General features: G+C 40.1%; 11 protein-coding genes across 22 annotated transcripts in view; 3 read left to right on the top strand and 8 right to left on the bottom strand.

Annotated features, from left to right (window-relative positions):
* marveld2 (MARVEL domain containing 2) overlaps positions 1-2691 on the top strand; it is a 14857-nt gene extending 12166 nt beyond the window's left edge. For all 4 annotated transcript variants that reach the window (XM_023338474.1, XM_023338473.1, XM_023338472.1 and 1 more), the window contains one exon: positions 289-2691. In XM_023338474.1, the coding sequence (XP_023194242.1) occupies positions 289-408 (120 nt within the window). In that variant the 3' untranslated portion in view covers positions 409-2691. The remainder of the gene's footprint in view (positions 1-288) is intronic.
* A 5364-nt stretch (positions 2692-8055) lies between these two features.
* Positions 8056-19018, top strand: LOC102234134 (occludin-like). Its single transcript, XM_023338671.1, has 9 exons — positions 8056-8234; positions 8658-8748; positions 9797-10451; positions 10531-10698; positions 15605-15753; positions 16921-17103; positions 17202-17373; positions 17612-17653; positions 18402-19018. The coding sequence occupies exons 2-9, from the start codon at positions 8696-8698 to the stop codon at positions 18498-18500; spliced, it is 1521 nt and encodes a 506-aa protein (XP_023194439.1). The 5' UTR covers positions 8056-8234; positions 8658-8695; the 3' UTR covers positions 18501-19018.
* Positions 19019-19788: 770 nt separating this feature from the next.
* Positions 19789-28061, bottom strand: LOC102236691 (ankyrin repeat domain-containing protein 34B-like). Its single transcript, XM_005812028.3, has 2 exons — positions 27593-28061; positions 19789-22553 (listed from the first exon to the last, which is right to left on the bottom strand). The coding sequence occupies exon 2, from the start codon at positions 22503-22505 to the stop codon at positions 20913-20915; it is 1593 nt and encodes a 530-aa protein (XP_005812085.2). The 5' UTR covers positions 22506-22553; positions 27593-28061; the 3' UTR covers positions 19789-20912.
* A 1339-nt stretch (positions 28062-29400) lies between these two features.
* Positions 29401-41922, top strand: LOC102233702 (voltage-dependent anion-selective channel protein 3-like). Of its 4 annotated transcripts, XM_023338415.1 has the most exons (11): positions 29669-29683; positions 30724-30794; positions 31699-31762; positions 32272-32321; positions 32651-32653; positions 36420-36572; positions 36689-36741; positions 38873-39094; positions 39174-39324; positions 39416-39473; positions 41098-41922. In XM_023338415.1, the coding sequence occupies exons 3-11, from the start codon at positions 31756-31758 to the stop codon at positions 41187-41189; spliced, it is 789 nt and encodes a 262-aa protein (XP_023194183.1). In that variant the 5' UTR covers positions 29669-29683; positions 30724-30794; positions 31699-31755; the 3' UTR covers positions 41190-41922. The 4 variants fall into 4 exon arrangements, with proteins under 4 accessions (XP_005812074.1, XP_005812073.1, XP_023194183.1 ...); XM_005812016.2 differs by lacking the exon at positions 31699-31762 and having other exon boundaries at positions 29403-29683; XM_005812017.2 differs by lacking the exons at positions 31699-31762; positions 32651-32653 and having other exon boundaries at positions 29401-29683.
* A 3032-nt stretch (positions 41923-44954) lies between these two features.
* Positions 44955-60770, bottom strand: tor4a (torsin family 4 member A). Of its 2 annotated transcripts, none has more exons than XM_023338665.1 (3): positions 59982-60770; positions 51344-51778; positions 44955-48159 (listed from the first exon to the last, which is right to left on the bottom strand). In XM_023338665.1, the coding sequence occupies exons 2-3, from the start codon at positions 51776-51778 to the stop codon at positions 47317-47319; spliced, it is 1278 nt and encodes a 425-aa protein (XP_023194433.1). In that variant the 5' UTR covers positions 59982-60770; the 3' UTR covers positions 44955-47316. The 2 variants fall into 2 exon arrangements, with proteins under 2 accessions (XP_023194433.1, XP_005812084.2); XM_005812027.3 differs by lacking the exon at positions 59982-60770 and adding an exon at positions 57170-57325.
* A 3119-nt stretch (positions 60771-63889) lies between these two features.
* On the bottom strand, positions 63890-80526 carry brap (BRCA1 associated protein). Its single transcript, XM_005815074.2, has 13 exons — positions 80118-80526; positions 79790-79951; positions 78867-79056; positions 77741-77930; positions 77250-77363; positions 75938-76086; positions 75544-75619; positions 75306-75444; positions 73476-73585; positions 73304-73393; positions 73123-73226; positions 71949-72088; positions 63890-64877 (listed from the first exon to the last, which is right to left on the bottom strand). The coding sequence occupies exons 1-13, from the start codon at positions 80194-80196 to the stop codon at positions 64648-64650; spliced, it is 1773 nt and encodes a 590-aa protein (XP_005815131.2). The 5' UTR covers positions 80197-80526; the 3' UTR covers positions 63890-64647.
* An 862-nt stretch (positions 80527-81388) lies between these two features.
* naa25 (N(alpha)-acetyltransferase 25, NatB auxiliary subunit) lies at positions 81389-97777 on the bottom strand. The gene is made up of 24 exons (XM_023338086.1): positions 97720-97777; positions 94663-94748; positions 93208-93346; positions 93018-93136; positions 92856-92930; positions 92661-92768; positions 92353-92431; positions 91994-92105; positions 90632-90721; positions 90374-90546; positions 90182-90294; positions 89283-89490; positions 88509-88598; positions 88240-88420; positions 87153-87252; positions 86893-87044; positions 86686-86811; positions 86348-86591; positions 85501-85624; positions 85312-85377; positions 85135-85232; positions 84917-85027; positions 84670-84810; positions 81389-83170 (listed from the first exon to the last, which is right to left on the bottom strand). Exons 1-24 carry the CDS (start codon positions 97775-97777, stop codon positions 83048-83050), a joined length of 2916 nt encoding a protein of 971 aa, XP_023193854.1. The 3' UTR covers positions 81389-83047.
* A 1882-nt stretch (positions 97778-99659) lies between these two features.
* Positions 99660-117552, bottom strand: LOC102217731 (phosphatidylinositol transfer protein beta isoform-like). 2 transcript variants are annotated; one of them, XM_023338564.1, is made up of 12 exons: positions 117503-117552; positions 112095-112125; positions 111749-111894; positions 110628-110719; positions 110433-110440; positions 108461-108535; positions 106917-107000; positions 105772-105849; positions 105571-105675; positions 104298-104420; positions 104022-104108; positions 99660-102077 (listed from the first exon to the last, which is right to left on the bottom strand). In XM_023338564.1, exons 1-11 carry the CDS (start codon positions 117520-117522, stop codon positions 104061-104063), a joined length of 810 nt encoding a protein of 269 aa, XP_023194332.1. In that variant the 5' UTR covers positions 117523-117552; the 3' UTR covers positions 99660-102077; positions 104022-104060. The 2 variants fall into 2 exon arrangements, with proteins under 2 accessions (XP_023194332.1, XP_023194333.1); XM_023338565.1 differs by having other exon boundaries at positions 104045-104108.
* A 1330-nt stretch (positions 117553-118882) lies between these two features.
* LOC102236192 (tetratricopeptide repeat protein 28-like) lies at positions 118883-234080 on the bottom strand. 3 transcript variants are annotated; one of them, XM_014473687.2, is made up of 35 exons: positions 233727-234080; positions 228351-228716; positions 170012-170159; positions 165934-166206; positions 165726-165856; positions 157318-157539; positions 156048-156236; positions 155858-155954; positions 148253-148449; positions 147306-147459; positions 147044-147215; positions 146776-146944; positions 146513-146673; positions 145695-146183; positions 143996-144188; positions 143820-143900; positions 142327-142579; positions 140173-140282; positions 138809-138938; positions 138463-138690; positions 137008-137167; positions 135936-136076; positions 134157-134298; positions 133877-134056; positions 130851-131413; positions 130375-130622; positions 128516-128640; positions 127408-127485; positions 127129-127288; positions 126133-126209; positions 125039-125062; positions 124720-124849; positions 123709-123816; positions 122996-123617; positions 118883-121812 (listed from the first exon to the last, which is right to left on the bottom strand). In XM_014473687.2, exons 1-35 carry the CDS (start codon positions 233754-233756, stop codon positions 120723-120725), a joined length of 7641 nt encoding a protein of 2546 aa, XP_014329173.1. In that variant the 5' UTR covers positions 233757-234080; the 3' UTR covers positions 118883-120722. The 3 variants fall into 3 exon arrangements, with proteins under 3 accessions (XP_014329173.1, XP_023194279.1, XP_023194280.1); XM_023338511.1 differs by lacking the exon at positions 125039-125062; XM_023338512.1 differs by lacking the exons at positions 228351-228716; positions 233727-234080 and adding an exon at positions 205724-205957.
* Positions 234081-234811: 731 nt separating this feature from the next.
* Positions 234812-244736, bottom strand: LOC102235934 (group 3 secretory phospholipase A2-like). The gene is made up of 7 exons (XM_023338747.1): positions 242843-244736; positions 240573-240705; positions 240331-240465; positions 238659-239005; positions 238434-238563; positions 237629-237739; positions 234812-236806 (listed from the first exon to the last, which is right to left on the bottom strand). Exons 1-7 carry the CDS (start codon positions 243372-243374, stop codon positions 236575-236577), a joined length of 1620 nt encoding a protein of 539 aa, XP_023194515.1. The 5' UTR covers positions 243375-244736; the 3' UTR covers positions 234812-236574.
* Positions 244737-246460: 1724 nt separating this feature from the next.
* On the bottom strand, positions 246461-278572 carry LOC102235685 (rabphilin-3A-like). Of its 2 annotated transcripts, none has more exons than XM_023337759.1 (16): positions 278417-278572; positions 261741-261872; positions 261465-261594; positions 259880-259963; positions 258545-258683; positions 255572-255745; positions 255279-255455; positions 255075-255154; positions 251816-251890; positions 251522-251631; positions 251309-251435; positions 250356-250409; positions 249544-249695; positions 249359-249440; positions 249170-249266; positions 246461-248407 (listed from the first exon to the last, which is right to left on the bottom strand). In XM_023337759.1, exons 2-16 carry the CDS (start codon positions 261857-261859, stop codon positions 248274-248276), a joined length of 1734 nt encoding a protein of 577 aa, XP_023193527.1. In that variant the 5' UTR covers positions 261860-261872; positions 278417-278572; the 3' UTR covers positions 246461-248273. The 2 variants fall into 2 exon arrangements, with proteins under 2 accessions (XP_023193527.1, XP_014329172.1); XM_014473686.2 differs by having other exon boundaries at positions 261741-261869.
* Positions 278573-288358: the final 9786 nt, after the last annotated feature.

The following is a 288358-nucleotide window of genomic DNA, read 5'->3' as shown; positions in this document are numbered from 1 at the left end:
TGTTTTAAACTTTACTTGCTGAAACCTGAGATCATTAAAGCCACTGAGCTATATCGCATCGACTGAAGCACAAAAGCATATTGTGATTAAAGTTTTTCCCAACATCACGTCCAGGTGCTACTAGCGTATTAGTAACAGAACAATATGGATTGCTGCCTGCATTTTAACTGTTAGGTTGAAGATGTATCAGATTCGCATCCTCACACAGAACAAGGTTTCATGTTCTGTAAGAAGAAACCAGGAGGAAAGTGGAGCTTAATCTCCCTGTGATTCATGTTTCTGTTGCAGGACCCGACTTTCCTGGAAAAGAAGGAGCGTTGCGAGTATCTGAAGAGCAAACTGTCGCACATCAAACAGAGGATACAGGAATACGACAAAGTCATGGAGTGGAACGACGGATTCAGCTAAAGCTAGAGCTGCTGTCTGCGGCAGAGCGACTCCAGTGGTGGACATGGGACTAAAGAGGCAAACGAAGCCGATTAAAACGGAAAAAAGGCGCTAACAGCTACTGAGGCTTTTTTTTAAAAAATCTGTTGTCTGTCAGAAGCGTTTTCAAAGCTTGCAAGTGGGAAATGAAAGGGGCAAACATGCTTCATCATTTCTGAAGATGATCAGATTGGTTTTCATGTGATCGGCGATCTCCTCAAAGCAGCTGGTCGCCGCGGCTACATGTAACGGTAAACAAAATCGCTGCATCAGCACTTCTCAGAGCTTTTCTTCACTACAGTCAACTTATTGAGTTATTCAGATACATTTCACTGCAGTGTAGCGCACAGACACCAAATAACATTACACACCACGCATGTGTGTGTGTTTAAATTAGATTTAACGATATCGTGTCTGGTAGCACTCCAAAGTGCTTTCTTACAGATTAGGAGAGATTGGGACTTGATTTTCCCTTTTTAAATTTTTATTTTTAATGATTTAAATGAGCAAAGTTCAATATGAGAAAATATAGAAGCTTCCAATTACTTTTTTTTCTGACTTCCCATAATAAACATGATTTATTTGTGCTGGGAAGACAAGTGACGCAACACTGCTGCAAATCAGGGTTTTGCTAATTGTTTTCAAACAAAGTTAAAATGATCATAGAGTTGGTTCTGGAAACTTTATTTTTATACTCACATTTACTGTGGTTACCATTATAACTAAACGGCCGTCTTCAATTTGTCCCTGCAGCATAATATAGTGCTGATGCAGATACACTTTCTGTAAATTTCATTCATTTTTTCACTTTTTTTTAATTTTATTTTGACCAATTTATATCTTCTTAAAACAAAAATATTAGGTAAAAATAAATAAATCTCTTGCCAGCCATTTTTATTGCTTACATTTTAACATGATGATAAGTACCAGTGAGAAGATACCTTTACATTAAGCCTGACTAAATACTGCAAGCTTTTGTATTTTTGCTCTGAATACACTACAATATTTTTTAGACCAACAAAGTAGAAAACATTCAACCCAAAATGTTTGTGAACCGTACGTCGTTGTTTTACGAAGACAAACGTCTCCATTTCAGACCGCCGAGAGTTTCTTTTTCACCATGTTTCATTTAAATATTGCAGGTTTGATTTATTACCTAAACAGGTAAAAACTAGAATTCACTATAAAATGTTTTTATTACAAACATAATAAAATAATAACCAATGAGTACTTTTATCTTGGTGATTTTGTTCCCCGGTGCAAAAAGTTTGGACAGTAGAGAAAGTAGATCCTCGTCTTAGGGTTTCTAAAATGGCCACCAATGTTTCCAAATTCACAATAAACTTCATTGTAGTAAGTTTATTGCAGGACGGACTACCTTCCTGTAGTCCATGCTGAAGTTCAATTCTAATGGTAATAAACAAAAAAAATAAGGAATATTAAAAGTAATCTATAACAATTATTGAAAAGTTGCTCTCCATACATAGAAACCATTTAATTGAAATGTGTTGTGTTTTGTTTTTTAATTTGCAGCTGTGAAGTCTGACTTGTTTTGAGGCAAAGCCTTTCTCAGGGTATAATAATCTGAAATAGTGCTGATAGGAAGAATTGCTTTGTTTCAAAGTCCGCCCAAGCACCATGTGTGTGTCCTTGGGTGTGAACAAATGTGAGGAAAAACCACAAACTCTTTGTTTAAAAGTGGTCTGAATATGCAATTATATAATACACATACTGTATATTTACCCAATTAACACTGTAGGACTGATTGTAAATGTAGCCAAACCGTAGAACTTCAGGAAACGCACTATCAGGTGAAAATGTTTGTGCTCAATCACTGGGAGATCTTTAAAAACAACATTTGCTTTATTCCTGTCAGTTTACCTCCTCTTCATTTCTGTGGCAGTTTGTGTTGTCTGTTTAAAAATGTGCTGCTTTAAATGACTGTGGCACAAAACTTTTAACTTCTGGGAGGACTGTTTTTACTGCTACACTGTTCCTTTTCTTAATGCAGCTCTGTCTTTTAATGTGAAATATATATATGTATCTTGAACATTTGATGTCTAATGCCGTTCTACCATTTCAGAGAATAAAAATAATAAAAGTTTTGTTCTTTTCCACTTAAAAATATCTTGCTTATCTATATTTCTGTTCTTTTTAACATTTTAAGCATCTATAGTTTTAAAAAAAATAAAAATGTTTAAATGAAAATGTAACTGTGATGATAATGTGCGGTTCTCTAATTAAAGTAACTACGTGGTGCCTTTAGATGCATCCTGTTGTTTTTTTTAATTTTTATTTTTATATAAATTTAATGAACAAATTAATGAAAAACTATTTAATTTCTATTTAAAGGACCATTCAAAATGTTAAATCGGTGCAGCTTTAACGTGTTTAACCCTCGTGCGGTCTTGGCACGACACTCAAAAGACTTGCAGCAAATCTTGCGGTGGGACAGCTGGGAAGCAGGGGGTTGTCCCATCAGACCGTCAGTTCCCGGAACCACATGCACACGAAAAAAAACCTTGTTAAAGTGCAACACCGCCTTAAGACCACAGGAGGATTTTAAATAAAAAAATTTAAGTAAGATTGTTGTGGCATGATGTGCAACCTGAGCATGTTAGGTTGGCTAAGAAGATCATTCTTCCACCTTGTGTAAAGTGAGGTGTCTGGTAATTGCAAAACAGCTTTTCTGTTGCAGAATAATAAATCAAATGGAATCAAGTGGAATTGTTTTTGTTGGCTCTCTTTGCCTCAATCATCTCTTTACATCATCTTGTGTCCTGAATGAGACACAGAAACTGGGGATGGGTTGTAAAAGGCCTGGATGTTGAAGGCTAATGTTAAAGTTCCTGCATTTTCTGCAATGGCCAGTAGGAGGCGACTCCTGGCTTCAAAAAGAATACACAACACACGAAGAGAATAATTCAAATTCTGTCTTGCTATGCAACCTAAATATTTATGTGGTGAGACACTGAGCTTAGCTAAGTTCTCAGCTGCTGTTTTCTACTACATAATGATCAGAGGACAAGTTGGGTCTTGCTCAGGCGGTTCATCTGAGATCTGCACAAACTGCAGCTTTAAATGGTGTTTATGAAGAGAGAAAAAGAATCCAAACCTCTATGGCTCTGTGTGAGAAAGTGATTGCCCCCTAAACCTACTAACTGGTTGAACCACTTTTAGCAGCAACAAACTCCAGTCAAGGCTTATAAGTGTTTTCCAGCTGTGGAGAAATATTAGCCACTCAATCGTCTTTGCAGGATTGTTCCGATTCAGACACACTGGAGGGCTTTCCAGCCTTTTTAAGGTTATTCCACAGCAGTTCTCCGTCAAGATGATTTGGTTGACGGCAGAATTCAAGGTTCCATTTTTCACAGCAACTCTTTGAGGTCCTGAAAACGGCCCCGGACCATCACACCACCACCGCCATGTTTTACTGTTCTTTTTTCTGAAATGTGGTGTTACTTTCCACACCAGATGTAACGCGACACACACCTTACGAAGAGTTCGGCTTTGGTCTCGTCAGTCCACAGAATGTTTTCCCAGAAGTCTTGAGGACCATCATGATGTGTTGTTAAAAAATTGAGAAGAGCCTTAATGTTCTGTCAACAAAGTACTCTTTAAATCTGGACTTCCCAAAGGAGGGAGGCCAAACTCCCTTTACTTGACAGACAAGTGGGTCCTTCAGCTCTTCAGATGTTGCAGTGGGGTCTACTGTGACTTCTTGAATGAATTTAAAAACTTCATTTTGTGTTTACCTGAGTTGTCTTTGACTGATTTATTTAAACTGGTTTGACGTTCTGAAACACCAAAGTGTGACAAACATGCACAAAGTAGGAAATTAGGGAGAAGGCAAACATTATTTCACACCCGGCAAGTCAAGGTAGAAATTGCCCTATATGATCAAAAATACAAACCATGCTGCACGTCTTGCTAACTGATAAGATGTGATTAGTTATTCAGCACAGTCCTTAATAAATACATTCATTTTTAATAGTATACTATCACAGTAGCTGTTGCTTTATTTGTGTAAATATAATTTTGAACATTTGTATATTTTTAAGTGTGAGTGAACTTTTTCCTAAGGTGGAAATTTTGCTTATATTTATATTATTCAAATTCAGTCTTAATTGTGCTACTCGCTGTAATTTGTAGGCAGTCCATTCGACAACATACTTACCAATATAAATGTACAAATTATTGGAATTCAGATCTAATTGTTTAACCACTTATTGTTGTCAAGGTAAAACTTATATTGATAACTCACAGCTCACCTGTAACATTTTCACATCAACCTAATTATGGGCTGACTTTTTCCTTCCATGTTCACCGTCACCCAAAGATCAAAGACACTCTACAGCGCCCTCTATAGGCAACAGATGAAATACTTCTTCCGCCTCTAATCCGAGGGAAATCAAGTCTGTTAATAATAAAATTATAATTACTGCTGTTCAGAGTGTGTTCTTTGACTTTTGTATCACTTAAAGTGATACAAAAGTCACTTTTAGCGATACACACACTAAAATACACTAAAAGTTACTGTGATTAAATGCACAGTAACTGCATTTAATCATATTTTCAAATGTATTGATATTTATTGATACTCAAACAGTGTAGAAAATAATAAAGCGAACAATATCGACAACGCAGACAGTTTTGAGTGGTTAAGCATTAAATTGAATTTATCGCAGCAATGACGAATCAAATTTCTTAACATGATAAGAAATTCATCACAATAAATGATAAACGATAAATGCTCACCTTTTTCCTAATTGGTTACTTGTTTTATGTTTCATGAAAAGCACTTTGAACTGCTGAAATGTGCAACATTTAAACAACATAATTTAATTGTTATAACATAATAATTCAACTTGACTTGAGGTGTATACCATCACTTCATTGCCGCAAAGGGCTTTGGTCATAAAACGCCTTAAAATCAGTATTTTTCGTTGGCAGATAAAGATTTTACAAATCCATATGTATTTTCTGCGATATTTTATTTATATATTATAAGCCTGTCTATGTCTGAGGAGTCTATGTGATAGACCTGCCGCTAGATTTAACTTGCCTAGAAATTAAATATTTAGTCCGTAATAATAATAAAATTACAGTTTAGAAAAATAAAATTTCAGGCTTGACCAAGTGTTTTAGATTTTAGAGCGTATTAAACTTTGTCCAGAATAAATAAATGTAGTGGAATAACCTTTTAATCACGCGCCAACTCGGACGTTGTTAATCAGATGCCAACGTCAAGTATTGAGGTAGTTTTCTAAATCCCATTGTTGATTCTTCTGGTCAGGGGCGCAAATACATACTTTCTGAGGTGTATGTGAACATGTTAGCATTTTTGTTAGCATGTTTTCTATCATTCTTATAGCTTGATAGGAAACCTGATCCAAACTGGCAACCCACATTAATAAAATGCTGAAATAATATTGACCACTTATAAAAGATATCAACATTTTTCCTACACAATCCTAACAAACGTTTTTAATGTTTTCTTCACAATATTTGTTTATTTACTTTAATCTATTTGTATGATTTGTTCTTTAAATTGCCATTCATATTATTTTTCGGTCTCAGGAAATGACTGAGGGATGAAGAGACTGATGTTCTGGTTCTGTAGGTTCTTTAGGTTCTGCCGGGTCTGCGGTTCCTGATCCATTCTGTCTGATATCAAACAACCCACTGAATTTTTAAAGCCCCTGTTAAACTTCACTGTGGTTGTTTAGCCTGTTTCTTCCCACCACCGTCTGTATTTTTGCCAGAGGTTTAATTTCTAAGGACGGTGTTTTATCGGGTGGACATTTTAAAAAGACGCGGGTTGATAGCAGCTCACCGCGGCTGCGTAGCAACCGTCTCTAAGCAACCGTGACAACAGCGTCAGTTCGTGTGGTTTAGTGGGGTCCTATTTACCCTAAACGACAATCTAGCTGACCTTAATATTTCCCGTGTTTTATTTTTGTGGTCGTTATTATTACACTTATTGTTGAGGTGTGTGATAGGCACCTCAGGGCCACCGTAGATAGGTGTGTCTATCAGACATTTATAGCAATACGGAATAAATCGCGTCCTTATTGGTTCAATAAGGGGCGGAGACAAAAAAACCACCTGTTATTTTAGCCTAGCTTAAGCTAACCTGAATATTTACAACTCTCTGGTTGATACAGTAACGTTACTTACCTTCTGTCTTTCAACCACTTTGAAAAGCTTTTCTTTGTCTCTCTAACATCTTTATCTTTCCCCCTCTTCTGTTTTCTGTTTTGTGCCCCGGAGTTTTTTCTGCCGCCCATCTTTAGCTCCCTGTTGTCGAGGCTTTAATACAATTCAAATTTAAAAGAAAGAAAAAACGCGCCTCAGCTTGTTCTAGAAGAGACGCTGCCCAAGCTGCCTGTATGGGAGGGAAGGACCGCCTAATCAGTGCTGTTCCTGTTATTGATCATTTCATACACAAACATCGTTTTTGCGCCCCCTCTAGTGCAGCGCCCCTATGCGTTGCATGCACTGCATACCCACTTTTTGCGCCACTGCTTCTGGTTACTAAGTGAAAATAGTTCACTATGGTCGTTTTACGTTCACTTACTTCGGGTAAGCTTTACCGAGCTGCTCTATGCTTTAGTTGGTGATATGCTGTTTGCTGCTGATTATAATTATTTTTGTGGCTAAAACAAACATTATTTTTATATCAACTTCTAAGTTATGTGAAACTTCTGTGAAAATCATTTGAAAGCTCAGAATCAGTCCAGTACCGGTACCGGTCCACATTCCAGGGGAGAAAGACTCACCTGGTAAAAATTACATTTTTAGCTATTGGAGTTAAGAGAAATTAATTTAATCATAGAATGTCATGAATATGTGTGTATGTATTCCATCTTAAGTTGGGCTGCACCAATTGCAGTTTTCTGGCCGATCCCTTTAAAACGCCTGACCTGCCGATTTTGATTTTGGTTGATATGAATTATTATTTTTTTGTCTGAAATGTTGCTGAATATAGAAGAAAGTCGCTGAGTTGGCAACAGTGAGGTGAATATTGTTAACTGTAAACGTTCAGACTTGACCTGGTGGGTCAGTCTGTCAGTCAAACCTCTCACTGCAGAGCAGAAGAGGACAGAGGATGATTTATAAACCTTTGCTGACAAAAATAAGATTAGAAGATAAGATGGACTTCATATGTAAGTATGAGCTGATTACCGATCCCCCAAAATGAAGGAAATCTGTGCCCAGAAATTAACTGGTCGATAAATCAGTTGGCCAATAAATGTATATTAATATACATGTATATAATGTAAACAGCACTGCCAGAGATGCAATAAGTTTATATCAGGTGTGTGAATGAGCTAATGATCTGGTTGCTGATTGCAGCCAGTCTACATTGTTAGCAGAACTATGGGGCCCCAAAACCACATTTCGCTTAGGGCCCCATGGAGGCTTGGGCCGGCCCTGTCTGCCGAACTAGGTTCTGGTGCCTCTACACCAGGTAAACATTCCGTTCTGTCTATGTTACTACGCTCACCTTGCATTTCCAAATATGAACATCCGGTCTGGTTCAGCGCAGTGACACCTGTCGTGAGGGGCGGAGCTAAGCTAACCGAGAGCGGAGCTCTCTAGGTGTGGTCCAGGCTGTTTACAGCAGCAGCTGCAGTTTCACTTGAGACATTTCAGAGGAGAGGATCCTGACAGCAACCGTGGAAGAGAAGACCTCAGTTCTTCAAACCTCTTTGGATTTAGTGGTAAAAAAAAAAAATAGAAAAAGAAAAAAGCCAAGTGGAGCCCAGCGGCGCATTGGTCGATTCAGCTTCAATTAAATTAAGGTACTGTAAACAACCTTTAATGGGAGACAAAAACAGTTTTGCTCAATAAATGTAATAAATGTTTAGACATGAAATATTTAGTCTGGCTTTAGTACATGTACGTAAAAGTAATTGATTTGTCATAAATATGAGCTTTTGATGGTCATGCGTCTCATTTGCTCTTTATTTCATTTTCTTTGCGCCCCTGTTCTGTTACCGTAATGCGCCATGTAGGCGCAAAGCCAATCTTTAAAAGAGAGCGCTACATGTCAAGAAACAAGCGCTGCACGCAATTTGTCTGTTGCGTGAACGGGCGCAGATTCACTTTAAAACGAGTATTAAAAGTGACATGTTTTTTACATATTAGCATAATTTTTTTAACCTTTAATAGAGTTTGATAACATGGGTTTGGCATGTCCAGTCTAACAGGAAGCCTTCTTGCAGGTTGTTTTGATTGCCACTGTTGAGTGGATCAAACAGCGATGTCCTCCAAACCCAATGGGAGTCCCCCTCCCTATGAAGAGGATGATAGATAGTAAGTTGTTGTTTTTTGTATATTTCTTTGTTTGTTTTTGTTGTTGTTGTTTATTTTGTTTTTTTCTGTCGATGTTCATCAAACCCTTATGAAGCTGTTGACGTCATAGCAGTAAAAGAAGCACAATTTAACTGTCAGTTTTCATTTTTACTGTTATTGTTATTATTGCTAATCTTTTATTGCTTTTAACACTTTTTAAGAACTTTTTGTGTGAATCTTTATACCTGCTGCTGCTGTAAAGGCTGTTTCTACTCTAAACTATCGCAAATAATTATAAAACAATTCATATAAGCCTGACATTTGTCTCCAGAAAGTTGTAGTTCTCCTCCAGCACAACTCCCATCTCTGTCATTGAAGATTTTTGCTTCCGCAGGTCAGAACTCTGAGAAAAAAAGTCAAAATGAGAGATTATAGAAATATTTTCCCCCAGTGGTCATAATCCTCTTCCATATGTGTATAAATGTGTCTTCTTTCAATATATTGGATCAAATGCATTTTTTGTTTCTTTGCTCACCATTACTCCATAAGCATTTTTTTTGTTGTTGTTGTTTGAACTGTAACGGGTAGAAACAGAAAGAACAGGAAGAAGTATCTCTGCTGTGGTGGCGCAGGGGGTTAGCACCCCCCACATTTGGAGGCCTTAGACCCGCGGACGTCGCGGGTTCAACTCCCGGTCCCGACGACCTTTGCTGCATGTCCTCCTTCAAAAATGGCGCCGGCTCAGCTGGCTGCCTGCAGATGCAGCTCCTGTCGTGTGTGTGTGTTAATCTGTGTATAAAAAATTCTTGCTGTAACTGCGAAATAATTTCCCTGCTGGGATGAATAAAGTAATTCTTCTCCTTCTTTTTAAATTCATCTCATGGTTATGACTGTATTAACTTATTTACAAGACCGAGATCAGAACCAGAACCTTGCAACAACAACAACAAAACAAATAAGAAATCTGGTCCAAAATCTCTAAGATTTGTTTTCTGCACTGTCCATTTATCAATAAAATCTAAATATTGTAGTTTGGGTTGTAAAAGCGGTTTGTTTATTCCTCTTCCAGTAATGGACCTGCTCAGCCAGCCTACTCTTACTTCCCTGACGATGAGTTCCAGCACTTCTACCGCTGGTCTTCGCCTCCAGGAATCCTCAAAATCATGGCCATCATTGTCCTTGTGCTGTGTGTGGCCATCTTTGCCTGCGTTGCCTCAACGCTGGCGTATGACAGTCAGGGAGCCATGTCCGGCTTTGGGGGAATGTACGGAGGAGGTTATGGAGGAACTTATGGAGGAGGTTATGGAGGAACTTATGGAGGAGGTTACGGAGGATCGAGCTACTATGGAGCTGGGAACGGTTATGGCTACGGTTCAATTGCGGGAAACTACAATGACCCGCGGTCCGGGAAAGGGTTTATGATCGTAATGGCCGCCTTTGCCTTCATCTTCTCCCTGGTTGTCTTTATCGTCATCGTGTCTCATCAGAGCCTGTGTCAGAGCAGGAAGTTCTACCTGGCCGTGTTGATCGTCAGCGCCATCCTGGCACTGTTGATGCTCATTGCCACTGTAGTGTACTTGGTGGCAGTAAACCCCTCATCCCAGGCCTCGACAGCTTACGGCAGCCAGATTGCGGCTCTGTGTGCTCCATATCAACAGCAACAGATGTCAGGAGTGCTTCAGAACCAGTACCTTTACCACTACTGCGTGGTGGAACCACAAGAGGTAAACCCTCGCGACATTGGTGCCATCCTGTAACACGCGTCCAATAAACTCACACTCTGTGGTTTATGTTCCACTTCAGGCCATCGCTGTTGTGTTCGGCTTCATGGTGACCGCAGCTTTGATCATCATGCTCGTCTTCGCCCTCAAGACGCGGCAGAAGATCAACAACTATGGAAAGCAGAACATCTTGTGGAAGAAAGTCAAAGTTGTGGATGATCTTGCACCTCCTGAGGACGTCGAGGCGTGGGTGAGTGATGGAGTGTAGCCTTCATATTTTACTTTTTGAAATCTTCCGTATGGGCGAGTTGAGAGCAGATCGGCCTACAAGGTTGTGAAAACACCTTTGCCATTTCTCTGTCCAATCAACTTCTGCTAATTTCGGAAAAGGGGAAGTGTATTTAGTTTTTGCTTGGAATGCAGAAAACATTTGGTTTAGCTTCCATCACATCAGCTCCATTATGACTCACAACAAGACATACATGGAGACATAGATTCTGTTGGCATGTGATTGTAAGAATCAGTGCTCTTCCTGTTCCATTTCATGCTTCGGGTAATAAAACCCATTGTTTTAAATTGGAGTCAAAGTTAGTACAAATAAAGCACAGCTTGTTTTTTTCTTTTACTTTTTAAATTATTATCTCATTGATTAGGTGGAAAAAGCTGACCCAACCAACTGTGCCCAATGTGGAAAAAGTATTTATCCCTTCAACCTAAAAGCTGCTTATGCCACCCACTAGAACTTCCATTAGACAATGAGTGTTGTTGTTTTGTGAGACAGTGATATTATGGTTCATGGGTCCCTGGTTCCATCAATTATAGGAAGTCCTCCAAACCCAGACAATCACAAGACTTTAGTCTTGTTAGTCCACAGAACATTTTTTCCAAAAATCTTGGATTGACAATATGTTTTAGCTAAATGTCAGCTGGACCTTTGGGCTTTTTTTCTAGGGCTTTGAAACTAACACCATAACAATGACCTATGGGGAGCTTGAGACATTGTTCTTGGTTGTTTTGTGACTTGCCTGATGAGATGTCCATGTACTCTTGGAGTGGTTTGGTGATCAGATTCATCGCCATGGAGACTGGCTCACACTGTGATTGACTGAGAATTGAAAGCCTTGGAATTTGCTTTAAAACACTTTTGAGATTTTGACTGTCAATGACTTTGTTTCTTCTTGAATTTCTTTAGATGAGGGTAAGATGTGTTTATATCCTTTAGCCTATCTCAGTGGTTCCCAAAGACTTTCTGGGCCCCCCTATCGATTACAATAAAATCCCCCCAAAAAAGAAAAAAAAAATCAACTGGGCACACACATCATTCAACCAGACATAAACCTATACACATATTTTGTTTTCAAACTCCACTGATGTTTAATTTCACACTTTGTGTTGCAACAAAACAAACTGCAAACCATCTTTCCAGTGAAACACTGTTGTGTAACTTTTTTTTTTTTCATCCATACCGTTTCCTGCGCCCCCCTGCAATGGCACAAAACTAAGATCCTCTCAGTTTGTTTCTTGTGCTGAGTCATCATGGAGTTGTGGTGATGGACGGTTGATGCGGGTGCAAACAGTGTGTTTTTTTCTGCTTACCAGGCACAAACCATTTCACTAACACTGCAAAAACACAAAATCATAACAAGGAGTTTTGGTCTAGTTTCTAATGCAAATATCTTAGTTCATTTGAAGGCAAAACTAACTTGTAAGACCATCTGTCACGGTAACTAATTTTGCTGGACGATAAATTGCCCCAGATTTTATTGCTATAAATGATAATATTCTTATTGTGTTTTTTTTTTTTTTTTGAGACCGTTTTCCAATTAATATAATGGTAATGGCAAAATAATGCAAGAACACATTCTCAGAGATTTATAAACTTTAAATTCTGATGAACATTTAGCACTGGAACTGGACGACATGTTAAATATAAAATAAATAAATAAATTGTTTAAACCTTGTTTAAAGTCAATAATTCCTTGATATAGATTTTTTTTTTTAAATACTAGTTTCATTGACAGATTATTTAACTCAGATTATGATGAAAATGTTACAAGTGAAATAATCTGCCAGTACTTTTTAAATCAATACTCAGGAATTACTGACTTTAAACAAGCTCATACATCTTGCTGAAAAGTTACTTGATAGTTAGTTACGTCTTATTTAGAGTGTACTTAAATATTTAAACATATTAAATATAGATCAAAAGTACTTGGTAAAATGTTATATTTTTGTATTTTAAGTAACCAAACAGGCAGAAACATAAATGGTTTTAGCTGCAGCCGATCTAAATTTGAGGTATTCTTTGACCGACGGCTACAGGAGTTTGATGGTTAGGTAAACGTTATAGTCTGATACATCTCCAGGTTCAATTGGCTTGATTTAACTTGGGCACGTTGATCGGCTCATTTAGTTGGCTGGAAGATGTCCATTCAACTAAAAACTTTGGACTTTTACACGCCTAAGCCTTAGCAGAACCTCTAAGCTAACCCTTTAAAAAACAAAGTGTTAGCTTAGATTCTTGGATTCTTTCTTTCTAGAAAGAATCTCTTTCTAACTTGCTCATGTGCTCTCAGGTGTTCAGCAGTGAAGGAAGTGAAGGTGAGGAGGTGGAAAAACCGGTTCGGTTATGGCGTTGTTTTTATGAACAGCGAAGAAGGTGGAGTTTAAAGTCCTTCCATCTGCAGTTTCAAGGCGTGGCATGCAGACTGATAACAGTTTCAGTCAGTGGAATCGACAGTCTGAACGTACGACCGCGAACGTTTCCGCCGTTTGAATTATCAGTGTTTACATTTAGCAATGAGTCATGCTTTTCGATGGTACTTTTGAAATGTGTTTCGTAACATTATGGAACAAGCAACCATGAGTGTGTGAGTCATTTTTGATGGGAGTCGTGATGACATTCAGTCCTGCCAAGTCCCGAGTATTCCAGCTCACTTCAGAGCAGCAAACAGGAAAAACGGGTCAGACTGCTGCTCTAGTGTACACCGCTCAGCGGTCGGACCAATAGCACAACAACAGCAGCAGCAGCAGGATACTAAGAACCAGAGACATTTTCCCTACTGGTGTTTGTGAGAACCTGTTTGAAAGTGCGACTGCAGAGAGAGCTTCCTGTTTGTCTGGGTGTAGCCTTGTCATGAAACAGAGGGCAAGTTCATACAGGTGTACCATACCAGAAATGTCAGGAATTCAGTGGATTTACTCAAGCAAGTGTCTGTCAAAGTGGCCATTCCAGAAGCTAATATTAAGATACAACACCAGCTTTAAATGGTCAGTTTTCTTATTCAATCAGGGCTTTGATGCTGTGAGGGGAACAAAGCAAAGTAATGTAGCTGAAGTGGAATAAGGGGAAAAGTCGGATCCAAAGCATCTGTATATACAGAATAGAATTTATTGAGCATTGAAGCGTTTAAAAGTTTCACTTTAAGTTTTGTAAGACAACTTAGACAACGTCATATTTGGAATGCTTCATAGGTTTTCAAAATTAGTTATTTAGGCAGTTCATTCAATCTATTAAAATGTATCCAATTTTATATAATCAATTAGAGATTTGTTACAAAGCAGTTTTGTTAGGAACGGATACTGGGGAAGTCCAGATCACAAACTTTCTATCTCCTTTTATTGAGTCAATCAAGATAATGCACTAGCACAGGCGGAGTCCTGATACTAACGTCAAATTTATGCCATGTAAATCCTTAAAAAGTGCAGTACATTTCCCTAACTGCAGCATACACAATGGCATTGATATATATATATATATATATATTTTGACTGCACAGATATTTTGTCCACAAGAGATTTAAGAAATATACCGTGGTATTTGAAACACGGATCTCCTAGAACAGGTTTAATTTATATTCTTCTAAATATGTATTTGCCTTGACTCATAAGAGCATCGTCTTCAATAAACATCAGTCTTGATTTGGATAATGTTTATTTTATTTAATTTTATTTACAAAGCAGCTTGCTGAAGTGCTAGGCTAAAAATAACATGTCAGTTTTGATGTGACTTGTTTCACTTTGTGAAAAATGTAATTACTGTTACAGCTTATTTTTATTTATTTACTCATTTGTCAAGGAACGGTACACATTAATCCACATCACATAATGTAAATATGTTCAAGCTAGCTAAAACAAGCTAATTTCTATTACAGTTAAAATGAACCTAAAAATGATCAAAATGAAAATTGCAAATCAAATGTGATTGATGCAGGAAGACATGACGTGTGGACAAAGCTTACAGAAAATGTTTTCTTGCTTTCCAAACTTTGCTTTTAACATCATAAAAGTGTTTCAGCTGCTTTCTGAACACTTCGTAGGAGACATCTGTAGACATCTGTAGACATCTGTAGACATCTGTAGACATCTGTAGACATCTGTAGACATCTGTAGACATCTGTGCTTTGCTCTCTGCGACACAGACAGACGGGGAAGTAAAACGACCAATAGACTCAGTTACTGTGAGCATCGTTGTGAAGTTTGGAAAAAAAAAAAAACTAGAATTAAAAAAGGGGTCTAGAGTAGATCTCTGATTGTTAGATCACAGGCTAAAATAGTTTTCAGCTGTGCACAAAACAGGATCTGATTGTTGGCAACATGACTTGCAGAAACTCTAGACAATAGACCTGAGGTTTCGCTTTGTCAGGGAACTCGATACCAGTCACTAAAAATGTCAAAACCAAGACCTTCCTCCAAACTATTATTCACTTATGAAATATACATGTAGATAATCACAGAAACTTTTACAATAGATATTTGTAGATAGTTTTGTCTTATCTAAAAGAATGGCACTTATTTGGGTAAGAAAAAGATGCAACCTGGGATATAAACGTCCAAATTCACACTTGGACTCATGTTTTGAATAATTTTTAAATCAACAGGGTTTTTTTTTCTTACATGTGTAACTTAAAAAAAAAATCATCAATATTTACTGTAAATTACACAATTTCTGGCTTCATATTGATTTCTGTCATAAATCATAGGTCATGTATGTTGTAATGCATTTTAATAGTAATTTATTTTTGAATCCCTTCTATCAACCTGCTGGGAGACTACAGATAAAAAATTAGCTTCCTGTTGATTGGTATCCATGGTCCCCTTTACAAAAGCAAAATGAAGCTTAAAAAAATAATAATTTGTTTGAATCTCTCTTGAAGGTGAACAACGTGTCTGCTGCTCCTGAAGACGTCCCAGCTGCAGACTACCCAGAGTACTCCGACTACTCCGAGAAGCGGAGAGGCTCCAGGAGTCACCTGGATGATGATGAGAGCAACTACGACAAACCCCCCATCAGCTACACCCCGCAGTGAGGAGTCACACTTTGTGCTGCTTAAACATTGTGTTTGAAAGGATTCTTGCTAGCTAGTGGAAAATCAACGCAAGCGTTTGTGGAAGTGACGCCGCAACAAAAGACGTGAAGTTGACGAGACCAAAACCAACTGAGACACGAGTCCTGTTTTACTTTCACTGTGAAACTATGTGAAGTATTTCTGTGCTGATGAGGGAAGATGATGGTGTCTAGTGAGAGTTGAGTTATGCAACTATTTAGGGCCCCCACACCACCAGGGGGCCGGCAAGAGCACCAAGCTAGAATTATATATATTTACATATACATATTTATGAAGTAAATAACATTGAATAATACAAAGTAAATCCTTTTACACATAAAAAAAACCAAAACAATTTCTATATTGTTTTATAGTTTGTATACAAATTACAGGGAGTCTCTTCCGCTGTTGGGGAAACAAGATATCAAATTTGCTTACTGTAAATGTAGAGTTTATCAGCTGATGTTCCTTTTAAATAATTACAATAAAACGCCACACTTAAATAGGTCTGTCAGGTCAGGATGATGAATTGTCCCAAAAATTATTGCGATAATATTTTGCGACCGTTTTTCTAGTGGTATGTTGATAACGGCCCAATAATGCAAGTTTCCCAATAAAGTTTATTTCTGTGAAGAACTCTTCACACTGGAGCTGGAAGGTATTTTAAATATTCGAAAATAAATCACAACAACCAATAACAATAAACAAAAACCACACACAACCGGAACCACAACTAAAATGGATTGTGACGTCTCTGTGAACAAAATTGCCATTCAAGAAGTCATAAGAATGGAAATGATTAAGCTCATTTTAATTGCTTGTTGCGACAGGCTTACACTCAAATGCCATTCTGCATCTCAAAATTCAAAAAAATTTTCTATTTGTTTGCTACTTTTGTAAGATTAAAATTAAAAGCCATGATAAACAGTCAACATATTAAGTGTTGACATGTCAATATAGGAGTCCCCCAAATCAAAATCTGCTTAGGGCCCCAAAAAGGCTTGGACCGGCCCTGCCTCCATCAGTAATTCTGCTTTTGTTTAGGAAGTTTTGCTTCCTCTTGTCACAGGAAGTTTGCTTTTAGTAAAACTGGACCCTGCATCTAATATTAATATACTAATGGTTTTAAATTCTTTGCTTCACAGACCTGTGGTTGACAGGCCCTTGCAGAACGGGGCCCCTTACAGCAGCAGCAGCTCGGAGGTCGCGAGCTCAACGGGGCGGCCCAAGAAGAGGCGCGCAGGACGGCCGCGCCGCGTCGACGGGCAGGACTACGACACGGACTATAACTCGTCTGGGGACGAGCTGGACGACAACGACTTCGACAGGTAGCCAGGCAACCGGGACGCGCCAAGCAAAGCTGAGACCCTTGTGTATAAATTCTGTGAAAGATTAAAGTTGATCAAATCGTCCTCCCCTCCCGCAGCGAGTTCCCGCCCATAGCAAACGAGCAGGAGCGCAACCGCTACAAGCAGGAGTTTGACCGCGACCACCTGGAGTACAAAGACCTGCAGGCGGAGCTGGACGTCCTCAACAAGGACCTGTCCAATCTGGACAAAGAGCTGGACGAGCTGGAGGAGGGAAGCCCACAGTTCCTGGTGAGAATTCCCAAAACACAGCAGTGTTTCACCTGCTGGCCTTTCTTGAGACAGGCAACTTGTATTTATCTTCCAGCCAAAGGCAACTCAAAGTGTTTCTAGTCAGAAGTTAAAAACGTCATGCAGAGTAGGCAAAAGCAAATAAAAAGGTTTTTAGCCTCATTTTAAAGGCAACAACAAGCAGAAAAGCTACATGTTAGACAAAGCTGCATGTTGAAATGTGTTTGCTTGTTAACAGGACACTCTGGATGAGTACAACAAGCTGAAGAGAATCAAGAAGGTAAGTTAAGGATTAGTAAAGTTTATCTTCAGGAGAGCTTTGAGACGAGACTGTCCCTCTGCAGGACATTGTCTTGTTGTTTCAGCTTCTGCTCCCTGGTTTCCATTCACAAATTGCCACCAGCTCAGTCAGGAGGCTCATGCGTACAGACTAACATCCTAGAGGAAATTGCTTTTAAAAAGGTTTAGTTGTGTTCAGATAATTACAAGTGAGCTTTGAGAGCTTTTCTTTCCGAACACATGGATGGAGTCTGAAAACTGCAGGCTGTGTTTTGTAATAAAAACATGATGACTGTAGCATTCAGTACTTTTCAAAAAAGAAAATCAGAATTGTGACTTTTTTTCACTCAAAATTAATCATTTTTGTCAATAAATTTTTTTTTTCTCAATTTATAATTTTTTCTCAGAATTTTGACTTTTTGATCTCAGATCAAAGTCAAAATTCTGAGGAGAAATAATGAAGTAAATAATTTTTCTATTAGCAGTAATAATTTTTCTTATAACAAGACATTTTTTTCCTACTAGTGAAATAATTCACCAGTGGAACTAGGTACTCTACCATCAATATTAAGGAATGATTGACTTAAAACAAGCACCTATATAAAGTTAGTTTTGTCTTGATTCAAGTGTACGGAGATATTATTTTTTACTGGAAACTGGACCAAAACTACTTGGTGAGACTCTGTTTTTTTAGTGTACTCCTCCTTTCTTACCTTCTTGCTCATCTAAACTTTATTTTGTCTCTTCAGTCTGCAGATTACCAGGTGAAGAAGCGCAGGTGTAAATATCTGAAGCACAAACTGAACCACATCAAGAAGATGGTCAGTGATTATGACCGCAGGACCTGAATAAAGTCTGGATTAATAACTCCTGTCCGGCGCAGGGAGGACTGCTGTAAATCTGGGTTGGCCCTTTTTTAGCAGTAAGTTTTTCTCCAAAGGCCAAAGCTGGGATGATTTGCATTGAGCACATGAAAGTTGTGACAGCTCTGTTGTATTTTTTTTGTTTGTTTTTAGCACCGCAGAAACAGGATTCTTTTTTCTTTTTCTTGTATTACGCCGTTGTTTGTATTTTGAGTGATTATCACCACACATATTTATTGTCTAGCAGAAGAGTTTTGCGACTTGTCTTTGAAGTGAAGAGAAAATTAAAAATAATGCTTGGTTTTATTAGGTTCCCCTGCACCAAATTGATGTCAGCTGATTTATTTTTTTATTACTATTTTACTGACTGTAAATATGCGGGTTGTGGTTTTGTAAAGGTTGTTTCTTGTACACAGTTTGGAATATTATCAAATCTCCTTCCCTGCGATACGTTTTGCAATCATCTGTGATGCGTTTTTATTTGAATAAAATCTTTTATTGAACACGTTTTTGTTTTTTTTCAACTGAGCAACAAACATTTTAAACATTTGCAGTCAGCAACAGAATTTCACAAACATTTTTAAACATTAATATGATTTTTTCTTTTTTTTTTTACAGCAGCATCATTCAGACATTTTATAGCATTTGTTTTAATATCCATTGTAAATTGGTGCCCTGTAATTCATCGGTCATTATTACCACAAGGGGGCATAACTGCTATTCATTTTCTAATCCTGCACACATCGTCATCAATGTTTCTGTAAGCGTTTGTAACTTTTGAAGGTAAAACTTGAAATCCAGGCTTGAATTCGGGCTTTGATCCTGCATTGTCTCTTCATTGGAAAGTTGTGATAAAGCCTTTTATACAACAGCAGGGCAGAAAACAACATTATTCCTCCACTTAATGCTGGACATCAAAACAAGAGCAAACTGTATGTTCAAGTTGTTTGGTTAAAAGAAGAAGAAAAAAAAGCTGAGTTTTAAATAGTAAAATCTGCTAAAACTGCCTAACTGGAACCTTCCTCCACTCTGAGGATTTATTAACTTTCCATCAAGCTCACAGTGATACATTAGTTATTACAGACAGCATAAAGTTTAAGCCTTTCAGTTCATGCTTGAAAGTTTCATGGAAACAATACAGAAGTGAGAAACATTGGGAAAGTCTTTACAAAAGGCTCCATTTATTTATTTTTTTTTAAATCTTTAGCACAGATGGTGAGAGAGAATGAATTAGGCTGATATTTTAGCATTTCAAAAATCTCTACATGTCTACATTGGTAGACTGTTTTTTTTTTTTTTTTTTTAAGTTATTCCCCAGAATCTATCTAGATGTGGAGGAGATTTACACAAAGAGTCATTTTTACAACATACCTGGGATAGTGTGGACAGAACCTGAAGCAACAAACAACATAACGCATCGTGGCGCTGGGATGTCACTGAGGTACAGTGCTGTGAAGAAGAACTGGATTCAAAAACGAGTTTCCAAGTGTGAAAAAGTTGCTCAAACCAGCTTGGTCTTACATAGATCTGCACCTTATGCCACTCTTGTTAGCAACAATTATCAGAGGATATTTTGACCAGCAATACTTCCTATACAAACGAAGACTTGGTGCTGTGTTTTGCATCCTTTTCTTGTCAAACGGTTGTACAAGTTGAAATAAGCAAAGAATCAAAGTAAGAAATAAGAATGAATATCAAATAAGAAAACAAAGAGGGATGAGATAAAATGGAGGTAAATTAAGATAGGATTTTTTTTTAAATGGGGTGAAGATAACTAACATTTACGAAAACAAGCACATGAAGACTATATCAGAACTTAAAAGCATCACTAAAACTTAAAGCCAAAGAGCAAAGATGTGTTTTCAGTGGTTTACAAAGCTGGCCAATGTACAAGCCTTCTTTATTGACAAGTAACGGTGCATAACAACAAAATGCTTGAGCTTAAGTTCCAGAATCAGTTATCTTCTTCAGGATTTTCTCATTGACTCAGTGCAAACATTTAACCTCTTGTCTCGCCCTTATCAGTTGTTGCTCATTAGGGCGGGACAACCAGGTTTGGATTAGTGGGTTGGTTTGGCTGTCACATTTCCATTAATAAAACAGACAATCATTGGAAATTGCTCATCAATATTTACTCCAGATATGTTTGTCTTGCAATCTGCAACGTTTAAGTTTACCAGAAATGCAAAAAAAAAAAAAAAAAAGAAGAAATCTTGAGGGGGATAAATACTTTTTCACAGCACTGTACTGTGTTGCCTGTTTTCTATGTCAAGCCCAGGGTGTGTTTGAGTATACTTTGTTTTTTTTATTTATTTTTATCGTAACAAATTTCACAATGATTTCACAGCAGCAGCCGCCTTGAACACAATGAACACTCTCTTTCCCTGTCGCTCGTTTTCAGGCGGAGCTTTTGAACTGTTCGGTCTGCATCGAGTGTCTCCTCAGCAGCATCCTCCGGGTCAGTTCCTTCGGTTGTCCGGGCGGGGCGCAGGGCAGGAAACCCTTCTGACCGAGCTCTTTTTCGGAGAAAACGCTTCCGTTGCCCAAACCATTACTAGCAACGTTGATATTGGGATTTTTGGTCAACGGTGGCAGAGATCTAGGCCTGGCCTGATGGTTGTGGTCCAGCAGGAACGTCCCGGAACCCCTGCGCTCATACAAAGAGAACATTCTCTTGCTGTGGCCTTTCAGGGAGTCCCTGGAGCCCATTGTGGTCGAGCAACGCAGCGGCGCCAGTTTCTTGCCGTCTAAAGGGGCTTTGTCTCTCTGTTCTTCAGAGAGACTTTGAAGATCCACAGCTAGCTGTGGGTCGGAGCCATAGATATCTGCGCCCAACTTGTGTGTCTGTATGACATGATTGAGGCTCGATGAGGCCATGCCGTGAAAGGTCGCACCAAGGTTGCTGCCACTACAAAGAGTTGAAGAGCCGGCGGCTGGGTCTGTGCCATGAGTTTCAGAGTGCAGGTTGGGGTGAGAGGCAGAGTGGGGCGAAAGCAGACCTGATAAAGAAATCATGTCTCCTTCACATTCACTACAATCATTTTTGCCATCTTCTATGCTTCTATCCTTTGCTAATCTTCTTCCATAATGTCTGAAGCCTTTGGGGGTATTGCTGCTGACCCTCTCCAGGTTGGGAACGGTAAAGGAAATATCTTCAGTCAGGTTAAAAGTTGCCTGGCGTGGTTCAGTAAGCAGAGATGCTGGAATCTTTAACCAAGGCTCAGAGTTCAGTCTCTGTAGAGGTTGCTGTAGTCCGCCGAGCGTTGCTTGTCCGAGTCCTCGAAACCGAGACGGCGAACACGGATGGGAGCTGGCACCGCAGATCTGTCCTTCTTTAAAAGAAAACACTTGCTTGGGGGGACATAGAGAGGAGGACGTGCACTGCGGGGAGGTGATCAGCTGTATTTCAGAGGGAGACGCAGGAGCCGCTGCTGTAATCGGATCGGTCTCATTGACGGGATCGGCTACAGGCATGCTGAGGTACTGCTTGGCTGACAGGTTTCCATTTGGAAACTTGTCAGTGGTTATGATGATCACCTCCTTCCCTTTTGCCTTGCATGTGTCGAGCAAAAGCTTCAGTACCTTCCAGTCTCCGGCCACGACAGCGTAGACCAACGCCGATGTTCCGGACTGGTCCTCTAAGCTGATGTCGGCTCCGCTGGCCAGGAGCAAAGACACAACCTCGGGACCGGTCTGATCCCGGCAGGCGTGCATCAACGCAGAGCGTCCTTCTTTATCCTGAATGTTTGGATCTGCTCCTCTCTCCAAGAGAAATTGGATCAGCTTAACCCGACTGGCACTCTGGGAGTCGGTATGCTTGGTCCGACAAGCCACCATTAAGGGTGTCTGGCCTTGGCTGTCACTCTCATTGATGTATGCCCCGCCCTCTAAAAGCAGCCTTGTGAGCCTCAGTCGTCTGAGGAAAACTGCTTTCAGCAATGGGTTACCTGAATCCATTGCTACGCCCGGACTGCAGACTTCTGCCTCCATCCCTCTTGGCCCCAGATTAAGATTCTCAAGATGTTGTGGGACCGATGTCTGTGGATAATTACAAAACAGTTTTAGGAAATAAGGTAAAGCGTCACAAGAAATGCTACTTTAATCTAACATAGAAATCAGATGTAGAACAACGACCATCATTATGGAATATAAAACATTCTTTACACGGTTGGACCTGATGTTGTTTTTTACCCATACTGTCAAGTGTTTCCCACTCTCTGGGTTTAATCTGCAGTTTCTTCCACTTGAGAAGGCAGCTTGAGTTAGAAGAGTTTGAACTGGACGTCACTCAATGACCAGGGATCAATTCTTTCTCTTGCTGTTTTATTTTGAAAGTTGTCAGGGCCAAAACAAAACAAGTGAAAAACCTCAGAACACGAAAAAGAAAACACAAAAACATTAAAGAAAACATGAACCCAAAAAGCCAAACCCCCCCCTTCAAACAACAAGGCGCCCAAAAAACAAGTAAACATATTTCTAGTATTATTCTGTTGTTGAAAATGAGAGTTTGTTCTCAATCAACTTACCTGGACAAATAAATGAATAAATAAAGGGTTCTGGCTGGTGAGAGAGAACAGAACAGGCAAACATGTGAACAGCTTGTCCTTATTTCTGCAGACAGAATCAGTTCATCACTTCTTCTTCTGCAGTGGCAGCCGCATTCTGTCAGTTCTTGGTTCTCTCAGTTAGACTGCGTAAGATGCCAGGTACCAATGTCTCAGACGGTAACAAAACACTTTCCTACATGAGTCACAGGCACTGAAACAAATCGACAACATGTATGTGATCCGCGCCTGCCTTCAAATACACTGAATCGGATTAAACAGAAATGAATCTGGGCTACACCAGTAGGGTTGCTCTAACCTTTTGTTCATTTGTTTGCATAAATAATTAGAACAACTCCAAAAGATATGGTTGCATAAACAGACCAACAAGAACATTCCATAGCAAGAGGCCAGCGGTCTGTAAAGAAACTTCCAGTTTATACTTGTGTTCATGATGCGACAACAACCTGCTGCGTTCTCCGTTTTGTCTGGGCTAAGAAGTAAAGTCGTCAGACTAAATCACATGCAGGCTAGGCTAAAATCTTCCAGGAGCTGGTGGGAGAGCGTGTTCTGATCTGAAGGAGTTAAACTTCAGCTTTCGAACTTTACCGATGTTCAGCATGCCTACAGTGAAACATGGTGATAGCGTCAGACTCTGGGTTCTTATCTTCAGATGGAACATAGGTTTTTGTTAAAGTGGACGAAGTCATGATCAGCTCAGTTTGGCTCTCAAACCTCCCAGTGTCTTCTAGAGGGCTCGGACTGAAGAGGAGTTGTATCCTCTTCACGGTGGATCCGTGCACACGTGCAAATCAACAAAAGAATCTCTTCAGAGAAAAAAAGCAAGGTTTTGAAATGGCCCAGTCAAAGCCCAGTCAAATCTGACAGAACATTTGTTATCGTCACCTAAAGAGGAAGAGAGATTCTCAAAGTCTGAGAGATGTGAAGAACTTTTGTACGGCACACAGAGCAAATATGCTGATAGACTTTGACTGAAGGAATCTGACTACTGAAATTATTATAATTCAAAAGATATTTGAACAAAACATGTTTAAATCTGCAGTACGCAACTTTTACAAAAAAAAGTGTTTTGCACCAATTTGTTAAAACTGTCATCATGTTATGACAGTATATTATGACACAATCTGTAAGACAATCAAGCTCCTCTACTTTCTCCCCTGTTCTCACATACTGGAGCATGATTGACAGCGCCCAGAGCCCTCCTCCTGGCTCTGATTGGTTGTTTCTATCTGAGAACGGCGTATTTCTGTAGATGGCAGAGGAAGAAGGCAGAGGAGCTCCTTTTTCCCCCCACAGATTATTTTATCTCAAACTCTACCGTGACACTTTGACCAAATATGCCAAAAACATTTGTTTTTACTGACACACTGTATCTTTAAAGGAGAGATTTGTTTTTCAGCTGATCTTTGTAGGACAGATTACACGAGGAAAAGGTTTTGAAGTGATTTATAATTAGCAAACTTAGTAATATAACAAAACAAAAAAAACTGACCTTTTCACTCAATGACCAGGGATCAATTAGCATTAAACAGCTACTTTTTAATGCCTTTTATTATTCCTCTAAAATGTCATTATTTGGTGTATATGTTTTGATAAGATCTGGAGTTGGACTTAAGGTCAGACTTTCCAGCAGTTCGTCTGCCTAAGCTGCAGCTGGTAGCATCAAGTTGAGTTCATTGACTTGGAAATTAGCAGATGTCAAGCTTTCATCCCTCTGAGATGCTGAACCTTTTTGTCATCGGCTACAGACAAAACAAAACCTCCGACAGAAAGGGTGGAGGTGGTGTGCCTTTAATCGGGTTCCCTATTTTGGTCATCACTCCAGTCTCTCCTTTGCTGTTGCTTGGTTGCACAAGTCAGACATTAATTAAAGCACTAGTGCCGTACTTTAATTGTTGCTCCTGTTTTCTGCACACTGAGGTTTAGAGTCTTGGTTAGAGTCGCCTACCACAACCACGTATATAGCCGCGCTTCTTGTCTGCAATTGGACGGCAGTGTTGTCAATTATTCCTGCAACAATAAAGTATGCCAAATATGCTTTCAGATATCTATTGGTGGCAAAGGGAACCAGGTAAAGTCTTGAAATGGGGTGAGTTCTGGAACTGTAGCTGGAAACAATCTGACTTTGAAACGACTTTTCTTATTTCGCTACGTATGCGGTCAGTTGTTTTGGCTCTCTACATCAGAGAAGTTTGTGAAAAATATGCAGAACAAGCAGACATTTTGCATTTTTGAAGTGTTGTAAAGACTTTAAAGTCACGGAAAGGCAATTCTCCAGAAGATGTATTTTGAAAGAGAGACCTTCTGGACAGGACACAAGAACACAAAACCTGATTCTTAACGTGAGCTTTCCTAGCAAATGTTCCGATCCGTGATGTAGTTAAGCAGCTAGAGCGAGTAAATAAGTTATGCTCACAGCTATTGCTGTAAAAAACAATTACAAGTATCTTCCGACCGGCTGAATGTAGCTTCTATTGTCATGTAAAAAATGGACAGAGTTTTTAGTTGTTTTTTTGTTTTTTTTTACATTTTTAAACTATTCTATATTATTAGTATTGAGCATAAATTCTAATAATACAGAAATGTTCAAATAACATAAGTAAACAATAAACATCGCTCAGCATTTTGACAGAGCTTTGCCTTGTAATCACTAGCTGTTTAGTTTTGAGTTCCTCCCGACTGTTAACATGGGCTAACACTGCGGCGAGATTAAAAACAGCTGGCTGACCATCTGTGACTGTTCACTGTAAAAACACAGAATCTTACCAAGTAGTTTTGGTCTAGTTTCTAGTGCAAATGTCTTAGTGCACTTGAAATCAGACAAAACTAACTCATAAGTAACTTTTCAGCAAGAAATAGGAGCTTGTTTTAAGTAAATAATTCCTTAATATTGATGAAAAAGTACCAGTTCCATTGGCAGATTATTTTACTTACAACATGGGAAAAATGTCTTGTTATAAGTGAAATTATTTGCCAATGGAACTGGTACGTTTTCATCAATGTTAAGAAATAATTGACTCAGTTATTAAGTAGGTTCCCATTTCTTGTTGAAAAGTTACTTGTAAGTTAGTTTTGTCTTATTTCAAGTATGCTCCAGAAACTAGACCCTCATTTTGTCACATGGCTGTGATGCAGCACACACACACACACACAGAGCAGTGAGTGTGACGTAAATGAGTCTCTATGTAGAGAGTTACTGCAGGTAGCTACAGTAGGTAAGCTGAAGCATCTGACTTCAGCTCAGCTCTGGTGGTGATTTGGATGAAACGGTACCCTGGAGCAGCCTTTCAGCGAGACACCGGCCCGCATACAGGACATGTTTGTGGCATCTCTGTGTCATTCCCAGGTCACCTAATGGTTCCCCAATAGAGCATGTTAGGGACCAGCTCAGACATCGGCTCTGACCCGGTGCTGATCTGCTGCAAATCAAGTGCCATTTACAAAAGCCGTGGGCCAAATTTCCCGGTCTGACAACAGACGGAACGCTCTTCTAGCAATTTCCTGATTCCAAAGGTCTGGCAGTAACGAGGCCTGGGTGGGGCTAACGATGCTGAACCAGAAAACGGAAGTGAAAAACAACGCTTGAAAGGAACATTTTGCTATTCTAATATAAAAAAAAATGTCTATGATTTGAAACATTTAGGTTTGTTAAGAACCAAAGCAGAGGTAAGCAGAGCTCAAATGTTGTTTGTGCAAAGGTGAGCGTCTTCCTACACTACAGACAACACAGGTTATTATTATTATTATTATTATTATTATTATTATTATTATTATTATTATTATTATTATTATTATTATTATTATTATTATTATTCCATTCCTTATTTTGTCTTTGCCATTTTTCACAATGCCCCACAATCCACACAATCCCAAAGCCTCTCCATAACTGTTTAAAGTCTGAAAACCTTTAGAAAAACAATATGAACTGCAAATTAATATGAAGTAAATCTGTGCAAGTTGTTTTAGGATTAGACAAGTAGACAAAAAAATACAGCTCAAGACATTAAGGTTGCAGGACACAAATCGAACATTGTAACTCTCATTCCCTGCTAATACACCACATACTGAGTGCCTATATCCTGCTTTGATCTCACAAAGCTTATATAATAATTATCAAACCACCTGATCAAAGAACAGAAGACTTCACCTGATCATCGTTAGTTTAATGTTCGTTCTGCAGGAAAACCAACGAGCAGAGCAGCATGTCATATCCACTCTGCAATGGTTTAGTCAGAAATCAAAAACCTACATTGTTATCTATCATACTCTCTGCAAGAATTGGACATTATTCCAAAATATGCTACATTTTCAACCATATTCCCAGTAAGAGATATTTTCTCTATGTTAAGCTATGTTAAGTTGTAAAGTTTAAGTTGTAAAGTAAAGCTGCCTGCCAGAGCGCATGTGTGCGCATGTGTGTGCGTGTGGGGTTGTGTGTGTGCGTGTGTGTTGGGGTGTGTGCGTGTGTGTTGGGGTGTGGGCGTGTGTGTGCGTGTGTGTGTCCCCACTCACCAGCTTTCAGTCAGTCAAGATCAGTATCCTCCTGCAGACATTCACTCTTCTGGTGCAGAGCAGCAAACTGAAGCGATGATTTATGTGTGTGTCACTCTAAGAGAAAGGAGACACTAGCAACAGCAGTCAAGGCTCTGCAGGCTGACTTCTCTTCTTGGACAAAGAAAGTGATGAAAGAGAGAGAGAGAGAGAGACGGCTTGTTGTCAGGCAGGTCTCAGAGACAGTTAATCCACCACAGTATCAGCACCATCAGCATCAGCAGCAGCAGCAGCAGCTCAGGAGAGTTGCAGAGAGGCAGAACAGGAAAGGTTCACAGAGATGAACGCACAAGGTGAAGCGCTATAGCAACCCGGCTCTGCTGCCTGGCCGGTTTGTCTTTTCATTAAAGGGGCTCTAATTCAGCAAAGGCTCGCTAATGGTAAAAGTAGACGCGCAGGACTTTCAATAGTTCCGCTCAGAAAGGAAAAATAATTTCATCCAGCTTATCAATGACATCTCCATGACAACCATCAAGGAGGCCGAATGACGGCACACGTTGTAATTGTGCTGGAGGAACTGTTCTCTCTCTCTCTGTCTCTCTCTCTTTCTCTCTCTCTCTCTGTCTGTGTCTTTTTGTGTGTGTGTGTGTGTGTGGGAGTGTGTAAGCACCTGTGTGAGGGAACCAGAAGCCAACTGTTTACTTTAATCTGCGTGACATCAGAAAAAAAAAGATGAAGATTTGATAGTTAACATGTCGATACACACACACACACACACACACACACACGCGCGCGCGCGACATACACACACACCCACACACGCCCCCACCTCCACACACACCAATCCTCCGAAAAGATTAGCTAGGTTTTATTTTCCTACCAAGAACCTGGAAGGTCACACAATTTCTCTCTCTCTTTTTTTTTTTTTTTTGCGAAAGCATGTTCACTGGATTTTAGTTGAAGATGTTTAGCATAGCAACCATTAAATTTAAATACAAGAGTCATAACTTAGAGAAAAAGTTATTTCAATCCCAGCTTTATTCAAATCCTGGTCAGGTTCCTTTTTACAAGGAGAAACGTGTTCTCATGCGTGTATGGTTGTCTGTTACTGGGATGGACTGCTGACCCAGTCAGAGTCCACTCTACCATTAAGCCTATAGGCTGCCAGAGTGAAACACCTGTGCTGTTGAAACTACAGGTGAAAATGTTAACTTTTTACAGGAGCTGTGGTGACATCTGGTGGTATAATTTCAGACTGCAAACACCTTTACAGAGTGGTAAGTATGGAGTTAAATTGGGGCCATAACGTTTTTTTTTTTAAAGAAAAAAAAAACTGAAAAATTATTTTCAAAAATGTTTGAAGTTGAAAAAAAAGTGAATATAAAGAGTAGTTGGATTTTTTTTCAGTTTCACTTTTTTTATTTTCAAATATTTATTACACATTTTCAATTTTTTTTCAGTTTCAAAACTTTTTCCAGTTTCCAATTTTTTTTTTCAATATTTTTTTTTATATTTCAATTTTTCCAGTTCCAAGTCGTTTTTCTTTTCAACAAATTTTATGGCACCAATTTAGCTCCACACAAAACCGTCCCTGACATATTTGAAAAATGTGCTTTCTGTTCATCCTCACCGTCTGACTGTGGTGGAGTATCAAGTGGACATTTAAAAAAAAAAAACAGAAAAAAAAAAAGACGCGGATGTTGAATGCAGCATCCAGCAAGGTGTGTGGTGTCTCTAGGCAACCATGACAACAGCGCCTGCGTGCAGCAGCGAGCGCGACTGCACGCGCACAGGTGTGGTGCCAACACAGATGGCACCTGCGTGCTTGCCTTAATATTTCTTATGTTTTCTTTTGTTCACTATTGTATTGATTTACATTTAACGTGACAGACATGTCTATCGAAAATTTATGGAAATGCGAAACAAAAACGAGGGATAACTCCAAGCTTTTAGTAGATGGCGCTGGCAGCGCGCGCATGCTCATTAGTAGGTCTCCTTCATTGTGCCCTGTCTTCAGAAAAAGCAGCGCGTAGCTAGGCTAGCTGGCAATCCTCTCAGCAGCATCACGCCAAGGTCCTCTGTAGGCTTTGTGGATACGGTTCTGCTGGACTGGTGAGGAGCCTTTGACAACACGACCGAACCTCAAAACGCACCGCAGGGCTTTAGGGCGCGTGCGTCATTATCAACTATCGCGTTTGTTTCCAGCGTTTGGCTGCATTTCTTCCGAGCGCGTCGTAGCGCACTAGCTAACGGCGTCCATTATGTAATGATGCCGAGCCAGGAAAAGCACAGCGTAATCCCTGGAGGAAGGCTTTTCCACGTTTTTAGGGCAAACATTTGGAAAGGCGGCGTTATCCTGGCATTTATCAGCTGAGTGGGGGTTTGACTGGGTGCAGGGTGGGACCAACTAACTCTCCTCGTTCAGGTTAACCTGAGCAGCAAGCTGAACCCCCCTCAGCTCCCTCACTGGCCCGTCTGCTGTCCTTTGTCCCCCCGGCAGAGATGCTACAACTATCTGGTGATAACAGAGGAGGTTCCAACCTCTTCTACATCCCTGGTGGTATTAATGAAGGTTCACCGCTCAGAATGAAGCATAGATACTTCATTCATTCTTCCTTCCTTCCACTAATTAGCCCCAGATTCATCCTTCCTAATCCTTCTTTTTGTTCCTTTATTCCTTCCTTGCTTCCATCTATCATCCATCTAGCCTCATCCATCATTTTGTCACCCATCCTTATCCTTCCTTCCTTGCTTCTTTCTTTTTTCCCTTCTTTTCTTCCTTCCCTTTCCTTCCACCCACCCATCTGTCTGTCCAACCATCTGTTTGCCCTCTACCCATGAAACTAAAAGTAGACTTTGGTGTCTTTAATTAAAGGTTCATAGTTCCAAGATGACAAAATCTGAACACCTTTAAAAGCCACTTGAGTTAGCAAATTAACCAATTCCAGTTTTGCTTGCAAAGTGCAGCAATAGAAGAAATTTTTATGCAAGTCAAAGACAATAAAAGAAAAAAGAAAAATGTTTCCAATTTTACCTTTTGGCTGTAATTGCATAATGAAAATATCAGTCTGTTATCTGGGTATTTTAGCTGTAGCTACTTATAATTTTTGCAGCTGTGGTTTAAACAGTTTTTCTACTTTTGTCTTTGTCAGAAAAATGGATAGTCCTCCTACATACACGGACCTTGGCAAGGCCGCCAAGGACATCTTCAGCAAGGGCTACGGTGAGTAATGTTTTAACCACAGGAAAATATTATTCGCTGCTGGGAATCTCTGAAGAGAGCAACCTGTTTTGTTTTTTTTGTTTGTTTTTTTTGCCAAGTCGTAGTACAGACTAGAAAAATTGCTGTTCCTTGTGAAACGGCTGTGAGAACGCTAATCTGCTGAATGAACGTAGCAGAGGATGCAAGGGGTGCATCATCTCGAACAGACCCGTCTCATTTAAACGCGGTTACCAGTATCCAAAAAAATTCTTGCACTGTGAGGACCGGGACCCTTTGATCTAAAAATCTGACTGGGCTCATGTCTTTACATGATGCCATTTAGGAGAGGGAGCGATTCAAAAATGACCCAGCAAAAATATTTTCTACGGACACCAATGGAGGAAGGGATGTGACATAACAGCCAGTGTTTCAAAAGAAACGTCTACGACAACAACACTTGTACTTCCAAAAATCAGATGCACATGGCTACGTCATGACGCGTACATTATTTCTGCAGAAAGAAATTTGTACAAACAGGAGCATTTTGTTTGTGAAAAATCAATAAAGTTTGAAAACACGTTAGTTACTGGAGTGGCAGAATTCCGTCACATTTAGCGTGTTGACCTTTTCACAGTCAGGAAGTGAATACTTAAACCGGATTGGTTCACTTAAGTCAATTGAGTGTTGGTACTAGTGATCACAGTGTCCACGCATCCTTAAAATGTCTTAAATTCATGCATCTAAAATGAATTTTAGATACATTTTGACTGAATCCACGTTAATGTACCGTTTAAGACATTTTAGGCACTAAATGTCTTAAATTCATCTGAAAAAATGCAAGTTAGCCTTAAATATGTTAATCTTAAATGTTTTTGTGGCAGAAGTATTTAATCTTGTAATTTTTCTTGCTGTACTTTCCTGTCAGGCGGGGTCCTGTGGTGGCGCAGGGGTTAAGCACAACCCACACCCCTTAGTCCTCGACATGGCAGGTTCGATTCCCGGCCTGGTGACCTTTGCCACACGTCTTCCCTCTCTCTCTGTACTTACTTCCTGTCTTAGCACTTTCAAATAAAGGCCACTAGAGCCAAAAAGAAACTTAAATAAATAAAAAAAACTTTTTTTCTGTCAGGCAAACGTTTCCGATGCTTCCGTTCCTTTCTGTGACTTGAGGCGGTTGAGGCTACTGCTAATTAGCTGCTAATATACCCTTGCTAGCTAGCTTTTTTGTGCCTATCATGGGTATTGGCTCAACCAATACATTGTTACATGCATTCTGTGCAAAAAACCTCAGCACTACCAGAATAAATAAGACATGCCGTTTTCTTTTGTACAACAAAAAAGATGCAGGCCATAAATTTGTGGTGCAGGCCTTAAATTTCGTTCACAATGGTCTTAAAAAATCTTTAAATTGAGTTGGTTGCTTCTCTGCGACATTGGATCGGCTAACACCTGCAGTGGAGTCCTCCTGCTCACTGTGCGTGTGTTTTGAACCCAACAGGCTTCGGGGCTGTGAAGATAGAGCTGAAGACCAGGTCTGACAATGGAGTGGTGAGAACTCCTTTTCTTTGCTCCATTTCTCCTTCCTCATCCTGCTGCTCTCCAGCCATCCGCTCACCACCGCTCAGACACCTGCAGAGTTGCTGTTGCACATCTTCTGCTTCACGCTCCTTTAGGCACCAGTAACCGCTGTGTATCTGAGCTTTAAGGTTTCCCAGGATGCCGAGCGCCGCTGGCGTTCCGGCTCCTTCGCTTTACCTGACCTCACTGGCAGAGAAACGTGACGGGCCGTGATTGGCCGTCTGCCTCTCTGCCTTTCCTTTCCTAACCGCCGCTCTGTTTCCATGCTGCCGCCCCGGACTGCTCGCGCTCTAACGTAGATGGTAAGATGGACGTCCCGAACCTAACTGACCGCTCTGGCCACCCACTCCCCGCCCCTCCCACCGTGTCACGCAGAGCTCCATTCACCCAATCCTTTGCTTTTACTGTCTGTTTCATATTTTCTTTTACGTTTCTTTTTGTCTGTAATGTTCGAGTTTGTTTCTGTCAGTTGTGGTCTCAGAGTATAATATCAAGAATAGAGAAACATTTTAACCTTCCTTACAGTTAAAGCTCAAAGGGAAACCTCTAGACGTCTAAAATATTCCTACTGACATCTATAAGTTTCTTAAAGGGGCAGTATTCTGTAAAATCAACTTTTTTGCGCTTTACATGATGTTATAATGTTATTCCCTCATCAAAAACTTACCTGAAGTGCTGCTTTGATTATTTCATGCATGTTTGACAAATCCTTTAATCTCCGTGGTAACCATTCAGCTGTGCAAAACGCCTGGGTGGACCTAGCCCCGCCTTCAAATACAGAGCTGCAATTCTCAAGCTTCCAAGCTTGAAAACTGGCTAGTCCTTCAGACTAGCCAGGAGCAATTAGCAAACATCTGGTTGAACTGCACTTCTGCTCAGCTCATTGTAGGAGCTACTTCTCAGAGCAACGCTGGTGAAAACGTTAAAAGGTTAGCAGAGGAGCCATGTTGTGACGACTTCCGGAAGGCGAAGTTTCAGAAAGAGCAGGGATTTCTTAAAGAGGCAGTCAATTTACAAAGTCAATTTTTGATTATATTTGATATGTAGCAGAACTTAACAGTTACTTGCTTATGCTATAAAATGGTTCTGTGTGTTTTGAAAATACATAGTACTACTCAGAATCCAGCGTCTGGTTATCTTCTATTTCTCCATCATCTCTGTTGCATAACAAGCCTGGTGAAATCATAGAAACCTGTTAATAGCTCAGTTTGTATTGATATTCGGGTTCAGGGTGATGCAGACGTGTTCATCTAGTTCCTGATGGCCGTCCTCTCTTGACCGTGTCAAGATGTAATCTGTGTGTTTATTTGCAAGTGAAGCAGTAAAATGGGATTCAGTCCCAGGAGAAAAGCAGCAGGAAGAAGAAATGGCTGGTCTGGACGAAAACCAGGCTTTTTTCTGCTCTAAAACTCTGGAGTTTGGCTGAATTAAAACAGTTCTGTAAAGAACAGTGGACAAAATCCTAATGCAAAACCCTCATGTTGTGTTTGTCTGATATTCAACTTAGTTTGATGATCTGAAACATTTAAGTGCGACAAAAAGTAAAGACGGAAAGTAGAACTTTGATTTTTTTTTTCTTGTTTACTTTTTTACTTTTTTTCTGCCCTCAATGATAAACAAGTTTGTTTTTAGCGTTTATCTGAGGAGGGTTATTTTATTTTTGGTTCATATATGGTAACATAGAATCAAACATATTGATTCAATTTGTCTCGTCTTCAGTCAGAGGCTTCCTCAAATTTGCCGTAATTTAGACCACTACGGGAGACCCTTCCTGCCCACGGCCAATAGCCTCTCCGACTCGTTTTTGGAAAACCTTGAGTAATATGAGATACATCATTTAATTGAGATCAAAATTATTTTTGAATTAAATTGAATTTGCTACATTGTAATCTGTTTAACCCTGTTTAAAATGAGAAAACTAGTTTGGGGTTTTTAAAGATCGGCGATCGGCCAGAAAAGTGCAATCAGTGCACCTCTTCTATTCATTTCTCTGCAAATGAACAAACCATAACAGATGGATATATCACAAATGGTACATCTGTGCATTTAGGGATTTAGTATTAAGATGAAGAATCCAGCTAATTTTGACACCGTGTCTTTGAACTCAGCACTACTTGGTTCGTTTCCCTGCAAACAATTTTTAAACTTGTTAAGTTATAAACTTGTTAAACTCAGGTGGGTTTAACTCAAACCTGAGTTAAAATACGAGATTCTTTACTTAGCTCCACCTGTTATGACACGAGGAAATGATTACTGTGGAGAACTAAAATTCTTAATTTTAAACATTTTCAGAATATTAAACAGCTTCAGGAAAATTCTATGTATTGTGTGTAGTTGCATATTTCTGCCACTGGAGGGCAGTGTTGGCAAGTTCTTTATATTATCTCCATATAATTTGTGGAAACTTGAGGAAAAACAAAGGTTTTCCAGGGTTTTTTTTTGGTTTTTGTTTGTTTGTTTTTCATGTTATTTCCTCTCTACTTTTACCAAACAGTGTGTGAAGACCCGCTCAGGGTTTTTTATGAGAAACATAATTTGAGTTGTTGAAAATGATCATCTGTGGGATGCCCTAAAAACCTTCCGACATGTCCATCTCAACAAGGAAGAAACCTATTACGAGATAAGCATCGGTGTTTATATTGTTTTGACTTTGGTTTCGGCGGAAAAGCAGAACCAGTTTTGTCAAAATGTTGCAAAGTTCACTGAAACAAACTTTCAGTAAAGTTTACACTAGGAAAACACATGACCCAGACCCAGCGGTTTCAGACTTATTATGCGTATTCAGATGACAGTAGTAATATATGTTGAATGGACAAATACTGTTGAGGAATGTTTCAAAAACAATCTATATTTTTAATCTGACTTAATTCATGCTTCCATAAGAAAAAAGCCACAACCTAGTTAACAATTAAAATGTGGAAAAATTGATATTTTAAATTCTTTGACTGAACTTTTACTGTCAATGGGAGAACATTTTTTATTTTTTTTAAAGTATCGTTTTTCAGTCATTTATGTTTTGTTTGCACCTAACTTTTCTGTCTGCATATGTTAACCCTAGCTTTATGACATCATCATATGTTTTCAACATGGTGGTAGTATAAAAGATGTTTTACTTTTCTTGATTTTATCCACATTTTCTGTCGGTCTTCTGTTCCTTGTACATGCTTTGTAAGTGGCGCCTCCTTGCATGAGATCAGAGATATCCACATGTGCAGGTGTTACTCTACTGGTTCAAGTGCATGCTGTGGAAAAAGAAAGAACAACTTCCTTCTAATACTAGAGTTCTGCGTATCAGGACACGATAAAAATGATCTTTAAGAAAGAACGCCTCGGCCGGCGTGTGAAATGTTAGCGTTCGTGACGGGGAAGGAACGATAGACTGAACAAGAGTGGTTCGCTTGCAAATGTTGTCAAAAGCAAGACTCTCCTCTCTACAAAGCAGCAGGAGTTAGGCTTTGAAAGTTGATGATGAGCAGCGGACCTGTCGGAACAACGTTCAGCTGCATCAGAACGACTGGAAAATAAAACCACAAACCTTAATGAACTGTAGAAATATGATCTGATAAAATCAGATGACAAGCTATTGCTGCTGAATACGGTCCTGTGAGCTATTAGTTAGGAAAATTGGTAACACTTTATTTGACGGGGTGTGCATTAGACTGACATTACATATGTCATATATGTCATAAACATGACATAAAACCTGTCATAGAGTTGAAGTAGTTTTCATGAATGTTTACGACTGCAGGCATGAAGTATCATTCAGTAAATAATGACACTTTATGAAAACTCCTTCAACTTCATGACAGGTTTTATATCATGTCAGTCTTATGCACACCCCGTCAAATAAAGTGCTACCGAAAAATCAGGTCCAGACACATTAAACCCTGGAATTGAAACACGATTTGTCCTTTCTTTTTTCCTCTCCACTAACGTTTTTTTGTTGTTGTTCCTAATCTGGTTCAGTTAAGGTTGTGGGTATTTTTTTTTTTTACATTTTTAACCTGTAATAACAGTTGAGGCGCTCCGCCAGGCTGTTACCTCGTCCCCCTTCTTCTCGCTGTGCAGGAGTTTCACTCTACGGGCTTCAGCAACATGGACACAGGGAAGGCTACTGGCAACCTGGAGACCAAGTACAAGATAACGGATCACAGCTTGACCATCAGCCAGAAGTGGAACACGGACAACGTGTTGGTTAATGAGGTCACTGTGGAGGACAAGGTGTGTCTGTGTTTTTTTGTTGTTGTTGTTTATTTAGTTTCCCCCTGCAAGTCATTGTTAAATGTTGCAAATGTTCTGCCAGTTTAAATGTGCTGACACTAAGCTTTCCTCTTCAGCTTGCTAAAGGACTGAAGATCGGCACGGAAACTTCCTTTGTACCAAACACAGGGTGAGGCCGCTTTAGACCATGTCAGCCTCTAGGTTGGTGCAGTCCAAGAAGGTTCTGATGTTACTTTTATTCACCTTCATACATCTGAATACATTTGACGAAATCGATTGTTACAAATCTTTTATTTCTTTTGTAATAATACGATTATTATTACATATTACATACAAATAAAGTAATAATAATACAAAATAAAGTAGCAATAATTTCTGAAGGACGATGTGATAATACCAAAAAAAAAGATGCAACAAGACAAAAATAATCATAATATTACAGGAAAACAGTCGTAATATTCATTATGATAATGAAGTGGTGATTTTTTTTTTTTGAGAACAAATAAATGAAACTTATTTATATAGATGTTGAGTATCTTGTGAAGTTAGACTTTGATGTCAGTTTTACAAATAAGGAAGTACTTAATCTTCACACCTCTGCTATTATCAGTAGCAGGAATCTGAAACGATTTAGCAAACGTCTGTCTATTCCTCTTTAATCCGCTGTCACGACTTTATTATTGTAATTTTAAAAAGCAGTCCATAGCCTGGCCTGATCCGTTGTAATTGCCAGATTTTTCTGTAAGCTATTAGAAAATGCAACAAAGTTGTTTTTCAAAAGCAACCCGTTGCGTCTTCGTTAACAAATGTTGCTTTAACAGGAAGACGTATGGGTGAAACCACACATTTACATATGTGCTTATCAAAAGACACAATCTTTTTCTCACTGTCGGCATTACATCAAATGAAGATTTTCCTGTTTTAGGTCAGTTAAGATTAGTAAAATTATTTCTGTTCACTAAATGAACTCAAAGTTAGAGTTTACATATATAAAAACAACCACGTTTTATCAATCTGGGAAAGCTTCGACACTTGGACTTAGCTTAGGCTTAGGCTTTGTAATGGAGGAACACGTCTGGATGCGTTGGCTTCTTGTGAGACATCATGGAGAAACCCAAAGAACCCAACCAAGATACCAGGAAGACAAATGTAGAGCACCGCAAGTCTGGTCGGTCCATCCAGATGAGAGGGACGTTTTCCCAATAAAATGAGTTCTGTACTCATCTGGGCTGAACAGCTGTTAGAACTTGGTCACCATCAACATCAGCCAGGAAGTTAAAGCTTGGAAACAAACTGGTCTTCCAAATCCACATGTACGTTCCGCACGGGGAAAAAAGACGTGCGAAATCTGGTCGACACCATTTTTACAGCATTAATACTCTGGATCGTTCCCCCTTAGTTGCAACATGCCGACACCCGAGAGCATGGAGGTGCTTGTGGGCAGAATCATGAAGTCCTCTGTCTTTTTGAACATCCACCAAGAGGAGCTCTTGCTTGTCCACCATGTTTTTCCACACTGAACTGTCCGCATAGTTGCAAAATTTCAGAGATGCGCGGTGTGGAAAATTTGCTCTGGGCAAAGTTGTTGTAGCAAGTTGGCGGATGCATCAAGCATAAAGAATACAACCAAAGTGATCACGAAGAAAACAAAGTCGATGTTTTGTCGTTGACGTCACAAAACCTTGATCTTAGGCCCACAGAAATGAGTGGGAAGAGTGGAAAAGGTGTGTGTGGGTAAGGCATCCTCAGGGTTTCCCCCAGAAAACCTGCTAAGCCCGTTGGTAGGGGTGCACCAGTGAGCCGACCACGCTTTTGTGTTAAGAAATGTTCAAAGTTACAAAAATTTGCAGGTGTATCAGAAGTCATGGTGGGGCAAGTGAAGCCTGGTGGCCCGCCAGGCTGATAATACACTGGGAGAAACCCTGAACCCACAAAGCTGTCTCAGTTTGGTCATTCTGTCTTTAGGAATGGATCAGATTTAAAGGAAACTATTGTTAGAAGTTTGTGGAGGAAGATCCGAAACATTTCAAGCTGAATTAGCAATTCTACCAAATATGTGGGAATTTTTTGTAAACTTCTGATGGGAAGAAACCAACGAAATTCTGTCAGTGTTTTGGCATTTAGCAATAAAATTCATGTTTGTAATCCCAACAACCTACAAAATGTAAAAGTGGAAACTGATTCAATGTCAGACAGTGAGAAAGAAAACCCCGTTGTGTGTCTGTTTATACAGTAAGATTGTAAATATATGGTTTTAATGCAGTTCTGTAATGAAGACAAGTCGCTGCTTGACTTTATAGCAAGAAAACTGGCAAGCTGAAGACGGGCTACAAGTGCCAGAGTATGAACCTGGCCTGCGACGTGGACCTGCAGGGCCCCATTGTCCACGGCTCTGTTGTGCTGGGCTTCGAAGGCTGGCTGGGCGGCTACCAGACGCTCTACGACGCCACCAAATCCAAACCGAGCCACCACAACTTCGCCCTGGGGTTCAAGTCTACGGACTTTCAGGTGCACACCTGCGTGTGAGTATTTGGTCCAAGTTCACCGGGTCTGGGCCTCGGCGACACGTCTCCCAACGCTTTCTTCCCGCTTCTCTCTCAGTAACGAAGGCAGCGAGTTCAGCGGCTCCATCTACCAGAAGGTGGACGACAAGCTGGAGACGGCGATCACCCTGGCCTGGACCGCCGGCAGCAACAACACTCGCTTCGGCGTCGCAGGCAAATACATGCTGGACAAGGACACCTCTCTGTCAGTGAGTGCTCCGGTTTCACTCTGGCAAAAGGCTTTCAACCTCTTGTCGTTGTTTGTTCTCTGTTCACAGCTTATTATGTTTCCTCCCTTAGGCCAAAGTGAACAATGCCAGCCTGATTGGAGTCGGCTACACCCAGAGCCTTCGGCCAGGTAGGCTCCGCCTCAGAACCGGGCGGCTCTGACCAGCCCAGGAATTTTGGTTGAGACCTTCAGGTTGTGTAGAAACAAGTTTTGTGACCGGGGGTGTAAAGTCTGTTTCAGTTTTCATCCAGACTGACAAAATTGCTCACACCCCTTGGTCTTTTTCTTATTTTGTCACATTAAAACCACAAAATGTAATTAATTTGATTGATACATAAAAGTAATAGGCCAGCAGTACTGAGTTTTTTGCAGCCTGTAACAGGTTCTGGTCCAGTACTGCAGGATATTTAGTTCCACTCGTCTTCATCACCTCTGGTCAGTAGCAGGGAACCGACTTCCTTCATTTTGGGTGATCTGTGATCTGCTGATTCTCACGATGTTATCGGGGCGAAGATTTGAGTCTTTTTGCTCTGCCAAGAGAGAAGGGACTGACTGCAGTGACAAAAAAAGTGTTTTACTTCTGGAACTGAAACGATTAATCGGGATGAATCCATTATTCAATTAGTTGCCAACCAATTTACAAATTGATTAATCGGTAGCTGGAGTATACAGACTCAATTAAAGGCAATTTGCTGAAAACAACAACACATTCGGAGTAAGTAATTAAGCCAAATCTGTACAAAATAAATATACATTTTTACACTTGAATAAAATAATTTTCCCTGTTTTATCCAAAACTCAAGTTGCAGAGTCGTAGCTTCACCCGGTTCACATTCATGGATGTTACGTTGTTGCATTTTACACAGTAAAATGTTTCTTATTTTAAAAAGTTAATTAATTACTTGATATTTGCATCTTTTACAGTATTTCTAATATTCTATAAAAAGTGGTCAAATGAAAAATCTGTGAAATCTGCCAAATTTTCGCAACAATCAGTGGAATAGTTGATGTCTAAAATAGCAGTTAGTTTCAGCCATGATTGTTTGACGTTTTTCAGTAAAATAAGATTAGAGCATTGCAGCTGAATTGTGATGTTATAACACTTGAGTTATTATTACACATATTAAAAAAGCTTTATGGATTAAAAGAGGCAGGTCAGGCTGAAAACTTCACTTGTCTGCGTCTTTAATGGGATTCAAAAATCCCAATATATAAACAGAAGTGAGGAAAAGATGGAAATATCAATTCACCTTAGAGACATCAAGAACAGGAAGTGAGGGAAAAAAAATCTTGTGTAACATTTTGACTGCAGAGTCTACATTGTGGAGTGAAGTGGTGCAAAGCGATGCTTGTTTAAATCAACTATTTTGCTTCCTGTTTGGCCAACAAGTTTAACATTTATTTCATCTAATTGGCTGGGGGGGAAAAAAATCAACAGAAATAAAGAACTGAAAATGTAAAGTTTTAAATTCTAAGTGTCTTCACAGTCGTACTGGATTCTTTTCATGTTCGCTCTACTCTCGGTAAAAAGTGGGTAAAGTGTTGAAGCTGGAACAACAAGGTCTGTTTAAAAAACAGATCTGGATCCATGAATTTAACAAGTCCATATGTTCCATGATTGGAAAATGATATTTCTAAGCTTTTCTGTTTTGTGTGTAGCTGCAGCCACTCGCCGCTTCATGCCTTCATTTTTATGTGCTTTAACTTGGTGCTGGACGCTGCTGCAGACCTTGTGGTTGTGGTGTGTCTGCAGGCGTGAAGCTCACCCTCTCTGCCCTCATCGACGGGAAGAACTTCAACGCAGGCGGACACAAGCTGGGGTTGGGCTTCGAGCTGGATGCATAACCAGAACTCCTCACCTGCACCGGACAGCACCACCTTTCATATAGCTCCTCTCCTCTGGACTCACCTTTAACCCCACACCCCCACACCCCCATACACACTCTGCGCTCCTAACGAGCATTTCTGACACTAAAAGTCGAGTCTAGGGAGGCGGAGTGTCGGCCCTGAAATTTGGCGGTGCGCGGTTGCGAAGGAGTTCCTGATGTTCTGGCTGAAGTCACACCATTTTATTTCGCTGTAGGTCTTGAAAGACGTAACCGTTGGTGTAAAAGTGTGTAACTCATCCCAGCAGTCTTTACCTAAAAGCATGAGAGAATGACAACATGGCCGCAGAGGCTGGCGGATGTTTCTTTGCTTGGTTAAAAAGGTGCAGTGTGTCTGCTTTTTTTTTTTTTTTAAATAAGTTCAAACACTTTAGTTTTTACTCACGCCCGTTTTTATTTGGTTTCAACTGAAATCCTTCATGAGAGCCTCTTGCGTCTGCGTGGCCGCTCTGTCTGCCAGGTGAAATCAATGTGGTGGAATCTTCTGGTATCTTCCCGTAGTTTAGTTTGGCATTTCTACAGCGTTGCTTTCATCTGTCTCGGCTCAGCGGCCACAAAGATAGCGAGGATGTTTTGCATGGAGGCGCGGCCGGTTCCTCGAGCGACCTCTGGCCAGTAACGGCTGCTTGTCCTCACTGGTTCATCGCCACACTGTTAACCCCCTCCACCCCCGACCTCCCCTCCACCCCCGACCTCCCCTCCACCCCCTGATCTCCCCTCCACCCCCTGATCTCCCCTCCACCCCGCCCTCAGCTTTACTGTTTCTACAGCCGCATCACACATCTAAGATGTCTTATTTATTTTAGCCTTCAGATTGTTGTCATTTGTTTTCTAGACACAGTACCTCATTTTTTCCAATGTAAATTGAAGAATTCTAGTAAAAAAAACTGGAAACATGTCTTGATTTATAAAAAATTTTTCCTGCACCTTTCATGTCCAATTCTACGGATTCACTGATCCACTTTTTTCACTTCTGGTGCCAAGGTGAGCCGATACATAAAGACAGAGCTGAGTTGATTTAAAACTTTTCTTTCTTTTTTACACAGACATACCGTAAATGTAGTTGAATTACAAAAATATTTGATAACTCTGCATTACTGCAGCACTTAAATATACCAAAAGCTTCACAAGTTTGGTCAAACATGTAAAAACAACTTTCGTTTGTTCAACCAGCGCAGTTAGAAATATATAACAGCCGATGTAAAATAAATAAGAAGCGGAAACTGACAAAAACAACATAAAAAATAAAACTTCAACAAACCTTTCAAATTGTTCAGAGTAATTAGGAATTCTAAATAAAATGTTAAATAAACTATGACATTGCTCAGAGCACAAAGCATAGAATCAGGCTGAATAGATCTTCCCTTAAAGACTGAACACATTGTCACCGATACCTGATCTAGATTTTTTTTTTCCCCCCAATATCCTGACCGATAAAGATGTTAATATCGGATCGGTGCATCTCTGTCAAGATTCATGAAAGAAATCATTAAAACCACAAACGGTTATGAAAGTTTACCTGCCGACACAAAGTGGTGCATTAACGTAAAGTAAAACTGAAATACGTCTCTCAGGGTCTTTTGCACATTTTTGCTCATCTTTGTAAAATATGTGAATCCCAGATTGAACAGAGTGCATCTGTGAACATCAGTGTTTAAGTTCCGCCTCTGATTCTCAACTGGATTTAGGTTCAGACTTGGACTAGGCCATTCTAAGACATGGATATACATCGATGCACTGTAGCTAATGTTAAAGTTAGTCTACGTTTACTAACTAGAGGATTTAGTGGAAATTGATTACTTTGGATTTTTTTGTAGGGGTATCAGAGTAAATGGGGCTGAGTATTTACAGGCTTTTGTTTGAAAAGTTGGAAAGTATTTATCCTTTTCCTTCCACATCATAACGACGCACTCTGTTGTGTAAGTAAAATCCGAAGGAAGTGCACTGACGACAAATGTGTAATAAAAAACATACTATAAGGGTGTGAGTATTTTTGGAAAGGCTTCCAAGATGGCTGCAGTAAAAAGGGCTAAAATATCAAAGAGATTAGACTGTACAAAGAGTTGAAACGCTGCAACATTAAAGAAACCACAAAATAACCACAAATGGAGTCAAATGCTGCCAAGCAGCTACAGACCAATGAAAATGACTCAACAGCCGGAAGGATGCAAAAAATATTAGTGGTTAGCAAGACAAAACGTGCACATGTTGGTTCTAATGCATGTGGAGGGTTATGTTTCTGTTTTAACTGGTCCAGGCCTCAGTGTTTTTGTAACCTCACCTAAATGCTGCAACACATCCTATTGTAGAAGCACCGCCTTCTTTTTCTTTTTTTTCCAGCGGCCTTAATCCTCTTCCGTATAATTCACAATAAATAAAATTGTATACGTTTTTGTATTTTAGCTGTATCCTGTTTTCAGACTAGCAAACACCCGGTGGAACTGTGCATCTGCCAGTCAGTGCATCGCTGGTTAATAAAAAAAAAAACATTGTTAAAGGGTTAATAGAGGAGCCATGTTTTGATGACTTCCTGAAGGCGGAGTTTCAGAAAGAGCAGGAGTTTCTTAAAGAAACAGAAGCCCAATTTCAGGGCACTAAAATCTGAAGTCAAATTTCTTTTTTTAAGTCATATTTGATGTAGCAGTTTCATAAAACTGGAAGTAGCAAAGTTACTTGATTGTTCTATAACTGGCACTATGTGGCTGGAAAACACATAATGCTGCCACTTTACATTTTTTACTGGCCCACATGAATCATTTCTGTTCCATGAAGGTCTTAGAGCTTTGTTAGAGAACAAACAGCTTCATGAAGATGAAGGAACACATCAGACTGCTGCTGTCTGACAGCCTCATTACTGTCAGTACATGCAAACAGCTCAATTTCCAGGTAGCAGAGACAATGTCCTGGAAGACACCATCAGTTGGCAAACACTGCTAATCCACCTCATTGGCTTTTGACGCTTCCATTTAAATCTCTCCATCTGGCCGTTTGTTTGAAAAGCCCGTGGATTCGATGTTTGACCTTTATGCTCAATGGAAGAGACGGTTTGAACTTCCTCCTTCCGTCTCTGCTCTTATTTCTCCAACCATGAATCCTCCTTTCCTGCTCCTCTGGGATTATTTGAGTTTATTCATGCTAATCAGCTGCCATCTGTCACAAAAACAAAACCTTGTCAGAAAGTAAAAAAGTAAATCCCTCCAGCTGCACAGCTGCCAAAACTAGTGCGAATAATTGTCCAAACATCAACCAAAAACTTATGAACAGACGTCCAGAGAACTAAATGTAACAGAGTGAAGAATTTTCCATAGAAGTATTACTACGCTTTATGCAAAATTGCTCTAATCTCCAGAGAACTCTATAGAAGTAGAGAACTGCAGATAAATGCAAAACAGTCCAGTCTAAAAGTTCATAGTTTCATAGAGAGCAACTAAAAAGGGATCTGAAAAAATGTAAAGTAGCTGCAGAGACACTCAGACTAAAACGACTGGAATATCACAGCGAAAGATCCACAATGGTTTTACAAGCTATAGTTACAATTTTTAGCAAAATTGCAAAAGATTTTCCTAAGTTTTTAAGGCCTGTATCTTCAACTTTACAAATCAACAGCTTGTGTGTGGGTGTGTGATGTTATAGAGAAGATACAACTCAAAGTTAAAGTTTACAAAAACTACTGTCCTAAAACATTTGACACACGTGTTGAAGAATCCCCCGGCATCCATGTTCCTAAAGCGTATTAATGACTTTTATTGACACGGAACATAAACACGAAAATGACTGAACAACAACAACAACAAAAAATCCAACCTCTCAACTCCACGAAAACATTTAGACTGCTGGCGTGGGTCTGTGCCGACTCCGAGTTCAGCCCCTCCGTTTTAAACTCGGCGTGAATCATAAAAGCGAGTCTGAATGTGTAATAAATAAACTGGTCTTGGAACGCGGGTCGTGTTTTAAAGAAATGATCGAATGCGAGCAAAAGTCACGTCGCTGCTGGCAGAAATAAAGAGCGTCCTTCTGTTGCTTCTCCTGCATGATTTGCATGATGGGTTCAGGCTGGACCTTATGACAGAACAGGACTTTTGGTTTAAATGATCAGCGAATGAGAAACGTCTCAGCCTGGTGGTTTAGTAGGTCCTGGAAGAAAAGCTCCACTTTCCTTTTGTGGTAATGCAGCATCAAGTAATGCATGTCCTTCAGTCCTTATGGAGTCATTTCTGTTTGAGCTGCCTACTTCGGTTCAAGGGTTAGTCCACCCAATTTACATACACATAGCAAAAATACATATATAAATAACAAAACCAAGCTTTTGCATTTTTCTTTTTAAATCTCCACCCCTGGCTTCTTTTTTTTTTTCTCTTTCTTTTGTTGAATTGCGGAGCACACATTTCACAGTATAGGAAGAAAAAGTCCTGAAGTTATATATATATATTTTTTTACATCACAAAAACTTGACATCATATCAAGTTTGTGTGCACTTTAAGATCCACCCACATGGGTCCCAGAAGGGTCTGGAGACCAGAGGTCTCAGTTTTAAAAATGTGCAGCTCTAAATTCAAACTTAAACATTTAAAAATCTGCCAAAGATTTTACGATTTTACAAACATCACCTTTTTAAGTTTTCAAAGAGATTCCGACATAATGGAATAGAAAAATATTTGGGGGAAATTTCTGTGCAACAGCAGCAAAGTTACCTCACGCTAGCAACAATACTTATGATCCAATTCACTCTCAGTTATTTTAGATCTGAGAAAGAATCTAAATAACTGATTCAGGTCTAAATACAGCTGTGAAGGTACATTTGTCTTTTTTTAGTCCAGCACACCCACCTTGCATTGTGCAAATGTGGTTTCCTGATGAAAGCTTTTCTTGTGAACTTGGAAGACTTTTAAGGAAATTCAAACCAACCGTGACCCAAATACACACCCTTATCGACTTCCCTTCATCTGTGATTAATATAATGACAAAAGGTTGCGCTGGTTAGCTTCATACTGAAACCAAACGAAATACAAGAGGTTCTGGTTGGAGCTACCAGTGCAGAAAAAGTCACATAATGGCAGGAATAAAAATAAATACCTTGGAAAGAAATTATTCAAATAAATTCAAATTTAGAAAAAAAAAAAAAGAAAATACAATAACTTGATTTGTAGTGTAATGCTAGCTAAAAGGTTAGAATATGACCATTTGTTGGTTACAGCCACTAAAATGTTCTGTATCATTTTAACCAAGACTCTACCGTCAGCTGGTTGAAACAACATCCTGTAGTTGTAGCCTACAGAAAGGCTACAACTACATATCAACTGGGCTACATATCAGTTTTACTAAAATAGCGTTGTTAGCAAGCTAGCTACCTGCGCAAATGGCCTAGATAATTAGCCAGCTAGCTAGCTTCCTAGACTCCAAGAAGAGGAACAATAAAAAAAGTATAAAACTCTACATAATAAGAATGCCTCTTTGAAAGTTGCTCTTAAACTGCTTAAATCTGTTTATAATAATGGTATAGATAAGATTATTATTTCTGTCATAATATTATCAATATTATAGTTAAGCTGCAACAGCTTTTCTGTTTAAAAGCAAAAAGCAAGTAGATTATGCAGCACGTCCAGTAAATACCTGAATAACATAAACTCGATCATCTCATGAGAATTTCATACTGGCATGAATAATAATAATAATAACCCTAAGTAAATCTAATAACATTAATTATTAGACTAAGTAATGTATGCATTAAGTCATATTAAGCCTATTAGTTGATATCCATGAAGTCTATTTTTGAATTTGCCATATCCTGGTTCAGTAAATGTACTGAATGGAAAGAGATGCTAACAGTGGTAAGTAATAAATAATGTGATGTCATTTGGGTGGACCGACCCTGTAAGGAGGGTTTGGAATATTTTCACAGGATTTATTTCCCATCTGTCTGGAAAACCTCCAGCTCTGGCTCCTGCTGATGACTTTGGGTTTTCAGTTCTGCCTTTTCAAGTTTCAGATTTCATCACTCTCTTGCTCTCCCCTCCCACTTTTGTTCTTCATGGATAAAAGGAATGTAAAAGAAAAAAAATTTTTCAAAGGTTTCCCGCAAGAGTGTTTCAGAGCAGATTGACCTTTGCCACCACTTGCTTGCAGCCCGACTGGGAATATTCGCGCCCTGCGACTATGGGGTAGTACTCGATCTCCCCCGCGAGGCGTTCGATGTTGCTGTGGTCTGGGTAGAAGCCCTCTCGGGTAATTTCTTCCAAAAAGCACTCCATCACGTGGCCTTTCTCCAGAAGTCCCAGGGGCAAGATGTCGGCCTCGGTCCACAGCGGGTGATGCTTCTCCAACGTGTTGCGCAAAACGGGAGTCAGCTCCTTGACCAGGTTGCTGTGACGGCCGGAGGAAATGCTGGAGGAGTTCTGCAGCATGTGTTTGGTGATGTGTGTGTGGCCCAGGTTGCTGAGGAACAGGTAGATGGCGTTCAGGTATTCGTTGGACTGCTTGGAGGCGACGAGCTGCAGCAGCACGTCCAGGATCTCCACGTGCATGTGCTCGGCCTCGTCGAAGATGAAGAGCGGGATCTTCTCCTCCTCCTCCGCCTTCTCCACCATCTCCGAGATGAGAGAGGAGAGGTTGCGCGCGCACTGCATGGCCTCCGCCTCCTGGGGGCAGTGGTGGAGCACGTAGTACTGCAGCACCAGGGTGTCCCCCACCACCGAGCGGAAGTGTCCGGCCAGGAGGCGGCCCAGGTGGCTCTTTCCCACCCCGCTGGGCCCGTGGACGGACACCACCAGCGGCTTGTTGTGTACGTATGTGGACAGGTAGTCTTTCAGGTGGTGCACCAGGCCCTCCACCGCACCCTGCTGGCCAAACACCTCGCGCCTCAGTGTCTTCTCCAAGCCTTCCAGATCGTATCGGAGAACGTGGTCGTCCAGGTTCTCTATGGCGTTGTACACCTGGGGAGAAACGGTCACACGTTTTAGAAATCTGAAGGCACGCAGGAATATCTTTGCATTGCTTTATTTATGCGTTTTATTAAATAAACAGTTTTATATGTTCAAAAACTACAGATAACGCTAAAACCTTGGTCATCTGTATATCTTCCCCTTCTCTCCCCATGATCTTCTTCCTTATAAGCTACTATTGAATAAAGACCACTCGTGTTGTAAAATCAGTCTGTTAAAGGTACAGCATGTCGAGTTGAGAGACATCTGGTGGCGGCATTTAAAACTGCAACCAAAATGTTTTCCGAGGCAAGAAAACGGTTTGGTGTCTGCGCATCCTCTGTAGTTATTTCACTATTTGTGATTGGTTGCTAAGGTTGCAACCAATAATTATTTTAGTAATCAATTATTCTATCAATTCTTTTGACAATCAGACAAACTAACTTTATTAGAAATGAAATAACATTAGCAAATTAATACTTCAGTTCCTTTTTAACTCAGAACACAAACATTTTATTGCAATAGCAAAGCATTACTTTAGTGACTGTAGTGAAACTTAAACTTGACATATATTTACGTATATATGTATATCTACATATAGACGTTTTGTATACCCCAGTTAACGATTAATCTATTAGTTAATTTCAATAATCGATTGATCACGATTGATCCAATTAATCGTTGCAGCCTTTAGTTTATCGTAAGCATCTCTTTGTATAACATCATCAAGTACAGTTTCCCATTAGCAACTGTGAACTAATATCTATCATTTCTTTGTTACCGTCTATTTTGCTCATCATCTAGACATCAGTCATCTAGACTAACTTTCCCACCTTCCTGAAGAAGACTAAAGACAAACGTGTGAATGACTGCAATCCTAAAAAACCAAACTCCCCCGTTATTTTGACGGTTTCGGTTCGGAGACCAGCAGTATGAGTTTACTTTAAGTTCCTCTCAAATCTTAAATTGAAACATTTTCAGATGTACACATGTTGAACCGAACTTAGTTCCAGATAAGCACCTGAAATGAATCCTCCACATTTAAGTATCATTGACCCAAATATTACTTTTGTTCTTCTGCGTTTGAACCTGGCCACATAGAAGACGGTTAGTCTGGACCATTTAGTGCCAACAGTAAAATTTGAACACCTCACTAAAGAGGAAGGCTTGTCTCACCTCAAACTCGTTTTCTAAACTGTTAAAGAAAATTACAGTGACTCGCAAAACGGAAAAACGGGTTAAGGGGAAGTACTCTGTAACGCATCTGTAAAAATTACTGCGCAACTCATGGTACTATGAGAAACACCCACAGCACATAGCTGTCAGGAATGACTTTTGATATAATAAATCATTCTTTATGGAAACGTTTTTAAAAATATGCATTTCTAAATTGTAGTTTTATTGAAATTGTAAAAGTAAAACTTATGGCTGATGAAAACTCGCCATCACCTTTTAATCCCTCTTAATGGTTTCCAACGTAACGCTCCAATAGGCGCAGTCATGTTCTGTGGAATGTGCATTAGAGCTGGTATTTACTGCAGCTGCCTGAACGCAGCGCCGCAGGGCACAAGCACCTGAATCTGCCTGATCACATCCAGACTGCTGAATAATGGCAGCTCGCTAATAATAGCCTCAACAAACAGAGGCGTGACAAAGCAGGCAGGGGAAAGGTTTTGCTTGAACCGAAACCTAAAACTTTCAGCAAAGAAAAATCCCATTAGTTGAGCTTCGGCAGCGCAGACAGAGAGGAGCGGCTTCACCGAGGAGCTCTGCCTGAGGCCGGCGCATTTATGTCAAAGGTTCTTCTGTCAAACGTACGTTTTTCTTTTGTTCACGTCCAGAATATTGTTTTCTTATTTCCCCTCATTGATTAGACTGTATTTACAGGAAAGTTAATAATAAAAAAATAAAATAAAAAAAAGTTCAGAATTGCGATGAAAACAGTTTTAAAAATCAGTTGTGGCGAGGCCATCTCTGAATGGTACACAAATCTTTTTTCATGTTTTCTGTCTTTTAATTGCTTTTTATGCATTTCTTTGTTTGTTAAAATTTCCCCGAAGCCTTCTTTTGTCACTTTGGATCTTGTTTGAAGAAATTTCTTGACAACATTTCACTTTTAAGATCATTTCTGTCTATTTATTTAATAAATTTCTGTAGCTTTTTTGGCATCTTGAGTTTTTTTTTGTACATTTTGCCTTTTTCTTTATATAGGGGTATTATGGATTTTCAAGCAACATAGTGCCAATTTATCACACCAATTAAGTAACCATGCCAACATCAGCGGTTACAAAAATGCTATATAGATTTTGATATTTAACACCTTGAAATTGGGCCTCTGTCCCTTTAAGAAGCTCCTGCTCTTTCTGAAACTCCGCCTTCAGGAAGCCATCGCTCCTGTATTAACCCTTCAACGACGTTTTTACCAGTGTAACACTGAGAAGTAGTTTGTATAATGAGCTCAACAAATACCAGGTGTTTGCTAATTGTTACTGGCTAGTCTGAAGGAGCTGAGAGGGAACTGTGGGGGAAGGGCTGCTCTGTGAGGAGGAAGCTTGGAAACGGCATCTCAAAGGCGGAGCTAAGTCCCCCCAGGCGTTTTGCACAGCTGAATGGTTGCCACAGAGATCAAAGGATTTCACAAACATGCATAAATGAATCAAAACTACCTTAGTAACTACTTTTTAGACGCCTATTCTTCCAAAAAAGAAAAGGAATTAGACCACAGGCTACTTACTTATACTTATCTACCAACCCTGAATAGGAGAATCTAGTTTATTTACTTTGGATCAACATTATTAACTTTTTCTTCTTTTGCTCTTTCCTTTGGTTTGTTATTTTGTTTGCATTTCCTTTTCATTTCTGTAAAGCACTTTGTATTGCCTTGTTGCTGAAAATGTGCTATAGAAATAAAATTACCTTTATACCAAAGCAACACTCCAGGTGTGTTTTTGATGAGGGAATAACACTGTAACAAGACGTAAATCTCAAAATATGTGATTTTACATAATCCTGGCTCTTTAAGTGAATCCAGTTTTTTGTAACTTAACTTCTTGTTTCCTTCTAGATTGGCGCTTCTACATAATAAACCTTTCTATGCTTTGCTTTTCCATAATCACATAAATCTAAACATTTGAGTACAAAACAAAGTGAGGATGTCCACAGCCGTCCATCGCCTGGAGGACTGTCAGTGGTTTACCTGGACAAAGACTATAGCGAACAGCAGGTAGAGGCAGTACATGGCCCGGCTGCGCTCCTGCTTGGGCATCGTTTTGCGCGGCCCGCCGTTGGGAAACAGCACTCGCCTCTTCCTCCTCCTCTTCTTCTTCTGAGGGACAGAAGGAAAGGCGGGAACCTCAAAGGTGAAGATTTTGGGGCTGGTTCGGCCCGGAGCCCCGGCGAGGCTGCCCGCCGCCGCCAGGCTGTTGGCCATCTCCTGACGCCGCAGCTTCATGGCCTGGTACTTCTGCTTGATGCGGATGACGGCGCGCAGAGAGGCGAAGCCGGACAGCGCGGTCGGGCCGCGCTGTCCCGTCTGGTTCTTCCCTCCATCGCTGTCCACCTCCTCGTCCGGCTCCCCCTCGAAGTCCTCCACCAACTGGGAGGAAGAGGTGCTGCTGCTTTCGTCACTCATCTACGGAGAGAGAGGACAGACGTTACCTACAGGAGCCAGCGCCGTCTGGAAACTAAAGGTCTAGAACACGTTTCAGCAACCAGACCGTTCAAAAAAAATAAAACACAACACAGTAACCATTTATCCGTCCATCCATTTTCTGTTCACCCTTTGTCCCTAATGGGGTTGGGAGGGTTGCTGGTGCCCATCTCCAGCTACGTTCCGGGCGAGAGGTGGGGTCACCCTGGAGAGGACGCCAGTCTGTCACAGGGCAACACAGAGACATACACACACACACACTCACTCACCCCTAGGGAGAATTTAGAGAGACCAATTAACTTAACAGTCAGTTTTTGGAGTGTGGGAGGAAGCCGGAGTACCCGGAGAGAACCCACGCATGCACAGGGAGAACATGCAAACTCCATGCAGAAAGACCCCGGGCCGGGAATCGAACCCAGGACCTTCTTGCTGCAAGGCAACAGTGCTACCAACTGCGCCACTGTGCAGCCCCTCTAACCATTTATGAGACAGAAATAAACTTTACTTTTTGTCAAATGTCATCAACATAATCAAATACGCACTAAACATGTTGATGAATTTGCTACTAGTCAAAAGCATCTCTAACCTGCTGGGTTTCTAGCCTGGACTTAAAGGAGCTCAGTGTTTTGACGGTTTTGTAGTTTTCTGGAAGTTTGGAAAAACATCCAGTTTGGTCATTTTCCCTGATCAAAGCTTCGATTTAAGCTTCCAAACCTCTGATTCAATGAAAAACAAAAACAAACAGAAAACAAAAACCAGGTTTTCACTCCACAATAAGACTTTCTGAGTCTTAAAGCTGAAACTGATGAAACATCCAGTTTTTCCTAAAGTGTAGTAACAAGATTGTGGTTTAGCTGTAACTGACGACTCCGTACCTACAGACATTGTTTTGATCCCGTTTTGACCTTCTGACCCCAACAGGGAACTGAGGCGCCTCATTCCTTCAGGGCAATAAGAACTACAATTATTCCAACAGCGTAGATTTTAAAATTATTTCCACTTCACAGAGTAGTGTGTTCTGGTAGGCAGGGGTCTCTTAAAGGACACTTTCATAAATAAAACCCTTTTCATTGCTTTCTCTACGTCTCCACTGGTATTTTGGTGATTTCCGTTTGGTGGCAAGTCTTTTAGTTTGGAAGGCCTTAACCTTTAGCTTCCCTGCATTCCAAAACATTAGCGTCGCTTCCAGTCAAAAGAAAATTAGAAGATGAAACAGAAATCTCCCAGGTTTTAATAATAATTGATCTCAACTACAGCGCTAAAGTTTTATTATGACCTCAGTGGGCTGGATGGCTGGATAATAACTGCTTCTTGCTCAAACACCTCACTCCTTGATTTTGCTGTTTCTATTTTTTAGCAACTGGACATTTTGATATTTATTGGCGTTAACTTGTTTGTTTGTTTGCACTTTTAAATCGATCAGGTCCATCATTGGACATAAATTCAACCTTGGCTCCCTTCCAGGGGCCGGGTCTTACTGGCACTTCATCACTTTAAATGTGCATCACAACACAACAACTTGCTCTCTTAAATAAATCCCACATTTTTCTCTGAAGGCTCCCAGAGGCCGCTGGATGCTGCAACGTGAGCAGCGACCGTTTTTCCTCTCTGTCTGAAACTCTGCAGGGGGGGAGTTCCTGTCTCCTTACGGAGCCCAGCTTGAAAGAACCTGTCTGTTTAAAAAAGGAAACGTTTTTACAAGTTGGCAGTTTTGCCTTCAGAGTTTGAGGTGTGAGAAGCCGGGCCAGCTGTGGTGCAAGGAGAATACTGCAGGGATGGAAAGAATTTATTGTCGCTTTATAGAACAAATTGCTGTTTTGGAAAGTCTTTTTTCTTCTTCTTTATGCAATGAAACACGTTTATGCTTCATTGAGGTCATGCTTGTTATAAAATGGATTAGCTCACACGTGGGAGGAGCAGTTTGACCTCCAGTCAGGAGGTTAAGGCCGAGCCAAACAAACTAGATCAGCTTCTTGTGGAGGATGAGAAAACTTGAAAAAGCTGTTAGTCAGACAGTTTTGTTGTTAATACTACATAGTTAAAAACAGAACTCGGTTAACCCGTTTCAATTTCAAGGTGACGAGGAACCTTGTGTAAGATGCTACGAGAAAATATCGCTCTCATTAGAATCGTTCTGCACTTAATGACGCCGACGCCGTAGCATCATGGAGGGATAACTCAGGCTGCACAAAGTGGGGTTCTATTGAAAGGCTGATAGCAGTCATTAGCCTCTAGGACAAAACCGTCAAGTAGACGGCGACATCTACAGTCGTGGCTTTCGCAAGTTGCCAGGACAACGGCAGATGTCATGCAGCATCTTTGTCCATCCGTGCTGCGCTTTTCAGAGCAGTGACAGCGAGTCATCGGCGTAGTCGTCCTGCTGCTGCTGCCCGAACTGATGCTTCAGATTTTAAATGATGCATGTCATCTACTTAGTTTCCCCGTCTTGTTTACGCTTTTAAAAAAAAATTCAATGATTGGCTGTTCGCACAAACCGTACAAACTCACTGCATGACTCAGGCTACGACGCTGGCAGCTGATCGCTTTGTGAGTCAGAGGTGGAGCAGACTTCAACCCCCTCGTTTACCACGCAGGTATGTTAATCCCACCTGCCTGCGGTGGAAGGGGCTAGCGTTCAGTAGACAACTAGCCAGAGCCATGGCGCCTCCTCTAATGCCGTCTAATCCTTCCTCTGTTTTTAGCACATCCTGAATTTTTCAAGAGGAAACCGTTTAATAACACGTCACAACACATTGATATCAGTATCCCGGACAAATTTTTTATTCTTTTTAAATCACTACTTAATTGATGAAAAGAATTTTAACAGGGTTTTAATCATCGCAGCAGACAACATCTAAAGACAAACAATCTTTAAAGAATTGAGATGAAGTGACAGGATATGTGAAAATCAACAGCGACAATATAAAAGGAAGTGGACTCATTTATTCCTGTGTTATTTTGACCATTTATGAATGCTTAGGTTCAGTATTTTATTTATTTTTAGTCTTTATTCAAGCCAATAAAACGCTAATGCAACCAGAGTCTTTAAACAACATTTGGTTCTGCTCTTGGTCTCCATGATCCTGCTGACAACGCCAAAAAATAAAAATAAAAAATGCGTCTGTAGACTCAGCAGGTATGAAATGTTGTCGTCTGGTCATCAATAATAAAAGTTTTCTATATTCTACACAGTCTACCATCAGGAAACGTGGTGATGTGACGGCACTTGACAAGTGAAACCGAATCTTTTCACACAGAGCCAACTTGATTTGAGGAGGTTTTTCCCCTTTCTATGTGAAATCATTTGAAGAGTGACATTTTGTGTCGTCTTTGATATTGAAAGGTGTTTGATGAACTGAAACAGAAACAATCTGTGGCAAAAACAAATGATTAAAAAATTGGAATGCACAATTAAGTTTGTTACCCGTAAGATGTGTGCATTTTATGACCATTTATTGCCAGAATTAATCGACAAATATAAACAATTTAGGCACAGAGGTACAAAAGGAATGTGGGAAAAAAAACGTAAAATGGTGAATTTCCAAGAAATAGTTTTAAACACGGGAGAGGGTTTCGTGAGAAGGACGTCCTTTGCGTCTTTCCTTTGTGGGTTCAAGGAAACAAAATGCCGACTGTTGGGGGTTGAAACAACCACAGTTTAGAGAACATGACAGTGAACTCTCTCATTTGCAGCTCTAAGGTTGGTTATTGATGCAGAAAATTGTGGTTAAAAACCACAGAAAACCAATTTGGTCCATCGCAGCAACATCTCTACTTTGAAACATGCACTGCAAAGCGGAACCCGTCAGTAGGTGTGAAACACCGTCAGCCTGCTTTACTGTCGCGCTCTGTCAGGACATCTTCTCAAACGGGAGGGTCATCATGGAGGACCAGCCAGCTCTGCTCACAACCACAGAGCTCTGCTGCGTGATGCAAGTGCGTCTGCGGCGCCACGGCTCCGAAAACAACATTTGGAGGAAGTGCAATAAAAGTTTACGTTTAAAAGAGTTTGAACACGGCAGACGTCTGCGTTCGTCTCAGTTTGACCGGCGCTCCGTTTGCACTGCAGACTGTAGGATTTGTGGTTTTTCGGAACTAAAACATAGCAGGTCAAAAGGTTGAGCTTTTTCACTTCCATGGGGAAAAAAAACCCAAACAATAATAAATCAAGATTGTGGCATTCGGTGCATGTGGGTGAAGCTGTGGAGAAGGTTTGGTTCTGAGCTGATGGATTTAATGCTTCTGCCATCCGTCTTGCTTTGCTCCGTTGCCAAACCAAGTGTTGCTCAACGTCATAATCGACAACACATGTGCCTGCAACTACACAGACGTGTGATATTAAAATGTTTTTTTTTTTTAAATGCTTTCTTGCAAAGTTTCAGCTAAACTATCAGCAACTTTCAGCTGCATGAAAGTGCAGCAGATCAATAAGGGTTGACTGAAAAAAAAAGGCAGATTGCTGTGAAAACAGCAACCATGCAGGGAGATTCAGGCAAAGCCAAGCTACCAGGCAGACATCAGATAAGATAAAGGTAGGCATCTGCATTTAAATGAAAGCTTCTCTCTCTCTCTCTTTTTTTTTTTTTTACATAATATTCAAATGGCATACAAAAGAAAAAAAATCACACTGTTACTGGAGAGAGAGAGAGAGAGAGAAAGAGGGAAGTACCAGATGATTCGGGAAGCTTCACAAGGCCCTGCAGAGTGATGACACACTCAACAGTTTTCTCTGCATGCCGCACGTTCAACTTCATCCAGAAATCTCTGCTGACGTGCTTTGCAGAAACTTCTCATTCAGACTTTTGCAGCAGTGTGAACCTGACCTCCCAGCAGGCCTCACAGCACAGGAGCTATGAGCTACACCCAGGAGAGGCAAAGGACAGCGAACGCTTTGTCTGACCGATCAGAGAAAAATGGAAAAGTTACAAAACACACACTCACACACGGCTCTTTTACATCAGCGCTAAAGAATTTAAGTGGGATCAGTGGGAGCAGAAAGCAGAGGGATATCAGAGCCCATCTGTTTGTTTTCCCTGCGTCTTCACATGCAGAGACCTGAAAGACCAGCAACATTCCAGGCGGATCAAAAACTTCACCCTGCTACTACTACTACTTAGACATGTCGCTTTAATGAGTCTCCTGCTCATAAATCCAGCATTTTTTTTCCAGAACGTGCACGTTTGCGCACACGAACGCGCCACAGGTTTGCAGGTCGGATTCCACTAAAGCGTGTATTTCAAAATGAAATGACTTGTTTTCAGCCGCGCACAGAGAAGATTGCGCATCAACTCCAGCTACAGCTCAGCTGCGAAAACGCCAAAAAAAAAAAACAAACAAAAAAAAAAACTCAAGAAAACTTGTCTCTCCGATTACCTTCAAATGTGGCATGAGATCGTCCAAAGTGAGCCGACTGTCAGTGAAGGTCTTAGTCCATGGCTTGTTGGAATGGAGAAGGCAGAGAAAAAGCCCCACGCAGCGGAGCGCAGGAAGCCTGGTTATCTCAGCCCTCCGACTGCGGGCTCCGCCTCGTTCTTCCTCTTTTTATTCTCTCTGCTGTCTCTCCTCTAACTAATGATTGTTTCCTTTAATTCACTCGAGCTTTTAAGACTCTCTCTCTCATGATCAGCTTTTTCTGGCTTATTATATTATATATATGTATTTTAAAGGCATCTAAGAATCAGTTTGTGGTTATATCGAGCCTTTCTGTAGTAAGTTTAACTGGAAGTGCAGTTAATTGCTCCAGTCACCATGACGACAGAGGAAACAACCAGTTCACCACAGAGGTTATGAGTCACAGAGGGTCTTATATGAGCAAAAATAAAGAGATATTCTGTCTAGATTCTGTTTGGTTTGAATGTTTTCTGGAAATAAAATAGTTGAGGATAACAGAGAGATGCGTTGTGTTTCGGGAGTCGCAGTGAAATCGAGACTTTTTGCATAATTGAGGTTCTGGCGCGAGCGACTGGAACGAAAAACGAGATTTGTCCTTTATGGCTTGTAGTGAAAAGTCAGAAACGTTAAAGCTGGAAATATGAACAACAGCTCCCCCAGTGGCTGGAAGTCAGAATTACAACTTGGAAATCCAGAAATGCAGCATGAATGGCACACTGCGCGAGACCCGTTAAATACTAAAATATTATTCTTTACAAAACAAAGCTTAGTCTCATATGTTTACTGAAAATTCAATCTGAAGGAGGAATCCTCCTCATCTGGTCACATTATTTCAACAAGGATTGAATAAAGCCGCAAATACGATTTTATTTTTAAAAAATCGGTGATAATTACTTGAATGATTATTGGCGCTAACAACCAACAGCATAAATATCTGAAGTTAGAAATTATCTCGCAAATTTGCTCTTGGACGACTGAAAATGAATAAATAACCAGTGTTGTATAGTAACGAAGTAAAAATACTTCACTACTTTACTTAAGTATATTTTGGAGTACTTCATACTTTCCTCGAGTATAACATTTTTTGATGACTTTCACTTTTACTTCACTACATTTCCGAACTTAATTGCGTACTTTTACTCCGATACATTTTCAATGTGTGGTTTAGTTACTCGTTACAAAAAAGCGAGAGAGAGAAACAAAGTGTTTTGATCCCACCTACTGATTAGCAAGTAGCAAGTAGGCTACCGAACAAAGTCCGTAGCCTGCTTGCCTGGGCTTGTTCATCACCTCCAATAGGATACACCTGTTTCGCTTCTCCCATTAAACACAAAGCAAGTCTCGCAATCAGCAACAGCCACATGGAGGAGGAGACGGAGACCACAACGACTGCAACTACGTCGGACACGGCTCCAGGGGAACCACCAGCTGGTGATGAGAGCCCATGGCCTTATTTAAACACAATATACTCTTTCGTGGGTGTTAAAGATTCGTCGTACCGCATGCAGTTTATGTTATTCCTGCCCGAAGATGTGGAAATTCTATCTTACAAAAACTCCCCGTCCAACTTGAAGAAACACATCGAGGTAACGTCTTATGAAATGGTTATAATCCTCCTGTTTCAGTAACTATAGCTTGGTCACTAGACACTACTGTATTGTGAAATCTTGAGCATAACGTTACCTGTATAAATGAACTTTGTTTGGCATTGTTTCAGTTCCACACGTGGTGTATTTAGCTTAGGCCTAATGTTGACTGTAGCAGGCTACCTAGACTCCTCTGTTCAAGGGGGACAGAAGCCATAGCGATAGCAATTTAGACTAAATTTAACGAATATAGGAAAGGCATGCAAGTTCAAAACCAGGTTTACAGAGATGCCAATAAGCTGCATTTCCCTCCCAATTCTTTTTTTCTTTTGCATAATGACCAGTTGTGTGCACCACCTACTGACTGTAGCATTGACTGATTCACTGATTTGTGAACTAGAGTAATCGTAACAGCTCTTTTTCTTCATGTTGGCCGCATTTTCTGTACTATTTATTTTTCTCATTTTCAGCACTGACCTTACTTGAAGGGAAAACTTAAGGCTTACAAAAACTTTGTATTTTCTGTCCTGGAGGGTTTACTAAGAAGCTGGTTCAGTTGTAAAGCAGGTTAAGTTAACCTTGTGCTATAGGTAAAGCACCTAATTTTCTTAACTAAATGATGCCTGCAGGTATATCTATTAGCAGGTTTAATTTTGCCTGCACTTGGTTGTGTACATTATTTTAAGTGTATTTGACAAGTTTACCAAAATATAAAAAATGTCATTCAAACTGCATTTGCTTTGTTTTACTTTTTACTTGTACTTTTCATTACATTACTTGAGTACATCCATTTTTACAGTACTTTCCATACTTAAGTACAAGAAGTTTCAGATACTTTAAGACTTTAACTCAAGTAACATTTCAGTCAGTGACTTCGACTTTTACCAAAGTCATATTTTGGAGAGGTACTTGTACTTTTACTTGACTCTGAGTTTTCAGTACTTTATACAACACTGTTAATAACCATAAACATGAAAACAAACTAAACAGCGTTTTCTATAAACGTTCAGCATATTGTTGCAGCTTAAAGTTAAAGTGGAATTTTATCGGTGTTTCTGGTGTCTGAAGTTTGAAGAAAGCAGCAAAATTCTGAGTCTTAATATCTAAAGGGTAACTTTGAAGGAAAATCTTTGAAACATAAAACAACGGAGAAAAAGAAAAGATAAAGAAAAAAACCCCACAGGAGAAAAATTCAGATTGAGACCAACCTGTCAGAAGAACCAGAGCGTCTTGCTGAGGTCCAGTAGCGTCATCCCACAGTGACCCGGACCGGCTCTCTTCACGTTCAGGTTCCTGCCGTCCAGGTTTTCAGCTCGGCACCAAATCGATAATGCGAGGAGGAGGAGGAGAAGAAGAAGAAGAAGAAAAAAGGTATGCCAAACAAAACTTCAAACAAAGTGCTTGAAATTAATGCAACGCAAAAACGAAACTGGACAAGAGGATGAGGCTTCAGTCCGAAGCAAATGGACCAAACTAGTCGGTTTCTGTTGTTTCTCTTCCTTCCCTGAGGAGAATTCAAGAATATCAGCTGCAGCTTCCGAGGGGCGGAGCCATCACCGGCCTGTCAACCAATCAGAGGCGGACCTTAGCAGCGTGCGCCCACGTCGTGCAACGCACAGCCAATGAAAAAAATTCAAAACTTTTCTTCCTGAAGGCATTTAGTTAGCCGCAGAGAAAATGTAAACAGTCTGTAGAGAAGACACGAAGGATAAAATATACACATTTGTCCCTGTTTAAAGTTACACATCGACGAAATGTTGGATTATTTTAAAAGCCTTCTAAAGAACAAAAAAATCACATTATGATTTACTTAGATCCCAACAAACAGATTTTGGTCCGGTAGAGAAAAAAACTCCGAAAGCGGTAAAAACGTGAACGGCTGGATCTGAGATGTTTGTAGGAACTGCAGCGGTTTCCTCAACGAAAATGTCCCAAACTGCTATTTGCCTGTCATTAAATCACAAACATGGCAGCTCAAAACGTCACCTCGTCTGTTTGCATATAATGAGGAAAAACGCGGCATTTTCTGCTTGTGTGAGTGAAAACTCAAACGGAACGTGAGAAAATCCAAGCAGCTTTCCAGCTTCCAACCGGAAATGACAAATTCAAGCAAATGAAACGCACCGTGTTTTTTTCTGCACTAGTGGCCTTTATTTAACAGTATTCAGGATTACTGACCTAAGCTGAGTTGCCTCCCCTCCTTCCCCCCTTCTTCAAATCTGCTGGTTTGTGCAGTAAAAAGTTTCGCTTGTGCTGCTATCCCTTTAAAGATATTAATAATAAACAGAGGTCATGAAAGGTCAACCAGCCCCCCGCCCGCCAACTTTCATCTAGAATACATTTGTGTTGCAAATATTTTCAATTGTGCTGCTTTTGTTTTGAAGATATTGATATTAAAACTTCCACTAACAGCCAGCTGTTAGTGGAAGTTTTATTTTTGATATAATTTTAAAGATATTAAGGAAAAAATAGTTTTCAGAGGTCAACTCCTCCCCCTCACCATTACCCCCACTCACGTTTGCAAAATCAAACTAATTCGGTGTCAATCAACTTATCCAACTTTTATTGGGATAAGTTCTTTGATAATTTCCTTTGAGGTTTTCCATCCTCACCAACGCAAAATCCAAAATGGCTGCCATGTGTTTGTCAGTAGTGACAGGTTGCAGAACTAAAACTGTCTGAGTTTCTCTCTCACCAGATCAGTCACTTGTTTTAATAATAACATTAACACATTTTATTAGAGGTCACCGAACAGGAAATACAAGTGTTGCGGCTCCTCTTCGCAGGGAGGCAGGATGATGAGGACGATGAGGAAATCTCACTGGTTTTCGCTGCAAGCGGTTTATTCCGTTCTGCAACTTCTTGATTTTTATTTTTAGAACACAAACTCAAATGTCACACAGCGGCTGTTTAATGCTGCAATAAAGGTTCGTCTTTATTCTGTTGCGTTAAAGTATTTTAGCACTCCGGGAGGTGTAACGGTGCTTTCAATTGAACTCAGAAGTTTGAGTTTTTGATTTAGAAATCTGGAGAAAAAAAAAGAAAAAGAAAAAAAAGTCAGTGAACTTGATGAAAGGTTGGAAAGTTAAGCAAAAAACAAACAAAAAAATCCAATATGGCTGCTCTCAAATTGTGCTGAGTTTCATGAAATCTGACATAGTTGTCCAACATGTTGCTATGGAGAGTATAAATGCATAAAGGACAGAAAAACTCCAGCATGTCGGTTCTGATTTGTGAGGCAGATAACACACACACACACACACACACACACACATCCCTCTCTGATCAGCAGCACACACTCACGTGCAAAGCAGCATTCCAGCTGCTTACTGTAAACTAAATAACTGGATCTCCTGTTGGTTGGCTGGTTGCAGGTAGATCCAGATGCCTCCACCTTCATCTCAGCGTCAAACGTGACTGGAAACAAACCGGGTCTGTGACATGTCTTCATCCTCTGCTCCAAAAAAAAAAGAAAAGTAGAACCTTGATGATGTAACTGAACTCTGTTGAAGCTTTTTCACGTTTCCTTCCCTCTTATTATAACCGCATTTTTTATGTTTTCACACAGCTTCACTCCGCCGGCTGAGTGGGTTGCAGCAGTCAGCCCACCGCCTTGCTGAGCTCAGCTGTTCTCACATATCGCAGCAGGAAGGTGGAGAGGACCTGAGGGGGGGGGAGTGGACACACAGCCAGCCGTTAGTGGAAGTTTTATTTTTGGTTTCTGATCACTTTGCTGGCATCACTTTATTGATTCACATTTTCCAAAAAAAAGGGGGATTTATTATTTTTTTTAATACTTTGAAAACAGGTGTTGCTACATCCTATCTGCACGCATCTGGCCCTTATTTATTTACGGGGGATATAAATAAAAAAGGTGTGAACCATGTTTGCATAGAGTGTGATCTGCCCGCCCCGGTATCGCTGCCCGTCAACTGGGTCACGCTAAGCATGCTTCACACAGAAGCCGTCACGGTTCCCCTGCAGCCCGTGTGACATCTGCGAATCCGTCAGAAGGAAGTTTGCATGTCTGCGAGCCGCGGCGCTCGGCCTCTGTACACAGTTTACTCTCAGCAAGCAGCTGCGCATAAACTGTTAGTGTTGCAGTGGGAAGCAGAGGGATTAGTCAGAGACCCGCCGTGTCACTCAACACAAGACTGAAAGCTGCACGTTTGACTTGGCTGCCCCTGAAACTCAACAAGAGGCATATCTGAAATATTGTTACTTGGCAGATAGTTTGACAACTTGGTTAAAAAAAAAAAGGTGTCTTTTTTATCCTTTGAGAAAATGATTAAAAAAATAATTTGGGCAACATGTAGAGCCGCTTGTTTTCTTAATGAATAATACAGCAAAGACACGACTGGCTGTTTTCAGAGACAAAAAGAGGAAGTTTTTTTTCTTGCAAAGCGGCGAGTTGCTCTAATTTAGGAAACACTTTTTTTAATTGCAGAGCTAAAAAGAGAAGATCTTTATTATTTACAAAAAATGTTGAGATGTTAATCTAAAAATAAAAAATGTGTATTATATATTTATATATATATATATAGAGAGAGAGAGATATGTAAGGGGGGGAAAAGCACAAGCAGGAGAAATATGTAAGGAAGATCTTTTTTCCCCTAACACCCTGTGAATGCGTCGCCTTTTCTAGTCAAATGACAGAACAAAACACTCAAAAAAGTATCACGAAAAAAACCCTTTGTATTTTAAAATTAAACAAACCATGATCAAAATAATGCTTCATACTATACAACACAATAACTTAAGTGTTCTTTGTACAGTAAATACAAAAACAGGAGAAAATTACATTTTTTTTTCCTGTGTTCAATCTGTCTATTGTTCTACTTCTTTATAGCTTTTTCTGCAACAAGATCATATTTAAATCCAATCTGAAGTAGATTTTTCTCTTTGAAAATGACATGCTGGGGCCACTGGAGATAGAAAAAAAAAGAGAAATTTCCACCACAAAACCTGGAAATTCCTGAGTTTAAAAGTCAAAAATTTGCTAGAAAAAAAATCTGAGATTGATCTCAGTTTTTTTTTTTTAGAAAAACAAAAATTTGACATCTGAAACTGAAATTTCCAAGTTTTTTTCCTCCAATATAAAAATTTCTGAGTTTTTTTTCTAGCAAAATTTCAACATTTCTGTGAATCTCAAAATCTGAGTTTTCTGAAGGAAATTTCTTTTTTTTCCTACAATGGTCCCAATGTACTGTCATATGCAGCAGTGCTAGTAATAGAGCAGAATAAAAATAAAAAATAATAAGAGAAAATCTTTACCATTTCTTTTTTTTTATTATTTACAAAAAAAATGTTGAAACTTTGATCTAAAAATAAAAAAAGCAACACTAAGATAAAATGAACTCACTCGGGCAGAAAGTCCGTTCCGCTCAGCTTGTCACAGTGGATTACTGATCATAAAAAAATCTATGAATATTACTGATTAAATGTTTTTCCGTCTATATTTTCCTGCCTTCCTGTGGAGTGTTAACACTGACTGAGAAATGTAAAAAAGGGAAATTTGATCTTCCTTCTGCATGGCTCCTGCTTATCGACCTGATTTCACGCTTCTGGCAAAATATGATTTCAGATAATTTTATCAGGCTTGTTTTATCTTCAAGCACTTATTTAAACAGATAAAACACTCTATTTAACCAAAGCAGCAATACTAAAAGGAAATAGCTGAATCCTCACAAAATCTGTGAGATGTCCCACTTTTCCTTTTGAAAGCTACTTTAAAGTCGAACGTTTAAGCTGAAAACATGGTTGCTGTTCCGTCCAGCTGTCCTCCTCAGGAGGCTGAAGGAACTCCACAGCTCAGCAGTGAAAGACTTGCAGTCAGTGGTTCCTGAATGCGTTCCAGCAGATTGGGGCTCCTGCCTACTTCCTCTTCCTGCCCCGGCCTCGGCGGCCCCGCCCTGACGAGGGGCCCGCTCCGTCCGGGCCCAGGGCGCCGTCCGCCTGGCCGGCCGGGATGTTGATGTGGCCCTCCTGGATTTCGCTGCGGGCCTCGGAGGACAGCTGTTCGATCTTCTGCTGCGTCTCCAGGTAGAACATCACGTCTCTCAGCTGCTCCTGCAGCTCCGTTATCACCACGTCCTTTCGCTCGCCTGCAGCACGTTTCAATAAAGCACAGAAAAATGATCTGTTTAAATATTAATAACAGACAGGCTTTGGTTTTTTATTTATTACGGGGATGCTGCAGGTTTTCACAAACTCAAATTTAAGACCTTTTTAAGACCGCTATGAAATTTAAGACCCAAATCGCCACAGAAACCTACAAAATAAAATTGTATATTTCATATAGTAGCAGTGCTGAGCTTTTTTGCACAGAATGAACGTAATATTTTATAGGTTTTTAACAGAAGTGAGCAAGTGTCGTCCAGCTAACTGGCGATAAATGGACACATACACATGATGGATGCAAAAAAGCTCGCTAGCTAGCAAGGGTATACTAGCGTCTAGTTAGCGGTAGCCTCAACCGCCTTGAGTTACAGAACAGAAGTTCAATGTCTGCGTGTGACTCAAATGTTTGAGTGACAGAAAAGCCCCATGGAGAAAAAAACTACATAGAACATACGAGATTAAAAAGTTCTGCCACAAAGACCATTGTTTAGCTAACAACCATGCTAATTGTGGCAATAATTAAACACGACAGAAATTAAGACCTGTGATTAACGTATTTTAGGCCAACTAACATAAAAAAAAACGAATTTAAGACATTTTAAGGCTTTAACTTCAGATACATTAATTTAAGACTTTTAAAGCTGTGCGGACAGCGTGTGTTAGCAGAGGACTACAGAGATATTGACTGGCTGGTCAGAAACCAAGAACAACTGAATGCACAGTTGCTATGCAATGACAGGTCACGTTAACAAAACCCCTCTTTTAGCTAACGATCCTAACCATGCAAACTGTGCTGATAAGATGCTGAACTACATACTCATTTACTCTCTTTTTAAAACAGTTGAACATTGATTCTGGATGCATCTTAACAGCATTCATCCTACAACTATGACCATCGTTCTAAAGTCTTACAAAATCTGGAAACTGGCAATCAGCCATTCATTTCTGATCAGTTCTGATTAAATGTAGGAGTAGCAGGAATTTACAAAAACCCCTTTGCATATTAAGACCATTTTATGATGACACAACCTCAGTAGGAGGGACGTCTTTTGATCAAATATGTGTCATCATGACAAGGACTGAGGTAAGACGGACGCTTTCCGTTATTACTAAAGATTACATTTCACTTGGTTTTACAGAAATCCATAACAGTTAGTCATATTCAGTACATTAGCCTTTACTTCTGTTAATTATGACAAATTTTCACTTACAGCCAATGAAAACACCACATTTAAGGTCATAATATTTCATCAGACCAAAAAAAACAATACTTTCAATACAGAAATGTGGATTTGATCAAAATGTGGTTTTTAATATGCTACCAGAACACATATTCAAATTTTCTAAAGATGACTGAACTTTTACAAATGATACTTGATGCAATTTTAACAACAAACATAACTGAATAATTAGCTTCCCTATCTTGTTTCTAGAGGGAAACATTTCTCGCCGTTCTACAAATCGCATCGACATCTGCAGTAAAAACAGACGGGATCAGAGAGGGGACAAAACCCCTTCGAAAGCCCCGGTTTGAAATCCCCGAACCAGCATTAACATCAAAATTATACTAGGAGAAAAGCTGATGTTCGTTCAGACAGTTCGCATTCCCCATTTTAAAAACCCCCAAAACAAAACGCTTCTATAGATGGTGATTCGTGCAAAGTGGGAAAGTCCAGAAAAATGAGCGCTGCAGCTGGGCTGGGTGATGTAGTTCCTTCCTGGTTTGATAAGCGGCACCTCACATGAGGAAGCTAACGGCCGACACTTTCAGATCGAGGAAGGGAGTGTTAGCAGTAGCACTGACCCTCCCACGGCCACATTAGAGTCAACACACTCACTCTGGTTAATGGGTGTTAAAGTGTGTGTGTTGGTCGGCTAGAACAGAGAAATGCTGTTGTTACAGAAGCAAACATCAGTGGATGCAGTCAGTACTTTAGGTCAGTTAGCTAACCTGCCAAGAATAATAAGCACCGCCTTAATGCCAACATACATTTCGACACATGCAAGGGAATCAAAGTGGTTCATAATTTCCACACAAACATGAGCTTACTTCTTAATAATTTTAAGATTTTTTAAATGTAGTAAAAGTTATTTTTAAAACAGATGACAGATCTGTGCAAACCACAAACTCCTCTTCACGAATCACCTTTGGTTGACCTGCTGGAGTCACTGGGGTGTGTGTGTGTGTGTGTGTGTGTGTGTGTGTGTGTGTGTGTGTGTGTGTGTGTGTGTGTTGGTGTGCTTTCAGAGAAAGCAGCAGGGATAAAGTGATCAAAGAGGAGTGGCAACATGTCAGCAGAGAGGAATCTGGTATTTAGATAAAAAAAATATTCTGTCTCCTCCTCTCCAGGTCAGGGTTTGCATCAGATTCAATACGATTAGATTAGACATGCTGGAAGACTAGAGTGACAGACGAATTGAAAAACCTATTCCCCCCCTCGCCTGTGGTGGCGCTGCAAAAATAACCACTGAGGGAAATGACACAAAAACCTCTGAAGAAGACACTGAGTTCAACTTCCTTCTTCACAAAATGTAAACAAAAATGGAGTGGCATTGGATTTTAGCAGCCGTAGCAATTTCTCCAGCTAGCGCTAGAACCCCACGTTTGTTTTGGTATTGACCCAGAATGCCCTGCTGTAGTCCACTTCCTGCTTTTGGAGCAGACTCCAGAGTTCACTTTAATCGAACCAAGACGACCAGAGGGTTAGGGTTATTTTTTTTGGTGTGCATTAGAGTTCGATTACACAGTCACTCCTCCCCAAACAAACCGGACCGAAAAAAAGAAGTAGTACTCCTATCTGTGGTGAACATAAAAACAAACCAACAGAGTTGCGTGTTCACTCTGGGTTTTTGAACACCCAGAATTGATCTGCACTAAGTTCTAAAAGCTTAAATCCATGCAGACGTGTCAACTGATCTAAGAAAATCCAAATGAACTGTTTTCATGTCCGGTACATCAGACTCCCAATTTGCCATGGATGTAACCCTGCCCGTTGCCAAGCATGGATTCAGCTTGTTTCACAAGAATCTCAGCTCAACGGAGTGTTTTCCTGGAAAGACGGGTCTAGAATGCCATCACACCTGCTTTCCCTGTGTACGACCCTTTGGGGGTGGACATGGGTCAGCTCCAGGGTTGTCGCTGTAAAACTCCTCTCTCCGACACATTCCTGTCACCGTTTCCACATCTATTCAACTATTAGAGTAGTGAATATTAGTGACACCAATATTCACTATTGGTGTCACAGAACCAAAAACTAGAGGTCTTCTAAAGGGTTGTTTGCCAACCCTGGTCCTCGAGGCACAGTGGCCTGCATGTTTTAGGCGTTTCCTTGCTTCAGCCCAGCTAATTTCAATTGATGGCTGATAAAAAGGCATTAGTTGAACAGCAGCCAGTTGAATCAGGCACATTACAGCAGAGAAACATCTATAACATAGAGGTCAGTGTGCCTTGAGGACCAGGGCTGGAAAACACGGGTCTAAAGATCTGCTGTTGTTGTATCAACCTATCACATCACTCTGGTGGGACGGGATCAGAGAGGGGACAAAAACCCATTGAAAGAACCAGTTCAAAATCCCTAAAAGTTCAAAATTATTCAAAAAGCTGATGTTTGTTCAGACAGTTTGCATTGCCCAAAATAATACCAGATAGATGGTGATTCGTGCAAAGTGGGAAAGTCCAGAAAAGCGCTGCAGCTGGGCTGGTGATGTAGTTCCTTTCTGGTTTGATAAGCGGCGCCTCACATGAGGAAGCTAATGGTCACTCGGTCACGTGGAAACGCATGACCGAGCGTGCATTTCCACATTCTGTTAATAGCCGTTTATATGATTTGCAAATGGCTATTGTAAATACAAATCAATTGTCTTGGACATCATTTGTCTATTTACAATAAGTGATGCCTAGCCTGGCGGGGGGCAAGTAAAGGTGGCCTGCCAGGCTTAAACACATACGGGGGGAGGGTCCGGTGTTTAGAGCCACCTTTCATTAGCAGTAAGTGGAACACTGATCAACATATTTGATGTGTGATTAATTTGATGATGGCTTTTGACAAAATGTAATGTTTATTGCTTGTTTCATGATTAGTTACTGCATTATGTTTTGAAGGTGAAAAGCACTTTGAACTGTCTTATTGCTCAAATGTGCTAAACAAATAAACTTGACTGACTTGACTTCTAATGGACTGAAAACTTGTATACTTGCTCTAGAGTGGAGCTACAACTTTGCACCTTCCACTGATTACTCAGCTTCCTACTCTTATGCCTAATTTGTCAGATCCTGCAAAACATCCCATGATAGCTGCAGAACAGAGTGCTACTGAATAAATAAAAACAATGTTTTTCACTTGAGCTAGCCGCTGTTGGTTGTGTTGTGTTTTCAAAGCCGTCCTGACAGATGCTTTTGGAGTATGACAGCATGCTGCTGCTGCTACTTAGCAGGACATGAGCAATCCTCACTCCTTACATGTTGGAGGAAAAACAAATGGCTTTCGAAGCTCGTCCGAGGAAACCTTACATGAGCAGCAGAAGAAAGGTCGTGACATGGGAGTGAATACTCAAAGATAAGATTTGTGAGCTGCATGAAAGGCTTGTTTGACTTCTAAAGGATGACCTCCGACAACTCGGGCGCAACAAAAGAAACATTACGAGGCCATTATTTACAGGGAAGCTGCAGCGGTTATGAGAGGACCATAAAGTCTGAAAGGGAAGGTCCCAATCCACAGAGGGAGGATGTGTAGAGAGGGAGCTTTGTCTGAAGGCTTCCTGTAATAAAAACCCAGAGGTCGAAGGAAAACTACTGGTACGCCAACTCACAGGTAGACTGAAAACATTGCAGAGCTGAACAAAATAACGGTGGGACTAAAAAAAAACAATGTTACTCCAGAAGGTTAGCACCTCAAGCCATTTATTCTAACAAGAAAGGAGAATCTGCCTCATAAAGACTCATTCCTCCTCTTCACCCGCTTGCAGACGGCCATCACACTCAGTTATAGCTGCGGCTTGGTTGTGTTGCAGTAATTTGCATCTCATTTGCAAATGTGGCCACGTAAAGAGGAAGTAGTAGTAGACAGCGAGGCCGAGCGTGCGTTTCCATATTCTGTCAAAAATAAATCATTCTGTTCTAGCTGGCATTTCTAAAGGGTCCTGGCAGAGGAGCAGCTGATCGGGAACAAACAGGATAACAATGAGCGCAAGAACTTATTTGATTATGTAAACCAGCCTAAACATTTCCCAGCAGTCATTTCTCTTAGCATAGCGCTCTCCACGGCCCACCGTTTGTTCCACAGAGAGAGAAAGTTCATCTGAAAATGAGTTGGTCACACATGGAAAAAATAAACTACGGCCGTCAATAGAACCACTTTTGGCTGCTGTAATGTGTAGGTAGTCATCTTCCATCAGATCTCGTCAGTCACTCAAATTGTCGTGGAGGAAATTCCCCCGGCTCTTCTTTAGAACATCGCCTCAGTCATTCTAATGTGATACAATGTATATTATTTAACGACTGTAAATCTGTATTCTCTGTGATCTCCTCCAGAAGCAGACATGCAAGCTGTTATTGGAGTCGCAGCAACATGTCCGCTAATCCGCTAATAGCGGGGCTATTTTTTCGTTTAGCGCTTTAGCTAACTTTGATAACCATTAGGGCACATAGCTTCCCCTAAATAGAAGTTTCTTAATAAATTCTATTGCGCTAATTTACTTTGCTGTTTTGTAAACTTTTAGCTGAATAAAGTTTGACATCTGTGTTGAAGTTTTGGTTCTAGACCAGGGGTGGGCACTCCTGGTCCTCGAGGGCCGGTGTCCTGCAACTCTTAGATGTCTCCCTGGTCCAACACACCTGAATCCAACAGCTGAATCTCCTCCTAAGTGCAGTCAAGTTCTCCAGAGTCCTGTTAACGACCTCATTATTTGACTCAGGTGTGTTGAAGTAGAGATGCATCTAAAAGTTGCAGGACACCGGCCCTCGAGGACCAGGAGTGCCCACCCCTGTTCTAGACTGTTCTCCTATCCCCCCTCCCAAAGCTTTATTTCTAACAAGAAACGTACAGCGACAAAATAAAACAAAGTAGAGAGCAAAATATAAAACATAAGTACAACATCTAAGTGCCTTAAAACATGTAAATTATAATGTCAAATTAAATTGGTGCCCTAGGTGTGTAGTCTTTTAAGGGAAGATACTGTATGCTTTGAGTTGAAGTTAGCGCTTTAGCATTTTCGCAACAAATATTGTATTGGTGTAGTGCGTTAGCTTTAGCTTCTGCTAAATAAGGTTTTGGTGTAACATTTTAGCGTTAGCTTCTGCTAAATAACATGTTGGTGTAGTGTTTTAGTGTTAGCTTCTGACAATAACATTTTGGTGTAGTGTTTCAGCGTTAGCTTCTGCTATATAACATGTTGGTGTAGTGTTTCAGCGTTAGCTTCTGCTATATAACATGTTGGTGTAGTGCTTTAGCGTTAGCTTCTGCTATATAACATGTTGGTGTAGTGCTTTAGCGTTAGCTTCTGCTATATAACATGTTGGTGTAGTGTTTCAGCGTTAGCTTCTGCTATATAACATGTTGGTGTAGTGCTTTAGCGTTAGCTTCTGCTATATAACATGTTGGTGTAGTGTTTTAGCGTTAGCTTCTGCTAAATAACATGTTGGTGTAGTGCTTTAGTATTAGCTTCTGCTAAATAACATGTTGGTGTAGTGCTTTAGTATTAGCTTCTGCTAAATAACATGTTGGTGTAGTGTTTTAGTATTAGCTTCTGCTAAATAACATGTTGGTGTAGTGCTTTAGTATTAGCTTCTGCTAAATAACATGTTGGTGTAGTGTTTTAGTATTAGCTTCTGCTAAATAACATGTTGATGTAATGTTTTAGCGATAGCTTCTGCTAAAAAACATGCCGGTGTAGTGTTTTAGCATTGGATGAAATATTTACCGTTAGAAGAAAGAGACCCCTGTTTTGCAGAGACAAAAGTAGTGGACAATATACTCATGAGGAGACGTGGAAACTGAAGTAATACTAGAGGACAGACGTCACTGAGGCAGAAATGTGGATGAAGCTCCATGACTTACCGCTCTCTTTTCCTTTGCGTTCCTCCTCGGCCAGCTGGGCTTGCAGCTGCGTCTGGTTGGCTCTCAGGCAGCGGTTCATCTCCTGCTCCTCCTTCAGCTCCTGGCTCAGCTTCAGCACTCGACCGTTGAGCTGAGTGCACCTGAAAGAGTCCGATACGTAAAGACTGTGGCTTTGCCACTTCATCCTTAGAAAACAAGCATGGCTGGAAAAGAGCCGTTTTCCTTTAACACTATGATTAACAGCAGGACTTTCAGATTTTTGCTGCAAGAAAATATTGTGACAATATTGTGATGAATGCAATACAGGGAAACGGCAGTCAGGTTAGACCAGATATTGGCGTTTCTTTGGAATTGACATTCCTTTAGTTTCTCAGTAAAGACTGTTGGTAAATCTACTGAAATGTGTGTTTTTGTAAGAAGTGAAGTAGCAGCTGAACAGTCACAAAACCATGGCAACAAGATACAATAATGTGCTTAGTCGTGATGACTCAATTATTGAAATAATCGTCAGCTAATTTAATAATTGATTAATCGTTTATTGGAAGAACGGCACACTCAGAACTGTAATTAAGCTAAAACTGTACAAAAATATATACATTTTCTATTTAACACTATAAATAAACTAGTCTGTAAAAATATTCTACCTGGAACTTCAAGTGGCCATTTTAGTTTCCCCTGGTTCAAATTCTGTAAAAAACGTCTAACATCTTATGCTTTCTAGCTATTAATAGGTTAATCCAAAAAATAATTACCAGATTATTTCTACACTATATTGATGTCAAGTCAAACGGAAACTTTCTAGCTGCAGATTCATCCTTAGCTACAAATGATCAAGTGTACAATAAAGGAAAGCTTTTACTGAATTTTCGGGAACTAAATGTTTCATTTTCTTATTTAAAAAATGAATTGAATTTGTTTATTTGCATCTTTTATGTATTTGTAATATTGTATAAAATAAACTTAAGTGGTTAAATAAAAACATAAAAATCTGCAGTGTGCCAGTTGTTTTATCTGATTAATAGTCAGAATAACTGATTACTAATATAATCACTAGTTGCAAGCCTGAATACATGAGCTCACATTGTACACACACACACACACACACACACACACACACACACACACACACACACACACACACACACTCTCTCCCCATTTAAAAAGACAAACCTACTTCTTCTCTAAGCTCTGCTTCTCTTTGCTTATTTCTCCGAATCGCTGCTCCAGGTTGTCGCAGCGCTCCAGGGTCTCCTTAAACTTCGCCTTCATGTTGTTGATCTGAGAGCAGAATCGAAGAGTTTGGATCCAGAACTCACGACCTGACACGACACCAAGACACGTTGTTGCTCCTCTACCTCGTCGGCCGTCTCCTTCTCCAGATGAACGATCTTGTTCTCCCAGTAGATCCTCTGGGACTCCAGCTGGCTGGTCAGCAGGTAGGAGTACTGCAGACGGAGGCGGACCGTTGGGATCTGTCCGGGCTCATTCAGAGGAACCGAATCTCATCTAAAAAAAAAGACTGCTTACCTCCAACTGGAGAGCATCTATTTTCTCATCTTGGCAAGTGTCTCCTTCGCACTCAAACTGCACCATCTTCCCGTCGGTCTTACTGGCCACCAGGCGGTGCACGTAGTTATCTGCATTACACAGAGTTACACAGCGATCACTACAGGAAGGCTTTTCTCTTTTAGGCCAAAACACCTAGGAAAATCATCGTTGGGACAACTGTTGATCCTCCTAGCGATTTAAAAAACAAAAAGTAACTAAAGCATTTTTAAAACTCATTCTCAACCTTTCTTCAGTTGATCAGAAATGGCTGATTCCGTGACACCATGCATCTCTGGGTCACCAGGACCCACATCTGTCTCACCACCACAGTAAGAGAGCAGGATGGAAGGAGAGGCTTAAAAAAAAAAAGAGCCCCCCAAAACTTAGTGAAGAATGGGATCTTGGTGTTATCAAGTCTCCATGACAACCATTGGAAGCTCTGTATGTGCCAAGTGGAGCAAGGTTAAGATTACCTACCATCATAAATGTAAACATATTTAGTATGCAAAACTCTACTGAGACTTTAAGTGGAACTGTGAGCTTTGGCCAGTTGAGGCCAAGGCAGGAAACTCTGCCCACATCAGGCGCTTTTCATGAAACATAAAAGAAATGAAACATAATGAGCTGAAAACACCAACTGGAAGCTAAGGTTGTACAAATTACATGTGATCTTTAAGATATTAATTATACAGTGAGGCTGAAATCATTAATCAGCTTAGTGGTGATTAATCTATTCTTGAAATAATGATCGATTAATTTAGTGATCAAATAATTGTTCATCGGATAATAGTATAAAAAAAGGCCATCTGCCGAGAGAACAACACAGTTACAGCAGTAATAAAGGCAAAAGTCAACAAAATATGTATAAATTTTGCATTTAACATAAAAAACTTTGTAAATATGTTCTACCCAAAAACAGAACAAATTCTGTGAAAAGTAGGTTTTTAGGTGTAGAAATGATCAAACATACGTTAAAGGAATGTGTCATTATTGGATTTAAGGCAATCAAATATTTGTTTAACTATTTTTAAAAAAGAAAAAAAATTGCATTTTTAATATTGGACAAAATAGGCTTAATGAAAGAAATGAAAAATCTGCCAGATGTGGCAATAATTTTTATCCGATTAATCGATCAATCACCAGAATAATCGATTAGTAAAATAATCGCTTGTTTCAGTTTAATAAATCTGCAGAATGGAAGAGTGAAAAAACATATTCACCATTTAAAGTGGTTGATTGTTTTATTCTGCAAAACAATGAACTAAAATATCCACTTTATATCAAGTGAAGCATCAGGTTCACTGTTAGCTTCTTTTAATCCCAACTTGCTAGTTTGGGTTGAACCAGTAAGAACTGATCCGTGTTTGTGGCAGACAGGTAAGAAAAACAGAAGCACTCTGATTAATCGATTACTACAATAATTGGTAGCTGCAGTCCTACTTGTGTGGTTAAATGTTCTCCATGCACTATGATTCTACACTCAGACACAGAATAAAACAGAGGGAGGACATAATAATGAGTAATTACTTATAATGCCCATAATAATGACGTGAAAATAATTAAACAATAATAAACTAAAATCACATGGAGCTGTTGCCCTGTTCTGGTTTACAGTTTATCTGTAAGTTAGTCATTCCACTCTAAATGAAAACAAAGATTCCCTTTTTGAAAATTTTAGGGTTTCTTCTGCCCCCTTGTGGACAAAATTCATTACAGCAACAACGGAAATGGTTTCCCATTGATAAACCTCCTCCTTTGCAGTCGCCACCCTGTTTTCCCACACAAACCCGGTCATCAAAGGTGCCGTACCTCCAGCGTAGTCCCACACACGGTGATTTGTGAGCTGCATGGCGTAGGTGTGCTGCGTTTCCTCAAAGTGCTTGTAGGCATGACGACTGACGTAGCGCCCGCAGCCGATGTGCCCGCAGATCAAACAGATCCACAGGTTCTGCAGGGAAAAAAAAACCAAAACAAACAGAATAATTAAAAGAAAAGTTCAATAAACAACATCAGTCAGGTGTGACGTTCTCAGAGAGTGATTGGTCACCTCCTGCACGCCGCACTCAAAGCATTTGTTCTCTTCCACCGGCTCTGGCGTCTGACAGTACCGACACACCGGACACCTAGAAAACACACAGCGCACTCAGCTGAGGTCAAAGGTCCTTTGTGAAACAGAAAAACACACACAGCAGAACAAACGCGTCACACAAAGCTGAGAGAGACGTCCAGAATCACGCGGAAACACAGAGCGGAGACAATCAGAGAAACGCAGCCGAACCGGCACCGAGAAACTGACTGAAGAACAAACATGGAGGATGGAAACGAGTCAGGTAAAAAAAACAAACAAACAAAAAAAAAAATGATTAACAGCTTTCAGATCGAAACGTTAACCGAGTGTTAAACAACGTTTCGGAGAAGGAAGGGTTGTGTGTTCGACTCACGAGGCGTCTTCCCACCGCTGGAGACACTGGCTGTGAAAGCTGTGGTTGCAGAGGGTGGTGAGGACGCCGTTGACCGACTCGTCCATCCTCTCCAGGCACACGGTGCACTTCGGCAGCTCGGTCAGCTCCATCACCGGCAGGCTGGCTCCCTGAGGCAGAACAGACGGGAAGAGGAGAAGTATGGAGGAATTAAATGTACAGAGGAAGGAGAGACCAGGAAAGGTTGACGGTCAGGGTCGAGACGTTAGTAAAGACTAGTTTTGTTTGAAATAAAGCTGAAATGTTAAATACGGACACAACAAATTCATCTGGAAAAACAAACCACAAATCCAAACAAAAATAACGTTGAGACAAAGTAAACTATTCCAGTAACTATTTCACTAAACGATAATATTGTTGCTCTGAGGCCATTTTCAAGTATTGATAATAATGCAAGTTTGCTCTCTCAAAAACAAACATACTTTCATTTTATATAGAACATTTAACACTGGAACTTGAAGATATTCGAAATATTCAAAATAAAACGAGCAAAAACCTGGGATGCACCAATAGCTTTACAACTTTCATTTGTTCAGTCAGTGAAATTGAGATTATAACACCCAATGCAAAATAAACAATCAAAATTTTAACAAAAACAGCGTCAAAATCTGATTACAATAAACCTTCCAAATGGTTCAGAAAGTGCAAGTAGGAATTCTAAAAATAATGTAAAGTAAAGAATCAATCACGCTGCTGCTCAGAGCACAAAGCATAGAACTAGACTGAATAGATCTGCCCTTATGGATGGGGCTCATTGTCACCAATACCTGATCTACAATTTTTAATTTTTTTCAGTATCAGGACCGATACAGATATTAATATCATATCGGTGCAACAATAAACAAAATGGAAATAATAAAAAAAAACACACACACACACACACACACACACAACCAAACCATAAATAAAATGGACTGTGACGCCAAACTAGACAAATTTTTCCTTCAAAAAATATGAATTATCATTTGAACTTTTTATGCGCTTGATTCTGTGCTTACTGGAAAAAATTCCCAGAAACGTTGTTCACCTGCAGCCAAGCGACTCTCCCACATGGTTCAGTGATTAAGGTCGGAGGTCAAGAAGCCACAGAGCTTACCTGGCCTTGACCTTTGAGCCCAAAGCTCTGCATGTCTGAGCCGTCCGTCTGTCCAAACACGCGCCACCTTAAACTGACGGCTCACTAACAGACCTCTGAGCCACTGGCCTTGTGGGAATTTGTTCTTGGAATTAGAGCAACGCAGCAGGTTCAGAAGGAAACGACGAGCATTCTTACGTCCTCAGACTTTATGACCTCCGCTCGCTCCACGTAGACCAGCTGGCACACTGCTTCCTCGATGGAGTTGAACTGGCGTCCGTTGCAGGCCGTGTAGAAGCTGTCGGCGTCGCCCTGGGAGACGCAAAGCAGACGGCGTGTCGAGAAAAAAGGTCGAGTCACGGCTCAGTGACCTGGAGCGGCAGAGGCGCTCCTGATTGGCTGATCCGACTTCCAGAATGTTAATAATGCTCACCAAAATAAATCAAAATAAGAGTAGTGGAATATATTTACAGACTGGAAGATTCTGCTTTGCTATGTTATATTACAAGAAATACATTTAAATGTTGCAAATGCTAAAATTAAATTTCTATTTAAATTAAAAAAAATAAACATTTTATTGCCCCAAATGCAACAACGCGGAGCTGCTTTGCTAATTTGTTGTCTGGTTTTCTGGATTAACCCATTAACAACCAGACGGAAAAAAGATTTTTAACAGCAGACGGAGTTACCTGAGAGGAGAATTTGATGAGAACCATGTACTGGTTGGGAGTGGAGTCCCGTATGATCTTCATGTGCTCCATGACGTCGTTGAACGGAGCCATGAGCTTCATGAGGTCGTGGCTGGTCATGGTGGCCGGCACGGTCAGGATGCACACCATGGCGCTGCGCCGCACGTCTTCAGTCAGCGACGTCATCTTACTGCGGCCAGATTGGACAAAAAAAAAGGCGTTTTACATTCACAAAAAGATTGATTTATGTATTTTAATGCTGTATTTGTAGTAATTAAGGAGAGCAGCAGGACATCCCAGTTCACATCAAGCTTACGGGTTGTGACAGATTTGAAAAAACTTGAATATCCAGAGTTCTTAGTGCCTTACAATCAATTAAAACGTAAAATACAAAAATGACACATCAGCCATGAATTTACAGCAAAGAATGACATGCAGGAAGAGGGACACGAGGATAAAACATAGTAAGGAAACAAGAAATAAAAAGGAAAGACGGAAAGAATTGAGGAAATAAGGAAGAAACTAAAAATAAGCTATGAAAAAACATTAAAAACTAAGGAAAATAGAAGGAAACAAGGAAGGCACTAAGGAAACAAGCAAATAACTTAGGAAAGAAGAAAAAATTAGCAAGAAACTAATGGAAGAAGGAAACTAGGAAAAAATTAAGGAAAGAACAAGACAACTAAGGAAATAGGTGAGGAACTAAAGTAGAAGGAATCAAATAAGAAAAGAAGATAGGAAAACAAGGAACTGAGGAAAGATAGAAGGAAAGAAGGAGAGAGGAAAGACAGAAGGAAGGACACAAAATAAGAAGTAAGTCAAAGAAGATAAGGAAGAACAAAAAAGATGAAAAAAGGATGGAAATAAGAGAGAATGAGGAAAAACAAAGGAGAGATAAAGGTAAGATGGAAGGAAGGATATCAGAAAGGCAGAAAAAAAGAGAGGAGCTGTTTAGACAATGGGATCCTGGACTGGAAATAAAATCCCTTCTCTTTTCTTTTTTCCTCCATAGTTATCCAGATGTGAAAAATACTGAAATTAAACTCCATCGTCTTCCAGGCTGGAGGCAGACGGAACCCAGTATCCGTTTTCTGAACGTGTCCGATCAGGACCCACAACCACTCACTTGGTCTTGTAGAGGTGCATGATGCCATGGACGATCTCCACCGACGGATTCCCGCTGAAGAAGGAGATCTGTTCTGGTAGCTGCTTGGAGGGCGAGTCCGGAGCCGCCTGCGAGGCGCCGCTGGTCTCCTGGGAAACTGGGGTCTCAGTCTGCGCACTCTGAGGACTGCTGCTTCCTTCGTCACTTCTTGCTGCACGAGGAAAGAAACGTCAATCAGAGGCAGCGACCATGGTCTGTTGAAAATCATAAAAGTGTGATCAGTTCTGGATCTAACGTTACACAAAGACTCAGAACCAAGCATGAGTCACTTAAAGCCCTCCATCAGCAGTAGGTTCTGAAAGTGAGGTGTGTTTACAGTTGCTGTCAATTAGATTTAGGAGAGGAAGATGATGAAGGATTCTACGGGTAGTTATGCCCAAAGAACAAAACATGAGATTCTAAAAATCTCCAGGAAGCTTTTAGTTCAAGTTTTTACTTGACGGCATTTACTTGATGGAAAGTGGCAGCTGCCAGAACACCTGCATCGACATCCCGCAAAACAGCAGCAGCTCTTTCGCCCCAGTGTCAGCTGCCGGGATGCGGACACCGGAAGTGCCGTTACCACCAACTGCGCTTGCCGTCTCTCCTGTGGTTTGTGGCACCAAGACATGGGCAGGAGGCTGGTCAGGTCCGTCAAAAAGCTACAAAGCTCCACAGAATGGACTCGTTTTGCCCAACTCTTCCCAGAGACAGTAAAATGGATGGAACCCCTTCTCGGAACCATTTCTGTGTTGTGACAGAGCGCAATACTCTGCTAAAACAGGCACGTTTCCTTCATAGAGTGTACATCTAACAATGTTTAGGTTGGTGGTTTGTGTCGAGGTAAAAATTAAGCACAAGGAGCAGCAACATGTTCCCAGCTCTTCATATGTATAAAGGCTTACCTGAGGCGGGCTCATAGGTTTCTATCACCATGTCCCCCACGGATCTGCTGCCCATATGCTGGTGCAGGATGGCTGCTCGCTCCAGCTCACTCTTCCCACTCAGGGCATGTTTGGCTAAACCGAGACTTTTTTCCCGGAGCTCCTCCTCGGACATGCCTTCAACTGGAGGTGAAACAAACGGCATCATCTCGGCACAAACCCCCCCCTCAACATTAAACCAAGCACAACACCCAGGCCAAGCGAAGCAGCGCTGCTTCTACTGTCGCTGCTGGTTAGTCTTTAGCTCAGCACGAACTTTCAAAATAGAAGCTCGGAAATGCTCACTCACCAGCAGAGTATTGAAAACCTCGTGGAAAAGGAGACCGGTCGGCTATTTCCAGACGGATAACAACCAGCGAAACACTCATGTGTTAAAAGGGAAAGAGAGCAGTTTAACAGAAACAAAAACAAACAGCTGACAGCTGAGCTAGCTCCACAAGGCTAGCTGGATGACTAGCAGTTCACTTTGCGCCCCCAAAACTATCAGCTTAGAGCAACAAAAAAAAGAAGAAAATAGATCGAATATCTTTTTTTAGTTTAGCCAAACAATGTATTAACTTCCCTGCTTTTAAATGTAAACATTATATTAGTGTTATGACGTTCAACTACCTAAACTTCAGCTAGGTGGTTTAATGCTAGAGGGATCCAATTCTTCCTCTACACCACAAAAAGCTACGGAATGATTTGGTGCCCCCTACTGGTAAGGAGGCACCAAATTATAAGATACTCAACTCAAATTCGCTCGCGAAAAAAGAAAAAAAAAAACAACTCCTAGAAAGTTGCTGGGGAGGAGAGGAGGAAAAAGTAAAAAAAAAAAAAATGTCAAACCCAAAGAGGTTTAAAAATGATTAAGAATCTTCCAAATGTCGGATATTTGTCTGACAAATTAAATATCTCAGAAAAACATTTAGTAATTTTTCACAGCAGACTCAACTCAAGTTTATGAGCTGCGTAAAAATTAGTTCAAGTCATATAAGTTATTTAACAGCATCCTGCAAAAGTACTCAACTTTGAACTTTTTCCATTTCTATCAAGTTTGACAGAAATCGTCACATCCACTGAATTCAGTGGACTTCATGTAGCAGACCAACAATGGAGAACACGATTCTAAATTAGAGAAAATTTTATGCGGCTTTAAAATGTCCTTGCGTATAAAACCCGTCACACAATCCTACAACAATACTAAACATGCAGTACATTGGAATGGTATATATCAAAGCATGATTTTGTTGGAACAGCCCAGCTAAAGTCAGGAAATAAAATAAATTCAGAATCTGACATTCTAATAGGTTGCAAAGAATGTGTTTGCTTTGTTTGTCTGGCACATCAAACCCAGAAATTGTCAGCATCTTAATATGATGGGGTAAATCATCTTTTGCCAAAAAAAAAAAAAAAAAACCTCACTTGGTAAAAAATGAAAAATGACTTGGGCCATAACTTTATGAAGGTAACAATATAATCAGAAAATGTGAAAAAGTTCATAAGATGTGAATAGGAAATGCATCTAAGGAACTCTGACTTTTTTTTCTGTTATAGTGAAGAGACAACATTAAGCATAAATTGTCACATTTACTCTTTTTATTAGAAAAAAAACAAAAAAGCTTTGACATTCCAGTGTTTGTGTTTTTCCATTTTCTAACAAAGGGGGCGATGAGACGACACTAGATTGTCAAACCCTTATTGTGAGCACATGTAAGATCACCGACATCTTTCCTGCAGCCACAAAACCAGACAAAAAAAAAAAAAAAGGAAAAAAAAAAGGGCTTGACTTTTAAAAACAACAATACAAGGTATTAATTGTTGGATATGACAAAAAGAGGAAATAGGAAAGCATTATTAGGGATACCGTTTACTATATGTTCATATTTCTATGCCAAACTCAAAAACCCCAACAAGGGGTTCAACAGTCATCAGTGCTCCCCCAAGTGAGGCAGTTCTTAAAAAACAAACAAACAAAAAAAAGCATGACAAGATTCAGTTGGGTTTTTTTTAAAGTGGGTGTCAAAAGCAGGGAGGGACAAATGATCCCTTTCTACTTCAGCTGCTTAAAAAAACAAAAAAAACAAACACAAAGTCCTTCGAAAAGGCTGCGCTCAGATTTTATTTACACTTAGGTCCAATGTTCTATTGGTTGGAGACCCGTCCCAGAGCAGAATGATCGCAACGCACACACACACACACACACACACACGCCAACACTCAAGCGTCTGGCAAATGGGTGTTTCTAAGTGTGTCACTACATACAGCGGTATCCGTCGGTTGCATAGAGACGGATTCTTCTCCCCAGAGCAGCGAGTGTTCCTGGTAAACATTCAAGTTCGGATCGTCGTTTGAAATGATCCTTAAATAATGGGAATCAGTCGAGTTTTAAACCGGGTCAACATACTTGTTCACAAGCACCACTTCTGTAAAAAAAAAAAAAAAAGAAAAAAAAAAAGGAAAAAGAAACATGGACACACCATTTATTAAAGAAAAAAAAAATTAGCTCGTCTCTTTGTAATACTGTAACTACAGGTGGTTCAAAGCAACACAAGACTTACGCAAAAAAAGACAACTGCAACAAAAGAAGACAAAACTACTCTGAAACGCAGGAGGGGGGTTTATCTGTCAGTCTGAACGGCTCCCTGCTCGGCTGCTGCCAAAAAAAACCCAATTAAATTTATCAGGAAAAATAGAAGCAGCGAAAGCAGCACGTCGACGGATCCTTCCTCCTTCGGAACTGAAGTTGTGCGTCTCGCTGCGATTGTTCTTGACGTCACCGGAAAACAGGAAACTCGCCGACAGACGGGATAGTGGTTCGCTGTGTCTTATACTCTCGTTCAGTCGAGGAGTTACGGTTTATATTATGTACAATAATTTATTAGATTCTAAAACTGTATATTCATCTTTTCTTCTTCCTAATGTCAGATAATTCTTTAAGAGTGTGCACCTTTTTTTTGTTTTGTTTTTAATTTCGCAGATGCTGCATCAGTTCATGAGTTGTTGTTTCTTTTTTACTTACAGGCTTGATGTGCTATTAGAGTTGCAGGTGGTCCAGAGGGGCAGGAGGAGGAAAAATAAAGAGCTCCAGACAGAAAGTAGTGAGGATGGATGGGAACCGGACAGCGTGGCCAGGTTTTCTGCTCGACTCGCAAGGCAGAGCTGGTGGGCTGGTAAGTGATGGCGTGAGGGGCGTACAGTCATCTTCAGTCCGGGGTGTGTCCGGGTTTTTTTTTTTTTTCAGATTTTAAGGTTCTTTATAGTTTCGGCTCTCTTTTTGAGTAGATCTCCCACCTCCTGTAGCGAACGCAGGTAACTGCTCTGCACCTTGTCCATAGCAGCCTTCGTAAACGACGCCTCCTCCTGAAACACAGAAACAGACGCTTTTTTCCCCCCCTTTCAAAAGCATTCAGATTTGAACTTTTTAGAATTTACATATCCGAGTGGACCAAAAGGGAAATTAAATGTTATCCTAACTCATACCAGACAAGTATCCTTAAAAAAAAAAAAAAAGAAGACGGAGGAAAAAAAAAAGGAAACATCAGTGTGAATGATAATCTTTGGTAGCAGTCAGTCTTCCAGCAAATCTGAAAAAGCCTCCGACTAAAGACTGTGCAATATTGTCGTGCTAATCCACTTCATTTGATTTTGCTGCTCTTTAAATTTCTGTCATGCTGCTTGATTAAAAACCAGGAAGAGAGACAACTGAGATATCACTTTTGAAATGCTAATCAGCAGCTCTTGGTTGTAAAAAAGTAATAAAAAATATCCTTAAAAAAAAAACAAAAACTTGTTGCCACAGTTGTAGATCATGAAATTGTTGCCCCACTAACTCAAACTCAAGACTTTTTAAGACTACCATGAGTGGAATTTAAGACCTACTGCACCACAGAAATGTATGAACTTCATCCATCCAACTGGAGGTAAATTTACACTTATCCATGCTAGACGCAAAAAAGCTAGCTAGCTAGTAAGGTATGCTAGCAGTTAGTTAGCAACTCAAGCTTTTGCCTGACAAAAAAACCCAGCGAGACAAAAAAAATAGACATACAATATACAAGATTAAATAGTGCTGCCATGACAAAATATAAGATCTGTGATTAATGTCTTACAGGAAGTTTCTTTTTAAAAATGAATATTAGGCATTTCAAGGCCTTAATTTTATATACCTGAATTTATGACTTTTTTAAGGATGCGGACACTGTGTGAATGCATATGAAGGTATTTAAACTATTAAAGTAGGCAATTCTAAATATGGTCCACTAACGACCTGCACGTCTCTTTTTCCTACATTTTAATTGTTTCATTGTCCTTTATAATATATGCAACACATTTTAAAATCAGAAACCACCGTTTTGGTAGAATGAGAATATTTTGAAATCTATATAGAAGTTTTTTCTTATTTTGCCAACATTAAAGGACATAAATCTGATAGTGAATATATGGCAGTGCCAAAAATTCTCATTTTCTTCTTCTAAATATATTTATAAGAAGAATAATATTCTTATTTTGGGTGACTGTCAGACACACCCACCAGGTCACGTTTGCATGTGTGATTAGCAATAGTCACCTCACTGATGCCAACTGAGTGACTTGGTTTGTCACTCAGTTGAGTTTGTCACTAAGTCACTTGGTGAGTGACTTAGCAACTTTTTACACACACAAAAAAAACCAAGAACAGCCAACAAAATTAAAACGGTATCGTATTGGCCAGAAAGCTACAAGAGGTGCATCATTAAAAGAAAATCTTTGAAAAACGTCCAAAAAGCTGGTCAACAATTATTGTACATTAATGTTTCAAATGCTGTCACACCAACAATGAACTTTCCATTTTATTGAGCAGAAATATTTTTTGCACCTACCCTTGAGCATCCTTCCAAGGTTAAACTGGCCAGTTTTAGGGCAGTGATGCCAGACTCTTGCCCCCTGATGTGCTCCACTGTCTGGGTAAGTAAGTCCTGCAAGTTCCCAGTCAGCTCCTGGAAACCACACACCACCAACGGCTGCAGCACAGGACGACGACACGACAGGGAGACAACATGAGACACGTCACAGAGCTGCTGCAGAAGAGGAGTGTGTGTGTGTGTGTGTGTGGTTGTGTGTGTGTACCATTGCAGTATTGACATCCTTTTTCTTCTTTTTCTTCTTCTGTAAACTTGTTTTCAGTGGTCGCAGGATCTTAGCACAGTAGCTAGCACTCCACAACACTATGCTCACTGTCTGCAGAACAAACCAGACCAAGTGTTTGTTTCAAATTATTAGAGTATTAGGAAAATAAATAAAAAGTAGCAAAAAAAAAAAAACCATCAGAGGAGAAACAGTTTTACCTCAAGAAAGAAAACTAGATTTTCTAATAAAGATGGTTGGGTTTTTAATTTGCTCTCTTTCATTTCCAATAAGTCTCCTTTGCTTTTATTAAGTATTTCTGTGGAGAGAACATAGAATTATGAAGCATATGAAACAAAACAAATGGAGCCTAAAATATAACCCAGCTGGTACCTCACCTTGAAGTTGAACAACTAATGACTTAAAAACGTTACAGATCTGAATTTGAAGCTCCGACGATTCGTCTAGGACAGTGAACACACACACACACACAAAACAAACAAACAAAAAAAATAACATTAAATGTCAGGTGGAACACAGCGAGCCATTCTTCATCTGGGCTCAAAGCTGAGGTCATTTCCTCTCACCGAGTCCGGCCGATTCCAGCTCCTGCAGGTGGACCGAGAGGTGCAGCGCAGCAGCCTGACAGTGGCAGCTGCCGACGGACAGCGCCGAGGCCAGCCGGGTGGAGGGGGGGCCCAGCAGGGGATACTGGGACCATAAAAGAAAAACAATCGCTGCATTAAAGAGACGATGTGTGTTTTCCAGCCACATGAAATCATTTTATAGCACAGTTAAGTTAACATTACTATGTTAACTTAAGTCGTTATAAAAAATGCAACGTAGATCAAATATGACTTCAATTACGAAGACAAATTTCTTTCAACACCTTTATGAGTTTCTGTCTCTTTAAAAATTCCTGCTCTTTCTGAAGCTCCGCCTTCAGGAAGTCATCACAACATGGCTCCTCTATTAACTCTTTAACAACATTTTTACCAACGATTCACAGAGAAGCAGCTCCTACAAAGAGCTCAGCAGATGCGCAGTTCCACCAGGTGTTTGCTAATTACTGCTGGCTAGTCTGAAGGAGCTGAGTGGAGGAGTCTCAAAGGAGGGGAAGCTTGGAAACAGCAGCTCAGAAGCGGAGCTTTGTCCTCAAAGGCGGAGCTAGGTCCACCCAGGTGTTTTGAACAACACCTGAATGGTTGCCACGGGTGATTAAAGAATTTCTCAAACATGCATGAAAAAAATCAAGGCAACACTCACGGGTGTGTTTTTGAAAATAATACATTATAAACACGACGTAAAGCTCAAACAAGTTGATTTTTGGAGCTGCCCCTTTAAGAAACAGCGCCTCATATCCTGTTCTTCTTGCTGAGAATACACACAAATCTAGCCCAATACTAACAGAGCAAGCATCAGAGTTGGCCTGACCTGTACGTGTTTCTCTGCAATCTGCGCCGCTGCATGCAGCGTCTGGTTGAGCTGCGACAGCAGGCTGCGGTGGAGCGAGCTCCTGTCGCCGACGCCGTTCTCGTTGGACATCTCAGAGTTCTGCTGCGAGGAGGCGTGTCCGGACGGCGTGAGCGAGGCAAGCAGGCGCAACGTCAGCGAGCGGATCCGCAGCCAGGCCTTCTCCTCCTCCAGAGAGCGAGTCCGGTGCTCATCGGTTAACTGCCTATAAAGGGGGGAGAGGGGAAAAAAGAAAAAAGGCAAACATGTGGGTTCGCTTTTTGCTTCTGCGAAAGAGAAAATATACATATATTCCATACCTTTGTTTAGGGTCCCAGTTTGTGAATACAGTAAGGTCTCTGTTGTCCCTTAAAGTATCCCAGGGGACATCGTCTTCCTCTGAAGACAAAGACATGGCCTTAACACTTTCCTCTAGACTCAAGACGCTGAAAAAACAAAGACAGCTCAATCAAAGGAGAACCGCCTGCAAAACCCGACGGCTGTTACTCTGCGGCGCCTGGCCTTACACGTCCGCCTCCAGGAACAAGTCCAGCAGCATCCTCTCAGTGCGGACCTGGGCGAAGTGCAGCGATTGGTTCAGCCGGTTCCTGAGAGCGATGAACTCTGGGATTTTTTCAAACGCACCATACTTGTACGCCTGGATGATGTACTCGGAGGTCTGGAATGGAGCAGCAGGGAGAAAAGAAAAAAAAAAAACGGTGTTTAGGGAGTCCAGGGCGGAGGGAGGGTGAGATTCGGAGCGGGAGAGGTGGGGACACACGCTTACATCTTTCTGGTTGGAGTGGAAAAACCTGAGGGAGAAGTTGCAGGACTGGGAGGCAGCGGAGAACTGACCCAGAGACTCGGCGTAACGCGTTAAAAGAAACCTGTGGGGGAGGGAAAAAAAAAACAAGATGACTTGATCAGAATCTGTAGGCAACTGTTACCACTGTTAGAAAGTAAATTATACACAGCGTTTGCACAGTAATATTCAACAACTTCAAGCATTTTCAAGGTAAGTTTTAAAAATTTTCCAGCACCAAATACTAAAAAACAGCTTCAATTCACTATTAAATGACATTATTAATAATGTCAGCAAAGTAAACTAAAACCAAAGAAATTTTAATTTAATTTTAAATGTCTCTGAAACACCTTTTTCACAAAAAAAATATCAAAAATACACTAAAGGAATGCTATGCTCTGGCATTTTTGTCAAAAAATATGTTTATTTGGTTGTTTTAAAAAACTGAAATAAAAATATCTTAAAATTTTAAGCTTTCTAGCATTTAGTGAATAGAAATAATTTTGGTAATTATAACTGACCTAAACCAAGAAAAGTTTTATCTCATTTAATTTCAGACGTTGAGAAAAATAAAATTGTGTGTCTTTTTATTAGGTGTATGAAAATATCTGGTTTCAACTGTAAATATCGGTTTCCAAATGTAGGCTTTTAAGCAAACAGACCGCACTTTATTACAAAACTGCGAAGTTAGAACATGCAGCACTTTCCAGGACTTCATACAGAAGTCAAGCACTTTACTTGAAACCTTGAAAACATCCTAATTAAATTCAAGCATTTTCAAGGTTTTTAAGCACTTGTGCAAATTCTGCGTATAAGTTTTGTAGTAATATAAAAAAAGCTGCACCTAAATAAAGTTTTATCAGTTATCCAGCTGAAAAAGTTAAATGCGTTTCACAAGATGAACCGATGACCTGAAAAATGTCCAGACAGACGAAAACACAAAAGTTAGAGAAACAGAGTGCTGAAAAATTGAGTGAAAGGGAAAAAAAAAAAAAAAAGATAGCTGAAAAGGATACATGAGCTTATATAAAATTCACAAATCGTGTCTCCTGAACCACGCCGTTGAACTGACCCTATGGTGTCGTGCTGTATGTGCTTGGCGTCCAGGCTGGAGTAAAGGTCCACCACAGGTTCAAAGGAGCCCAGGCGGCAGTAGAGGAGCAGCAGCAGCAGCTTGAACTGGGCGTTGGAGGAGCTGTGAGACAGACCCTCCTCTAGGAGGCCCAGACACTGCCACACCATGTCCTCATCTCCTGCACGCGCAAACACAAGGGCGACGTGGAGACGGCGCTTTGGCTGGAGTAACAAGAATGACAAAGATGATTCTAAAAAGAGGCTGACCTGTTTCTGTCCACAGGTCTATGTACACATGAGCTGCCATGAGGCAGTACATGTCAGAGAACTGCAGCTCGGTCTTCAGGGCGCTGCTCCCTGTAACAAAAAGAACGAGAGTGTAAATAAAATAAATCAGGGACTAAAGAAACCATTAACCCTTTGACTTGTTTTTTCTTTTTTTTTTAAATCATCCAACCCTTTAAAGTTTCTATCAGCAAGTTTCAAAATGCTGATTTCGCAAAGCAGAAGTCCTCCAGGCCACTAGGGGGCGACGATCAACAAATCAACCAGATCCTCAGCAAAAGGAAAAGAAGTTAAAGGAAAAAAGAAAAGGTGTGCTAAACTTCATGTCTTTTACAATAATATTCAACAGCAGCATATTTATGTAGGTAATATTAGCTGCTCCAGCCTCCCCCTAGTGGTCTGGAGCACTTCTGATTTTGTGACGTTTCATATTTGCCGTTTGTGGCATTTTTCCAAACTAGAACAAATATTCAGCAGATCTTATAAGTTTTACTTCATAAGAGCCGTGAGTTTTCAAGTGTTTAGATGAACCGCTAAGAAAGAGACTTAATTCTACCATGCTGGGTCAGAAACATAAACATGAAAATGTGGAGAACGCATCGATAATTGAGCCTTTGAGGATATTACGTTCAACATGGTGGACTTTGAGTGTTTTTTGAGCCGCTCGCTTTTCTTTACTCTGTTGTTCAGAACAACGTACGATGCTGGAAGGTCGACACAAAATAAAAAACAAACAGAAACAGCCACCAGCCATACCAAACTTGAGGCCGTGGTGATAGTGAGCCTTGAGCTCGGCGATGAGGCGCAGCTTCCCGCCGACGTCCAGGGAGTGATGCAACCCCAGGGCCCGACTCAGCTGACATACACACAGATGCCTCTGTAGGGACTTGGTGTCCTCTGGGAAAGCGAAACCGTCCTCTCCCTGCTCCCCCAGTGGAACCATTTCACTCAGCCGGTTAATAAACTGCAGGAAGAAGGAAAAAAAGCAAAACATAATCTAGGTTTTACACACTAAACCTTCGCTGGTCCACAGGCGGGCACGCCTCTGAAAGCTGTCCTGCCAGGGTTATAAGAGTTTTTGGGTTTTTCATTATAGTTCAGTTTTATTTTGTTGTGACTTTTTGTTTGTCTCATTCAATTAGTTTTAGTTTGTTTTTAGAGTGTGTTTGATAGTTATTAGTTCAATATTGTTTCATTTTATTTCATTTTTCTTGGTATGTTTTAGTTTTTCCATATTAAAAAACTAAATACTGGTTTTAATTTTAAAGTGTGCTTGCTAGTTTTTACTAGTTATTATTGATTGAAGATTTTTTTAGTTTACTTTTTGTTACTTATAGAAGTAGCTTTAGTTTTTTCAGATTTTGGTTAATTTTTAGGTGCAGAATTCAAAACGTAATGTATTGCTTTAATATTGACTGGGTAATGAATATTCATCAGAAAATAAATTTTTAAAAAAAACTAATTCAATTATTGTTCACCAACCGACGGGTGTTTTCTCCCAACTTTTGCTGTCGTCGTTTGCGGACTAGCACAAGAACCGTATGTTTTAGTTAGTTTTATGAATGAACTATATAGATCCTATTATAGTTTTTCCAGTTTAATTAACTCAAGTTCAGTTTCCTTGTTGTGGTCGACTACAGTGACCTTGGTCCTACCTGGACATGCTGGTCCGGGGTCAGCAGATGAAGGTATATTTTCAGGTCGGTGATGCAGCACGGCTTGTCTCCGAACTTCCTGAAGAACTGCACCATCAGGTCAAGAGGCTCGCCTGTTTAAACCGAAGCAGCAGAGTGTGATGTAAAGAAGCAGCTGCAGGTAGGTGAACAACTCGACCCGCATCGCCCTACCTGGCAGGTTCTCCTCAGGGTAGCCTCGTTCTCTCAGTCGGTGCATCAACTCCAGCCGGGCTAAGTAAGGCCCTCTGAGAGAGCGAGAGTCTTTTTCGTCTTCTACTTTGATTCTCTCCTCCACAAACCTCACCACCTCGGCCACGGTGTGATGCACTGAACCCTCTGAGCAGCTGGAGACACAGAAACATGGTGAGAGCGCCGCCTCCTCCCCCCCCCCCCCCCAACACCGAGCTTCCTTATTAGAATTCCGCTCACTGTTCGGCGTCGTCCGGCGGGCTCCACGACTGGTCCATCAGGTGGAACAGAGAGTCGAAGTAGGAGGGGTAGAACTGCCAGTCGTCAGGACTGCAACAAGAAACAGATTTAAGACTTTTTAAGACCACCATGAATGGAATTTAAGACCTGCGTCTGCACAGAAAGGTAAGAACATCGTCCAGCCAACTGGCAATAAATTTGGACTATCCAATAAAAAAAAGCTAGCTAACAAGAGCATGTTAGCAATTAGCTACTGATAGCCTCAGCCACTGACATAATAAAGGTATTTATTATTTCATTATTATGTGTCTATGGCCGTAACCGAAGACACAGAACACAAAGTAGATGTCTGAGTGCAACTCAAACGTCAGAAAAGTTCTGCAGTAAAAGAACAGCGAGTTCTTTTACTGCAAAAACCCCCCAAAAACAGAATATACAAAATTAAACAGTTCTGTCAAGACAAAATGTAAGACCTGTGTTTAACATACTAAAGGCCAACTTTAAAATGAAATTAAGACATTTTAAGGCATTGACGCTTTTAAATGCATGAATTTAAGAGTTTTTAAGGGTGGGTGGACAGTCTGTATTACTGATGTCTTAGCAGTGATCTGTAGCAGACTGAACTGTGTTTCATGTCAAATCTTCCAACAATAAATACAGGAGGCACTTTGACTGCGTTTCTATTGACAGTAAAACTGTGTAAATATGGATTCGCTCAACATGATCACGTCAAGTTCGAAAAGACTCGTGTTTTTAGATACAGTTTTTGTGCTAGGATAAGGTGGTTCTTCAGCCGTATTAAAACTTACGTAATTCGCAAAACTGAATTGCTTTTGTCATTTGCTCATTCGTATCCAGCAGCAACGCGCTCATTTGCAGGTACTGGCCTCCTTTGTCAATGTCCAGCATCACAGTTCATAGAAAGTTGTGCGTCATTTTATCGTGTTGAATCCATAAGTCTTCTGTAAAATCACTGACTACATTTTCCCCAAAGTGTCACTCCAAAGTAGGCGGGGCTTGACGCGCTAACGCCCGAATAAGACGCCAACGACTTCTCTGATTGGCTGATGGCTGAAAATTCCAGTTTTAAGAACTCTAAGCTCATCATCTGTTATATGAAATCATGTTGCATCATCATAATCCAACAGGAAACAATTATTCTGTCTAATGTCTTGATAGAGGCATAGAGAGGAATGCTACAGCCAATTTGGTGTCGGCATTTTTAGTGTTTTCTTTTTAAACTTTTGTCCAAAATTAAATTTGTTTTCCATGCTGAGCCAAATTATACGTTTATTCCAAGAACTATGAAACAAACAAACAGACAAACAAACAAAGAGAATCTTTTTATAAATGTTTACCCACTTTTTCAGCAGCAGCTTTTGGGCCAGGGCGTTACACTCTGGCCAGCGTTCCAGTCGAGTGTAGAGCATCATGCATTTCCTCTCCCTGCTCTGCAGTTCACTGGTCAGTTTCTCTGTGGAACAAAGTTCAAAATGAATCCTGAAGATAAAAACAATACTGACTTTTTCCAACATTTATGTGTCATAAAAATGTTTGGAAATCAATCAGATCACTGCTGTCGCATACACCAAGAGGGAAGTCCACAAACAGCAGTTATTCAGTCACATTTGATCCAAGAACTTTTTTCTACTATATAGAAAACAGAAATATTGCAAAAAAACTAAAAAAAAAAAACTAAACTAACAAAAACATCCACCTACCTCCCAGTGGACCCCTGATCACATGGAGAGCTTCTTCACACTTCCCCAGACGCTCCAGGATCATAAAATACAGCTGCACCTGCAGCCACATGGTGGAAGAAACAAAACTACGCTGAAATTCTGTTAGCAAGTGAGAGTTTTAGAGTTAAACATTCTAGTTTGTATGTAACTTCAGTCTGTTTGACGATTAATCGATTATTAAATTAGTTGACGATTATTTCAGTAATCGATTCCTCACAATCAATTGTTTCGGCCCTACCCTCTCCAAGCTGGAGGTCAGAGGATGATGCAGATGCAGTGAGGCTTACCTCAGCTTCGGCTTCGATCTTCTCCTCCTTCACCATTTTCTCCACCATGCGCTCGGCCAGAGGCAGGAACATGGTCTGGGCCAGTTTCTCATCCTTCGCTGAGATCGCCTATGTTAAAAAGAGAGAGTCGCCTTTCAACTTCATAGCTGTAAAAAAAAAAAGCAAAAGAAATGCGAACAGAAAGCCTGGCAGTACCTGCATCACCAGACTCATGACAGACCAGAAGTAATATGGATTCTTGGGGACAATTTTGTACAGGGCCATTCCTGCCTGTGAAGTTACGAATAAAGTTGTTTTTATCCATCTCATTACCGACAGGGAAGAAAAATCAGCTGTTAGTAACGTCTGTTTCCTCACCTGCTGCATCTTCTTGTACTCTCCCACGCGGGCGTAAGCCATGAAGAGGTGAGAGTGATACTCCTCGCTGAGCGGGACCTTCTTCACCGCCGCTTCGTACAGCTTGGTGACCAGCTCGGCTGGAAGCGGACGGTGAACTGTTAACTCAGAGTGCGACGTCACCTGACAGGAGCGGGGCGTGAATACTTACGGCGGTGCATCTCCCTGTACAGGATGGTCAGCGCCTGCAGAGAGTTGTCGTCGGTGGGCTCCAGGGTGGTCACCTCCTGGGCCAATGAGAAGGCTTCATCCTGCTTCCCCGTCCTCTGGAGGCCGATGGCCTTTAAGACCTGCAGAAAAAAAATAAAAGAAGCAGAATGTTTGAAAAAAAGAAAAAAAAACAATGAGGATGCTGTTTACTGAAGGTGACGATGTATTGATGTTGCCAACGTGACATCACGCGCACAAGATCCCACCCCCCGGCTACCTGGTAGAGGGCAAAAAGCTGCTAGCCGACGATGGCTAACATTGATTTTAGCTGTCAAGATGTCAACATAACACACTAAATCTTAAATGTATGCGTGATATATACAAGAAAAAAAAAAAGAGTGCAATGCTTTGCTACTAATTGTCAACACTACAACAACTAAATAAGATCAGAAAAAAGTTTTAATTTAAAAACAAAATAGCGAGGGAGAGCGAAGTAGGTCAGTCGCTAGCCTGACTATGACAATATTAACATGTAGGTTTGCTGTGGAGTTCAGTGTGTTTCGGTTCAGCTAAAAAAAAAAAAGGCAAAAAAGGTAGAGCAGGTGTTTAAATTAGCTAATCAACACCACAGCAATCATTTATTAATAATCGCATTAATAATTGTCATACAAGCATAAAGTCTGAAAACATAAAATGTAACAGACTGAATGTTCTGTTCTTTGTGTGGGAAACGTTTGCGTTTTTTTGTTTTGGGTTGAACATTGTTACGCTAGTGGCGTAGTTGTCAGTTGCTATGGCAACAAGTCTGTGTGTAGCATAGCTGACAAAGAGCAAAGTCTAATCCAAGTGGTTTTGAGTTATTATTCAATTATTTATCTGCATTATTTTCCCCTTGCTGTGGGTCACTGCAGTAAATTAAGGTCTCAAGGTTTCATTTTGTTAAAGGAATTATTCTACCGCCGCAGCGCGGATGTGGATGGCACGTGAAAATGTTTTTTTTAAGCCCTTTTGCCATCCACCATTGTGCACACGTGCAAAATTTCTGGATGTAACCAAACAACATGCAACCTGTCTATATAAACACAACATGCACAGATCTGCAGGGTACGACCAATTTGGTTGCAAAATTGACTGGATTTCTCAATAGTGCAACTGAAAATTTAAAAAAATCTCTGGTCGCACTAGTGCAACCTCTTTTTCAAGGGTAAATAAAAAAGTCTCTGATTGTTTCATGTTTTCAAAAGTTTTATCAACAAAAACAATTTCATCACTAGTTCATCACCAGCAGTGTGGTAGGACCATTGTGGATGGAAAAAAAAAAAAAGAATCTCAGCCAAAAAAATAATTCTGAAACTTTGAGATTCATCTCAGAAATTTTCTAGAAAAGAAAAAAAAAACCATTGAATTTTCAGAGTTTTAAAAGTTGAAAATTTGCCAGGAAAAAAATCCTACTCACCTTGGCACAGTGCAGGTCCTTGTGTTTCTTCAGCAGTTTATCTGCCTGCTGTATTGCCATCTTATTGTTGCCATTATCAAGGTAATCTGAGGAAACATAATAAAAGAATAATTGCTACAGTCATTCAGTTTCTGAAGATTTATTATTGCTCCCAGAAGGGGGGGGGGGGGTCACTTTATTAATAAACCCCTCAAGAGCAGTTGCTTCATCTATGGAGATGAATAATTAACAAGATTGTTTTATGGGTCGTATGAGGGGAAACGATTTTCTGATCTTAGGAAGATTTTTAGAACTTCTTGGAGAAGGTTTCGCTGAAGAACTGGACATTTTCACACTGACAAATGCAAATAAGGAAGAAGCTCAATGATTGAAGGATGTCTACTTTCTGATATAATCAAGATTTGTTTTTAAAGATATAGCTTAAAAAGTGTAAAAAGAAAATAATAATGTTCTGCCAAAAATATTTGTAGTTTAATGTACTCTAATGTTGCAGAAAAAAAAAAAAAGAAACTTTATGGGGCAGAGTCTCCCCTTCTTCCGCCTATTGCTGTACACTGCCAGTCAGCTGGCTCCTACACTTTTTCCCTTTGCTTATACGACAAAGAAATTCAAAATTCAGTTTTTGGAAATACTGGCTGTCATGAAAAACAAAAAGTTGCCTTGTGAAACTAAAAGAAATCCCCACTATTATTAGGCAACTATTATTAGGCAACTTTATTTTTTCCCCCTAGAGTTCCACTGTTAAATCGGCCGCAAGTTCCTTCGTTTTCAGACAGACTATTTCCCGTGCCAACATTAGCTCCAAAAGAAACACAATCCATTTTCTTGTAATTCTTAAATCTTTCTATTGATCAATATATTGTTAGAATTCAACGACTCCTGTATTCTGGCCGATCTGCAATCTTTAAAAAGCCTGGCCTGTTGATTCCCACTTTGGAAAACTCCTTATTTTTTATTTTTATTAGAGAAGTTCCTAAACATAGCAACGGAAATCACTAAATTGGCAACAGCTGTTAGATTTTCAGACAAGCATCCACAAACAGCCCAAAATGAAGCAAATCTGGGTCGATTTATCGGTGCGTCATTAATACATTACTAATATATTAAAAAGACAATACAATAATGTGCTACATGTAATGTACCTTTAATAACCAATGTCAATATCTATTATTAATTGTTGCTTTTCTGCTTGAAATAAAGGCAACTAATGTAGCTTTTTATTTTAATGATATTACTAAATCTCATCACAACAGCAGATGATTTTAAAGTCATTTCTCTTTACAGCCATATTTTGTGCTGCTACTGCACAGAGATGACAAAAACAAGCCCCATAAAAATAATTAGCTTGCATTCTAATGAAGCCTCAGCATAAAACTGCAAACTACACATCTTCCCCGAACGCCTCGCGAGTGTTGCAGCGTGCGGACGCAGCGCCACAAACTGTTTCGGTCCCTCCAGGACAGCTGGCTGCCAAAATTAACCGGCCGGCGCGGCAGTATGCTGTGATTATGTCACATCTATTCTCTCTGCTCAAGCTGGCGTCACAGCGAAGGCGAAACCGCTGAAAACTCGAGAGAACGGGCTGGACTCCGACATTAGGATGCAGTTTATAAGTGGGACACACGACAGGCAGCACAGAGGGTCCTGAAAACAGCAGGGGCACGCAAAATAAAATACTCTTAAAAAGTCGGCACAAAATTATTTCTATTTCTGTTTAGAGTTTTTCCATCCAACTGGTTTTCTGAGCTCTAAATACTAACTTGATGCAATTGAACTTTTTCAATCCCAGATATCAGATCAAGATGCAGATTTTTTTCAGCATTTATTTATTTATTTTTATGAACTTGATCAGGACATACTACTTAAGCTCAACAGAACAACTGCTTTGTGACAACAAAGTGATGAAATCACTTTTCCTTTTCCCTCTGGTGTTGGGCTGCAGTGATAACGACAGTACAGGGCTGCCAATACTTTTTTTTTTTTAAACAGTAGCTTGTTTTCGAAAATATTTGACAGTGAAATCTGATCATGTCAGTCTGCCCTGGTCTCCTTAAACTGCTTCATTGTAGCTAAATTATCCAAAAGGGATCATTTGATCCAGATTAAATAATGATTTATAGCAAAGAAGCAAAACAAAAACTCAAACAGACCATGAAATTTTACTACACCTGAAGTAAGTTTGATTTCACAGTAAAGTCTCCACATACAACTTTAATAAAACTCTTCCTTACAAACACCTTGATGTTGCTAACTAAGATCCGACATGTGTGCAGTTTCTATCAATACTTGCTGGTTAACTTTGTGGCCGTAAATTTTTTTTTTTTTTACCAAAACCACATAAAAGCAGGTATAATTTCGGTTAAACTTGTCAAAAGAAACCAAATGGACGCCTCTTGTAAAGGTAGCTTGGCGGTTTGAGCGGAGCTCTGACAGCTCCACACCAGCTAGCCAGCTACGAAGCATTGTCCTTAACTGTTGTGATGCTAATGCTAACTAAAGGCTAACTATACAGCTATGCCTTTCAAATATTGCAGCTGCCGCGTTATGTCGGACACTGTAGTCAAAACCTGACAGAAAACATCTTGTGAAGTCCGTAAAGTTCTTCAAATGTGTCTGCAACGTGCCCACAATCTGACAGGCTGGTTATCTTGACACATTAGCCAGCTGAGCTCGCTGTCAAACACCGACCGTTAGCAAAAGGAGAAACCTTTCGACTTTGAGAGGGAGCTACTCCGCACCTTAAAATCGTCCAAACCTTAAAGTGCTTCAACACAGCTGCTAATGAGCGCAGGTTTTGAAGCGGGAGGTGCGAGGATTCGCTCAGACGTCCGCCGCAGCAGCGGTGTCCTTCTCCGGCTTAGAGTTAAAACCGGGTAAGGTGCACTGTCATTGGACGCTGCATGCAGCGGAGTCCGCGGCTGGAACCTGAGGGGCCGCATCACTGCACTTAAACCGCCAACAGCCTGTATTGTAAGCATATAGTCCCCTATAGAACTCGGCCTTGTTCTTCAAACCTGCCCCACTGAATAAATATGTATCTTCTCATTGATATCCTACCATAAATAGGTCTGAGCCTCCTGTCGTTGGGATCTTGCACATGGCCTCTCGCCGCCATGGTGGAGTTTACCTGCTGTGTAAATGTTCGCGCATGCGTACTTCCGGCTGTGTCATGCCTAATTAAAGGACTCCCCCCCCCCCCCCCCCTCTCTCTCTCTCTCTCTGCTGGAATCAGAATAGCATGCCTATATGGAAATCCGTTACTGTCAACACATGAACATAAGAAGCAACGATTTAAAATATATATTGTGAGAAATTGGACATTTAAATTTTCCGTCATAGCATCACGAGATGTACATCACTAGGACTGAATTACTATGACAACCAAAGTATTCTTAAGTCAAATCTGTGACAAAAATTGAGCAACAGGTGAAAAATATTACTCCATTAAGTAATCTTTTAAAATAAAAACCGTTTCTGTCAAAGGTTTTTAAATATTAGTGTATGTTAAAATGTCTTAATTCAGTCGCATTACTCGACAAATGGCCTTTTTGAGATCACACCACAGCATCTTAAAGTGTTTCTTTACATTTTTTTTATTTTAGCAAATATTTAGAGGTGGACTTGTTGGGCTGCTTCAGATTAATGAATAATCCATGTGCACTTGAGCATAAAAGTCATGAACTGATGGGCAAACATTCACCTTGTCGTGATCCTGAAGCAGCAAACCAAACTCAAACCATCACCACTGTGTGGTGTGATGGTTACATGTACTGTCATGTACCCGTTTATGTACATGACAATACAAAAAAGGTACTGAGAGGAGATGTACCTTTTTTGTGTGTTAGTCTACAGAATATTTTGCCAAATATCTTGGGGCTCATCAAACTTTACCTTTCTTGGAAAATGTTACAGAACTTTGAGTTCTTCATGGCCCAAAGTGGTTTTACCTCTGAACTCCCCCTGCTGAAATTAAACCAAAAAATATGATTAATCACAGTTGTTGTATGATTTAACATGGAGGCAATTACTTCCTCAAAGAGGTCAGGTTGGTTTGGAAACCTTTTGTTTCCTTAAAAACTGAAATAATGAAAAATATCCTTTTTGAATTTTTACTCAGACTATTGCTGTATGATATACAAAAATAACATCATAATCTATAACATATCTACATGTTATGTTATGTGAATGCTTTTCATAGTGCAGTTTCTTCTGATTATATGTTTTATTACCCATGGCATTTTAACACAACAAATAGAATTTGGTCAGAAATAAGGTTGGGCTACAACAGGTTATATTTCTCTGCAGACATTGGCTCAGACAAAACCAATCTAAACTGATCATAATCAGCACAAACGTGGATTTATTTTTACAAAACCACGTTGACAATCCAGAACAAGATTTAGCCATATGAAAAAAATTAACACAGCCAGTCATCAATTGTTTATGACACAGGCTAATGAAATGGAGTTACTAGGTCAGTACCACATCCTTTGCTAAGCTAGACAGATTCATATCAATCATAAGTGTAAAAAATATTGAAATAAAGACCAAATCTTAAATGGTCTTTATTTGTATCCCACAAGCTTTTAAAAGTGCGCAGTTCGGCCTGGTCTCATGCCCATGTGCACTTTTATAAGTTTGGTTTTTTGTGTATGTGGTTCCGAGAACTGACGGTTTGACGGAACAAACCCATCCCGCCGCGTCCGCCGTGACATCCGCCGTGCTCCTGAGCATCACGCCAAGACAGGTATTTCTTTTTCTCAAAGTTGGCTAAAGTGTAAAAGTATTCAGACACTAATATTTTTGATAAAAACATAAACTTCAATGTTTATTATGCACTACTGCGATGTGGAAGTAAAATACATTGTTTTTACTTCCCCCCCCCCCCAAATAAAAATCTAAAAAGTGTGATGCGTAATTTAGTTTATAAGTGAAAGAAAATGACAAAGCACTCGTAATAAAACAGTCAATCATCTCATGAAGGAGACAAACAAATCAAACACTGCTCATTTTATTTGTTCAAATTTATTAGATATTCTGTTATGCTCCATTGTCTAGACCTTCCATCACAGCCTGAAAGCTATGAACAAGGAAAAAGGTACTAATTGTTTTACATTCACTACTAATTCCCCTGAATGTTTGCCTTATCAGAAAGAGAAAATTGAATACATTGTGAATCTTTGTCTTTCAAAAAACAAAAAAAGAAAACATAAAAAAACCCCAGTAGATTTCGCAAGTGCTTATTCATGATTACAATAAGAAAACAGTATTTTTGGACTCCATCTCCCCCCCGCCCCCCTTATATGCTCCAAGCCCTTTCCTCCTTACAGTATCCGTTGGCTGGGATAACTCCGCTGATTCCACTCCCGTCATGACCAGACTCCCGGGCTTTTCACTCCTCATCTCATAAATCAGAGGTCCAGCTGGGGGGAGTCTGATTGTGAGGGGAAGTCCGCCCCTTTAACTGTTCACCTCGTCTGATGCGGTTCAAGAAACTCGCAAGAAAAAGTTGGCGAAAATAAAGTGTTTTAAAAAAAAATTAAAAATTAAAACCAAAGATGCAAATCAAGCTTTAGTCAAACCATTTGTCCTCATGTACTGGTGATATCGACATCTGTCCCTCTTATGCATGTAGAGCTACACATTCATAAGCGTGGATGAGGTACGGTCGGCTCCGCTTTACACACAGGGCTGATTTCACCTGCCGTTAAGAAATCAGAGCGATATTGTAAATGAATAAACCTGACGATGCTAGTAGCCCAGTGGCGCTCATATCTACAGTTTGTCCGCTTTGTTCTCGGATTTCATAAAGAGCACGCTTACAGTCAAGCTTTCATGTAACTTTGTGACAAAACTCAATTTTAGAGACACCAGATCACAGCCTTAAAGCCACAACACTAACTACATTTTTACCCCAAGCTCAAAATAATAATAAAAATGATAATACTAAAAAAAAAAAAGCAACATCTAAACCCCAACCTACAGATGTGAAAATCTCATGTAACGAAGCCAACAGAATCGCTTCAAAGTCTAGAGCGATTTCCAAACTTAGCCTAAATTAGAATAAACAAAATCTTTAGGCTCATTTCCTGGATACATAAACGCAAATGGAGGAAACAAAAACAAAACAAAAAAAATCCCCAACAAACATGGCAGATCAGCCTGGACCCATTTCTGACAGTTGAGAAATTTCAGATTTTGGATACATAATCACACATATATTTATTTGCAAAAGAAGAGAGGGGAAAAAAAAAAAACCCTAACCCAATTCATGCGCGCAGCGATGCACACTCACACTTTAGTTTTGCTTTGTTTTGTTGTGGAGGCTGGGTGAGCCGTCCGGTTAAAGCCCTAGCCGTAGGAGAGAAGGCCATGCAGCGACAGCGTGAGGCAAAGTTCAGAAGGCTGGTTTAACCTGGATTTGAAGCTATCCATCTCAATCCCACTCCAAAAAATTAAATTAAATAAAAAAAACAAAACCAGACAGTCCTTTAAGAGTGAAGGCAGTTAGAAACACTGACGAGCACACACATGCTCACGCTGACACAAGTAGAAGGTGCTCCCTTGCACTCTGAGCGCAGTAGAACTGAGAGAAGCTGCACTGCAGCTACTACATGCAGCGACGGGTAAAAAAAAATGCTTTTTAAAAAAATACAGATTCCACTGTTTGACAAAAAACATGTGGCGTTTGAATGCGGAGGAAAAATAAATGTTTGATATCATCAAAACCACCTCAAGACTTCCAAACGGTGGGGGAAAGTATTCCCAGGAAACTGTCAGACAGACGGGACAGCAGGATGAAGCAGAGGAGCGGAAAACAAACGAGCTTCGAGGACAAAGCGAAGCAAATGGACAGCAGTGAGGGGGAAGTAAAACAGAAACAGTTATATTACAAGACAGGGTAAAAGCGGTCCGACACCTGCTTAAATAAACTGAATTTGTGGTGCCGACCTGTGAAGCTAGAAAACAACATTCTAATTTAAAAGGCTTGGCTTCTGGAGTCATAGTTTACAGACCTGAATAAAAACAAAGCCCATTAGAATCAACTAACAATTACATATCAGGCAATTTTATGTTCTGTGCAATTTTTTTTTTTTTTTTTCAATACATGTATGCAAAAACCTTTTTTTTTCTTACATTTTCTTATATGCTTTTTTTTGTGTGTGTGTGTGTGTGTTAACTGAGTGAACAGGAGGCTTGTGACAGGGATGGGATCTGTACAGTACTGTTAACCAATCGCATCAAACCCCCTCAATGAATCATGTGAGACGGGACGAGAAGAGGCGAAGTCGGGGGGGCCACTTTCTCAGCAGGGTGGGCGCGTCTCTGATGACATCATCATGACAGGGTTTGGTTGATTTGCCTCACTGCTCATGAGCAGCACTGGTGCCTCGAATCGGACCTGTTTTACGCAGCTGGAGGTGCGGGGGAGAGAGAGAGGAGAGAGAAACGGCATTTCTGCGAGTTAACGAGAGCCGACTGGCTGGATGTGGGCACACTCAACATCAATGCGCATGTTTTGTTAGCGGCGACGCTCATGCAGCCCACTGAAGGAGGCAAATTCAGGTTAGCTTCATTTCCATTAGGCATGGGCCAGCTACCAGTGTGGAGGAATGGAAAACCACCGGTGTTTTCCTAGAATACTGTTAAAGCCGTTTAAAGCGCTTTCAGTTCGCTGCCCCTCCCCAATCTGATGCTGCACATTGTCCGTCAGCTGGCTAAAAAGAAAAAAAAAAGAGGCTACTAATTAGTGTTAATTTAGACCAGGTGTCTGCAACTGTTACAAATCCAAATAAAAATATTTTGCCCCCAGTCCAATTAAATAAAACTCATTGAATGTTAAATAAAACGTATAATTTTCGGTTGGTATTTACTATAGGAAATTTGCTGTTTTTATAGAAACATTATTTTCATTTTTAGACTTTAAAACAAATTCAAACTTGAGGTTGGATACGTTTTCTTCTATTGGATGTCGATATCAACCGAATGAGAAATCAGAAAATAACCGGGACTTTTTGCATAATTCTGTTGAAAAAGTTCAGTCGAATTATTCCATGAAAAAAAAGTCAGAAAACGATTAAAACATGCATAGATCTCTATTCAGAAGCAGTTATTTTTTTAGCTAAACTTTTAATCAGCCATTAGGAAAGTCTCAAAGAGTCACTGGTGAAAATATTTTAAGTGTTGGAACTACAATCCCGTAAAAAAAAAAGAAAAGAAGAAGCCGTTTAATTTAAGAAATTTATGCTCCGTTTATTGTTGAGTAGGTTAGAAAAGAAAAAAAAGAAAGAAATCGACATTTTTGGTGATTTTAGAGTTTAAAAATGAAATTTATTTTGACTCAAAAACTTTGGCCTATAGCCATTTTTCAATTCCACTAACTTCACCACACAGCTAAAGTGCTTTCTGATTGGTGGAGGCAGCAGATTAGTTCCGTTTCCCATGGCAACCTGCTTCCTTTAACACACTAATACTATATGTAGGAGCTGTTCATTCTACTTCATTGCTTAAGATTATATGCCAAAATAAAATGTAAAAACAATCGCCACAGATAACACATATTTAAAATGTTGATGCTCAAAGTTATCATACTTTGTGAATCTCCAACCGGCCCATGCCTAAATTAACCAATTAAAAAACAGGAAGAAAACAAAAACGAGATCAGAGGAAAACAAGATGAGACAAAACTTTATGAGCTGGAAGAAAATATTAGAATGGAAGTGAGAAAGATGTAAACGAACTGCAGACAAAAAAAAAAACCCACTGAAAAACATGCAGAACCCGACCCTGTTCTTCATATATGGACCTCTCAGTAACTCTAACCAATTACACATCAGAGGCTCCTAAACTGTCCAGTTATATTTAGGATTTCCAGCAAAAACAGCTCAACCTGATCCTGACATTTTTGTAGATGCAAAATAGTTTTGCATCCACCACTTTTAAAGATCAATATCTGAAAATTTTGAGACTAAAAGGAAGCTTTTCTGTTAAATGAATGATTTAAACATGATACTTCACAGTGTCCACATCTAAAGCTTTAAAAAATATCTTTCAAGGGAAAATTATTTTCTATCATTTAGATAGAACTTCAGCAGAGGTTCTTCAGTTATTTCTAATTTTTTTTAATAGAAATAACTGCTCTGTTAAGACGTAATTTTCAGGCCGGGTTAACACAAACTGGTGGGTCCATGGCAGAAAAACAGGGTTTATTAGTGAAAAGCAGAGCGATGTCAGAGGTGAAATGAAGCACAAACATCTGGTCGGACAAAAAGTGAAACAGACGGGCTGGGTGACGAAGTGAGCAAGATGAGGGAGGTCGGTCCATGCAGAACTGCCACCTCTCCTGGCCACAAACTTACTCAGCCTGCTTCTAGTGTCTGACCTACAGGGCAGCGCCTCTACTCGTCTGTTGCCGTGGTGCCTCGCACGTCACCTTTCTGACGCATCTGATTAGGGAGTAAACGCAGGTTAAGTCAGGAACGCTCACTGTGAAGGGCTGTCTCCTGCAGGCTGCTGAAATTACAACAAAAGTCTAGAAATCTGAGGGAGAAAAACAAACTGGGCGTCTGCTTAAGTTGCTGTGACTCATCACAGAAACAGGGCAGCGTGTTCTAGTTCAGGTCTGAATGTATTACCTCCTCTAGCTCTTTCTGGGTCTCCTCCTCCATCCGCCGGATGTCCTCCATAGTCAAACCGACCCATTTGTCAATCCAGCAGAACAGCTGACGGTGGAAGTTGGTGAAAATTCGCTTTTCTTGCTGGGAAAAAAAAAAAAAAAAGAAAAAAAGAGAACAGGACAAACGTGATTTAAATGACAGTCCCTCTTTATGGGCATCTATAAAGATCTACAAAGCAGGTGGACTGTTGTTCCAGAAAATTTTTTTTTAAAATACTTGTAAAAGTATTCATACTGTAACATTTACACTTTCTTTAAATTGGAACAAAACTGTAGGATGAAATGGAAATGAGTTGAAAGGTTTTTCCAAAAACATAAATAATGAAAACTGTTGTTTCCAACATTTTTCCTCAGTCCCAAAATTAAATCCTGTGGCTCACCTAATGCCTGGTTCACACGGCAAGATTTTGAAATTATCAGCTGATCTCACAAACCTGAGAGATCCCCCACACACGACGATGTGTGGCGTCCAGCAACACACCACACACAAACTGACTTCACTCACCAACATTCAACTGTCCGACAGGAAATCTCGCAAAACTTCTCGAGTTCAAAAGTGACTTTGGTGTAAACAAACTTGGCCGACTGGGAAGAAGCAATGGTGACAGTTTGTGGACAATATTTATTTCTAGAAAAGGACCTCCAAAAGCAGGACGTGGACTACACCGCAAGGCATTCTGGGTAAATGCAACCAAACAAACATGCAAGTCTAGCATGTTTAGCACACAAAGATAAAAAAAATCCTACAGCTGCTAAAATTAGACGCCACTCCATTTTGTTTACATTTTGTGAAAAGGGAAGTTGGGCTCCTTTCTTCTTCAGGGGTTTTGTGTCATTTCCTTCAGTGGTTCTTGATGCAGCGCCACCACAGGCGAGGAGGGAAACAGGTTTTCCAAAAGGTTTGACACTGAGCATTGTGAAACAGAACCACAGCAGCTGAAAAGGCAACAAATGTAACAATTTTGGTCCCAGATTGAAGTGAGTCTACCGGACTATCGGATGTGAAAACACCCTTAAATCGGAGCAGCACTGACATCATTCTGAGCTAACCAGATCTCTAACTACACAGCACACACGGCAGGAATATCTCTTAAGAGCCATCCTGATAATCTGGGCGTCCTTAAGAAATTCTGAAGGGGAAAATCGGTAGAAAAATCTCACCGTGTGAACTAGGGGTAGCCTGAAACATAAAGAAGTCTTAAGCATGTGTGATAAAGAGCAGTGTACGGTACCCTGTGGATGAAGTTTTCCACTTTGGTCTGCAGACCCCACCATCTGAACTTGACAGTGACCAGTTTATATGCACACATGTAAGGACAATCTGGCTTCAGCTCGTTCTGAAGGGACACATCAGCGGAAAACAGAGGTGATCAATAACAGCTGTCACCAGGCCATGAACAAACCCGATGGGGCTCGTTGTTCATGGCAGGTACCTTCCAATCGGGACCCAGCGGTCCTCTGCCCGTCCTGGGGGAGTGGAAAAGGGAGGGGTCTTCTTCTGGCTTGTAGTCCTGAAAGAAAAAGAACTAAAATGTTCAAATTCCTGCTGCAGACAAATTAAAATAGTAGGCAGAAAACACAGACTTTTTTTTTTGTTTTAGTGGCGACAGCTTGTGAAAACAAAGCATTGTAATGAAGAAAGGAAATGGTTTGTGTGTCACTGCAGCTTTAAAAGGTTGACCTTTCCGGGAAGGGAATCCTGTCCACAGAGTAAATAAAGCAAGGAAAAGTCAAACACAGTGAGACCATCTAATGATTTCCAAATTAGCAGGACATAGTTTGACAAGCCCAGTGAAATTTGAAAAAGTATAAATCTCCATTTCATTTTTTACTCCAACCTCATCCAAGGTTGTGGTTCTGCTTTAGTCTGTCAGCTCTGCTGTAAAAAGTAGGTGAATACTGGGAACAGATGGACATTTAAGTTTAGCTGCGTCCAACACGCTGATCCACTTAAGTCATTACTGTACAAGAACCAATGTAAGAAAGGCAGGTCCAAGAGAGACGCATCTGCAGTGAAATGTCTTATCAAACCTCACTCAATTTTAAACAGCCACTGTTCAGCGATGACCAATCAGAATAAGGTCTTTCAAACGGTGCACATTTGTCTCTGCTACTACTTATTGTTCTGTACTACTTATTAAAAAGTACATACTGTTCTGTTGGCTAATTTTATAGAAAAAAACATTATGAATTGGTGTTTAAGGCAGAGCACAGGAGGGGGAGGTTGTTAAACGGTACCAAGCCAACAAAGATGTAACCAAAGTTTTGTGTAAAAGTAGTTCACTGTGTGAAAGATCAAGTTCTTTTCTCGCACAACCAAAATTACCTTGATCACATTTTAACTTCATATCAACTACCTCCAGTGCAACCCCCCTCCTTCCCCCAGAAATCAATAAGTATGGTGTCTACATTTGTTGTTGCAATCTGCTGTCCAGGAAGAAGACTCTCAATGTTTCTATTGTAATTTGAAGAGTTTTCTAGTTTAAATGTCTTCAAATTTAAACCAATAAACGTCTTCCGTTTTTTTAACTTCAGAGGTTTAACTGAACCCTGACGTATCGGAAGCGGTCCGACTCACCCCTGGGGCTACTTCGTCTTTGCTTGCAATATCTATGCGCACCACATCTACGGTCCTCCATGTCTCCTCATCCAGGTCGTGCACCTAAAACAAAAACAATTACTGCTTCATCAAAATGCAACCAGGTTGTCAGGAACAGACGAGACCTTTCCTTATGCCAATGCTTAAAAATGATAATTAGACCTGGAAGTATGGAATATGTTTAACATGGTCTGCTTCTGTCAGTTTATCTCACACAGAATTATTACTCCTGTTTTCTTTTACAGGCAGTAGATGTGTTTTAAATCAAGCCATGATCTCTTATAATTCAAGAGATTTTTTGTTACCACTTGCGCTGAAGAAATGTAATGATTATATATTGCAGGGTTTCCCCCAGAAAACTCGCTAAGCCCAGTGGTCGGGGCGCCGAGGCGCTCCACCGTGTTTTTGTGTTAGAAGATGTTAAGCAGACAGGAAATGTAAAAATATTACTGGGTAATTATATGTTACGGGACGACATTGCCAGTGAAACGATATTTCAACCCACAACTAGTCTTAAATCAAAAAACACAATCAAAATGAATATCAGGTATTTGCATTTCTGTTTAATCCAAATTAAGTCAGAGGCTCCATGAGGCCCCCCAGGCCTTCAGGGCCCCATAAATGCTAATATTTTAACACAGACTACAGATATATAAACAGGGGCGCCGTATATGGGGAAAAGTTAGGACAATTCCAAGGGCCCCTCACCAACAGGGGCCCTCCACAATTTTTTTTTCATAGAAATTAAATAAAATGGGGCCCTGTCAATTACAAAATTAATCATATTGTGTTTTCTAAAATTGTTTTTATGTTGCATTACTTTAGCCAGTAATAGTATTTCAGGGAGGAGGTGGATTAGATTGATCTTTTCACAGATTATCTGTCTCATAACAAACTGTCATGACATGATGACAGCTTTAACAAATATGGAGAAACCACATTTTTTAATTAAAGTTATATACTGCAACTTGAATAAAATGCAACTACATAGCATTGTTTGAGAAGTCTGGATTGTTTAATGTATATTTTGCACGTTACCTATGACTGATGCTTGTGGGGAGAGACATTTCAGTAATAGAAGAAATTTAAGCAACTTATTTGTATACTGTATGTGAACTGTTGTATGTAAAATTTATGAGCAGTAAATATTGTCTTAGTATCAGTATTGGACCAAAGAAAGCAAGGCAGGTACAAGCCTTTAAAATTGTGATGCTTTTTGTGGGTCAAACAGACTCAAAAAATTGTAAAAGCAGCTGTGCAGGAGGGCCCAATCCAATACTTTGTCATGGGGCCCAAGATTCCTGGCGGCACCCCTGTATATCTATATATATCTAAATATCTCTCCCTATATATATATATATATATATATATATATATTGGCCAACGTATGCAAAAAACGGACCAAGACTCATGAAACAAGAAGACACTAGAAGTTTCATGGGAGCATGATTGGATGCTGCATTATGGAGAAATATATAATCCACTGTTTATACATTCACAATCCTGATTATTTCCTTACTTACGTTTTCTATTGTTCCCATGTCGGGTTTGTGCCACGTCTCGATCTTTATCATGAAGTCGTCTTTCATGTACTCGTTCTGAAAAAGCAGAACAGAAAACAGATTCAGTCCGAGCGTAATGCGTCGGTCTTGGCTATAATCAGACGGATCGTGCCCCACGCTGACCAGCGGCGCTCATCTCAGCATGGCGGGTTAGCTAAACACCATGAATGGAGGGTCGCGACAGACACACTTAAAGCCCACAGTTTAATCCAATTAGCAAAGCAGACTTTGGACTCAAAGTGCAGTGGTGATGTTGCATCGCTCAGCTCTGATCCATTTTAAACCTCAGCAGCAACTGTTAGCTAGCAGGTAACTGGAACGCTGGCCAATGAGTAACGCTTCTAAAATGGAGTTGGATACAGTTACATTAAATAACAATGGAAACAAATATCCACATTCATAGGGGTTATACATGTAGAAATAATGGCACTAAATATTTAAAAAATATAAAAAAATCAAACAGTGCTTGATTAAGAGTTCCTACACATAAAACAGATGCAATACCATTTATTTTAGTTATGCTGCTGCTCCAACAACAGTTTTGGTAGGTCTGCTGTTGTGCTGAAATCTTTTGGTTTTCAAATCATGGTCTGAACAGAGCTGTGATGTATTCAAACCGTGGCATATCGTCTTATAACCTGACCCTGATTCTCCACAACCGTCTCCCTGATCTGTCTGCTCTGCTCCTCACTCTCTATGATGTTGCTTGTTCGTGAACGTTCTGACATCAATTCTTCCAGAAATAGGAAAAGAGGATTAAATCACAACTATTATCACAATAGCAAAGTTGGCAAGAAACTTCGAAGGATTTGATGCAATAAATGGTTTATTTTAAGTTCCAGTAATATACTTTCACTGGCCATACTTTAGGTATGGTTTTAAGGGAAGCTAAAGCTAAAGCTCACAAATAACATTCTGGTTATTGTGATTGCTTTCAGCAAGTAAAATGTAAGACTTTTTAAGACCTTTTTTAATGCCATCTTGAATCAAATTTAAAACCTGGAAAATTTAAATATATAGTTGGCCGATCCTGCTGTATTACAGTCAAGCATAACAAGAGAATCGCACACTGAGGTACATTCAAGTTTTGTTTTCGTCTATTGAATATAAAGCAGTAAAAGTGATCCATGGTTCAAAAGCCATATGAATACATGCAAAAAAAAAAACAAAAAAAAAACAATAAAAAGACATTTACTGAATATGTCATTAACAGCCAATTGGTGTTAAATAAAAAAGCTAGCTGGATTATATTAGTAGCTAGTTAGCAGTAGCATCAACTGTGTTGAGTCACAACGAAGGTGTCTGAATGTGACTCAAACTTTTGCCTGACAGAAAAGACCCGCCAACAAAAAAGAAAAAATATGACACAGAAAAAAAACATCTGTGATTAATGTAAATAAGGCAGATTGACCTTTTTCTTTTTTAAAGATATTTAAGGCCTTAATTTTAGTTACACAAATTTAAGACTACGTTTTTTCCTAACTTATTCTAATTTATTATATTCACTAATTGGCTGACTTCTAAATGTCATTGATAACACTGTATTTTATTTCGCAGCATTAGAGTAAAGTGAACTCAGTAGAAATGATTGCCAGTTTTCATATTTTATATATATATAAACTTTCACTTCATTGTTATGTATGAAGATTGGCTTCAATGCTAATCTATTAAACCCAAACAACATACATTGAAGTTGGATAGTTTTGGTTCATATCTCAAAAATTTAGATATGAATACTTTTTCAATGAGACATCATCTAACTTATTAAAACAATCACTCGTTCACCTGAAACTTTTCACACGATCCTATCAAAACAAAATAAAAGGTTCTTTTAGTCTAAAGTGATCTGAACTCCATCCTATTTTCCTGAGATGAGATTCAACAAATTGTAATCAGGATGAATAAAAGCTTTATTAAAAGACTGTAAACTCACCGTCACAACTGAACAGCAAGGAAGGAAAGGCAGAAAGAGGGAAGAGATAAAAAAATATCATTAGTACAAAAAAAAAGAACAAAGTTTCAGGATATGCAAACCAACAAGTCCATTACTACACCATTGTCATTATTATTATTACACTATGAAAGCGGAGCGTAACCGTGAGTTTGTTTCTGTTCAGTGTGAACTTACTAGTGCGGCAGTACGGGTAAGCGTTCCAAGCTTTTTCGTGAAAAACTAATGCTCCCTCTGGTGCAATCATCTTCACATACCCAGGAACTTTACTGCAGTCAGAGAGACACAAAGAACATTTTTACACAAATAAGACATATAAATTCATAAATATTACAGTGGGTAGTTTGTAACAGCCTCTAGTCTATTTTATTATACTCAACGGCTTCTAATGCAGTTTTTAGTGTTAAAGTCTAATCACTAAGCCAAGCAGGAGGAACACGGATCAGAGCTGTGATTCTTCAGGAAGACTTGATTTGTTAAGGCATAACTAGATAAAGTGTGTGTTGTCATTTTCCACGTTTTACTCCTTCTGTTCATGCACTAGTTTTCTGATTTTGCTTTGAAAACATTCAGCCATGTTGCTGAAGTCGTCCTGTGTTCTGTTGTAGACTGCAATATGAAAAGCTCTGGCCACCAAAGGTAGATTAGAGTCCTGCAGTACACGTCTGTCATAAAAACACAGCACAGATGATATGTTTGGCTGACTGAACATTTAAAGAATGCTGTCAATGTAATTAGCAATCACACCAGTCAACAGAAAGACACAGGCAGGTTCAAACATGAATCTTAATAGACTCGCTTCTCACAAGTTTCAGATTCTGTTAGTGTGCACCAAAAAGGACAAAAGAGCTGTCTGAATGTCAAATAGAGCAGCTGGATTATGGAAAATTCAAATGACTTTGGTAAATGTGGAAAATTACTATTATTCACTGGAATTAATACAGGAGTTTTCAAAAATACTGTGTGTATTGCACCCAAACTAATGAACAAAAACCCTAGGGCCTGTAGAAATCTCTTCATTTTATTTCCATTTGCATTTCTCTATTTTCCATGTTTTGGGTGAGGCAGGATGCCCCCTGGACTGGTTTCCAGAGCAACACCAGGTAGTCACGTTTCTGGACTATGGGAGGAAACCGGAGTACCAGGAGGGAACTTGTGAATGCACAGGGAGAACATGCAAACTCCATGCAGGACGGCAGGCTGGAACTGAAAGCCTGGTGTTTAATGATCTGTCAAGACCCATAGGTAGTTTCTCTGATTTTCAACATTTAACAGAGTAATTACACAAATACAATCACCTCTTTAGATGATATATTTTGTGTGTATATTGTCCCTTCTCCCCTTCCTTCTCGTACGGTTCATTTTTCAGAACTTCGATTCCTTCTCCTCCTCCCGTCTCATTCTTGCTAGCCTCAGCCACAGAGTACAGTTGCCCTACTTGATACTGTAGAAAAAAAAATAATAATAAAAGCAAAACAATAATGCAAATGTCACAAATCCTTACAAAGTAGAACAAAAACTAAAGATTAAGCAGAGAAGCAGCAGTTCCACTAAAAGACACCAGAGGCTGCAAGTTTCTGGACAAAATGTTTTGACTCAAATGAAGCATTTAGTACCAAAAAAAACAAAGACAATATCACTCACCTCTTCGACAGAGACCGGCAACACGACACGGCTGGGAGGGAAAACAGGGAAGACGTAGAAAAACTGATGTCAGACACAAGCAAAACAATGAGAAGTCACAAAACTCAGGAAAGGAGTGTTAGAAGAGAGCCTGTTGCAATAAACCAATGAAAACAAGATGCATCATTTCTGTTTACATGATCGTTTTTCTCTTCCTACCAAAGATTGGATGATAAAAGTCTTCAGTATCAACCAGCCTCATGGTTTAAGATCGATTTTGTTTGCAGAGAGTTCAGTATGCATTTTATTGTTTTTTTTTTTGTTGTTGTTGTTTTGGGTGTCCTCTACATTTACTTTGGACATTTAGAATGTCTTCCCTTCCCCGTCGATGAGATGGGTATAGTTTGTCATAATTAAATTACTTGAAAATGGTCTCATAACAATATTATCGTTTACTGTAATAACTTCTAGGACAATTTATTGTCCAGGAACATTTACTATGATGACAGGTGTAGTTATAAGTTGATGAAACGTATTGTTTTAAAAAGATTCTGTCTTACTGTTCCTAAAGTCTTTTTCATTGAATTTTATTTTCCAGCCAGAGAACATTTTCTAGCTATCTAAAGCTAAATTAATGTAAGAAAACTAATCTTTTTAAAGGTGCAGGCTCTGTTCTGGTATCACTGTTTTTTGTGGGGAGGTGTGTGTGTGTGTGTGTGTGTGGGGTGGAGGGGTTCAGTTGCTCAGCAGGATTTTGAAGGCGTGTCTACTGCTTACATATCGCAACTTAAGCATGGCATTCGTAAAGCGAGAACCTTGTGGTGGTAAAAGTGTTGTGCTGTGACTCCCACCTAGTGCACACTTGCCAATTTGGCTCCTTCTCAAGCTGCTCTGCTGCCTCAAAGGACTCATCAAATTCAACCCACTGTTCTGACTTTGTGCTTTGGCCCAAAACACAGGAGCGCTATGAGGAGAAAACAGCAGGAATGCCACAGGGGTTTTAAAAAAAAAGAAGGCCTTTATACAACATGAATATGAATTATGTTTTTGAAGCATATTTCGGTTGCTGTTGAGCTTTTCTGAAAGGGAGAAACCTGTTACATGTGCAAAATAATTTGAGAAAAGTACTGTTAGTTTCTTGGCCAGATTTTGGTCAATGTGAATAAGAGTGAGAAATTTTATGACCTATCACTTTTTTTAACCAAGACGTCCATTTAGAATTCAGCTGAACCTTTCAACCTTTAGGAAATCTCAGAGTTAGCTAGAGTCAGCTGCTGGTTTCGATTAGCTAACAAAGCTAACAAAGCTAAAGGTGCTAACCGCTTAGCTAAGACGCTAAACACAGTTTAAATGTCCACTCAGATCATTTTGGCTTTTACATAATGTGACGTGGCCTCTGATTAGAACATGAATATTGACAGTGTGGTCAAGGGCGTAAATCCCATCTCATTATTAGAGGGACCATAAACAGGAAAATATCATAAGACCAATTTTGGGGGGATCGGCGAAGTTACAGTGAAATGTAACGTAAAATATGGTTTAAAAAGTTTTTAAATCACATTCAAGTTGCAGCACCAAAATTACTAGTAATGCACATCAAATGTGTTTTTCTAAGTAAGCAAACTGTTGAGAAGTAAAACTAAAATTCAAATGTTGCTTAGATATGAGTTTTGTTCAGTCTGACTGATCTAATCTCTGCTACACCTTTACAAACATTTAAGGTTCTAAAAAAAAAAAAAATAATGAGTAACTGCTCTTAATACAATTCCTCATAAACATTAATTTATTCCCAATACAAGTTATGGGCTATTTAAATTATAACTTCAGTTGCTTTATTTTTAAGCCTTTTTTAGTTTTGCCATGTCCTGGATGACTGAGAACCAACAAGAAGATAGAAATGAATATCTGGGGGTATTATAACTTAAACATAACACTTAAAGCACAAGGGTTTATATAGAAAAATATTCAGATTTTATTTTGTGCTTTTAAAGGCTCTACATTGAAGACAGTGAGAAATAAAGGCATAAGTTTCTGTTTCTTCTATCTATTCTCTCTTCTGCTCTCGGCTCCCAGGATCTAAGCTGGGTCCACTTGCTCAGCCTCTTCCTCCCGTTTCAAACTCTTCTAATTATATAAAAGTTAAAAGACCTAAATGTGAATGAGATGTTTGCTACCTTTGACAAAAAAGCTAAAGTCTATGAAAGCAGTGTAGCAGTTTTGCTAATGAGGCAGTTTATTATGATTCAGAAAAAGTAATGAAACAACAAACTGCAGTCTGGTCTTTATTGTTAATGTGTTTCTTCTTATTGAGCAGTGAAACTAAATAAAAGGTTTACATGTCTTTTGTTTTAAGTATTGACTTACTGGAGGGTTTTATGTTTGTACTGCAGAGCCACAGCTAACAGCTAACAGCTAACTTCACAGATATGGGCCAGATATTAGAAAGGGCGCACAAGGGCAGTAGCCCAGGGCACCAATTTTTTGGGAGGGAAAAAAATACTTTTTTTAAAAAAATTTTTACAAATGAATGTTTTTGCACTGTACTTTATATAAAACTTAAGTCAGTGTCAGATGAATAGTAGCAATAGTTTGGGATTTTCATGAACATAAACAAGTGTCTGAAAATTATAAAGTTATAGTAATTTTTTTTTTTTACATGAAGCTACTGCTGCAGGGATGTTTTACACCTACCATGCATCAAGACATGCATATGATGACCAATTAATGCATTGTCATTTGTATCAGTAGAAGAACTTTCCTGTAGTAGATAGGACACCAACACTGTCTCCAGCCCCTCAGGCTGCTCACAGCAAGAGAAAGGGATGTTTTGGGTGGTTTTCATATATATATATATATATATATATAATTTTTTTATATATATATAATTTTTTTATTTTTTTATATATATATATATATATATATATATATATATATATAATAAAGAGATTTTGGACTTGGCTAAAATTAATATCAAGAAATTGGAAACTCGCCACAAATCTCTGGCTGTTTTTCTGTCACCATAGAGTCAATGCCAAGTATTTCTTGAGCTACTGCGCAAATTATGAATTTACTTTTGTTTTTAAATACATGTTTCTTGATAAACATACCAAGTTTAATGCAACTGAGGTGTTTCAACTTAGAGAAGTGATTCACAGCAAGCAGTTACCTTTTATCATTTTACCGTCTGGACACACTCAAGTCTATAATGTGATGAATAATATATCAAAGCCAGATAAGAAACTTGGAACAAGCAAACAAATTTAAAAATGAGTCAAACAAAACCCACATGAAATGTCTTCGGTTTGCGTCAGTTTGAGAGTCAGAACTTCATAAAAATGTTATGCTAAAAAGGTTACCATTTCTGACAGCATGCCATGTCTGCTATTCACACCTAGTGTAGACTTTAGACTGGCCTCCTGATAAAGAACTAGCTGTAGTTGCATATCTTCACTGCGGACAGTAGCAAAGCTACACACTATAACCGCTTTGATGTTAACATAAATAATGTGTCTTTACATATAATCACTACAGGGCAAAAACCACTTTTAACTCTCTTGTGAAAATCAAATATTGATCACGGCTCGCATCTGCCTGTGGTTTCATTGATAAATATGCTTTGAAAAGCGTCGAGAGCAGATTGTGTGTTTGCTCTGACAGACGTTACATTTAGAGGAAAGATGTTGGGCAGAATTAAGTTGTTTTTTATATAAAAGTTCATTTTAGTTTTCAGATGAAAGATTTTTCTCAGTTTTCCTTATAATGTGAAATTATGAAATAAGTTGTTTTTTTTCCTAAATGTATTTTGTAATCAGTCCTTCATGAATTATATTTGTTTTTCGTTTCACTGATGTATTCGGGGGGGTGTATCATATACCATTAGAGATATTTTTTCTATGGTATAAGTTTGTACTTTTGATTAAATTATGCAGATGAACATGAGTGCAAGGTAAGGAGACCATGCTTGAATGGGAAACTTGGAAGTGGATAGATAACATAACTGCAAATAAATATTTAATGTCCTAATGTTTTTTTTTTTTCATTGTAGAGGGTAAAACCTTCACTGACCACTGAAAATGACCGCTCTAACAGCAGATGTGTAACATAGCTATGAAAAAATCACAGCTTAAGGAAAGACAAGTTGACTTTAACTGTAATATTCAATATGGTGTCATTTATGCTGCAGCGTTAATAAGTGTTGCTTTTCTGTTGTACAAAAAAAGTTGTTAGGCATTTTTATGTCTAATTTTTGAGTAAATACTGTTACTGTTACCAGCACATTTTTAAAAGTTACTGGCAAAGTATGTTATTGAATAAAGTGGAGAGGAAAGTAGCTTAAAGCACACACATTTACAGACGGTCACAGAATAAAACAAGTGCCAGTATGTCAAGCCTGTCTGACTTACTATTACAGTACGTCCCAGTGTTAAGTATCTAGATTAGTGGTAATGTTTGAAATTTTCTCCGTCGTTTAAGATTTACATTCAGAGAATCTGGATTAGAAGTCTCAACGAGTTCAGACAAAATCTGGTTAGTGCTCAAAACAACAGGTATGTAGCAGGTATGGGCTAGCCACAAAGTAAGACTTAGGCCTGACATTTATTGAACTGCGAAAAGAACAGGACAATGACTGAGTAGGATGCAATAATATACAACACTCTTTACAGTACACTAAACAACCTAACCATGTTAACCTAGCCGCCCATGACATAAGGCTAATAACTCTCTGCTAACGCCTGTTAAAGTAACAGCAAAGTAACCCTAAACCTAAATGAAAGGGTGCAAATACGGTATGAGCGAGGCTAAATGACCCGACAGCGATTTTGTTGAAGTTCCGCCTTGACATTAAGCTTTAATTCAGCTGTTAGGCGTGTAGGGAATTGTCATGCTAGCAGCTAGTTCGGCTGCTGCAGCTAACGGTGCCACCTAGCATTTCTGGTAAATCCGTCAGAGAAGCAGCCTTAATCTATCACTCACCAGACCACATCTTAACATTACGGCAATTTAAACACAAGGCTCGTTGCTAACAGGCTACGAGCTCCCAGCGCTGGACCCTGCGTAATTAAGCTTGTATTATTATTTTGGTGGCGTTATCTTACTAAACGTGTAGTGTGGTTGTGGGTAACCAGGGCAGCCTTTTAGCGCAAGCCGTTTCCATTAAGGAGCTAATTATCCCCTCCGCTGGTACAACTTGGAGGCTAACGCTAGCTTGCACTAGCAACGCCTGAAAAAGACCGGTGTGTCCCGTTATCCACGTCCTGATCCACCCTGCTCAAAGCTGCCTTTTCACGCTAAAGTGCCCTTAAATACCGACAACGATGGCTTTAAACGAATCATAGGTCTCTAGTTCATGCTAATATCTCTGTATAAAAATGGAAATATCCGGTTTAAAGATGGCAAAATATATCTTTTTAAAAACACTTCAGACTCACTATTCCTTGATGAGCACCATCTTCGTCACCTGGGCTGCGGCTGCGCAGTAGGGGATAACTTCTTACTGTGGCAGACCGTTGTGGTATATAATCAAACCACTTATCTGATTATAAAGATGTGGTTTATGAAATTAATCTCATGTAAAATAATCTTCATTGAAAGTAAATTGGAGTTATTTTACTTGACAATTAAGCATGAATCAAAACTTTACATCTAAATGCGCCAGAAAGAAAGTTTCACATATCTTAAGGTCCATGTAAATTTGAAGCTGATGTTTCAATATTTAATGTTTGGCTTGGATATAAAATCAGACATGATTAGTGTACGTCCTGTAAGTCAAAATGAAAAATGTACGCTGTTTTGTATCATTTCAAGTGTCTCGACTGTCATCCAAAGAGCACAAGTATCATTGCTTTTGTCATTTAAGTATATTGGTCAGCCCAAGGCCTTCAGCCTTATATATATATACAGTATATATATGGGTTTGCTGTATTTATACAGCTGTATTTATACAGCAAACCCATATATATAAATGGAATATGGATGTTATTCCATCGTGAAAATGTATCTCCTCACATTACAACTACATTTTGTATTTTACAATAGCCAAACACAAATTCTATTTGAAAATGTATGTAAATTACAGATACGTGACAAGGAATTTTATCCAGTTGCAACTCCCTTTCCTAGATCTACTATTCACTTGTTACACATGCTAAGTTTTATTTCAAATATGTAAAATAGGAGCGTGAAGCTAATGTCAATGCTCAAAAGTCTGAGCTTTCACTGCTCAATAAGGCAATATCTAAAATAGACAGGCAACAGCCATGACTGATCACTACCATATTTTTCTAGAAGAGATGAACAGATGACACAACAGTGGAAAAGATAAATATTTTTTCCTTGGAAACACACACACACACACACACACACATATATATATCTGATGTGGACTGGAGAACTGCATTCTGCAGAGGTAAAATGCTAATTTTGACACGAAGAATTACATTTTTATCTGCTTTGAAGAGCTTGTCTAATCATTAATTACTAAACAGATTGCCATACAAAAGCTTTCTTCAGCCCTTTAGTACTAAAGCACTAAAGCTGATTGGAAGAAACAGCTATCCCTCACATTGAGTTAGGTATTCAGTATTTTAGAATAAAATTCAACATATCCTCATTTCCTGCTAGGCGGCTGTGTTGACTGTGGACTTTAGGAAACTAAAATTTGACCCACAGTGCAGATGACATGGCAACCCAAATCATCACCGACCGTGGAAACGTCACGCTGCAGTCTTCTGTGGCCCCATTTTCTTCCAGACTCCGATTTCTACAAGGAAGAAAGCTATGACTGTGTTCTCTGACCACTGCTGCAAAAGTTCAACATTAGTACAAATTTATTAAAACCCGACAACAAGAATTTGCCATTTGCAAAATGAAAATGAACGTTCATAAAAATATCCGTTTTCTTTTTGTTCTTGGTGTTGTAATTGTCTTTAGAAAATGTGTAGCATCAAGTGGAAAACGGGTAAATGAAAGAAAAGGATAACCGTAGCAAATAAAATAATTATTACATATTAACTTAGGATCATACTCGGGTAAACTTACACAAATAGCGAGCGTTTTAAACATGGGGAAAACAAAGTCGGGACATTTCAGTGTATGTCAAAACACGTGCTCTGTAGTCAGACATGAAAACACGCTGGAAGCCAAACACTCAAACAGTTTTCTGTGTGAGAAGGCACCGTCAGTCACCACATCCACACCGCTCACCATGCTTTGCAATGGCAGTCGTCTCGCTTGAACGTCTTCACATTTTGTCACTTTACAACCACAGGCTTCAATTGATTTTTGGTAGGATTTTAAAAGGTGGACCAAAACAAAGTAAAGGCGGAGTGAATTAATGCAGGACTGAATAATAATTTTAAAAAACACCAATACCCCATTTCAAGTTTGGCACAGTCACATAGAAAGCCTGATAAAAAGGACAGCAGCCACAAGTAATAATAATAAAACAGTGTAGCAGCTAATAATGTAATAACAGACAACAATATAAAGTGTGTTAAAGTTTTTGCAACTTTAAGTAAAAACAATAAAGTCAACAGTGAGATAAGTTGTCAATTTAAGAACAATTTGAGTGAATTCTGTAATATCTTGCCAATATTGCAATGTTGGTACGTTTTTAGCATAGCACTCAAAAATAATAATTTGAAGCTGTAGTAACTAGCAATAATAATACAGTAAGTAACACACACACAGGACTGTATTTCTTGTTGGACTGTGTTAGAATTTAGGAAGAGAACAGTGGTCACATAACCCAAATGTGTTTCATAATGTTATATTGCTTATATGCTATTATACTATATCTGCATGAAGTTAGCGTGGTGACCATGGCGATTATGACTTTACATTGTCCAGGGTCCCTGCGACTCTTCAAGGACAGTGGGGGGGGGGATAGATGATGGATGAATATGTCTACAGCACGGTGGTGACTCCGTCATGGTATGGGGATTTATTTTTTTTCTGCATGGGCAGGGAAATGAGTCAATGTTGATGGGAAAAAGGATAGAAATCCAGACTTAAAACCTGTTAGAGGCTGAAAAACCTTGAGACTAGCAGAGGTTTACCTGCCAGCGAGACAACAACTGAAAAATACAGCTGGCACTGCAGTCAAATGGTTAAGATCAAAGCCTATTAATTTATTAGAATGTCCTAGTCGAAGTCCAGACCCAAATTAAATTTAAGAATGTGAAAATTCCAGTTTTTAGAAAGCAAAGCGTTAAAAAGGTACCACTAAAAGACTACAGAGTTGACTCAGGGGGCTAAAATGTGTCACCCTTTTCATTTCTTTATTGGGGAAAATTTTTGAAAATTATAACTTTTCTTCCCTCTAACAATTAGGCATTACTTAGTCTTTTACATACAATCCAAATAAAATGCAATTTGTGGTCCTAACATGACAAAATGTGAAAATATTCACAAAAGTCTTATTTGCAAGGCACTATACATCCTACATACACACACCCACACCCACAGACACACGCATGTAAAATCAAAGAGACCAGCGTGAAATGGTCCATTTTAGGTCCCACCTTCAGCAGGGACTAGTAGTAAATCTGTACTTTATTGAAAAAGGACAGCTTCTGTCAGTCTACACAGAAATGAACGCTCAGATGAGTCTGCTGCCTGAGAATTCATTGGGGGTAAATATCCAAACCTTTAACATTTAGAAGATGGAAAAAACTGTCCAGGCGAGAGAAACTTGTATCCGTTCCCAGAGGGAAGTTTGATGCCTCCTTTGTGGTTTGTTGGAAGACCAGATGATGGAGCAAGTGGAGGTTTGGGCTCCAGCTTGCGGTGCCCGTTGGGTCTGTCGTGGTCTTCCTGTCTGTCCGCGTGTTTCCTGCTAGACCCGTGTCTGGGCGAGAGGTTCAGCAAACCCAAAACGTCTTTCTGAACTGTACTCATTTTTTTGCTCCCGCCTCGGAGCGACGCCAAACGGCCGGGCGCCTCCTGTTTCTGGCCGACACCGGCCCAGAAGGTCTTCAAGTTGTGCATCGCCTGGACCTTGTTGTCCTGCTTTGACTGGCTGAGCTCCGAAGGGTTCGTCGGGCTGGACGCCGCCGAGATGGAGCCTCCGGAGGAGTAGGAAAGGGCTGGAGACGTGGCGCTGTCGGCCGGAGAGGGAGACGGCGATATGTGGCAGCTGTAAGGCGAGCCGGAGTATTTGGGTTTGTGTTGGGCCGGCTCGTCTGAGACGACGGGGGATTTCCTCTCCTTAGCGAGGAGAGATGAAGAAGGAGAAGAAGAGGCGGACGTGTTGATTTTCTGCAGCGATGACGAGCGGGACGGCGGTTTGGGAGGAGTTGGGGGAGGCCTGGAATCAGAGGGATGGGGTGAAAGGTGCTTATGGGCGGTAAAAGGGGACGACCCGGCCTTCAGACTAGCCCTGCTGGGAGGTCTGCTGAACGCACTTGTCTCGGACGGCTGGAACCCACGCGCCCCTCTGGTGGGTTTAAAGGTTGGGGTTGTGGGGGTAGACACAGACGGTTGCCTGGTGTGAGGGTCTTCTCGGCCCCCGGCTCCTCTCAGAGATGTCACTCTGGTGTTTGCTTTCTGCAGCGTCTCCACAGCTTGCATGTGGCTGTGGGTCTCCTCCAGGATCTTCTGGGCCAATTCGTGGGGATCCAGCTGTCCGGCGGGGCCCATCCTCTCTTCTTGGGATTTGACGGTGCTGTCCGTCTCGGTGCTCGACTGGTCAGACTCGGAGCTGCTAGCCTTCCCTTTAACTGTTCGTGTAGGCAATGAGCTACAGGAGATAAAGGAAATTGTCTTTAGCATGGAACATATTCGGACACCCAACCATCCTGGAACTGTGAAAATATAATTTCTCCCTGATAAGTAAATTAATAAGGATCAACCACATTTTCATGGTTCAGTTTCACTTGCTGCACCCATCCCAATAATCTGAAGTACATCAGAAAACTAAAGTTTACACAAGACCGCTGTCGGGAAACTGACGGTATTTATGGAAGGTGGTTGGGGAAAGTCTGCATGTGTAGACAGCACTGCATCACCATTTACACAAGGTCACCAAGAAACCTTGAATCTGCTGTAGTTGTCATGCCGAGGCATGACAACCTAGATACCTAGATACATGGTGATTTGATTTCTGTCTTTGAGATGCATTAGCTTTGACCCTTGACCTCGACCTCATCTTGGAGCCATGCGCTTCCAGACTCTGATCACTGGTGTTGTGTAAACAAGAGGCTGAATCACAAGATTCGTTGGCTGTAACAATTGTTACTGTTACTGCCAACAGTTGTTACAGTAACAACTTTTTGTTTGTTTTGTTTCACTCAAAACTGACTTTGTGAAAATGAATACTAAGGTTATGTTTACATAAGATCACTGTCTGATAACTGCGGGTATTTTCAGATGATGGTCGGCGAAAAGTTTAAGATTTGACAAAACCACCAAGTTGTTATGCCAGCCCACTAGATGGCGCTGTGATTTTAGCACGTGGTCAAATTGCACGTGGACTTTTAACTCTTCCGAGTGCACCTGGCCAGCTTATTTAAAAAACGGTAACCTGTCTCCGATAAACCAAGTGCTCGGGTGTATTGTGTGTATTCTGTGAGCTGTGCATACGTAAGTTTTCATAGTCAAGCGTACCACTTGCATTCATTTCTTATGACAATTTACTTCATTTCTCACAATCCAAATGGATGCTAGCAAATGTGACGAGCTACTTGGGCACCTAGTCCAGTTTCTTCTCCACCAGGGCAGCTACTCATGTTAAATCGAAACTCAGAGAAGAAGTACCAAAATTGCTTCACAGTGATGTAGAAGACTCATTGGCATTCACTGCAAACACTTGAAGGCAGCTGTTGCCACGAAGGGTGGAACAACTTGGTTTTAAAGTCAGAGGTCAGTTTGTAAAATAAATAACCCTAGATCAACGTTTTTGACTAAATTAATACTGAACTTACATTTTTTGGGTGACCTTGGAGCTTGGATGGTCCGGCAGCGCCAGCGGTGGAGCTTTGAGCGGGGACGTAGGTGTGCTGATGCTCCCCTTGGAGGAAACTATCAAAGTCTGGCCCACCGCAGACCCTCTGCCGGAACCACCTCTGCCCTGTCGGTGTCCCGCAGGGAGCGGCAGCGTGTCGCACTCCCTCCCCGCCCGCCCTAGCGGCTCGCTGCTTATAATGGAGAAGCCCTCGTACTCCTCGTCCTCTCCTCCTGCCGACGCTCCTCCGTGATTGGCCAGCCGGCCTCTTGCCAGGCGTTGCGAGGAGTAGTACAGGCCCTTTCCTCCACCCTGCTTCTCTGGCTCCTGTGGATGCGAGCGATGGCTGATGATGTCACTTCCCGCCGGCTCGGGCCGAGACAGGAAGCTGAGGGAGGAGGCGAGGGAGCTGAGGCTGTAGACGGAGATGGCATCGCAGGAGAGGTTGTCGGAGCAACCGGGGGGTAAGAAGGAGGGCTGAGGAGGGTAACAGCTGAGAGCGAGGGGCAAAGACTGAGGCTGGGAGGCCGACTGGGAGGACGACAGAGACTCTAAAGACGACGAACTGTCCATGCTCAGTCGCTTGGGAAGCTCCGTGGAGTCTTAATATGAAATAAAAAACAATAAATAGAGAAGTGTTATGTGAAAAAGTTCTAAATAATTTGATATAGAAACAAAGAGAATCATTCTCACCAAACAGGGCAAGAAGGGCCTGGAGGGCGAAATGCATGTTACGTCTGCTGGCCTGTTTTCCCGTCTTTAAGACGACTTCCTCCTGACCGACCTCGCACAGATCAAAACCTGCAAACACAAGACGCTTCACGATATCAGAGTCAGCGAATATGCTTAGCAGAAATTTATAAATTAAACTTTTTGTTTGTTTTTACAAACAACAACGACACTCTCCGTCAAGGTGAGGCCCTACAGATTTACTTTCTCTAGTAGCGCATTACAAGTTTCGCCATGGCTTTATTAGAAATCGCTTTGGGTTCATATCAAATTAAATGGGTATGGAGATGGAAAAGAAAGGGAAAAAGAAAGGAAAGGGCGAAAGGTGGGAAAAAGGTTTAAAAGGAAATAAGGAGATGGGAGTAGAGGAGAGAAAGAAGCATGAAGGAAACACGAGTCAATACACTACAAGTCTGCTTATAGACCCTCGGAGAGGGAGAAAACAAAATGGCAACTAACATTTGCATTTATGATAACAATTATAGGATCACTGAAAAGTACAAGTTACAATTTAATACAAGATGTATCTAGTGTCATCCGCACCTCAACATAAAGTGTATCTGGAAAACAGCTGAATCTAAACACAACAAAAACTTAACTTTACATTTTTCATACTTGAAATACTGTGCCTATCAACTGTGCTACGTTTGTGCTGCTTTTTTTTTTAACCCAGTTGATTAACAACAATTTATTTGTGACCTCTGGAAACATTTATTGACCCTTTTGAAATGATAACGGCACAAACATTTGACAACAATTTGGTTTGATCTGGAGAAGACGTGGGGGAACTTAAATGGTTGCATTGGTCTATTACATAAAGTTCCAATAAAGTACATTGAAACTTGTGATTCTAACCAACAGAAGCCATAATGGCCAGCGTTTGAATCCACTTGGAAACAGTAAATGCCACAGAATATGAATGATGGCAAGGAAGAAAACAGAGGTGAAGTTCAGTTTCCTGTAATGCCAGCTCACCCAGAGCAGCCAGGAACTCATGGCAGCCCGGCAGCCTCCATAGCTGAACGCTGATCGACACCTGGATGGGAACCAGGGGGAAGTCTTGCTCTTTGTCGCCGGACTGCAGCTGCACCAGGACCTGATGAAGCTTCAGACAGAAAGTGAGATGTAACAGGAAGCATGGATTGATTGATTGATTGATTGATTGATTTTTCTTTCTCCCACCACATTCCCTGAATGCCTTTCCTAACTCTGGCTTATTTCTATTTGGAAGCCTACACAGAGTCAATAGCATAAAATAAAACATCTCACTCTAAATCACATCAAATACACTTACCGTCACCACCATGCTTTTCACGGCCTTTGAGACGCAAGTGTAAGAGAAGAGGATACAGAACTTCAGCATTTTATGCTTCACACTCTGTCATGTATGTAAGCATTTATGGTATCAATGAATGAAAACTAGGATGCGGTTTGGTAGGAATGTCAGGATGACGAACAAGCAGAGAGTGATGCCTTAACTGTATGACCGATGTGTTTGACAGCTGGCTAAAAGGTGGAAATATGAGATGAACATGTCCGGATAGAAAAGATCCCAACACTGGGATGTTAGGATCAGGGGTGAAAGGTAATAATTTCACCACATTAAAAACAAACGTCTGCTGGATCTTCCATTTTCTCCCTCTCTGCTGTGCTGCAACTTTTTTTTTTATTATTTATGTTAGTTTGAAGAAGAAGACTCTGTATGCCTTTGTTTGAATTGAACATGATTTTCTGTGGGGTCAGTGGGAATATCAGCATTTTTCAGGGAGGGCTACGGTCCCCCGTCGACCCCCTGCCGGGAGCGCCGCTGAGTAGTGAATTTAAATTTAAAATTCATTTTGAATTGGAGTCAATGGAACATGGAAATGTTGAAGGGACACCCGGCCAATGAAATTCTGCAACATGCATCAACATAGTCAAAGTTACGCAAATATTCAACATGTTAAAACAACAGCAAAAATATATGCAGAGATCGAAAAAATGTTGCACTTAGCTTTGCAAACACAGACACATTCCAGACACAGAGTCATACAGAAAGAAGTGTTCTGAAGTAATTATAATGTTTTTTAATTTTTTTTATTTAATGAGTAAATGTTTTTTAATTTATTTGTTTGGAATCTAAACTGAAATACATATTTGATTTATTGCTCAATTGTGTTTCAAATCCACAAATTCTCTTAATAATCTATACCAACAAACTTTTAAAACCGCCAGGACAGGAAAATGTAGTAGAACAGATTTCCTTTGAGAACTTTCATCAACATAATCCTGTTGGATTTTCTAGCTGGGAAAACAGATTTTTTTTTTTTTTTACTTTGAAAAACTATTAAAAATCAATTTTTCCTTCAATCAAACGCCACGTGAAGATGTGTGCAGCCGCTGCTGTACCTTGTGAATGAGCTGTTCTCCTGCTTCAGATGTTGTGACCAGCTTACACAGAGCCTGCAGAGCCGGAGGAGTCAGACCTGCAGGGAAACATATGAGCTTTAACAGGAACACTGTAGATTTAATACTGGCTTAAATCTGAGTCAGCGGACTCACTGACTCAAAATCTGCATCGTTTCTGGAGCCTTTATGCTTTTTGATCAAATGTCTGAACATGAGGAGTTCACAACTAGTTATTTAAAAAAACCATCAAATACATTTAGCATACGATTTTCCAAGGTTTTAGGCCAGGGGTGTCAGATGGGGTGTTTTGTGCCAATTCAAGAATGGCACAAAACTGTCTCACCAAATCCACAGGAGGTTGAAGAAGATGGGAGATTTTTATTCTTAATGGAGGTAAAAATATTCCTGATAAATTAAAAACTACCAATGATTTTACTTTTTTTTTATTTCACAGTAAATAAAACCCCAACTATACCAGGACTTTTACTCAGAAGCCGATTCTGCTGCTCTTAGATCTGCTTTAAATGAATGAATAAACTCCCACAGCAAGCGCTTTATAAGAAACATTGACACAAATCCTGGTCTGATTGCTAAGAACAGACTAAATGCTTTGTTTTGGTATATTTTTCAAGCGATTCCATTCTTTCACTAACGCAAACACGCAAAATCCTTTTTAAGTTTCTCATATACAACAATTTACACAGAACTTTATTAGTTTAATTAAAATATTTCATATTAAGCTAATTGTTAAGTAGGTATTCCCCAAATGAACAAAATCTTACCAAGTAATTTTGGAATAGTTTCTAGTGCAAAAATCTCACCACACTTGAAATAAGACAAACTAACTTAAAAGTAACTTTGTAGCAAAAGATAGAGGCTTATAGTCAATAATTCCTCAATATTCATGAAAAAGTTCAAATTTCACTGGAAGATAAATTAACTTGAAAAATGAAAAATGTCTTGGTACAAGTGGAATATTGACAACAGCTGTGTTACCGAGCAGAGACTGCAGCGTGGTGCTGCACTGTTGCAGACGATCTCCGGGGTCAGAGGTCGGGAAGAACACGGCCGCCGGGAGTCCGCCACCGCAAACGGAGACCTCCAGCCGGAAGCCCACGGCGGACAGGAGGGCCTGCCACCCGGGAACGCCGCCGACCTTAACGGGCGGAGAGGGAGACATGAGGGGAGGAGCGGCAGAGCGGGGGCACAGCCTGGCATTTACAGACACACACACACACCCGCACGCACCCCCCCCCCACACACACACACACACACCTTGTTCTCCACGCTTTGCTGCGACGTGTACATGGGGTTGCAGTGACCGCTCTGGATGCGCTGCAACGACTTTTCTACCTGAGGAAATTAGTAACAAAACAACAATGTCTGCCTTAAGATTGGCTAAATTAGACATGTGTAGAGCCATAAATGTTTAAAAAAAACAAACAAAAAACTTAAAAATGGCCTACTTCAGGAAATTTGCTGTCATACTTTTTGAGAAATTCATTAAATTTCTCTTTGTGGATTTCAAAATGAGGAAAAACATAAAACATTAGCAGGAAACAAGATGAATACGTCTCCTGTGGGATGTCGAAATTAATGGAAAATGAAAATAAAAATAAAATTTGAGTCTAATTTCTTCATTGCCTGTTTGCTTTGTAATTTTGTTTTTCTTTACACAAATCAGGGTCCTTTTTGTAAATGAGATGATGAATCTCAATGAGATCATTTGTATAAATAAAGGCAAAAAAATATTTGTAAAAAATATATAAAGTAATTATGAAAATTTGGGTTGATATCGATACCCAATATTAATACTGCTGCTATGGTCGATAATTGAAATCGATATTATACATTTATTTCACTACTGCTTCAACACCTTTGGGGGAAAAAGAAAATGACTAAAAAACAACCAGAAAGACAGCAACAAGTTAAAAAAATATATATCAGTTCTTTATATCAGCCCAGACTTATTTATCAATATGTTAACAAATCATTAATATTGGCCAATATGGGCACATATTGGTATTGGCCATGTATATTGTGCATCCTTAAAATAAAAAAGACATAGTTTCCAAATTGCAAATATAAAAAAAAAAAGATCAAATAAAACCAGTGGTTATTGTAGTGCAATTCTGTCATGACAAAATTGCTGAAACCAGCGATTCTTATTAAATTTATGTTTGAAAAACGACTTAAGTGTTAAAATAATAATCTGCCAATATTTGCTTGCTAATCTACCGGTGACAATCCAGTCTGTCTGGGTGTTATTATTTAATGCCACTGCTGCTTTTACTGACTTTTTTTCTGTCTTTAGGGGTTTTCGTTTTTGCACACTTCAGTTAAAACAAACATCTCCAGCTACAGACGTGTAACGGCAGCTCACCAGGTGCAGCAGCACCCTGAGGGCGTCCCTGGCTTTCTCTGGGTACTGCAGGATCTCTGCCAGGGCCTGTCCCACCAGCGACATGGGGCTGTTCAGCTTCACATCGCTGCCTATCAGCAGGTAACCTGGAGGAAGACGCGCAGCAGGGCGGCAGAGATAAATCATCAAGAACCAGTTTGGAACGCCGAAACAAAACGACGTCTGCCTTCAGGATCCGAGGGACACAAACGCATTTCTGACAGAAACATTACAAAACGAAAATCTGCACATTACAGAGGAACAATCCAGGTCAGCTTCAAAAACGCCGTTCAACCTCCACACACGTAGTTCCTTCAGCTCCTAGCGCTCCATGGTAAACGCTTGCTGTCTCTAAATGCAAATATATATACAGTACAGACCAAAAGTTTGGACACACCTTTTAATCCAATGAGTTTCCTTTATTTTCATGACTATTGACATTGTAGATTCACACTGAAGGCATCAAAACTATGAATAACAACATGTGGAAATATGCACTAAACAAAAAAGTGTAAAACTGAAAATAGCCCTTATATTCTAGTTTCTTCAAAGTAGCAACCTTTTGCTGTGATTACTGCTTTGCACACTCTGCATTTTCTTGATGAGCTTCAAGAGGTCGTCACCTGAAATGGTTTTCACTTCATAGGTCAACCTGCCCTGTCAGGTTAATAAGTGGGATTTCTTGCCTTATAAATAGTCATGAAAATAAAGAAAACCCATTGAATTAGAAAGGTGTGTCCAAACTTTTGGTCTGTACTGTATATATATAAATAATTGTATTTTGGCTGTCAAATTGATGCAAAATGAAACACTGATAGTTAGACATAACTGTACATAACACTAGCCTTATTAAAAGTTTCAGTCTCAAGTGTGTATGGCATTTTGTGATGATACCAATGTTAATCAGGGCTTTGAAAGTGAATTACAACATGAACAACATTAAAGCTTTTAATTGAGTTTACTGCATGGTCTGTAATTAATTAATTAAAACTACATCAACAAAATAAGCAACATTTTCAATTATAAAATTATTGAATAACTACATATATGAGCTCAACTACATAAACATGTATTGCTTTTACTCTGTAATTTAGACACAATTTTTAGCTCCAAATTGAAGATTTAGTTAGCAAACTAAATATCTCATTGGAAGCTAACTAGTTAGTTTGAAGATAAATGTTTAGTCTCAATAACATATTAAAAACAATACATATTTTTGTTGCAAGCTAACGATCTTGCTTGGAGGTTCAAATTAAATATGTAGCAAGTTAAGTATTTCATTTGAAAGTAAATATTTAGTCTTTTGTCAAAATAACATTAAAAATAATAGATATCTTGAATATATATTTAGAGAGCTAAATATTTATTCTGAAGCTAAACATTTAGCTCTAAAATAAATATTTAGCCCAGTACAAATAATATTCATACATAATAAATATTATTAGTATTTAGCTTAATATATAACTTATCTGCAAATTCATACAAAAGCTGAGTCTTAAGAACCTCTATTCAGTCACTGTTGCTGTAGATACAATTTAGTTTTGAAGTTAAATATTAAGCTTGAAACTGTGAAACGGTGAAAATATGACTTTGAAACATGAACTCCCATTTTTTTCCTCTTATGACTAAATAACTCAAATTACTGATGTCAAATTTTGACTGTAACTTTAAAAAAAATGTCGCCCTTTATGTAATTGTGTCTCCACGAGAAACTCGGTTCACCTTAACAAACTGATCAAGTTTACATTTGCACGGCTAATACGAAGCCAGCTTGGAAGAAAACCTGCACACAGAACAGCGGCTGACTTGAGATCGTTTTATGTTTTATCCTTTCAGCTCACCAGCCCAGTTGGAGGGGTGTGAGAAGTGCTTGCTGCTCTGCAGGTTCCTCATGGCCTCCGTCAGGGCCACGCTGGCTTTGCTGCCGTTTAGCAGCGCCGTGTAGAACGTGTGCATGAAGAGCTTGGAAGCAGCGACCGGCACCGGCCACAGAGACACGCACACACACTGGACGCCCGCAGCCAAGAAGGCCCGGGTCAGACCCACCACTCCGTCGGCCGTCACTCTACAGCTGGACTCCGGGTACGACCTGAAACAACAAACGAATCAGACGTCATTTAAATGCATCTGCAGAGGTGGGTAGGTTGTCCCAAAAATCAAGTAAGAGTAGAAATGCTTCATAATAAAATTACTGAGGTAGAACATACACGTACAGCATAGTAAACATACTCCTAAAAGTAACTTTTTTTTCTTCTAAAAAGTTACTCAAGTAAATGTAACTGAGTGAATGTAACTAGTTACTATCAAACATGAATACCTCAGAACCACCAGCTTGACCGAGAGGCACAGGTCCAGGATGTCGGCGGCAGTGAGCAGGAAGTCGTGGAGCGGCGCGCTGTCGCACACGCTCTCCACTCCGCAAACACTCTCCCCGTCCTCGCTTCTTTCTTCCGGTCCTCGGAGTCTCTCTGGGCTGCTGTGACTCCTGGGAAACAAACGCTCGAGCTTCCTCTCCTGGTCCGCGCCGTCCGCTAACGCCGCCGTCCCGCGCAGAGAGTTCTCCTGCGGCCCGTCCCCGGTGCTGCGCTCGTGGTTGGGGGACAGGACGATGGCGGCGAGCTTCCAGGACGTGTGGGTCGCAAAGTGAACGCACTCGGCCTGATTCAGTGCCGCTAAGACGCGCTCCTTGGTGGCGTTTGCCCCGGTCAGGGGGTGACAGCCCAGCTGCTCACCCAAAGACAATGCCTCGTCTTGGGCCGAGGGTAAAGGCCCCCACAGCCAGCGGTCCATGACGCTGGGAGGCAGGTGAGGGGCCCCGACCACGGCGGCCACCGAGCCTCCATCCGGACACAGCAGGAGACCGCTGGGGCGAGGCTGAGGCTGTAGGCAGAACACACAAACAATTACGCTTACTGTTAATGTTTTTTGTCTTGTAACAAAAAGGCGACGTCAGAAGACGAATCGCCTAAATAACAAAAGGGAATGATAAATATTCCAAAAATGTACACAAAAGTTTTAAAGTGGGCGACAAAAGAATGCGGTTCGGCTGCCTGTCATGTCAGCACATTACAGAACTCTGGCGCACAGTAGCCGTGTTTCCATAACACGTGTGTCGATATTCCGCTAACGTCGAAAAAGCACAATTTCACTATTGCTGTGTTTTCGTTAAATATGAAACAATTAAAGTCACATGTAAATGAGTTTGTTCACACTATAAGTCATTAAGAATCATGCCGCAGCATCATTATCCGACCACTTCCTGTCGCCTTCTTTGTCATTTAGGCCAGTAGTGACATCTGGTTGTCGATCGTGTGACTTGTGTGATGCAAAAAAAAAAAAAGTGGTTCAATTGCAGTTCTGCTAAATACACTATTTCCAATATGACCACAAAACCCACTTCATCCTAGCGCAAATTCCTATTATTGAAAAATATTATTCTTTCTTGAAATTTCCATGAAGCAAATATATTTTCATAATCCCAGTTTGTGGTCAATGAAAACGCAGCTAATGTGTCTAAAGAGATATTTAAAGGCATGTAAGCCAATCAGAATCAAGCTGGGCAATCAGTCCCACAAAGCAGACATCTGACGTCAACAAGCATAAGCGATGACAAACAACAACAATACACAATACTCTATACACAGTGTTCCAAATTATTATGCAAGTGATATTTTCTCAGATTTTGCATGGTCAATGCATTTAAGAAAAATGATGGTCAGTATAATTTTCAAGTCATGAACTATTACAGTATAAATCAAATTTTACTGAACAAAGCTCCCCATGAGAACAGGATTTTTTTTTTCAAAAATAAAAAACTCAAAATGAAATGTTCCAAATTATTATGCTCAGCAGATTTTCTAAACATTTTATGGATTATAAAGAACTGCATTCGGTCATTCTTTGAATGTGCAGCATTAAGTGGTCACATGTACAAAAACCAAAAGCTGTTTCAATCAAAAACATCATAACAGGCCAAGTTACATGTTAACATGGGACCTTCTTTGATATCACAGCACAATTCTTGATCCATTGAACTTGTGAGTTTGTGGAAAGTTTCTGCTTGAATTTCTCTGCAGGATGTCAGAAAATCTTCCCAGAGCTGCTGGTTTGATATGAACTGCTTTCCACCCTCAGATCTTCTGCTTGAGGAAACTCCAAAGGTTCTCAATAGGGTTGAGGTCAGAGGTCACACCATGAGTTTCTCCCCTTTTATGCCCATAGCAGCCAATGACACAGTGATATTCCTTGCAGCATTTATTGTCATGCATGAAGATGATTTTGCTACTGAAGGTTCGGCTCTTTCTTTTGAACCATGAAAGAAAGTGATCAGTCAGAAAGTCCAGATACTTTGCTGAGGTCATTTTCACACCTTCAGGACTCTGAAGGGTCAACCAATGATTCTCTCCTCATGAATTCAGCCCACAGCATGACTCCACCACCTCCTTGCTGACGTCACAGCCATGTTGGGATGTGGTGGCCGTCCACCACCGATCCACTACTGCGTCCATCTGGACCATCCAGGGTTGCACAGCAGTCATCAGTGAGCAAGTCTGAAAATTAATCTTCTGGGCCCACTGGACCGTTTCTGCTTGTGAGCTCTGGTTAGGGGCCCAATAGTAGGTTGATGCACCGCAAGCCTCTGGAGGATCCTCCACCTTCAGGTTCCAGAGGCTCCAGCAGCTACAAATAACTATTTGCTGCTTTGTAAAGGAATTTTAACAGCTGCTCTCTTAATCTGATGAATTTGTCTAACAGAAACCTTCCTCATTCTGCCTTTATCTGTACAAACCCATCTTTGTTCTCAATCAGCCACAAATCTCTTCACAGTACCATAACGCTTCAGATTTTGTTAAATATCTAATGTTTTCATATCTTGTCATACGGCACCACACTATCTGATGATTTTCATCAGCAGAGATTCTTTCTCTTTTCCATATTGCTTGAAACCTGTGGCCTGCTTAATAATGTGGAACATCCTTCTTAAGTAGATTTCCTTTAATTGAGCTCACCAGACAAACTAATCAACCAGCTCTCTGAAATTAATTAGAGTGATTCAAAGAGCCCTGACACACAATACCATCTAGAAATTTAATAGCACAACAAAAAATTCAATCTTTAATCCAGTTTGCATAATAATTTGGAACACGGGGTAAAATTAAAGAACACATTAATGTGTTGAAATGCGTTCTTATATTCACCACTTTAAAACTTTCCTGTATATTTTTGGACTGCAGGTTATTCACATTTTTTGGAATTCTTCAAAACTGACCACCCATTGCCCCCCCTTGTTTTTTTACGTAGGAGTTGTGCACTCTACTGCCCTCCTCAGAATGAAGGGCCTACCTTGCTTGTAGCCTGCAGGCTGGCCAGAGACGGTACAGAAATGATGTTAAACCTTTCATACAGGTACTCATTGGAGGAGCTGCCTTTGAGCAAGGCAAAGGGAATCAGGTACAATTCTCCCTCCAGAACTACCACAAGCTGCCTGTTCCTGCCAACAGGTCCACTGCTGTGCATCAGACCCTGCAGCAGAAACATTAAAGATATAAAAAAACAAAAACATGAAAGCTCAACATTCAAATGACAGAAAAAGGAGCCGTGTCACAAACACACACACACGCACCCCTTCCATTGGAGCGATGAGTAAGTCGTAGAGGGCTCGTAGAGGAGGTTTGCCAACGTTAGACGGTCGGCAAACAGGAGATAAGCCGTCCTTCACTGGAGACACGGTGGCGCTGTAAAGGCTCGTCATGCTCCGACAGCTCCTGTTGGAGGGCATTTACATAAAACATGGAATATATGGATCTAACAGGATTAGAAATACGCTTTCATTGAGAGTTAGTGTTCAGACTGATGGGTCTATGAAGGTTTTGCAGGAATTACACCCAGCAGCTCTCTGTGTTGGAGTAGATACTTCATTTTCACTTTAAGGAAAATAATAAGGGATAAATCAGCCCAGATTTCCTTCACTTTGGGCGATGAAACTGACCTTATCCAGCAACAGTAACCCCACTGTTGCCAACTTAGCAACTGTGTTGCTATATTTAGCAACTTATAAGACAAAACAAAAAGTTTGTATTGACCAAAATTGGAATCCGCAGGTCAGGCTTTTAAAGGATCGGTGATCGGCCAGAAAACTGAAATCGGTGCGCCGCTAAAGATAACATATTAAAAGGTTTCCAAGCATGGTGTACTCAATAACAACAACAAAAGGTACAAGTTATTACCCAGGAGTATTAAGACCAGTTTGGATAAAAATTAAAAAATTCTCCCTTAAAAAGGATTTTTTTTTTTTTGTTACAAATATTTCAGATTGTGCTACAAATTTTAGTGCTCAATATTGAAAGGTTTTTATTGCAAATAAACAAAAGTACCAAAATTAAAAATGAGAAAAAATAAAGTAGTACTGTTACAGATTTTAATATCAGAAAAGGAGAACCTGACTGAAACCTGAAAGTGGTTTGTGCCAGAGGATTTTATGTGCTTAGGAGAAAGAAGCCGTCCAAGCTTAGTAAGTGTTTCCTTTATTAACCCATAAATTAACTAGTTCCCACATGTTTTGCTGTGGGTTTGATTTCTGCCTGACCTGTGGAATCAACAAATCTGTTCATTACAACCCTGGTGAAAATTAATATACTAAGTATGTTACATTTTAACATACTTGAGCATACGTTAAGTCAGACTAATCATGACTTTACTTCAAGTTCACTTAGGATTAGTTAACTTAAAGTGTGACATTTTGGAATAACAAATTTTGTGCTTAGTGTACTTTAATAGTATTTAAATTGTATTAAAGCACAAATTAAAGTGTACTTCAACGTACATTTTTTGGACAACTTAAGTTACACTTACTATATATTGTTCTTTATGTAATATAAAGGCACCTTAAAAGGCATACTTTATTAGCCTAAAGTTTACACTGAGATGTCATTTAACATACTGAAATTAATAATTTAAAGTAAGCGTTAAGTGAATTTAAAAAAATTATATTTTGAGCATATATTTTAAAATATACACAAAATATCTTTGACAGATATTTTAAATATACACTTGAGGAAGTGTATATTTACTCTTGGGCAAATACATATTTTGTTCAATTATAGTATACTTTAATTTAATATATTTCTTAAAAGTATATTTTGGTACAATTATATTTAAGTGTGTTTAAAGTTATAATGTCAAAATTGGTACAAGCATACTTTTAGTATACGTCGTATATATTTATAGGTTGTACACTTAATACTTAGCATACTTAAAATGTACTTACACGAATGTAAGTATGTTTGAAATATACTAAAGTATTTTTATTTTTTCCCACTAGGAAACATAAAATGCCTAAATGTAATCTTGCTGGAGTTACTGCATGCGAGTGACAAGCTGTTGTTAAAAGCTGAAGTGGAACCTGTTGAAGCGGTTGTTTCTGGACACCATGCGCAGGTAGCCGGTTGGATCGGCGGCGGCGGCCAGATTGTTGTTCAGCTCCTCAAACTGTTGCTCCAGCAGATCTCCAGCTTCACTCTCCGTCTCACTGCCGGAGCACACTCTGGAAACACAGATTCGGACTCGGTGGTAAGCGGTCGGGTTGACTTCTTTCTTTTTGAAAGCTCTTCCTCATCAGACCTGAAGTGAATTTTGAAATCTCTGAGCTGCAGAGGGTTAGGGGTTAGGGTTAACCCTAACCCTAAAGTACAGCAATACTTGCCAACACGGTGCCCGACACTAGGGGGCGCCCACTCCCCACTGAATAAACATAATTAGTCGATGCACACCTTATTTGGGGTGAAACCAGAGTTGGGAAGTAACTAGTTATATTTACTCAGTTACAGTTACTTGAGGACCTTATTGGGAAAAAAATACTTTTAGGAGTACTTCTTGTACTTCTTACTTTTACTTCAGTAACTTTATTATGAAGTATTTCTACTCTCACTTCAGTAAAATTTTTGAATTTTCTACCCACAACATGTTTTTAACCAAAAACTCACCAAAGTTTCATAAATCTTTTTATCAAAAGAAATTGATTTGGAATTCTTTTGCCTGATTGTGTTATTTTTTTGTTACTTATATGAATTATCATCATTTTGGTCCTTAAAATACAAAACCTTCCACTTAACTTTATATTTTGGTCCATCTGATGATCTCATTTTTAAATATTAAATGATTGATAATTTGATCAGTTATTCAGTACTTGAGAAGAGTTTTTACCAAATACTATTTTACTCTTTCTTGAGTCATTTCTTGAATGAATACTTTTCACTTTTACTTGAGTAAAAAATACGTTGAAGGAGTTCTACTCTTGAGTACAATCTTACTCTGCCCACTTCTGGCTGTAACTCCTCCCCCCGGCCCCCCGAGGTCATGCCGCCCTGGGCAGGAAGTCACATCAGCAAATCATCTGAATCCATTTTCACAGGAATCGATTTATGGAGCAAAAGTTCTGATCTCTGATTGATCTGTCGCTGCGTCAGCCTCTCTACCTGCTGTGATGGCTGTCCACTCCCAGAGCCTCTCTGGCGTTGCAGATGTACTGATCCAGAGACACGGGGCCTCCGCCGTGCGGGCTCCCACCGCCATCCTGGAACTCAGAGGCCTCAGGCCCCGCCTCTCCCAGGTACGCCTCGTTGAACTTCACGATGCCTGTGGCAGGGTTCAGGAAGGACACGCGACAAGTTTGAGAGGTTTGTTTACCTGACATGAGCGACATGAAACAGAGCTAGGGAGTTCATGTTTTTGCACCAGACTAGGGGTTCCCGACCTTTATCATGCTGTGGCCCCCAAACGGCTTCAGCTTCTGGCTGGGGAAACACTTAACCAACACACAGACCATGCTACACAATGTGTCAAGAAACATAGAATTTTACCCTCACTTTTCAGTGGTCGTTAAATTATTACATGTGGTGGAGCATTTTATCAGGTAATATGTTATGATTTTATGAATTCAATGTTAAACATATTACCAGATAAAACATTTCCACCACAATCCTACGGAGCTAAATTGGGGCCATAAAGTTTGTTCAGAGGAAAAAAAGTTTGAAATTGAAAAACCGTTTTACTTTCAAATCTTTTCTTCAGTTTCACTATTTTTTCATTTGAACAAACTTTTTGTTTGCCCAAAACAAAAAGTATGTAATATTCTTATATTACTCCCACCAAATTGTATTCTTCACAGCAGGGCTCCTGGACGGTTCCTTTGGTCTTTTTCTTATCGGAAACGTTTCTATTTCTAACTTGGCGAGCAAAACAACTTCATAAATTTGACCGACAGCCAAGTCGGGCGTGGCAAACAACGTTTTACTGAATTTCCCTTCTGCGGAAACAGGCTGTTTGTTTGTTTTGTTTCCATCTTCCATCTCCATCTTCAATGTGTTATTTATTTATTTTTTTACCCCTCCAGGGGGTCTTTTGTGGGCTCTAGTGTCCCTTAAACGACAGTAGACGGACAGGAAACGGGGAAGGAGAGGGGGGAAGACATGCGGCAAATGTCGTCGGGTCAGGCAGTCGAACCCGCGACGGCCGCGTTGAGGACTCAAGGCCTCCAAATACGGGTCGCGCTAACCGCTACGCCACCACGGCACGCCCTTCAATGTGTTATTTTAACTAATATTTTATTATAACAACTGAAAAAAATTATTATATTTGCTTAAAAAGGTTTATTTATGATTAAAAATTTTTTTAAAAGATTTAAAAATAAAATTTTAACAACACTGTATTAGATGATGCCATTAAAATCCTGATGTTTTGTTTCTTCGGTGGAAAATATGATCAAATGCCACACGACTAATCTGAATAAGGTTGTTGTTTTAACTGTCGGCACAATCAAAATGTGAAGATCTTACAAGCAAAGATAGACTTGCAACATATCATTGATCCAGCGATTCGATGGAGTCAGGATAATGTGATAGAGCCGGTTTTGTGTGGACTCAGCTGCGTACCTGTGCCTGGAGATATGAGCCAGCTGTAGAGAAAGCCTCCAGCCAGCGAATAGTAGAGGATCAGCGCCTTCTGACTGTTGACCGTCTCCAGGATGTTCTCCACGGTGACCGGGGTGTAAGGGTCGGCGCCGGACGCTTGCCTGCTTCCTCTCTGGCGTTCCACCAGCAAATCGGCGAACGCTCGAGTGCGCCCCCGCTCGGCTATGGCCAGAGCCTCGTTGTGCCGCCCTGGAAGAACGGACCAGCGCATGAAGATGGATCAAATGAGCTTTGGTGCAAGTTATGTTTCATATTTGAAAATAATAATAATAATAATAATAAGCCAGAGAAGGGTAAAACATTTCACCTAGGCTGACGAGGACTCTCTGGAGAGCCTGGTACGAGCTGGTTTGCAGATCAAACAAGGACAGCTTGTAATCCAGGTTGTGTTGCGTCTCATGGCGGATTGTCTCGAACAACGCAGAAGCTCTGTACAGCTGAAACGAAACAAATCGATCCAACAATCAGACGACATGTACAAACCTCCCACTGAAAACTTCACATTTGGAACTTAATTCACATGCTGTTCTTTCACATTCATTATATTGTCTTTTTTTGTGTGTGTGTAAAAATATTTCAAGCAGAACTTACTGATCTCAAATGGTTAAAACCTCAGTATCCCTGCAGTTACAATGCTAACCACTGGGTGGTGCCAGCACACAGCCTGGCTGATTTGCAACGACTCTGAATCTGACAAGAAAGTCTTCATAAACTCAGAAATGCAGCAACTAGAAATCAGTGAGGAAAACAAGCATCAGAATAAAAAGTGCTGAACTGTGCGGCTGATCGGTACTGGATGAGTATTTGAAACTTTACTGTTACTCTTTTTTTGATCATTAGCTACTTAAAGAACCAGCTATATTTCATGAAGTATGAGAGAAAAATGCCCAGATAACTTACACTGGGTTCTGTTTATGTCTGAACCTGAATCAAGGAAGGACTAAAAACTGCGCTCTAGTTATAAGAAAGAAAAACAGCAGGTTTTGCTAGATGTATTACTCAATGACCAAGCTAGTGAGGGTAAACAATACAGCCTTAATACTCTTGCTTTTGTAAAAAAATATGTTGAAGTTACGACGGCGTATTAGGGCCATTGTAAATAAAAATAAATTGAATAAATTTCCACCACAAAAATCTCCAAAAAAAGAGAGAAAACTTCTTAGCTTAAAAGCTCAGAATTCTGCTTTTTTTAAAAAAGCAGAATTTTTTAGATTAAGCTCAGAAACTTTGTAAAAAAAACCCCCAAAAAACACAACCAAACAAAAAAAAGTTAAAACTTCTGAGTTTGAAAAGTTGCCAAGAAAAAGGAGAAATTTTCTGGAAAAAAAAACACAAACATTTTCTTGAAAAAAACATGGACATTTTTGAGTTTCTCTGCAAATTCCTTTGACAGAGAATTCCTTTTCAAACTCAGATGCTTTATGCTTTTTCTGCTTTATGCTTTTGCCTCAGACAATTTCTGGGATTAATCCCAAAATATCAGAGTTTTTTCTTTTTAGCAGAAATTTCCTCCTTTTTTCTCAGTGGCCCCTATACGCCGTCGTGTGACGTAGTGCTAATCCTTTTGGCTACTCTACACACCTTTGCTGTTTATTAATTATGTTACAGTGTACTAAGTGACATAGCGGCATTCCTGCTCCCCATTTCTTGAAACGTAATAACTCCATAAACCTGGTGCTGTGCCTCCTCCAGGTTGCCGCCGGCCCACAGAGAAAGACCGAGGCGATGGCGGATCTTGGCTTCGTCTTCTCTCCGGCTCAGCTGCTCAGCCAGCCGCAGACCTGGGAGGGAACCACGCCACGGAGAATCAGACGACAGCTCATCAGAGCAAAAAACAGAAAAAAACGTGACAACTGTTGCTGCTCTGAAGCAGGCTCCGCTGATTAGCCCGCCATGCTCGGATGCGTCGTTCACTTTCTCCCACTGTTCCTTTCCTCTCGTTTTTGATCAGCTCATTCAAATTCAGACTCGCTGTATTCTCTCTCTCTCTCGTCCTCGGTTTGTCCCAGACATGTTTGATGTCGGCTCCTGGGAGGGGCGCGGGCGGCCTCACCCGCTTCGGTTTAGTTCTCATTAGGGCCTCAGATTGAGCAGAAGCTCATCAGATAAAGAAAACATTCCCGCCTCTGTGTGTGTTCGTCTCCTTCGAGGTCGCGCGCTCCTCTGTGTGTTTTCCTTGTGGGGGTTAATTGGAGGCTCATTTCCAAACGTTTCCTCACCTCAACGCTGAGTGCAATCCTGTGCTGCTTGTGGAGATAATGATCAATTTACAGCCAAAGGATCTGAGACACACACGGAGGTCAGGAATGATCAAATAACAGGCTAACTAAAGCCGCTTAAGTCTGGATTTGGACCGAATGAAGCTGCATCAGTTTTAACTGAGGAAGAAGTTCTAATAGCACACACGATGCGTCTTCAGATTATTCCACCAGAAAAGGTTTTCCAGATTACATGAATAACTCTGCAAAAATCTAAACATAGCTCAAAGTACACTATGAAAAGAGTTAGCAAACGTTAGCAGTTCAAATCTTTGGAATGTGGAGCGGTAGGTAGTACTGTAAGCTTTCAGGGTTTGAGATTAAAATGACTAAATTGTCTAAAACAGCAAATCTAAATTTGTCAGGAGAAAATATATGAACATCAATTTATAATTTAAGTTTAAAAAATGCGATAAATAAAGTGAAGAAATCAAATTTATATTATAACTAAAGTAGTTTTGTTACGTTTTTGAGTTTCAATGTTTTTTTTTAATGTGACCAATTATGCAACATGTACCTCCTGCATGTTTTTGTCGTTCCATTTGGATTTCTGCTGATTCTGGAAACAGTCCAATGCTTAAAAAAAATCATTTAAAGTATTTCGGTTTCAAAAACCTCCTGATATTGACGTCACAGTCGGCGGGCGCCGCCTCTCACCTAGCAACCAAAGTGTAGCGATCCCGCTACATGGAGGGTAAAACAACCCATGGGTCCAAATGACCCCGTCTCTTAAAACCCTGAAACCCTGAAAGGTCAAAATAGGCAGAACTGAACTGGTGACATCTCATTATTTGAGAATTGTGTTCAAATGAACATGTTTTGCTCATGTTCATTTGCAAATTGTTGAAAGAAAGTTTTAATTCTAAACATGAATTCAAAACATTTTGAATGTTTTCAACAAACATTCCCTCCCCAAAAACTCCACAGCTTCACCTAAAGAAATCTAATTCTGATGACGTGATGCACAGGTTGACATGGTAACTATTCGGCCAAACCTCGCCTTGCTTTGAACAATTAATTTATTCTGGGCTAAAGAACAAATGCTTGGTCAAATGTGTAAAAACAACTTTAATTTGTTCAGAGTACTTAGGAGAAGAACAGCCAATGGATAATAAATAATAAAGAAACTGACAAAAATAGTAGCTTACTACTTAATACTACTTTGGTCAAACATGTCAAAAATACACTGGAACAAAAAGTGCAATTAGGAATTCAAAATATAGTTTAGAATAAATCATAAAGCATGACATTGCTCAGAGCACAAAGCATAGAATTAAACTGAATAGATTTGTCCTTATGGATCAGACACATGGTCACCAATGTCAGATCTAGAATGGTTTTCAATATCGGCACCGATACAGATATTAGTATCGGATCGGTGAATCTCTAAATTTCCAGCCCTGAAAACAAACAACTAGCAAAACTTAATGAGGCGAATGTGAAATATTTAATCGATAGAAATCACGACACTTTACATAAATAAAGCTTGTAAACTACTGACAAAGAAGGGAAACTCCGTTTCCCTGTAAAGGTAAATGTGTGTGAGCGTGTGTATTTTGTGCATCACCTTCCTGCAGGTACATCACAGCCTGAGTGTAGTTCTGCAGGGCGTGGTGTGTCCTCCCCAGGCTTCCATAGGCCAGAGTTTTGGCCGTCAGGTCGTTGGTCTGCGCCGCCACGCTGAGGTGCTGCTCCTGAAACACCACGGCCCGCTCGTACTTCCCCAGAGCCTCGTAGGTCAGGCCCAGGTTGCCGTAGGCGCGGCCCTGGCTCCTCACGCAGCCCGTCTGCTCGGCGATGCTCAGCGCCCTCTGGTGCCACTGCAGCAGGAACAGCAGGCTTAGTGTTTACATTTAATCAGCAACGTGTGTGTGAGTGAAGCCTGTGTGTTCAGCTCTCATCTATATCCAGAGTTGGGTTGTTGAGTAACTTCATCATGAAGAGTCGCTACTCTTATTTGAGTAAAGTTTCTGGATACACACTGCGAGTTAGGCCTGTTGCGATAAGCAATAAATCAATAAATTGCCTAGTAAATGAAAATAATTTAATAAACTCAATAATTTCCATTTGCATGATTTTCTCTTTCTACCAAAACGTTTAATGACAGAAGGCCTCAGTCTGGTGCTTTGGTCTCAACCAGCCCTTGTTCAGTTCATTGAGCCTTCATCATTCATTTTATTTGTTGTTTCTGTTGTTTTGTTTTGGACATTTAAAATGTCCTCCAGTTCCAGTGTAAAATGTTCATTAGAATATGAAGTTTATTCATCATTGACAATGTGTTCTTTAATTGTTTTGCCATTAACATTGTACTACTTGAAAATGGTCCAACAACAACAATATTACCATTTATCGCAATATCTTCCGGGACAATTTATAGTCCAGCAAAAATTTGTTATAGTGACAGGCCTACTGTGAGGAACTTCACTGAATGATGTCGATCATTCTTTTGAATGCGCTGCCAAATGTGCTAAAGGTGGAGAAACAGCTAACAGTTACTGGAAAACTGTTCATCCGCAGTCATCAGTGGGAATGCTAACTAGCTTTAGCTTTTACAACAGGCTATGCTAGCTGCAGTGCAGCAGAGAGCAAAGGGGGAAGAGAAAGAAGGAATGAGCAACGCCACACGAGGGATGACTGACAGCGCTAAGACCCGCCTCCTGGATCTGATTGGCTGATTCGAGTTAGGCAGAGGAGATGGATGTTTGTCACAGATTATGTCCCTCATATCATTCTGTTGACAGTTCTAACAAATGCATAAAAAATATATTTTTTTTAATAAAAGTTACACACTGCAGCTTTGAAAAAAACAAGATTTGGTCTTTTTTAAACATTAAAAGATGGTTTGAATGATTTGTTACCAAATACTTGAGTTTTATCAAGCCGCTCTTACTTGAGTCGTGTCTCTTTACTTTAACTTGAGCAGAAACATGTTGATGTGGTGAAATTCGTACTGGAACACAACTTTTGGACACTCTACACACCTCTGGACATTTCACCTGCCTCTGCTCTTTATGCTGCGCTGACTGGACAGATAGAAATAAAGAGTAGCAGAGCACAAACCTGCAGAGCAGTTTCGTTGTCTGCCATCAGCTGATAAACGCCTCCCAGGGCGTCGCTCGCCTCGGCCTCCAGGGATTTATCCTGCCACATGAAACGAGGGATTATCACTGTCTCCGATATACATTTCACAAATACTACTTCCTGCCAGATTGGCAGCCTGGCAGCGTGAACCTTACCCCCGCTGAGCGAGCGATGCTGAGCTGGTGCTCCAGACAGGACAGGGCCTGCTCGTAGTTCCCCAGCTGGCTGTGCAGGGTGCCCAGCTCCCCGTAAGCCTGCGCCTTCCCCCCGCCCTCGCCGCCCAGCTCGTGGGCTACCACCAACCGCTTCTCGAAGCACACCAGCGCCTGCTGGAGACTGCCCATGGACCTGCACCCACAGGGAAAAAGGAGGAGAAGAAAAAAAAAACAAAACAGATTGTTTAGACATATTTTTGGCGTATTAAAGTGCTTTTACACTCTTTTGACGTTTTAAAAGAAGCTGAGTTTGAGCCAAATCAGGCTCTCCCTTCTCTTCACTAACGTCTCATTCGCACTCTGGAGAACAGAAACACCGGATGGATGAAAGAAGCGCCTCGTTAAGACTTCTGTCTGTTAACACGACTTGTGTAGAAATACGTGGAAACAGGCTGCTGAAGGGATCTGTCTGAAAGTAGAATTACACCAAACAGGAAATAAGACAAAACTGACGTAGAATCAGCTTTTCAGCAAGATGTCGGAGCTTCTTTTAAGTAATTGATATTTGAATATAAATAAAAAGTTGTTGATCGGGACAACTGTTTGTCCCGTTGTTGATTTCTTCACTTTTAACATGAGAAAAATGTCTTGTTACAAGTGAAATAATCTGCCAGTGGAACAAGTTTAGTCTTATTTTTAGTGTAATAAAATATTAGGATTATAAACTAGGAAAAACATATACTTGGTAAGATTTTGTGTTTTTGTACTTTGTAAATGAACTACAAAGATTACAATTTGAAATCCTTCAAAACTACGATTTAAAGCCTGTGGTGGTTTCTTCGTGAATTCACCTGGTATACTCTGCATAAATACCTAAAAATCATTACTTTCAAGTTGATGGTTTAAATTTTTTGTTTTTGTCTCTTTGACTTGTTCCTAGTTTTGGCATGGAGAGTCAAATATGACTCAAAATGTCTTGTTTAGTGAGTTTTTACCAATCATCTCACCAGGATTATCAGTTTTTTTTTAAAACATGTTCTGTCATGAACTTTAACAGGCTGACATGTTAACCACCATCTTCTCCTGGGAAGATTGGCACCTGTCCTGTTGTTCACTTACAAAAATATCCTTTATAGTCCCAAAATGATGACTTAGTGTTTAGAGAATTATTTTGTTATTTTTCTTACTTTACTGTAATTAATAAGAAAAAACACCAGAAAATAAAAGTTGAAAGCCAATATTACAGGAAAATGTACAATGAAAGTGTATTAATTTTTTTGTGTGAGAAACGATTGTGTCGCCATTCTGTATGAGCTCCATCGTTTTTAGCTCCAGTTCGAATCCAGATGTTTACTTTGCTGGTAAACTTTCAGCTTACTGTAAGTCGATATCAGAGTTATAAATGTAACCCACTTCCAGGTATGAACACAATGTCACAGCAAGCTAACTTGTTGCGTGGCAAACTTCCTGTCAACTCAACAGACCTGCGGTTTTTCAAAATCAAATAAAGGAAAATAAATGTAAAAAATAGAACTATAACTATTAACCCCGGTCAGTTGGGCTACAAAAGGGGAAAAGGAAAACAATAATATTCAGAAGAAACAGGTCAGGAAGTAAAGTAGAGGTTCCTAAAACAGCAAGGGCTCCACCAAATAAGGAGCAGGTTTTGGAAGTTTTCCTTCCACCAGCTGCCACCGACCTGTGTGCGTTTCCCAGGCCTCTGTAGGCCTTCTCTTGGTCCTGGACGTGGTTGAGACTCTGAGCCACTGTCAGGTACTTCTCGTAGTACTGGATGGCCTCCTCGTAGTCTCCCAGGGCGTCGTAGCAGTCGGCCAGGCTCCCATAGGCCCTGCCTCTGTCCAGCATGCCCTCGCTGCCGCTCAGCTGCTGCAGCATGGCCAGCTGCTGCTCGAAGTATCCGATGGCTTCCTCGAACATCGCCATGTTCATCTTGGTGATGCCCATGTTCCCATGGACCTGGGCCTCCAATCGAGCGTCCCGGAGGCCCTGCGCCAGCCCCAGCTGGCCCTCGTAGCACTGGAAGGTCGTGGTGTAGTCGCCCAGTGCCATGTGGACCGCTGCCAGGCGGCCCAGGGCCCGGCACTCCCCCTGGGGGTCAGCCAGGTCCTTACGGAGAGTCAGCTCCCGGCTGTGGAAGGACAGCGCAGCATCCAGCTGGCGGAGCAGCCTGCGTGGGAGAGAAGGGTGGGGAGGGAGAGGAAGAGGAGTTACAAATGAAGGGAGAGGAAAGTCAAGAAATGTTCGCTGTTCCTTCAGGCTGGGAGAGAGAGAGCAGATAACAGTAAGGCTGAGCAGATTACAATAAAATCTCTCTTTAACTCTGTTAACATGTTGGATTTGGAAATGTTGGACCCTTTGGGAATCTTTAAAAACATTGAGGTAAGGATTCTGATCCAGAGATGCAAATTTCGTTCTCCAAAGAAAACAAAACGTAATCCCAGCGCCTGCTGTCACCGTGCAGAGGTCAAAGCACACAACGGTGAACTTCCTCACTACCTGTGAACTGATCCCAGTGCAGCGTACGCGTCGGCTTCCGTCTTCTGGTCGGCAGCTTTCTGAGCCACAGCCAGCTGCTGTTGGTAGAACTTGAGCGCTCCGGACGGATCCCCCCGACACACAAACACGTCCCCGAGGTTCCCGTAGGCCCTGAAAACTGCCTGCTGACCAACATAAACACAACACCGCCGGTTAACGTCGACTGCTGCCTGAAAACCTGCAGCTCCACGGTGAGTGAGTGAACAGAGCGTCAGCTGGGTGACCTGTGTGTTATCCAGAGCCTGAGCCAGAGAGAGCAGGTATCTCTGACACTCCTCTGCTTGGATGTACTCTCCGAGAGCTTTGTGGGCCAAACCAAGGTTACAGTAGGCTTTAGCTTGTGCTAATTTGTCCTGCAGGTCTTTAGCCAGGGCCAGGTCCTGCTCATAATACCTGAGAAATCGACAAAAATGTTTCAAATCAAGGAGGATTTTCACCAAACCTCCAAACAAAAAAGAAAAGCTTTCACCTGCGTAGCAATGGATCACTCACCTGACAGAGTTTTTGTACTGTCCCAGGCAGTAGTGAGCATAGGCCAGGTTGTGGCAGACTTTCCCTTCGCCCTCCAGGTCCTGCAGCCGCGGGGACAGAACCAGGTACTGCTGGTAGTAGGGCAGAGCCTGAGCGTACTCTCCCCTCCAGCTGTGGAAGTTCCCCAGGTTTGCTGCAGAGCAAAGTCAGAAGTGTTAGCACACCTGCTCAGGAACAGCTTTATTTAAAAAAAAAATCTATATTTCTCTTTTGTTTGGCCTGCCTAGGGCTCTCGCTTCCGTCTGAGTGTCTCTGAGTTCCCGTGCGATGGTCAGGTGGTGACGGTAATGCTGGAGAGCACGGTCATGAGCTCCCAGCGCCTGATAGGCCACCGCCAGGTTACCGTGAGTGGAGGCCTGCGACTGGCGATCGTTCACCTGCAGCACCAAGACAGAAGAGTCACTCCAGAAATGTCATATTCACTCTTAAATTTTTGTGTCAGAAAAATGGCTGCAACTAAACAATGTTTTAGTAATCAGCTTTTCAGATGATTAATCGATTAATAGGTTTTTTTTTTTTTTTTTAAATGGGCACATTGTACAAAGTTTAATATTCATTGAAATAATTATTCCATGAATTATTCAGACAATTTATCAATTAATCAGATTTTTTAAAAAGTTGGCACATTTAGCATATTTTAATAATTACAATAATTGTTCTATCGATTATTCAGAGATTAATTGATTAATTGGATGAAATATTGTCACATTCTGCAAATCTTTCAATAAGCCACTTAAAGCTGTTTTTTAAATACAATTTAACAAATATATTAAATGATAGAAATCAATTCCATTTTTAAATATTAAAATAACATTTTTAATGCCTAAAATGCAAAAAAAAAAAAAGTATTCCTTTGCTGTGCACTAGGTAATTTATAGATTCATTAATTAATTAGCTGCAGCTTTTATTTGAGAAGTTCTTGGTAGAACATTTTCACAGACAAAGGTTGTTGTTCATCTTACATGCAAGCGTTCATATTATTTGTCCAGTTTTGGATTAATTACGGCTCCCAGTATTTAGTTCCTTCAGCAAATCGCCAATTTCTGACTCTGTGCTCCAGTTCGCAATGAATTGATTATTAAATTAATCGGAGATTATTTGAATAATCGATTAATCACAATTAAGTCGTTTCAACCCAAAGTTACAAAAGTGAAGACCGCAGGAACTCACCTCCAGAGAGATCTGCAGCTCCTGCCTGTGGTACCGCACCGCCTGGTCGTAGACGCCCAGCGCATGATGGGCGTTGCCCATGTTCCCGTAGGCCCTGCCCTGCCCCGCGTAGTCACCCAGTTCCTGCGCCAGTGACAGGTGGGCTTTGTGGAGCTTCAGCGCCGTTTCATACTCCCCCTTCATGTGATGTATGATGCCTGATTCAGAGCGGGAGAGAAAATAACAGCAAGACACTCAGCAAAGCAAATAAAGGCAATGAAGCATAATCTCACTCATCTTTAGCTTTTGCCAAAGTGTTTTATTTTTTTTTTTAAATCTAAGAGTAAACAAATCAATAAACAAATCAATCATTCACAATCATTGCACTATCCTTTGCGGATTGAGAAAGCTGTGAGGAACAGGATCCCTCCTTTTACAGGTCAGAACAGGGAGAACCCGGCCGCCTGGAAGAGTAATTTTACGTGCCAAAGTAAATGAGGCGGATTAGCAGTGTTAGCTAACAACTGACGGAGTCGTCCAGGACATGTTGTCGTGGAAGATCGTCTCTGCTGCCGGGAAATGGAGACGTTAGCATGTATGACAGTCATGAGACTGTAATAAAGCAGCAGAGGCCTCATCAAATTCGTAGCAACACTGACTGCTACAGGAGATTCATCCTTCCCACAGCATCACCATCTGCAGTGACTCTTTGAAGATACTTGGATGGTTAAAGTTACAGCAATGCTTAGTTTCCCTTTGGGATAAATAAAGCATCTTTGAATTTGAATTGGATTTTAAATCTTTTCTTTGCTGGAGCTTTGTGATGATTATGGATTAACTACTTTGCTTTTGTCTCGCAGATTCAAAAACATATTAATAACCCACTATAAGATTTAGAAATGTAAATATAATACATCCCTGTGAAAGTCAGGGTTGACATTATTGTCAGACCTGTGAAATATGAGATTCTGTTGCAGAGCAGTAAATAATTCATAAGCTTCGGGGCGGAAACCCAACAAATCTAATAATATCTGCCGCTGAGGCTCTTCAGTGCAGACGCATGGATCAGATTCTCTGTCCAGGGACAGGAAGCTGCGGTGAGGATCCTGACGTTTCCTGTGATGAAGCTGTCCTCCGTCAACAACACAAATTTTAGAGACACAGCCAGAAAAGTTTGATCATTGAAGAATAAGGAGCTTGGGACACTTGAGATAAAGAGTTTCACCTCAGGAATAATCTACAATCTAAAACTGGAAATGGAAGAATTTTATTTTTATTCCACATTTTTGTATTTACTGTATAATCTTACGTTTTTTTGAGTGTTTTGAATTAATCACAATTTAGGGTTTTCAATGTTTTTTTTTAAGGCATAGAGATCTTAGGAAATTAAAGTTTATGGAGTAAGAAATAACTCTCTCCGTCATTATGTTGGGAATTGGAAATCTAAATCATTCGAGTTCTTCTATTAGTATTAAGACTGGGAAATGGTTGTAGTTTAGAAAAAACAGGTTACGTTCATACAGTTCATACTTAAAAGACTTGGTCTGAAAATCCTTGATGGTTTTGTAAGCTGTCAAAGAGACGAGAAGCCGTCAAACAGAAAGAACTTGCTGCGGAATCGATTCCTCACAGACAGAAATGCAGAGAACCTGGTGTGTGTACAGATTCTGTTGCTCCTGAAAGAGACTGGGGCAAATGATGAATGACAGAGGGAAGTGTGATTACGGGGGGCGTCGAGACACCAGATGGACGAGGTCACATGTTGACTCTGGTTTCACGCGTGTCTCTCGGATGTTCTTTTCTTTCTGCCAGCGATGCCACTAAAAGCCAAAATCAGCAGCTACTTTACTCCAAACACATTAAAGCGACACACTAGCTGGGTTTTGTTTCTATTACAAGTGTGCCCAAACCTTTGTCGTTATTCCGTTAATGTGAAAAAGACACAATTTTGCAATTGCGGTGTTTCCGATAAATAAGAAACACAGTTAAAATCATGTGAATAAGTTCGTTCACGAGAAAAGTCATTAAAAAACATGTTGCACTATCATCCGCTAACACCACTTCCTGTCGTCTTCTTTGTTGTTTTTGCCAGTAGTAACGTCCGGTTGTTGATCACATGACTTGTAATGTGAAAAAAAGGATTTCCCTTGCAATACAGCACTTTCAATATGTCAAACGTGAGTTTTCTTTTTCAAAACTAATTAAGCCAGTGGTTCCCAAAGTGAGGGGCCATTGCAGGGGGGACACAGGAAGTGGTATGGATGAATGAAAAAAAAAATTAAAACAGTTACACAAAAGTGTTTCACTGTAAAGATGGTTTGTAGTGTGTTTTGTTGCAACGTGAATTCAATCTGGAGAGACTCAGATGGAGATAAGAAGACAATTAGAAGAGTTTACTGACAAACAGAATTTAACGTCTTTGGCACTCGGGCCCCGGCTGGGGATAACGGTTATCGCAGCGTTAGCGATAGGCTTCAGATGAGCATTCCCGATGCTGTTAGGAACCTCATCTCCCCAGGCCCACACTGGTGGTGGAGGTTGAAGAAGGGTCTGGGCCTCAGGACCGGGCAAATGGAGGAGAAGGGGTGGTGGTGGGTTGAGCTCGGCTGGAGAGCGAAGGACACCATGAACGAAGGTCCTTATCAGCTGGGACTTGGTCAATGATTGGACGTGATGTGGCTTGGTCCAGCGTTGATAGGTCGACGATTGTGGGCAGGTCGCTTCAATTAACGGGTCCCGGTGGGGATAAAAGAGTCTTCCAGTTTGAATTTGTGCCTAGGCTTCATGTGTGAAATAAACTTCAGTGGAGTTTGAAAACAAAATATGTGTATAGGTTTATGTCTGGTTGAACGATGTGTGTGCCCAGTTGATTTTTGGGGGGGGGGGGGGGGGGGTGATTGTAATCCATTACCCAGAAGAAAATCTTTGGGAACAACTGCATTAAGCTAATTTTCTTAACAAAATTCGAATAAATTCCAATTCGCAAAATCGTTTTGAAATTGGCCTGTTTCCGTTAAGCTAGTTTATTTTCTAATTTTGAATAAACTCCAATTTTTTTTCAAAATTGGAGTGTTTGCATTAAACCAAATTATTAATGAATTTTGAATCAATTCCGATTTGGTTTGAAAAAGACCCAGCTTCCCTAAACGTGACCTTGGAGGAGATCCTTTCATAAATACTTTCCATGTTTTTTACAAGGTGAAATAAATTCAATATGCTATCAAAGAGCAACAACTGTTTGCTTAATACAAATATCATCATTATAAAAAACTATCATTTGTTATGATGGTCATTTATCTAGCCTGCTCTAAAATATAAGAAAACACAGAATAACACACAACCAAGAATAACCAAAACAGAAGTAAAATGAATAATCATGAATAAATATTAGAAGTAAGTTAATAATTATGAATCCATGTAGAGAGAAATTGACTAATTAAATCACACATATTTTATTCACAGTAAGTGTCCTTTACTGGAATTTCACTGCACGGTTTGCAGCTGTGTAAAATGTCGCAGTCGGCGAGACATGAACTCAAAGAGCGTCTGTGTGCATGAGGCGTTCACAGACATGACACATGCATGTTTTTGCACACATTATGAAAAGTGAAGCTAAATGAAGCAGGCAGCTGTGAAGATGCAGGAAAACATCCAGCAGCCCGTCACGCCGCCGTCTGCACGGAGCTTTTCCACATCTGTCACGTTGCAAATGCAAACTTCACTGCTCCTTATTGTGATTTTATTTTAATTTATTTTTTTTCTGTGACAGACGAACACAAGGTGGCAGATAATTAATGGACTTGTGAAACATTTAGTGTAACTGCATTCACCTCATTAGTAAACAGAGTTCACTTTTGCGTCATCAGAGACCAAAAGGCATCATGGAGACCAAGAAGTCCAGCAGAAAGGTCAGGGAGAACGTTTTGGTAACATTTAAAGCAGAGTTTAAAATTAAAGGTGAACTGTTTTGCTTCTTGGACAAGTCAGGATACATTCCACATTACATCACATTTTGCACAGAATCATTCTTAGATACTGAGACTTTAGTTCAGTGGCTCAGTTTTGTCTACATTTGAGCTCATTTCAGAAAGAGCTGCTTCAGGGTACTCTGTCACTTTAAATCAAGATAAGCTGCTGCTGACCGTGCCCCCCAGACATCTACATTTGCACTCACACAAGAAAATGGCTGCAAACAGACGCGCCATTATACAACTGAATATCTTCGAAAAGTAGACGTGGAGCCTCCTGCACAGCCAAAACAAGAACTGAACAAGTGGTTTCTGGACGGTAAACCTGCTGATTTGTGATGTTACATTCCGGAGGTCTTTGGCCTAAACATGAACTTATTGCAAAACCGTATGGGTGCTCGTCCAGGAGGAGTGAATTCTGCAGGTCAGTAACTCAGTGCGTTTCCTTAGATAGAAAACTTTAACTAATCTGAATAATGAACAGAACTTGATCCACTGTTTGATAACTAGGATCAACTAGAATATATGTATGATTGAACTGAAATCACTTTTTGTGTTATGGTCCTATAAATGACATTTGTAGATCGATTGAACTGAAAGGAAATGAACAGAATTTTGTGAAAAGGTCCCAAAAAGAAGCTATTATTCAAAGAAAGCATAAGAAGCCTCGTTTTTAGCTCGTCACATGTCACACAGCCTGAAGCTGACCTTCTGGCAGACCTGGGAGATGCTGTGAAAATCATGACATGGCTCAGATTAATGAGCCAAGTAAGTAAAGATTCTTACTTTCGACGGCCCAGTCGAAACTAAGAATCTGTGGTGAGATTTGAAACAAGTTGAGTTTAGAAGAACAGGCGAAAATGTTGAAACACACCCCAAACACACACTAAAGGTGGCGCTGCAATGACAAAATACAAATGCACACACTTTCCAGATAGCTATTTGTAAAAAAAAAAAAAAAGAAAAAATTCTAATGCCATATTTCATTTTCTTTATGTTGTTCAGGTTCAATAAATAAAACATAAATGCTGAGACTTGTGGTTGCAACATGATGGAATATAAAAACGTACCCGGGGTATGAATGATTCTGCCAGCCTGAGTATGTATTTTAAAAGCAGCTGATGGGAGTTGAGGATGTGACTGATTATGAAACCTCGCTCGTTGGGGTCTTGAGCTAAGAGGATTACACCGACGCCTGCAGAGTTGGCAGAAAGACTCGGTTATGGTTGCACACCGCCTCGGTAACACCGCAAACGCCGCGGTAATTGCAACCCAACGAAGAGCTTCCCCTATGACGAAAGCGCAGCGGGTCTGATGAGCAGAGACTCTGGAGGACGTCGGGATTCCCCCCCCCCCCACGCCTCCAACGAGCGGACGGGCCGCAGCATGAGCAGCCGGGATTAGAGATGTGGAAAATGAGCTGAGATCTGATGAGCGGGCTTTCTGCTGAGGGAGATTAGGGAGGACATCAGTGATCTATGACCTCCTTCCTCCACAGAGAGAGGGAAGCGGTTGCTGTGAATTAACCGGGTCTGCTTAAATATAATCCAAAGAGTCAAAACGCCCGATGGAAATAAAACTGCTACGTTATTATTTCACTGTACCCTGGTAAAAACCAGCGCCTTGCTCTACACTTTGCCTCATCCAGACGGTCTGGACCCTCGGATGTTGAGAAACAATCGCCTCCTGGAGGCGAGGTGACACGGTGAAGCTAAAACTAGGTGTTTTTTTTGGCTGAGACATATTTACAGACAGAGGTTTGTTCTTATCTTAAATTCAAAATGTATATATTTTTTGTAGTTTCGTCTTAGGTGGTTCTTTGAGTATGTTGTTCTTTTAGCGAATGGCCTCCAGTTATTGATTAATCGATCACTAAATTAGTTGACGATTATCTCAATTCATTACAATTAATTTGATTCCTCGTTTCAGCCCAATATTAAACAAAGATCTTCAATGAGCAGCTGGACAATAGGATCTGATATAAAAGCCATTCATTCAATTGAATTCCCTCTCATTCTTACTAGAAATGAGAGCAGGGGTAAGAACAAGAGAGGTAGAAAATGAAAAAAACAAGACGGAGACACAGACGGAGGAGAGAAGAGTGGAGGCTTGACAAGTCAGCAGTCAAAGAACTGTAATCATCCATAAATGATGAGCTGAAACATTGATCTGAACCACAGACTGAGGCTCGTCTGTCAGGAGAGTGTCAGCAACTCCAGCTTAGGCCTGTTAGTCACACATCAAAACACCTCCTGCGCTCCGTTTTCTCTCTCTCTCACTTCAGACGGCAAAAACACGACTCTGTTGTCTTTAAACCGAGATGAGAAGGCGAGAGGAAACGGGATGAATCCGGTTGATCTGCTCGATTTCGGGCCTTTTAGTTCAGAGAGTCTGAGGCACATCCTGTGGCCCGTGAAGTGCAGGTAGATGTTAGGGTTCGTCTTCTGCAGACAGAGCTGGCAGTGAGCAATGTGAACACGCTGCCCAACACACAACACCGCAGCCGGCTGCAGAGAGAATGAGAACAACATTTCACCACGGTAAGAGGTCAAGAACTCACTGATCAACTCAGCTGCATGTTTCCAACCTTTTCGGTTTGAAGAGCAAATGTAAAAGCAGGGGTTGTGTTACAAAGGCAGGCACTGTTATTTCGCTAAAGCCAGTCCGCTTCCAGTATCCATTTTTTTTGTATCCGCGGGCGACATGACTACGGGACGTTTATCCGACGTGGTGCGGAAATATGTAGACTTCTTATAATGCTTTGCTAAATAATTTCAAAGACTGTCAAATGGCTCAAAATCTCTGGATGGAAATTTGCAAAGCAGTTATCCACAGAGGAGGCCGTGGTCAGAAAGGTGTAGTATTCTCTCTGTGAAAAAAACATTTAAAATTTAATAAACGTGTCACTTTATCTCTATTTTGTCATTCTACCTTCCAAAGCAGACTGAAGTAATTCAGGAGGATCCTTTACACACCAAAAGGTTTAAGCAAAAATCATTCTGAATAATTGTTTTGACTTGGAAAGAAATAAATTTTTAGTCTAATTGTGGTCCCAAAAATCAGAATCGAGTCATATTGTGTGTTGGTGAACGATTCTCACCCCTAATAAAAGCTCTCAATTGATAATACTTTCATTATTAGCAGCTTCATGGGGTCATATTTGAATTGCTGGCCCCTTTCAGGGCCCAAATGTTGGCCCTGGATGGTGAGCTGTCCACTCAGCACTGGAGTTGGGTTCACAGCCTCTCAGATATCACTGGGGTCGCAGAAACCAAAACCTACTTAATAAAACATGAGCGTTGCTCATCCAGAGAGCCACCGATGGAGTCATGTGATAGGCTCTGAAAACAGAAACAGGTTTGGTCATGGAGTCTCGCATTATCTAACGCTCCCATCGCCTGATTCATCATAGAAGTCCAGGTTGTCGCAGTGTCACAGTGTGAGCGCTACGGCCAACTCTGATGCAGAAACGTGTCAACGCCGCTTCATTGGGCTTGCTAACGGTGCGGTTCAATGCAAACCAGATTGTCCAAAGTGGTTCAACAGCTTAATGAGGCTTTAAAGGGTCCTGTGTGGAAACGCTGACAGAGCTTTCCGCCACCGAGAGGAAAACCATCGATCACAAACAAAACCTGAACAACCGCGGGAGTGGAGTTACCCAGGTTAGAGGAAGCCCGGCCCTGTGCCGCCCTGTCTTGCAGCTCCTGAGCAATCTCTAACTGGCTTTGGTGGTACTGACGGGCCCTCTCCAGGTCCTGGAGAAAGGTCACAATAAAAACAACGTTCATCAAGTCGTAGTTCAGGAATGACGATCTACAGTGAGTGTCTTGAAAAGGTTTTCTGCCCACCTGCATGCATCGAGCAGCGTGACCCAGACCGGCGAACGCCCTCATCTCAATCGATCTGTCCGACAGTTCCCGCGCCAACTCCAGCACCTTGGTATGGTAAGATATGGCCTTGTCAAAGTCCCGCTGCGAGTGGTAGGTGCTGCCCAGGTTGCTGTACGCCCGGGCCTCCTCTCTCCGGTTCTCCATAGACTGCCAAAGACATCAACACTGTATCAATAAAATCCTGCTATTCTTGACAAGACATACTGTACGTTGCTGCTAATAATGAAAAAAGTTTAAATACTTGCTGTTAGCTACAAAGCTCATCTGGTGACATGGAAAAAAAAAACCCCAACAACAACTAGTGGTCAGGACTTATTTAATTCGTGGCCACAAATTGCTATAATTAAGTTGTTCCCACAAAATAAATAAGTCGTTTCCATGAAATATTAAGTTGTGGCCATGAATAAAGCATCTCCTTCGCATGAGTCACAACTTAAAATCTCGTGGACTTAAGTGCTCACAACTTAATAACTGGTGACCACAGATTATTAACTCATGCCCACGAGTAAATAAGTTGTGTTATAGTCAAGTTGGTCCCACAAAATAAATAAGTCATTTCCATAAGCTATTTAAGTCGTGGTCACTATTTTATTTTATTTTTCTTCCATGTCACCAAAAAGCACCATAGTTGAAAGACTTCAAGGAAACATTTAGTTTGTAAGACTCTAATATAAAAATAGACATGTTTGTCCACATGCCACCTAAAGAGATTTTTTTTTTTAAAAGAATTTGTATCCTCATAAAAGTCCAGCTCAGCAATTCACTACCATTGAACCATTGAATTGACTTTCACATGGATTTAATGGATTTTATTGGGATTTTATCTGATAGAGCAACACTGTGGTGCAGTTTTGTTAGGTAAAAGGAAATATACAGGGCTTTAAAAAGTTTTTAGACATATATAAACTATATGCACACATTTGTATAAATATATTTACATATATAAAGAAGAAAAAAGGAGGAGTACATTTCCACCAAAAAGCTCAGAAATTAGCTGGAATTGAAATCAATCTAATAAATTTCCAGGCTTTTCTAGAAAATTTCTGAGATTGATTTAATAATTTCTGTGTTTTCTTTCCAGCAAATTTCTAGCAAAGAGTTTTTTGGTGAAAATATCTACAATGTTGTCCTGTCACAAAATCACCTCAAAAACATTAACAGAACTACATAACACAGGAAAAAAAACCTGAAAGGTGAGTGAATGCTTCTCACGTCACGTTTCTCGTACCTTCGCGATATCCAGGTGTTGCTCGTGACACTGGACGGCGTTGGGGAAGTCTCCCAGTGCGGTGTAAACGGCACCCATGTCGCCCAGCTGGCGCGCCTCAGACAGCTGGCACCGGGTCTGGCGGGCCAGCAGGACACACTGTTTGTGGCTGGCCAGAGCGTTGGGGTAGTCCCCTATGGCGGTGTACACATGGCCCAGGCTGCTGAGGGCGCCCGACGCCGCCTGCAGTCACACACAGTGCGCACAATCACAACTCACACAAGCAAATACAAGGACATGCTGGTCACAGAGTGGAGAGGAAAACGATCCTTGACCTTCCAATTTGGCAAGACAAAATAATACTTGGTAGAAAATAAGCATGTTGGATAGTTACCTAAGGGATTTGAATCTTAAATGTCTTAATGTCTTCTGACATTTTGTGAAATTTATTCATTTATCTGCAGTGAAATGTTGTCCAGGTCCTGATGGAGCATAGCACACCATGATCCCCACCATCACACTGCCACCTCCACGTTTTACTGTTTCTATGATGTCAATTACCAAAGGATGTTTTCACACTTGATAGTCCGGTAGACTCATCAACACAACATTTGTTCCTCTTTCAGCTGCTGCAGTTCTCTTTCACACTGCACTATGTCAAACGATCCAAACCGTTTAATAAAACCTGATCCTCACCTCACCTGTGGTGGCGCTGCACCAAGAACCACTGGTGCAGCGCCAGTGGTTCCACTGGAATGAAACAACAAGAAAACCTCTGAAGAAGACACTGAGCGCAACTTCCTTCTTCATAGAATGTAAACAAAAATGGAGTAGTGTCAGAATTTAGCAGTTGTAGGATTTCTCACTTGTCTTTGATTAAAGATGATGAGCCACTTCCTCCTCTAGTGCTAGACTCGCACATTTGTTTTGGTTGTATTTACCCACAATGCCTTGTGCTAAAGTCCACTTCCTGCTTCCAGTCCACTGGAAATTGACATATGCATAGAAACCGCACCAAAGTTCGCCGTTTTTGTCTGCGTCAGAGTTCAGTTGTGCATTCGTATGTCCCCATATGTACCAGACTGTCTAGACAAACAAACTAGAGTTCAACTAAATCAGACTAAACAACAGGGATGCTGTGAATGCATCCTTACACTCCAGGGACTCATGAAGATGTTCTTTGGCCAACGTGATACAGACATTTGTGTTCTTCTTACTGTAAGATCCATGCAGTTTTTCATGAATGTTATCGTTGCCCTGTCTATTTATTGATGTTCAATCATGAACAAGAACCTCAGTTCTGAGGATTGCTGTGCTTTTGTTTTATTCTTAGTTTGTTTTCTAACCAGCTACCTGGTTGTTGATGCTCTCTTGAAGCCATTTTGGTAGGCTGACCACTCCTGGTAAAGTTTTCCATGTTCTCATATGTTTTATTTTTGTCTCATTTACTAATGACACTCACTGTGGTTCGCTGCAGTCTCAAAGCCTTAGAAATTTATGAGTAGATCTCTACATAGTTCCAGATGTCATGATGTTGTTTCTTATCTGTTTTTTTTTAAATAAATTATTATTAATAAATAAAATAATCGACTAAAAATTGCATTTTGTATTTGCTCTCATTATCAAAGTCCGACGCAAAAATCTGTTTGATGGTTTGAAAGATTTAAGTATTAAAAAAAAACCCAGCAAAAACAACAGATGAGGAAAAACATGTTTTTCTGGTGGAGCGTGAGCCATCTCTTAAACACTTTGCAGTGATGGCCGCCACAGTTACAAAATAAAACAATAACACAACGTGTTGGCTGGTCAGTATGACACAACACTTCCACTGCACTGCAGAAACAGTCCTGTTTTCCTGGCAGCAGCCACAATGACTTTAATTTGTCAAGTTCCAACAAAACACAGATCCCCGAACACACAGGCTGATGAAATTATCCACAAACTCTGTCCTGAAGTGAAGAGCAGCCCTGTCAGAATAACCTCTTTCATGCAATCACAGTTACTGTAATCATGCTACTTGGTGTTGGAGCACAAGCAGCCTGAATCAGGACTAACAACAACACACCACTTTGAATTTCTGTCACCCACCAGAGGATGGGAGCGTTCCACCACTCCATCCCAGTCTGAAGCGCCTCTCCCTGGGCACTCCAGGGTCAACAACTCCCCCTCCCCCTCCCCTCCACCGCCCTGGAGGTTTGGCAGGTATCACTCGGTTATTATTTTTATGCAAAAAAAAAAAACTTGAATAAACTCAGTTTTCAATCTTTTATATTGAAGAAAACAACGCGTGTGAAATGACACGCATTAGATCCAGCTTCAGTGACCTCTGTGAAGAAAAGAGACTGTAAACCTTCATTTAACCAGCCACTTTGCCAGATAATACACGCTCACATTACATTAAATCGGGGCCTTAATGAGCGCTAAAAAGTGTCACTGAAAACAGCCGGTCTGACCTTTTAGTGGAATTTAGCTCGTCTAATTAACAAGAGGACGCCCTGCTCTTTTCATCTCAGCCCGATGTGTATTCATGAGTCTGTCTGCGACGACAGAAAAGCCCAATTCCCAGCATGGTGATGAGTGCAAACACATAAAATCCAGCTGACATATCTCCGGCCGAGGAAAAGGGAAATTTAATAAATGACGAGCAGGCCTGTGTGTGTGTACAGTCAACTAGCCTGACAAGAGTTTGATTTCCCTCAAGGAGGAATTTTTTCTTCTTCTCTGCAGCAGAAAACACACACACACACACACACACACATGTTTGCGCAGCTATCTTTGCGGGGATTTTCCATTGACTTCCATTAATTTCTACAACCTAAACCTTACTCTTACCCTTATCCTAACCCTAAACATTACATACCTAACCCTAACCCTAAAACAGCGTTTCCCCTTGTGGGAACCAGGCTTCGGTCCCCACAAGGAGCAGTGTGTCCCCACAACGTAGTATATGTCAGGAAAATGGGCCCCACAAGGTATTAGAAACAAACACACACACACACACTGTTAGAGATTTTTTGGTATTATCATCACACACACACCTAAAAAAAACAACAAAATCCAATCATGTGGTGTCTGGGACTCTCAGGTGCTGCGCTCAATGTCTGGATTGTTTATTTCAACTTGAGAAGGAGGAATTGCGAGAGGAGACATAAAAACTAAAAAAATAAACAAAACATCCATCCTGTCACAGCTTTACATCTGCTTCTTTTGTTGCTGTGAATAAATCTAATCAGGAGAGATAAAAAAAAAAAACAACAAAAAAACAAACAACAAAAAAAAAGGAGAAAACCTGATCAGGGAAGGCAGATGAGGCGAGGCAAAATCTAACGCACAAACAATTTTTTCTAAAAAAAAAAAGGAAATGAGCAGAGACGGAGGAATATTGGTGCTGGCGCTCCGTCGCCCCGAGCTCGATGAGCGAACCGGAGGGGATTCGGGAGGTTCGGAGCAGCTGAAGCTCGATTGCGTGAAAAAGAACGAGGTTTTACCCTCGGCGAGGCATTCTGGAAAGAAAAAAAAAAAAAAACTAGAGTTGATGTAAAACTGGCTTAACTTGCTTCACGTCAGCCTCTGCGGTTAGGTGATGAAATCTGCCAGCCCAAATAAAGCGGGAGAAATCTGAGGCAAGACCCGAGTTTGATCTGCTAGGTTTTCTGTGTGGGAGATCCAAAATGACAAACATTTAAACTCCCATCACTTTCATATTGCTTCTTTTTCTTTATTTTGTCTTCAAAGAAGCTAACTGGACGCTTTTGAAGCACTTAGCAAATCAGCACTGATCACTGTTGAATGTATTTCATCTGATTAGATCAATCTAAATGTCTGCATATGCAAAGAACAAAACAGATCTCATAAACTACGGCCTCATCTATAAATAACAGCTTTCAATCGTGTCTTTTAGTTCACTGTAAGTAGAGGAGGGTATGTGCGCCGCTAAAAATAATTTTTTCTGATTGCTTTTGTCGTGTTACTCCTAAGAAAACCATTTTGAATGACTAATACTTATGATTATTACAGTGGCCCGCCGGTACACTGCAAAAAACACAAAAGTATTTTTGGTCTAGTTTCTGGTGCAAATATCTTAGTACGCTTGAAATGAGACAAAATTAACTCACAAGTAATTTTTCTGCAAGATATGGGAGCTTATTTTAAGCAAATAATTCTTTAATATTAATGAAAAAGTATTAATTCCACTAGCAGATCATTTCCCCTGTATATATGAGGAAAATTTCCTTTTTAGAAGTAGAGATGGGCCTGTGGAACATGGACTCCAAATTATTTGCAAAAATGTTGCCTATTTTTTTTGCAGAGCATTTTGTCACCTTCCTGAAACAACGTCCTAAGTCTTTTTTTTCTCCCCAAAAGTTATTTTGTTTGTGCAAAAAGAGGCAAAAACCCCAAATAAATCTATTTTTTGAAAAAAAAATAAAAGTGTTTAGAGGGGGGAAAAAAAATCACTTTTGTCAAAAAATAAGCCATTGTTTTAGGAAGGAGACAATATCTGAAATATATTAAATAAAACTCATATTGGGAAGCCGAAATGCTGGATGCTGCTGTGTTTTAGGCCCCAAAAACAGCATTTCACCATGTGGGAGTGTGACATGCCGTCAAACAAAAGCTCACCACCAGCCTTCCACTCGATGGGTTTTGCTTGACAAAGGTAAATGTTTGCTTAATTGCGGCCAGCTGATCTACTTTTTTTATTTTTTCGTTGTCAAATGAGTGACTCGGTTGAAACGACAGCAGCAGATGTGCTGGACTCAGTTGTCCAGTTGAGGCCGTCCGCCCCGGCAGGTTAAACATAATGGTGAGGCTCAGCGACCCGCCGTCAGAGAAAAGAGCGCCGAGACGGAACAACAAGTTTGTGACGTTTCAGAACGACTCACAGCTCAGTCTGTGCCTAAAGGAGATATAAGAATTTGACATTAAAAAAAAGTTGACGGAAGCTTCAACTTGACATAAAAAAATTTAAAAAAGCAAACAAAAAAAACCACACAAAGCAGCACAAATACACGCCGCACGCTTTTATTCAGATGAATTGACTCCAGCGTTCATTGTTCTTTCTAGCAGGTGTTTGATTGTTTTTCAAATCTGAGCTAAAACCTCGTGTTTTATCTCAGTGCTCTCAGTTGGATCCAGTGGAGCCTCTGAATCTGTAAAAAGGTGATGGAGCTGCTGATAAGATTGGGTTTATTGACTTATAATTAGGGCTTAGATAGAAGTGTTTCCCATCAGCCGACATTGATAACTATTGATTAGCTTTTTGTTTTAAATATCTGAATTATTGCCAAACGCAGGCCGTGACCTTTCCTGTTTTATCCACAGTTTTCACTCCGCTACTATTATTTTGTTAAAGCAGTTATGAGGCACAGTGGCCAAACTTGTTACTCAACAGGTTGTTGCTAGGTAACCAAAGTGAGTGAGTTAGTCGATACCTTGCTCAGACGGCGGTGAGAGGTTGAGCGGCTAAAATATTTCCTACATCCCCCAGAATGCTGTGCGGTTCAAGACCAGAGTTCAGTCAAATTATTTTATCTGCCATGTTATCTACTGATCTCAATCACGTCTATCACGATGTGTTATTGATTTATTGTACAGCTCCAGTTACAATAAATCAGATGAATCTGAGTTTGTGTTAATATTCATCAGAAATATTGAGTGTAGATTTCGATTCCTGTGTGGAAACAGAAAAACTAAAGTGAGTGAAATCAGTAGGTAGGAAAAACATTTGCTATCAGATTTTCAGTTCTTATGATTGCAGTGGTACAAACATGGCCAGTAAAGGTCTGGAAGGTTTCTGAAAAACATTAAAACTATTGGCAAAATGGAGGATATAAATGAATTTTGAAATGAAATGAAATAGAAAATAAAATCATTGACTTTGTTTTGTCCAGTGCTGCAACTAAGCATTTGCCGCTTCCCAGATTTAATCTGGTTTTGCTTTTTTTTTGTGTCACACTTTAACGTTTCGGATCATTGAACAAATTTGCAGAAGAGCAGCGTGGATGCACTGCAACATTTTTGACTAGCTATTCCTGTAATTCTTCTGTCTGCACATCATTAGTGTGTTAATGTTTGAAAGTGAATTTTAACAGAAGCCGGAGATTTTAAGCATATTTTCTGTTGAAATGCTTCTCTGCCATTACAATGATAACTTCTTGTTCACATGCTGGTTCTCTAAAATCAGAATGTGAATTATTTTAATCACACTCAACATCGGTGCAATATTAATTCTTTTTTTTTATCCATTCATCACACTGACTCTTTGCTCTTCGGACACATTCGTGTGATGAAATTATTGTAAACCATTCAGAGTTCTCCATGAATCCAGACTTTTCTCTTTATGGTTTGGTAGAAAATTATAAAATCTAATTGAATTCTGCTATTTTTCAGCTTCACAGTGATTATAGCGTATCCATAACGCAGCTACAGGAAAGTGTTTTTCGTGGACCTTGTTTCTCCACTCCTGAGCGTCTCCTGCTCTAAGAACACAACTCATGCAGAAAACCTTTTCCTCTGCGAAGGCATGAAAACAACAGAGGAGAACGACTGACGGACGTTCTCAACAGACTCCACAGAAAATGGATTTTTTTCTCCCCGTCCTCCTTTAGACCAGTAAGGATAGCGAGACAGCAGGGAGGATGGATGTTAGAGATTTTTTGGTATTATCATTTCATTCTTACTCTGGTTCACCTTAAGTCTATAGATCTTAGTGATTTTCTGTTTAAAGTGATCTTCTGTTTAAAGTGATTTTCTGTTTAAAAAGTTCTCTTCTTTAAATGACCTGGAAGTCACTACTGTCTGTTTATCTTCATGTGAAACAGTTAACAATGTGTTTCTCAGACCTTTGATTAGTTATCACACCTAGGAACTGGGTTGCTAGTTGATTGTATCAGAAGTTTTACGACCTTTGTTGTTTTTCCTGACTGTCCCCTAGGTAGAAATTCCTTAGTCGTAAAAATGTGTTTGATTGTGTTCGTTTCGGGGACTCCTAATCTTATCAGCACCAGCCCCCTTTGCTTTTGTTTTGTGTTAATAAAAAGACAAGCTCTACTGCAGAGTTTCAGAACACATGGTGAACTGGTCAGAGGAGCAGTTCTCTGTGTTTTCTCCTTTTGCAAAAGCTTGGCTATAAAATTCATAATACGTTGTCTGTGGTTCTTTGTTTTATATAGGTTCGAAAGGAAAAATACCTATCAATGGAGGTATAAGAAGTGATAAATAATAAATCAGTCTCATCCTGGATCATAGAAATCCAGCTGTTGGGAGATGAGGTTTAGTGAAATCCCCAGTTTTTTGTGTTAAATTATTTGGTTTTGTCTATAGAAAAACAAAAAGAACCTTCTTGTTTTCCTGAGGTCACTTTTTTTATATATATCCAACAAAAAAAATGGACTAAATTTCAAAAAGTTCTCCTAGGATCTTTTAAGTAGTGCAGAATTGTGAAGTTGAAGAAGAAAATGTAATTTTTCAAGCATGGCATCAATTTGTATTTAGCCCTTTAAAAGAAGATTCAGTGCATCCAACTGGATTGAGAAGTAACTTATTTAGAAAATAATGTCAACTCCATGTGAATAATGTCACCATACATCCAGTTTGCTCCATGAAGGCCTATAGGATTACTGGACAGTGTTAAGCTGCATTCACACATAAGGGCCAAATCGTATTTTTTTGCCAAATGTGACTCATTTCACCGCAATTCAGATCTTTTCACCCCCCCCAAAAAAATGTGATTTGTTCCACTCGATACTAAATTGAATATGTATCCGACCGTTTTCAAGGTCTTTGCAGTCTGAGTGGTCCTGATGCATTTTATCCAACTTGTACCTCATTGAAGTGAGACGTGTGTCATAGCTCCACATCAGAAAAAGTCAGACGTGGCAAATCAGAATGTAAACAATGACTGAAGCAAGACACTTAACTTATTAGCTTCCTTTGTCTTTGTTATGATCTTGTGACAGTACTGTCTGCTCATGTTGCTCAATAACTGTAAAATCGATCCACAGACTGTGGCGTCCATTATTATCCGTAAACGTTGCGCTGCTGTTTGACGTCAAAGTTCTTCTTCTGCGCCTGCGGGTCGCTTTGGAATCGTAAACCGATAGTCCGCTTGTGATCGCATTTAAGTAGTGGTCTGAACAACCACGCAAAAAAAAAAAAAAAGGACCTGAACTTAGCCTTAAAGACTTAAGTTCATCGACGTACAGCATTGTGAAGACCCAAGGGTCAGCAGAAAGGTCAGGGAGGAAGTTGTGGGGAAACTGAAAGCAGAGTTAGCTCATAAATCAATACCCAATAGCTTTATTGATCACAAAACAAAAAGAGTTCAATCCACAGCAAACCAACAAGAAGACGTCCACCTGAACTGAACGGTGGACTGAAAGCAGCGGAGCAGCAGCCGGTGTTATCTGAGTGCAATGCAGACATACTTCTCTGTCCTTGAGCTTCATGGCCAGTACTAGCTGGTTCCTGTGGTGGGCCAGCGCTTCTCTGTAGCTGCTTTTAGAGAACAGCGCCGAGCCGAGGTTCCCGTGAGCCCGGCATTCACCCGACTGGTCTCCTGCGAAGTTGAACGTACTCCCCGTTAGTCGCTTTTCACGCGTTTTACACATCATGGTCCCTCCCGTCGTTCCGTACCTAGAGTCTTGGTCACCTCCAGGTCCTGCTGCATGTGAGCCATGCTTTTCTCCACGTCTCCGAGGTTCCAGTACGCCGAGCTGAGAGCGGAGAAGACGGAGCCGCGGAGCTTCAGCGAGCACGTGCCGATCTTCAGCCCCGCCTCCAGCACCACCACCGAGGCGCCGTGGTAACCGTGCGTCAGCAGCTCCTGGCCGATGACGGACACCACCACGAACGGGCTCTTGTCCAGCTTCATCCTCTGAAGCTGCTGGTAGGTGAGCTCAAGAGTGTCTGCAAACAAAACGACGTCATTTAGAGAGAGACATGCATCCGAGAACCGACAGAGCTTCACTTCGTGCAAATGAAGCAACGAGTTGTGACTGTTCAATACATTTCACTCCACTAACGAAGGAAAGGCCTTCAGTATGACAATAGATGGCACTAAGGTATGACGGGTCATTGTAGATAAAGAAAAAAAAAGATAAATTCACACTTTGTAGAAAAAGTAAATTTCAGAGTTTCAAAGATGGACATTTTTCAACATTTTAATCTCAAAAATTCGGTAACACTTTATTGGACGGGGTGTGAATAAGGCTGACATGACTCCGTCATAAACATGACATAACACCTGTCATGACCATGAGCACGTCTTCATGAATATTTATGGCTGTTATCATAAAGTGTCATTCGGTAAATCATGACACTTTTAATGCAAAGTTGACATTATTCAAAATGTCTTTGTTATGACAACTTGGCATTAATGAAGAATCATGATCTGACATAAATTTGTTATAAAAGTATTACTGATTAAACTTTAAAAATGATGTAACTTTATGTTATTAAAGCTAAAGTTTAATCAGTACTTTAAACTGATTAAACTTTTTAAACCCAGAACTTTTCTTATCTTTTCCAGAAAATTTCTAAGCTTATTCTCTTTTTTCTAGCAAATGTTTGACTTTTTAAACCAAGTAATGTCCTTGTTTTTTCTAGAAGATTTTTTAGGATTAATCTCAAAACTCCTTGGTCCTTTTTTTTAAAGAAAATTTTCAACTTTTCAAATACAGAAATGTCCTTTTTTTAATAAAAACATTATTAATTCTTTGGCACAAACTTACTCCTTCTCCCCTTTTTTCTGTCTACAGTGTCCCTCATACGCCATTGTACTAAAGTGATATGTACCTTACAAATAATATTTCTGAGAATTCATGTCAAAGGGCCATTTTAAATGAACGATCTCATTCTGCCACCTTAGAACTAAATAGATTTTTGAACTGATTCATAATTTATCAGCGGTTTCACTTTTTAATAGAAATTATTTACTATCAATGCCCAATTTCCTTTATGGAACCTTGAAGAGAATTTTCTTCCAGTCAGGATAGTTTTATCTAAACATAGTTTGCGTCGACATTTAGAATCCGACTTCTGGATTTCATTTAAAGTTCCAGAAAACTTTGCCTTCCTCGACACATCTGTGTGTGTGTGCAGGACAAAATCTTATTTAGCGATCTTACATTTAATACTGCTCAAAATGAGCTTTTTGTTTTTCCGAAACCTAAAATTGTGGATAATTTAAATCTATTATCCAAAGAATGGAGCAAAATTTCTTTACAACTATGTAAACAAAAAAACAAAAAGTTAAATAAAAAACTTGATGATTTTTGATTTGATCTGTGAGAAACTGTTTGTTTGCATCCTGGTTGGGAACATCGTAAACAAAAGAAAGTCGTAGATTAGAGAAGAAATACTTGGATGGGATTTTTATTCAATTTCAGACGTAATAAAACATCTTTAATCAAGATGTTTTATCATGGCAGTGCATTAAGTTTGTTGCGGTAACACATTTCACTAAAGCTTGGAGTGACTACAGTTATCCAGTGTAGTCACTGTAAAAGATTGATTAGTTGGAGTTTTATTGCTAAAATTCACAGCTTTTACTTTTGTACCTGGACTTTCTTTCTCTCTCCAAAACCACAAAGAATCTGTAACTAGTCTCTACATGGTTGACCAATCTAAAATACACCAATTACAAAAAAACAAGAACAACAACAATAGAAACAAAAACAAATTCCAACATGGTACAAATGGATCCAAGGAACCAAAGAATCAATCAAACAAAGGTCCAGAAGTCAAACTTTGGGAATCCAGTATCGATCATCAGTAAAGAAAAAGATCCTCCATTTTGGCAAGTTACAGTAAATGCCTATGAAAATGTGAAGTCACTTCTGTTCAGAGAGCAAAATTTATGAATCATTCTCAATAAACCCCTCTGACATGTTGATGGGGTGTATTAACTTCGCCAACAGACCAGGAACCCTGCTACATTTTAGTTTTGTTCAAAAAGTCCCCCAAAAAAGGCAGAACTTCTAAGTTTAATCAAGATGTTTTTCATAAAAACAAGCAAACGAAAGACTCTTTGGATGGTGATGGGAGTGTGGTGTAATATCCAGCAGCAGCCATGACAACATGACTTGAAACCGAACCCTGCAGCGGAGCGGCTACTGCAGATGTGACACATGACAGGGAGGTAGTTCTACCACCCAGTAGCAGCCGTCCTCAGAACTTCATCCTCTGTAATCTTCAAAGCAAGCGATCCTCCATGTGTTACTGGGATCGCAACGCCGGGGTAAGCAGCAGGCGCTCCAACAGGTGGGGCCACGGTGAAGGCCGATGGAAGAGGAGGGAGGCAGAGACTGACAGCGGTGAAGAGGAGGATCCTTCTCGAGATTCTTCATGTCTTTTTTTTTAAGGGTTCTATAAAAATTAGACATTTCTTACAAGTTGACACCCCATCTCCCAAGGCAGCCTCCTTAGTTTGTGCTTAGCAAAAATTTACATCAACGATGACAGTTTGACGTAACAGTCAGCATCCTGACAGGAGCTTGAGGAGCAAATGATAGACGTCCAATGTTTCACTACTTTAGTTTCTTGCAAGTATATCCTGCAAGATTTGTCCTGAAAGGGCAACAGGGAGACACACTGACATGCAACAGCTGATGCAACGGGTCTGATAAAACAAACTTAGGGTGTGTTCACACCAGCCCTGTTAAGTCTGCTTTAATCCAACTCTGGTCCAGTTGTCTAGAACGTCCGGTTTGGTTGGGGAGGTGTGAATATGTAATCTAACTCTGATGAAGATCAAAAAAGTGAACTCTGCTCCACTAGCAAACCTCGGTCTCGGTTCTCTTGAAATGAACTCTGACGCCGTTTGAATGAATGTGTGAACAGGAATCCAAAAGAAGGAAGCAGACTATTGTACAACTGCTGCACACGCCAATTTGTGTTTGCATTTTGTGCAGAAGGAAGCTGAGAACACTGTCTTCTTCTGAGGTCTTTATGTCGTTTCCTTCAATGATGCAGCGCCACCACAGGCAAGGTGGTGAACAGGTTTTCACAGAGGGTTTGGTTTGTTTGACACAGTGCAGTGTGAAAGTGAAATGCACTGGACTATCAGGTGTGAAAACACCTGTAAAATAACCATTTTCTTTCTTTAGTTTCAAAATAAGGCAACCTCTAACTGGTTGAGGGGCAATTTAATGAAAATCAGCTATGCTAGATAATTTAAACAAGAACAACTAATGGAAAGATCACTTATTCTTACATTCTTACTAAGTAAGATAACAGGTCAGGAGCTTTTACCCTTTATAAGAAAAGCGAACTCACAAGACCACCCTGGAAATAACCTAATATGAATAACATACCTGTAGTTGTTTTGGTTTTATCTTGTATATGCTTCTTTTCTGTTACATCAAAATACTTTGCTTCATTTCCTGCCTTCGTCCTACTTTTTCATGACTTTCTTTTCTCTCATCTCTGTTTCAAGTCAGAGGTTCTTCTGTTTCAGTCAGAATAATCACACACATTTTCCATCACACTTCAACAGGAGTCGTCTCCTGAATAAAACAACAAAAAGAAAGTAGATACTTTATCTATTTAAAATAGATACTTTCTTTTTGTTGCTTTGAAAGGCTTCTTTGTTCCAGTATCTCTAACCTGGTTAAATTTATATATTATTTTTTTTGTTTCAGATTTTTGTTGGATTGCTTCGGCATTGCTGTGGTTGAACAGCAGGGTGAGGTTATCTACATGTCTAGATTACCTCTGAGTGGTGATTTCATTGCCGCCTCCACCATGCCGACAAGCAGCTGGAGACTCTTGGGATCCTGCGCGAGGCCCGACGCGAACGCCGCCAGCGCATCGGCATGACGACCCAGGTACTGCAGGGCAACCCCTTGTCGAAAGTAGGCCTGCAGAGACAAAAGCAATCAGAAATTTCTTTTGATCATTCTGTTTAAACATGTCCTATTTTGCTGGTTCCATTTCCCATGGAAGGATTGTTTTTTTACAGATCAGTCTCCTATTATACTGCCATGGCATAGCGACAGTTTTTGTAATAGATATGTAAAAAACAACAACATATTCTTAGAAAAGTTACGTACTGCAGCTCTAAATTTATATTTAACATCTGAAATGTCAACCACTTGCATCCATTTACACCCAGTGACAAAAAGGAAGGTCGGGAACTGGCGAATTGGTTTGATTTGGCCACGAATCAAACCAATTCTGGTAACATATGCAAAAAAAAAAAAAGTCAGCAACCTAATGTGGGAACCAATGGGTATGTGGAGAAGGTACTGGTCACAAAAGACAGAACACCTAAAGGAAGGATTTTACAACAACGTAGATTTGACAGGAAACCGTGTTAGGCTTCTACAATCACTGGATGACTCATCTTAATCCTAAAGTGATGAACGGTGAACAAACTCAGCGTTCACCAAGATACCAAAATCTTGCTTTGGTTGGTTTGAGCCAATAAAATGTGGACTTGATAATGATACGATAATGATCCAATGGCCTTAGATCGTTGTCCTGTTGCGCAACTCAGTGGTACTTCAAGTTTCATGGGTCAGTCCAGGTCCAGCAGTTGGTTTGACCTTGAAACTCCTTGACTGATAAGTTGGCATCTATCAGTCGGGCCGGGCTGGGTCTGATATTTTCGTGATGGTTGGGTTGGTCTCAAGCCTTTGTGGCATTTATTACAGCAGTACAGACGAAACCAAACGAGAATGCATGATATAAAGTTGTGTTCATCCACTTATGAGTAAAATAATGGAGGAATAGACAGTTTAACCTGTTGAGGAAATGAAGAAAGTAAGTAGGGTGCAGAGGTTAATCATTTGTCGATTGTAACAAGCTTCGTACACTGCTCTGCTCAAGCAACGGCGGAGACAGGATGCTTTCAATCAACCATCCAGATGATTTGCACCTGACTCACCCTGCCGTTACAACAAGCAGCAAAATGGAGCGTTAAACAAAAGCTACAAGCAGGAGTAGTTACACTGCTTACTTAAATTATGGTCTAAGAATAAAAGCAGTGAAATCTTAATTTAAATAATATGTTGGGTTTACTTCGGGCTTGGTCCTTTAATTATAGATAATTAGCCGGGTCCGGGTCGGACACACTTGTGTTGGATTTTTTAGGCCCAACCTAAAGTCCAATTTTTAAATAAGGCCAGCTTGGTTTGAAAATATAATAAATGAAGTTTGAAAACAACTTTCTGGATTACCTCAGATTATCTTTGTCTGATGATGAAATATGTGTGATGACATTTAATTGTGACAAAAAGGGGAAAAAGTGGAGTCTGTGAGGCTCAAATGCCTTTTCACAGCACTGTGTTTGCAACACGGCAGAGTTATTCAGCGATCTCCACCTAACTGAACTGATTAAAGAGTCAATGCGGCATCACACAGGAGGCGCGCACTTCATTAGCAGCCCTCACACATTTTCTCAGCGAGATTAGAGACAATGAATCATGACATCAAATTCATGAGGAGGATCAAGCTGACACGCTCCACAAACAGACTCTCCTACTGCTGACCTCACTGTAACTTAATTGTCTTGTCTACCTCTGTCTTCACATTCATTCTCCTCCTTCTCCCTCATTTATCATCCTGCCCTCTCTGCTCCCGTTCAACTTTATCTGTCATGACGGGGGACCGAATGAAGACAAAGAAGAGAGGAATTAGATTACGTGTGTGCTCTCGTTCCCGCCCGCCACTTTGTGCGCCCACGCCGCCTTTGCCCCGGCAATCGTCCTTAGACGGCTAGATTGAAACGAATGGAGTCGGCGGACAGGTTTAATCTAATGCCTGAAGACTCTAGTCCTCAGTATGTTAGCGCTGATGCTAACTGTGAGCAGGTCAGGGTGTCATTTCACTTCTGATTAACGCAAAGTGGGATAAATTGTCAGGAGTTGCAGCTGAGGCCTTGAAAGCACTTTGTCAGACAAAACATGTTCTCGTTTATTGATGCAATCGTTGTAACGCACAAAGTTAAAAGCCAGCTTTAAAAAAAAAAATAGGTTTAGGAAGCAAAGATTCTACCAATATTTTAAGTAAAATCTTTAAAAAATCTTTAAGGGGCAAGTCTAATTCAAGTCTGAATTTTTTTAAAAAAAAGTAAGTCCAAAATAAGTCTTAAATAACTTTAAAAATTATGTAGCTTTGCGTTATTAAAACTAAAGTTTAATCAGTAATACTTTTATAACAAATTTATGTCAGGTCAGGATTTCTTGGTTAATGTCAAGTTGTCATAACAAAGACATTTTGAATAATATCAACTTCGTATTAAAAGTGTCATGATTTACCAAATGACACTTTATGACAACAGTCATAAATACTCATGAAGACTTACATGACAGGTGTTATGTCATGTTTATGACGGTGTCATGAAGGACATTTGCTGAAAGAACAACACTCGCAGAGCTGCAATTAAGCCAAAAGCTTACAAAAAATATGTACAGTTTGCATTTAGGATTAAAAAGTCCTTAAGTCAGTGTATATGTCCTACCCAGAAATGCTCAATAATTATATTATAACATGATGTGAAGCTCCAAAAAAGTAAGTTTTGCATAATACCTCTCCTAAATATGCAGCAAGATAAGAGTCCATGTGATGATAGTCTAAGATTCCTCTGGTTTAGATTTTCCGAATAATCAAAGTGAAAAAAAAAAATCAGCTTTCACAGTTAGGTCTCTACTTTAAAGCAGCATCAGAAGGACAGATTCTCACTTTGTTTGAGCTCAAAGCGTCGATGCCAAGAGTCCATGCTGAGTGAGAGAGAGACAGCCAGCCGACCTCTGACCCCCATCCAAGCTGGAGAGGAGAGCAGCAGGTCTGGACCGGGACGGGCAGCCGAGTTAGTAGCCGCGGCGACATATGGACGCCCCACCTGTCTCCCCGACTCTACTTAGCGCTTCCCCTTCAATCCGTCTCCCTCACACTGATTCGGCTGCTGGAAAGAGGATGCGTTGCTTCCTGTACCTTCTATTCTTGAGCTTGTGGGACGGTGATTTCTATCAAACCAGGATGATTACATCCAAGGAGGAATATTACAATCACAGAACGTATGCAATTATCTCTGCAAGGCTGTGCGCGAGTGGATGTGTGTGCGGCACCACGTGTAAAGTGGGGGATGTATGCAGTGGTGGGAGCTAAGATATGTGGGGGCCTGTGTGTGTGTGTGTGTGTGTTGGAGCTTTTTAGCCCTATCTGGGGTGTGAACATGCCAGAGACTGACAGCAGGAAGAGTCTGCCTCTACCACCACCTACAGCCCCCATAAACACATTCTGACTTTTAGCTCAGTCTGGCCCTGCTGCCTGTGGGACACACAAAAGGACCGAGACGCCCTCACAAACAAACACTACCACATCCTCTCTGAGCATCCTAAACACATCCTCTCCCTCTCTCCTTGTGTTTTTCGCGGCGGTGTTTTGAAACACTTTGAAAGAGCTTGTCAGATATCAGCAATTCGTCTGGACTGCAGGTATCTCCCACCGACTCCCCGTCGGCCTCGCAGACAGATCCTTCACCATCAGCTGACAGCTCTCTGTCCGTTAAAGCGAACAGATCGATAAAAAGGGACAGGGCTAATTTAGCTGCTGTGTACAGTACTGCAGTCTGTTTATATTAATGACATATGGTGTGTGTGTGTGTGCGTGTGTATTCATTTCTCTCTGTGCACATAAAAGCATCCAGGGAGAGTAATAATCGATCAGATGACGACGAGAACAGTACAGCCCACTGTGAAAATGGAGGAGCGCTTCGCTCAGCGGCCGCTCCTCTGAGCTTTAAAACTTCGCCGTTTAGTTTCAGTCTCATGGAGTTCCTGTCAGCCGCAGCGGGGGAGCTGCTTTCTTTCACATGAAAACATTTTAAAAGCCCACTCCACACAAGCCGTCCAGTAATAAACAGATAAACATAGCTCAGCAAACCAGACATTAGCAGCCAGAAAGCGGATACGTCCCTCTAGAGGCGGCGGAGCTCGTTTTGGCCTCGCATGTAGGAAGAAGTAAAAGTCTCCCGCTGCAGTTTTAGCAACTTCTGCACTTTCATTTGTTGCTCTGCTCTGTGCTGCACATCGTTTTGTACAGGTGCTACACTACTGATAGAGTCTGATAGCACCAAAGTTTGTTGATTAGGGATGAGAAACAAAAAAACAAAAAAGAAAGATGGACGATTCCGATTCAATTAATAAACATGAAGAATTGATCTTAAAGTAAATTTATGATTTCATTTTCAGGAATGAAATAAGGAAACTTGGAACTTTGAACAGAATGTTGGACATGGTTTATGGTGAACATGACACATAATTTATCCTTCATCCACTACATCAAAGCAAACATGACTTGGAAAAAAAGTCAGTCTTGATTAACTCTATTAAATTCAAAGAAATCTAACCAATGGTGGCACTCAACTAAAGTTTTTTGATTGCAGGGTATGTAACAAATTAATCACAATTAATCATATTTTAATACAAAACTATATATTGAGAATATGAAAAATATTTTCAATTCAAAAACACTTTTTTTGCCTGAATTATTGAATAAATAAACATGAGAACATATGGATTTATACTAAAATACATATTCCGACATGGACATAATGTCACAATATTTTCAGGTACTATTGTGAATTTGCGATAACAATAAGAGTAGCGATAAAATCGATTTATTACACCTTTTTTTTAGGTGGCTGTGACTGCATGGCACAACAATTACTGCACCAAATATACATAAACATTGCTCTCAAAAACCTACCTATTTGTAATGCACTTCTTTCAGACACCAGCAGTCACAGACAGAAGTGAGGTCTGTATCAATAAACTACTCACAGTAACCGCATTTAATCATATTTTCAAATGTATTGATATTTATTGATACTCCCATTGAACAAACACTGGAGAAAATAGTAAAATATTAACAATCTTGACATCATTGACCATTTTGGGGATTTTAAACTTTAACTGGAATTTATTGTGACAATGATAAAACAACATTCTTACTATGATAAAAAATGTATCACAATAAATGATAAACGATAAACACTCTCTCCTAGTGATACAAAAAAAGTATTAAACTTTATGGTGTAAGGACTTGTTCCTATGAAATGAAACATAGTAATTCTGACCTAAATGGAAAACTGAGAGCACAAAAAATAAAGATTATAAAGCAACAAAGTATGACGGAAAGTCTAAGGGAGCTTCAAGTCGGTTAAAAAAAGAAACGACCCATAAATCTGAATTGAGATATTTCCGTCTGTGACAAAGTGAATAAAAACTTTTCTGACTTCTGCTCATCTCTAAAGCAGAAACACATCAGTGGAAACTAAACCCCGGAGTGCGAGCCATCCAGCGAGGGAGGTGTCGTACGTGTCGGAGCAAAGGATGCGCACCGGATGAACAGATGCTTCAATTACCGCTCGTAACTCACATTAATCGAGAGCAGATGGGAGCACAAATGGCGGCGGGGAGAAAGGGAGCGAGCGAGCGAGAGTGGGCCTGACCGAGAGAGGATCACAAAAACACAGACGTGATAGAGATTGATGCGTTTGGAAATCACAGAATCTGTGCTAAAAACGCCCAGACGAAACCTTCACTCTGGATCTAGATGGAGAGAAAATGGATCTGACCCGACTTCTTTCCACCGCCTCCATCCTGAGTGAACACATTTAACAGATAACAGAGGATGACGCTCTGAGGATAAACACTCAGAACATGAGAGACCATCAGACATCGTATCTGCTGCTACATTCACAGGAGATGTTAATTCATTGAGATGCTATTTCAGCTGTAGGCAGGTAGGAGCTTCAGATCGAAAGGCTGTATCAAGACAGAAGTTAAAGTTAAAGTGATGGGGAAAAAAGTGTTTGCCCTTCCTGATTTCCTATTTCTGTGCATGTTTGTCACACTTCAGTGTTACAGAACATCAAATCAATTTAAATTTCACTCGAAGACAACGCAAGCACAAACAAAATGCAATTCTGAAATGAAATCCAAAACCTACATGGCTCTTTGTGGAAAAAGCGATTTCCCCCGTTTAAACATATTGTTGTTTATCACACCTGAGTTCAAGTGTCTAGTCACAACCGGACCTGATGATTATTGACACACCTGGTCTCGATCAAGACGCCTCTGAAACCAGACCGGGGTGAAGCGAAGAACACCAAAAGATTCTCAAAAGCTTGACGTCATGCAGAGATCCAACGAAATTAAGGAACAAATGAGAAAGAAAGTAATTGGCTGGAAAGGTTTAGACTGAAATTGCTAAAGCTCTGGGACTCCAGGTCGTCACAGTGATGAGAGCCATGAACAACACATGGAGAAAACGTGGAGCAGTGGGGAATCTAGGAGCGGCGGACCCATCAGAATGAACCCAACAGCGCAGTCCAGCCTGAGTTCTACCGAGATGAGTTTTTTCAAAATTGCAGTTTTTCCATTGAACAAATTTATCTTCGAAATGTCAAATTGTGCAATTATATGGTCAATGGAAGTACAGTTAGTCATTATCTATTGTGTTTAAAGTGCAATGTAAAATATGTTATCTTCAGACAACAATACAATACCCATCATTAAATTACAAATTTGCATTTTAAATACTGCAAAATTAACAGGAAGAGGCTGTATGTGTGTCCCTAAAGGAAAACACAGAGACAGTCTGAGTTGGATGTGTGATAATTGAGGATAAATGCAAAAAATAGAGGCAGATATTCTAAAAATTAAGTTGCAACCTGAAGAAATGTAGTATTCAGTCACAGGTATAAATCATGTCAGAATTAGAAATGATAGAACCAAATTCAGAGTTTACACACATTTACCAGCTTATGGAAAAAGACACATACACACATGCACACACACTCACTAATTGGTGCTAGGTTAATCTGCATGAATATTTATCATCGTTTCTCTGGGACACTCGCTAAGAAGCGATAATTGAGTTGGAGTGGCTATAAGCTCCGTTTCCACTGGGGCCAATAAAGATGTTACAGGACCAGCTGTGGACTATCCAGTGGAGAGCTGCGGTGTGTGTCCCGTAGAAACACACACCTCTGTGTGGTGGAGGTCCAGCTGAACCTTTAAATTCTTAGAAAACATATTTTTCTTCATGTAAAGCCCACACTTGTCAAGGTCACCGATGAGTGGACTCTTTTTGACATGTCTCTGATGCTGCACTTAACGTCACACGTCTTTAACAACCATATTCACTTTTAACCAAGTACAAGAAACATCTCAACCGTGAGTCTCCATACATAAAGAAAACAAAATAAAAACCAACAATCTATCCTGAGTGAAGTGTGTAATGACTCTGTGAAAGTCTTCCACGTCCTCCCACATGAATGCAGCTGCTAGATTTGGCAGCTGCTCTTGTACCGTAATGGCAAAATTCAGTTAGAACATAATGTGAATTAAGATGATGCAGACAGGGGTTCTGTCAGTGAGTGAAAGCTGTGCTACTCCATCACGCTCAGGTCACTTTTTGCAAAGATGTGGCGGATCAAAGTAACAGGAACAGGAAACATCAGGCTGCAGGAAGTTTTCACCTTGCAAACTTCACTCTTTGACTTGTTTGATGTTTTTATTTTACAGAAATTTAAACAAAATTTGCCACTTTAGGAGTTTTGGGAAAAACATACTTGCAGACAAAAAATGTTTTTATTGTGCAAAGTGAAAAACGTATCAATTTTGGACACTTCTGACTTTTCTTACAATGTTCTCTCAGAAAATGGCCTTTTCTTGAATCTGTATGCTCCAGTTAACGATTAATTGATTACTAAATTGGTTGCTGATTATTTCAACAACCGATTCATCACGATTAATCGTTTAAGACCTACATGAGACAGTAACAACCAATACTACGGACTAAAACTAGTTAGAAACCAAACTAATACTACTGTGGTGACAATAAGTAGATAGAATTATTGCTTCGTGTCTTTTGGTAAGACAACTAAGAGTTATGGAAAAAGTTACAGATAAAAAGTTCTTATTTAGGACATAAGATCCTGTTGAAGACAGAACAAAAACCCTGAAGTGTGTGTGTGTGTGTGTAGGTTTGTATGTGTGTGTGTTCATTGTCTACTGGCTCAGGGGTCACGGGGTTAAAGAGGTGCTGCTGATTTGAGTGCTGCTACGGCAGAGGGAATTTATCAGCTTCTCTTTGAAATGTGATTTCTGGAGGTCAACCAAGAGAAGCAGCTGACGTTTTTTTTTTTTTTTCATTCTCTGTTTTTATCTGTTTTAAAGTGGTCCAACTTTAACTCGGCTGCAGCTGTTCAAACACCTGATCCCTGGCACTTACTCCGCGGGCTTCCAGAAAACACTATTTGCAGCTTGAGCACACAAACATGGGGGCCACAAGTGTTACTTTCCACTAAGTGCATTTTAAGTCTTCCAGGATAAGCAGAGTGGGACGCCTGGGACTTTGACGCGAGACTGAAAAAAGAAAGAAAGACAGAAAGAAAAGCATTCTCTCTGTCACAACCGAGTTAACCTCAGCGAACACACATCTCTGGTCTCTGGGTGACCAAAAGCAATTCCCTTTTTTTTTTTAATTATCTTTAGGTGCAGAACTCAAGTCATTCCCTTGATGCTCTTCCGGATGTAAAGACACTCCCAGGAGCCGACAACTCATCTTTCTGTGGACCTAATCCACACGCACACACACATCTACACACTCGCATATCGGCACATGAATGGAAAAATATGCACAAAGGGGAATCGGGCAGGGAATCCCAGCAGCCTTCTGATCATGTTAACTGTATCGCAATGGAGGGGTCGTTCCTGGTTGCCTGGGTAATTAGGCTGCCATTCAATGGGAAGCCGCTGGATTTGTGGATGTGGTTGTTCATTAAGATGGGTCTGATTGCCCTGTGACCTTTAACAAAACAGAAGCATGTCTACCTGCTGGGGCCAACAACATTGTTTTTTTTCTTTACATTATTCCTTCATCAAAAACATCCCTGGAGTGTTGCTTGATCCTTTCATTCATGTTTGAGAAACCCTTTTAATCTCCCATGGCAACCATTCCAGGATGCCTAAAGACGTCCGCTCACAAAACCCCGACTATTTCCAGAAAGCTTCTCCTTCTGAGCTGCAGTCTCCAAGCCGAGCTCCCACAGAGCTCCTCCTCCACTCGGCTCCTTCAGACTAGCCAGCAGCAATTAGCAAACACCTGGTGGACCTATCCAGCCCAACGCTACTATGAAAGATGTCGAAGGCTTAACGGAGGACCGCTGCTGTGATGATGTGTCAGGAAGAGCAGGAGCTTCTTAAAGAGACAGAGGCCCAATTTCAAGGTGTTATATTGAGAAGTCAAATTTCTTTTGAGTCATATTTTATATTTGCAGCATTTTCATAATAACTGAGGGTATTGAAGTTACTTGATTGTGCCATAAAATGGCGCCATGTGCCTGGGAAACATAACACTGCTGCAGGTCGGATACTAATAAAAGTCATGGAAAACCAGAAGGAAACCTTACAAGTCGAATTAGAAAACTTGATAAGGCAATAATTATAATGCAATGCAAATATTGTACTTTCTTAAAGGTACTGCAGGAGCTATTAATATTAGTTAATTATACAGCATTTCTGTAACAACTGAAGGTAATATAGTTACTTTATTGTGTTACTATGTGCCTGGAAAACACACAATACCGCCCCTTTAACTGGAGTTTCATTAGAGAACTAGCTTACCAGCATCATAAATTTGAAAGGTTTTTTTGAAACCCTACATTGAATCCCAGGGCTGGAGCCTCAGACACCTGTCCTCCATCTGTCTGTTTTGTCTTCTTAGGACAGGCTGGACTGAAATGAAATTCCACTGCACTTCTGCACAACGACAATGAACGCATTCTGAGTCTGATTCTAAAATCAGGTTCATTTTAATATCTAAAACCTGACGTAAAGAGACTTTTCATTCCTCCGTTTTAACACTCGGGCTTTTTATCTTTTGAACCCTCCGCCCGTCGCAGCGAGCGCCATCCGGGCTCTCCCTCTCTTAATTAGGCCCCAATCATCCAGGGAGAGGTGAGGAGAGGTGGAGGGCAGCAGGAGGGCAGCAGGGAGGGCGGCCGACTGCAACAGGCTCCAGGGATGAACAGAGTGCATGAACTTCCCACTCTGTGAGTCAGGGCGAGGAGAGAACACGTCCTAATGGCTCCCTGCAAAGTTAATTAGAGCGACGTTGTCTGGAAAGCCCGGCCCAGATCAAGCTCACAACTTGCAGCAACTCACACTAAAGGCAGAGAAGAACACTCAGCCGTTAATGTGCCGTATCCTCAGTGCTCTGCCATCCCTCTGATCTTGGAAGCGTACTTCTGCTGCTCAGCACACTGGATTCATTTTATGTATGAGCGCTGCACGTACGTTCATGATTCTTTTTTTTCCTCCCCTGGGCTAGCTGATTCAGCCGCAGCTCTTTTTTCAGCCTGACTAATCCAATTAAAGGATTATCTGTTTTGAACGTGACGGATAATAGCGAAAGAAAGGAAATGTACATGCCGTTACATTACAAGCTTACCGTCCATATGCGGATTATTAATTATTATTTCTTTTTTTTTCTCTCGAATCATTTAGGGAAAATGGAACAAGTGTCAACAGATGGATTGAAAATAAATAGGGGAAAAAAGGCCTATGAGGGGAATCTATACAGTGACTTACAGGAAAAATCTGTAAGATTTGGGCTTTTGTTTGCTTATAAAGAAATCATGCAAAGCTGTTCACATCATATACATCTTGAATAACTTAGATAACTTTGAAACATGCAGAACATAATGTAAACATAAGAACAGAAAGAAAAGAATAATAAGAGAAAAAAAGGGTGTGTGAAAGAAATAAGTTAATTTTACTTATCTTTTTAACTTAGCGACATGGTGGGTTAATTATTATTCTACACATTTAAAAGGTAAAGATTTGAGATACTCCACGAAGGGTGTACCCTTCACCCTTCACTGTGATTTTCTTTCTACCCTCAAAAATGTTCTCACACTGTTAAGCCCATAGTAATGCTACTGGAGGTGTAGGAGAGTAAAACACAGCATGTAGCGAGAAGGGAACAGAAAGCCAAAGCCATGTTTTACTGCAGAGACAGGTTCAGCGTGGTCCCTGGACCTCCAATAATGCTAATTAGTGGGTCTGGGTTGCTATGGTACAGTTTTTATATCAGAGTGGAAAGAACATCCCAGGGTGGATCTGTCCACCCCGGTTGCAGAATATACACACACTCTCTTTATTAGCAGAAAATTACACCTGCGCAACGCCAAACCTTGAACAAGATGGCCTCCAGCTGCGGATAAGTACAGTAGCTGTTGAGTGTCCTAAGAGCAGGACACTGAGGCACAGTTCACCCACACTGGACAGAAACAGTTTAGGAAGATGTTGGCAGGTCCACTGAGCCTTAGTTCCAGCTGTGACGTCCTGATGATGTCACAGAATCAAACAACATGAGAGAATAAATCCATCTTCCCTGGTATCAGCTGTTTAGGCTGGTTTTGGGGACATTTTCTTTGGTACATTTTGGGTTCTTTAGTACCAACTAAGCATTGCTCAAACACCACAGGCTATCGATGGTGTCTGGCTGGCTGTGTACAGTTTCTTTCCACACTGGCAAATCGGAAATTCAATCAGAAGCCAACTTCAGCTAATACAGTATGTTTATGCTTGATGTCACAAGCATAAACATTTACAGACATTGTGTGGCAACCATTTTTCTTAATAAAGTTTCCTTTAAAAAACAAAGTATGAGTCCCAGGTCACTAGCCTACCTATGATAGCGGCATATTCAAGGCTAACGCTAGCCTGTCTGCACTAATGGTCAGTAGAGGGAAAAGGCAATACAGTGAGCGACTAGCTTAGGCAGGGGCGCCGTATAGGGGGGAAGGTTATGACAATTCTAAGGGCCCCTGACCAACAGGGGGCCCTCCACAATGTATTCATTTCTTTTTTGTTCATAGAAATAAAATTAAAAAATTGGGGTCCTGTCAATTACAAAGTTAATCATATTGTATTTTCGAAGATTGTTTTAATTAATTAATTTTAATTAATGTTGCCCCTCCCAGACCAAAAACACACATCCATATTTGCCCTGAACCCCCTGAATCTTCATGAAATGGTTCGTTCCTGCTTGGAGCTTGACGGTGTTCAGTATCAGACAGTAGAAGACAAGAACGACTGTGGCTGTTACTATGCTGCTAAGAAAAATTATAAAATCAGGTTTTCAAAAATATTGAGAGATAAGAGAGAGAAAAAAGACAAGAGTGTCAATTTATAACCCAGTTTTTCTGGTCAATTTGAGATGTGGGTAGACTGTGTGAGATTATCAACCATTCAGCATAGTTAACTTAGCTACAGACTGTTTGCCTCCATTTCACTAGCATTTAATGAATTAAGAAAATAAATTACCAACATATTCATGTGTTTAACTTGTCCCAGTACCTTTTACCACTTAACAACAGATGAGTCAGTCAGCAGCAGCTCTAACCCACATCCCTCCTGACCCGTCCTCTTCTAAGTCAAATTAAAGCTGCAGTATGTAACTTTTATAAAAAATATATTTTTTTACATATTTGTTAAAACTGTCATTATGTTGTGACAGTACTCTATGGGAGATAATCTGTGAAAAATCTATTTCTTCTGCCTTCTCTCAGTGCGATCTAGATACAACCAGTCAATGGCAGGAGAGTTTTAGCGCTGTCAATCACAATCTCATGTGGCTGCTCATCCCTATGCTGCAGCTAACACAGCCTGTTGTAAATGCTTAGTTAGAATAGCTATCAATGACAGCAGATAAACATTTTTCCAGTAATTATAAGTTGTTTTTCCACCATTAGCACATTTAGCAGTGAGTGAATGAGGTTGATTGACAGCACTAAGCCCCTCCTCCTGGTTCTGACTGGTTGTTTTTTGCCCGAACGTTGCATTACTTTAGCCAGTAATAGTATTTCAGGGAGGAGGTGGATTAGATTGATCTTTTCACAGATTATCTGTCTCATAACAAACTGTCATGACATGATGACAGCTTTAACAAATATGGAGAAACCATATTTTTTAATTAAAGTTATATACTGCAACTTGAATAAAATGCGACAACATAGCATTTTTTGAGAAGTCTGGATTGCTTCATGTATATTTTGCACGTTGCCTATGAATGTTGCTTGTGGGGAGAGACATTTCAGTAATAGAAAACTAATAGAAAACATTTAAGCAACTTGCACACGGTATGTGAACTGTTGCATGTCAAATTCATGAGCAGTAAATATTGTGCTAGTATCAGTATTGGACCAAAGAAAGCAAGGCAGGTACAAACCTTTAAAATTGTGATGCTTTTGATGGGAAAGATATCAGCTGTTTTGTAACAGCTGCTGTTACAAAAATTGTAACTACATTGGGCGGGGGGCAATTAAATTTTTTGTCAGGGGGCCCAAGACTCCTGGCGGCACCCCTGAGCTTAGGCATCCTAGCTGCTAGCATACCCCAGGCTAATGCTAGCCTATCTGTGCTATTGGCCAGCAGAGGAATCAATCAATCAAAGTTTATTTGTTTAGCACATTTCAGAAACAATGCAGTTCAAAGTGCTTTACATCATAAGAATATCATATTGTCACCAACTGTGAATCCAGTAACAAACATTGCATTTTGTCGAGTGCCATTCTTCTTTCTACAGACTGGAAGGAGGTAAACCCACGGCTAAAGCTAGCCTGCCTGTGATAATGGCCAGCAGAGGAACAAGGTGATCCAGGGGGTGACCGGCCTAGCCATGCTAGTCACCAGCCTCTTCAAAGATAACGTCTTCTCATAAAGCGCCGGTTGCTCAGTTACCGTTGTTGGTCTGTCAGTAATCAAATTAGTAGCCGACTTCAGAATGAAAATAGCCTCGTACAAAAAGGAAGTAACTACTGCTGGATCAAATCATCACAGGCTGGTTTGTTGAACATGGTAAGGAGTTCACTGCACTCCAATGGTCTGAATCGATGCCGTGAATAATTAAAACATGTCTGATGACTAAAGGGACTCCAGTTCAGTGCTAAGTGCAGCTAATGAGGTGGCCTCTGATAATAATATCAACTTTAATTTTGAAAGTTGTAGTATTATCAATCGCTAAAGGACATGGTCATTGTTCTGATCTAAAATGTGAAACCCAGTGTTTTTTTCTAACTTATTTTTGTGTGTGTAACTTTTTTTTTAGATTAGCTCTGTAAACCCTCCATGCAGCACAGATTTGATCTCCTCAGGACATCGTTTGCAGCCAACTCACCCTCATTAGAAACCTAGTCTGCTGATGAAAGTCACAGTTTAAATTAGTTCAGACTAAAGCATTAACAGCTGGAAATAGGACGTTATTTTTGTGCTACAGCAACACGTCCAATTTTGTATTTAGTCAACATATGTTCCAGTAGTGCTGCTACTCTTCCATGAGTACAACTTTGGCTGCTCTACCCATCTCTAGTTGTGTTTAGTAAGATGTTTTGCTCACATAGAAATAAAAACAAAGGTTATAAAATCACCTTCCCACAGAATTTATTCTTTCTAATTGAAACAATACCTTTGTAAAGCCAAAATCTTCCATTAGAAAAATAGTTGATCTAGTGAACACTATGTCTGGATGAGTCAAAGCCCTAAAAACATCAGAATCCAACACACTGAAGCTTTGGAGACATGTAATTCTGCTGTAGAACAAGTGCATATTTAGCTTCAACGTTGTGTTTTTGGATAAACTCATTTCTCAAAGTTAATTCCCAGCATTCCCACACAAGGTTGATGGAAAAACATAATCCTGTTCCAGAAAATGTGCTTCATTCAAAGATATTTGCTGTTGCTCATCACTTTCTCTGTTAATCCAAACACACATTTCTCCCCTCCCACCCCGTTATTTTTCCTCCGTTTCTCCACAGCGGATCACTCAGGTACATCGCAGAGGAGGTAGACATTCTGCCGCTGGCGTCACATGCAATAACTACTAATGGCGGCGGTCCAAAAGGGCAATTAATTTTCAGCGATAGTGCGCCTAGTTTTTCCCTCTCCGCCTGCATGCTTCCAACTCTGGCGTGCGTTCTCTCGTTAACGCCCTGGGCTCATCAGTAACCATGGCCCACTTTCAGATCAATTTAGACGAGCTGCCTCTGTATGAGCCAGCCAATGAATTGAGATGTCACGCCCATTGTCTGCCCATTACAATTCAATTTGGGAAAAGAAACGCTCTGAAATGTGATTATAGGCAATAGATGGGCTGTGTGTTTGCGTCTGCATGAAAAGGAGAATGGGAGAAACTCAGAGGGGTGAATCGCTGTGCGGAGATTTTCTATGTTTTCCACCTTTCAATCAGCACTTTCATATTCTGAAGAGACTTTTATATTTTCATAAGACTTGCTACAGAGATTTGGTATGGCTTTTTCAGACAGCTTGACATTTCCCACTGAAATACAGCAGGCTGCAACACAAACACACCCAAATAATCCAAAAGCTTGAAGGCCATACAAACACAGGTTCATATTTTATTAATGCAACCTGTCTACTTTGATATCACATGCAACTCTGATTTAATAAGGTCAAGACAAGCAATAAGGATGTCCTCTTCAGATATATGTTTTTGTAGAGCAAAGCAACCCTGGCGCATTTAGACAACCAGCTTTCTGATGTATTGAACCTGACATGCCATGAAAGAACACGTGAAAAAATGAAGCAAAACAAAAATGGAGGTGCATATGTGAGGCAGACAGGGCTGGATAATAAATCAATAGTAGAATATTCTGCAATGATCAATATCAATAGATAATGCCAGAACATCCAATATTTGATATATAGAATATTCACTGAACCGCACAGCATTCTGGGAGATGTAGGCAGGCTGTATGTGCTCAACCTCTCACAACAAGCTAAGAAAGGCAACTAACTCACTCACTCTTTGGTTACCTAGCAACAGCCTTGCACAGCAGCAGTTTCAGGCCTCATAGCGGATTAAAAATAAATAAAAAGAAAAAACAGCGAGGAGCAAAAACTTGGGTTAAAACAGGAAAGATCACGTCAACAGTTTGGCAGTATTTGAGATATTTAAAACACAAAAACTAATCAATAATTATCGACAGACAATTACATATATTGACTGATATGCTGAAACGCTTATGTCATGATAAGTTTTTCAGCTATATCATTAAGACATAATGAGACGTAAGGTTGCCACGCTCATGCTAATTCTCGATGGCAGACTAGCACTGCTGGTGATGTCCCTACGCTGAAGTATTTTTATAGAAAGGTTTGACAACACAGGGTGTGGTAGCAGTGCAAGAAATTAGATTTACAGGGCTTAGGGATATCATGAATACCGTCATCGCAATATTAGTGTGTGCAAAATTCAGTATAATTGTGGGCTCATACATTGCAAGAGCTCTGAACTTGAATTTTACACGTTAATGTAATGGAGCCTTATGGAATGACGAATGCCACTATACAGCTGAGAAAGAGAGGAACGGAGAAAATAAGCACATATCGCAATATTTACCCGTATTATTGTCATCACCACACCTGCAAATAGTACAGTAAATGACCTATACTTGTACAGAAATTTATCTAGTCCAGAGGACTCCAATCTGCATCCAATCATCCGTCACTTGCCGATGGTGGTAAGCTACTACATAATAGCCGCAGCTGCCCTACGTCAGTCTGCCACCAACCGGCAAGGCGGGTGAAGTGCCTTGCGCTGACTGAAACAAATGGAGCAGGGCTTTGAACCAGCACTGGTTAGAGGAGGCACACCTACCACTATCGCCAATACTCAAAACCCCCTCTGAAAACGACTCTAATTTCCTATTTTGACTGTTCAAACACCAAATATACCTTAATATGAATCAAACTGTCTTAAAGCTATAGTAGAAGCTAATATCCCTGGTTTTTCCTTTTCATTGGACTTGGTGGTTCAGTCAATAAGCACCACAGGAAATGAATGGCGCCCCTGAATTGGCTGTTTTGCAAACGGCAGCAAGGAACCTATTTCAAAAAGGCTTAATTAACACCTTGATAAAATATTGGCACCATTTATTTGTGACACCTTTCTTAAGATGTCACAAGCGATACCAAAGTTTTTCATCCTCAATCCAGCCTTCACCTAATTTTCACTTTTACTAAAAACCAAAATAAATAAATAAATCTCACCAGAAAGTGTGAAGATTCAACCAACTCAAAAACATCCCTAAGAACCAAAGATACACAGGTTTTTTCACTGGTTTTATGATGTGTTTATGGTGTTTTTATGTGTTCATGATGTAAGGCACTTTGAACTGCCTTGAAATATAATATACAACTAAATTTGTTCAACTAAGTAACTGATTGAAAACAACAACATAGTTAATAATAATTTGTCGCGTTAATTACCAGGACAATTTATGATTCATTACTGTCACAGGCCTGCTGCTAAACTGTACCATAAATTTCACATTTTTACTTATTTGCAAGATAAAATTCTGTTCCTACTTTACAGCTTTGCATGACTTTGTGTTTGCTTGTCGCGAAATCGTGATTAAAATCATGAAAGTGTTTGGTTGTTGTACTCATGGACCATCCTTCCTCCTGCAGGCATCTGATCAGTGGCCTGAATCACCAACTGACCACTTTATCGAGGAAACAGAGGAGTTGAGGAGCCCAGTATTCTGTGGTCTAACTAGCTCACCCCAACCGACTCTTCCTGACATGCAGCAGTTTAACACCTTTCAAGAGCTACTAGAAGCAACTGCAAGAGTACTCGATGGGGCGGCCAGTGACAAGTCTCCCACTGCTGATGACTATCACAAGGCTGAGTTAGCCCTTTTCAGACAGGCTCAGATGGAGAACTTCCCAGAAGAAATGACGTTACTCAAATCGGGAAAAGCTCTTCCATCTACCAGTAGAGTGCTCACACTCGCCCCTGAATATGATCAGACCTCAGGTCTAATCCGTGTTGGAGGTAGGCCCCGCCAATGTGAAAGCCTAGGTCCAGATGTGCTCCATCCCATTCTACTGTCGTCCTCTCACCCTGTCTCCAAACTCCTGATCCAACATTATGACAAACAGCTGAACCACCCTGGAGCAGAGCGTGTTTTTGCTGAGCTGCGACGAAAATACTGGCTACTTAGAGGGAGAGAAGCCGTCAGGAAGCACCAGCATAACTGTGTGGACTGCAGGAAATGGCGAGGCAGCCCTCAAGTCCCAAGGATGGCAGATCTTCCACCCTCCAGTTTGAGGCTTTTCAAACCGCCTTTCTATTCCACAGGGGTGGACTGCTTTGGTCCGATGATGGTAAAGGTGGGACGACGCAACGAAAAGAGGTGGGGAATCCTGTATAAGTGTCTTACCACCCGAGCTGTCCATCTAGACATCCTCCCAAATATGGACACAGATTCCTTCCTAATGTCACTCAGACGTTTTATATCTCGAAGAGGAAAGCCCCATGAGATCCTTTCAGACCAGGGAACTAATTTCAAAGGAGGAGATAAAGAACTTCAAGAAGCCTTCAGTGCCCTGGAACAAGCAGTGAAGGACCAACTTGCTGCTCAACAGATTCGCTTCCGCTTTAATCCCCCGAATGCTCCACATTTTGGTGGGTCTTGGGAGCGAGAGGTTAGATCAGTAAAGAACGCACTCCGGATTGTTCTTGGAGTTCAGTCAGTGCCAGAGGAGGTGTTGAGAACAGTCCTTATTGAAATAGAGGGTATTCTCAACTCCAGGCCATTGGGCTATGTTTCATCTGATCTGGCCGATCCAGATCCAATCACACCCAACTGCTTGTTGATGGGGCGGCCGGACTCCTCCCTTCCACAAGTGGTCTATCCCGAGTCTGAACTTTTAAGTCGAAAAAGGTGGCGACATTCTCAGGTTTTAACAGATCACTTCTGGAAGCATTACATCCGCCACTTTCTTCCAACATTACAAGCCAGACAGAAATGGCAAACAGAAAAGGATGACATCACTGTAGGCACTATAGTGCTTATTGTTGACCAGCAGACACCGAGAGCCCTCTGGCAAGTAGGAACAGTGACAAGCGTCATACCTGGAGCAGATGGACGCGTGAGGACAGCTGTGGTTCAAGTGAAAGGCAGGACCTTCACTAGGCCAGTTGTTCGCCTCATAAAGCTGCCAGCTCTACCTCCAGATGATTAAGACACCTAGTGGTCAAATTTGAGTATCAAATTTGGGGGCGGCTGTACAAAAGACTGTTAATTATTTGTTTTCAGCCCTCTAGTTTAGGTTTTCTTCATCAAAGTATTTAGGTGCAGTATTTTATTTCAGCCACTGGGTGGCTTCATGTTCATATTTGTTACAGCTTGTTTTGAGTAGAGTGTTGCGGTTCTCAAGGCTGACTTCGTTCATAACTTCTTTCTATTGTGTGCGTCCATTGAATGTAAGTAATACTGTTGCTGATTTAGTTCGGTTTCGTAAATGTCTAAGAGCTGTAGTTGTGCTTTGTCCCGTTGAGTATTATAGTCGCTTGCTGTATTTTACTTGTATTGTTGAGAGCTAAAGTTAGCCGTTTAGCATTAAGCTATTAAGCTCGGTTAATAAGTTGCAGCTGTTATTTGTGTTACCATGTGCAATTGAAATGCGTTATTTCTCTTGTATGTTTACCGTGTGACACTATTATTTGCAGGGTTTATTATTACTATGTATGTATAATTATTATTTACATTCTCATAGTCAGACATTAACACATTTATTCATTTGTGGAAATTAGGTTTATTTGTGAAAGGGTGTACAGACAAATTCTCATAATTTGTATTTGTTTATCTTTATAGGAAACCACACACACACACGCCACACACACACCTGTGCCCTTATATGTATAGCTGAACCTCCAGAGCTAATTAAAACCCAAGTAAAGCTCAATTCTGGACTTGGACATTCTCTTCTTTCACTAACTCACCTGAACATATATATCAGCTGTTCTAACCCGACACCCTGGAGTGATTGTTTATCCACAACTGAACCAGCTTCAGTCTTCATTACAGTTGTGACCTGACAAAATGTGGAAAGAAGTTAAAGCGGAGTGAATACTTTAGCTAGCGACTGTTAGCTTTTGAGGAATCCACCGATAAGCGAGACCTTGACAGCGTTCTGCGTTTCCATGTGAGCAGAATTCCAGCATATTTCGCGTAGCGTACAACATTCCTGGAGATGTGCTCGCTTTCACTGGGTCCACTCAATTTTTACTGGCACTTTTTTTCTTCTTTTAATGGATTTTGTGTGACAGAATCTTTTTCCAGGAGAAAAGCCAACATGAAAAAAGGCTAGAACGCATAAAGAAGAAGCGTGAAGGACGGAGGGGACCCATCATGTCCAGCTTGAGAGGAAAGGAAAATACGGCAAGTTTAGTTTGTTTGGCGAGTAAAGAACAAAAAGAAACTGTGTTTTTAGGTAATCCCCTGTCATTTTTGTTTCCTCCGTGATTACATTTTGCTCTCCGCTGAAGCGCCGGCGAAACGGACTGAGGTAGGGGAGCGGAGGAAAATAAAAGGGAGCATCAGAGTTGTCAGGGTCAGCGATAAGAAATGGGTTTCACTTATAATACGAGCAAATATCACACTGCAGGTGAGGTTTTAACTTGAGATGCAACAGATCCTGTTGGATTTTATTAATGTACCGGCAATCTGCAATTCCCAGTGCCTCCACATATCTTTAGGAGAGCTATTTAAATACTAAACGAGAGGCTGTGTGCCTCGATTAGTCAGTCGCGATGGCCTTGGTCATCGCTGTCCACTGTTGGACACGGAGTCGGCAGAAAGTCAGAATTCAACAGGGCTTTGATTGGATGGTTTCAAGTGGAGGATGAGAGACCTGCTTGGTTTCTATCTTATAGAAATGAAGAAAATTGTTTAAATTCCATTTTTAATTACAATTTTTTAATTTCTATAATAATAACTATGGTGTGATGGATTCTTAGTCAAGCACAAATCATTCTTTGTTCAGTATACTTTTGCAGTTCACTAGACTAGTAAGATAATTTTCAAATTAGAGACATAAAAAGACTAATGTTAAGGTTTTAACTCTCCAACATCTCATAGCGGCAGCATTATGTTTTGCAGAAACACAGGGACATTTTATAATACAATCAAGTAACTATGTTAACTTAAGTTGTTATAAAAATGCTGCTTATACCAAAGGTAACTTTAAAAAAAATTTACTTCATAATTTAACTCTTTGAAATTGGGCCTCTGTCTCTTTAAAAATTCCTGCTCTTTCTGAAACTCAGCTTTCAGGAAGTCATCACAACATGGCTCCTCTATTGACCCTTAGCAACTTTTTTACCACCATTTCACAAAGAAGTAGCTCCTATAATGAGCTCAGCAGATGCTCAGTACCATCAGGTGTTTGCTAATTGTTGCAGATCTGCAGATCTGAGGAGGAGTTTCGTCCTCGAAGGCGGAGCTAGGTCCACCCAGGCGTTTTGCACAGCTGAATGGTTGTCATGGGAGATTAAAGGGTTTCTCAAACATGTATGAAAGAATCAAAGCAACACTCCAGGTATGTTTCTAATAACACTATAAACATGATGTAAAGCGTGTTTCACCAGTCTAAAGCAGTGCTCGACTCTACTCTGAAACTTCCTTCCCTGCACCTGTTCTCAGGAACGTTTCACACTTATTTAAACCCCAATGGGTCGTATTCTCACTAATGTGTAAGGTTCAGGGTAGAAGAAGTTGGGTCTGGGTGATTGGACAAGATGTTACTCTCTGCAAACACAAAGTCTGGTTTTAATACAACGCATTCAGCTCTACAAAGTACTTAACCTCAGATCATTTTCTAGTTATAACACTGTAAAAAAACATGAGTGAAATTACTCCTGAGGTGTGGATAATGTGCAGCCACAAAGATTTGAAATAAATTTTGCCAAAACGAACTTGGGCAGCAGCAAAAGAAACTTGAGTCAGGATTAAGGCCTCCACTCAGCTTGAATTAAACGCATTTAAACAAAAGTAGACGTGTGTATTTATGAACATTTAAACACGGAATGTTAGTACACCACAGTACCTTGATACTTCAAATCTTCTAATAATTCAACTTCCATTGGGGTTGTGCTTGGTCAATGTCTTTAGCCGATGTTACAATGGTTGAAAGTGGAAGTTTGTAATTCATTTCAAATCTTAAAATTATAGCTAAATATTTCCACTCTTTGAGTTTGAAGTATTTATGTAACCACTGTGAACCAATCTAGACTTGGGTAGTTCGGAGTTACCACATTTCCTGTCGTACAACATGAACGTTTGATAATTAGATAGGGAGGACTGAAGCAGAATGTTAAGAATGCCAAGAAACATCAGGGCTTGTTTCTGAGGGCTCGGGATCATTTAGAAAAAGATTTTTCCCTAATTTGATACATTTTCTGGGGTAAAAATCCTTTCCAGACTCTACTTTTTGAATCAAGTTGCTATGGCTTCTAGAAAATGTTCCTGCAACTTCAGAGGGCTTCATAAAGGTTTATCCTTGACCCTGTAAATACTTTTGTGTTATTTTACAAAATGGTTGTCAAATGTAAATGTGAAGTCATTTTTTTCAGCAAATACCAATTCAATACATTGAAAACAGCAGTGCCTTTGCTAATTTTCATCAAGCATGAAAAATAGTTGATTGCAGTTAAATGATCGCAGTTCAATAGGCTTCGTAATAATAGTATGTCCAAAACTTCTTCAATCTAAAAGTCCAAAGAAAGAATCGAGTGAAAAAGGAATTTGATCAACTTTAACACCAAAGTCACAAACAGAGAGCGGTCATATCTTAGCAAACCATGGACCAGTTCGTACCCGAACATAAGCCCCATGAATTAAAATCGAACATCTTGACCCATTCATCAACCCCGACCTCCTCTCCACGGGAACAGTGTGGCTTTGCCTTTAATGGCCACTGAATGTTGTCGTTACAGTCAATCTCCGCTCTGGTTTACAGTGACCTTGGCGCAAAAGAAAACACCTATGCAGTGGTTTTCTAGTGAACAAAACTATGAAAATCACCTTTACTGCAGATTGTGGAGAGCTCAAGTGACAAAATAATGACGTTGGCTCATTTTTCATCCATGTACTACAGAGCTCATTTCAATAAATAAGTCATTCAAATCATGTACTTTCTGTCCAACTGACTAAATCCTATTTGTTGGTCATAAAGCACAGGAGGGAATACCCACCCACACACACGCATGGACACGCCTGCCCACACACACACCCACACACACACGCACGGACACCTGTATGAAAGCTCAGGAATGCTTGTTCAGACAGTGTACAGAAGATGTAAGAGTTGCATTCTGTCACTGGATTGCCTCCTTGCCATCAACCTATTCTTAAGATTCCACCGCAAATTCTCAGTCATGCTCAAGACCCGGACTCTGCATAGATCGCTCCAAAGCATTAGTTTTAGGATGCTTGTTCACACCTGGCCTGTTCAGTCTGCTTTAATCAAACTCTAGTCCATTTAGTAGGTCCGGTTTGTTTGGGGAGGTGCAAACACACAATCAAACTCTGATGTGAACTCTAGTCCGTCTGCAAACCTCGGTCTCGGTTCGGTTGAGGTGAACTCTGGTGCGGTTTAAATGCATATGTGCACGCTAAGTGGACCAGAGACCACTCCAAGACCGTGAAGCAGACTACAGCACAAGGAATTCTGGGTAAATACAACCAAAGCAAATCTGAGAGATCAGCGCTAGCAGGAGAAATGGTTCATACCAACAACAACTGAGAAATCCTACAACCGCTAAAATCTGACGCCGCTCCATTTTTGTTTACATTTTGTGAAGAAGAAAGTTGCACTCAGTGTCTTCTTCTCAGGTTCTTGTGTCGTTTCCTTGAGTGGTTCTTGATACAGCACCACCTCAGTGGAGTGTGAAGTGAAACGCACCAGCTGAAATTGTAGCAAATGTTGCAGTTTTGGTCCCCAATCGAACAGAGTCTATCAGGTGTGTAAAAACACCCTCAATCTGAGTCAGAAATAACATGTCAGTAAAATTAAAGGATCTCTTCAGACCGAAATCTGACAAGAGTATGAATTATTCTGGCCTTAACCGTATGACTGATGTTAACCAAAGATGCTGATGCTGGGGAAAAACAACCGGTTTTTGACACATTTCCTTTTTTCCCCTAAGAGTCATTACAGGCAGAAGAAGTGGTTCTGGTCTGATGTTTGTGCACATCTGTTCTGGTTCAGTGGGCCTGAAGTGAGGGATCTACAGAGCGGCGGTAAAGGGGTTGGGGGGGGACAATGCGTGGAGCCATTGTCTCATTCAAACAAGGTTACAGACAAACTTTACAGACAAAAAGCAAGGATGGCAGCAGAGGGGAGGAGGGTTACGAGGCACCGTCCTCCTCTTGTAAAGTATATATTCTCGTTATGTGAAGGGAAAACTGTTTTATACCCACTCCCCATCTCCAAGGGTGGGTCGTAAAAAAGGAAGATGGAAGGAGCAGATGAACGGAGGGGAGAAAGAGAGGGAATAACGTGGTCCCTGGGACACATTAGAACTCGGTAAGAGACGGTATCTCCGCAAGCAGACACGGCGACAGGCGTGAAATAAGCTGAGAGGTGTATCAGGAGGACGGAGACGGGGAAAACACGTCCTGAGGATATTGGAGCTGTGCAGCTCTATAAACATGACAAGCTCCTGGAATAGTGCTGTCTTCTCGTCTCTCTGAGGGGGGCACTGCAGCGTTGGTCACCACTTGGGGAGTTCCTTCATGCAAAATCATTTTCTCTTGTTCGCAATTCAAAGTCGGAAGGAGAGGCAAGAGACACAACAGTCGTTTAAATCTGCTTTTCCTCACCGCTGAACCTCAAGCCTGTTTTTCCCCCCAAACTATGCTGAGAAAAACAATTGTTCTAGGGTTGGTTATAGGAAGTGTTATGGTATACCACGGTATCCATAAACAATCAGTCCAGGGCTTCACCCAGTGTGTTATAAGTCTGGCAGGCCACCAGGCTTTATTAGCGCCCCCTCCAGGCTAAGTGTTGTTTGTTTACAATGTTTGTCAACAGCCAAAAAATTGCCTGGGGTTTTTCCAACTGTTTTAGGGTACTTTTGATGAGCTGAATTAAAAAAAATCACATTGGTTTTGCTCCATCAGGTCAACTTTCTGAACTATGGATGCAACATGAGCATCAAAATGCAGGACTTGTTCTCACATGTGGAGAATCTGGGATCAGTGAGTGACGAGCAGGAGGAGAGACTCCATCAGGACAGAAAAGAGACGGAGAATTTAGCACAAGGAAGACGTAACTTTCTATTCACATATACTTATAAGAGTTTATTATTCAGTTTGCAGAAATCCAAGTTTGTAATATTTAATTAATACACTCTGTTAGAAAAAAGTTTTTTCTCCTAAAACCTTTCTTGGATGAGAAATATCAACAGAAATGAACTTATGATGTCACAAAAATGTCATCAATTTAGTCAGAGGATCTGATTTCTCTAAAGCAAATTAGAATGAAGGCCTGACCTGACTGAGAAAAATGGAGGTGATTTTTAAATCCAGCGGTGCAAAATAGTCCTAATACAGTTGAAAAAACAGACAACTTCCAAAAAATAGTTTTTTGTAACCCAGTGTTGTTTACTGTAGTTTTTTACACAGCAGTAATAACGATAGCAAGAATGGGTCAAATAAAACGGTTAGAAGCAAAATGGCAACATATTATGGTCAGTACTATGTTTATTCACTGGAACTCCATTACCACTTCTTAGGTGTGTTCACATTCCTTGTCAACTTTAAAGGTTTTTTTAACTCAAAAACACAGTAAGCCGGTGGATGACTGATCTCCCACAAGGCTTAGCAAGTTTTCTTGGGAAAACTCTGCTGTTCCTCCATGTTGTTGCATTGTTATTTTGCTTTTGGGTTTTGATGTGCATGTTTTAAGGACAGCTGTAAAGTCCCTCTAAATACTAAAATCTTTAACGTGACTGGTCTGATTTGCTGAAAAGTTGTGAATACCGGGGAAAATTGAAAGTTCACGCGAAAATTTGCGAACGATAGTTGCGCTGATAGTTGTGATTGCAACATTGCAACTTTCTGGGGGGATGGAGCAGTAGGCAGTTATGTTCGAATATTGTAACAAAAAACTGCTACTGCTGGGATGGCTGGGCAAAGATACCTTTAAATTTTTACATGTAATGTGAATGAGGAGTGAACCTCCTGTCATGGATGAATGGAGGGATAAAAAAAACAAATTTTTCTACTTAAAAGTAATTTGACTACAAAAACAATTCATTTTATTATTATTAATTCTTCTTCTTATTATTATTATTAATTAACCGTTCTATGTGTATTTAAAGCCTCACAGAACCAGCTCAGGGTCCTACTCTGAAAATCACTAATGAATGCTAGTGATCTCCAGAGCTTCAGGCAGTGCTGCATTAAAACCAGACATCCACTCTGCAGTCGCTGCTTGGGTCCAGCAACACTTCTGGAAACCATTGTCAGGGAACAAAGTCCATCGCAGTATCCGCAAGTGGAGTTAAAAGAAAAAGAAAAACAACCAGTAACAAGATCCAGGAACACTGCAGCTTTGTTTGCTTGACCTGAGCTCCTTTAACTTCGACCGACAGGAGAAAGAAACTGTAAAACTCTGTCACAGCTAATCAGACTGTTTAGGAAACTCTATTTGGAAATGACTGAAGGCCTATTCGCCACGTCGAGGCAATCAGCACACAGTTCAGTAGCTGCTATCTCTGATGTTATGGGGGTGCAGTAACGAGCATATTTGGGGTGACTCGACTATCTGGAATGCCCCATTAATGCTGAAAGGAAAAGGTTTTAGAAGAATTTTTTTTCGGAGAAGCCAGTGACAAACACTGTAGCAGATAAAGTTGGACTAACCTCTACTTTATATTACGGGTACTGTGGTCGTTTGGAAGAGATTGATTGTTGTAATTTTGTGTCAACAATAGATCAGATTAAAATAAAATTAAATAGTCAGTGAATGAAAAGCAGCAACAAATTCTTAATTCCAACAATGGGCATAACTGTCTACTCAAGACTGAAGAAGGAATTGAACCTATCTATCTATCTATCTATCTATCTATCTATCTATCTATCTATCTATCTATCTATCTATCTATCTATCTATCTATCTATCTATCTATCTATCTATCTATCTATCTATCTATCTATCTATCTATCTATCTATCTATCTATCTATCTATCTATCTATCTATCTATCTATCTATCTATCTATCTATCTATCTATCTATCTATCAAGCTAGCCTAGATAGCAAAGTAGCTAGATAGCTAGTGTGCTATCTGGCTATCTGTCTAGCCAGGTAGCTAGCTAGTTGTCTAGTTAGCCAAGTAGCTACCAAGCTAGCTAGGTATGCTTGTGGAAGAATACCCAATACATCTGAACCAACTCATTCAATTTAAAAAGCAATTCTACCAAACATTAGCACAAAGCAAAGGTAAACTTCTGAATTTGAGTTAAAAAAGTATGTCATTTATAAATTCATTATTCAGGCATTTAGCAAGTGGAAATATTTTAGTAATCATAACTGAGCTAAAACAGGAGATGTTTCGTCTGATCTAACTTTAGACAGGAACAGTTGGACAAGGGTGTGTGCTTCTATGCACAAAACTAGCAAACAATACTGCAATTTGTCATCAAAAGGACTTTAACAGCAAAAGCAGGGGTTTGTGCTTTTGAAAACGTAACTTTAAAAAAACCTCAATATACTTTGCAAGTGGTCCTTCAGCATCAAAAACCAAATTATTTGTGTATTTCAGCAGGAATGCAGTAAAACAGTTCTGGCCCTAAAAACAAGTCGCCAACTTTCACCTTCCCTGTAATCTGTAAGACGTCCCACTGAACAGAGAAGACGAAAATCTTTTAGGGGGGATAGTTGTGCTGACGAATGACATAATTAACTCTTTTATCTTTATATGTCAGATTTGGAAGACTGAGCTAGTTTCAAAGTTGTAAAAAGGACCTTGTGATACCTAAAGAGAAAAAAAAATCTATGCTTAATTAACTCAAGTGAAGTTGTTAAACATCAAAAACATCAACTTTTTTTTGGCTAAAGCTTTCAGTTTTCACAGAACACGATTCCGTCAAGCAGACTGCGGCCTGCAGGACGTCTTTAGCTCCAAACTCTAAAAGCATGTGCTGCTTTCTTGGTGGACGCATTTTAACAATACATCTGAGTGCAAAACAAAAAGTGTTCTGTTGGAAGGCAAAGTCTTAAATCAGAAACAGGAGAGCAGCTTTAAGAAGCTTAGCCGCTTTTTAAGTAAACACGTTGCACTCCCGAGTTCTGCCAGTCCAACGACGCAGGGCAGAACAGAACATGCTGCATGATCTCCTGCAGAGTAAACACATATCCCCCACAGACAAAGGCAGAAAGCACAACTTCTCATCCTTTCCAGTGGAAAAAAAATAAAAGATTAAGAGAACCTTGGTTGCTGCTCTTCAGCCCCTGCAAAGAAAAACCAAAAACTTAAACGGGTCCCGGTTGTCTGCTGCTGTTATATCTCTGAGCTTTTCCTCTTCCACCACTGGATATGTAGGTATAGTCAAAGTAACAGTGCAGATGCTATCTTTAGGTTAATCTGTTCTTAGAAGGTTTCATCATAGCACAGGAGAGAATCAAAGTAGATGAGCTTTGGTTGCAGGGAGATACAGTAGTTGCTTTTTATATCCATGAAAAATGTTTCTGGCTCAATATTTTATTCCTCTACTTACAAGAAATTGTGAATGTCATTTGAATTTCCTGGTTCCTGGCATAATCCACAACATTTTCGACAGGATTGAGGACAAGCTCCAGTCTGCTTTGTGTTTTCCAATCCGAGATTCAATGTGTGTTTGGGATCATCCATCCATTGTTGGAACAACAATTTCTGTCCCCATTTTATCCCTCTAACCGTTGACTTAAGAGAGAACCCTGAGAATTTGATCTTAATCCTCTCATTCCTTAATGCCATCCATTTTGTACAATCCACCTGGCACTAACAACAGCAGAAGTCTCCCAGAGCATGACACTGCTGCTACCATGTTTGATGGTTAGTAAAGCGTCGCTAGGTTTGGAAGCCTCCAAGCACACTTTGTGGTTACAGGTACAGAGTGGCCGCACTGCAACGAGGCAATTGTGTTTGCCAGGTTTGGGCCTCCTTTGTTTTTTTTTGACTGTAAACTACAAACGTTGGACCCTTCGTCTGTTGAGGTCGCTTCTTAAGGTTCGCATGTGAAAACAAGTACAAATACTCAAGTATTCATGGGAGTTGGGTACCACAGCCATCAGTGAATAGAAGAAATTCACCAATTCGTCAGACTCTCATTAAAAATATGTATTACTGCCTATTGCAATAGTTCAAACACATAATATACCTCTATGTCCACAAATATGTATATTGGAGTTCGTCTTCGGACTGCTTTAGAAGCTTATTCAAAATGAAAGTTATTAAAAATATAACCTACATTTGTATGAAAAGTCAATAATTTGTGGGTTGGGCTAAGCCCATTATCTTTCAGGATTGGGACACAACAGACTAAGGACATCTGTCACAGCAGCTTGCTGTAAGTTTTTATTATTGATGCTATAATTAGATAAAACCATATAGGTCAAACAGGGATACCTATCCATAAATCAGGCTCTAATTAGGACAGTTCTAAATGCACAGCTGCTTTTTGGAGATTAAAATAGCAAAAAATGTAAAGATATAATTGCCACCATCTGAAATGGTACATGAGACTGGCAAAATACATAAAAAAAATACAGTTCCTCTTTACTCCTGATCTGATTTTCTCTTTATATACTATTTGAAATTTCCTAACCAAAGCAGACAATAACAAACAAGCGAATCAGCAGGAATCGATAGTTGTGCTTCTACTGACCGTATAAATTGCACAATTGAACATATCGAAAATAAGTTAGCTTAATGGAAACACACCAATTTTGAATCTGGTAGGATTTTTAATGACTTATCATGTAAACAAAACACCTCAATTGAAAAGGTGTGCTTTCTTGACATTAGCGGACATTTGTAATGGTAAGGCAGCTACGGTCAATATATCAAAATTCTGAACAGAAACAGCATATTAATTTCATGGCCACATCCGGTTTGAATCAAATTTATACACAGGAACCAAACCATAAGAATACCACACTTTAATCTGCATTCTATTTTAGGGCTCTAAAACTAAAAAATTCAAACATTTAATAAATACTTAGGCTTGAAACGATTGTGAACAGGACTTTAGATTCACAACATCTTGACACATTCACAGTGTCTCTTTCTGGTGCTTTCGTCACCCTGAAAACCAGAGTGAGATGTCAGGACCACCTAGAGTTTTCACAGGCCCAGTCATGCATCTCTTCTTCAAAGTAAACTTCGGTTAAAAGCCCTTTTTCTCCCAAGTTCAATAGAATATTACCCCAAGATCTATAGAGACCCAGTGTTTGGTCACTGATTATGTTTCAAATCTCTCTCACTTTAACTACTGAAATATCTTTAAAGCCTTTGCCTCACAGTGACAAAGTACGACCAAAGGCAATTATTACCGTGAGCAATTCGAATTAGCTTTCCAAAATGTATATGTTTGGTCCTTTTTATTGTAAGTTATAAGAATAAAATGATCTTATCTGAAACAGGGTCCTACTTCAACAAGCTGATGAAGCAGGATTTCTCAGAGTTAAGGTCTGAACATCAGAATCCAATTCCTAGGTAAGTTCCTTCCACTTTAGGGAAGATGGTTTTTGCGTAACCCACATTTTACGCAATGTGGGCTATGCAAAAACTCACACTCCCATATTATTCGGCAGAACTTATTTGAAGAACAAGTTCTGATGTAGCACTGGTGGGTTTGTGCCTTACCACAGGCACAAAACTCCAGCTCAGAAGTGAAGACTCTCCATGTTTCTGAGATGTGTGGTCCATGCTCACTTGCAATCTGTACATCTTGTTTGCTGCAGCCACACGTAGCATCAACATGTAACGGAATCATGTTTTGTGTGGCCTGGTTGATTCCCTAAAACCAGTAGATGGAAACACAAAATTCGCATTTTCTTCGTTTGTTTGTTTTTGCAACATTTTAAAAGTTTGCCTAAAATTTGCATGACAATCACATGGAAAGATAGCTGGACACACTGAACAGCCATAGAAAAGAGCGCACACACACACACACACACTTAAGAATAACTTAGAGTAAGAATCATGTTTTTGGATTTGAGGAAGCCGGAGTACCTGGCGGGAAAACACACAAGTAAATGAAGAATGTAATAAGGAATAAAGGATGCAGTGTGTAAGTACTAATTCAGTGGGTTTACTGGGATTTATTTATTCAAGTATACCTGCGGACTAAGTCCTACCAGCACTTCTTAGAACAAAGACAGGAACACTGATGGTGGCCTAAAAATATCCATCAGGACATCATCATAAATCACCCAAAATTCCTCCAATCAGCTCGAGTACTGGATAAATCTCTGCTGCTTCTTCGTCTCCTCTCATCATCACCGCCATCAGCGCCTCAACAGCCAACTGTCTGGCCTTATCAGTTAACACTTCTCAACGGAGGAGAGGGCAACTTTCGCCCCCAGTCCCCCTCCGCGCTGGGATCCCTCCAGTCTTCACAGCCAGATCAACTACTTCAAGACCAGCGCTCACACTCCTTTCCAGAGCAAACCGCTGCTGCCTGTGATCTTTGAGCCAAATACAAATTTGTATAGGCGTTGAATCCCCTGCCAGTTCACACTTCCCACTCTGTAGATGGAGGAGGTTTTAAAATATAACCAACTGCATACTGAAACACATCCTCCCGCGTGCTCAGAGGGATTTCTCTTACATGGAGCGTAAAGACGAGCTGCATTTGGTCTCAAATGTGATTTGAGCTAAATACTTACAAGAGGGATAACATGAAGTGGATGCACATCCCACATGATGCTAAGATATGGGAACGGTGGGTACATTTAAAACCTGTAACTTCTGTTCATTTGTATTGCGTCCAATGGAAAAATACATTGTTTACTGTACTCTATCTTTCATAACATGGGATTTGATCATTGCCCATTATGATCGATGGAAGAAACGGTTTGAATTTCCTTCTTCTTGCTCTGCTCTTCAACTCATCTGGGACTTGAGGTTGTATTTAAGGTGTTTTTTTTACTTTTGCCCTGCTCTCAGTTGTAAAAACAACACCATGTTGCCACAGTTACCAGTGCCTCAACCCAAAAAACTATAAATTAGAGTCTACTAATAGAACAAATCTATTGTCACAGCTACTGCAACATGCTGCCACCAAGAGCAGCGCAATTCTAGAATTTTAAAATTTTTCAAATCTATTTTTGTTTTGTTTGTGGGGTTTTTTTGTTATCCATGGGTGCATTCACACTAGAGCTGTTTGGTCTGCTTTAATCGAACTTTAGTTTGTCTACAGAGTCTGGTTCATTTGGGGAGGTGTGAATGTGCAATCACACTTTGATGTGGGCCACAAAACATTTACTTGGTCTGCTTACAAACCTCGGTCTCGGTTTGGTTGAAGTGACCTCTAGTGTGTTTTAAAAGCACAGCCAGGCGGACCAGAGACCGCTCCGAAAACAGGAAGTGGACTATAACACAGGGCCTTCTGGGTAAATATAAACAAAACAAAAGTGGGAGTCTAATGCTAGAGGAAGAAATGGCTCGTGGTCTTTTGCCAACAATAAAACTGAAATCCTACAACCACTAAAATCTGATGTTGCTCCATTTTTGTTTACATTTCATAAAGAATGAAGTTCAGAGGTTTTCATGTTGTCTCCTTCAGTGGTGCAGCGCCTCCACAGGCAAGGAAGGGAACAGGTTTCTCAAAGGGTTTATATTACAGTGTAACAAAAAAACCGCACAGTTTTTTTTGTTACAGTGCATTTCTCTTTAGTGTGACAGAGAACCGCAGCAAATAAAAATCAAACAAATTTTGAATTTGGTCCCCAATCGAACCCAGTCTACTGGACTATCGGGTGTGAAAACACCCTGAACCTTTAAACCCATACTGTGTCTCAAGAGAGCCCTGATCTTCTGGAGCGCTGGAGACTGTAGATCAGCTCAATAATCTGTCTGTTCTGTCCCATATCTCATTAATATTGCAGATATTAGGTCATGAATTATACATTTAACAAGACAAGCTATTACAACCCGCCCAGTGGGGAACACATATGTGCACATACATTTCAAAATAATGAATTCAGTATTTGATCTGGTTCCAAATGCAATGTAAACAGCCTCATGACGGAGCTCCAGAAAATGTTAAAATGGTCAGGAGACTGACAAGCTGATATTCTGGTCTGCTGATGATGGGGGAGTGGGGAGGGGGGTATTTCAAATTTAAACAGTCACATACATCCAAGTCACAAAGGTCAAGTGCAGCATGAAACATATGAGAAAAGGTGCACTGCTCAGATGAGACCAAAATTAAATCTGAACACAACTACAGTATCTCGTACTATGGAAAAGTTCACCTTCTAGCAGGTCAAAGATCGTAAACATGCAGGGAGAAGCTACAACTGAATGGTTTAGCTCAGGGGTGTCCAAACCTTTTATCATATGGGTCACAATTGTCAGCTCAAAGCTGCTCGCGGGCGGAAAAAAATAAAATAAAATACTGTTTTCAAAATCTAAAATTCCTAAAAATGTGGTAATTTATTTTTAGACCTACTCAACAACATACTAAACAGAAACTAGTATAATAAAACAAAGCAGATTGTTTTTTGTAGGAACGATATTGTAGATTCTAAACATCAAATGTTTTTTTTGCATGTTTCTCTTGTTATACAAAAGGCATTCAAATTACTCATTATTCTGGGCTCGACTGCAAAAATATCTTCTGTTCTCAACAATAAAACAGGATCTAGGTCAGTTTTCATTTGAAAACACTTGCTTTATTTAGCCAAGTTTTAATACAGAAATTAAAAGCAGATTTGGATGTACTTTACAGTAAAAGTCAAAGCGTAGATGTGCTCCTCGTTACCATGACAGTAGAAAGAAACCAGGAAGCTTGGAACAGATGATCATATTGTGTTGCGTCTAACAGTCTTGTAAGTAGATTTTGGCTCAAAAGTCACAGTTTTGTCCTAATTTATTCTTCAATTGTGTTCAGGGACCGCAAAAAAAAAAAAAAAAAAAAATCAGTTCCGGGGCCTTACATGGCCCCCGGACCACAGTTTGAACTCTGTTCATTTAGATCAGATCACATGCATGTGTTAGAATGGCCCATTCAACTCAATTCAAATTCAAAAGTACTTTATTGATTCCAAAAGATAATAATTAAGTGATGTTGAAACTCATAAATATATGGTAAGATTAATAAAGTCAGAGTTTCCCACAGTGTATTATAAGCCTGGCGGGCCACCAGGCTTTACTTGCTCCCCCACCAGCCTTAGCATTGTTTACTTATTTTAGTTTGTTTAATTATTGCATTTTTTAAGACTTCATAGTTTGTGTTTAGGTATTCATTTTCCAGTCTTCCAATAACATAAGTGTTATTTTCAAATCTTCTGTCAACTTTAAGCATCTTTTAGCTCAAAAACATGGCTTGGCACGTTTTCTGGCTGAAACCCCTGAAAGTGATGTTCACAGGTGTTTTCCTGATCTTGAGCTGTTTTTGTAAAGAAAAAGGAGCAAACATAAAAGTCTACGTGCAAAACACCTAGACAGGTGAACAAAAGGACAACAAAAAGTGCTTCCATTACTGCAGCTTGAATCCAAATACACACTACACTTGTCTACGTAAAAACACGTGTTTTATTTCCCGTTCACGTCAGAATCAGACGCAGCTTTTTGTTGGTCTGTCACGGAAAATTGCCATGAAATACGTTGAATGCCGTGGCTGTAATTGGACAAAATGTGAAACAATTCAGGATGTCTGAACACTGCACAATAAGCCATCACTCTGAGCCAGAGGGTCAGCCGAGGTTAAACAGAGAAGAAAACCTAGATAACTCCTAAAGCAGCCAGTTTCTCTACACAGTAGATTTAAGGTTTTGCCAGAATGAAACTACAACCCAGAAACTGTCAGCAGCAACAGAAGACCAGCAGTCCCAAATACTCACAATCATCTTATAGTCAGAATTCACTTATTCTAATGTACAGTAAACACAGCAACATTTAAAAAAAAAAAAAAGCAACTCCTGAAGGCTGTGCAAATAAATAAATATGAAAAAAAACAAAACAACAATTGGGATGTTAAGAAAATGAAGAGGTTTGAATGAATTTGTGGCATTCAGGGCGATTTCTAGCTTCTAAATATCCAGGTGTCCCAAAAATAACTTCCTCTTAGCTGTGAATGGTGACTTTTCATTTAGCTTTGTGGAATTTTTCCTCTTATAATCCTCTAATAATCCCATCCAGGCATGTTGCAGAAGTGTCTCTCTGAAAAGGGGACTATTAACGGATTATCCTTAATAAAGTGGCCGTGACTGCGCTTTCTTCCTGAGGGCTTAAAAAGCTCCGCTAATCCAAAGATGTGTCACTCACTCACTCCGTTGTTCTGCCGCAACTTTGGAGAGAAAACGCAGAGTTTTTTCTCACCTTCTTCCGGGGCTGCCATTTCATCATATTTGTAAGGCAGGTCGGCGCAGCAGCAAAGTGTCACAACAGTGGCAGAGGCATGTCAAACGCCTCGATCAGGACCGCCGAGCGAAGAACGGGTTAGGGAGGGATGTGTGTGATGTAGGAGGGAGGTTGTTATAATCCAGATATAATGAGGCAGCAGAGCGATCGGTTCGGTTATCCAGCAGCGGCGGTTCCTGCAGCTCTCGACGCTCCGAGGACGCAACTGAGGCGAGAGGAGAGCAGAGGAGAGGGAAACCCAACACCCCCCGTCCCCCGTCTCTCCTACACACTCCCTCTCTTTCTCTCTTACACACGCAGACACACTGGACTTCAATTTTTTTTGTTGAATCCTAATAAGAAGAAGTATTTATTGTCCTAAAATAACCTGGTATTCATAAATGCCAAATATCATGCATTTAAAAGGGAAGTATGTGTTTTCCAGGCATGTAGCGTCATTTTATAGCACAATCTAGTAACTCTGTTGCTTTCAATTGTTATAACAAGTGTTATAAAATGACTGCAATTTAACACATAGAAATTGAGTCTCTGTCTCTTTAAGAAACTCCTGCTCTTTCTGAAACTCCACCTTCAGGAAGTATTTAAACACTTCGATCTTTTGTGTGAACCTGCATACCTCAGTGTTGCTGTTACACCTGAATTTCACAACTGTGGGATAATAAAGGATATTTCTAAAATAACTTTCTGATTGGCCAATTGTCAAAATTTTTTAAGCTATTTTGCTTTCCAAGCTATAGGCAGTAGGAACCACCCAGCAACCCTAAGCAAAAAACCCTAAGAAGGCCTGGCCGACTAAAATCAGAAGGTATGAATGTAATAATTACTGAATAGTGAAGAAAAGTGAGAAACAAGATTCTAAAATTTGATGTTTCTTTGGATATTTTGAAGCATTGTCTGTGGGTTAGCAAAGGCTTTCCCTGGCCAGAAGCTAATGCTGTTTGGGGTGCCATGACATAAAAAGTTTAGGCACCACTGTTCTATAACACAAGCTTTAACTAGTGTCTCTGATGTAGGAGTAAGAACAAGAACTGATTAAAATGCTATTCTTTGTTTATTTACAAATGAAATCAAGGACAAAGTCATATAGTTCAGCCAGAAAGTATTTGTATTTAGATTTAAAACTATGAAGTTTGTTTCTGATAAATATGACATGAATCTGGAAACAGGCGATTCAGTCTTGGGAAAAGCAATCCACCTGATTTTTATTTCCATTTTAATTAGAAATGGCTTACTGAAAATAATTTCTACTTTTCTAAGCAATCACAAAAAAGAAATCATTCCTCCACAATACAGCAAGCAAACTCTTCTTCTCATTTCTGGGCAGCTCTTCCACACGTTTCCTCTGGGATCAGTTTATCTGTGGGGATGAAATCAAAAGCCTCCATGCCATCACCCTAATCTTTAGCTTTCACCACAGATTCTTTATTGGATTCAAGTTGGGACTCCAAAACGTTAATATCACTTCCAATTAAGAGTGATATGTTTTAACTATATTAGATCATAAGGAAACACACTGCAGCCCTTTCTTTTATCACAAAACAATAAGCTGCAACTTAGGCACACCACAAGAGGGCGCTCATACCATTGACAAGACATTCCAGAAGTTTGATGATTTTGATCTTTTGAGGTTGTGTTTGTGTGTCTGTGTGTGTGTGTGTGTGTGTGTGTGTGTGTCTGTGTGTGTGTGTGTGTGTGTGTGTGTCTGTGTGTGTGTGTGTGTGTGTGTGTGTGTGTGTGTGTGTGTGTGTGTGTGTGTGTGTGCGTGTGTGTGTGTGTGTGTGTGTGTGTGTGTTGCATCCTGTCCTGCTTTACTTTTATTTTGGCTCCTTCTTCCATTACTTTATTTAATGATGTTCTCTTGTTTCCTCTTGTTACTCATCAACTCACCACAAATTAAGACACTTAAGGACTTTATGGAAAACAACAGTTTACAGTTCTCCTCCTCCTTCAGCTCTAACAGTTTGGGAGTGTATATTAAAGCTCTGTCCAGGGGGAACAGGTTTTTCAAACCGCTGTAGTTCATTTTAACACAGTGCAGCGTGAAAGTAAACCACAGCGGCTGAAAATGCAAAAACGCAATTTTGATCCCCAATGGAAGTAAGTCAACCAGACTACCAGGTGTGAAAACATCCTAAGATGCTTCTTTGTTTTGCACAGTAAAGTTCCCTTTATAAATTTAACTGTATTTTAGAAACTGAAAAGGGTTTTTGAGATACTTTGTCATTTTTGTGATTCTATCAACTATTCATGAACAACAGTCCTTTATGCAACTCCTTTGAAAGGATCAGAGATCAGGGCTGCCCGTCTCTGGCTTGGTCCCTTGCTTTTTCTGCACTGAATTCTTTCAGATTTATTGAAAAGTTAAAAATGTTATGCACTACAGAGGATGAAATATGCAAATCCCTTTCCTTCCCCCCCTCCCTTTAAAGAGCATCTCTGTAAAATTTATGATCTTATTGAGATTTTAACAACCCAGAGATCCTCTGCAGGTCGCCAATCCTTGAACATCATCTTTTTCTAGGCACTGCTTTTGAGCTAAATTAAAAATGATAATCAACTGAAGTCACACCTTTAGAAATAACATGATTTTTACTCTCTACTGCAGCAGCTGTAGCCTCTACAGCTTCAGACTCAGCATCTTCCTCAACTTCCACTTCTTTTACAAGTTATCCTTTACTACTGCTGTTAGTTATTCTCTTGTAGTTTGATGAAGATACCTAAACAGCTAACAGTGATGGTCTCTCTTTCTGTTTAGCAACCATATCAGTCATCTGTATAATACCATGAAACATTGGGAAAACATCATAAAGCAGAATGGAATATTACCAAATTATGTTTATCTCATATTTGAAATAGCCAAATGGTGTCCTTACTGCTTCCGGTGCCTGATGAACCAATCAAAAATACTCAAAGAATGCATCACAGCAGTCAGCCAAGGAGTGATGATTTCTTCAACCGAAATCATAAAGCTAGGTTTATAGTAGAGGGACTGAACTGAGTGGAAAGGTCCTTGCACCAGTCGCGCTGTTCCCGCCTCTGCGCATTGGCCTCGCGTCGTCTGGCTGCTCTGTCTGGTCGCCCCCCTCTGAACTGTTGTTGTATCTTGGGGCAGGTCGCGCCTTTCACTCAAACTGGACTATAGTCCTATAGTCCTTTGCTATAGCAAAGCAGGTTCGCCTGTACCGGCATAAACCCTCTACGTGCCACTACATTATTGTTGTCTTTACTTTCTAGAGATAATTTGAGGATGCCTTTGAGTAGTTAGACTGTTTTCACACCGACAGAACAGACATAGAGGGATGTGGAGTATGCTACAAATCAGAGGTTCTCTGGTGTTGCAATGGTCAGGAAGTGCTGTTTGAAATCAGAGCTGGGGAAGTGGTAGGGGTTTATGTCGATCTGTGGAGCTAAGTGGGCAAGGACAATGGATTCCACAGAGAAACCTTAATAAGTAAAGTGAGGCTCTAAAAAAGTCTGGAGTAAAAGGGTGGAGAAAATCAAAAGCTGTTCTACACAAAATAGTTTTTGTGTGCAATGTTGTTTTTTCCATCTGAGAGCTGAAATAGCTGAGGGATTTTTAGATGTTCATGTGTGCGTTATAGCTCTATAACGCAATGGGCTGGTCCAATCAATAACCAATAAAGTTCACAGAGGGATGGTGAAGTTAAGCTGTGGTGACAGATAAATATCACTGAACAACACCATTCCTAAAGCAGAACAGAAACGCTCTGGGTGAGGCTGCCGCTGATGGATGACTGTTGTTTAAAGAACAAAAACAAATCCACTGTCACAACAAAGGCTCAGAGTTTTGGTTTATTACAGATGTACAGTTGAAAAGAGATACTTGCATATTGTGTGTATAGCCTACATATAGATATACTGTATATATATAGATAAAAACTGTTCAGATTTTGTTGCTTTTGATGCAAATATCCTAAAAATGTTCTAAAACCCCAACTTCAAACAGACATCATCAGTCTTTACAGCCGCTTGCTTCCACTATGTGTTGTCAAATGTGTTGTCACTAGGCAAATACTCAGCCTCTCAAAATGAACGGGTCAACAGACTTTTTTGTCTGGACTGTTTATGCATGACAGCAGGCAGGGAGGATCTTGAATCGACGAAAAGTAAAGTTCAAAAAGGGATAGTGAAGGTAAACCATAGTGACATAAATATCACCAAACATGTTCCTAGAAAACAAGCAGACACACACTGAAGATGCAACTTTCTATAGATGGACAGAAAGTTGATCAGTTCCAACTGGAGCCCGGAAATTCAAAAATCTGATATCTTATCAATCAGTGAACACACCATAACTTTACCAGGTTGAAAACCAAACCCATCCTGACAGAAGTGGACTTGAACGCATCAATATCAACTGCTATTTAGCTGTTAAATTCACAGCTTGTATAGGAAACCCGTAGCCATGTCTCCATTAATGTTTTTTTATATACATATAAAAACAGTTGATGGAAACGGCAAGACACAAAATATTAACTTCCTCTATTTCATAAAAAAAGCTTTAATACTCAGTTAAGATGGTTTTTGGTTTTTCGAAATTAAAAGGAAAATGGAAACACATTTGCTGAATAATTTCTATCATAGCAAACTTTCCCATTTATTGGTAGGTCTGTGTTTTACTCTGAACATTTCAGAATGGGGGTCAAGGTTCGCTCCCATCCACTGGTGGTGGCAGAAAGCGACAAAAATTTCTAAGTCCAAGCCTTCAGCATTGTGGGGAGAACTTTCTGCATTTTTCTGAGATGTGTAATCCATGGTAGTTTGCAACTACCATGCAAACTACTAATATGTCCAATATGAAGAAAGAAGTAAGAAGAAAACAAATAATAAGGACTATGATATATATCTGCATTAACATCGGTACCAGATGATGTTTGTCATGATGTTTGGGATCGGTCCGATAAGTAGAACTAGGCTGATATTAATAACCTACATTTATTTTGCTTTGCGTTTCTGGAGGGGGAAGGAACAGGGTCGGTATTTGCTTGGTCATGTGACAGTGACAGTGATGCAGCAAAGAATTGAAGGAAAATCTATTTGTAATGTATACTGTATAATATCGGCTTTCAGCCAGTATCACTATTGGCCCAAATTTGCAAATTGGTGCATCCCAAATGGATAAAATATAAAATATTTTAATTATGTGAATATATAATGAATTTCACTGATCAAGTGTTTATGTATCATGTTTTGTGTATCCCATAATCCCTACAAAGTGTTTTTTGTAATGTTGAGGGATGTCCTCAGTCTGCCGCAGGGTTAAACTGCAGATGTTATGATTTATATGCACCAGGCCCGTGACAGCGAGCGCGAATAAATGGTGATGTAACACAGTTGTAACTTTGCGAAGGAAGCAGGAGGAATAAGGTAGCAGATGACAGACTGCACCTCCTCCTTCTCCACCAACTTCACTCTGCTGACGTCTTTTGAAAACTCGACACGGCCAGAAAGAAAGCCGACTGTCAGCCGTATGACGGAAGTTAAAGTGCAGAACAGAAATGCAGACACGTGAGGACCTGCAGCCAGGAGACGCAGCGCATCAGAGCCAGTTAATTAGGATGATCGGCTTGACACCTTTCTACTCTGGGCTGTGATGAAACCAAACACCATGGAAGGCATAAGACGTGTTGGTAAAGAGAGAATTAATAATTCACCACACTATTCTGACCGCCCAGGCGATCCGTTCCACCTTTGGCTGAATTCTTATAGAAGCGTGGATGTCAACGTCTCAAATGCTGTAACATATGCCACCTGTAGCTACAAGCTGCAGCTAACCTTTTCCATATGATAGAACAAAAAGCATGTACAGATTAAAGAGAACGTTAGAAATAAAACAACATGACACTCAATTCAATAAGTTGGCCAAAATGTAAAAAATGTGCCTGATTTGTAAAAAAAAAATGCAATCCATGATTTTACATATACTAAATTATGAACTTTTAGGTAGGAAATTATCTTTTGTCCAGATGTCTTACAAGTAAGAACATACTGATGTTTACATATCACTACTAAAGCAAATTAAAAATTACATCTTTTTTTATCTACGTCTTGTAGGATTTTTCTACGACCATCTACTATGGCCATTGAAGATAGAAAAAAAAAGAGTAGCAGTATATTTCTGCAAAAAAAAGTTTTACATTAATCTCAGAAATTTTCTAGAAAAAAGGTTGAAAATTTCAAAGCTTGAAAAGTCACAAATTTGCTAGAAAAAAATCGGAAAATTTTAGATTAATCTCAGAAATTTTCTAGACAAAAATGTGGATATTTCAGAGTATAAAAAAGTCAACAATTTTTGGTGTGAAAATGTCCAAAATTCAAAGATTTTTGACATTTGAAACATTTTTTTCCAGAAAATTTCTGAGATTCATCTAAAAATTTCTGAGTTTTGGGCCAGAAATTTCCTTTTTTTCCATTTCCAATAGCCCTTATGCACTGTTAAAGTGCATTGTTTTCAACTTATTTTCAAAATGTTATCAGAAAACATCAAAGCAGCCAAAAATATTTTTCATCCTCCTAAAAATGTGACTCCTGGTCACCTATATCACATTACTTTCAATGACTGAAACCAGAAGCCAGAAGCCCTGCACCAAAAACAAAATAAAATAAAATCTATTCACGTAAGATGGGGAAGAGGCCATCTGCAGAAAGGTGGCGCTCTCTCCATTACTGCTCCATAAAAACAAAATGGAGGATGCGTGGCAGGAGCTAAATTCCATTTAAGCACGTTAATGTCTCCATTTGTCATTCTGCCTCGCAAAGCAGACTAAAGTAGATCATGAGGATGCTTTGCATGCCAATAGATTAAAGCAGATTATAGACAGGCAATAATGATAAAACAACTGCAGCTGCAGAGCACACAGTTGACATACATAGTACAGCTCAGAGCCGCATCAAAAGTGTGAATTTAGACGTATAAATATAGTTTAAAAACATAACAGTCACTTTGGGATTAAAAGCAACTGTCAAAATGTAAGCAGTGATTTATCGATGAGTCGCAGTGAGACTTGACAGGTCTGCGGTGCTAGTTAGACGCCCGGAGCGAGAGAACAAACGCCTGCTGGGTTATTAAAAACATCAAAAGCAAACTGGAGTATTGAAACCCCCCAGTTTCAATCAACACTGTAACTACTGATGGAAGTATTTTTCCACTGAAAACGACCATCGCTGCACTCTGCCTCAAATCTGAACTGACATCATTTGGTTTTCCAATGATGTCACACAATAACGCAGTGTGTCTGAGGTCCGTCTGCCCATCCGTTGTCTTAAGATTAGGTTGCCGGGCCAACAGGTCCAGCTCATTCTGGAGAATCCCAAGATGTTCGCAGGCCAGACGAGACATCTCAGTCCCTTCGTTGAGTTCTAGGTCTCCAATAGGGTCTCCTTCCAGTTGGACGTTTTCCCTGAAAATCTTCCAAAGGAAAACAACTAGGGTGCATTCGGATAAAATGTCCGGACCACCTCCACTGATTATTTTCAATGCGGAAAAGCAGCAGCTCTACTTTAAGCTCCACCAGGTGAGGAGGGGTCCTCACCTTTTGTCTACAACTGAGTCTAGCCACAGTCTGAAGGAAGCCCATCTCGACTGATTGTACCAGTGTTTGGTGTGTGTTTAAATGCTGATTTTCTTACCTTAAAATAGAATGTTAATAGTATTAACTAATCCAAAAGAGGAAACGTTTAGTCTGAAAGAAAATTTATGTGCTTTTATATAATGGATGTAAATATTAAGTTTCAACTATTATGGTGTTTTGACACCTGACAGTCCGGTCGACTCGGTTCGATTGGGGATCAAAACTGCAACACACTAAATTTTCAGCTAGTGTGGTTCTCTTTCACTCCACAAACCCTTAGGAAAACCTATTCCCCTCCCCACCTGTGGAGGCGCTGCACCAATAACCACTGAAGGAAACAACCTGAAAACTCCAGAAGACAGTGAGACATTAAACCAGATTTTAACAGTTGTAGGATTTCTCTTTTGCCTTTGACAAGCTATTTCTCCAGCTAGCGCAAGACTCGCATGTTTGTTTTGGTTGCATTTACCCAGAATTCCCTGCTCTGTAGTCTGCTTCCTGCTTTTGGGGCGGTTTCCTGTCTGCTTGGTGTCAACATATGCATTCAAACCCTTTGAAAAGGGTTCGATTGCTCATTCATGGCTCCCCAAACGAGGAAAGATTGAAATCAGAAATAATTTCCATTCAAATCTCTACGTCGTTGTTGAGGCCAGACAGTGAGAGCTTAGTGGTACTGAACTAGAACCACACCGGCATGTAAATGAACCACAGTGACATTTGCTGGTGCATAAACATGCTGACCTTAATGGTCCTCTTTTCCATAACCGCTGCTTGTTCAGGGGCTCTGTAAACAAGATGAGGTTCAGAACAAGGGTCAGAGATGGAAGAAGATCAAATGGAATTATACAAATATGATATATGTTTTAAATCTGTTAGCTTGGTTAAATGGGAACAGCTTAGGTGAACATTAATGACTAACTTCTACTATATATATATACACATTGCACTAAATGGAATCAATGAAAATTGAGACATTTTGTTCCCATTTTAACAAACTAATAGGAGGATGATTCAGCTTCAGAATGTAAAACTCTGCATGCGTGTCCTACCTCGCAACACATTAAAGTTTTAAAGTGATCAAATGCTTCTTTACCGAGTTAGACAACTACAGCTGATCTTAAGCCACACACAGCCCCCGGATCCCATCAATAATGTACAAGTAGCTTTAATGAAAGCGTGCGTATGCGTCGGTGAGAAAGGTTTGTTTACGCTCGTGGCTGGCGCCAACCTCATTTCTTTTTCATAAAAAAGTGTAAACTGCACATTTGCAACCTGCTACAAGCGGCAAACAAAGAAGCAGCACAAGCGCGCAGACACCAGAGGCATGCAAATAGTGTTACTCCAGCAGACTGGAGTCATTAAAATACACTTCAGCTCCGCGTTATTCAGAAAAGACACAAGGATGAGATTCTACAAGGGAGAAGGGGGGGAAACTAAAAGGAAAGAAAAATCAACAAATGCTGCCTCACAGGTGAGCTACATGATATTAAGCAAACATTCAACCGTGATGTGGGACAAGCACACAGACACTGAGGAGCTACAGGGGGAAAAGCAGAAGTTCATGTTTGTTTCATGTTAACAGGGGAAAGTGGATTAGGTAGCAGTAATAAGTTCAGTGTTCCCAAAACTATTCTCAGGGGTTTACTGAGATAAAGGTAAAAACAACGGTTCAAGAGGTTACACTCTGCAGTCATTTTATTGAAAGTGATGGGAAAATGTGTCACAGCTTCTGGGCAAAGATTCACCCAAACAGATGTGTGGGGGTTTTCTTTAACTACCGTATTTTTCGGACTACAAGCCGCTACTTTTTTCCCATGCTTCGAACCGCGCGACTTATATATGTATCTACTGTATGTACTCTATAGTCCGGAAAATACGGTAATTGCCAGTTCAGTCGAGGTTTATCACCACCATTTTGTGAAACACAAATTCCAGTTTAATCTCTGAAATGTGTTATTTGTGGTGTTTCCTTGTTTTGTACCATGTATCATGTGGTCAGTATTGGAGATAGTAAGTAACTTTATGGAACCACCTTTTCTCCCCCCGATATCTAATGATTGACCATCTGCGGACAAAAGTTCAACGACTTATACACAGTCCACTAGAGCCCCCAATAATTATTGGCTTAAACAAAAGATGGGCGGGACTGCTGTCCTGGTGGAGCCAATCCAAGCATCCGACATGCCAGTGTGAGTTAATCTTCACCAGCGCAGACAAAGTGTTTGCATAGATTGAATAATATTATTTTCAGGACTTTGCTTATTCACTGGTCATTTCCCCAGTAAGTTCTACACTTTCCACTTCTATTACGTTTTAGGACATAATACAATCTAATTAGTTGAAAAGAATTCCTTGTTTACTGATAACTGAGGTAATATATATATCTATAAATATATATACTCTGTACAAAAATACAAACGCCCCATGTCAAGCATAAGAGTGTTATGAGCATTTGGGTTATGCAATATATAGAGAAACTCAAAATATATTTTCAGTAATTACTGATCTTTACATCGGCAGCAACAACATAATATTTAAATTATACTATTTAATATTATTATAACACTTAAATTAAATTGTTCTTGATTAAAGTGTAAAACGAGAGGTAGATATGTGATGGTGCGATGTGGTTATTAACACATTTAACACAATTCAATGATGATTCAACTAAAAGACAAAAAGTCAGAAAAAATCTATGTTGTGTTTACAGAAAACCGAGAACTTAAAGATCCATATTAAACGGTTACAACAAAGTTTCAACTTGCTTAAAATATATTTTTGAAGGTTTAAAAAAAAGAAACATTATACCACAGTCAGCCATGACACAGTGGTGTTATTTCAGCGCTGGAATGGTCACTGGATGGACTCTGCCCTTCTTTTTCTCTTCTCCCCCATCCCCCTTTCTTTTAGCGTTGGACAGCTAATCCAAAAAAAATGAAGAAAAAATCTGAAAAAGTCTTATAGCTCTTAGACCTTGAATTGGTTGAATCAGAGGTAGCTGAAGGTTAATTTATTATGTTAGCAAAAGCTCCTTATAACAGTTTTCAGCATAAGTAGATTATTGGTTCTTGGTTGTTTGTTTTTGTTTTTAAAGCCCTTTTGTTGCGTTTTTTTTTATTATTTTTGATTCATAATGAATATATGCTTTGATTCAAGCAGAAGTTTCTGGTGTCCTTATTCCTGATAAAGTGACAAGAAATAAATGAACTCCTGGGACTTTTGAGGGCATAAAAAAATGATTGTTCAATGGGCTGAAAAAAAAATCAGATTAACAAATAGCTAATTTATTTAACTGATTTATCTACTAACTTATATTGTGGCGAGATTTACAGTGACGCTAATCCACACTCTTTGATTCTGCATGTTTCACAGCAGCATTGAAAGTTGTGACCCACTGCAAAAGTCAGATCGTCTCGCAGGTCTTACTGCCAGACACGCATCAAGATGACAAAGTCGACCCTGACCTGCGACCCTCGACCTTTTCCTTCAGCAGCTGGAAGATGAATTTGTTAGGAAAAACTGAGAGATGAGCTGCATATATTTATACGATCTCTGTCTCAGTCATCTCTGTGTGCAGCATCATCACTCTGTCTCCACACACGGAGACACATCACTTCTGCTACAAAACACACGGCCAAGGAACACTCGCACCTGCACACTCCACATGTCACCAAAAAGTCAGCATGATTGAGCACTTTCTACACCAAACAATGGCCACCAAACACACAGATGCACAACCTGGCAGTGACGAATGTTGCAGCTCGGCGTGTGCCTGCATGTGCAGCTACAGTCTGGGTCTTTGTGCGCTTTATGCTCCGGCTACTATTGCAACAATAACGCTCATTTTCTGAATTATTTACACACTTATTACAGCCGTTTCTATGACCGGCTACTGAAAACTCAGGTGGAGAGATGTACAGGACCATTTCTTTTCAATTAATTAGATTGCGAGTACGTTTTCAGACAAGCACTAACAGAAGTACCGCGAGAACTTAGAAGGTACAATTGTTTTAAAGAAAGAAGTTAGGAATGCACTAAAACGTTACGGCTTCTACGCATATTCACCACGCATGACTTAGCTACTTAAGAAAAAATATGTTAAAACGCTTTGAAGGTTCATAACGATCAACAAGCAAACCTGTGAAATACTGGGAGGTTATGGTCCGGTCAGATGAGACCAAAACTGAATTTTTAGGGGTCAAAGGTCATTGCACATCGCCCGAATTCCCCCATAAAAGCCGACTGGGAAGTTCACAGTTGGGAGCATCATGTTGAACATTATAGCTCAAATATATCATCTTTGCAAAATTAGGGTCGGGAAGGCAGGACTGTGATGCAGCTTTTAGCCTTGCCACTAGAGGGCGCGGTCGTTTTGTGAGTAATGTTTTTGTTTGGTGTTCATGAACGCAGCGTAAATCAGGAGAAGTCATGTTTAGAGGCAGTTTGTGTGAGAGTGTGTTTCCATAAAACTGGAGGGTAACAGATAAAGTGATCTGGACATTTTACCTCATTTTTAACCAAGCTAAGCTAAGTGTTACTTTAAAATGGTGAATTTTATTATGTTTAGTTGTTTTCTTATACTTTAACATTATAGGTTATTTAAAAAAAAAAAAAAACTGGAGTAATGGGAAAAAATATTTTATTTATTACTAAATGTGACTTAGGCTATAAGGTCATTGTGCGTAGTTGTAAGACCTAAAAGACATGTTTGTGGCTGTAACAGGTAATGTAGCCGACTTATATAGTAATCAGTGTTTACATTGGATTGTATAGTTGTATAGAGATCAGCAAATATCACCAGGACCAGTTCTTGTAAAATTGCTACAAAACTGGTTCTAACAAACACTCACTGAGCTTCAGATGAGCTTATTCACACTGTGATCCACAGTAACCTCCCAACAACTACAATGCTACCATGTGTGAATGCAAAACCACCAATTCATAAGTCACTTTTATCAGCTTTGATCACATAGAGTTCCAGACAACTCCTTTGACCTCCAACCAAGCAGACCTACAGCAAAGTTTAAGCTCTTTACCCAACATTTTCACTATCACTACTATTCACTTTCATGTGTCCTTCCATCTAAGTCTACGATAAAACGTCTAAACACAATGAAATTTGATCTTACTCTTCTGTCAAACCAGGGTGTTGCATTGGTAAAAAGCCATGAAGGAGTTAGCCAAACTGCTCATGGAACAATTAGCTTTTCCATGCCTAAAATACCGAAAACCGAGTTTGCACATACATTTTCCAAGTGTCTAACCAGAAGTGGCATCTCGCAGAGCGCGACAGGAAGTAGAGATATCTGGAGGGGAAAAATCGTTTAGCGATTCTGAAGTGTTTAGAACATCCTTCATCACTTTCAAAAAAACGGTTCTAGCATTCCCCTCAAAGATGAGCTTCTGCCTGAAACGCCTCTGGTCATTTATGAATTAAGAAGAATGCTGGCAATATCCCATACACATCTGAGTCTTCAAGAGTCAAACTGGCATCGTGGAGGTAAAGAAAGATCAGGTAGATATAAAGCATTACACATAAAATGAGAGTCAGGGGTGGGGGGGGAAACTAACAAAAATATATATTTATATGTCTCAAATTCATTGCAAAAACATACAATCTATACTCAATCTAATGTTAAAGTCTGAGCTTTCACTGCATCCTGGAGGCATAAACCTCTGAGCAGATTAAAACTACTGCAAAATAACTGCCACTAGTAAGGTAACAGTGTCAACGGCCTGTGTGTCTCTATGAATAAATTATTCCATAGCAACCAGCAAAACTACGCAAGACGTATCACTGCTTGTGCGTTGGACGTGCTGTTTATGCATAGTACATCAAGTCTGCTTACTAATAGCTAATTTGGTTAGTTTGTGCCTTATGGCAAGGTTGTAGTCACTTGTCCAAGCCAACAGGTACACTCAGGTACACTCTGTGTGTCTTTATGAGCAGCTTGCAGCTGCAGACCGGGCCTGCTGCGCTCCCTCAGGACGCTTATGAAGGTCGTTTTCAGCCAGCTGCCCCCAATATCACAGCGTCAGAGAGGAGAAGCCGCTAACAATTACACCAGAGAGATGGGCCTATTTAGCACCAGGGTTGTTGTTTAGCTATTTTCCGCGATAAAAATAATAAAATTATTCCAACAAAATAAAAACAACACACATTGGGCTTTTTTCTCTGTCTTAAAAAAATCATCTGTTTCCACTTTAGCCAATTACAATGCCTAAGAGGTTCTATTAATGATATTAAAGAGAAAGATAAAATAGCTTTTCCACACAATAGAATTATTCATCTTTACTACGCAGATGCTGTGTTGCTGAGGCAGACTGCTGAACTTTTAATTAGCGCTTTGCTCTCTGGGAAAAATATGATTTACTCTAACAAGCTGGAACATCCTGTCCTCCTGTAAACTCCTTAAGAGGTAGTGTTATGTAAAATCAACCTTTTTTGAGCTTTACATCATGTTTATAGTGTCATAAGAAACATACCTGGAGTGTTGCTTTGATTCTTTCATGCATGTTTAAGAAATCCTTTAATCTCCATGGCAACCATTCAGCTGTGCAAAACACCTGGGTGGATCTAGCCCCGCCTCCAAGACGCAGCTCCTCCTCAGAGCTGCTGTTTCTAAACATCTGAGCACCGAGCAGGCCACTGTGAGGCTCCATCAGACTAGCCAGCGGAAACTAGCAAACACCGGGTGGAACTGTCCATCTGCTAAACTCATTATACAAGCTACAGTACTTCTCAGTCCAACGCTGGTAAAAATGTTGCTACTTGAGTAGTGGGCAAATTATCTATCTAGATATACATATCTTTTCTTTTCTAACTGGTAAAATCAGATAGCATGGCTCACAGTTCCACTGTCATGCTGATGACACTAAGCTATATTTAACCATAAACCCATAAATCCCAATGAATTATAAAAAACTGGATGACATTAACTTTCTGCTTTTGAGTTCAGACAAGAGAGAAGTTGTCGTCTTTGGACCAGAACCTCTGAAATAGAAACTGATTGGTCAAGTCACCGAGTCCTGGTGGCATTAATTTGGCCTCTGATAACAAAATAAGGAACCTATATGTTATTTTTAACCAGGATGTGTCACTTTAATTTCATACATGTTCCTCTGGTTTCCTTCCGTTATATCTGGAATTTTGAAAAAATTAGAAATGTCCTGTCCAGGAGCGGCTGTGAAAAACCAGTTCATGATACTTCAGCACTGAACTACTGTAACTCTTTACTCTCCGCAAAATGCAGTTAAAAGCCTCCAGCCGATCCACAATGCAGCAGCAAAAGTTCTGACAGAAAGGAAAAAGAGAGAGATCATATTTCTGCTGGCTTAGCTTCCCTTCATCAGCTCCCTGTTAAATCCAAAATGCAGTTTTTTCTTTTTCAGTCAAAGTCCTCCTTCAGCAGCGTTGTCCTGCTCTCTCCTGTCCTTCTTTAACCGTTTTGTTTTGTGTTACCTCAGTCAGAGTGTCTGACAGCATCAAAGGAAGCTAAACGTTGCACTTCGTGGACATATTCGCTGGAACAGAGCAGCGTCTGTACAAATCAATTCAGAAAAAACAAAACAAAACAATGAACATGTGGAGCAGAAGCAAACTTTGCAAGCTTACAAAGCCTCGTCTTGAATTCCTATTTAACATCCCTGCAGTGACACTGTGTGACAGCAAAAGCCGCAGCAGCTTTTGAAGAGTTCCACTTAAACCCATGAATGCATAATTTAATTTGAGGGTGGCGTCGTGGGGGGGAGGGTGGGGTTAAAGATAAGCAGGAAACATTCAAGACAGAATTAACCCCATCTGACAGCGAAACTGCTGAGCCCTCCGTTCTCTAATCCTTTGACGGCTGCACATTTCCCTACTAATATGAAAATACAAGACGGAGAATGTTTCTTTTTTTATATTATTACAGGGCTGCAATTAACAACTATTTTAGTAATCAATTAATCCATCGAATATGCTGACGATTAATCAGATAAAAAATGAGCACATTCTACAGTTTTTATCTAACAACTTAAGTCTTTTTTTATATTGTAATAGAAATATATTTAGAAATTTTAGTAATTGATTATTCTGATAATGAATCAATCGGGTAAAATTTAGCATATTTTACAGAATTTTATTTAACCGCTTAGGCATTTTTTTATATACGTATTAGAAATACATAAAAATGCTAATAAACTCATTCCTTTTTAAAAGAAGAAAAAAAGATTTTGTTTAAAATGCAACAGCATGTGATACTTTAAGCGAATTTGAACCGTGTGAAGCTAAAGCTGTGCCATTTTAGGAGTTTTGGCTAAAACATATTTACAAGCAGAGGAGGGTTTTTTTTAATCCTAAATGCAAAATATATATTTATTTTGTAAAGATTTGGCTTAATTACTGGTTTGAACGCGTTGTGTTTTCAGCAAGTCGCCCTTTTTCAGAGTCTATATACTCCAGTTAATGATTAATCAACTACTAAATTAGTTGACGATTATCTCAATAATCGGTTAATTGGGAATAAATCAATTAATCGTTTCAGCCCTATGTTAGTATTTTTGATCATCTTCACTGAGACCGGTACAAACAAACAGTTGGTGCCACACATGCCCAGTTGAGCTGGCGCATCCAGCAGCTTGGCATGCCGTTGCTGTGGAAACGCCAAACAGATGAGCCTGTAACTGTGTTTGTTTTAATAGTGAGGAAAGCTTAGACCATGTTTTATACACAGATTGATTCTTTCCTCTTAAATGTCTCGGTTGGTCCATTTGTCTCGCCGCCAAACTTCAGGAAAAACAGAAATCAGAAAGACGTTGGGATTGTTTTACAACGGTGAAACATAGAGGAAACAGTCAAGGGGCACAGCTTTGGTTTAGCTTTAATTACACTGTGGAGTATGTAATTATGCAGACTATCAAGTCGTGGGCACAAGGAACTACCAAATTAAACCATAACGTGTGTGATTCATAGACTGATAGTTGAATTCTGAGGGTTGGCTTTTGAATCAGCTTTTTCCTTCTTTTGTTTTTTAAGAGCTGCATCAAATAATATGTTGGTTAACTAGAAACTCAAACATCAGCTCTATTTCTGCAAAGTGACTGCACCTTCGGCAGCCACTGAGGGCGCTATTGCCTTCCAACAAGAAGGCCCTGGGTTTAAATCCTGGCCTGGGGTTTTTTCGTACGGAGTTTGAATGTTCTCCACATACTGGCTGCTGGCAGGTCTTAATTGAAAAGCACTTTCTGTGGAAGTCGGCCTTTTCCTTTTCCTGTGACATTACCAAGCAATGAATGGCACGACTGGCAGGAGGTCTGTCCGTTTTCAACAAGTTATTTTACATGGTTGAAAATGCTAGACAATGACTACCATTAAAAGACTGATTCATTTATATCAGGTCTATAACACTGAATTAAGTTTAGCTAAATTCATTTTTCTGATTATTTTAAAGGATTCTGTTTTTCCAACTTAATTTGTTGGTTTAATTCATAACTAATCAATTTATAGTTTCTATATGAATATAATTGGAAATTCTGTACATATCAAATACGACTTTAGAGAAAATTGACTTCATATTTGACCGCCTTGAAATAGTGCTTCTGTCTCTTTAAGAAGAGACAGAACATGGCTCCTCCCTTTTACAACGTTTCCACCAGCGTAGCACTGAGAAGTAGCTCGTATAATGAGTGCAGTTGATACACAGTGGTACCAGGTGTTTGCTCGTTGCTGCTGGCTAGTCTGAAGGAGCTGAGTTCGCGAAGGAGAAACTTGGGAGCTTGGAAACTGCAGTTCTGAGGAGGCGCTGCGTCTCGAAGGTGGGGCTAGGTCCACCCAGGCGTTTTGTAGAGCAAAATGGTTGCCATGGAGATTAAAGGATTCCTCAAACGTGCATGAAAGAATCAAAGCAACGCTCCAGGAATGTTTTTGATGAGGCAAATAACGTAATCACTATGCAAAGCTGATAAAAGTAAATTCTAGGTAATACCGCCCCTTTAAACAAAGATCAGACTTATGGCCGGCGTACCGGCGTTGCTGTAGAAACCGAGCCGCTCACCGGCTAGCCGCTGCTGCCAGTGTGTGCTTATAGATCTGCAGAGTGAAAGCCAGCTAAATCCTCATCATGCGACATTCCCGCCATGCTTCGTTCACATCAAACTGAGACAATCTTTCATTAAGATCCACTCTTCTTATCTGTCCCCTTCCTTTTGCACACACAGTTGAGCTGAGGAGCAAAAAATCCTTCACCAGCAGCTTGTGTTTGGCTGCTGAGTCAGCAGCTTTTGGTCCGGGCTGGCTACGTATTAAAAAAAGTGGAAGTATAGGCACACACCTTCCGATCACCTGAAAATTAACCCCAGCTCTCCTTGCAGGCAAAAATAAAACTCATTATGTTCTGCAGAAGAGTTGTGGCAGCAGGAGACGCAGAGCCAGCAGCATGGGAGAACATTATCAGGTCTGAGAGACGCAAAGGAAGCTGCAGCAGGCCCTCCTGCTGATGCACATAACGGGAGAGATACGTTTCAGGGGAACAAAAAAAGAAGAAGAAGAAAATGAAATCAAACACTAGGTGGCCGATAACACGAGTTCCAGAGCAGCTTCTGAGACAGATTTTTGGGGAAGTCAGTCAGCTGGGGTGGATTACACAGCCTGTGAGTTACCAAGCCTCATGTGATGTGGGTCATCAGAGGGCAACGCAGTCGCTTTGGCAACAAGAACTGTTCACTTTCCTTTGTGGATGTGAATTTCACAAGTCAGTGCTGCTCTCTAGTGGTTTCTCCAAAAATCCCCTTCAGTCATATTTTGACACCAGGTGATGAACTGATCTGTGTTTCTCTCTGAAGTCTGAATAAAACATATTTTTTGGAGTAGTCTTCAATAAGAGGAACGATACGGGTAGAATATAATGTGTCATTTTAATACTTAATCGTTATGATGTTTTGGTAAATATGATCTGTCTTTTTATGTGAATTAGGAAGAATAGCGGATGCTGCTGATGCCAATGGGGATCTGAAAGAACAACAAATAAACAGGTTTTGCATAAAAGTAGCATAACTGAGTACATTTCTGCCAAAAGGCTCAACAAATTTTGAGATTAAAATTAGATTTTTTTTTCCAGAAAATTTCTCAGAGATTTTCTAGAAAAAAACTTGGAAACGTCTGAGTGTGAAAAGCGGAAAAATTGCAACAAAAACAAAAACTTTCAAGTTTCCAAATTTTTCCTAGAAAATTTCTGAGCTTAATCTTAATATTTCTGAGTTTTTTTTTGGCAGACATCTACTCCAATCTACAATTGCACAAATATGGCATTGCAAAAAGTTTCAATTTTGTAAATCAGTGCAGCATAAGTGGTTATTTTTTTTCTAAAAAAAACAAAAAAACAACTTTACATTTCTTTTATGTAAAAAAAAACAAAGCTTTTTCAAAAAAAAATTCTTACATGAATTGCTAAGACAGGTACTTTTAGTGTGATTGAGTTGTGAAAATTAATTGTAGTTATTCAATAAAAAAACCCCTGAAAACTGCATTTATTATTATACCTATTTTCAACACTTCAGTTGTTTCTTTACCATGTTAATTTGAAGTTTTTAATAGCCATTGTGGAAGATCCAAAGAGGCTCTGGACCCGCAGGTTGCAGCTACATTGTTTATTTTAAAAGAAAAACTGAATAAAGACATAAAATTCTGTATTTCAAGTCCACAGAAACTAATTTCAATGAAATCATTTCCTCTGGAGACTCCTTCCCTCCCCCATCTCATGCTCTGTGTCTCCCGGCTGACCTGGATAAAGCTCTCCACCACTTTTCACTCTCAGCACAAAAGCAGCTTTTACTCTGAAGGAGCCTGAACAGTTTGATGTGGGGAGGCTTCCCAAAACCAAACCCTTCCTGGCTCGTCCCACTTGAAGAAACGAGAGCTTCTTTGCCCGTATGCGAGTAATCGTCCGTGCAGCGTGCGGTCAGCGAGACGTTTCTTAATGACAGAGTTATCCAGAGCGACGCGGGGCCGACTCCTCTGGCTGCTCTGTAAACAGGCGGAGCGGGGCAGCCATCTGGTCTGCCTCCACCTTCCTGATGATCTGCACTGATTCCTTCTGAGTGAACCCTCAGCGTAACGTCGAGCTGAACCAGACTGCGGCTAAACATGTGCCAGGAAAGGATGAAGCTGCTTTAACTTTAGTCTCACAAATCCTTCTCCTAAAGTTCATACCTCCAATCAACATTGTTTTTAGTTATTGGTTGAAGTATCTCTGATAACCAGAACATTAAAAAAGAAATAAAATTCTTACATTTTTTCAAATTGTATGGCGGAGCACCCAGTTGTCTCCACCAGTCTGACTGGGCTTCAGCTACTTTGCAAAAAAGAGAAGGAAAAAAAAAAAAGAAGTAAAAGACTAATTTGATTTTCCAGGTGCTGCAGTTGATCCCCTGAAAGACTCACAGCTCAATCTGGAGTGAAAGGCTGTTCAAATTCAAATCCAAAAATACTTTATTGATCCCAAAGGGAAATGAAATGTTGTTGTAACTCATTCAAAGAGTCATTGTAGATCGCACTAAATAGAGCTAAATACAAATCCATCCCATCAAAGTTCAACAGATATTTTACTGTCCGATTTTTGCCAGGCAGTGTCTGAAAATAATTACATTCATGGTGCACAGGAGGGCCGTCAGTCATTTTCATGTTGGGCCGCGTTAAGATGATGACTGTCCTCAAACGGCCGGTTGGAGAACCCTGTGTGTGTTGTATAGGGCCATACTGAAAACAAAGTTTCAAAATTAAAATGAAGAGAATAAGGTTCTAACATTACCACAATAAAGTCATATTATTATTTTATTCTCATCTTATTCTGGTAAATTTTTTTCTCATAATATGACTTTTTTCTCATATTATTTTGACTTTTTAGCCGAACAACTTTACTCTCATAATAATATGACTTTATTCTCGTAATTGTATTATTTATATTTGTTTAGTGTGACCCTACTTCTTCATTGTAGTGATGTTACCATGCAAAGCCAAAATGATGAGGTGGGGCGTTTTGTGTGTGTGTGTGGGGAGGCGGGGGGTGGGCGTGTGTGTGTTTTGATCCATTTGAAATTGAGGGGACTCAGTTTTCTCAATTTATTTGACAAAATAAAAAGAGCTCTGTCATTTTGAAACACATCCCAGTGGAACTGAATGGGCAACACAGCGCCTCCTTCAGGTTTTCTGTAAAATAACACCTCGTCACCTGTGACCTGACAAACTGAACAGAAAGTTTCACTTTCTCTATAGGCTTAGCTGTCTAAAAAAATAAAAATAAAATAAAAAAAGAACCTACTCGGTCTTCAAAAGTACCAAACAGTAAAAAAAATACAAACAGTGTGTGTGTGTGTGAGGGGGCGGACGACAGCAAACAGCCCGGTCGGTTGTAAGTATATAAAAACTTCTTCTCAGTCAAAGGAAAGGCTTTCACTCCTGCAGCAAGTTTTACTTGTGTGGTTTAGCTTCATTTGAATCACAAAGAAACAAAAAGGTTTCCTCAAAAATCTTCGCATTGGATGGACGAAACGAAAACAACATCGAAATGCAAAGAAGCTCTGCCAGCCTGCCTGCGCGCTGTTGTTATCCAGATAAGCACCCAAACTTCAGCAACTTTTGACCGACTCCACCGCTCCGTTCCCATGACCGAGTCGCTCCATTTGTGTGTGTGCGAGATTCAGATAATGCGTGTGTGAGAGCGCTGGGCCAACAGACAAGTCAGCGGGGGCAGCAATGGGACAAACTGTGGGAGGCAAACACAGAAGAAGAAAAGGAGGAGAGAAGAAAGCAAAGATGGCCGACTGTAGGGTAGAAAGAAGGAAGTGAAGCAGAAAGATTCTCTCTTTCTGGTAGTTCATCGGTTCTGACCTTAGCTTTGACCCAAAGCGAATGCTGCAGTGAGCTCACAGCAATGACACCGCCACTATGCAGACACACACACACACACACACACACACACACACACGCACACACAGGAATGCTGCTTCTGGTATTGTCTTTAAGTACCAAACTCGGGCCAAGGCCTCGCCAGGGTTTCCAAAACAAAATAACAGCCGTGCAAAGCTATCTCACACTTGCACACAAACCCACACGCACACACACCGCTCGGATACACACCCAAACACCACTTCCGTCCATTCTCTCTCACTGTGAAAGGAAGCGGAGCGGAGCTGGCTGGGAACCAGCTGTCCCGACAGAGGTAGTCCTCCGACTGCCCACTTTCCTCTCTGAAAGGACTTGAAGGACTCGGAGTATATTCTCTGACTTTCCACTGTTTAGATGCAAGCGACCACTTCAAGCCTTTAGGGGAGGAGAGAAGCAATTCATGTGGTCTAAATCTGGTTTTCTTCAAGTGAGTGGTTTGATTTAGGACCATTACTATAGACGCATCATTAACACAAAGCTCTAAATTAAAAATACTTACTTTGACCAAGTAGTTTTTATTTAAAACAGCTTTCCCGCCAGCTGAAATCAAATGACTGAATTACCTCTTCGACATGTCATCGAGTTTGGCAAAAGCTGCATCTCCAGGACGACGTTTGGAGACGCCTGCTCTAGAGACATTCCCTAAAGGACTGGCGGCTGTAGCCAGGCTAAATGCAGTTTAGTGCAGTGTTCACTCTGGATGGCTGCATACAAATGTATGAGACGCTTTCAAAGAAAAAATTCCAGACAAAAATTTGGTTTCCCCTCACAATTACACACTACTTTGCGTTGGTTTATCACAAATAACACTTTTACAAGGCATCGTAAAAGCACAGCTGGAGTTAGCCACATTCCACAAGTTGCGGACGTTTAACTTTTATTTGAGCAACATTTTACGCTGGTGTACGGAAGACGATTAGCGCCAAGAAATAAAAATAATTCTGACTTTTGATCTCAGGAGATTATTGTTCTTCTTCCTCTGACTTGATCATTATTTACACTTTTAAATCCACTCTGCTCAACCGACAGCTACAATTAAAGCCGTAAGGTCGTCAAAGGTCAAACGTCTTACCTTGGGCCACTTGGGGTTAATTAGACGGGCTTTGATTGCGTCGTCCAGAGCCTTGCCGTGCTGACCCAGTCTGAGGTAGGCCGCAGACCGGTTGCTGTACAGGATGCAGTTTTGCGGGTCCGCGATGAGGGCCTCAGTGTAGAGACGAACAGCCAGTGCAAACTCCCCCTGCTGGCAGGCCTGGTTACTGCGGCGCACACGTTCCAAGAACTCGGCTTTGCTCAGGGCGGCTGGACCGCCGGAGCCAGAAATCCGATCCCGCCTTTTCCCGACTTTGGCCGAGGGGATCCCGGGAGATGAAGAGCGAGAGGATGAGGAGGAAGGGTTGGTGGCTCTGATGGTGGAGCGAGAGCCAAAAAGGGAGAACTGTGGAGAAGACGGAGGAGGAGGAGGACATGGTTAGCAAGAAATAGCAACACATTTATGGGTCTATTAATAAAAAATAGAATCAAAATTACTTGTGTTTTGCATCATTTTTTTTAATAACTGCGTTACATTGAGTAGCTGTCTTATTCAACTTGTTGAGATAACTTGGTCACGTTATTGTTGTTGTACCACCATGCTAATAGCTAAATGATCTTCATCAGACTACTGTCCGATATATTCCCATGGAATCTGGTCTCATCGAAACCTTGCAGAAATCATATTTGTAAAAAAAACCCTACTACTTTAAACAACATATTCAAAACCATATAATTTACATCTGAATCATCAGATATTTGTGACTGTGTAGGAAAAAAAAGGAAAGTTCCTCAAAAAAATTTCAGAAAGTTTGAAATTAAGCCAAGAAAGTTTCTAGAAAAAAACTTGGACATTTCTGAGTTTCATAAAATTAATCTAAAAATGTCTGCATTTTTTCCTTGAAAATTTGTAATTTCTCAAACTCAGAAATGTTCTTGTTTTTTTTCCTAGGAAATGTCTGAGAAGTTTTGGAGGAAATGTGCTCTTTTCTTTTTGTTCATTTCTTTATCTACAATGTTGTAGAAATTTTATCTAGCACACAAATGTTGGATTTGTTGAATCCAACAAACAGTGTTTGTTTTAAAAAAGGTCCGTAAATCAATTGACATTGGAGACAGATCTGTACCTGCATGTCATGTTTAATGGCAGTTGGATCTAAAGAAAAACAAAGAACGACTGAGGAACTGATTGAGGAACGATCTGATGTAGTGAGATCTGGACTGGCTAAATAATAAAGAGTTAATGCAAATGGAAACAGGAAAAAACGAAACCCAGATGTTACACTGAATGCATCGGACTACAGAGGATGTGTGTTCATACTAAAACATGGAAACATTTTTGGAATTATCCATCATGTCCGAATTATTTAAAATTTGAAAGGATTTTTAGAAATGATTTCACTCTCTAACGATGTTTTACAAAGCAGACATTTGAGAAGTAACAACTGATTTAAGTGTAATTTTCCAGTTTTTGAAGCCGTCACTAAAACAACAGCCCACTCGAAGAATGTTGTCAGTCAGTTACATTTTCACACACACACAAAAAAAAAACATTATTGAAGATGGAATAATAAAATAACAGCAAACAGTGGCTGCCTGATAGGAATTTTGTGATGCAGTGAGAAACTGCTGCGTTCACGTCTCTGTTCTGCTGTTCTGTAACCACTTCAACTCTTCAGGAAGACGCGGAAGAAAAAAAAAAGTGACCAAGTCAAACTGGGTTCTGCTCTTATTCCCGTCGCCACGGCTGCTGAAACTTGGGCTCAAATGAGCTCACTACGGCCGAGAGCGAGGCGCTTCCACAGAGCTGCCTCCCTCTGATCTGGTGTTTCCAAATCTGGGCCTTCACCAGAGCTTACACCAAGGCCGTCATTATCTCTCTACAAATCGCCACAGGCACACACACACACACACACACACACCCACGAGCTAAAGGGATTCCTAAACCTTCAAAATGCATCAGCCAACATTGTTGACGAAGACGCCAGAAAACTTGAAGTTGTACTTAAGATTTACTTGAAATAGACCGGAGGCGTTCGTCAGCCTCACGTTTCTGATACGAGTGAAGCTTCTGCTCCACGGAGGTTTTCATCACTTTAAACAAGCCTGTTTCTCCATCTCCACTTATTTCAACGGGTTTTATTTCTAAGAACAAACCGGGACGATTGTGGCATCAAAGTGAACATCGCTGCCTGGATATCAACAACCTCTTTTTTTCCTTTTTTTTTGTCGTAACATCTTTATTGACGTTGCACTTATTTAGAACTGTTACAAAATGACACTGCAACCAAATAGTTTTCCATTCACAGAGGTCCATAAAAATAAATCATTTTTAGCCAACAGGAAAAAACACTTTTTAAGATAAACGGCAGATGTAGATTACATCTAGAATGCATTAGACCAAAACTAAAACGATGAATATCTCATCAGTTATTAATCCATCTGAAAGACAGAACAAAACAAATACATGTATATATATATATATATATATATATATATATATATATATATATATATATATATATATATATATATATATATATATATATATATATATATATATATATACATATATATATATATATATATATATATATATATATATATATATATATATGTATATGTATATATATATATATGTGTGTGTGTGTGTGTGTGCACGCGCGCGCGCGCGTGTGTGTGTGTGTGTGTGTGTGTGTGTGTGTGTGTGTGTGTGTGTGTGTGTGCGTGCATATATTTGTAAAAAAAAGAAAAACTTTAGCACACAGTTTGGTCAACTATGTTATATTTTTAATAGATTAGATTAATATGGATTAGATTCCATTTTGCGGTTTGTTTGTCTTTTCCGTTTTTGATAACTGGAAGATTTAAAAGATTAGCTTCTTTTGGGATTTTCACAAGTGTGAAGGGTTGGCAAAAGAGAAGCTGTGTTGCTAAACAAGTTAGTTTGTTTGCCACTGTTCCCTTCACATAATTTATTTTAAGTAGAAAAAACAGTCTCAGGTTATATCGGCCTGCATCTAAAATCTCTGATATACGCAAGCCGACAGAAGAACTCTGCTCCAGCATTTAGTCCGACCCAGAATTTAGTCTGCTCCAGCATTTAGTCTGCTCCAGCATTTAGTCTGCTCCAGCATTTAGTCTGCTCCAGCATTTCTATCCAGCAGCACTTGTATCCTGAACACAGACCCATTGGTTAATAATGAGTGGGTCAGTTGTTCTCAGACCTATTGTTGTTGACTATTGTTTTCTGCTTGACTAGTATCACTAGATCAACTATTTCCTAACATTCCACGCTGCAAAATACATAATAAAAATGGATATGATTCCTGCTGCTATCTTATCTGGCCAATATCGGTATGGGCCAACACTCAAAGCAGCGATATCGGTAATGTTGTATTGGAACACCCTAATTTTAAGTACATAATCAAGAACAAAACAGCATCATCTGATGAATGAGTTTTGTGTTAGCTGGTCAGTACTGTACACACACACATGCGCACGCCCACACACACACACACACACACACACACACACACACACACACACACACACACACACACACACACACGGTCAGGTGAGAAGAAGAAAGACTCAACAAGACACTCAGCAGCATAAATCTATAGTTGTATAAATGTTCCTGCATGTTGCGTTTGCTCCATAACACAGAGCCTATTTAAGCAGACACACAGATGATGAAAGTTTGAAAGGAGAATTTGCTCGATCTGCCGTCAGTAGAGCAGCGCTGCAACAGGAACACAGCGTAAATATCCTGCTCAGTCCTTCCAAGACTGCTGGCAAACAGCCGCTTCCCTTGTCGTCCCGTCTTACCATTCACTGCCCTCGTCTCTGCCCGGGTCACCGGGAGGACATTCCTGAAGAACAACACCAATATACGAGGGGGAAAAACTCCAAAGCAGAAAGGACGACTGCTCCACCTGAATACGATCATTAAACTTCGAATTTAAGATTAAGATGTGTCAAACAACAGGTTGGTGGTCAAACATGAAATTAACTCCTGACAATTTCACCAGTGACTCGAGGTCGGTCATTAGATCTGCAAATATTCATTTTCAAGTCATGGCACAGATTCTCAGTTGGGTTTATGTCTGTACTTTGACTGAACCAGTCATGGGGTCACTGTCCTGGCCCGGTCTGAAATCTGTTGCTTCCCTGTTCATGCTGAAGACAATAATCCCCGCAGCACTATGCTGCCATCACTATGTTTCACAGTGGGAGTGTTGTGTTCAAGGTACGCTCTGACCCTTAGTTTTTTTTTTTTTTCAACGTGTAGCATTTGCCTCTAGGCCAAAAAGTTACATTTTGGCTTCATCTGACTAAAGAAACTTCTTCCTACTCTTTTCATATTTTTAATTTGCTAAAAAAAAATGGTTTTTTTTGTTGTTTCTTTCTTATCTTACTATAATTTCCCTTCCACACCATATAATACTGTCCCCACCTTATTTCACATTGGGATGGTATGTTCAGGATGATGAGCAGTGTTAGCTTTCAAAAATCTATGACTATTTGCTGCCAAAACGTTGTCATTTCATAGCCCAATCAAGTAACTATGTTCAAGTAACTTTGGTTGTTGTAAAAAATGCTGTATAAATGTGAAATATGACTTAAAAGATGTTTGACTTCTAATTTAACGTGATGAAATTGGGCCTTTCTGCTCTTTCTGAAACTCCGCCTCCAGGAAGTCATCACCACATGCATGTGGATTAACCCTTTCAAAGCATTTTTACCAACTTCAGACTGAGAAGTTGCTCGTATAATGAGCTCCGCAGATGTACAGCTCCACAAGATGTTTGCCAATTGGTGCTGGCTAGTTTGAAGGAGCTGTATGGGGGCACGGTATTTAAAAAAATAAACTGTGTCAATTTGGCAGCCCTCTGTATCACTTAGGACTCATGAAGTGCCTCTTTAGCAAAAAGGCTGGTGACTCATGCTCTAAAATATCACAACAGAATTTCTACATGAAAAAATAACTGATTCTAAATATGTTTGCATGAGCACATTTTAAATATAAAAATAATGTAAAGTATACATTATTCATGAAACACTATTTTTGTTACTAGGTGCTCCATATATAATATATATCTATAATTTGTACTATAGATGAGGTTATGTTGGATGTAAAATGCATAAATAGTGGTGAAAAAAAAGGAAATACGCTGTTGGGTTAGCTGTGGTGACTGTTAGTTGGAAAGAACCCAAACAGCTTTGGACCGCCTATGTTTTCAGACTTTTCCTCCTGAAGGATGTCAACACTTCATAATACGTGAGCAACCTGCATTTATTTTTAAAAATTTTTTTTAAAAAGCTCCAGAAAACTCTTTTCTTTATCTCTTTCCCCCCACCGGCAGTCCGCACATCCCCCTCCACCCCCAATTTACGTTTCCACCGGCCTCACCTTCTCTTTCCTCGCTCTGGGCTTTTCCATCTCCGCTAAATCCTCCGCCTGCTGCTCCAAACTTTGATCCCGCAGCAGCAGCAGCAGCAGCAGAACTGAGGGAGGGCAGGAAAAGCCTCCGACACCATCCAAAACAAGCCCAGGAGTCGGCCGTCGGTTCCCCGGTGATGAGTGCCGCGAGTCCGCTCGCGATTCAGCGGCGCGCGCGCGTTACGTCGCCACTTTCCAAAGTTTTTCTCGGCGGAGAGTTAATCCGCAGTGAATGCGCCATGTTCCCCGCTGCCGATCCTCCCCATAGCGGAATTTTTGTCCGGTGAGAGGCGGGGATCCGGTCGGCTCCATGGCTGCAGCGCTCGGCAAGGTTTCAATTACTCCTCATGACATCAGAGGGGAATTGAGTTACCTGATAGACGTTTTAAGGCCCGACAAAAGCCGCACACAGTGACGGTGTGCGCGCGGAGGGAATAAGCACCTTAGTTCTTTTTAGACATGAAAGCTAAACTCGCACGGGTAAAATTGAAACCAAACACAGCAGGAAACTGATCTTTTTAAATCTTCTCTAAAATGTTTTTAACATTGTTGCTGGGAAATTAGATTTTTATCATCTCCCAGTTGAAGCCGGATGGGAAAATGTTTTAGAAAAAATTGGTTTATTTACCCGTATCCAAACTGAACTGGTGTGTAAAAACTATTAACATGGGCAGTCCACCCAGGGCGCCAGACTGTCAGGGAGCGGCACCTGGAGAAAAATGCTGCCGTTTACACATTAAACAACTTTCCTCCTGCTCTTCTCATGATTGTGCCTGTTATATTTCTGGTCTTAATTTCTATGGAAGTAAAAATGTTCTACCTTTTTTCCAAGCATTTTTTTCAGCTTAATCTTTGTTTAATAATTAATGAACATGTTGTGTATTTTCTACATTTCAGGTCACACTTAAATAATGTTACAATCTGTGAGGACCAGATCATATTTTGTGTGCTTTGACACGTCCAAACTTTCCAGCAGAGAAAACGCGTCCTTCCTACTTTCACCGTTGGCTGCAAATTTCCTTCTCTGACAAACTGAAAGAAACACAATGGGAACATTTTGATGTTCATAAATCTCAACTTTTATGAGTGCTTCTTATGTACAAGTATTTACAAATGATTTCCAGTTCATTGCAACGCCAACCAAAATTTACAAAGGTCATCACAAGAATTCTGTACAAATACATCTTCAACGTGCCCTTATAGGAGCTGGGCTACGGACAGACAGCAGCTATCAAACGTGTTCACACCAGATTTTTAATTTTTTTACATATAAAAATGAGAACATGACAACTTTTTTTCCCCCCCCCCACATATCATGTGACATTTATTCTGTGCAACTTTTTGGAGAAAAGTTATTAATTTGTTATTTTTATTCCAACAGCAAAGGATGGTGGTGGCAGGATAATGCTCTGAGGTTACTTTACTTAAGTACAATCAAGATGGATGAAGCTCAAGAAAAATAAAGACTTTATTAGGGGAATTTTCAAGTTCCGGCCTAGTCAAAGTCTGGAGCTAAAATTGCCCTCATAATCGGATAGGTCTAGTTTTGTTTCCTTCTTTCCGACAAATTTGTTTGTTTTTCAGTTGAACTCCACTTAATAAATGTCACATTATCTGAAAAACATTTCAAAGGATCTATGACGGTCACGTTTGGTTTTGTTTTCTCGCATCACCAACAGGTGGCGTCGTAACAGGAGTGTGAACCTTTTTGAAGCCGCCGTCGTTTTTTCACATTTTCGAACCAACCAGGGCGAGAAGCAGACACCAGATCTGGAGCAGATGAACACATTACATGAAGTACAGTAGTAGAAACGTGAACAAATCCTCAGGCTCAATTTTTGTCTCGGAAATAAATTCTGCCACATTTCACTAAAGAAGAAATCCATTTCCCAGATTCCAGAAGGAGCTTGGCTTAAGCTCCACAGTGACTCAGAGGTTGATCAAATAAATATATAATAGTGCAATATTTAATAGGGTCCCAAAGGCGTTTTCAGTTCTTAATAAAACATAAGACATTGTGAAATAAATATCTGTCAGTTATCGTCTCAGAAATGTTGAGAAAAAAAATTCAATTCAATCTTTATTGTAAAAATCTTTGTATCCCGAGTTCTTATTTTATTTCTTTATTCACTTATTCTTACTAAAATACATTGCCGGGGAAAATGTCTGCTATATGAAGAGGATTTTAAAAATGTACTTGTTTTGTTGTCAGCCTAAGAGGCGATTAAAGATTGTAGTTTCAAAGTTTGGAAACCACCGCCCCCTCGTGGCCACGAGGCAACACTGCGTTCATTTCCAGAAGGACAAACTCTGCTTTTATGCTGATTATTATTTAACAGCGTTGCCTTGGAAATAATGACTGTAAGTTTTCCGTGTTCAACTGTTTAATGTTTCAACCTAAAAGCTTAATATATAGTCATTTCATTGAAGAGAGCTGAAATAAGAATAATAATTCCAGTATAAGCAACTAAGACTTAATTTTGCTGAATTCTGAACATTGTTTTTTTTTTTTTTCTTCCCTCAGCTCTATAAACATTGAGCTTCTACATCTATGGAAGAAATGTAAAGCTTAGTCTTTACTTGAGGTAGTTACTGATCTGTCTGGCTTTTAATATGGAACTTTACTGTTAAGTCAGAAAATGATTAAAACAATTACCTCACAATCCAGTCACATTAAAATGACATAAATAATCTTTCATAGAGGGAAAAAAAGAACTTAAAATAGCTGAAATTTGTTCCATTGTTTGAATAAAGTCCTGTAAAACCATTTTCAATTATTTATTTCACAATGTCTTTTTTCCTCCCTGCTACCGGCCGTTCAGTTGACCTGTGTTCCTGTGACTTGTTTTTTGTTCTTCCCGGTTTGTTTGGGTCGAGTCATTCTCACACACAGCTTGTAAAGTCTCACGGCTCGGTCTTTCCTCTTCGCTTTCGTCTCGCCCGGCCTCCTGCGCTTCCGTCTCTCTGCCTGTAGATGGCGCCGCCCCGCCACTTCAACACTCGTTGGGTCCAGCCGAGGAAGTTCTGCTTTCACCACCGTCGCAGTGCAGCTGATGAATCAAAGCAGGAAATGAAAACGTTTTTATCTCTATCTCTGTAATTTTACTTATATTAACTTAGATTATATTAATGTAGAATATATAAGAGGTAAGGTATAAATTATATGAGGGTTTTTTTTTTCCCCCTTCAAATTACTGCTTTTCGTTCAGGACTTTTGTTCATGTCAACATGCCGCATGGCCATTTTAAACTGTGAACGAATGAAATAAATAAAACTAAAATAAAATGAATGGGTTCAGATAAAGCACTCTGAACAGTCAACTTATGTAGCAACGAATCTTTGTAAATGTGGCGACGTCAATTACATCTGTCAGTCTCTGCTGGCTGTTTCTCAAGATTTTGTCCTAACATAACATTTGTCGATTAACAATACTTTATTGTTAGGATGTGAAAAATGCTCATTTGATCTGGTCGCTTTTATTTAGTACAGCAGACCCAGTGGGGTCACATCGATCGCAAATATTTAGCTCTGAATTCCATTTGTGTGTTATGCTACGTTAATGTTAATAATTCAGCGCATCTGGATTCATTTTTGTGAATTCAGAGATACTTAACAGATCACCATTATTTATTCTATAAATTTTCAGCTTTTTGGAAAAAGTTGAAAATCTGTGACAGACTCTTCAGTCAATCAAAGACTAGTATTTTTATCCAAATGTTTTCTCTTTTTGTACATCTTTGTACTGTGGTGATGGTTTCTTAAAAGGACTTAGACAAACTTTTATGGTGGGTTAATTAAAAAGTTTGTCCCACAGAGTTATTATGCGATATTACACACAAAACAAAGCAGTATGTATCTGTGTAAATACTGACTTGCTGCTTGATGTGCAGTCCTGGGGCAGGAAGCAGGACTGAGACACATGTCCAATCAGAAGAGTCTCCACTTTGCTCAGTTGTCTCTGTTGAGTCAGAGTGTGGAACAGTCTGGAAGGACGTGCAGAGAAACGTCAGATAGGTTTCATTAAAAAAATTAAACAGTCTGTTAAATCAAGCTGACAAACTGATAAAAAGTGTTACTGTGGCTCTTCAGTAACGTCCAGAGACGTAAAGGCCTGTCAGAGAGCCGCTGTGTTACATAAGCTGGTGAATGTTTACACTGGCCCTGGTCTAGTTTTGTGTTATGAAATGTCTCCCCACGTCTGATTTGTTTAAGCAGCCACACACACACACACGCCCTCATACACACACACACAGAAAAGGGAGTGTTCTGTAATCGCTGGGTCTGAGACTGCTTTGCAAAAATTAAGGTTCAATATTTTAGAGATGATGCATGAGTCGCGACTTTATTATTAATACATACTGAGACTACACTGCTTTGCTGAAGTATTTTTACCCCTTGAACTTTTTCAGTTTTAGTCACATTAACACTACAAACTTTATTATATTTTAATGGGGATTTTGTGTAACAACTGCAAACCGACGAAGACATCATCGAACATAAAATGAAAATAAGCCATAAAAACAGTTTATGCCATTTAAGAGCAGACTAAATATGTGATAGAAGGTGGAACTGAAACGTAGCTTACGGGACTTAAATGAAAATCTGCATAGGGCCCCTAAAAGGATTGGACCGGCCCTGGACACACAGACGTTAATGTGAAAACATGGCTGGACTTACTTGGCGGTACAGTTGCAGTGAAAAAGCGTTCCTGTCTCTGTGTTGTGGAGGCCATATTTCCTCTGCTGCGGTAGGATCTTGTTCTTACACTCATCAAGTTCTTTGTACGGAATGCAAGACCTGTCCTCCGCTGTGGAGGGGACACAAACATCAGGGGGGATTTCAGTTTCGGTAACCGAGTGTAAAACTAAACCGATTGCGCCAGGTGCCTTCAGGTTGAAGTACCTGTAACGCTGTTGTGCTGCTGAAACACAGCGAGCGGCGTGGAGGGTAAAACGTTCCCCAGGTCATCGCTCCTCACAGTCGATGCTGACGCCTTGGCGTCTGTGGAGTTCATAGAGTCGGTCGCTGCGGTGACGGAGGGAGTGGCCCAGGCTGCGGGCACCGTGTCCGTGGCAGCGGTAGAGGACAGCAGGTGCGGACGTGGCGTGTTTGTTTCGTGGAGTCGTGCAGGTGCGGTGGAGTTGACGTCGGAGCAGGAGCTGTTGACGCAGCCCTCTATGGACTCGCTGGACTCGTACAGCGTGGGCGAGTGGACGTCAGCGTACAGCGCCATCTGAGTCATTTTACACCTGTGAGGTCAGAGCAGAGGGAGAAATGACGAGAGGGGAGAGAAAAATGTTGACGGACACGTAGCAAAATTATTCTACATGGGAACATTTAAGGTAACCAATACCTACACTGTTACCTGGTTCTTCAAGTTCCCATTTATATTGTTTACTATCAACGAAGAACACGTTGAGTCGCCCTCCAAGACTAAATAACTGCTCTGAGAGACTGTCTTCACAAACATCTGAAATGAAAATATCACACAGGAGCTGCCAGAAGGAAGTTGGGAAAGTCTTCTGGATGTATCTATGCCAAGATCTCAAAGAAGACCTGCACTGTCAGGTGAAAGGAACAGGATTCTACTGTCTGGGTCATTTTCCACAGACAAGCAACAACACCGTCAACTGATGGGTGCCAAACCCACATTAACGTACCACTTCAAGCTTAACTTAAAATTCAAGCTTACGGTGGCCACTTTGACAGGCTCTTTATCAACTGAGACAAAAAAACTTGCCAGTTGACAACAATGAGACAATGTGCATCAACTGTCAAGCACGGAGGTGGTAGCATCCTGCTGCGGGGGGATACGGTGGAAACCCGCCTATTCGTGGTCCATTGTTTGCAGAAATGATAAAAATTTGCAGAAATTTTAGGGAAGATTTGCAGAAAAATCACCTACTTGCATTCTCTTTTTTTTTCTCGTAGAGAATGCCTGAAACAGTCGAGAGAAAATGCAGCTCGGGAAGCTGGGATACGTAGGAGCAACGCTACTTGACACGCTATTGGCTGGTGTTTGCAAAGCTGCTAATTCAGGAGCGTCATTCATTTTTCTTGGTGCTAATTGGCACCAAGTGCTGAAATGGTTTCCACTGTATGCATATTGCATATTAAGGTACATTTTGCTGCTTGAACTATTAAAATATGAACATACAAGACTTTTTAGAAGGAGTCCTAAGTACTCTCAAACTTTTGGGTGGCTGTAGTCGCTATATCAGCGGTTCATTTACTGTATAGCCAACATAATCCCAGAGACATGAATGAAGTGAGACACCAATATAAGATCAATTAGTTGCAGATTTAGCTTTTAGTAATGGCATTAACTTCCTTATGTTTTCTTTCAAAGTACTGTCATTGTCAAAGTACATACAAAATTGATTCCTTACACACACACACACACACAAAAAAAACTAAGTTATTATTTGCTCATTGGATAACTTTGTTTGTCTGTCCAAAAGTTCCGGCCAGTTCCATGAACTGCTTTTGAAACGTTTCTGTCTAGAAACTGAGATCGATGCTCTCAGAGTATTGCTACATGTTGCCCGACGTTTGGAATCAAGACGAGACTCACATTCCGAACCAGTTCCTCTCGGCGCACTGGAGTCGGTGAGAAAAGGTGAAGCAGTGCATCTTGAGCAGGTTGAAGAAGGTGTAGCCCACCACGTCAGCTATGCTGTCGTTCGCCTCCATCAGGCAGCTGCGAAACCTGGAGCGCAGAGAGCGTGGGGGGGGAGACCGTGAGCAAATCCACAGATAGCGGCGATTTTGTCTGCTGGGGACGGAGCAGGCTTTGTTTGGGAGGCGGCGAGTTACTTGTTGTCGCAGTCGCAGTGGGACATGGTAAAGATGTTGCTGTTGAAGACGCCGAAGTCGGACTGGAAGGACAGGATGGTGTGTTTGCACTGGTCGTGCTCCCTGCAGCAGCTGTCTGTGTCTGAAAAAACACCTGCAAGAGGGGAGAGAGTGGGAAAGGAGTTTTGCTCAGAAGAAGTGGTTATGTGTCATGAAGCGGTGTGTAGAGGTGGTGAGGCAGAGGCAGCGGACCCAGGTAAGATGAAAAATGATGATTTAATGAGAAAACCAGCCAAACTACGAACAGCAGGCACAAGGAAACACTGACGACGAAGAAGCTAACATTGACGAACAATTGACGAGAACCCGACGAGGAACAAGGAACACAGGTGGAGTTAAATACACGGGAGGGTAATCACAGAAACGAGACACACCTGGGAACAATCAAGGGGAGGACAGGACAACGAAGAGACTTAAGGACACAGAAAACTCTAAATAAACAAGGAAAAACACAGATCCTGACATTATGAGTTTTCATAAAGCACCTTTTATTGATGCGCAATTAACATAGTAATCTTTTTTTTTTTTCTTTTTACTGGATTATTTTTGCACACTTTGCTTCGGAAACCCGCATGGAGAAAAACAAATATGAATATAAGAATGTTATGGGCAGGCGAGACAGCAGACGTTGGTAGGATGAGTCGAGTTAAAGCTTTCAAAACCTAACAAGACTTTACCGGCTGTTAAGCATGGTGGTGGAGGCATCATGTATTGCAAAAATTTTGAAAAAAACTATCAGATTTTACACTTTTCAACACAAATCAGCAGCTAAATGGTTATTAATATTATTCAACAGGACAGTAGGTGCATAAAAACTTTTTCAGAAGTGGGACTTTTTTTGTCATAGACAAAACAGACTCGGGATTTTCTCGATTGAAACTATGTGGCGTCATTAAGATATTTATCTTAATTAGTGAAAGATTGTTTTATGGCTTTAGAAGAAGCCATAAAAGAATAAACATTAAACAAAATGTAATGTTTATTGGTTGTTTCATAATTTCTTGTTACTGCGTGATGTTTTTATCACGTAAAAACTTTGAACTACCATGTCGCTGAAATGTGCTATAAACTTGACTTATAATTTTGATCCTGTGTGGATTAGAGAAAATTCTCAATAAAATTAAAACTTGTGCGGCAGAATTCTGAAAATCATCAAAGTGGCGTTGTACTACCATTTAAACTTGGATTAGGAGGCTAAGAAACAAAAAGAAAATCATAAAAACCTCAAAATTAAGATTACATTAATGCCCATGATATATGTAAATTAGAGCCCTGCAACTTTGGATTCTGTCCAATTGTTCTCTTTTGTTGTTATTGTTGATTCTTCCCTGGCCATTTTTAAACCCGAAAGTGTTTTGACTTTGCCCTCAAACCTTACAGAAAGTCTCTCAAATACCCCAATAGAGACCAGCAGGTCTGGTACCAATAACTACGGCACATTTAAAGGCACTTAAATCCCCATTCTTCCTTCCTCTGATGTGCCATTGAACTTCAGCAGGTCGTTTTTATCTAGAGGCCCAGATATAGTTGCCTTCATAAATATACACAGAGTTGCTATCATTTTACGGGCTGATTAGCTATTTTTGATAAAACGGTTATACCTGATAAAGTGGCCAGTGAGAGTATAACAAATCACAAAGCATTTCTCAAAAGGCACAACATAAAAGGCCCACAACTGAAAAACCTTTGTGATATAACTTCAAGTTTTATCACGATATTTTGCGGTAGTATTGTGAGAGCGATAAAAGTGACGATAGAAACAGTTTGTTGCTACTTTTCTTTCAAGTGACTATGGCGCAGCAATCATAGCAATTTGTAATACGCTGAAAACACCAGTCACATAAAAAGTATGATTTGTATCACTAAACTGCACACAGTGACTGCATTTAGAAATATTTCCAAATGTATTGCTATGCTATGATAACAATACATAGCATATGTATTGTTATGATATACTCATTTAACAAACAGTGGAGAAAACACTAAAACTAACAATCCAGACAATATGGATGGTTTTTCATCATGACAAAGTTAAATCAAAACTTGTAAGAAATTTATCGCGATAATTGATAAACGATAAGATAAATGCCCACATGTAGCCGATCTCAAAACATTACAGACTTTTTGTTAACACCATGGGGTAAAATGTGAATAATGTGAATAATGTGAATAATGTGATTAGGTAAACAGTACAATCTTATTAGGGTTAGTTCAAACACTGCGTCACTTACCCAAATCTGCGTATGATGGCGCTTTGTTGCCAGAGCCGCACCACAGAGTCCCGGGGACGATAAAGCCGCGCTTTACACGCGCGTGTGTCCTAACCTCTGACCTTTCACCTTCACCTTGATCTCCGAGGCTCCTCACGTGTCTCCCCGCTGTGCGCTCCGGGAGATTAGCAAAGCTCGGAGAGGCCAGAGAGACGCAGCGATCCGCGTCAAACAAAGACTCCAGATCCAACGTTCTCCCCGCGCGGTCCTTAAATTCCCGCGTGCGCCCCCGGCACGCAGACAGGTAGCTCTGGATCAGCGCTGCGTCATCACTCCAGGTGCAGCCGAGCAGGGCGCGCTCCCCGGACCAGACGCCGTGGTACAGGCGCGGTGCCGCGGCGCTGCCGTGCGGATCCCCCCGGAGGAAGCTGACGTGCAGCTGGCCGTTGGACGAAACTTTGGTCCAGCTGCAGTCGATGGAGGCTCGCGCGGCCGTGCAGCCCAGGAGTGTTGACGTTACAGTGAGAGCCAAGAGAGCGGAGATGTGCGTCATCTTGGCGCATCGATGGAGCTGCGGCCGGACGAGGGAGAGAGAGAGAGAGGCTGTTCGACTTTACCTCTGCAGCAAAGTGCTAACTTCTGCCTCTGGGAGGTTTTTCATTCATTGGCGGTTTTAAATATGAAGGCGAAGAAGAATAGGAGGAGGAGGAGAAGAAGGAGGAGAGGAATGTTTTCCGGTGGATTAACAGTACATCCAGATCAGACACGTGACCAGGCAGTGTAGCCAAACAACTCCCTATCTCTCTGCCCCACATTTACAGCCACAATATCATTAGTGAGATACACACACACACACACATGTTTTTAACTGTAAATCTGACTAATGCATCAGTGCCGCTCACACACCCCTAACATGCTGAATGGAGATGTGATAAAGTAAACTATTGATTTACACATAGACATTTCTGGACTTGTCTTCTCTGCTGTGTTGAATGAACCTGAACATGTCAGATGTATTGTGAAAGTCCAGAACAGTCGCAACTCTATTGTTAGGAAATCAATGAGGGCTTTCTGTGTGTGTGTTTGGCTGAACCAAACACAAAGACGCGCGCGCGCGCGCGCGCGCACACGCCTACATGGTGCGTACCAGGACGTCTCCGGTGTTGAAACAGATGTTAGGCCAGTTTGCATTACCCCATTTATATGCTCTCCGTACAGACAGGCTGCAAAAAAACAAAATGGACTAAACTCAGGACACAAAGACTAGACTCAGAAGGGAACAAAGAAGATGTGAATCAGGGCATGAAAACGGAGAATCTGGGGCTTAACTGTGGAAAAATCAAGAGTTTGAGTGGAAGATCAGCTGAAACACGTGAGGATGATGAGGTCATGCAAGTGAACGGCATTACTGGAGAGCATGGATACAATAAAAACAGCAAGTCAAATAATAACATGAGAGGATATTACTAATATAAGTAAACTAAATAGAAATGCAAGAATAAACCAGTATGGGCAAGACCTTTTGAGCAACTATCAATGAACAGCATAAGCAGTGAACAAAAGTAAAATCAAAACAGAGACAGGAAAAAATATTCCGGACACAAAATAATAAATTATGGAAATAGACCTCAAGGAAAGCTAATTTGGCAGAACCTATATGTAGTGAACAGAGGTGGGTAGAAAACCTCAAACTTGTACTTAAGAGAAGCTTCTCACCTGCATTACCATTACTCTAACACCAGGACACTTTATATTAGATTGTTTTCACATTTAGATTGTTTAAATGTGAAACGTGTTTAGTCGTAACATTGTAGCATACTGTAAAAAGAACAGGGAGGGGAAAAATGCATTTTTTGAGTTTTCATATTTTCACCTTCCTAAAATAATGACCTAAGTCATTTTTGGAAATGTGTTTTGTTTTTTTTTTGCCTACATCATCTTTTGTCACACAAAAGGTGGTGATTTTTGAAACAAACAAACAAAAAAAATCTTTTGGTAAAAAATGACTTATGACTTATTTTAGGAAGGTGACAACAGGTGGTAGCTCAATTTTACTTTTGCTTGGATTGCAGCTCAACTCTTTTGCACTTTTTGTGCCAGAAAAGGGTTTTTAAATGACTTAACCTCTTAGAAAAACAATGGAAACGACAATTTTTCTATGTGTGTGTTGATACATAATTATATTTGGCCTATGAAACTGGTGTGCTGTTCAAGTCATCTCATAATAGTCTCAATTTATTGGGTGTAAAGAGACAATGACAGTAGTTCCTAGAAGGAGGAATGAAAAGATGTTTTCCCTTTTTTTGTGACAATGTGGATTCTGATTCATTTTTATTCATTTTGAAAATGTCTTCATTACTTCTCTATCAACCAGTGTCATATTTAGACCTGTTTTGATCTATTTTTGTCATACGTTCATGACTATCATGTTCTCGCCATTTTTATTTATTTATTTAGTTTTAAATTAGAATTGAATTTTTTAAACTGAAATAAAATTCAAGTATCTGAGAGCGGAGGAGTGCATAACGCCCCATTTAAATTTGGACACAGGATGGGTGATGCCGGCCAGGTTTCAGTATTCAGCTGCTGGATGTCAGAGTTCAATATTTGACCGATACGGATCTAATCTGAGATGCTTCTCTTCTAAGCAGTTTCTAAAACTGAGGTGACTAAGTCCGGACCCTGAGAGATTTCACCCTGCAGCTTTATGGTCCTTCTCTTCCCCTCACACCTTAATCAGATTCCCTCATCATCTTCTTCTTCTTCTTTTTTGATGTTTATTGGCAGTTGGCAAACAACAAAAATGATGCATTACGGCCACCAACTGGTATGGAGTGTGGATTCCCTCATCAGCAGCCATTGTCTGGTAACAACCATTCATTTGGTTCAGGTGTGTGGAAGACAAGTACAATATCGTCCAATAAGAAAGCAGCCCTAGGGAAGACATCGTCCAATCATTGCGTAGTTGTGTCAGGGTTCCTTTGGCTGACATGTTTGTAGTTTTAGTTCAATTTGCAATTTAAAAAAAAAACTTTTCCTACTTTGTTGAAATTAAAATGTACTTTTTGTGTCTAAATGTTATTTCACATCTTTTAATCTGTTCGCACCTTTACGATACCAATGTGTTTAATTCACGTACAACCTCCTTTTTGGGATCATTTTGCAGAACTTGTTTTCTACAGACACTTTTTTTCAGTTCGCATTTATATCTCGCTTTATAGACCATCTTGGTTCTCCATATCAGCTTTTCACATGGGCTACATCTAATCATTTATTCTTCGTGTCTCGTTCACTTTTGATTTTGCACATACTTTTGTTCTGCCTGAGTGACGTGCTGAACTTTAGTTTCGTTTAATAAAAAACATGAACAAATTAGCCTGGTATTATCGGGCGTTTCTGCAGGATCAATACCTGAATTTATTCGACTGCGGATTCAAGGTCAGACGGAGTCAATCAGGCATGTGACCTTTCACCCACTTGGAGGGAAAGTGCATTATCAAGAAAGGTCAAAATCCACTTGATTCTCAGCTGCGTGTCTGCATCAGCTGATTGGATTAGACCTCGCCTGATTCAGACAAAGTTTATGCCATGTCACAGAAAAAAAAAACCAAAAAAAAAAACCAACCACTCTGCTCCAAATCAAGTGCCATCATGTCTTTATTAATTAGCCACATGTATTCAACAACATGGGTTCATACATGCATCTGCAGCAATACAGGGAGAATAAGCAGCTGGAAACATTTCACCTGACTCTAAAATACAGAGTTAGATCAGAACAGGAATCTTTCATTGTGTTTTATTGAACCACTGCTTGGTCTAATTTAGTTTTATGATCATTTCATAGAGAATGCAGAAGCGTTAATTTTGCCCTTTGAATTTCTCCAGCAAGGCAGACTGCTAGCACATGCGCAGGTCTTAGCTGCGTGGAGCCGAAAGCATTTCTACAACGGTATATTAAAGCCGTTGTAGATAGAAAAAAAAAGTCAATTTCCACCAAAAAACTCAGAAAAATTCATGTTTGCAATTGCAACTCAGAAATGTGCGTGTTTTTTCTAGGACGTTTCTGAGATTAATTTCAAAATTTCTGGCAACCTTTTGACTTGTCAAAATCAGAAATGATCTTGTTTTAGTCAAGCAAATTTCTGCGATTAAACTAAAAAAAATTTCAGTTCAATTTTCAACTTTTCAAACTCAGAAATTTCATATCAAATTTCTGAGATTAATTCGATAATTTCTCTCTTTTTTTGGACGGGATTGTATTCTTCCCTTTTTCTCTGTCTACAATGGCCCTAATACGCCGTCATACATTTCACGTCCACAACCAAAAATTGATTATGCACTATATGAGACGCACAGTGGGCGCCAAAACGATGGCGGAACATTATTCCACGTCGAGAACGTTCTGGGCCACGAAATTTGTTTTTTATTTTTTCATTTGAATTGTGTTTTTGCCTGGTGATAGCTAGCTACGTTGTGTGACCGCCAATAAAAATCAAGAAGAAGGCAGCTAGCTAAAGATGAAGAGGCATAGAGGAAATCTCTCCAAGGCAGGAAACCAAAAAAAGAAAAGAAAGAAAAACGGAAGAGGGAGAAGAACAAAGATGTCGTAGGGATGAAAAAAGCTTTTCAAAGTGGTTGACAGACAGTAGGTAAGTTATTTCAGTCTATCAGGAAAAGGTTTGTAAATATTCAGGTTAGCTTACATTACTAGCAAAATGACAGGTCACTGTTAGCTTGCCACTGTGTGCTGCAGTTAAAGGTGCTACAAAGTGTCTGCATACACCTAAGAAAGTTCATAACTGGGCTCTTTTCCACAACTTTGTTGGTTCAGCCTCAAATTCATAATTTAACATATGCAAAACGCATGGTCGGTTGGCACAATAACACAAGCAAAATATATAGAGAGACATATATATTTTGCTTGCTTTGTTTTGGACGACGCACACACCAGAATAACATTACACATCAACTAATAAAATGTGATTAGACACATCAGGAAAGCCGACCTCTTCACCCAGCAATGACGTGGTCGCCGGAATGACATGATGGGGTGGGACAAGGTCAGACAGACGACCGGGAATTCCCTCTGTTGAGTCTGAGCATCTGTGCACACTTCAATACAACATTCTCACCTGATAGCAGCGATAACAAAGACTTTATCTTCCCCGGGAATTATGATAAAGGCTCAGATTAGAGGCTCCTTTATCAAGTTTTACAAGGTGTGATACGATGATCCTGGATTAGTTTAGGTAACAGGGTCGGGAGAGGGCGGGGGTTACTTTAGCTCAACATCCATGTTTGTCACGAGAAATTTAAAATTCACATTGGACGTCTGGGGAAGACTCCATACGAACGCACGGAGGAATCGGTCCAACTTTAGAAACTGCAAAACAACATTTAGCAGAGAGGTGATCAAATAAAGATGCAAACAACCGAATTATTACAGCGTGAATTAATCCTCAAACTGGACGGTGTTGTCATTAAGCAGGACATGCCAGCGCTCGATCTTCTTGTCTTTGTTCTTGAGGCATTCGTACCAGTGTTTCAAACTCTCTCCTTTAGCCTGGATGCCTAGCTGACATCCCCCTGAAAACAAGGAATGAAGGTGGGGTTTGACGAGTTTAGATCCTTTTCCTCATAAAGTGCTGCACTGGTGCAGAGTTATTAAATAAATCTGTATTTCAGTTCATTCATGTCTGTTTTTAAAAAGAAAGAAACGTTTTAAGTCAATTCAGCACTGTTTCTCCGTATCGGCCGATACTAAACCTCAAATATCTGTATTGGTATCAGAAGTGTAATTGCAATTTCATGCACCAATTTGTATCAAAGGACAGTGATGCACTTTATGGTCATTGTAACGATTGTTACTGGATGATAAACTGTGCCAGAAGTTATCACAATATGTGATAATATTGTTGCTTTGAGGCCATTTTCAAGTAACAGTAATGGCCTAATAATGAAAGAACGCATTCTGAAAGATCAGTAAAGTTCACATTCTAATGAACATTTCATTCTGGAGCTGGAAGACATATTAAAAATCCAAAAGAAATAAATAAAACAACAAATAAAATTAATTATGACGTCTCTGTAAGCAAATTGACCAAGGCGCCAGACTGAAGACTTTTGTTATCCAGTCTTTGGTAGAAAGAGCGAAAAGAGAAAAACAGTAAATGATGCAAATGAAAAGTTTTGAGTTTGTTTTAATTCATCATACCAGTACTTGATTTGTTGCTTATAAAACTAAGATAAGTCTGACTCATTGTCACATCTTTTGAAATTTCTGATGCCATCACATATAAACAACCCAACAACGGCTGAAGTTATGAAGAAATCTTTCCATGGACTTACCGATGAAATCGTTGGATTTCCCCATGTCGTAGTCCCAGACCGATACGTCCAGAGTTTTCTTGGCGAGCTCGGCGTGTTTAATTTCGTAACTGAACTCCTGAAACCCAGTGAAGAAACGTCTGTTACATAACCTGTGGGTGGAGTTTTTCGACTCCACCCACAGGTTATGTCTGTGAAGCAGCAACTGACCTCGTTGAACTCCGGGTTGAGGGTCTTCTTTTTGATCTGCGTCTTGTTCTTGGCTTTCTTTCCCATGTCTGGCTTCAGACATCTACGGCAACAAAGAAGCAGAAAGTTCTGGACATGATTCATTCATCGTCAAAAAAAAGAAAAGAAAAGAAAATGAAATAAAGGCAGATGAAAGGAGGACGCACATTTTGACGAAAGGGTCCGAGTAGCCGTTGGAATCCATGGCGGCCAGGTGAGCGCAGCGGACCACGCCCACTACCAGACGGCTCTGCTGACTGTTGTACGTCAGCGAGATCAGGATGCGGCCCCTCTCCTCCGAGTCCTCGCCTTCCTTCAGCTGCCCACACACACACACACACACACACACACGGCTAATGAATGCAGGAGCTTTTCAAAGAAACACATTTTCTCTGATCTTAATATCCCTTTGTGCTGATCTCGTATCTGGACAGATTATCCTCTAATTGGAGCAAAGCGTACATGTCTAGTCTCAAAGTGATAATAATAGGTTGTCTATATTTTTCTCTAAGACTGATGCACTATAAAAATTAAGTATGATGCCCTAACTTAATTTTTACAGCGACTGTCAGATGTTGGACATCAGTCGTGTAAAGTGACTCAGGGCTGTAGGGCAGCGCTGCTAAAATCAACTTTTCCTAAAAAGTAAGTTTAAACTTCTTCATCTTTGTGTCATGGCTCCTAGATTTGACATATCCATAGCAACGCAACAAAACAAGTCCTGAAAGCAGAGAGATAGGGAAAGCAGGTTGTGGATCAGTTTTGATTTAGTGAATCTATTTCCAAAGGTCAGACAGACTCCAGCTCTGCACGGGATCACAACTGGAACTGATGTCTGAAGCTGAAAACACACACAATGTCTGTCACAGTGTCTTAAAGTAGCTTTGCAAAAACAAAAATAAGAAATTTGATCTCACATTAGTTCAGAAGTATTTTGCTAACCTTGTGGAGTAATCATGGCAATAATAATGAAACTTACATCGTCCTCATAAAGTGCCATGCCACGAATTGACCCTCCTACAGCCTTCTTCACCTGCAAGTAAACCAAAACATCTGTCATCATCGTAGCAGAAAAAATCCTGCATCTTTTACCTGCTTATCTACCCATATGAATATTTAAAAGGGCAGCATTATGTAAAGTCCAACCCTTTTTTGAGTTTCACATCATGTTATAATGTTATTCCCTCACCAAAAACATACCTGGGGTGTTGCCTTGATTCTTTCATGCAGGTTTGAGAATACCTTGAATCTCCATGGCAACCATTCAGCCGTGCAAAACGCCTGGGTGGACTTAGGAAGACTCCTCCTCTTAGCTGCAGTTTCCACATTTCTGAGCTTCTGCTTCACAGAGCAGCCTTCCCCCGTCCCCCTCTCAGCTCCTTCAGACTAGCCAGCAGCAATTAGCAAACACCTGGTGGAACTGTGCATCTGCTGAGCTCATCATACTAGCTACTTCTAAGTGAAATGCTGGTAAAAACGTTGTTAAAGTGGTTAGTAGAGGAGCCATGTTGTGAGGACTTCCTGAAGGCGGGGTTTCAGAAAGACAGAGGCCCAATTTTAAGGTGTTGAATTATAAAGTCACATTTCTTTTAAGTCATATTTGACATACAGCATTTTTACAACAACTGACGGTAGTCACTTGATTGTGCTATAAAATGGCACTATATGGCTAGAAAATACGTAATACTGCCCCTTTAAAGATATAAATATTGGTAGATGAGGCCAAATGGTGGTAGTTCCCTGTCAGACTAAAAGGTGAATCAGTCAGCGCACATTCAAAAAATAAAATATTATTTGGGGTTATGTTTGAGCTTAACTAGATGAATGGATATAGATGTTTAGAATGGTCACTGGTTCTGTTTAACAGTGAATTGGGTCAAATGGCTCTCCATATCGGATCGTACTACATGAGTAGTGAATGTTCTTGCTTACCGGGATCACTCTCTCCAAGCAAACATTGAAATTCTTCTTCTGGTCAAACTTCAGTTTCTTGAGTGCCACCCGTGTCTCTCCAATGAATTCATTATGTCCAAACTTGTCCTCGTCGCTCACCGACAGCCTGCGGGAAGACGACCACGAGTTCTACAAATCCTTCCGATTCAAAACCGGCTTCACCGTAACGCAGGTAAAGGTGATCCACGGTACCTGAGTGTTTTGCGTTGCATCTCAGCGTCGGTGATGCCGTGGTAGATCAGCGTCTCGTTCCACACGGGGTTCAGGGTGTTTTTAAGCGTCTTGGTGCGAAGCTTGTTGGACTTAGAACAGATTAGAACAGAGTCTTTCTAAGAAAGGAGCAAATGCTAAAGATTGACTGAGAAAATACAAGGTTAATATACAGCATTAGAATAAAATACAAATCTCATGTTTTAGCTTGTAAAAGAGTTCAATCACATTTATTGCATCCTTGAACTTTTAATTGGTCAACTTGTTGATAAATACCTTACTGGCTCCAGGTAGCAGATGTAACTTTACATACGGATCTGCCAGTCCATTAGAATCCATTGGTTTCAAACCCTAAATGTAAAAAATTAAGAGTTTAGATGACCTTATTGCTTTGCCTTGTCCAGTTTGTCCCAGTTTTCTTCTCTATCTTCACCTCATCTCATTCTGCATTACAAGGTATTATTTTAACTTCTTTTATCTTCCCAGTATGCTGTTTTTCTATCTTACCCTTTTCTAGTTACAAATTTTCGGTCTTTCTTGTCTTGCTTTTTCAGTTAGCTTTGCAATTTCTCTCCCAGATACAATCCTTTTATTTTTATCCAAATCCAACTTATTTTTTAAGCCTCATTTCTCATTGTTGCTCCGTGAACAGCTGAAACCAGATATTTACATATTCCCTTTTCTTTTTTGGTCAGGGTTATCAAAATGGTTTATATTGGCTAAGAAGAACGAGATCATTTTTCGAGAATTTTCTTTAGAGCATTAGCCTGTTGTCGTGACAACGTCTTCATAACTGTTCCATCAAAGCATTGTAATATATTTCATTCTTGTGATGAATGGTCACAGGCAGAACAGCCTTGAGGAACACCTGGGTTCAATTTGCTACAATCAATTGTCTTTTTTTTAAAACTTCTTTTGTGTCTCTATTTTTTGACTCTATTAAACTTTGAAGTAAATTCACTTTCTTGGAGTAACACAGAGAGAAGGGCTGCAGTGCTATGTCTGGTGAGGAGATGTTGTTAAAGTCCATTTGTAACGTTTGTGCTCCGTCCGTTCTGTTTTGTGTTAAAACCTTTTATTAACTTGCCTGATTTAATGTTTTTCTGTTTGAACTTGAGCTTTTATTCATTGTTCTTTATTTGTTGTTGTTGTTGGTATTTTATCTTTTTCAACTGTCTTGTCGTTTCTTCTGTCTTATCGTCCACATTTCTAGTAACTCTACTCGTTTTGCTGATTTCTGTTTAATATTTCCTTCAAGGATTTTCATCCAAGGTTGGATTGCCAGACAATTCAAGACCTTGAATTGCCAGGTCTTTGGTTAGTTTGATGTTCTGTCTTTCCTCTTTTTGCCTCGTCTCTTTCTGTGCTCTCTCATGTGAGGTTTTCTCTCCTTTTCCTACTGTACATGCCGTCCTTTGGCTCTGTTTTCTTTTGTTAATCGCCTCCTGTCTCATCTTATATTGCTTCAGTCTTGTTACATCCTCCCCATCTTCTGCTTTATTGCGTCTCTTACATCTGCTTGTTTTGTCTCTTGTTGCCCTGTCTCGTTACGTCTCTTCCCTTCCTCTTTTATCGGCTCATGTTGAACCATCTGGCCTTGTTGTGTCTTATTGAATCTTGTTTTGTTTGTCCCGTCTTGTCCCGTCCTGTTTGATCTCGTCCCATTTTAACATGTTTATTGATTTAGCCACGCTCCATATTGTATTGCTGTCCTCTCCTGACTTGTCTTGCTCTACTTTTTCTCTTTTGTTTTCTCAGCTTAACCAAATGTTGGTCTTTCTTTTTTTCTTTTAGTTTTTCACTGTCATTTTTACAGTTCTGTCAAAGTGCATATAAAAAAAAACAAACTCAACAAACCACTGTTAAAATGTAAGTTACTGCTAATGTGGAAACCTAGGTCATGATAAAACCTTTTTATAACTTTAATGTGATGTATGTCCTGCACAATCCAAAAGAAAAACTAATAAAATATCAGTGGGAAAACACAGCAAGCTAAAAAATTGAGATATTCTAATAGCATTGGTTTGCTTACTCTAACATTTGGTTGGATCTCCTTTGGTTTAAGTTTCAGGATTTATGTTTTCACAGTCCACAAGTGCAACAACCACAATCAGTACTAACCTGAGATCATCTTGATCCTTTTAAATCTCTCTGTAAACTATGGTTTTAATGCTGCCAATCAGAAAATGTCAGAGAAATCAGTAAAGTTGACCTTTATTTGCAGTTCAGTAGATTAAAAATCAGGTTAGTTGTGTGTCCAAAAAGACTAATAGTTCAAATGTGACCAAAAGATGTGTAAAACTAGACTTTGTGTAAAGTCATGCACAGCGTCTTTTTTGCAGGGTTTTTTAATATATTTTTTTCCCTGTACACTGAAACTGACAGCTATGGAGTCCCGTAAGGGTCATGGGGGATTTTATTTCTTTTGTGTTACCTCATTCACATTCTCACATAATAAGTTTTGCATTCCCTCACAACACAATGATGAATTTAATAGTCAGTTCAGTACTCAGTATATTGAGTACTGAAAGATTTTCTCTTACAATTTAAGCTTTTTGTAAGGAATTCTATGTTAAAATATTGTTTGTGAGTTATCTAGGCTACAAAGTTTTATTTTTGGATAAAAAAATAAAACCCTTGTGGTTTTTTTACCCTTGTGTATCCATTTGGATAAGGGCACCACAAACATGTGCAAAATAACAAAGGAAAACAGGTCAAACAAGGGTTGTCCATCCCTACTCTAAAACACAAACAAGAAGGAACAGAAGAAAGAAAAAATAAATCCAAATTTTTTGATGTGTCTTCACGGGGTATTATTGCTATCTGATAGTTTTGGTTGTGCCTATTAGTCTGAATGGTTACTAAAGGGTCGTTTTCACGCACAGTCCCGTCTTCGCTGAAAGATATTACGCAAACGTGAACTTTAAAAGATGGATTTTGAACCTGTTTTCTGCACCAAAGGGTTAAGATTGTTAAAGCAGGTTTTCAATGTGTATCTTTTTGGGGGTACATATGTACAATTTAAAATGATCATTTGTTATCAATGTGACTAAATGCAAAATAGACCAGTGTGCATTCGCAAATTTAACCACAATCAGTACGAGGTAACGCAAAAAAAATCTCCCCATAACCACTAGGGGGCTCTGTAGACAGCCCCCTTTAGTTAAAGGGGCTTTGCCTGAACTCTACTTGTTATATAGGCATAAGTTTAACTCACAGTTGTAACTTATCTTGAGAGTTTGTAAGCTGGTCAGCAGAGATTTAACTCAAATCTAAAAGTTGACTTACTTTAAGGCACCTTTTCAACTTTTGTTTCTAAGTTCAAGGACTTACAATTCACTACAGTGAAACAGATTTGTTTGATTTTCAGCTAAACTGTGGAGGATGTCCTATTAAAAATGGAAAAAGTACTGAAATGACTAATTTTGTACTTTTTACATCACAAAACGTTTGAGTGACGTCATCCTGTTCAGGTATATTTACTTTGTCTTGTGTCACCATTTTGTTTTTCCTGTACATGTGGCTTTGTGTTCACCTTAGCTTTAATGATGCAGCAGTGTAGAGCATGATTCTCCTGTTCATAAAGAAGGCTGAACTCTAGAGATCCCAGTGTGGCTGTAAGAATAACGACACAGATGTGCAATGTATACATTTGCAACTGAAAGTAGATTTTAAAAGCAAAAAAAATTGAAAAAAATTTGAACAAATGATCTGCATGCACGAGTTTCAACCGTCTTACTGGCATCGTCCGAGTCATAGTCATTGTCGTCGTTCTCTGCGTGATCTGGAGCGGGTTTCTGGGTCGTCATGTTGTTGGAAGGTGGATTCGCAGGTGGAGTGATCCTGGTTGCAGGTATGTAAGTGGGACCTGAGGAGACGACCGGTTGCTGCTTGCTCTCCAGATCCGCTGCTGGAACTACAGACACGGTAAGTCTGGGCCGTCTTAGAAAGTGCTAGCTTAAATGTTTGGACCCCCCTTTTCGTCCCCCTGCAGCGTTGGGCTTATTCTTAGAGGGAGGAGTGTGATTTTACCCGGGGTGGGTGCCGTCTGCTGCGTGTTTGCCTGAGGTGCTTTGGACTCCAACACATGTCTCTCCATCTTGGTTCCAGCTGCCTGAGTAGAATGAGTCTCATCACAGCTGTCAGTTGTTGTTCTTGCTGTCTGCTCCCATTGTTCTGACGCACTGAACTGCTTCTGCCGAGGCTCTGTGGAGACAATGGAAGATGATCAGAGCTGCCACAATCGTCGGCACCACGGCAGCTACATCAAAGCTGCTGCGTCGATAGATGGATCGGTAATGGCTGCTGGGAGTGGGAACGGTAACAATCACCAGTGCATTCTGGGTCCAGTATCGTGCACATACCTGTTCAGATAAACACGCTCATTAGTACCAGTAGCTACGTTCCAATTAACAACAGAGTTGCACAAATTGAAAATATAAAAATAAATTTGCTTCATGGAAACGCGGCAATTTGGAAAAAACTGTTTTTTTAGCTGCGCTAAAAAGCTCCTCCACTAGGACGAGGTAGTTACTTGGCCATATCAACAAAGACATATTTTGCAAAACTGCAACTTTTTCTTTGCATCATACTAGTCACGTGATCAACAGCCAGATGTTACTACTGGTAAAAACGACAAAGAAGACGACAGGAAGTGGCAGGAGGATGATGGATTGATTTCTGGCTCCAAACGTTGTGTCATTTGAACACGTTGAATCTGTAGCTTATGTAAAATTGTCGACTACAATTTCCCTAAAACGCTGCATATGTATAGCCACTCTCATGTAGGCGGGGCTTGTCGCTCCAACACCTGAATAAGACACCAAGGTCTCCTCTGATGGCTGATAGAGGATGAGCGCCACAGCTGAATTATGAACATATCTCATGTTCTCATCCGCAGCTGACAAGATTTTGAATGACTTATCATGTGGATAAGCTTATTCACATGTTATTTTAATTTAATCCCTTATTTAATGGAAACACCTCAATTATGAAATCGTGTTTTTTCAACATCAGCGGAATATCAACAAATATTTGAGTGCATTTGTATTGGAAATGCAGCCAGCAGTACAATGCCATGTAAAAGTATTCATACCCTCATATGTAGAACATTTTCTTCCCTGATCCTGTATTGGCATTACAGGCATAGCATGTAATATAACCGGCTGCCTATATGTAACAAAAATAATATCTAGAGATGGTATCCTATCTGCCTAATTGGCTTTATTAAATCACTGTTGCATCTGGCATCTGTGGTGGAAAATTACTACAAGTTAACATCTGCTGATCATGTTATATGAAATGCTTGTGAACTCTCACCAAAAGAACTATTTGGGTTACATGTACAAGGTTGGGAGTTGTTTTCTACAGCTGCATCAGAACCAGACTTTCTCGCCTCTTGTTTTTATTTCCTTATCCTTGGTATAAAACTCGTGTGTTGTCTCTGCCTAGCAGAGCTTTTCATCCAGACCTGCTTCATTATTGATTGTCCTACCAGCTCTCTGTATTGTGCACAATATAGGAATAAACCTGACTGAGTGATTTCACCTGACAGTGCTTGGTAAAATAGTTTTTTCCGCAACACATCAGAGTGGAGGGGTCGAATTAATGTCATTTGACCTTGTGACCTTCAACATTTTGGATTTTATTGTTTTGTTGAGTGTGTACGTCTTCTTAAAGCCCCATAAGAAGAAGTGCTGTTGTTGGGTTATGGGGTAGGCAGAAAGGAAGTCAATACAAAGACCTACTATGGGTAGAAATACTAACTTGTGTGTTTCAATTATTCTCTCTGTATTTTCATGCCCTGTATTTAAGATAAAACTGCTGCAAATGTGTTCATTGTCATAAGATGTGGAGTTGAACTGAGCTACTACAATGTGGAGAAGGGATTTTTCTCAAGCAACTGATTTTAGTCGTTTATAAGTTCATACAATGTATGAAATAGAAACATGCATGGTTCCACATTTTCTGTTTTTGCAAATTCAAGGAATGACATGAATTGGCTGAGGCAGATGCTGTGGTTATGTATTCATGCATTTATTCAGATATTACAGTATGACAGATTAAAACTTTTCTGAATCACTCACGAAAAGGCCAAATGCCTTCAAAAGGAAATATAATACAGCTAGTAGTATCAGCAGGCAGCAAATCATCTCAGCTGAGCTTATGCAGCACCACCTCCAACATATGAAGAGCTTACATCTCTTTTTTTTTTAAATTTCAATTAAATAATTGTTTTACCGTAATTAGTTTTCATGGCCACACCAGACAAACCCCCTGCTTTTGTTGCCTCTCAATTAATTACAGTGAGAAAATGAAACTGTGAAGGATTAAATGAGAATGTAAGTTAGCTGTTTTAAGCAGCAAGCAGGGGACGCTAACACATGGTGCTAACGTCCCATTGACATGCACTGAAGCCATAGAAAACTTGTTCAGGGCAAAATGTATAGATTTTTTTTTTCTGGTGTTCATGCTCTCCCCTTTTGTCATGGTGCCCTGGGCAACTGCCTAAATGGTCCACGTCAAAAACTGACGGTGAAATACTAAAACAGAGTTTATCATTTTGCGAAAGTGGGCCCAGGAAACTTAGCACGTCATTCACAAACACAGATAGGCTACAACCAAACCAATAATCAATTAAAATTAAGAATTTCATTTTATTTTGAATATTTAAAATGTCTTTGAGTTCTAGTGTTGTGTGTTCTTTACAAAATTGAAGTTTATTTGTCTTTTGAGAGGGAAAAATTGCACGATCATCCCTTTGTCAATATATTACTTGAAAATAGTCTCAAAACAACAAAATTATGGTTTATCGCAATAATTCCTGGGGCAATTTATCGTCCAGCACATTGTGTATTGTGACCTCACTACTAGAGATACGTATCCTTAACCCTTACAACACCTGAATATCGGACAATGAATATCGGACGCGACGTAAACAAACCTTTGTAGTTAGAATCATGTTTCTAAATCAAACTGTAGGTGACAAGAAAGTGGAATAGTTACCATCAGTCTGATGACTTGGTCTGTGACCCTGTGACTGGCCTTGACCGGTGTTGGACTGAGGTCTGGAGAGAGGCAGGGGGGAGGGCAGGCCCTGCTGATCCCTTCCTTTATAAAACCAGGCCCCTGAACGTTTCTGTACCTGCAACGTTACACAATAAAACTGTTAGCATGAGCCCAACGAGGACTGAAATAATTCACTGAACATAATAACACAGCAAAGAGCTGAGGTTAAAATTCCTTTAGCTTCCTTTAAATTCCGTTCAAAAGACTCCTCAGGACATGTTAAAGTTTGTTAGGACTAGATTATAAACGAGAAGAACAAAAAAAAGAATGAGCTGAATCCTGCAAGGCCAGATGTTTACCGTTTCATAAAAAGTTCTGCAAACTCTACCAAGTTTGTGCTTTCCTCATCAACTTGCTGTTGACTTCTTGCCCTCTGATGGAGGATCTAAGTACTACATGTACTAACTGAATATTTAATTTCTCAATTATTTGTAAAGTAGCTTTGAGATGCAACATGTTTTTAAGACTTAAACATTTGCTGCATCCTCTTTTATTGTTTTTTCTTTTCTTCTTTTAACAAATTTGGGGTTTTAGTTTTATTTTACAGGATAAATTTTGAAAAAAAAAAAACAAAAGAAAACTTTCACATCACAAAGCCTTGACATTTTAACAAAGGTGTGTTGACTTTTGAGATCCAGCGTACGCTATGATTGACAAGAATCCATAGCTAAGTATTCCCTATAAGCTGCTACCACCAACCTACAGATGTTACATTTGATTTATCTTCTTCTATAGTGTAATTTTAAAAGCATAGGTTAATAACTCATGCACAATAAAAAAAAATTAAATGTACATTACATAATGTAGTGATAAAAACCACAACAAAACATGTCACCAATGGCACCACAGGGTTTGATATTGATATAGTTAGTCTGAGTGATAAGAGAGAGCTTTAGGCTCTTAAAGACACAGTCACACACATTATCAAGAAGTTATTGTGTAACAATATTATAAGGACAGCATAAAGCAGGACATGTTAATTTTCCCCTCATCTGAATGCTATTATCCTCAATCATTTTCTAAATTAAATAGGGCTAAATATATAATTACTTCCTCCCTATTTTTGATAGCTACAGTCTATTAATGGAAGCCAATTTTCCAGGTCAGTGGGCAGTGAAATACTATTGTGTGCTAAAGCATGGGTGTAAAAGCGAGAAAACGGTTCGTTTCACAGGATAAGCTGAGCGTCTGCTGGCAGAGCGGTGACATAACGCCGTGAATCAGGCCTGAGGTCCAAAACCTCCTGGCTTCTCCTCCGTCCCTGCAGCTCACCTCTTGCTGCTCGTTGCAGATCCGGCAGAGCCACAGCGGACAAGTCCTGCTGTTAATCCAAATCCCGCATTTGCTGCACATGTGCTGCAGGAAGACATGTGCACACACACACACACACACACACACACACACACACACACGAACACCCCCAACATAGGGAGAGGGAGAGAGAGGATTTAGCGCAACATGACAGGTGCACAAAGCACATACATTTTCACAGTTCGTATGGCATTAACCCCCTACTTGAGTAGAGAGAGCAACATGAGGCAGAGTGTCACACAGAGGGCCCGGGAATACACCATGCGCATCAGAACAAGTTAGCACACGGACCGCTGGCTGCTCAGAACCTTTACAGAACCACACAGAACTGTAGAAAGTGTTGTAGAAAGTAGAAGGGGAGGAATGACTGTTGAGTTAAGAAAAATAAACTTTGGACATTTGTTTAAGTAGGAAAGTTGGGAGCCAGTGGATTAGCTGCTGCTCAGGGCCCTCACACCACCAGGGGGCCCCCAAGAGCACTGAGCTAGCATGACAAAAAAACCCATTTTTTATTTAATAACTTTGAATAATCCAAATTAAATGCTATTACACATGGAAAAATAATTTCCATGTGTATCATTCGTATAGCTGGTACACATATAATAGGGTGATCTCTTCCTGTATTTGTTTGCTGCCACTGTAAGGAAAATGTAAGATATTAATCTTGTTAACTTGTTTTCTTAAAATTCAGTGTTTGTTTCCTAATGTTGCTATCAAATACTTAAAATGACGCGGCACACTTAAATACCTCTCTACATTTTAAAATCCAAATATTTCTGTTAGTTTGCTTCTCCTTTTAGGTTAAAATCAACAGCCATAACACCAGTACATTAGGTATGTTGCACACTTAGAGGACCTCGGAATGATGAATTATCTGGTGTTGACCTGTTGGTATTGGGGGCCCCAAATGAAAATCCACTTAGGGGCTCCAAAAAGTCTTGGATCTGCACATGTTTGCTTCCACGGCAAACATGTGGAACAGGGTCAGATAAGATCAAATTGAACTTTCTGGCCTACCTGCAACATGCTGCAGAAAACTAACATGCCGCATCACCCTGAACACAGCATTTCTTGCACGAAACATAGGTCATGTTCAAAAAACTAACATTGCCACCACATTGTTTAAAAAAAAATAATACCGTACACACAGGGTTGGTTTCAGAAAGGTTTTCATCTACAGGAACTTTCACAAATCTGCCACTGAGCGTTGTGTTTTAAGCAGGCCAAATCCACAGGGGTCAGAGTAGCGCAAAAGTAAAACCTATGTCAGCCAATCAGAATCCTTCAAAACAACCACAACAAAACAAGATCCTACAACTTACTAGAAAGCTGTATGTCACACGTTTTCAACCTTTTAGTGTAAATATGTTGAAATTTGTGGTTTTAATGAGTCAAAAACTGGAAAATTTAAACTACCAAACTGCATTTAAAAAAAACAAACTCTTGTTAATCCAGCATTTCAAACAGAAATCCATCCTCTAGGAGAATCTGCCTTTGTGTATAGAAGACTCTCCGATGTATTTGTCGCTAGAACAAGCAACTGTACCTTTTTGCACTGCGAACAGAGTACAGCTGTGACCCCCTGCGCTCCGAAGGACGTCCCACACAGCAGGCAGCGAGACTGTCCATCGCCACACGCCGTCTTCTTGATGCTGTCCAGCCGACTGGACAGACGCCTAAGAGAACATCCGATAACGTATCAGCACAGTGACACAAGCACGCCTCTGGGTTTTTTTTTTTTTTACACCAAAACGTTAACGGACAACAGCGAGGCTTTCTGGACAGAATCCAGAACAACAGAGGCAGCATTTCTCCGTCTCACTCGATGCGCTGCTGCTCCATGGCCTCCATCATGGCGGCGCGGGCCAGAACGCCGTTGATGATCTCCTTCTCCTCATCTGTAAGGTCGCCTCCCAGGGCGCCCCCAGACACGTTCATCATCCACCCGGTCCTGCTGACATGAAACACACACACACACACACCAAAATAGAAATACAAAATTGTTAGCGGCACGTAGCTCAAACATTTTTTTAAAAATAAGCTAAATGTGCTGAAATTGTATCAGTACAAAGAGTTAGATGTTAAAATCTGAGGACAGGAGCACAGCTGGAAGCATGTTGGAGTTTCACTAATGCTGAGCTTCAGTGGAAAACGTCACACAAATTTATCACACAGAGATTAAAAAGTTGTGGGGAAGACAAAGAATCAGAAAGAAGGAAAATATTGTCTTGATTCAGACTCGTGTTTTATCACAAAGTGTCCGTATCGTTACTGACCGTAACATTTCCTTTAATAACTTCAAATTTGTGTTTGTTGGGAGTTCTTTGGTCGTCAAGCTAATCTGCGGGTCCACACGTACAGTACCTCCAAAAAGTGTTGAAATGTAAGGTTCTGCTGCTAGAAGACCATGACAAAGCCTTTCAAAAAATGTTTCCATGTTTAATCTGCGTCTGATTTAAGAGAAAAACAAATCTGTTGAGAAGTGAAAACATGTGAAAGACTATAAAAGACAAAAAATTGGAAAAAAAAATCTAGTAGTGAGCATATGAGCATGATTGTTAGCACTAGGACCCTCCTCTTGGCTCTGATTGGTTGTTTTGGACTAGGAGCGGTGTATTTTTGCAGACAGCAGTGGTAGCTCAGGGGGGAGGTGGAGGACCTTGATTTTTTTTCACATTTTATTTGTCTCATACTGTCACAACATAGTGACAGGGTTTTTATTTTTTGTGGAAGATACATACCGCAGCTTTAATCCAAAATAAAAGGATTTGCAGTAATCTATGGAAGAAGGAGAAGGAAACACTGCTTCTAGTACGTAACAAAGTTGGACAGATCATATTTTTGTAATGTTCCTTAGCTGAATCTTTTCAGACGGAACAGCAGACATAATCTGTGAGTCATAGGTTAAGGATGAGGGTAAGCCGGCTACACAGCTCCAGGGTCGACTACTTCCTGTTTTGTTTTACCTCATTTTACTTTTTTTTCTTTTGTAAATTATGCCTATCGTCCTCAGACCTGTTGATGATTTTTATTGACTGTTGGAATCAGATATGGGAACCTGAACCATACAGTCGATACAGTGGGAGAATGGTGGAGTTCTAGGTGCGAGCCAGAGTAAATGTCTGAGTGAATTGTGTTTCTCTCTCCATCTTGAAGTGTTTATCTTTCAGTGTGATGGTCGGATGAGCTGACTAATGCTGCTGATGTTGATAATCGGCTGGAAGATGCCCGGCATAATTGACTTTGAGGTTTAAGCTCTCTGACAGAGCAGAACTCACTTCTCCCGCCAGCTTAAATCATTTAACCCCCTCGGTTTTTGAACTGAGACCATAAAGCTGTTTTGTTTTTCCCCCACCAATGGATCAGTTAGCTGTAATTTTGCGGCTTCCAGTGGCATTAGGAAGCTTTCAAGCAGAGTTTGGCTGGGCCGTTCTGGGTTGCACATGCCAGTTAGATTTCTGTTAGACTTCATATCCACTGGAAAACAGGACGAGCAGAAACACACAAAACACAACAGACATGGACTCAACATCACTAATGAACCATGTTCTAAAGTTATTAAAATAAAGCTTAGAGTGTACAAAAAAAACACAAGAAACTAAAAACTAAGTGTGCTAAAATATTATGCCATCTATCAAATCAATGCAGTTTTAATCTGTTTACTGCCAAATTATATCAATCAGTCCCTCCAGTTTCTTGAGAATTGTTGTGGAAATTCACACAAAATCAATAAATCTCCACACGTTTTTGCGCCAATGCAAAATTATTCCAGATTTTTCTCAAAAGTTGTCAAAAACCTTCTTACTTGTACTGACCAGCTGCCTCTGCCTTTACTGATTACAGTCCATGATCCATACAGCGAGTAATAAAAAGTCGTATTTACCATCATAAATAAGCGCAAATATTTCAAAATTAGTACCACAAACACTTTGATTTATATTGCAAAAAAAAAAAAAAAAAAAAATCCTGGAGGGACTGAAAAGATGTTCAATAACATTGTTTAATTTTAAGAATTCATTGATATTGTGGATATTGTGAACAGGTTTTATCAAAACATTCTGGCATAACCGGCCCTTTAAGAGTCTTCATGATCTCGATTTGGCCCAAAACGAAAATGAGTTTGACACCGCTGCCGTAGAGCGTTGAAAAGCACAACATAAGTCATGACTTCATCTCATAATCTTAAATCAGCGTTGCTCATACCTCCCAGGACTGGTTTCATTCTCCGATTCACTCAGTTTGTTCAACTCAAGTCCTTTTGTTCCCATCTTCCCCTCCGTTACAACCGGTCTGCTCCAGAGCTCTGTCCTGGGACCCTCATTCTTTATCACTTACCTTCTTCCCTTTATTTAACATTTAACATTCTTTCATACTCCTATGTGGACGACACCCAGCTCCTTCTCCCCATCCCGTTTCCTAACCTCCTGTTCATCAGAAATACAATCTTGATTCACCTCTAATGCCCTTGAACTGAACACACACATATGTGTCTACAAAGAGGCCCACTCTGATCATCCCTATCAAAATTTTCCGCTCACTGCTCAGTGTTCACATCCACAACAACCTTTTAAAGACATTTGATTGAAATTTAATTTTTTTTCTGGGGACAAAGTACCTTTGGATTTTAAGTAAACGTTTGTTGGTCTGCCAGTGAACTTTTTTAAAACCCAGTGCCGCCAGAACAACACTCTCTTACTTTTCCTCAGCAAAGTCTGGCAGTGCTGCATCCATGACAAAGTCTTATGTTGCATTAGAAAACACATACACTTTCACAAATATGGAACGCTGTTACAAATGCATGTAAAATGTGGTTCTTTTCATAGAAAAAGAACAATGATAAAAACAAGGATGGTGAGAGCCGCTACTTTTACTCATCTCAGCTCTGTCACATCTCCAGCTATTAGCGCTGCTGGCCATTAAAATCCTAAAAATCTGCAGCTGGTGACCGAGCGCTGCTGTGTGTTTGAGCTGGAAAAACAGCACGTTAATTAGGGCTGGCTGTGGAAAGTGACCCTGCTGAAGCTAACGACGTCTGGTCAGCAGCAGCAGCAGCAGCGTGCCTGGAGACATTCTCACCACTCATTATCTCCTCATAATGTTAGGAAGAAAGCAACTTCTCACCTCTGGCCCAAGCAAGGCCAGATTCTCAGGGCGCAGAGAACCTTATTGTTGACATTTAAGGGGACGTGTAGAGGGAAGCTGCCGGAGTTCAGGGCCTGCATGATGTTATCCGTTTTTGCGAAAGACTCCCGGGATTAGCTGCTTGGCCCCGTGTCCACCGAATGTCACACAGGAGACGGAGCCGCGGCTGCTGAGTAAGAGGAGCGCTGGCTTAACGGCTCAGCGCCCTTCAGCTCTCGCCTCCTCTTCCTCAGCTCCCTGGAAATGTACCCATCCCCAAAGCGTGGAAATGTCAAGGGTCGCCGCCGTGGACAGCGTGGCAACCTGACAGGCGGCCGTCGCATCTGTTTGCGTGTGAGTGTGTGCCTTGAGGTGTTCGGGGTGAGGAGACGCAGTAATGGGCATACTCTGATGAAAGATGGGAGAAACTCTTTAAGCACACACACACACACACACGCACACACACACACACACACACACTGTCATTATGAGTCAAGTCTCTGCAGTTACCAGCCTGGAACATTTATAATGACAAATTAATAGATCATGAAGGCATCCTCCACTGTAGCAAGGGGAGAATTAGCATTTTCTTTTTTCTTTTTTTTTTAACATCAGCACAGATAGATGTCATATTAAGTGGCTCCACTCTGAGTTACATCATTTGGACTGATACACACAAATACCACACACAGACGCACACACACACACAATATAACTGTGGGCACTATGAACACATACTTTTCACCGTAGTTCATGCTGAAAGGATGACTTTCAGACAAGCGTCATTTCATCGATCTGTGGTTTTCCTTGACCATAGAATTGCACAAATTGAAATTACAAATAATTTAATTGTTTAGTGCAAAAATGCCAATTTCAGAAACAAAGTTTTTGCACTAGGACGAGTTGATATTTTGGTCATATCAAAATAGATGTATTTAGCAAAACTGCAATGGAAACGCTTTTTTTTGCATCACAGGAGTCACATAATCAGCAGCCGGACCTTACTACTGGCAGAAACGATGAAGGAGATGACAGGAAGTGGTAGGAGGAGGATGTTTGTGTCTGTTTTTATCAGACGATGTGGAGCTGGCTCCACCAGAGCTCTCACAGCGTCACACAATTTAAAATAAAATTACATGTCACGTTGAGAGGTTGATTCCATGGCTCTTATGTAAAATAACGACTACAATTTCCCAAAAAGGCAACAGTAGCCACTTCCAAGTAGGTGGGGCTTGTCGCTCCAACCCCTGAATAAGCCGCCGATGTCTCCTCTGATTGGTTGATAGATGATGAGCGCCATGGCTGAGTTATGAATATATCTCATTTAACTGTTTACAACTGTCAATACCAAGATTTGTAATGATTGTTCACATGTTGCATCAGAAATTGTTACTGGAAACAGTAAAATTTGAAATAATTGAATACATTTTGGGGTGTTTTCTGGCTTTTTGTCCCGAAGAAGAGTCAATGTGTTAGATGGAAGATGGCAACACGTTTACTGAATAAGTTCTGACGTAGCAAACATTTCCCTGTTTATTACTGCCGTGCATAACGTCAACATCTGACATAATTACTCTGTGCGTAGCCTGTTGATTCGCTCCAAGCCAGAAGATGGAAACACACCTAATTAGCATTTCCTTTTCTTGCACAATTTGACGTTTGCATGACAGTTAGATTGTAAAATAGCTATTGTTTGAATTAACTTAAGCTCCACCTTGGGGTCACACACTAACCTTTGATCCAACATAAATTAAAATCAATGTTTTAAAGAAAAGCTTCCCAAAGAGATGATATGAAATAATATGGGTGGAGTTTAATGAGACTGGTGTTCCACCACACACACATTACGCCCTGGCAAGTTTACACACTCACTCGTTAGTGTCCTGATGTGGTTTAATTTGCTTGTTTAGTAATTCATCTGAATGGATCTTATTTCAGGGTGAAACGATAACAAACAGGATCGACCAAAAGTACGGCCTTCTGAGGGCTGCGTAACGATTCCACAAATCGAAATCGGCACAACGTTGGACCCCATGTTGTTCTTTTCACTGACAAATTGAAATCTCCACATAATGTTAAGCAGTTAATGTTAAGATCATGTTAAGCACACATCCAAATATTGATCATGTACCAACCTCCTCTTTGTGCTTAATTTCAGAGTAAAGAGAATCATAAATATAGTGTTGCTATAGTAATCATATGCAGCGTTTACTGAACCTTTTTGACCTCCAAATGACACAACAGGCACTGGTGAGAACATTTGAACCGCAAAGCTTACGTACAAACAAGATGTCTAAGGCTCCATTCATATTGCAAGTCTTGATGATCAATTCTGGGTTTTTTTTTGCTGAAACCTGATTGGTTGGTACATACTACTAATTAAATCGGCTGCAGTCAGACATCTGTGTGAACGGTATATAAACCCAAAGCGAACGTTGGAAGATAACGTAGGACATCAAGCAGCAGCGCACCGTTTACTGACATGATAACGGCTGCTGCTGTTTATGAATCACTTTCAAATTTGACGGTATTATCAGAAGATTAGAATAACAGAAAGAAAGTTAATAAAATGGAAACAACTAACGGCCTTTTTGTGGTGCACTGACTGCAGCCTCTGCAGAGAAGTGTGTTTGGGGGTGCAGTCAGAGCTAGCAGTGGTGGGATCTGTGAGCTTCACCGACACACGCTAGTTATAATTTTCAGGCATTGCTTACGTCCTGATTTACCGCATCTGGCTTCTTCTGTTGCAGAATTATGATGCAAAAGTCAAATTAAATGCGATGGAACCATTCAGACTGCTGTCGCTTTGCGAACAGTCGGATACATATTCGATTTAGTACCACATATGGAAGTGGAACAGATTGGAAATTTTTCAGGGGTGAAAAGATTTTAGTTGGGTCAATCAGTCTGCCATAAAAAAAAAAAGTCAGATATAGGTCACATATTGGAAGAAAAAAAAAGAGTATTTACCTGCTGTTTGATCATGGCCTAACTTTAATAAAATTTTAGATTTGTCTTGGTTTCTGGTGCATTTTTGGATAAAACAAGCTTGTTTGCAGTGAATTAGGAAGAGTATCCAGAACTTTTACACATTCAAGAGCAGCAAAGCTTCATAATAAGATTACTCAAGTAAGAGCAAGAAATTTGGCAAAGAAAAACTACTCCTAAAAAGTAAGTTGTTGGGTTTTTTTCCCCAAAAAGTTACTAAAGAAAACGTAACAAAGTAAAAGTAACTGAACTACCCACCTCTGCTTGACATTAGAGGATGCGTACTGTAAGCTATACACTAAACACAGTTGTCGATTATAAATGATACTCTACTGAATAATGAACTCCCCACTAATGGACAGAAACCACTTATAGTATTTTATGCGTCGCAGATCGTACACCGACTGTTTTCATCAATCAGAGACACACACACACACCTGAACACACTCATGTGGGCTGAATCTTTACCGACTGGAGCTCTGCTGTACACAGTACAGAACAAAACCTGCTCGTACATGACAGCATATCAATATCTGTCCTGTTTTTGCCCCATTACTCTCAGTTTATCTCACACACACACACACACAGCGGTCGCAGCGGCGCTGATGCTATTACTGCAGAGCTGACTGGCACGGACCCCAGAGTCAAACGCTGATATATTCCCGTGTGGTGATGTCATTTCCCAGTTCAGGATCATCAATTTCTCACAGCAGGTTAAATCTTTTCATTAAACCAAATACATTGACAATGTGAAGTAAAGTGAGAAGGAGGGATGGGCTGAGTTCTCTGACTCTAATAAAATACATTAACCACTTTGGCATCCCTCGTTTAAAAATCCTTTAAATAAATGTGTCTTTTATTGCAGTGAAAGTGTTTTGCTGATTATCTTAGAAAACAAAAGTCTACATTTAATTTCTGTACATCTAATCAATGGAGAAAAACACCCCATGCTAATTGTTAGAGAAATCAAACAATAATTTGTAAGCAGCAACTTCATGTATCTTGCGCATTGCTGAGTGGTCGAATCAAAAGCCAATTCAAGCATTTAGCATCCCCAGGTGAGTGAGAGAGCCCCTTTTAGATGTTGCTGAGTATTCATCACACTGACTTTAACCTTGAACTTATTTCTCTCCGTCAAGCAGATCAGTGACATCCAACCTGAGCAAAGAGAAGCTTGGGACAGACATCAGTCACCGTAAAGAGGAGCTGTGCGGCGGTACGGTGGCTAACACTGATGCCTCTCAGCTAGAAGGTCTGAAACTCCTTTTCAGGGTTTGTGTGTTCTTTTTATGAATGCACGGCTCAAAAGATTCATTGGAGGTCAAGTCAAAACTGGATTCAGGTGTGAATGTGTGCATCTCCGGGGCAACACTTTGATGGACTGGCTGAGTGAATGACAGATGAAAAAGCTCTGTGATGATAAGTGGCGTCAACTGAGGAGAAGCTTTCTTTTTTTCTTTTTTTTTTTACAACTGCAGCTGTGATTTGAAATCAAGTTTTCCAAACCAAAGCCAACCTTGTTGCTCTGACCAGATCTGAGCAGGTTTAGGCAGGTAGGTCAACACACCTGCCTTAATTGAAACATTTGGGGGGGTTTTCTCTTTATAAATGGGTCACGGTATCACATATTTATACCCAAGGAAAAGGGGTTTAATGGATTACAAGTAAACTTCTAATCCATGATAAAAATAAAAAATAATAATTAAAAGAAATGTCTCAGATAAAAAAATTTTAATGCCGAATTTGTTAATTCTCGGTGTGGGGTATATTCCCCACAAGAAATGTTAACGAGTGGATAAAAAAAATTTCAGCCCAAGATGGTCGGTCCATCAACACTAAGAAAAACCAAAACGTAAAAAATGACACCAACAATTTTTTCCCCCCTGTTCTGACAATGTTGCGCATTGTGAATTTTACATTGTGTATTTACTCAAAATACACATAACAGCACAGCCACACACCAGTTTCAGTGATGTAAAAGGGGTCTTCACATTTACAGTGGAGATTCTTAGATAGAAATTTGTTCTCCTGGCTGTAAATGAACAGCAAACAACACACAACTACTCACTGAAAACGTGTCAGAAAACAACTCGGTAGCTTCATCTCTGCATAAAACCATGCAGTAAACACAGCAAATACTTCTAACGTTAACCTTTTTTTTTTTTTTTGACTTATCTAATTCTTTTGCGTATCCTCGCCATCATTATCCACTCTAAGGTCAAACCAACATCATTTAAAGTGAAGTGTCCTTTCTGTCCTCGGTATCTCTGCAGGTGCACCCGAGTAGATTCTCCTGCGACCGAGACCTCCGCCAAGCCCGTTACTAACTTTAATACAAATTGACATGTAAATAAACATCATTTCCTCTGACTCGTTCTCATGCACCCGGACACGAGGCCTTGCAGAGCGGCGACCTGTCACGTTGAGTTAGCAGGCTACGGGGAACGCATTGCAAATGGATGAGAATTAGCAGACAACTGGGCGACTTTAATTTCATGCGACGGTATGGGCTTTCCAAGAGCTCCGAGGCTGCTGGCCTAACACACACCCACACACACACACACACACACACACACACACACACACACACACACAAACATGTTTGCGCAGCTATCTTTGCAGGGACTTTCCATTGACTTCCATTCATTTCTACAGCCTAAACCTTACCCTTATCCTAACCATTACATACCTAACCCTAACCCTAACCAAAACTTAATTCACACCGTAGTCCTAAATCTGACCCCTGACCCAAAAACAGCATTTCCCCTTGTGGGGACCAGGCTTCGGTCCCCACAAAGAGCAGTGTGTCCCCACAACGTAGTATATGTCAGGAAAATGGTCCCCACAAGGTATTAGAAACAAATGCACACGCACACACACACACACACACACACACCTACATGCACAATAACACAAGTTATACTGTATGTTTCATAAGAAAAAAACGCATTGTGGGCGTGAATGTGCCGCTACTGTAGGGAGGAAAACTCCAACAGCCTGCGTAATCCCTCTGTGTTTTCATTAACGCCAGGAGGCTTTCCCTGCTCCAAACAGCCTTGACTTCTGTTTCCATATTCATGTTTTTTTCAAGATTAAATATGCTGACATACTGTATGTTCCACGTAGATATTTATGTATGTATGAGGACAGAATGTGAAATTATTTCACGCGCGACTGCAGTGCCGTGAACAATGTATTGGCTCCATTACGGGGTGCTTCTGTTTTCATGTCGCTCGTAAATGTTCTCGATCTTCAAACAAATTTTAATATCAGCCAAAGACAAACCTGGGGAAATACAAGAAAGCTGTTCTTAATCATGATTTTATTTATTACGGGAAAATGTTGTCTCAGCCAGTCAGGTCTGACGCGATGAAACAGAACAGTGATGAACCGAAATAGCTCCACCTCAGACTCCAACATGTTATATGTTCCCCTTCAGGTCGGCTCTTTAGAAAGGAGAGAGCCTTCTCTACGGTGGCCCGGAAGTGAAAACCCCACTTCAACAATTCACTACACACAACTCAAAATTTAACAGAACAAAACACATTCAGTAACACAACGATATTAACTAAGCACAACTACAAATGAAGAAAACAACGACATTAATAAAACTGAAGAGGAGGGTCCCTTTAGACGTCACTGATTGGACGAGACCGCTTTTTGTCTCTGTCTGTCTGTCTGTCTGTCTGTCTGTCTGTCTGTCTGTCTGTCTGTCTGTCTGTCTGTCTGTCTGTCTGTCTGTCTGTCTGCCTGCCTAGCCCTAGCTAAACAAAGAGAGCGCAAATGTCAGAATAATACAGCTCTGTAGTCAACCGTGGCTGCCAAGTCACAAAAACAACGTACATTCACCAATTAAGAAACCAGTAACCAGAGTGCCATCATCAATACACATCATATATGTTGGTTCTGTTTATTATGGTTCAAATGCCACTAAAAAAAAGTCGAATAGTGACTTGTTGAAGTGGGTTGCACTTCAGGGCCACCACACCTCTCTCTCTCTCTCTCTGAGGAAAATATTCCTCGTGACTCAAAAACAGGCAGAAAATAATCCTTTAAAAAGCAGCCGGAATGGCGTAGGTGAGGCAGCACAGACTCTAAGACGATTGGTTGTGGCACATCGAAAAGCTCGTTAGACCTGAAATGAGGTGAATCCTCCCAGGAAAGCCAGTGTGGGCCAACCTCTTCCACAACAGCAAATCCCCCCCTGTTATTTATAGTGCACAGAACATTCCCTAAGGAGTCCAAACACTCCCATCTGAGTTAGACAGGAACATTTCAACCCTCATTGTTTGTTTCCCTCATCCATCTCCTCGCGCCCCCACTCGTTTCTCCACAGCTGTCACTTCTCAAATCTCGTCATTTCCAGTGACTTCATTCACCAGCCTCTCCACACAGGCTTCGGTCTTTTCGGACCCTTCAGCCATTCACCCTCACTCGTCCATCCGTTCAACACTATCTCCCCTCCCCCATAGGTTTCTCCTTCCCCCTCCATCTTGGACCCAGATTTGTCAGAATCGTGAGGAAGCAGCTTATGGGGCTTAACTTTACAAAGGCGCATCACCACCTACTTTATTCTCCTTCGGATCTGCAGCCCTTCATCACACATACGTAAGTGCGCACAAGTGCAGTTCTGACGACTGCTGTGTGAAGCCCATTATAGATGCATGAGCATAATCTGCTTCATTAATCCCATCATGGTCGCCTCAAGGTTTGACATAAGAGTTGAAATAACTGTTCCACCACCTTATAGGGGAAGTCACATCAATATCACACACTTGCTATATTTCCATTAACCACAGAATTGGACAAATTGGATTAGGAAAATAAATTTAACACGGCAATTATGAAAAAATGTGTTTATTGATGAACAGGTGGGGATGAGGTGGGGTTTTTTTTAGCCGTATCTAAATAGATGTATTCCCCAAAACCGCAACGGAAACACTTTTATCACTTCACGAGTCACGTGATCAACAGCAGGATGTTACTACTGGCAGAAACAACAAAGATGACAACAGGAAGTAGTAGGAGGGTGACAGGTTGTTTGGGGGGGGGGGGGTTCAGATAATGTTCAGCTGGCTCCACCAGAGCTAACAGTTGCGTGTCAGTCCAACGTGTTGAATCCATGACGGTTCTGTAAAATCACCGACTACAATTTTCCCAAAACGCCGCACACGTAGCATCTTCCAAGTGTAAGGGGTTTGTCTCTCCTATGCCAGAATAAGTTTATTTCCATGTGTATTTGATTTAATTCTCATTTAAAGGAAACACTGCACTTGCAAAAATTGTGTTTTCTCAACATTCTCCAACTCAGTAAATAAACATGGCTCCTTCTAGTTACATCAATTAGATGGGACAAGATTAAAGTTTGAGCTGATAAAAATCCCGATTTTTGTTTTCCTTGACTCTTTCCTCTACGATTATGATTTAGTTTCGTTTTGCCTCACCAGACAGTGAACTGTCCCCTAAATCTGCAACACTTTCAGCAATTTGACACTTTACAAAATCACAGTGTCAATTTATCAAAATATCTAACATTGGTGAGAAATTATTTTAGGGATTCCTCATGTTTTTTTTAACTGATTCAAAAATCTCAGAGGATTTGACTAAAACTGTCTAAATAAAAAGCTGCCAGGCATCGTCTTCTTGCCCAAAACACTTTGGTGACTCACTTGAGTCGATAATGATGCTCTGCAGGTTTGGCTTCTCTGAATGCAAAATCCATTTTCATCCCCTTCTGAGGTTATGTTTCCTTCCAGATTACCATTTGTTTGTATTATCTGCATTTACTGCTTTCAAAAAAAACAAACTGCAAATTTAATTTCTCAACTTTATTGGGGGGAAAAAGTTGCCATTGTTTTCAACACAGCTGATTTTCAGGCATATGGTATGACAAGTTAAGTGATGTAGCGTTGTCATAGCGAACGGTCTGCCTGCGTGTCAGGGTTATGAATGTTAGATGGGTTTATATGTGGAGTTCAATGTGAGTTGACAGATTGCTTGTCGGTCTGGATTCATGGTGAGCTGTGTCTTTAATTTAAGATCTCTGATGGTAGAGTGTTGCTCCGTGTAATCCCTCATCATTCTCCTACTTCCTGCTGGCAGCTGCTCACAACATTAACAGTAAACTTAAAAGTAGAACATAGTAAGAGGAGTAAATGCCTTGGCAGCAGCTTAACTGTGTTGCGTTTTTGCTCTATCCATCTCTGCGTGTGTCTAGAAGGCTGGGTGGCTTTGAATGTTGTTTTTTTGTAGCAGATTTACAATGTGTGTAGATAGAAATGTACATGACAAGAACTGCAGGAACAATCACCTGTTTACTTCCTGCTTTTCAAATGTGTCCCTTTGAAGATGTATTTTTAAATTCATTCATTAAATCTGTTTGAGATGCTGATAATTTTGCAATTTTTTGCTATTTCACACAAACATATGCGCAGTGACACAACAGTACATCTCTGAAAAGCATTAGTAGCGCTTCCTGCACAACCAACAAGGATGCAGAAAGTTAATAATAAAACACTTGTCTTTTCCAGCTGACCAAAAGTGCTGGAGCTCAGCTCGGGTTGCTGGGCTATGCTTGATTGGGGTTGCTAGGTGAGGGGCAGTTCACGCCTCCAGGAAGCAATTGTTTCATATGAAGCCAAGCGTAGAACAAGGAGCTGGTTGTTTACCAGGCTAGCACAACATGCTACAAACACGAACTTTACCATACTGAATTCTTGCTTTATATCATTTTTTTTATCAATGATGAAAATGATAATGAAAACTGTGAAGTGGAAGGGAAAAAATACATAGTGAACCTTTTTATGAAAAAACTCTGAAAATCTTTTCAGATTTTTATTTGTGAAAAAGAAATAAAAACCACGTGTGCTTCTCTGTCCACTTCGCTTACTGTTTATTGTCACCTTCTGAAAATCTGAAAATTATGGCCTCTCATGTTTTGTCCAACGTGACTTTGGCAAGCAAAATGAACTGCAAAAACAAAGTAAATCACCAGCCACCATTTTAGCCATTATTTTTAGGAAAGTGACGAGATGCTATTTTATTGTTTTTCAGTCCCATAAAATCCCGGCAACATATATAAAAGTTTCGGTTGTTACACAACAAAATGTAAAACATTTAAAGACACACACTTTGAGCAACTAACTAAATGCAAACCTAACAGTGGCCCTCGTTTTCAGCGCTAGGTTTTTCCATCTTGGAGCTCAGCAAATCTGATCTGCATGACTGAACAAGCATCAGTTAATTAAATGTACACTGACAAAAGACATTTTGTCGCCAAGATGTTTCGCTACCAAAAGCAGCTTTCAAGACAATTAAGTCTTTAAATGCTGCCGTCTCAGAAAGCACAGACACGGGGGGTTGTGGGGGGAGAGAGAAGAAGAAAAAAAAAACTAAAGTAAGAAGGATTTTCCCTGACTTCAGCAGGCAGGAGGTGTTGAGCTGGCATTAAGCGTTTCTGCTCAAGCACATTTGCTTACATCCCTCAGCACCTGGATGCTCAGCAGCCTGTCTAATCCAGCAGCACCTTCCTCACTCACACCTCAGTCAATACAGCTGATTGAGGGCCAAAAGGGGCCATTCAGCTGGGATTACACGGAGCATGAGAAAGAAGAAGAAAGGGTTCAAAAGACAATCTGAACTGTGGCAGAGGATGATAGAGCGAATAAAACATAAAAACAACTGAGCGCTATAGCATTGCAAATCAATTCTGCCCCTCTCTACTCACACACACAGTCACTGCCATCTTTTGTTCTCTCCTCTCATTTCTGCCCAGAATGCTCCTCTGCCACTGCGTGTTGGGCTGACAGCTCTGTGCCCCCTTCACTTTGAGGACTGACGGTTTGTAAATGGGAGCCGAAGTGGACGACAGCCCACCTCCTCCTCTCAAGACGCACGCCCAGTTTCGCTGACCGCTTGCAACCCGAAGTCTCCGGCTTCGTTATCTGCTTAAAGAAATGACAGAGCAGTTGGAGTCAGACAAGCAACAGTCTACCAATTAGAACTGCGCAGATTGAAATTCCAACAATAAACTTGCTTAACTGAAACATGGCAATTTGGAAAAAGCTCGAAAAAGCGATGCTTGATAAGGAAAAAAAAGTTTGGTGCTAGGATGAGGTGATTTTTCAGCCATATTGAAATAGATGTATTTCGCAAAACTGCAGTGGAAAGACGTTTTTCTGAATCACACGAGTCACGTGATCAACGGCCGGAAGTTACTACTGGCGGAAATGAAGAAGAAGACGATGACAGGAAGTGGTAGGAGAAGGGTGGTTTGTTTCTGTTTTATTTGGACGACGTCACGAATTGGAGTGTTGCACAGTTCATAAAGAGTTGTCATTCAAACGTGTTCAATCCATAGCCATGATTTAAGTATGCCATGTTTAAACATCTGTGCTGTTCTCTGTGTGAAACACTTTGATTTTTATGTGCGAAAAGGACAAAATATATCCTTATGAATGCATTTCTAAGCATTTTATGTCCTCCAAACCGTGCGGCAGCATTTCCATTTCATGATTGATTCCATCACATGAAAGTAATCAGAAGTTCAAATAAAACATTCATGACAGCGGCTATAAATATGATTCATACACAGCAGTAGTATTGGGTTATGATTTGATCTTAAGGCCATTACATAGCTGCAGGGCTCTGAAGCTTTATGTTCAAATGTCTAAATCTTATTTCTAGATCCAGAACAACTAGGCATGAGCAAATCCCTTTTTATTAAACTTACTTACAATTGACAAGCAAAAAAGGTACTTGCTACGAACCTACACTACTCTGATCTTTGACAATTCAGTTTCACAAGCAGTCTAAGAAATAAAGCTAACTGGTCGTCATGCTTCAGAAAATAAAAGATTCTGTTTTCTCACAAGAGTAACGAAACTACATTAACTCAGTCCATAGTGCAACTAGACGGTCATCTGAACAACTGAGGTAAAAGTTACAGAGTCTTGATTCACAGCAGCATAGAGTGGAATATCACATCTGAAGCATTTTATTTTCATTAACCATAAAATTGCGCAAACCAACACTTTAGAAAAACAAACAAGTTTTTCACTAAAAAAGCTTTTGTGAAATATCAAAGTTTCGCAAAACTGCAACGGAAATACTTTTTTCGCATCACACGAGTCACATGACCGGCTGGATGTTGGCACTGGCGAAAACCAGGAAGAAGACGACAGGAAGTGGCAGGAGGATGATGGGCGAGCGGCCGCCTCCTCCGCAGCTCTCACAGCATCAGACAGTCCAGAAAACGCTGCGTGTCTTTCTAACATGTTAGCTCGTTTACAGCTGTTGATTTTTGATGTCTTATTGTGTGAGCAGTCTAACTCGCATGTGATTTTAATTGCATTTATTACTTAATGGAAACACGGCAATTACAAAAAAAAAATTTATTTATTTATTCATTTATTTATTGACTGACAGTGGGAATAAATAAAAATGGCAAAATGGAATTAAACAATCAATAAGGAAAATATCAAGACAGAAAATAAGTGAAACAAGTCGAAACATGTATGGATTGTAAATCCTATTGAGATTTTGCGAAGTCCTCAGATAATCCTGTGATCTCAAAATAAGGATTATTTTCAGCAGCTTATTAAATCTCATCAAAACTGACATTAGCTGACGGTGGCCTTTATGTGAAGAAAGAGACCCCGCCTCCTTCCTCTCTGTTGAGCTTGAGTTTTTCCTCCAAACCTCCCTCTGCAGATGAACAGATGATCGATAACCAAACCCGATTGGCTGCTTGTTAATCAGCATTAACTGGAGTTAGAAGCACAACAAAAAGCCAGATGAACTGGATCTGAACACAGACCCACTTTCTTACTCATTATCATCAGAACTTAACGAGTTTCATCAGATATGATTAAATATTTCATTTAGTTCCAGAACCAAACCCTCTTCATTAGGGTTTGACCTGAGTTATCAGTCTGGTTAATGACATCTGCATCTGAATATATATATATATATATATATATATATATATATATATATATATATATATATATATATATATATATATATATATATATATATATATATATATTGCTAGATAGATAAGTAAAGTGATCCTGTGCTTTACTGAAAAATCAATGCCAGATTCAAGACAATTACCATTTTTCTTTGGTAATTATTTAATATTGGAATTTTAGAGAAATTACATCTTAATTTGAACAAATAAAACATCTGCAAAAAAAACCTTTCTGGGTATTTTTCGTTTTGAACAATAATCCTTTTTCATAATTTTTTCTTTATCATGCAAGCCACTTACGCAATTTCCTAACCAAACACCGTAGTGAATTCGTAGTAAAGAAAAAAAGTCCAAACGGACTAGTGCGTCTTATAAACATTGCTCAAACAAAACTGAGTGTCTCAGCATGGTCTTACCTGAGGCTGTGGGACAGACGCGGCGCTGTTCTCTGGTTCTGGTCCGGATGTGAACGGCTTCAGCTCTCAGCATCCGTCCAGCAGCATCGTCTCCCCCGCTCTCCTCCTCACTGACAGCCTCTCCAGCCCCACACGCTGTAGTAGGAGCTCTGCTGCCTCCCCTCCTCTCTCTCTCTCTGTTTTTCTCGTTTTACTAAGCCTGTCCGCTCTCATCACGTCAGCACCGGGCGAAATGGTGATGCCTCGACTCTTGGCAAAGTGAATTAAAAGAGAGGCGAAAGAAGCAGTTAACTGCTTCATTAAAGTATAATCCTACAGAACTGGAGGCAGATTCATGACTACAGTAAAAGTCTGAGCTAAAACCTGGAGATTTCAATACTTGATTTAAAAAATATATATATATATCTAATTAGTAATTTATACAAGAAAATTAAACAAAATTGATTAGTACTCATATTTAAAACAACACATGATCTGTTCTTATCAGATAAGGTGTTACAACAGTTTTTAGAGTCTGTTGTAAATCACATTGTGGCTTCTACATTCATTTTTAATTAAATTAATTTCTTTAGTTTATATTTGTCACTTGAAAAATGAGGTTCTTCTCTTATTAAAGGGTATTTTGCATTTTCCAAGCATATATTGCCATTTTACAACACAATCAACTATAATCCTATAGAATTGGAACAAGTAATTATGTAACCTCCAGTTGTTATAAAAAGGATATATATATATATATATATTTATTTATTTATTTATTTATCAAATATGACGTCAAAGAAATTTACCTTCCTGATTTAAGGCCTTGAAATTGGATCTCTGTCTCTTTAAGAAACTCCTACTCTTTTTGAAACTCCGCCTTCAGGAAGTCATCACAACCCGGCCCCTCAGTTAACCCTTTAAAGTTTTCACTGAGAAATAGCTGATATGAGCTCAGCTGATGCTCCATACCACCAGATGTTTGCGAATCGCTGCTGGCTAGTCTGAAGGAGCTGAGTGGAGCTGGAGGGAGTCACAGGGCCTAGGAGCTTCATTTTCCTATGTAAACATATATAACAACCAAACTACTCTGCTGCTTTAGAATAGTGTTCATTAGATAAATCTATAAATAAAAAAATGTTCATAATGTAATTCGAGGTTTGCTTATTTATTCTGATGGACATGTTATTTTGGATTTAAAATGTAAAAACAGTTTTTCATATAGTTTTCATATCTAACACTCCTATTTGAATTATTATTATTATTATTATTATTATTATTATTATTATTATTATTATTATTATTATTATTATTTCTAGTTCTGCCTCCCATCTAGCTGAAATGTCTTCCTGTGTAGTGAATCTCCACATGAGCCCACTATACTAAATAGATCTATTTTCGGAGCTTCATTTTCCTCAAGCAAAGCAGCTGCACTTATTGTGTCCAACACAAACCCAACTGCCGTGCTGCAGAGTGCAATTAGAGCCCGCGATGATTATGTAATTCCGTTATTCAGCTAAGAGAAAACCGTAAGGCCTTTCAATAAGGCCAAACGCTGTTGCAGTAACACGACGCGCGTCTTTGTGCTGCAGTACTGACAGCAGATCATCATGAGCTTCTCGGTTGTACTAAACTCTGCTTCGGATGTCTGTCTGCAGGTTGAGCTGAACAAGTCGAAGCAGCTGCCAGACCGTGAGACGGGAGCTGGCTCACTGTTGCCCTCTTGTGGCATTTTAACTGTACTGCGTCACGAAATGCCAGGTCACTTCAACTTATGTGAGCCACATTGCGGCACAACATTTGATATCCCTGAAATTTCGACTAACTCCTTATCCAAATATCAGTGAAGCCGAAAAACACAACAATTAAGATTGTTGTTTTGTTGTTGTTTTTTTTAAATTATGGAACAGAATCTTGGGTTCGATTCCCGGCCCGGGGTCTTTCTGCAGGTTCTCTCCGGGTACTCCGGCTTCCTCCCACAGTCCAAAAACATGACTGTCCGGTTAATTGGTCTCTCTAAATTCTCCCTAGGGGTGAGTGTGAGTGTGTGTGTGTGTGTGTGTGTGTGTGTGTGTGTGTGTGTGTGTGTGTGTGTGTGTGTGTGTGTGTGTGGGTGGGTGTGTGCGTGCGTGCGTGCGTGCGTGCGTGCGTGCGTGCGTGCGTGCGTGTGTGTGTGTGTGTGTGTGTGTGTGTGAGTGTGTGTGTGAATGGTTGTTTGTCCTGTATGTCTCTGTGTTGCCCTGCGACAGACTGGTGACCTGTCCAGGGTGAACGGAACATTAGCTGGAGATAGACACCATCACCTCCTGACCCCACTAGGGACAAAGGGTGAACAGAAAATGGATGGATGGATGGAACAGAATAGAATATACTGTAAACATAAAACGCTACTAGAGCGCTGTATATTGTGAGTGAAAATATTACTTTTCTGATATTCCTTTAGCTGTTTCACATTTTGTCAAATTACAACCACAAACTATAACATATTTCATTTGGGAAACATTTCATTAGACAAAACAACACTAGCACATAACTGACGTGGAAAGAAAACTTTACTAAAGAAAACGGCAAATTTGCATTCTGCCCCTTTACTCGGTCACTCCTGTCCTGAATACAACCTGGTGGGATTTATTGCTTTCAGAAGTCGGCTGCGTCCTGAACAGAATCCCCCCTGTGTGCAACGTAACCTTCACAAAAAATGAGCAAAACCTTTTGTCTCTAAAGAGAGTCATACACCAAAACACTTGGATTTTGTGAACAAAATATTTAGTTTGCTTCCTAAATATAATTTGGAGTTACATGATTAGCTTCAAGCTTAATATTTAGTCAGCAAGCAAAACATTTTCTCTTCAAACTCAATGTTTAGTTTCAGGCTAAATAATTATTTAGTTGGCAAACTAAATATTTAGCTTCAAACTGAATATCAATTCGGCAAGCCAAATATTTCACTTCTCACTATACATTTAGCTTCAAATTGAATATTTAATTAGCAAAGCTAAATGTTTAGCCTTAAATTTAATATTCAGTTTGCAACCTAAATATTTAGCTTACTAATGAAATATTTAGTTTGAAGTTTCTGGCTGTATTTAAGGACAAATGAGGCGCGAACAACCTATTTTAAAAATCACATCCGGAATCTGGGACAGCATGTTGATGGTGCCGGTGCCCTTCAGAGGGATTCTGGAAAGCTGCGGAGGGGGGAGAGTTAATGACGAACGACAGATGAATGCCAAACTCATGACCACGCATGCCGATGGCTCTGGGTCAGTGACGTGTTGATCATTCGTGTGTGCGTGTGTTTTTGTGACAGCCCGCATGAATTCGACGTGTTTTTGTTCAGCAAAGTCGTTGGTAGCCCAGGGTAAGACGCCCCTCACAGAGGCCGTTTGTTCCACTCCGCTGCCTTTTCATGTGTATTTATAAGGAGCAGTTGGTACTGAAGGCCCTGCATACAGTAATAGCAGTTTGTTGGACTCAGGTTTTTTTCGTGCCATGTTTTAAATGTGTAATGATAAGGTTTTCAGATCATCCTGAGCAGCAGGTTTGGTTTTCCTAAGGATTTTCCATTGGTCAATTCCACCTTTTTTGCGGCCCATATTTTTATTTTTCACTTATATCTTAATGAACCTTTAAAAAAAATCCCCTTATAAGCTTTAGGATTTGTTCATTAAAACTGAAAAGCAAAAAAAAAAACAAAAAAACATGACCCTGAAGCAAACTTCTGCATCATTTGGCAAAAGGCTTTCTTTGGCAGCCGAACTTCCATTTCAGTTCCAATTCACTGTAAACCACATCATGTGAACAATAAGACTTTGTAGAAATGAAATAAATAGCTGTTTCGGAGCTTTACTTTGGATCTAAGCTATCTGCAACAATGCTCAGGTTAAGAACCACAGCTCCAGTTAAAATCTGACTCATAAGCTGTGAAATTGTCCTCTTTTTAAAATCAGGAATGAGCGTCGCAGAGCTGGATTTTGCGTTAAAAGATGACAAACAAATAACTCTGCAGAAGCATTTATTTTATTTAGAAACTTGGATCCTATCTTTATTGGTGGCAGCATGTTGAAGTAGCTCTGCTACGTTAGTTCTCATTGGTTCTTCTTGTAGACTTTTGTTTGGTTGAGGCATTGAATGAATGGATTCTCTGTGATTTTGGATGCTTGTTTCTCCTTGAATTTGGCATCATTTGGATGGTAAATGTATTTGTGAGTGCAGTATATGGTTTACAACCACTGCAAACATTCCAAATGTGGCATCCATTAAGGTTAAACCCAGGCTTGCCAATGGTATAAAAAGCCTATAACAAAGAATAAATCAACACAAGTTTCCTTGCTTTTTAAATTTAGCGTTTGGCGGCTGAGAAATACGGCCATAAATAACTGGTGTGTTTTTATTGGTTGTGACGGGAAGTTTCTCTGCTCTAATGCTTTTTTTTTATTCAAGTGATGCATTTCAGTCAGTCAGAGTCAAAGGTCACCGTCTTAATGGGCGTTCTGTGTTAACACCCAAACGCTTCCTCCAGCACTTTAAAACAAAAACAAGATTATGGCTGTGAAGCCGAGACGTCTCTGTGCCGTCGCCGGGCGAGTTTACATTCACAAGCTGAACAACAGCAGTGTTGATTCTTCAACAGGCCAAACAGCTGAGCAGAGAACTTTAAAGGCATAAAATGAAGAGTACTTATATTCTTTAGCTGTAGTTGCTGCAATTGCAAGCTAGCATCTCGACAGACTAGCACCAATTGATGAGAGCCAAATGTTGTAAGCTGGTATTTACTTTAAAGCTAATGTACAAGAAGGGAAGGCTGCTAGTTGGGTGCTAGCATAACACCAGCTAGCACCCAACTAGCTGGAAACTAAAAATGTCACTAAAAATGTCACAGATGACTTTGCTAATGCTAACAACAACTAAGCTAGCTTACAGTGCAAATTAACAGTTAAGCTAAAAAATGATTCATACCCCTGGTAGATTTAGATGTAAACTAATATATTTTTGTCAACAAGTTTCTGCTGACCGAAGATGATATTAAAGTTTGGGAGTGGACAGATTAGGGTGATGCCGAGGAGGCAAACTCAAACAGCACCAGTTTATCTCTCATCACCGAAGATAAATCATCGAAATACCAGTAGAAAGATGGGGAAGAACAAGCTGTTCAGCGATAAATTTTATATACACATATATTAAAAAATTTCAAAAACATTGTTTATGGTACAAATCATTTTCCCTCATGCCATTTCAAATAAAATGTAGATTAAAAACAGACATTTTAGAATGCTTTATTATACTTGAATATCTGTCTTCTTCTCTATCAGAACAAAAAACTTTGTTGTTTAATAGAAATAATTTAAACCTACATTTGACAGAGGTATGAATAACTGTGCCTAGCTGAATGTGTTGCAATGATAAAAAAAAATGTTAAAAATCTGGAAGCATTGACAATACCTGATGACGCACACAGATAATAAGTCTAATATTCTGAGTGCAAAAAAAGCTCATCTTCAGGATTGTGACAGAATTTCACCATAACAACTTCAATGAAAAATTTTCAAACAGCAATTATTTTTTCAACCCTCCTGCAGTCTTAGCGCGACACTCAGCAGACGTGCGTCAAATGTCACAGTCAGACAGAAGGGAAGTAGGGCGGGTTGTCCCGTCAGACCGTCAGTAAAAGCTTTTGGGGTCCACATGACCCCATCTCTTAATACCGCAGGAGGGTTAAAGTTCACACATATAACGTAAGCAAACTTTCTGCTACTCTGATTTTGGAAGTCATAATTGAAATTACAAAAAAAACAAAAGCTTGGAATATTTAATTCTATAGGTAATGAATTTTTGTGAATTTCACTTTCTAAAATGAGTGACAAAAAATAGTTTTGTTTATCTTTACATGTACATATAGCAGTGATGTAAACATAAAGGATATATATTTACCTTCAGGCCACTAAAGATTTTAACCCTCATGGCGTTGCCCTCAGGCAACAAACCACATCTCTGTACCTCAAATTGCCCCTTTATTTTATTTTTTGGGGGGCATGATTTAAAGTACCACCAGACATATTTTTGTCCAAATAAATGAGGTATTGAGGTTCATGTGACCTTTTACTTGGAAGAGGAGCAGACCTTTTTATGAAGCAGAGTTGCATGCTACACCTTGCCTCCTACTTGTAAGTTGTACATCACTTTTCTTAATGTTTAAATTTTGGGTAACTAAAAATAGTTTCATGTCTATGAGTATGTAAAGAAGCACTGTAGATCATTTCAAGACAATTTCTTTTATAATTTATGTGCTAAACCTGTGTTGTTTTGTTTATTGCCTCAGGGCAACATTGCACAGCTGGGGCCCTTTTGTTCAGACGTTATTCTAATGCGTTGATATGCAGTTGATTACAAAATAATTATAAAGCCTTTTTTTTTACTTTATTATTAACCAACAGCAACAGGAGATGGATGCAAGATCATTTCATGGACAGAAGGTGCATGGTTTGTAAGTTGGGGTCATTCCCGATGAAAACATGAGCATCCACTGTACCACCATTATTTCGTTGCTTGTTTATCCTCAAAACTAACTTCAGTCCCAAAGGGAGATAAGCTGCTCATCAATTAAATGTTCATATTCCAAGGCAGGCAAAAACTGAAGCAATACCTGCCAAAACCAAAAATATGGGGCTGCAGGGTCATTCATACGGCTGGTGCAGATGGTGTTTCTTACAACTTTAAAAACTACACAGGGCGAGTCGTGCAACCATCAAATCTACCAGATATGGGAGCTGGAGGAAATGTTGTCATTTGCTTGGCTCAAATTCTACCAAAGAATCAGAACTACAAACTCTTTAAAAAAACAAAAAAGAGCCTGCAGCCCTAACTATAGTCACTGATGTGAATCTGGTTGTTACAACTCAGATGATCAGATAAACAGATGGTGATTCACAGGTATGTCAATAATCAAGTACCAGAAATGTAATATACACTCTTTTTCACATCAGCAAGCAATTCCTTCCTGATGTTTTACATATAATAGGGGAAAAAAACTGATAGCAACATCCTTAGTGATTCTAACTCTGCCATACACGCGTACAAACACACAAACGCTCGTTTTAGTCATTTCCTCAAATGTACCTTTCATTAATAAAAGTTAGCTGTTAATTTTGTATTTGGTGAGTTGGAACCATGTGTGATTCATTTTTGTCAAAAAAAAAAGTTTTTTTATGAATATAATTTTTGTGTGATTTGTATTTCATAATCACTGTAGAAAACCTTGGTGTTTTAGATCCCTTGTAGCACAATGTTGCCCTGAGGCAACAAACCCCAATCTGGTTCCGGGCGGAGTCAGGGTCCGATTTTATGACTGATATGTAATTAGGGACCACCAAGCTCCCAAAGAATGCAGGAAAATATTTTTTCCCCCAATAAATAAAACGTCATGCCATAGAGGGTTAACATGCCTAAAAAATGCATATATATATATATATATATATATATATATATATATATGTATGTGTGTTGTTGAGCGTGGCTCAGCGACACCTTAGATGCTAACAAACTAAAACCACAGTGACCACAGTACGCCAATGAATTCCAAGGTTGTCAGTAAAGTTCCATTTTCCATATTCCAACAGCTACGCAGCCACCATTTATTTTATTTTTTTCTCCAACTGATGTTAAAGTTCACGTTTAAAACACCTCACTCTTGTTTTTGAAATAACAGCATCCAAGCTAACAACTTTCCCAAAAAAAAAAAAAAAAGGTTTACAAAAGCAAATCTGAGCCGCAAGTAACACACAAGACGCGAGACGGTGCGTTAACAAGGCATTAGCTAGCCATTTATTGTTTAGAGGAAGTTAACATGGTTAACTGTATTCAAAGTCATACAATACACCTCTTAAGCTCTGTGAGAGGCTCCTCCCCATGTCTCAGGGAGAAAAGCTGCAAGGAATATACATACAGTATATTTTATTGGCAAGTAGATATGTTTTAGCAAGTACATTCTCTTCTACTTGGTGTTCATGTACAATATACATGTCAAAAAAATATAGTTTGTTTGCTTCGGGATCCTGCTTTAGTTTGTTTTTTTTCCTTCCTTTTTTGGGTTCAGGATGTTCATGTCGAAGGAATTCACATTTAGTTGTTGCTCGTTCTCAAGATGGCGCCGGAGCTAGAAGAGCAGCCAGGTTATACAAATACACGTTATGCATAGAAGGCACCTCTATGCATTAAAATTGCTTTCATGATTCATGGAGAAGAGCAATCATCTGGGAAGAAACAGGAGAAAAAAAAAATAAGGAAGAAAAAACGAGAAAGGAAAAAAAAAAAAGCGTCCGAGAACACAAGCACACCATGGAAAAACAAAGAAATAAAAATAACAAAGGAAGAAAGCAAGCGATCTAGAAGAGACCAGACGAGAACAGAGTCATCGTCTGAAGGAGAAAACTGCATACAGTGCACCACGCCACAGAGCGCCTCTACCAGAGGATGGACTTCGATCAGAATAATCAAAGAACACTTCGAAGCAGGAGAGAACGGCGCTGAGAAAACTTCATGATTCCTACAGTAAAAGAGAAGCTGGTCGGCCCTGATTCAGTGGTTGTGGAAAAAAAGTGTCTCCAAAGGCAAAGAGCACAGCAACTTCCACTTTGTTCCCCATCCACCCACCACCCCTCCACCCCACCTACCCCCCCGCCCCAACCATCATGTGAGAGATTCAGAGTCAGCACTGTTACAGTAAGTCCAACCACAACACTGCGGTTTCTCAAGGCAGAAAGCAAGTGGAGCAATGCTGAAGGTACGTGTCCGAGTGAGAGTAAGGATTGCTCTGCATAAGTGCAGCTGATTGTGGAGTTTGACATTTTGGGAAAAAAAAAAAATCCCTCCAATTTCATGATTTAAAAAAAAAGAAGAGAGAGAGAGAGAGAGAGATGGTGATTAGTCTCGTCAACCTGACGTATGAAACTAGCCCAAAAATAAATCCAGCACTTAACTTCCCTCTTGAAACCACTTCTTGTTTTCAGCCCCGTTCAGACCCACAGCCCCTACATATGTCTCTTTCAGTCGGTTTGTAGGCGTCGGCTACATTTTAGTACAGCTACCTGATAAAAATATATATTAATTGATAAGATACAACTTGAAATCATTGGTGCAGAAAGTATTGCAAAGCTTCCATGTCTTTTAGATGCATTTTAGTTCAAGATCACCCCAAATGTGCCTACAGTGATGTTAGGGTTGCTGCTGAGGTGCCATTGTCCGTTTAAAATGAATATGGCGTCACGGTTTCCACCCAGTAAGGAGAGCACTACAGAGGACCTAAGAGCGAACGCTGGGATATCTTAAACCGCTGACCCTCTTAGGATGTTCTATCACCGTTTCTGCCTGTGTCTGGATACATGTATTAACAAGCTGAGCAGTGGGCTCAGGACACTGCCCTGTGGAACACCGGAATTAAGGAGAAGCAACATGTTGCTTTTTTTACGTGTCAATATACGTTGGTTGGAAAATCCACAAAATTCTATAGAACGCCACTAAATTCTGGATTCAGCAGTTTGAGGAACTTTTGATGACGATGCAAAAGAAAAAAGATAAATGCAATTGTCTAAATGAACACAAGCCTTGATAAAGCAAATCAGTTCTTTTCACAAAATGTTAAACATTTTCTTTAAACACTGGTTGGAATGACTTTCCTAAAAGCTGTTTAGATGCGTATGTGTGTGTGTGCGTGTAGGTGTGTGTGTGTGTGCGTAAACCACGTCAATGACCCAATGTTACGTCTTAGAAGCCGAGAGATGTGCGATTGTTTCGTTGAACGGTGACTCTCGAACTTAAGTACACGTGGTGTTCGTAAAAAGGCAATGGTACACAACAGGCGTTTGTCTTCAATAGTGAAAAATAAAAATAAGGAAATGCACTTAAAAAAAAAACAACAACAACAACAAAATGAGGAATTAAAAAGAAAAAGACAAAAAAAAAAAAAAA

This window comes from Xiphophorus maculatus, chromosome 8 (assembly GCF_002775205.1).
Source record: "Xiphophorus maculatus strain JP 163 A chromosome 8, X_maculatus-5.0-male, whole genome shotgun sequence".
In the NCBI taxonomy this organism is placed as follows: Eukaryota; Metazoa; Chordata; class Actinopteri; order Cyprinodontiformes; family Poeciliidae; genus Xiphophorus; species Xiphophorus maculatus.
This window is presented reverse-complemented; position numbering and strand designations above follow the sequence as displayed.

Excerpts from the sequence above, each read along its gene's own strand:
- LOC102234134 (XM_023338671.1), top strand. The coding sequence starts at position 8,696 with ATGTCCTCCAAACCCAATGGGAGTCCCCCTCCCTATGAAGAGGATGAT. Across the intron at positions 10,699-15,604 it reads CTGAGGACGTCGAGGCGTGG|GTGAACAACGTGTCTGCTGC; the intron begins GTGAGTGATGGA and ends TCTCTCTTGAAG. Across the intron at positions 17,654-18,401 it reads AGCTGAAGAGAATCAAGAAG|TCTGCAGATTACCAGGTGAA; the intron begins GTAAGTTAAGGA and ends TTGTCTCTTCAG.
- LOC102236691 (XM_005812028.3), bottom strand. The coding sequence starts at position 22,505 with ATGGAGGCAGAAGTCTGCAGTCCGGGCGTAGCAATGGATTCAGGTAAC.
- LOC102233702 (XM_005812016.2), top strand. The coding sequence starts at position 30,728 with ATGGATAGTCCTCCTACATACACGGACCTTGGCAAGGCCGCCAAGGAC. Across the intron at positions 36,742-38,872 it reads TCCTTTGTACCAAACACAGG|CAAGAAAACTGGCAAGCTGA; the intron begins GTGAGGCCGCTT and ends TTGACTTTATAG. Across the intron at positions 39,474-41,097 it reads CACCCAGAGCCTTCGGCCAG|GCGTGAAGCTCACCCTCTCT; the intron begins GTAGGCTCCGCC and ends GTGTGTCTGCAG.
- tor4a (XM_005812027.3), bottom strand. Across the intron at positions 48,160-51,343 it reads TCGCTATAGTCTTTGTCCAG|GTGTACAACGCCATAGAGAA; the intron begins GTAAACCACTGA and ends GTTTCTCCCCAG.
- brap (XM_005815074.2), bottom strand. The coding sequence starts at position 80,196 with ATGAGTGTTTCGCTGGTTGTTATCCGTCTGGAAATAGCCGACCGGTCT. Across the intron at positions 77,931-78,866 it reads ATGCACCTCTACAAGACCAA|TAAGATGACGTCGCTGACTG; the intron begins GTGAGTGGTTGT and ends ATCTGGCCGCAG. Across the intron at positions 72,089-73,122 it reads AAGCAGAGCTTAGAGAAGAA|GTGCACTCAGCTCAACGGTC; the intron begins GTAGGTTTGTCT and ends GGACTCTTTCAG.
- naa25 (XM_023338086.1), bottom strand. The coding sequence starts at position 97,777 with ATGGCGGCGAGAGGCCATGTGCAAGATCCCAACGACAGGAGGCTCAGA. Across the intron at positions 94,749-97,719 it reads GAGGCTCAGACCTATTTATG|ATTACCTTGATAATGGCAAC; the intron begins GTAGGATATCAA and ends ATGTTTCCTCAG. Across the intron at positions 92,432-92,660 it reads AGATCGAAGCCGAAGCTGAG|GTGCAGCTGTATTTTATGAT; the intron begins GTAAGCCTCACT and ends ATGTGGCTGCAG.
- LOC102217731 (XM_023338564.1), bottom strand. The coding sequence starts at position 117,522 with ATGGTGCTCATCAAGGAATA. Across the intron at positions 110,720-111,748 it reads AAAATATATCATCTAAAGAG|TAAAGTTCCTGGGTATGTGA; the intron begins GTGATTGTATTT and ends CTCTGACTGCAG. Across the intron at positions 104,109-104,297 it reads CCCAGAAAGAGCTAGAGGAG|ATGCGTCAGAAAGGTGACGT; the intron begins GTAATACATTCA and ends CTCCCTAATCAG.
- LOC102236192 (XM_014473687.2), bottom strand. The coding sequence starts at position 233,756 with ATGGAAAAGCCCAGAGCGAGGAAAGAGAAG. Across the intron at positions 165,857-165,933 it reads GGAGGTGACCAAGACTCTAG|GAGACCAGTCGGGTGAATGC; the intron begins GTACGGAACGAC and ends TCAACTTCGCAG. Across the intron at positions 128,641-130,374 it reads ACACCCCTCCAACTGGGCTG|GTTACCTGCTGATAGGCAGC; the intron begins GTGAGCTGAAAG and ends GTCTTCCTCCAG.
- LOC102235934 (XM_023338747.1), bottom strand. The coding sequence starts at position 243,374 with ATGACGCACATCTCCGCTCTCTTGGCTCTCACTGTAACGTCAACACTC. Across the intron at positions 240,706-242,842 it reads GCCATCATACGCAGATTTGG|GTGTTTTTTCAGACACAGAC; the intron begins GTAAGTGACGCA and ends CCCCTCTTGCAG. Across the intron at positions 240,466-240,572 it reads CACTGCGACTGCGACAACAA|GTTTCGCAGCTGCCTGATGG; the intron begins GTAACTCGCCGC and ends TCTGCGCTCCAG.
- LOC102235685 (XM_023337759.1), bottom strand. The coding sequence starts at position 261,859 with ATGATGAACGTGTCTGGGGGCGCCCTGGGAGGCGACCTTACAGATGAG. Across the intron at positions 255,456-255,571 it reads GCAGACGGCACCCACCCCGG|TTCCAGCAGCGGATCTGGAG; the intron begins GTAAAATCACAC and ends CCGTGTCTGTAG. Across the intron at positions 249,696-250,355 it reads TGGCACTTTATGAGGACGAT|CTGAAGGAAGGCGAGGACTC; the intron begins GTAAGTTTCATT and ends GTGTGTGGGCAG.